At 40.7% G+C, this 288,358-nt stretch overlaps 2 protein-coding genes and 1 long non-coding RNA gene across 4 annotated transcripts; 2 read left to right on the top strand and 1 right to left on the bottom strand.

The window, feature by feature from the left end:
* Positions 1 to 66,760: 66,760 nt before the first annotated feature.
* On the bottom strand, positions 66,761 to 162,445 carry ALDH1A2 (aldehyde dehydrogenase 1 family member A2). 2 transcript variants are annotated; one of them, XM_004274672.3, is made up of 13 exons: positions 162,314 to 162,445; positions 126,447 to 126,551; positions 126,124 to 126,264; positions 123,135 to 123,264; positions 108,229 to 108,290; positions 106,101 to 106,229; positions 105,861 to 105,974; positions 80,426 to 80,528; positions 78,586 to 78,770; positions 76,470 to 76,634; positions 75,629 to 75,786; positions 75,242 to 75,316; positions 66,761 to 68,651 (listed from the first exon to the last, which is right to left on the bottom strand). In XM_004274672.3, exons 1-13 carry the CDS (start codon positions 162,428 to 162,430, stop codon positions 68,579 to 68,581), a joined length of 1,557 nt encoding a protein of 518 aa, XP_004274720.1. In that variant the 5' UTR covers positions 162,431 to 162,445; the 3' UTR covers positions 66,761 to 68,578. The 2 variants fall into 2 exon arrangements, with proteins under 2 accessions (XP_004274720.1, XP_049561953.1); XM_049705996.1 differs by lacking the exon at positions 162,314 to 162,445 and adding an exon at positions 128,847 to 128,975.
* A 12,326-nt stretch (positions 162,446 to 174,771) lies between these two features.
* Positions 174,772 to 198,379, top strand: LOC125963523 (uncharacterized). The gene is made up of 3 exons (XR_007475572.1): positions 174,772 to 174,807; positions 183,654 to 183,745; positions 197,659 to 198,379. It is a non-coding gene; the product is annotated as an uncharacterized LOC125963523 (long non-coding RNA).
* Positions 198,380 to 252,517: 54,138 nt separating this feature from the next.
* AQP9 (aquaporin 9) lies at positions 252,518 to 287,908 on the top strand. Its single transcript, XM_004274674.3, has 6 exons — positions 252,518 to 252,968; positions 272,689 to 272,815; positions 278,118 to 278,255; positions 279,648 to 279,766; positions 281,770 to 281,987; positions 286,920 to 287,908. The coding sequence occupies exons 1-6, from the start codon at positions 252,858 to 252,860 to the stop codon at positions 287,092 to 287,094; spliced, it is 888 nt and encodes a 295-aa protein (XP_004274722.1). The 5' UTR covers positions 252,518 to 252,857; the 3' UTR covers positions 287,095 to 287,908.
* The last annotated feature ends 450 nt before the right edge of the window (positions 287,909 to 288,358 follow it).

The following is a 288,358-nucleotide window of genomic DNA, read 5'->3' as shown; positions in this document are numbered from 1 at the left end:
AATATTCTGTTGGTTCTAACTTCATTGTTTTAAAATAACTTTCTAATTAAAGAAATTAATGTTCATTATAGAATAGTTGGAAATATAAAGGCATAAGGACAAAAAATTAGCCATAATCTTATAACTCAGTAAGAACCTCAGTGTTAAAATTTTGGTATTTTTCCTTCTTGTTTTTTTTCCCCCAAGCATGTACGTATGTATGTATGTATGTATGTATATATATAAAACACTCATCTTATACATGTCATATATATTACATATGTAATGAGTGATATATACAATACACACATATATAATTTTCATTATACACATATTATTTTACACATTAGAGCTCACAGTATCTACACAATTCTGGCTTTTTTCACCTGATATTATAGTGTACGTATTTTCCTACATCACTAAATTCTTCAAATATGCAATCCCTATTGGTTATATAATATTCCACTGAATGGAAGATCTGTATTTTATTTTTTTAACATCTTTATTAGAGTATAATTGCTTTACAATGGTGTGTTAGTTTCTGCTTTATAACAAAGTGAATCAGTTATACATATACATATGTCCCCATATCTCTTCCCTCTTGCAAGATCTGTATTTTATTTAACCAAATTCTTAGTTCCTTCTGTTGGACACCCGTGCCTCTCTGTGTTCAGAAAGGAATTGTTGCCTCTCTGTGTTCAGAAAGGAATTGTTGCAGATTTGTGTTATTTGCCTCAAACACAATTTCAGGCTTTACCCAACGCCTGCCCAAACGCCTTCCTTCACAGAAGCTTGCGATTGAGGTGTGATGCTAGAGAAGCAACCCTCCAGCCTGGCGCTTTGGGGCTGTGGCTCCAGCTCCCTGCTTAGAGCTCCGAGGCCCCACCTGCTGGGGGAGGGAGGAGTCTTGCACTTGGGTTGAATGAATTCACGTTTTTCAGGGCAATACAGCAGCTGGGAGAAGGTAGAGACCTCAGGAAAGAGAATGTCCACGGAAATGGGGAGGAAGGTGAATGGCAGAGAGAGCAGAGGAAATGCTCTGCACCGGCAACGTCCCGTCAGGACTCTCAGTTTTCACCTCCAGTTTTCCCAGAGCATCCCTGCCTACTTTCTGCTCCTCAGCACTTCCTTGGGTATGGCTGGCGCTGGGCCATCCACATGAAAAAGCACAATAAAAACAAAATCTTCAGCAGATGCGGCAGCCCAAAGAGGATCTTATATTCAAGACCACAGACTGTAGCTCCAACTCAGCAGATGCAGTAGCGAGGTGCACAGATGTGGAGAGAGACCATAGCCCAACTCGTAAAAAACACTGTAGAAATCATCTGTTTCAGATGGACTTTCTGGGCTCTCACAGGATGTGACAGGCCAGCCCAGAATGCAGCTGTGGGGCTTTCTTTAGGATAAGGATGGTCAGCGCTATGTGATAGAGGAGCTGAGATGTTTGGTTTATTTTTTAAAACTCTACCTATTTCTGGCACTAATACAACTTATTAATATTTCTAGTCTTTTTTTATGTTCTATCTTTCTGGGAAATAAATCCCCTTGGAACCTAATGTGCCCCAATTTTGGCATAAATCAGAAAAAAGAAACTGTTAGATTTTGCTGACAGTCTTTCTTAGTGGAGTGGGCAGAATGTTAGCCTGAGGGTGAAGAAATCACTTCCAGCCTTGAGTCTGTCACACATTAGATGTGTGATTTTGAACAAATTATGTATGTGATTTTAAATAAATGATTTAACCCTTCTGGATCTCAGTTTCCTCAAATCTAACATGAAAGAATTGTATTATTGATGGTTTGCTAAATTTTTGACAATGGTGAACCCTTTGTTCAAAGGAAATCTTACATGGAAAGACCCAAGGCTGATATTTAAAATACTTACCAACCAGCAGTGTGTGGACTCCTCCATTGAGAACACATACCAACCACAGCCCTGTAGTGGAGAACTGAGAGGCCCCTGCCTTGCCTGACATTAACCCTTTAGTTCTGTGATTATAGGGGTGGATCTCAGGGAACAGGGCACATGGATCAGGCAGCAGGATGCACTCAGGGATCGCAGGACACCAACTGTTTACCAACAGTTATGTTCATAGCCCTATTAGTCACAATAGCCAAAACTGGAAACAAACCAAGTACCCATCAAATGCTGAATGGATAAAGAAAATCTGGTGTATTTATATGATGGAATCTTATGTGGCCATATAAGGGAATGAAGTAGTGATAAATGCTATGGCATGATGAACCTTGAAAACATTATGGTAAATAAAAGAAGCCAGACATAAAAGGCCAGATATTGTATGATTCCATTTATATGAAATGTCTAGAACAGGAAAATCCATAGAGACAGAAAGTAAATTAATGGTTGCCAGGGGCTAGGTGGGTGGAAGAGAATGGGGGATAATTCTTAACGTCATGGGATTTCTTTCTGGGATGATGAAAACATTCTGAAATTAGATAGTGTTGATGGTGGCACAACTCTGTAAATAACCACTGAATCATACACTTTAAAAAAAGGTGAATATTATGGTATGTAAATTACAGCTCAATAAAACTTATTTTAAAAGGTATTATGAAAAGCTGTGTGCTCATATATTTTAAAATTTACTAAAATATGTAGGTACCCAAGAAAACACAAAATGCCAATATCAGCACAAGAAAAAGAATAGGAAATTTGAGTTGACTAGTAATCAGAGAGATTAAAACAGGAGTTAATTATCTCTTCTTCCCCAGAAATCCAGGCCAAGATGGTTCTACAGGTAAGTTCTATCAAACTCTTAAGAAACAGTTAATTCTAATCTTAAATAGATTATACCAGAAAACAAAAACAGAGAAAAATCTGTCCCACTAATTTTATGAGATCAGTATTGATTACTAAACCAGATAAAAATAATAGAAGAGAAGGAAATTATAGGCTCATTTCACTTCTGAAAATTAATGTGAAAATCAAAACAAAATTTTAGCTTACCAAATCAGATACTGAATTATAAAAAAATTCATCATGATTAAGTAGTTCATCCAAAACCTGTGAGGATGGTTTAACATCAGAAATTTTATGAATGTAATTTTCCTTGTTAATAGAATAAGCAACAATAAGCAATAAGTTAATGATATCTCAAGCTACCAGAAAACTCATTGATCTATTTATGATTTTTTAAAAACTTGCTTAGAACCTAGAGTAGAGAGAGAGCTGCCTTAATTTAATAAAGGTGATATACAAAACTTTACAGCACGTGTTATACTTAATGGACAAATTTGAGATGCTTTTCCCAGTTATGGGGGCAGGGGAGAGGGGTTGTCTCTGAAGAACCCCCAAAGTTGTCCCCACAGGAACCACTGAGACTAGAGAGCCCTACTTCTAGGTCCCCCCAGTGTCAGACAAGTAAGAACTTTCCTGTCACTTTTTTCCACTCTTTCCCACACTTTGATCCTAGAGGGGTCAGAAACCCTGATTAACAAGGCTGAGGAGGCAGGATCACAGCTCAGGAACTCAAGCTCAGCACGTTGGACCAATTCAGCAGCCGCGGCTCCAGGCCCAAGCTGTGAATGTGCAGAAGCCAAAACTGTGGATGAAGTGTAAAGTTTTCACCGGATTAAAAATATGAATTATTGAGCTGAGACTGCTTTTCTTTTTTTTTTTTTTTTTTTTTGCGGTACACGGGCCTCTCATTGTTGTGGCCTTTCCCGTTGTGGAGCACAGGCTCCGGACGCGCAGGCTCAGCGGCCATGGCTCACGGGCCCAGCCGCTCCGCGGCATGTGGGATCTTCCCGGACCGGGGCACGAACGCGTGTCCCCTGCATCAGCAGGCGGACTCTCAACCACTGCGCCACCAGGGAAGCCCCTGAGACTGCTTTTATTACCTGAGAGGGACCACAAAACTCAAGAGACTTGTCCTAGATTTGATCCAGGAGTAGAGAAGGACTAGTCCCAGAGAATACACTTAAAGAAGTAAAGGGAACCAAAAATAAAGATGCTTTATGATTACATACATTACATACATACATCACCCCCATGCCATGATTATTGGAGGTAATCATTAGATTATTTGTCACCATATTCCTGGGAGGTAGATGTTGTTGTGAGAATAATATTAAACCCACAGAGGGTGAAACCCTAGCTTGTAGAAGTTAAAGGATTTGTACAAATTCACAGAGCAGACAAGTGTCAGAGCTGCAGATTAGGTCTTGGATTTCTGACTCAACAGCCTTACTTGTGAACAGGACATTTAAAACTCCAGACTTGAAGTAGCATCAAATTTCTCCCGCTCCATATCAGGATCTGCTCCATATAGAACTGTCTTTGTAAAATACCTCCTGGTGGACCTCTATTGAATCTCTATTTAAATGACCCCAAGCAAAACATTCCTATCCCACTTTGCATCCTTTCCCCCACCATTCTGTGCCTTCTGTGGCACCAAAAGGAGGGCAGTGTCCTCCCCTCTCAGCCTTCTGCTCTGGCTTGGCCCTGCATCCGAAGACACTCAGCTTCTTATCTGGGGATCCATCAGCCCTGTGCAGACCCAGTGTAAAAGTGCCCTAAACTCCAGGGGATACAAAGCTCTTTTCCAAGGATCACACTGAAGCCCTCTCTCAGCAGGCAGATGCAAAGGAGCGAGACCCCTCCCTCCATTCCAACTCCTACTACAAGATGGCAACAGCTGTAAGAGATTAGATCCCCTTACAAGTCCATGCTCCATCCCTATTCCTGCAACTTGTTTATTATACTCTTCTTATTTTGATCTTGTATCTGGTCAACTTGCTGAATTATCTTATTAGCGCTAGTAGCTTTATTCTCCTCTTGATTATATTAGTTTCCCCAGGAATTTCATATTATCTGCAAATAATGATACTGTTATCTCTTCACTTTCAATCCTCTTACTTTTTTTGTTATTTGTTCATTTCTTACACATTGACCAGGTTCTCCAATATTGTGTAAACCATCAACATTCTTGACAGGTTTCCAACCTTAAAGGAACATCCTCCATGCAGCCTTTCTGTACCCAGGGCCCCCTTCACAGACTGTACATGACCTCTGCAGTCACACAGGGCCCCAGGCTTGGTTTAATGCTTTGCTGTCACCATCTTGAAATCATGAAAATTTTTTAACAAGGGGGTCCACATTTTCATGTTGCATTGGGCACTGCAAATTACCTAGCTGGTCCTGGTGATGGTTATGTAACAAACTCTACAACAGTAAAGAGTCTGCAAAGTACAATTTCTCTTCATGGGTATTGTCTTATCTGGCTAGAAAAGTGTCCTATTGTTGGCATGCCTGAGCTATATTTTCATTCTTGCTAGGTGGAGCTCTGTATAAATAAGTTGTTTTGTCTTCAAAAAAAAAAAAAGTCAGCTTAAGTAAGTTTTAAGTGACTTTGTGGCCGAGCCTAAAACAGAGTAGGGCCATGAGAAATCAGTTGTTCTTCTTATGTCAGAAATCAAGTCATTCCAATTTGGATTATCAGAAGAGGACAACCGAGATGGTGAACATGGAAATCATTACAAGAAACTATTGGTCAGATTCCCTTCTAGAGCCTGAAGACCTCGCTGACATTCACTAAGGGATTAATCATTTTTCCTTTCTCTGGGAAGCAGATGGGCCTAACCCATCCTTAGGGCCATCACACTGGGCTCTGTGTGCCTTTTCCTGTGCCATGTTCATAATATTCCTGTGAAAACTACTCCTGGTGCAGGAATTATGCTCACTTCAGTGAAAGAATGTGGAGAGGCACCAGCCCCTAATTCAATGAGGTATGACAATGTGAGCCCCACAGAAAGGATTGAAAGGGGTCAGAATTACCCCTCTCACTCCCGCCCATAAACTGGTTCCCAGGCCCAGCCTTGGAGCTTGGCTGTAGGTCCTGGACCAGCCCCTCTGGGTCCTGACTTTGTTTTAAGGAGCTGAGACAGCTGGGGGGTTCATGTGTCCTTGGTTGATCAAAGTATTCTCACCTTTGGTGGAGGGCTGGAAGCTGGAGCACTGTCTCCAGTAAGAAATGAGGGAAAATAAAAATCAAACAAAAAACTCTGACCCACCTATAAGATCAATTTAAGGTCTCACCCAAAGAGGGTAGTTATTTCTACATCTGGCAGGTTCTAGAATACAAACGCTGTCCCATTGAGGGGGACTGAGGAAGGGGATATGCTTGTCCAGAAACAAATACTCAGGGGGACATGAAGTTACGAGGGGACTACACAAATCTGTGACCTGCCGAGGGCAGAACCAGGCTAAAGGGGTGCAGTGGTAGCGAGTCGGCTTCAGCTCAATATAGGAAACAACTTTCTACCTGGAGCCTGCCTTAAGCCCAGCTACTCACATAGTACAGCAAAGGAGTTGGAGGCCTTAACATTTTTAAAAATTGAAATATAACAAATATTCAGAAAAGTGCACACGTAAGTGAACAGCTCTTTGCAATTTTACATTCTCCCCACACCTATGTAATTAGCACTGAGATCACTACCAGTTGCCAGCAAGCCCTTTCAGTCAATACTCTCTTCCCAGGGTCGCCAGTATCCCAACTTCTAACAGCATCTACAGGTTTTACCTGTTTTGGACTTTATATAATTGGACTGAGAAATCTGGATGCTTTTTTGTGCCTGGCTTCTTTGGCCCATTACTGCGTTTGTGAGATTCAGCCATATTGTTGCTGGTGGTTGCAGGTGATTTATCCTTAGTATGTGAATCTAGAATTATTTATATGACAAGTCTTCTTGTTTAATGGGCATCTGGGTAGTTTCCAATTTGGGACTATTGCTAAAGAATGCTGCTCTGAATATTTTGGTATGTGTCTTTTGGTGAGCATATACATACTTACTCCTCTTTGGCAGGAGTGGACTTGCTGGGTTGTAGGGTATGTGTTTTAGTCGATACTATCAACAGATGCCAAAGTGTCCGTACCAATCTAAACTCCCACCAGAAGTGTAGGAGAATTTCAAGGTTCTGTCACCCCTGAAATGCTTCTCCCATCTGTCCCATCATAGACGTCTGAAATGTTGCCAGTAGAGGTGTATCCCTAGCAGGGAGAGCCCATGCTCTTCTTACAAGTCACTTATACTGAGTCTCTCACTCAGGAAACTGAGAGATTTTAAGAAGAGTCAAGATCAATGCAGGAAAACATTGTGCACTTAACGGCAGAAAGGAGACTAGGGACAGCAGAAAGATCCATGAGTCTGCCTCCTGTCCCTGCACCTCTGCTGTGGCCCTGAGGTGTCTTTCTGGCCATCAGGTCTATGCCTGGTCTCAGCAGTCATCCTGTGAAAACCACACATTTGACATTTGTCCCAAAGGTTTTGCTCCATCACTGAGCAGAGGCCTAGTCTCCCTCGTTCCCTGGGGAGGAAGAGAGAGCAGCGTTGGTGTCCCCATGCCCCCAGAAGCAGTAGAGTCACCAATCTGTGCAGCCCCTCAGTTCCCTCTGCTTCCCTGACCTGGTCCACAGCCCCATAGCCTGTGCTCCCTTCCCCAACCCCCAAACTGGCCTCCTTCTCTACTTTTCTCCAAAACAGGAATTATTTTGCACGTTTTCTTCCCAAGTCCAAAAATAGGAAAGAGAAGGGGAACAGCTAATCTGGTCCAGCTGCTGATTTTGTTACTTAAAGATTTTTTTTTTTTTTTTTACAGTAATTCTCTCTCTGGTTTTCCCTCACATCTGCACACCCTTCTCCACCCTCCCACCCCCCCATATACAGCCTTTACAAAACCACCCTCCCTAGAGTCCAGGGAATGTTTCTTCCTCAGCTGCCTGTAACTGGTATCCACCTAACTGAGGGGGCTCCTCCTTAGTAGTGCCAAGTGCCCCATGCTGGGGTTTCCACTTCTCGCCTTGTGCACATTCTGATTGAATCACTGCTGCCATCTGTGAGTTACAGCACATCTCACCCCAGGTTGCATCCTAGCCTTCTGGCATCACATTCTTGCTTTCTGAGAAGTCTGGAGGGTAAGCAGATGTGACAAGAACCCCCAAATATACAGCCAAAGTGAGCAGGCAAGCTGTGAAGTAACTCACATTGCTTTGTGAATTACCATATGCTAAACTAAATTCATGCATTCACTCATTTATCCCACCCGCAATTCCTGGGTACCTAACTTAGGGCAACCTTGGTGTGAGATGCTGGGGTGGATGCAGACATGTACCTGCCACATGACTCGCACCGAGGAAGTTTATGCAGGAGGCTGGTAATAAGGGCATTTTAGGACTTAACACACAATGGGACTCTCTGAAAGTGAAAAGCACTTGGGGCACTGGCTTTGATCAAAGTGATTTCAGCGAGATCACCATGGGACTGGAGGCACTCACTCCCCCAGAATTCCCAGGGACCCCTTTTCCAGTGTAGTTCCCTACCTGCAGCCAAATTTGTAAACAGAAAGGATCGGAGGTTTCTGGTCCTAGCAGTGCCTCCCCCAGCTTCTGCAGCAGCCAGCGCAGCCTCACTTTCCATCCCTCCGCTCCTGCTTCCCTCCATGGCAGAGGTAGAGGTGGGGCCACCCCCCACGTTACAGTCTCCAATCTCTGCTCCTTAAGGGATTCCACTGCTAGATTTGTGGCATCTCAAGTCAAATACAGAAATTTGGAGGAGGCTGTATATAGAATCTTTGTCCTCAGATCTTCCAGGGGTCTACAATTTAAAATGCCATGTTTTGTCTAAGAATGTGGATCTTTTTCATGCAATTTTTGAAATTTCTTTTAGGAAGCAGTTATAAAGTCATGCTTGGCTAAGTAGTCCTGAGAAGGAATCATCCTATCCAGATCCAGGTTAGATTTCCCTGGAAAGCCTGTGGAGAGGGATTTTCTTTAAGAAAACAGAGGCAGATTATCTTATTTTTGGCTGAAGAGAATCTAGTGACAGAATTTTTCACATTCTTATTATAGAGACACCCTATGCAGCTTTCTGTTTTCCCCCCGAGTTTCTGCTCCAGGACTGGGAGGAGAAAGGAACTCAGAAAAGGAAATTGCATCTACAGGGAATTACTACGGCAACAAGTATTGGAAGAGGGTAGGTAGTATATGCCTTATTTATCTGTGTATCTTCAACCATCACACCATCAGCACTCAGTTTAATGTTTGTCTGATGAATTCATGAATGGATGAGTGAATAAATGAAAATAGATTATTGTGCTTGGAATAAGAGAAGCAACAAGAAGCATAAATCCCTAAAAAAGTCTATTTTGATGACATCCCCAAAGCAAATGGGGGACAGAAGTGTGTGCCGTAATTCCTTGGGTAGGTCACTGACCTGAGTGTCTCCACATCTGTACAAACTGGTGAGGCTGGCTGGGGCGGAGGCACGTTGGTGCTAGCATGTGGCTCTGGCCTCTTTGTAGCATACACAGCTGGTGATTCTGAGCTTTTATAGGGGAAACCTGTTTTCTTTACCTGCCCAGCATCCATTCCCCCTTCTATTGCTAGGAGCTCATCAATTTTTCTTTGATGGATTCACCTGTCATTCACTCGCAATCCATATGGTTCAGGTGAGACTTACCACACCTCCCATATCCAGTGATGGCCACATGACTTAGATATGTCCAACTGAAGTCACAATGATTGATTTAGAGATGCAAACGTGACCCAGTTGGGCTCAATAAGGGTTAGTTCTAGTACTTTTGCTGGAACTATAGGAGGCATGGCTGTTACCCTGTTGCCATTGCTAGGTTGGGAGAGTGTCAGCCTGATGCTGCTGCTGACCAGATTTGCCACTAAGTGGGAAGAGCCTGACATGAGCTAATAAATTTTCTTTCTGTATTAAGTAGGATTAGGTCGATAGTCTGTCTCTTGCACTGAAAGAGCCATGACTCGGACTTTCTTTCTGTGCTCTGAGGCCTTGAAACCACCCATGGGGTCTTCCGGCCCTTGGTCAGGCATTTTGCCCACTCTCTGCTGTCTATTTTGGCTGATGAGGAGGTACCTGGTTCACAAGTTCGGGTTAGAACATTTTCAGCAAGGCTGCCGCCTTGTGTTTGGGCTTCCTGAAAGATCTCAGCTGAGCCTTTCTTTGTGCTCAGCACACTGTCCTTCCGGACAGTGCATCAGCATTCTGAGAATGCAGCCCACTTTCCCTGGCGGGGTTGAGTTACCAGGTTGGCCTCAGCTGCTCCAGGAGTCAGCGGCTGGACTGCATTGTCATGGGGACCCTTGAGATGGTACCTTCATGCCTGGGTACCTGGCCTGGACCAACACTGTTCAAAGTGTCTGTCCACAAACTATTGGTTACTTGTCCACGATGAGGTAAGAAGCTTGCATTACAATACTTGTCAATGCATTGTTTACTCCATAAAGAAATTCTTGCTACAAAAAATTTTAATAATATAATTGTTTCACATGACTGTACAAGCTCCTTGAGGGCCAGTAATGAAACAGTTCATGAACTGACAGTGGTCTGCAGTGTTGAGTAACACTGGCCTAAACAACCCTCAGTTGCCACAGTCATACAGGACGGTTGGTCTCAAATGCAGTTAAATTCCTAGGTATGATCCCCTTTGACAGGGGAGCCTTGCCATCTTCTGAGAATGATGGATCTACTGGAGTGGTTCTCAGTCTTGGTTGTACATTGGAATCACCTGGGAAACTTGCAAAAGGCGGATTTCACCCCCAGGCACTTTGATTTGATTGGGCAGGGGAGTGGCCTCGGGCATTTGGGAGTTTCGAAGTTCTCCCAGTGATTCTAACGTGCAGCCAAGGTTGAGGACCACAGCTCTAGCTCTAGATTAGTGGTTGCTCAACGTTAATGTGTGTAAGAATCATTTAAAGAGCTTGTGTGAAATGTACTGCTGAGCACCAGTGCCAAAGATTGATTCAGTAGGATCTTGGAAATCGCTTTTTTAAAACAAGTAGCCCAAGAAATTTTGATATAGAGGGACTATAACACTTTGAAGAGCACTGCTTTAGATGATTTTCTGGATAGGTTAGATCCAGGTAGGCTGGAATATGCAAAGATTTGAAGAGAATTTCAGTGGTTGAAATGTTGAAGGCATACCAGGTAAATCTGTTTCCTTTCCTTTCAGAGGATCTCAACTATGTGGAAATGTCACAGCAAAGATGTGGGGAATGAGTAATTAATAGTGTCCAGTGAAATCCAGGAATCAGTGGATAACCTTAATTGTCTTGCAATTTGTCAATGTAATATTATGAATACTCTGCCCGATTTCATGTGGATGTCTCTGCCTCTGAGCTCTCAAACCATCTTTCTCTGCTTTAGCCTAAAAGGAAATGCCGTAACTATAGGTCCAAGACAGCCTAGGCCAGGCTTAGAAGCGGCCAGGTCCAATCACAATGGCACCATGATGGAGTAGGCATTCCCAATTAGACTTTGTACATAAGCAGAGCTATTTTACTAGTTAAATGACATTATAAGGACAAGAGGTGGAAGACATCTTTGATCAGGATGCGGTTGTATATCCCTGCAAAGGTTCCCATCTTGAGCCAGGCTTTGTTCAGTTGGTCTAAGAGGTTGAAAGTCAGAGAGAGAGAAAATCAATCTCAGTGGTGAACACACTGAGGTCAAGATTGTCTTCAAAGACGAAGCACCCACATTCTTTCTATTGATGGAGAGCACCTGGGTCCTAGTAATTCACCTCCTTGGGTTAGTACCTATGTGGTTGTGGGTGGCTGCAAATTCAGGCCCAGAATGAGGATACTGTTCATGTTTAGAGGGACATGGGCCCTGGGGACCAGTCCTGTAAACATTAGCCCACTCCTCTAAAACACCTGAAGTCTGAATACTTGTTCAGGATTCTCAGAAAAGGGAGACTTGTGAACATTAACAAAAGGTCTTTTCAGCGATTTCTGAAATGATTTTCTTAAATGATCTTGAGGTCCTAAGTCAACTAAAACTTAGTTGAGTTAAATTCAATATATAATTTCTTTCTATGGGAAGCTCTTCTTCCTCCTGAAAGCTGGCTATGTATAATTTGGAAGTTCTAATGATTCTGATATCCCATGGATATGTTCTGATTACCCAGGACAAACCCACTTAACTTCTATTGTCCTTGTATAATTATTAAAGGTGTTCTCTTTCTATCAAAAGGGTCCCCAGTTGGGTGACAAATTATATGGTGATTTTTTTTAATTAGTAAATCAATGAATGTAAGTTTTGTCTTTTTTTTTTTTTTAAAGTTTGTAATCACTGAAGTGAGGAATCCATGTTAAGAAATGGAAGTGGGAGAGATATTTGTTTAAAAATAACTATTACAACATTTGAAAAGTTTTCTAAGATGAATTCAGCAGGAATCCAACAATAATTTTAAAAGTCTCTCAGGAAGCTAAGACTTTTTGATGGAAACTATTGACTTTTCTCTGCCTCAATGCCCTTTCACTTGCGGAATCCACACTTGCTCAGGGCCATCAGATAAAATTGTAACTGGATTTTCTTTTTAAAAAAAAAAAAACCAGAGTTGTTTTTGAATCTTACAATGAGCATCCACTACGCTAGCTAAGACAAAAGAGAAGAGACTCAAATCCCTTGTTCCAGGGAGGATCCTCAGGAAATGAGGAGATATAAACAAAATGTTCTGCCATGAAACTACTGTCCCTCGAGCAGTGCCTGATCCAAATAAAATTAAATAAGTAAATAAATAAATAATGTATGTCTTCAGCATTAAGTGGATCAACCAGCAGAGTTGCCAGTGCCCGCCACCCAGCCTCATCTCTCTAGCTCATCGGTGGGCTCAGTTTCCAGCTCATTTCCAGGTCAACCACATCCAACATAGGGAATGATGACTGTGTTGGCAATCTTCCATATCAGTGGTGCTTTAAAATTCTCTCCTCTGGTGCTCTAGGTGCCACTGAGAGGTGAGGAAATGTGGCTGGTCCATCACATCATTATCATCTTCATCATGAATATAGCTTCCACTTATTTGAGTGTCCACCATATGACTAGTACTGTTTCAAACACTCTATGGGAAGGAACTTTTTACAACCTTATGAGGAGATACTATTGTAATCTCCATGTGGCAGATAAAGAAACTGAGGCAGATAGGTTAAGTGCCTTGCCCAAGTTTACACAAGTAGCAAGATGTAGAGCCAGGATTCAAAATGAGGAAATTTGATTCCAGAGCCTGTGTTCCTACCCCCACAGAATTTCTCCTTCTCTTTCTCTACTCCCACTCTAATATGAATGACAATCTGGATGGCAAATAGCTACTTCTCCTGACACGTTTCCCTCTCTGGCTACTTCTCTCCTTCCCTTTACAGCAAAATTCCTCAGATTTCTCAAACTATATGACTGTAGTTGCTATCTCTGATTTCTCTCCTGCCATTCCTTCTTGAATTCCCTCCAATCAGGCACTCACCCCACCACTCCACTAAAATTGTTCCATTAAAGTAAACAATGATCTCTATGTTGATTGATCCAATGGGAATTCTCGGTTTTCATCTTCCTTGATGAGTCAGTAGCGAACAAGTTGTTTACTCCCAGCTCCCAAAACCTCTCTTCATCAGCTGCCAGGGCACCACATTTCCTTACCTCACTGGCCTTTCCTCTTCAGTCTCTAATGCTAGCACCTCCTGATCTCCCTGACATCCCAATATTGGTGTGTCTCTGGGCTCAGTTCCTGGAATTCCTCTCCTGTCTATCTACACTCTTCTTGATGATCTCATTCAATTTTACATGTTTCAATATCTATACTACAGCATTTATATCCCCAACGTATTTTTTTTCTCCGTTGAACTCAAGGCTCTACTATTAACTATATAATCCAAACTTCATATGACTGAAAGTGAGCTCCTGTATGAAGCTCAACAAAAACCCCAATGAAACTTATTTCACCTGCTGCCTTCTCCATCTCACTCATCACCACATCCACTGCCTACCCCCTCATCCAAACCCTCACCATCTCCTGGCTGTATTATTGTAATCGCTTATTAATTAGTCTCATACCCTTTTCAATCTGTTCTCAACATAGCAACCAGAAAGATCCCGTTTAAATGTGAGTCAGATACTCTTCTGCTCAAAATAATGCAAGTCTCTCATTGCACAGAATGTGGCAGATTATATTCTCCAAAGAGAATTTATTCTGCAATTGTATTTCCTATCTCACATGCTCTTCTTATAATATGACTTTAGAGAAATGGGATTTGTTTTCTCTCCCGTGAATCTGGACAGGCTTATGACTATGGCAAAAGCGATAAAAGTAACTTTCAAGGCCAGATGAGCCTTTGAGTCTTCCCAGATTCAAAAGTGTGATAAACAGTGTGGAAACATCACAGAACACAGACAAGCCATCCTCACTATGTCCTGTCCAAATTCCTAACCCACACATGCATCATAAAATGACTATTTTATGATACTAAGTTTTCGGGTGGCTTGTTACACAGCAAAGATAACTAGAACATTGGGTAAAACCAAAGTTCTTGTAATAGCTACAAGGTCTCCCATGATCCGGCTTTGTTATGGCTCTGACCTCATCTCCTACACCCTTCCACTTCCACTCCAGGCATCCTGGCCTGCTTGCTATTTTTTATTACACCAAGCAGGTCCCTGCATCAGAGCCTTTATATTTGTTATTCTTACCGCCTAGAGGTTTCTGCCCCTCCCCCCTGTTATCTTCAGATTTAATCTCTCATCTCCTTCAAGTTTCCTTTTCAGTCTTCCCTGGTGTGACACCCAGGCTCCAGGATGGTGCCAGTGATGGCTGCCTCCTTGCATCATGCTGTGGCTAGTCCCCTCCCGCAATGAATAAGACTGGGTCATGTAACCACTAGGTTACGGCAGAAATGACAGAATGTGGCTTCCAAGGCTAGGTTACAAAACACACTGTGGCTTACATCTTGCGCTCCTGGGTCACTCACTCTGAGGCAAGCCAGTTGCCCCACTGAGAGGAGACACAAGCAGTTCTATGGAGAGGCCCACATGGTAAGGAACTGAGGTCTCTTGCCAAAGCCAGCAAATAACTGACCCTCCTGCCAATAGCCATGACTGTCAGATATCTTGGAAGTGGATTCTTCAGTCCATTCAAGCCTTCAGATGAGTGCATCACAGCTAACATCTTGACTGCAACCTCATTAAAGATTCCAACCCAGAACCTCCCAGCTAAGCTGCTAGTGAATTCATGACTCACAAAAACGGTGAAATAACAAATGTTTGTTGTTTTAAGCCATTAAATTCTGGGATAAATTGTTACTCAGAAAAAGATAACTAAAACAGCTCTGGCTACCCTATTCAACAATATAACCTCTCTCTTCCCAATGTTCTCTATCCCCCTTACCTGCTGTATTTTCTCCACTGTACTTATTACCATCTAATAAACCACATATTTTACTTATCTTAATTACTGACTCCCCTCCTACCCCTCACTATAATGTTAAGCTCTAAGAGGATAGACATTTTTGCCTGTTTTATTCATTGCAAATCTCCAGTACCAGGCATATAGCCAGAACTCAATAAATATGTGTGAAAAGGATAAATCTCACATGCCACTCTGTGATCAATTAGTTATGGCTACCTGAAGCACTGTGTTAATAAAAGGATTGTCTCAACTTAGTAGGAAGAAGGCTGCAATCAATTAGTGATGACTACTGTGGGTGTGAATAGTAGTAGTAGCATCATGTTTGCAATGTATTTGCCTTCCCTGCTCTATCCCTGCATTTTTTTTTTCAGGCACAATTCACACCCAGTTAGCCTGTACCAATGATAACAAAGTTTATGTTTTGTCAAGGGCTTCAGATAAAGAAAATTGCTCTACAATTTAACATTCATAACATTAGGGAAAATATTTCTCTCCTAAGTCTCAATACAAATGCCAATATTCAGTTTGCCTGCTGGATCCTGATTATTTTCTGGGGAGGCAAAGAATAACCTGTTACCATTATCTTTGAACAAACTCTACATAAAACATAGAATATAAACATTAAGAAATGAAAACTATATGATCTACTGTGGGGGAATTTTAAACTTGAAAACTGTCCAACAATGGAATTCAGAGTTTATGTAGGAGTTTGAGAGTAATTTTCAAAATGGGTAAAATATTCATGCAGCGCATGAGAATACCACCAGCTCTGTTATGAATTGGAGGACAGAATGCAACCCTCATGAAAACCAAATCTGCAACATTGCTCATGCACCTAGTGATCCTCTTTTAAAACATTACTCTCCTTTATTCATTCAAAAATATTTTCCAACCTCTTACTGTGTTCTTGATATTGCTTTAGGTAAAGAGAATTTAACAGACAGAGTCTCTGCCTCAAACACTTTACTTTCTCTTCCTCAAGTAGCATAATTTTCTGGCTGGCTCTGCTCACCCCAGTTAGACAGTCAGAACTCAACTGTCCAAGAGATTTCTATGTTTAGCATCAGTTCTTTGTTCCTTATCACATGGGATGCAAGACATTAGTGTAAGAGGACCCATGAAGTTTTTACTCAGCCTGTCCATTTTTAATTAGTTGTCCTCAGATACAGAACGTTTTTTCTTTCATGAAACAAGAGGCAGAATTTGAGTTCCATCTTCTAAGTCCAAGTATCACTTTCACAGGATTCTGGGTATTTTAAAGGTAATGACTGTCCAGGTTCCTCCTGGGGAGACTAGAGAAGTCTGGTGTGGGAAAGGTACCCAGAAGCATAGTGGGCACTAGGTCTGGGCAAGACCCATCAGTTGGACTGAACCTTGTAAGAATCACAGGCATGTGAAGGAGGTCTGGGTAGGGGTGTCGGTAATGCAATGGGTTCAGTTTTCAATTTATTTGCTGTAAGATAACTTTGTAAAATCCAAGATTACAGGCCTGTTAGGTAGTGAGAAATATGGCCAATCAATCAGTCATTCAGCAGTCCATCATTGTATTGGTGACAATTGACGTGCCCGGACTACAGAACAAGATAAAGGGGGCTGAGGATGGAGTTCTAGGGCACATCAACATTTCACATACATGATCTCATTTGACCCTCACCATAACCACTGTGGTAGATAGAATGGAGATTTTTTTAATCTTATTTTATAGATGATAAGAAGCTCTGAGAGATCGGGTTTTGCTCAAGATTTCATGGAGCAAAGTCAAGAATAGGCCTTGTGGGGCACCTTCTGCAACACCACTACTCTGTGGCATGGCCTTCCAGAGAGAAATAATGTATTAATATTAATCAAATTCTGTTGTTTCTGCATTTTTGATGATCACTCCGGCCATTCCGTCCTTATATATGGGAAAGGAAGAAAGGTTGCAACAATTGGATTTCCTTTATATGCTGCAGATGGAACATAGGACTAGAGTCTAAGCATCTTAGATGACTCCCATCACCCTGCCTGCGGCTGATTGCCTTCCATCTCCAAACACATCTCTTTTTTTCCCCACTAAAATCTGAGCCAAAGAAATGTTCTGAAACTCTGATAATTTTTATATTTTTTGTAACACAGTAGTTTAGACAAAGATGAACAGATTTAAGCAAAACAAGCTAAAAGTAATTTCTTCTTTGCAAATGTCAAGCTTCACCTTTGTGTGCCTTGAAATTCTTTGGCAACACACTTAATTCTGGGGAATCTGAGTTTATTAGAGGAAAGTTAGGAGGAAGCAGGCCACCTACCCTCCTCCCAGCCTAGTGTTAGATTTAGCCATGAGTGTGCCTGCACTGACACAGTGATGGTTTGAATCTCTCCCTTGTCTACCTGGAGGGAGGAGTAGGGTGTTTGCTTGGCTCTGTTTTAGAGCAACAACCAAGCAGTGGAGAAGCAGATCTTGAGTTACAGTGCTTTTTGAGAAGAATAGTATGAGCTTATCCCATCCTCCCAACATCTGCTAATAAATCTCCAGGAACATCAAGGGAACAAGATTAGCCTTGGAATGTCCAGTGGGCTGGGTTTTCTTGACCAAGCATTACCCATGGGAGTGTGACTTTAAAAGAAATGTACCTCATGAGCAGAGTAATAAGAACTGCCCCTACCATTATATCAAGTAATTTATCTGGGTACCCTGCTCGGAATGTTACTACACTATCTCACTTAACATTTGCATTATACTAGTAGGAGGTATCATTTCCTCCATTTTACAGATGAAAAAACTGAGTCTCAGAGATATCGTATAACTTGCTAAGGATCACAAAGCCAGTAGGAGGTGGGGGAACGAGTGTCTGACTCCAACATCCAAAGTATGACACCTCCTCCACCCAGGCAGGGACTTTGTCCCTAGGCCCGCAGCCCTTCGGTAGGGAGTTTATTTCAAATCTACCTGGCTGCTTTCTGGGTCACCCTTCCCTCCTGGATGGGACTTACACAGCCCCTGATCACATGGCGGTGCAGTGAGGTTGGAGGGCTAGAAAATATGGAGGCAGGCTTGCCAGATTCAGCTAATAAAAATACAAGACACTCAATTAGGTTTGAATTTCAGGTAAGCAACAAATAATTTCTTTGTGTAAGTATGTCTCAAATATTGCATGGGACATACTTATACTAAAATTCTTGTGCGATTCATTTGAAATTCAAGTTTAACTGGGTGTTCTCTATTGTGTCTGGAAGCGCCAGATGGGAGGGGGCCATTCCAGCCTTCAACCAGCACAGTGATGGGCTCTGCTCTCCTTCCCAGGTTGGTTCTTCAGGCAAACTTCCCTTTCCCAAACTTCCCAAATCTCCAGAGACTCAGCCCGCTTTCCTCTCTTTTAACTGGTGCCCCTGCCCAATCCCAAAGGAAAAGTTACCTAGAGTCCTCATGGTTCCCAGCTTCCTTTTGCTGGTCCTCAAAATAAACATGCATGGGGCTTCCCTGGTGGCGCAGTGCTTGAGAGTCCACCTGCCGATGCAGGGGACACGGGTTCGTGCCCCAGTCCGGGAAGATCCCACATGCCGCAGAGCGGCTGGGCCCGTGAGCCATGGCCGCTGAGCCTGCGCGTCCGGAGCCTGTGCTCCGCAACAGGAGAGGCCACAACAGTGAGAGGCCCGCGTACCGCAAAAAAAAATAAACATGCATGCTCTCGCCTTTCTTTTTATGGGAGTTTCATCTAATCACTACAAGAACATGGAGAGCGGTGGTAACAGGAGTAATAAGCATGGAGAAATCGCAAAGCTCCCCAAATGATTACAAAGATCTCTTGGTGTTTATTCCCTCCTTTCTTGGCAGCAACCCTCACCAACTCCACCCTTCTTTCTAACCTGGTTCTAGAAGTCACCTCAGAGTGGTGCAGGAAGTCCCTCAGCCCCACAGCCTCCAGGCTGTGTCCTTTCATTTGAAGCATGAGGCTCATTCATCAATCATCTGCCTCCTCTACTGCTTAACCTAAAAAGTGCCCAATTGTTCCTTTGTCCCACATCACTGCATTGAATGACACTGTAGCCAGAGGACAGAGGCACCTATTGCACTGACTTGCCTTCATGCCTGAGCATCAGCTGTCTCAGGAAACAAACTTCTTTCTCTCTCTACCTTGCTGAGTCCTTCTCTTTAAATCCGGGGCAACTGCAAATATCTTCTGCCTTTAAACCCCTCATTCTCTATGCACCATCACATGAGCCTGAGACTCCCCGCACAGCCAGTATTACAACTGTTCCACTTCTGTTGATTTCTACTGCTCAGGCTCCTCACATTGCTGCCCAGCTGTCATCTCCGGGCAGCCCACTGGCTGATTCTGGACCACAGATTTGGGGGTGAGGTGTCGGGGGAAGATTGTACAATGTATTAAAAAATTAGCTGACGTTAAGTTTTTCTCATTCTCATGCTTCGGGTTTCTCTTTAAAAATCAAAAGACCCAGTGCCACCAGGCTCTCATTCCTGCACATTCCATGGTGCCTGCACAGCCTAGTTCCCCACCTCCCTCTTCTAGTTTCCTGCCAGGGCCCTGTCAGGATTGACAGCCCGTCCCGCAGCGGAGAATTACAGGCCTTCCTACACGAAAGGCAGACTATGAATGGACTCCTGTTAAACATATTATATAAGAGGCTGAGAACCAGGCAGATTATAGTATTTTTTTAAATGAGTAGTTAAAACAGTTCTACAGGAAGTAATTTATTTTTGCTTATGACTGTATATGCTAATTTGAGGAATATTGAAATATATGCATATGGTTATGTTGATGGTTCTTACAGGTTTAGAATTGATTTAATTTAGTACTATAAACTATATAGACATTGTAAAATTGTCTCATTAAATTTAAAGGAAAAGTTTATTGTTAAATAACTGTAAATCTGCGCATTGAATTTACCTCAAAGTACTTTTAATGTGGTTGCAAATGGACCTACAGTCTACAGAATGCTACAGAATCCAGTGTCTCTTCACTTTTGCCAATATATGAGTAACAGGCAAAAAACATGGACAAACGAACAGAATGTGGAACTTTATTCTCGGTCTGCTAAGACTCAGAAGAAAGGAACACGTTTACTAGCATCTAGATTAAAACACCACAAGTAAAGCTGATACTGGATCTCTTCAATACTCCCAGAAGCAGAAAAACATCTTGTGCTGACTTTTTTTTTTTTTTTTTTTGCGGTACGCGGGCCTCTCACTGTTGTGGCCTCTTCCGTTGCGGAGCTCAGGCTATGGACACGCAGGCTCAGCGGCCATGGCTCACGGGCCCAGCCGCTCCGCGGCACGCAGGACCCTCCCGGACCGGGGCACGAACCCGTGTTCCCTGCATCTGCAGGAGGACTCTCAACCACTGCGCCACCAGGGAAGCCCCCCCTTGTACGGACTTTTGAGAAAAGTATTGCTTGTCCTCAGACTTCAGGAGCTGAATCAAAATCTGATACTGTTGATCATTTTACCTAAAAAGTTATCCTATTGAATAATTTAAGAAATAAATTTTCTTTCACACATTTGACAACCACTTTGGGAAATAAGGCTCCCTAATATATTTATCACAGAAATATACGCAAAATATTAACATGTCCGTCAAGCAATTATTACATTCATCACATTATAAAGTACAACTTAATGCAGAAAAATTTTTCTTTCTTATTTTTGTCAGAAAAATCAGAGAATTTTCCCCACTTAACCAAATTTGGCCCACATAATTAGAAGGAAATCACAGAACTATGTAGTCACAGATTTAAAAATTTCAAGGTACCTTGGTGCCATGGTGGATGCATTTTAATCTTTTTACATCATCAGAGTTAATTGGAGGAAATGCAGAACAATACTGGCTCACAGAGAGGGAGCTGGAAGCGGGTTGCACCTGGGCAGAACATATGTCTAAATTTTGTCTGAATTTTGCACATGAAGAAACTGAGACCGAAGAGGGGAAATGATCAGGACAGTCTCATGGCTGGTGAGTAGAAGAGTGAGCAGGAGCCTGGGGCAAGGTCTCCTGGTTTAGTATTATTTCCAGCATTGCCTCCTTAGAAAGTGCATGATGACAGTGAGAGTCCTCTATACAAGAAGTCAGGAGGGTGTACTGTACACTTTAAAAGATTTTCATTAAAATGATGAAATACACTATGTTTTTACTTAAAGAAAGAAAAATATGTCCATATATATGACTAGAAGAATATATACCCTGATGCTAACTGTGGTCAATATTAACACTAGAATATAAGCTCCACCAGAGCAGAGAGTTTTGTCTTTTTCCTCACTGCTGTCTCCATGGCACCCACAACAATTTGGGGCATAGTAGATGTTTGACAACTATGGTGGCCATCTCTGCTGGTTAGCCTAGGACAGCCCCATTTATGCCTACTGTCTTGGGGGCTGAGTTTTTAGTGCTCCTTTCCAAAATGTCACCCTAAATATTACTAAATATATAAACATATGTTAGAATAAGTAATTTATGAAGAATGGGATTATGGATTTGTTTTCATTTTCTTCTTTCGGTTTATCTGTATTTTCTAAATTTTGTATAGTGAACATGTATATTTGTGTAATAGGAAAAAAATACTTCTTTAAATTAAAAAAAAACTTGGCTCCATCACATCAGCTGCACTTGTTCAAATATTCAATTATATGAATCATTTCATTTCCTGATAATAGTGTGAATACTGTAATAAGCCTCCAGAACAGAATAAAAACACACACATATGATTTACATATACAATGTTAAAATACTCTGGAACACTAGAGCAAAACTGAAAACTACAATTTTTTAAAATTCAGATCACAGCAGAGTATGGTTTTCAAATTAAGCCATTTCTATTTTAAATATTTGGGAACTGGGCCTCTGTAACTGATAAGAGGTTCTTTAAATGTGTTAATTTGTTTAGGTTCTGAAAAATAATTTTTTGTTAATTTTTCTCCAGGGGTGTTTTGTCTCTATACTGTATTAAAAATGCCCACTCATCTCCATTTGTATGAAAATGTGGGCATTTACAGGGTTAGCCAAAAGGTTCCTTTGGTTTTTAAGCGAAAATAAAAGACACGTTTTTCATTTTTACCAAGAACTTTATTGAACCGTGTATTCACCATTTTGTTCCACTACCTTCTGTCATTTTTCAGGCAACTTCATAATTCCATCTTCCCAACACTTTTTGTCTCTTTGAGCAAAGAACTGTTCCAGGTGCCTTTTACAGTCTTCCAGGGAATTGAAATTTTTTCCATTAATAGAATTTTGTAAGGACTGAAATAAGTGGAAATCCGAAGGTGCAATGTCTGGTGAATACGGCGGATGAATGAGAACTTCCCAGCCAAGCTGTAACAGCTTTCGCCTGGTCATCAAAGAAACATGCGGTCTTGTGTTATCCTGATGGAAGATTATGCATTTTCTGTTGAATAATTCCGGATGCTCTTCATCGAGTGCTGCTTTAAGTTGGTCTAATTGGGAACAGTACTTGTTGGAATTAATCGTTTGGTTTTCCGGAAGGAGCTCATAATAGAAGACTCCCTTCCAGTCCCACCATATACACAACATCACCTTTTCTTTGGATGAAGACCGGCCTATGGTGTGGTGGGTGGTGGTGGTTCATTTCGCTTGCCCCACGGTCTCTTCCATTTCACATTATTGTACAGTATCTGCTTTTCATTGCCCATCACAATTTGTTTTAAAAATGGAACGTTTTTGTTACGTTTCAGTAGAGAATCGCATGTGGAAATACAGTCAAGAAGGTTTTTTTTGCTTAATTTATGTGGAACCCAAACATCAAAGCGATTCACATAACCAAGCTGGTGCAAATGATTTTCAATGCTTGATTTGTGTATTTTGAGTATGTTGGCTACCTCCAGCGTGGTATAACCTTGATTGTTCTCAATTAATGTCTCAATTTGATCGCTATCAACTTCAACTGATCTACCCAACTGTGGAGCATCGTCCAGCAAGAAATCTCCAGCACGAAATTTCGCACACCACTTTTAACACGTTCAGTCAGTCACAGCACCTTCTCCATATGCTGCACAAATCTCTTTTTCTGCGTTTCAACCTTTCTTGAAATAATAAAGTATAATATGTGGAAAATGCTGCTTTTTTTCTTCCATCTTCAATATTAAAATGGCTACACAAAAATTCACCAATTTTGGTACATTTTTTAAAAATGCACAGCTGATATGACAGCTGTCACAATACAATCTAACAAAATTGTTTCAAATGAAGTTAAAGACAACTAAACACTATCAGAACCATCTTATGGAAAAAAGCAAACAAACCCAATATAAAAATGTACTGAATGGTTTTAAGAAAACTATGTTAACTCTCTCTTATTCTATTCAACTGAGAAAATAAATATTTTTTTAAACAATAAAATTCATTGCAGAAATACACTTTAAAATTTGGGTGGGGAATAGGAGAGAAAAAAGGGATGGTGAATGCTGAAGAAAATAAAAGAGGAAAAGAAGAGCCCACCCCACCCCTTTCAAACAGAGAAACTAAATGTAATGGGAGAGTGGGAGCTGCAGGTCTTCCCATAGCAAGAAAGAAACCTCTGAGCACTGATGCCCACAGCACTCCTTCCTTCCTGACACTCCCACCTCCTGGCTTCCAGGGTACTGTATTCTTTGACTCTCCAACTCTTCACACTCGGCTTCTGTCCATTTCAGCAACCCTGGGGCTCAGTCCTTAGTACTCTGCTGTGGTTCCCTTCAAAGGCTCCTCCCTCACCGTGATGTTGGCCTCCCACTATATCAAGAAATTTCCATCTCATCCAGCAACACCCTAAGAGTGCCACATGTTCAGTGGCTTTCAGATTCCTTTCCTTGAGACACTCTGCCATCCCTGAAATATTAACAAACAAGCACCTACTATGTGCAAATCACCGTGGGAATGCATTTTAATTTTTTTACATCATCAGACTTAATTGGAAGAAATGCAGAACAATATTGGCTCACAGAGAGGGAGCTGGAAGTGGATCCCACCTGGGCAGAGCATATGTGCATGGGACCCATTTACTGCTTTCATCACTTGCCTTTGTGGACGGAGCCACATCTGGATCCCATTACAATTATGAAAGGTGCAGGCTTCATGCTTGCTCTAAAGCCCGGCTCTGATTTCACAACCAGCTTGGAGAAGCAGGAGGCAAGTAAATACTTCCTGTTCCATTTGTAATCAACATGCACTTGACATCAATAAACTAGAATAATTACATTATCATTATCATTACCATCATTATTATTGGACACAATTGAGGAGATATTAATAGAGGTTTCTGCAGGATCCCTTTGGGATAGATGGGACTAACATTGGAATAGAGAGTGAAGGGGGTGCCATTTGTCTCTTTCCTTAGCCAAAGAGATGAGACAATTCTTTAAATGCTCTCAAAAGACATGAAGATTTGACCAATAGTAATCGATTGCTTTCATTGTTTCTTCCATACAAAATGACAAGATCCCTAGCCCTTGAACATTTTCTGAAACCCTAGAACATTAGAGGAGGAGGGGTCTTTAAAGATAGGCAAGTCTAGGGCTTCCCTGGTGGCGCAGTGGTTGAGAGTCCGCCTGCCGATGCGGGGGACACGGGTTCGTGCCCCGGTCCGGGAAGATCCCACATGCCGCGGAGCGGCTGGGCCTGTGAGCCATGGCTGCTGAGCCTGCGTGTCCGGAGCCTGTGCTCCGCAACAGGAGAGGCCACAACAGTGAGAGGCCCGTGTACTAAAAAAAAAAAAAAAAAAAAAAAAAAGATAGGCAAGTCTAGCCTTTCTCTCTCTTCCTCTCTTTAATTCATCTTATATTTGCTATCAAGGAAATGGAGGCTAACAAACTTGTCAGCACATTAGTTTGTGGAACTCAAACTGGAACCCTAGCCCTGGCCTATTTCCTTGAGAAGGAGAGTTTAACCAGGGCACCTACGCTCTCAAAGTGCAATTTCCTAACCAGGAATTAGACTTTCCAATGGCTCAAGATTCTTCACTTTGGCCCTTAGGCCTTCTATAGTCCATTATCTAATGTAATATAAATATTTGGAAAATAGCTACTTGGCCTCTCCCCTGAAGACAAAATTGGAAGGAGTGAACTTTACAGCAGATTAGTTCTGCTGTAAACCCTCTGGGTGGTGTGGGTTGTTAGACATTGGCAAGCATTGTGGAGAGATTTTTTTTCCTTTTAAAAAATCTCTATATTGGAGATTTATATATAGTTTATTCTTTTTAGTGGGTGGTTTCCTTATCAACAGATGAAGTCCAAGGGAGTAAGGATGGTGGTGGAGAGAGACAAGCAGATTATTTTGTGTTCTCCATTATTTTGTATATCACACCTATGTTCCTGCTGTGTTTCTGGAATTATTCATTTGAACAGTGAGTAAGTCACCTAGGCAATGAAACTATCGGGTGCATTCTCACAAATATGCATGTGTGTGTGTGTACACACACACACGCACACTACCTCCTTTATCTGCATCTTCATTACGTTTTACTCTATCACCAAAAATGTGCAAAGAGAAAAAAAACCACTCAGGATCTGTACACTCATAGCAGTCTCAGTGCATGGGTGGGAACCACTGGATGGGATCATCCCTGAATGTATCCCTAGCCCTTGGAGTCTCTGATTAATAAATACTGTTGACCCTGAAATTATTTTAATTATGATTTAAAAAACAAAATATAATTAATAAATAGGTATTTACCCACAGGTACCTCCTAAGTCACTGCAGCATTTTAAAAGAAATAAATCATGGGACATATCTTCACAGCAATCACCAATCATGTCAAAGGGACCCTTTTTAAAGGCGGCTTTTCTGTTCAGAAAAAGGGACAAAGGAGCCAGTGTAGAGTGGCTGTTCCAGAGAACTGGCTGGGCCAATGCAGAGAGGTGTCCTCCTCCAAATTTGGCTCTGGCTCATTCCCTTCAATTTGCTCACCTTTCTTGTATGAAATGACCTAATATTCCTCAACATCTTGATGATTTATTGTAAATAAGGGTTATTTATACGAAATCTTCCTGGAGGAATGGCAGGATTATGTAATGGCTTCCCAAGAGGCCCAGCTGAGCATTGCAACGCCCCTTCCTCCAATTCAGGGCAGAAACAAGAAAATAAAACCTCATTTAACTGTTTATTCAACCAAAACAAACCTAACTCCAGGGCTTGCCAAGATTTACAGTGCCAGAGGCAAGGGGGCGAAAAACCAGAAAGGGAAAGGAGGAAAGAGATTCATAAAATGTGGGCAAGCCGGGGAAGAAAACAGCTCACGCGGCATGAGCTTCCTGCCCCCTCAGACCCTGTTTATGAAATCTGAGCTGCTGCACCCCTGGCACATGGAGCCAGAATACAGAACGGATGGAAAATGAGAAAACTTCAAGCCATTTCCTGACTTCTCCAGTGTGTTCTCACCTTTTACCAGTTGGGCCCCAGACGGGACAGGTGCGAACAACGTTTCCCTCACACTGTGTCCCCGTTCCCCAGTCCCTGTTCCTGGGAGTTCAGAGGGGCTGCATGCTGGAAGGGACCTCTAAAGGTCATCCAGTTAATCCTGCTGCCTTCAGACAACACTGCCTCACCATTAAAGACTGCATACTTTGTTTTGAAATATTCCGCAATCTCTGTTGGTCGTCTGTTTCAAGGTTGAACCATTCTATTTCCAAAATGTTTTCTACTTAGAAGTAAGAGAGAAGGGAGAGCTTTATGAAGAACAAACCCTGACTTATATCCTTCCTTCATGCTCTTCTGCCTATTCTCTTTTGCCCTATGTGACAGAAAGGGCAAGTACATTACTTTTATTGCACTGAGACTGGGGGATTAACATGGTTGGTCTGTATCACTGAACCTCTCTGGTTAGAACTCACAGATCACTGATGACTTAGCCCAAGTTCTCTTTACTTCATTACATCCACTGACCTCTAGGAACTTCTTCGGAGAGAGTAAGAGTCTCTGTTTAGCTGAGAAGAGAGACTTGCTGAGAGAGAGCAGAGCTTCAAGAACACCACTCCCTTCTCTGGAGCTTTATACCTGGAGGGGTGAACTTCAGGAGAAGAGCAAGAGAAGGACAACTGGCTGCTTTCCAGAAGGTGGTGGCTTCCTGGAACTCAGTCTAGAATTGTGAAGAAAAGAGGTGTTTGTCACTTGTGGAGGGAAACATTTTGTCACCTTGAAGGACTTGTTCCCAGAGCTCTTTTCTTAGAGTCATTATTCCAATTCTTAGTGGTGTAATTAAAAAGAACCTTAGCACGGCCATCCAGGAGAGAGGTTAGGAGCATGGATACTGAGGCCAGGTTCATGGATTTGAAATGTTTCTGCACCTACCAGCCATGTGAACTTGGGCAAGCTATTCAACCTCTCTATGCTTCAGAGTAAGATGAGAATAATAATAGTGCCTTCCACATAGAGTTGTTGGGGGGATTAAGTTAATTAATACGTGTGAAGCCCTTAGATCAGTGCCTAGTACAAAGTAAATGATTTATTTCATGGATGAAGAAGCTGAATACCAGGTCTTTAAATGACTTCTTGAGGTCCCACTATTTTGGACCAGCATGATTGAAACCACAAACCAGGTCATGTGGTTCTCAGAACAATTCTCTTTCTACCTCATCAAGGTATTGAAAAGCGGATGGAAGGTTAAACTGCAGAAACAGTGAGTGTAGGGAACAAGTTCCAAAATATTAGTTGTGAAGGGATGCAAATTCCCGCTGTGGTGAAAAGATGTCCAAGAACCAAGAGAGGCTCTTTATTTAATTTTAAGATAGAAGATACCTGTCTGTGTTGATGGGGTAAGAAGGTGGTGACAGTGAAGAGGGTGAGGTTGAATAAATAGGAGGAAATTTTAAAAAGAGGAAATAATAAAGCAAGAACCTGGAGAAGATAGGAGGATGTGTGGTACACAACTCAAGTGGAGAAATTAACCTTGAATGTCAGAAGAACACTGCCTCCTCTGAGACAGAGGGAAAGAGGTGAAGGTGGTGGTGGATGCAGAGAGATCCTAGGTGGAAGTACAGACAGACTACCTGACAGCAGGGGTCAAAGTCACCTGCTGAGCGAGAGGGACAGGGCTTAGTATGAAGTTTGAGGAAGGCAGTAGGAATTTTTAGTGGCCACTGTGGGAGTGGGAAAGAGCATTACTAGGGGATGAGAAGTTTTGCAGAGCAGAGGGGAAGGCAATAAATGAGAAGTGACTTCCAGCCAAGGCCATGGGACTTTTTTTCTAGCATCTCTCAGAAGCTCAGGTTCAGGAACGGGAATCCAGGCCGACTGGGAAAACCCAGAGTTGGAGGTTTGCAGGAAGCTGTGTAGAAGGATGAGGTACAGAAGTTGAAGTTGCTGGTAATAAGGATCTTGACTGAGGGGAGAAAGAAATAGAGCCAGGAAGAGACCGAATGATGGGGAGAAATGCAGAAAATCAGGAAGCCAGGTGCCAAGAACAAGTTGAAGAGTTGAAGGCCTGGAAGTGAGGATGCTGGGGTCAGACACTGAGACACAGGTTCGAGACTTTAGAGGTGGAGCAGTTCTAGGAGATGACCAAGTCTTCAGGATGGCCTTAGAAGTGGCTAGCTAGAGAGGAGCATAGTATGAGACCAAAGAATCACAGCCTATTCTTTGGGTAGGGAAACTGGGGCCCCTGCTCAGATCCCCACTTGGTGGTGGTGGAACACATGATGTCCTGACCCTTTATTCGTCTTTTCTGACCATAATTAAAACTCAAAATTTCTATCATGAATGTTACCCTGAAGGTCCTATGAAATAAGCTGACAGTTAACACAGCCACTGCAAGTACTATATTCCTGGATTAGCTCTGCCTGGGGCATTGACCCAGGCCCCATCCAGCCATACTAGATAGAGCATTTTCCATCCAACTCCATTTTCTGACAGAAGCACTGACAAAGTTTCTTTGCCTTGCCAAACTTTAATCAGGCTCCTGAACCTTCTCCCAGGTCCATCTGTGCACTTTCTTGTAAAATCCAGTAAGAACTGTGGTAAGTCAATAACCAGAACTGCTCACACTCTACATCTGATCAGGTTCCATATCCTCCACCCTCCCCCAAGTGTCTGACCGCCCTGGCCGGTCTTCAGCAAGAATCCTGTTAGGTCAGTTTAGTAAGAATCCCCCTTACCCCTGATATTTCCTCTTAGTAATTTTCCATCCAGAGACTCCCACCCTGTTCCTTGGCTATAAATTCCCACTTGCCTATGCAATATTCAGAATTGAGGCCAGTTCTAGTCTGAGGTCACTCATACCCTATTGCAATAGTCCTGAATAAAATCTGTTTTTACCACTTTAATTACTGTCAAGCTCTGGTTTTTCTTTGACAGCACTAAGCGATTTTGAGGAATCTTCTCGATGTCAATCTTGAAAGCTTAGATATGTGAATTAAACAGTCTTAGCATCTCCTAATGTCTATTACCTATAAATTAATGTCAAATTTCTGGAACCCAATTATGTTTTCGGCATGTACCACATCCTGGGATAGTGTGTCACATAAATTTATCATCCATTCATAAAGTAATAGTTGCTTACTTGCCCTGAATTTGTCCTTCTCAAGCATCAAAAGATAAAGTGTGTGGATTCTCCTACTTTATGATTCTAGAGACTGTTTTTCCCCAGCCTTCACCCTTTGTAGGACTGAGTTCTAATCTATTTGTCTGTTCATATCCAGTCCCACTCCCTTCATCATATGTCCTTCTCTGAGAGTCTTATTTGTCAGGATAGTGATGACTATTTGATTAGCTTTACAGCTTTCAAAGCACTGTCTCATAACTCATCTTATTTGAGCCCCACTGTTATCCTAAGAGTAAGGAAGAACATCCTTCCCATCACAAAGATCAGAGAGGGGTTGACTTGCCCAAGGACACACTTGACTTATGACTCCATATTCTGGGCTTTTTCCATACCAGAAGCACTAAGGAGCATGACTTTTCAGGTTCTAGGTTCAAATCTTCACCTGTCACTTTCTATGAACTTGGACAAATTATGTAATTTCTACAAGTCTGAATATCTTCATAATTAAAACCAGGATAGATGTCCTTATCCTGAAAGGCTGTTAAGTGGAATAAATGAGATAATATCTATGAGTGCTCAGTCTATCATAACCACAATTCCAAATCTTTTATGTTGTTCTTGAGAATAAAATTCCTGGTCCTTTTCCTGAATCATAACAGAGACCTTGACATTTATAATTTATAATTAGAGTTTGGAAAATTCTTCTGTTATTGCACTACTTAATACTTTGCTGAACTTAAGTTGGTGTTTGCTCACATGTCATTGAAACAGCCCCACAACAGCAGAATATACATTCTTTCTAAGTGCACGTGGAACATTTACCAAGATAGACTATATTCTGGGCCATGAATCAAGTTTCACTACATTTTAAAGGATTAAAGTCATACAAAGTTTATCCACCGACCACAATGAAATTAATGAGAAATAGCAAATAGATATTTGGAAAATCCCCAAGTATTTAGAAGCTAAATAACAAACTTCTGAATAATACATAGGTCCACAGATCAAAGAAGAAATTAAAAGAGAAATTGGAAAGCATTTTGAACCAAATAACAATGAAAGTATAACATATCAAACTTCATGGGATATAGCTCAATCAATGCTTACAGGACAATTTGTATGCTAATATTATAAGCTGAATGCATATACTATTAGAAAATACGATCTCAAACAAATGATCTAAACTATTAAGAAGCTAAAAGAGGAAACAAATAATAATAAAGAGCAGAAATCAATTAAATAGAAAAGAGAAAAAACATAGAGAAAAATCAATAAAACAAAAACTGGTTCCTTAAGAAGATCAATGAAATTAATAAACATTTACCCAGATTGAAAATTTAAAAATTATAACACAATATAAGGAATGAAGAAATTAAGAATAATAGGAATGAAGGAGGCCTCATCACTACAGGTATAAAAGACATTAAAAGGATAAGAAGATAAACTGAACAAACTCACACCAATATACTTGACAACTCTGATGAAATGGACAAATTCCTTGAAGAACACAAACAACTAAAGTTCACTCAAGAAGTACAGAACTTGAAAATCCCTATACATATGTTAGACAGAATCTGAAGTTATAAACTTTTCCATCACAGAAACAAACAAATATGTCAAGTCTCAAATGGATTTATTGCTGAATTCTACTAAATATTTAAGGATGAAATAATACAAATTCTATATATGTTTTTCAAGAAAATTGAAGAGGAGGGAATATTTTCCAATTTAATCTATTAGACCAGCATTCTTCTGATGTGAAAACTAGATAAAGACATTATAAAATTATAGACTAAACTCATAAACACAGACGTAAAACCCTTAACAAAACTTTAACAGATCAAATCCAAGAAAAAAAAGATAATGTATCATGAAAAAAATGAGGTTTATTCCAAAAATGCAAGATAGGTCTAAAATTCAAAAATCAATGTAATTAACTATATTAACAGAGTAAAAAAGAAAAATGATATGATCATCTCAAAAGATGAAAAAAAGACAAAATAAAATATCCATTTATGATTAAAAAAAAAAAACTACCAGGAAACTAGGAATAGAAGGTAACTTCTTTCACCTGATGAAGGCCATCTATGGAAAAACTGACAGCTAACATCTTAATGGTAAAAAATGCTTTCCCCCTAAGATTAGGAACAAGGCACATATATCTGCTTCTAATACCTCATTCAAATTGTCCTGGAGATGTAATAAGGCAAGGAAATAAATGAAAGGCATCAGATATAAAGCTGTCTTTAAGATGACATAATCATTTATTTAGAAAATGCTAAGAAAATTTTAAAAGCCAGAAGAGCTAATAAATGAGTTTTACAATAGTATAAAAAACATGAAATATTTAGGTATAAATCTTTCAAAATATGTGTAAAAGTCTGTATTACAAACATGCAAAAAAAGCTATAAAACATACCAAAAAAAAAGAACTACAAAGTACTGATGAAAGAAATCAAAGAAGATCTAAATAAATGGAGAGATGGAAATACCATGTTCATGGATTAGATGTTAATTCACTACAGAGAAATCTATAGGTTCAATACAATTCTACTCAAAATCTATCTCAATAAAAAAACTTTTGTGAAAATCTAGTTCACAAAAAAAGTTCATTAAAAATTTTTATGGAAAGTCTAAGGTACAATTTCTAAAAAGAAGAACAAAGTTGGATATTCACACTACCTGATTTCAAGACTTTCCATAAAGATACAATAATCCATATAGTATGATACTGATGCAAGAATAGACATAGACCAATGGAACAGAATAGAGAAACCATAAATAGACCCACACATTACAGCAATTGATTTTTGTCAAAAGTGCAAAGGCGGGACTTCCCTAGTGATGCAGTGGTTAAGAATCTGCCTGCCAGTGCAGGGGACACAGGTTTGATCCCTGGTCTGGGAAGATCCCACATGCCGTGGAACAACTGAGCCCGTGAGCCACAACTACTGAGACTGTACTCTAGAGCCCATGAGCCACAACTATGGAGCCTATGAGCCACAACTACTGAAGCCTGTGCACCTAGAGCCCGTGCTCTGCAACAAGAGAAGCCACCACAATGAGAAGCCCACGCACTGCAACGAAGAGGAGCCCCCACTCACCACAACTAGAGAAAGCCCACGCGCAACAACGAAGACCCAAAGCAGCCAAAAATAAATAAATAAATGTCTTTAAAAAAAAGGTGCAAAGGCAATTTAATGTTTTCAACAAAGGCAATTTCATGAAAAAATAAGGCAATTGAATGTTTTCAACAAATAGTACTGGACCAAAAAGATAGCCACATGGAAAAAAACTAAGCTAAAAACTCATACCTTTTAAAAGATAAAAAAATTAACTCAAAATTGATAAGACATAAATGTAACACTTAAAACTATAAAACTTTTAGAAGAAAATCTTTCCTAACTTTAATTTCCTCAAAACATAAGCAATAGCACGATTTACCTAAGAAAAAAACTGATACATTGAAAGACAGTGTCAGGAGAATGAAAATACAAGTCATGAATTGGGAGAAAATATTTGCAAATTGCATATCTGATAAAGCACTTGAATCCACATATATAAAGAACTCTTAAAAGTTAGTAAGAAAAGAAACAAAATAAAGGTTTAATCAGACACTTCACTAACAAAGAAATACAGGTGACAATAAGCACATTAAAAAAGATGCTCAGGCTTCCCTGGTGGCGCAGTGGTTGAGAGTCCGCCTGCTGATGCAGGGGACATGGGTTCGTGCCCGGGTCTGGGAGGATCCCACATGCCGCGGAGCGGCTGGGCCCGTGAGCCATGGCCGCTGAGCCTGCGCATCCGGAGCCTGTGCTCCGCAACAGGAGAGGCCACAACAGTGAGACGCCCACGTACCGCAAAAAAAAAAAAAAAGATGCTCAACATCATAAATCACTTTGGAAAATATTAATTAAAACAACAATGTGATACAATTACTCACATGTTAAGAAGACAAACAACAAAAAACCCCTTAAGTACCAAGCCTGAAATTCTCATACATTTCTCATAGGAATGCAAAATGGTATTGCCACTTTGAAAAACAGTTCAGCTATTTCTTTTAATGTTAAACATACACTTATGTTACCTAGTAATCTGGGTATTTAAATATCCTAGATATTTACCCAAGTGAAGTGATAGCTAATGTTCATACAATAACCTGTACACAAATATTTACAGCCACTGTATATATAATTGGCAAAAACTGGAACCAAATGTCCTTCAACTGGTGAATGGGTAAACAAACTGTGGTACACCCATACATAGGAACACTACTCAGCAATAAAAAGGAATAAGCTACTAATGCACACAAACATGGATCTCAGATGCATCAAGCTTAGCCAGACTCAAATGCTACATATTGTATTATTCCATTTATAAGGCATTCTTACAAAGGCAAACTATAAGGACAGGGAACAGACCAGTGGTTGCCAGGAATTGGAGTGGGAGATGTTGACTACAACAGGAAATGGAGGGTTTTGTGGGGACTGGTTGATGGAACTGTTCTATATTTAAATTGTGGTGGTAGTTATCCAACTGTATTTACTTATCAAAACTTATAGAACTGTATACCAAAGAGAGTTAACTTATTATATGTGTATGTATATTATACCTTATTTTTAAAATAAAAAGAAAAAACCAATAAGATTCAGAGGTCAAGCTGACCAAGATCCATAATTAGTGAGTGGTGAAATTGGGATCTGAATCCAGTTCTGACTCCAAAGCTTGTGTTCATATCAACCATGGCAGAGACAGTGGCAGTCACGTACCCGATTTCTCAATCTTTCTTCTGTAATGATAGCTAAGGAGACTATGTGTATTCCACATGATCCACCACAAAACAATGGAACTTCCATGACTATCTGAAATATAAACTTTTGCATGTTAACCCATAGATGGTGGGGCTGTTTGTTACTACAGCATAAAGTATCCTGTTCTAACTGATACAACCACTATGTTACACTCCCCAGTAGCTTTCTTTTGTAAGACCTGAGGGTCTGTGTAAGAATGTTAGGTTATAACCCTGGAACAACAGAGAGGAGAAAGTTGTTGAGGGTCTTGAATCCAAAATGTAGAAGTATAGACTCTATTGAGTAGGTGACTGGGTCTCCCACATAGCTGACATCCTGGATTCAGTCTTAAAGAACTATGAAAGAGCAGTGGCCTGGCTGCAGAGCTCTGCTGACTCTGTGACTTGCACCTCTATGGCTCTGCCCAGGAGCCATTTTCCTGGGTATTAAAAAGCTATGGCTCTCACTGGCAATCTCTCCAAAGGCTGAACCCCTTGGGCACCAAGAGCATCCAGAGCCTTCCTGTTTGGGATCTAGTGCCCTGGCTGGCTCCTGCACTTACAGGCAATGTTTTCCTGTTCACGTTGCAATGTTCTGTGGAAAATGTGAAGCAGAAATTGTTGTGATAAGCCCGGAGCTGAGGGGCCTCTGGGGAGCAGCCCTAGTGAGCTGGGTCACCTCATTTTGTGAGGGCCAGCCCTGGGGGAGGCTCCACAGACTTAATTAAAGCCAGCAGGAGCCTGTTTGAAGCAAGAAGAGCAAAAGAGTGAGGGCAGCAAAGAGCAAGCTAAGCCAAACCCACCTCGTCCTGCTAGAAACCAACCTGGGAGCCCCATAGGCTGGAGCCCAGGTTAATACCAAGGCACAGGATGTGTGACGGGCAGCACAAGGAGTGTTGTGAGCACCAGGGGGCAGGAGAGAGGGCTGGAGCAGGAAGGCAAGGTGGCTGACCTGAGGAGGCTGGGGGAAGATCACAGCTCTTTTTATAGAAACTGGTTCCCAGGGCTGAGCTGCTGGTGATCACCAGAGTAACCAGCTGGGGTATGGGGGTCGGAGGACACAGGAATCCCAAACAAAAGTGCTCATCAAAGTTTCAGGGAAATATTTTAAAGCCAGATCCTGCTGCCATACCTTCTTCTGGAAGGTGTGCTCACCTGCCCCAGCCCAGAGAAACCTCTTCCTCCTATGGAGGGTCTCCTTTTCTGCTGTTTATGGACCCCTGCGTGAATAAGTGTGGGCAGCAGGGGCTCCGGCTTCTATCCCTGTGTATCCCTAACCATAGCTGCTCTGGCCCCATCTACAGACCTGGCAGGGGCTGCCTCTGGCTTCCAGGGCTACCAGACCCATACCATGCTTTGGGCTGGAGAGAAATGGACTTCTTTTTTCCTTCTACAGCCATGTGGGCTCTGGGAATGCTTTTGAGAGGACTTGACTTCTAGACCAGATAATAAAGAGTGGACAACAAGCCTGAATATGAATTTGTACATTTACATAGCACTTTAGAGTTTGCAAAGCCCTTTCACATATCTTGTCTCATTTTCCCCCTGATTAATTGTGAGATCCTTAGAGCAGGAATTCTTATTCCCATGTTACAGATGAGGGAATAGAGACCCAGGAAAAATTAAATAACTCACCAGTCAGAGGGACAGACTCAAGAGCCTTTCCTATGGCTTAAACCAGGAAAGTTTTGGGGGTTTTTTTCTGTCATATATGAGACATTGGTAAAAGATTTCTCTTGCTAAAAAAAAAATAAAATAAATAGCTATAAAAATTTGAAGATCAATACTCTGTTTTTTCCAATGAGGAAACAGAGACCCAAAGAGGTATAATGATTTTCCCAAGTACATGCTAAGTAAGGGTCCAAGGTGAGGCCAGAACCCATTTCTCCTGCTTCCAGGTCAGTTCCCTTTTTTTTTTTAAACCCATATTATGGTTCCCTTTTTTTTTTTAAAACCATATTATGGTTCTGGGCCAGAATTATGCAGTGTGTCTTTACTCTCTCCTAAAGTTTTCTTGCCAGGGTCCAGACAGACTATCAGAATTAAGGGCAGAAAGGAGCCTTAGTCCCTATCTGAGGAAAGGGGTGTTACACTTCACCAACGAGGACACCAAGGCCAGGCAGAGGTGACTTTTCCCACATCATACAGTAAGTTAGAGGCAGAAACGGGACGAACCCAGAGCCCCTGGGTCTCCAGGACCATGTTCTTCCACTATCTCCCCAGGTTGCCCTGACTTCCTACCTCAAGAAATTCCTGACTCTTTCCTCACTGATATCCAATTACCTCCTAGCTTCTCAGAACCAGGTGAGGGCTCTTTCCAACCCGCTCCACTCTTGATAGCAGTGATTTTCCCTCTCCATCCCTGCCCTAGCACTGGGTGCAAGATAACGTATTTAAGGCCATCTGTGACCAAGAGGGAAAGAGTCATAACCTACTGCAGAGTAGAAATGGTGGAGGTGAAGGAGGGACGTGTCCTTCTGTCCAGTTCCCTAATTCTGTAAAACTTTTCATGCCTTCTCCCTTGACAGCCCTTAATGTCACCATACTGCTGGCACAGGACTTCAAAGCAGCCTCCATGGGGGAGCTTCAGATCACCATTAAGGGAGAGTGGTGGTGGGTTCATACTCTCCTCCTGCCTTAGACACATCTGACTCCCATCTCCAGCCCACCCTGTCTCTGAGGTGCTCATGCAGCTTTGCATTCCCAACACATACACACAGCACCAGGAACAATGCCACACCAGCTATTTGTTTAATATTTATTATATATTACTCTAATATGTTATTGTATTTATTAATACATTATATTTATTGATACATTTGTTATATTTATATTATAGAATATTTATGTATTATAAATATATATTTATTAATACAGTATTATGTGAATCAATATTATATATAATACATAATGTATAGTAATATATATAATATACTGTCATATTATATGTTATATATAATACATGGTATTAACATATATAATATATAACATAAAATGTTATTTACTGCTAATTGATTCATTAATAATTAATACATCCCTGTATACTCATGCAGGACTAAACCCTAAGGGAGACAGAGAAGGATCCTGAGCAATATATTTCATTAGTTACAAGAGTGAGAACTAAATCCCAAACGTAGTTCCCCAGATGCTTTTCATATACCTTTGCATTACCTTTAAAGACTCCTTAGGACCCCCGTTCTCATTCGTTTCCATCTCCTGAACTCCTAGTTTTCTAAGACTGAATTGTACTAGCTTCACTGATGCTTCTGACATGCTCTAAAATTACTAAATGGTTATCAACAGGATGCTGTGTTCTGGCCAAACCAAACAGATGCCTGTTTGCTGGTCTGGGGTTAGCTGGAAACATGCAATCTTTGAGTCCTGCAAGATTCTAGATTTGGAAAATGCCCACAAGTGTCTGAGGGTGGGGAGGATGGATCCGTGGTGGTTTCTGCCCCTCGTGTCACCCCTTTCACGCGACTCAGTTTACTCATCTGCAACAGGATTGAGAGAGGCTGCTGGAGCAATTATCCCTCACAATGGGGCTGTGAGAAACAATTAAAGAAACATTGCCATGTGTCTGAATGAACAAATTCATATGAAAAACCACTTGAATGGGTCCCTGGGGAACAACAAACAGATTTTACAAGTTCACAGTTACTTAGCTAAGATCAGGTGATGATATTTTATTTGAGAAAAAAGAAAACCTTATGTGCTAGCAGAGATGCCCATGCTTGGGCTGAGTGAGGGCCATCTGGGAGGAGGGAAGGGGGTTGCCTGGTTCGGGGGCCTGGGAGGAATATTCACCGTTTCCGGTCACATGCTAGTGGAGTCTTCCCCATCGCTTGGGTGCTGCCATCCACCTGCCTGGATGCCTGGCTTTCCCTGACATCCCCTTCCATGGCAGGCTTTCAGCTTTATGTCTTCTTCCTGGGTTTTCATTTTCTCAGCTTTTGTCTTGTTTTAGAAAATAATCAGATGAAAATGCCCCCCAAAAGCTCAATATTTAGCTGAGACGTATGGTAGGAACTGGTTAAAAGCATCTGTCTTCTTTACCTCCCATTTTCCATATTCTTCAGGAATAAGAGGGTCACATATCCTATTTGGCAAATCTATTTTTTATTTCTTCTCTTTTTTTCATGTTTATGTATTTTTTTTCTCTTTCTTTTCCTTCCTTTGCCTCTTTTCTTCTCTCTCTCCCTTTTTTTTTTTTTAAAAAATGAGTTCCAGGATTCTTAGTTCACCATGTAGCTGTAGATGTCTGTGAGGTGGCATGAGTGGCTTTATCAGGCCCAGCAGTTCAGAGGGAAATACTCATGATGCTTTGTCTCAAAACTCACACAGACTGCTCTGCTCTAGAACTGAAATATCATACCTTTATGCCTTTGGGAAACCTAAGGGGCCTTCTGGGCCCCAGTTCCCACACGGAGTAACAGCAGCTATGAGTCTGGGAGGATGGAGAGAAGCAAATCTACTCCCACAGCCTCACCCATACTGCGGTCCAGCTCCTCCTCCTTTGAGGTTGTTCAGTCCCAAGGGAAATTAGCTGAGGGTAGAAGACCCAAGGCAGGGCTGGCTATACAGTTACCACTGTATTTTTCTGGCTCATCACACAATTTCTCTGGGTCTTGCTTTATTTATAAATAAACAGGAGAGGCTTGTACTAAATCAGTGGATTTCAAAATTTTACCTCTTTTCTTTTTCTCAAAATCTTGCATAGGACCTCATTATAGGAAACAGGTAAAAGTGGGGCTACCCTGATTGAACGTGGATGGGAGGGCTTGGGCACTGAATTCAGGGTCCAGGCTGGGGGCCAGCGGAGGAGATGCCCACTGTGGATCCTTCCAGTCCCAGTACTTGATGATACTTGGGCCATTGCCCCTGACTCCAACTGATGATGCAGGAGAGAAGTAAGGAACCATAGTATCACCTTCTCTCCCTGGTGTCCCAGCATCCCTGCCTGCCTTCCCTAGTCCACAATGACTGGGTGAAAACAGGATCCTTTGGTTGTGGCCTGACATTAGGGAAAAATGTCCAGGCCCCTCCCCACCCCCTCTCCCACCCCCCCACGGCCCACTGCTGCCTTCTTCCTCAGCCTCCCAGTTGCCGAGGCCCTGGCAGATGTGAAAGCTGACCTGGGACCTGGGACAAGGCCTTGGGGGGGGGAGCTGGTGACTTCACAGAGGAGGAGATCAAAGGAGGCTGAGCTCATCTGACCCAGGCCGCAGAGTCAGGGCCAGGGATAGCTGTGAGAACAGAGGGAGGACACGGGAGCCCTCCAGGCAGGCAGGAAGGAGGCTCCTGATACTTCTCCGACGTCCAGGTGGTACCTGCTTTCCCTCACAGCCATTTCTTTTTTTTTAACTTTTTATTTTGTATTGGAGATATGTATGGCTGAATTGCTTTGCTGTGCACCTGAAACTGTCACAACATTGTTAATTGGCTATGCCCTCATGGCCATTTTGTGGCAGACAGTTGGAGAGTGTGTGTCGGGGGGCGGGGGTGGTCAGGAGAATTTCTGGTTGTTTTGTTCCTTTTAACTAATTCCTCATCCTTTACTTCTCTCCCACCTCTTCAGATTTTATAGGAATTTTTGGCTATTCAACACACCCTCTTTCCTGTCAGACGATATTTCATTTCTCACATTCCACCCCGGGGCCTAGGTTAGCACAGCCCGGCTGCCCCAGTTAACCTAGGTGAGATATTAAACCCCACCCACCCCGGGAGTCACCCATCATCATCCCTGAGCCGCGGGTCCGCTCTGTAGTGAAAGGGAGGTGATAACAGTTCTCATGGTATTTTCAATTAAAAATTCCTGAAATGTTTCCAACATCAGCCAGCCAGAAAGGAGGGTGATAGAGAACAAATGGTGACAAGGAGAGAAAGAGAGAGAAGGAGAATGAGGGGGCAGAGGGTGGGGGAGGGGAACAAATATGTGAGGGGCCGGGAGTCAGCAAGGGAGCCAAGGAGGACTAGACCAGAAAAACGGAGGCAGGAAAGAAGACGAAGGGCCCAGATCAAGCTGCCAAAGTAGAACGGGAGGCCTAAGAAAGAAGCAGAACCTGCATGTGGAAAAACTGAAACCACCAAAAGATAAAGTGCTTTGGCTACAAGTCCAGAAACTGCAACCACGGTAGCTGGCACTTTGTTGGCATTCGTTAGCCAAGTTTTATGTAATGTTCTTCCTTTGTTATTATTTTTTTACCATGTCCTATATTATGTTAACCAGGGGCCCCATCCCAAAAATGTGCCTGAGGCCACAGGAAAGGGAGCTACAGAGATCTAAACCTTTTCGGGAACAAGGACCCAAGGACATCCCCAAGTCTTTGGTTGTCTTTTGAGAAGTTACAGAGAACTCAGCCCTGCCTGACATCCAAGGCAGGTACTTGGCAAACTCATGTCGTTGAAACCGATGTGGTCCCCCATCCTGTTGGGGAGGGAGAGCCACAGACAAAGATAAATATGAGAGAGATGGGGAAAGGCCGTCATGTAACATTTCCAAACACACCACTTCAGAGAGTGTGCGGAGGAGGAAATGAGAACCGGTCATCTCAAAAGCAAAAAAGCAAAGTAAAAGCCCCACAGGCACCCAATCCACACAATCCTCCTATGCAGAGGGGAGTCACTAGATCTACGGGAACCGCCAACCCCAGGAATGCTCGAGAATCCTCTTGAGGAAACAGCCTCACTGTGGTTTTCTGAAGAGTGTGAATCCCCCTCCAGTGTCCCCCAGTCCAGGCAACGGTGCCACCCACAATCCAGTTGGCGCATATCAGAAACCCTGTCCCAGTCTACCTGGACTCCTCCCCCTCCCCCTCCATTATTATCCATCCCCACATCCTCGAAATTGTAAACATGGCTCAGGCCACCATCCCATCTCACCTGGGGTAGCTTCCCAATGGCCTCCCTGCAGCTGTGCTTGCTCCCTCTAATCCACTGTCCACCCTGTAGCCGGATGATCTAAAAAAAATGCTACTCTCATGGTAGCTTGCTTATAGCTTCTCACTGCCCTCGAATCAAGTCCAAGAGATTGAGCCCGGGCTACAACATCTGCTGGGATTGGTCTCTGCTATCTCTCTAGCTCCATGCTACAACTCTCCCCCTCTCCACTGCTGGACCCCCTGGCCTTCTTCCAGTCCTGTGAATGCACAAATTTCTTTTCTGTCACATGGCTTTAGCATCTGTAATCTGTATGTCAGGGTCTCTTCTTTCTGTGGTACAGGCATTATCCCTTAGAACCTGCTGAGGGAAGGGAAATATCAACAGAAGGGGGCCATATAGTCTCCCTGGCTTCCAGGGTCCTCTGCTGGTCTGTACTCTCTGCCCCTTTAGTAATTGCAGGATGTAACACAAAGTCCTTGGAAAACCCCAAGTAGCTCCCCCGTCTCCTTACCTCCAACACCACCATGTCTGTTCCCACTGACAGACTACATAGTAACTCCAAATTAGTCATTAGTAGTTGTTTTCCTGAAGGTTTAAAAGAGCATCCCTAAATGTACCCAGTGGAAGAACAGGGAGTTCTCACTTAGGCTAACTTGTCCCTTGGGCTGAAGTGAGGGTGTAAAGCCTCACATTAGTCTTTGAATAGACAATGGCCCTATTTCTCCACCCTTGCTATGCAACTTTGTACCCACTTTTGAGCTCCTCTCTGAACTATCCAAATCCAAAGCTGTTGTGGACTGAGTATCTGTGGCTCCCCAAAATTCATATGTTGAAGCCCTAACCTCCTATGGGGATAGTATTAGGAGGTGGGGGTCTTTGGGAGGTAATTAGATATAGATGAGGTCATGAGGGTAGGGTCCCCATAATGGGATTAGTGCCCTTAAAAGAAGAGGAAAAGACACCAGAACTTCTTTTCCATGTGCACACACACCAAGAAAAGGCCATATGAAGACACAGTGAGAGGGTGGCTGTCTGTAACCCAGGAAGGGGGCCCTCACCTGACACTGAATCTGCCAGGCCCTTGATCTTGGACTTCTAGCCTCCAGAACTGTGAGAGATAAATACCTGTTGTGTAAGCCAGTCTATGGTATTTTGTTACAGCAGCCTGAGCTGACTAAGACATTCCTCAGAACACTTACCCCTCTCAAGGGGAAACCACTGTGCCTCTGGCTCAGGCGTTGGGAGATGCTAATGGGCCATTCCTCCTCCCAGGCTTCTCCTTGCCTGGAGAGGCAGAGTCCCAGTGATTGCTTCATCTGCACTTTGGTCTTTCTCCCCAGGGGATGCCCATCACTGGTTTCTTCCTGAATCACCTACAAGCATATGCCACTATGGAAACCAATTTTTTTCTGAGAATGACAGTCTAGTCTATGAAGAAAACCTAACTCTGACCTTGTGAAATAACACTTGCCTTTTTATGCCATATGTGTATTTGTCTCCTTTCTGAACTATGTTCATTACAAAAAGCCCCTCACCTCAACCTTCACCCCCACATTATCTGAGACTGCATTTCAGGATGGAGGGCACTATCTCCACACAACTTCTCCCTGGAAAATGAGGGACGGTCCATTTCAGTTCCTCTCCACAGGCATGCTTTTCCTTCAGACTGCAATGTTCCTTCCTCCCCAGTTCCATTATCTAAATGGCTTCTGATTGTCTTTCACTTCTCAGCTCAAAGTTCCTCAGGGAGTTCGCTCGCTCGCTCGTTCATTCATTTGTTCATTCATTCATTCATTCCTTACTTCCTAGCTCTGTACCAGGCCCTGGACCAGATGTTGGAGATACAAAGATGAGCCAAGACAAGCATGTCCCTTATGGAGCTCATAGTTTTGTGGGAGCAGACAATCAAGTTTGAAGGCATAGAGTGCCACTGTGATAAGCTCCAGGAATGCATCACTGGACAAATTGGACCCATTTAGAGAGGGCAACAAGGGAGATGTATGAGCATTCCAAGCAGGGGAACAACCCATGGAAAGGTCGTTCATCAGGAGGGAGCAAAGCACGTATTAGGGATTGAAAGAGGGCTGGGGTGGCTGAGGCAGAGAGTGTAGGCTTTTAGTACAAGTTTGGGGAGAGGGAAAAGGACAGAATATCAGGACTTTGTAGGATATGCTCTGGAGTTTGTCTTGACTCTTAAGAGCAAAGAGACATTGAGATTTTCAGTGTTGGGAAGGGGGTGGCGGTGTGGAAGTGTAGATGAATAGAGGTGAGGGTAAGGGTGGCATGATCAGGTTTTCCTTTCAGAAGACCACCGTGGCTGCATTGTGTAGAATGGACTGCAGGGGCCCCGGGGTTGGGGGTAGACCCGGTACTACAGTGGTAAAGGGGTACTACAGTGGTAAAGGCAAGAGACAACAGTGCTAGTGGAGACAATGGCAGTGAAGATGGAGAGGGGTGCAAAATTCTGGAAGATACTTAGGAGCACAATCCAGGGGCTATGGTGTGGGATTGGTAATCGGGAGTGAGAGGGTATGAGGATGAGTCCTTGGTTACTGGCTTTCACACAGGCGTTGGGGGTGGGAGTTCTGTGTTCCCAGATGGATAGGACTAAAATAAGACCTGGTTTGGGAGGGCAGATCATGAGTTCTATTATGCCCTCCCTGTACAAACCCACCCAGCGCTCAGCAGTGTTGTCATTAATCACCATCTGGGTAGTTATGTGTTTACTGTATGAATTTTCTGGACAATTATTCATTCCACGAGGGTGGGACTAGAGTTGGTCTCATTCACCAGGAAATCCACAGGGCCTGACTTGCTGGCATTCAGCAAATGTTTGTTGAATAGATTAGTGACCATCTGCCTCGGTCCGTGTGCCATTTGAAACATTCGCCATTTCTGTAGCCTCCATGTATCCCAAACTGAATTTGTAACTAACCTTGCATGTTGGGAGTTGAAAAGCGCTGGGCTTGGAATCAAAAGATCTGGGTTGAAAACCTACTAGTTATGCGCTATGTTAGCCAAAGGTCTACAGATGAGTCAGAAATATTCAGAAATATGTTCCCTCTTGGGTAGAGCAACCTGGAAGCCAGGCCAGTCAGAATATAAACACAGCAAACTGAGAAGTGGTGATTATCATTCTGAAGGTGCTAGCTTTAATATACCTGTAACAGCTTATTTTACTTTATCATTTCACTTCATTTCATTTTTATTATTTTTAAATGGTGGGGTCCTAGAGGGGCCTCAGAGTAGATCCAGGGTCTCCAAGAAGGGACTGAGTTTCCCCCCAACAGTGGGGCTTCCCCAAAAGGAATTTCTCTAGGAGACATTTCTCTAAAAGACATTTGCCTTCCATCATTCTTTCCTTGGGAAGAAGTCAGAGGTCAGAGGGGTTAGGGTGTGAGCTCTGAGTCACGTGGGGGAAGGTGGGAGCCCAGCCTCAGGAGTCCTGGTTCCAGACCCAACCTGCCATGTGGTGGTGGAGAAGCTAGCCCCACCCCAGCCAGAGCCTGAGTTTCTGCATGTAGAGAATGAAGGCCTTGTACTAATTTAATGCTGATTCCCAGGGTGGCACTAGGTTTTGGGGGTGCTGCTGTAGAGGCAGGAGAGGTGATAGCTTACAAGGCTAAAATCAAGGAGGTCAGAGTTGGTGGGATGAGGCTGCTGACCTGATACCAGGAGGCACAAGTTTAAATCTCCAGCCACCTGGGGTCATTCTGTCGGCTCATCAATAAGGCATCCCTGAACCCCAACCTAAAGTGGGCCCCTCCATTATTTCCTATCATAGTGCCCTAATTTTGAAATAAACTATACAAATTGCACAACTTTAAACTAAATATTTGTGTGATTATGTTTCAAATGTGTCTCTGCCACCAGGCTATAAGTTCTATTAAATGACCATTCTGTATGAACAGAACTTAGCACACTGCCTGCCAGGCACAGAGTAAATGGAGATCTGTTGAATGAATGGATGGATGGATGGTTGAATAGATGAATGAATGAATGAATGGATGAATGGATGGATGGATGGATGGATGGATGGATGGATGGATGGATGGATGGAGGAGTGTGTGAGTGAGCGAATATGGAAACAGCAGTTCCCATGCTTCAACATTCCCTGTTGTACTGGGACTTCTGTCTTCTATTTTTGATAAGTTCACTCCTTCTTCCCCAATGACTGCTCCCATCCCCCACCCTAGCAGAGTGCACGCCACTTTCCTTGGTCCCAGGAGAAGACCCAGATCTCTTCAGCTCACATGCCAGGCTCAGCAGTGGGACTCTTTTTACTACTTCTGTGCCTGCTGTCCTGGTAGTCTTTGCTTCTGTGATTAGAAGGGTTAGAAATTAGTCCAGTTCTGAAGATTACTTCACGGGGACTAACTGCCATCCAATTTCTGGTTTGCCAAGAGTTTGCCAATATCTCCAAGATGACTGTGGTCCTGACAATGACAGTAGCTCCATCATTATGTCCTTATTACTTGTCAGGCTGCGCTGAGCACTTCCACATCATCATTCATTCTCCCAGCCATCCTGTGACATAGATGCTATTCTTGCCTCCACTTCCCAGATGAGGGCACTGAGGCACAGAGGGGGCCTGTCCATAGTCATGCAAGTAGCAATGGGCTGAGATGAATTTGGATTCAGGCAGTCTGAGTAGAGAGACCATGCCTGTAGCCATACGATAATTTCCTCTTGTCCTAAAAGTGTGTTCCTTTCCGTTGAGTTCCGGCTCCAGCTGTGAGATTTCCATTCTAGGGTTCATATTGGGTCTCCAAGTAATGCCCAACTGCAAAGCGGGTGGGTGTGGAGAGGGCTGCTGTGTCCTGGGGAGAGGAAATATTTTGATTTTTGAGTGTCAATGGTGCATACAAGTTCTGCAGATTGTCCTCCTGGGGCTGCAGGCTGTGCTTTCAGGAAATGCTCAAGTATCCACTCTGGATGTGATCAGCCCAGGGAGGAGGGGCAGGTGCCCAACCTCTGAATGTCAAGTGTGGGCCCAGGACAGTGGTGATTCTCACACCTTGGCTTCCCAATAGAAGGATGCTGAAGCTCTGCTGCATCTCTTTCTCATTGCATTTATTTCAATTTTAAACAATAAGGATTTAAAAAATCAAATTTAGGAATTAAATCCAAAAGTGTGCCAAACAACAGACTATAACACACGGAGGACTGATGAGTATTTCATAAAGCACCATTTTAAAGTAACAGAAACGCTCCCAAATTAGTGCTTTTAACCCTTTTTTTTTAATTGCTTGGATTAAAATCAACTCTTAAACAAGCCTGGAACCAATATGCTGTTGTTTCTTCTGTTTGTATCAATCTTACAGCTGTTGCCTTGCTAGGATTAATTTGTCTCCGAGGGGTTTCAACACTATCCTCCCTAGTGTATTTTCAGAGCCCATAATGTCATGTAATCGGGACCATGTTATTTTTGTCTGAATCTCTGGGAGTGATGTAAGAGGAAAAAGGAAACCAGCTAACTCCCAACCATTTGACCAAAGGTTAAATTAGTCTTGGCCTTTCCCCAGCTGGACAGAATGCTGCTCAGTCAAACATTTATTCCACCCAGCAGAATGGAAGTCCTCTTCCTTTCTTCTTGAATTATTTTCCTTACAATATCCTTCCCCATCACGTCCCCAAGTAATATGCCAATACTCGTGTCCCCTTCCTGGGCCCCCACCATCTTTACGTTGTTCATTATGGATCACTGGTACAGAGTAGAAGTGTGTAGAAAAAGTCATACGAGATGAACAAAGATCCTGATGTGGGAACTGGAGGTATGTTTTTCTTAAGAAAGATTTCAAGCTGCTAAGTGGCTGCAAGGAGAACACACTGCTTGGCTCCTTGGTCTTGTCACCAATGCAGAGGCACAGTGTTGCCAGCATCTCTGGAACACCCTGATGGCTCTGATTGCAGCTTCTTCTGAAGCCAAGCAGGACAAGCCAAAAACCCCACATGAGCCAGCAGATGGTCCTCTTATGAGACCCATAGACATGTTGACTTTCACTCCATCAAACTTATACTTCCTGTAAGTACAGGAAGCTCTCTCAGAGCCTGAGAGCAGGTCTTGAAAAACTAACATCTCTCCATTGGCACTATCTGTTTTGTATTTGAAGAAACTTCAGGGCATGAGTTGTGGCTATTGAATGATGTAACAGGCCCAGTGAAATAGTCATGTTTCCTTTAGGTGTTTTTCTTTTGTCAGCAAGCCGATTTATCCAGTGGTAAACCAGTGTCTTCTGAAAAAAATGTCCCCCCTCCCAGGAGTGGGGGACACTTTGGTAGAGGAGAATGATCTGGGACTTCGGAGCTAGAAGAGCTGGAAAAGCAACAGCTGACATTCATTGAGACTTCACCAGGTCTGTGCCAAGCACTTTACGTGCATGATTTCCTTTGGCCTATGCAGTGATCCCAGGAGGCAGGTACTTTTGTTGTCCCCATTTTCCAAGAAGGAAATTGAGATTTTTAGAGTTTGGGTAACAGGCCTAACATCACAGAGGCAGGACGTAAGAGCTCAGTCTGGGGGTGTCAGGACAGGTTTCCCAGGCTGCTCCCTATTGCTTCCCTGGGAGTGAGCTGTGGATGCGGCCTCAGCGTCTTCCTCCCTGAAATGGGAACAGTAAGACTTGTCTTTCCTACAGAGAGGGTGGTTATAAGACTCGAAGGAGGTACAGATGTGAAAAAAAATGTGGGCCTGTGAAACAATATGCAAATGTTTGTCATTTTATGGTGAAGTGAGGAGCACCAGGGACCCGCTGCCTCATGAGCCTCTGTTTGTAGCCTGAGCTCTTGTAATTTGTAGGATAGTTTGTGGGGATGGGGGTCTATGTGGACGGTAGTGGTGATATTTCAATTCTTAACGGATGAAGTGTAAAATCAAGTAGAAGCAAGAAAACAGGAAAGGGATCTAAGACAACAAGGGCAACTCAGTGTTGTGGAAAGAAGAGAGAAGACAAGATGTTGCAGTGTCAACCCTCAGGTCAGTTACTTTCCCTCTTGCCTCCTAGCCTGCAGTCCTCACTCAATCAAATTCTGTCAGATGCATCCCCCAAAGAGCTCTCACATCTCACTCCCATCGCCACTCACCTTGTCATAGCCTCTACCTGTTCTCTATGCCTCTAGTCTCATCCCTTTCCTCCACCCTGCCATCAGAAACCTTACCCTTCAACGGCTACACAGTTCTTTGAAGAATTGTGTCTAAATTCCGAGCATGAGTTACTGCCCTTTAGGACCCAGACACTGCTAGGACCTGCAGCCTCAGCCACATCTCACAGCCCTATATTCCAGCCACATGGAAGCACTGACCATTGCCCATGCCTGACATTTCCTCTCTCAACCTTTGGGAGGTGGAAAAGATGTGCTTCCCTTCCTTACCTAGAGAACTCCTATGCGAGGTCCAATTCATGAATTGTCCTCCTGTATATTCTGATTGGACTGTACTTGAATTATCCAACAGTACTGTAATAATTTAATACCTGTCATTCTCACTGAGGATTTCTTAGCTGTGGGAACTGTGTGTTAATCTCTAGAACTATAATCCCCAGTATTGGTGTCTGGCACATAGAAGGCACTTGAGAGAGGTTGTCTGAAAGGATGAATGAGCCTCTAAATTTGGAATTGGGCTTGAACGCAAGATGGGTCTTCCTCTTCTCTTTGTTCAGTTCACTGTCTGCGTTCTACAAATTTTCATGAGTTTTTCAACAACTGTAGAGACTGTATTCAGATCTTATGATGTGATATGGCTACTTCTGATTATTCCTGAGTTGGGGGAGTGGGTGGTAGGTAAATTATCTTAAAGCAAGTAAGCCAAAAAGAAAGCTTTTTTTTTTAATTGGAAGAAGAAAAGATTTTGGTTCAGCACAACGTTTGAACAAAATCTCTGCCAGCCAATTAATCCAGGAAAATGAACTCCCCACAACTCCCTTATCTGCTCTTCTCAGTGGTTTAACAGAAACAACTAGAATGTCACTGACGCCACCATGTTATCCAAAGGAGCAAGATTCAGAGCTGTTCTTCCCATCAAAAGGAAACTATATAAATTCTGCAAGCTGAGGCATGTTTCTGTTATTTTTTCATGAAAACCTATTCCAATTCAGTGGGTTAACCACAGCTGTTTTGGAGATACACTGTATTTAGGTGTATAGTCTCAAAGCCAAAATGTCAGAGACATTTTAATTAGTTGACTAAATATTAATTCATATATATATATTCTGTTCTGAATTTTCCCCATCAACCAGCATATATAATAACCTAAAAACAAATATAGATTTAACTTTTAATTTTTGCTAATCTGATTACAAATGAGAAATCCTGTGTGGCTAAAAGCAACAGCAACAACTTCAGCTAAATTAAAATGAATAATGTCCACTGAAAGCCTCTCTTTAGAAATATTTCTTGGGCTTAGCCAGAGTTCTAGATGAAACCAACTTATTTTCTAGGAAGTTGCTATACTGGGAACAGTAATCTGGTTCAGTGGTTCACAAGTACTAACCCAAGGATTAGTGTAAGGCAGGTGGCACATGGAGCTTGAAAGGAGATTTTCAAAAGTGTTATTTCCAGATCCCCCTAGATATTGGGTTGGCCAAAAAGTTTGTTTGGGTTTTTCCATAAGATGCTTGGAAAAACCCAAACGAACTTTTTGGTCAACCCAATAGATACTGATTTGGTGTGTCTGAGTTTCGGGGAGCCTGGAAACCTGTACTTTTGCAAAGCCCCAACTAATTTTGATGCGAAGTTGGGTTTGAGGTCCACTCCCATCCCATCCTTCACCTTGTATGGGTGTAATTTAAGATAGCATCTTGGTACTTCTTTAAGTGGCATCTCTGTCAGGACCTAAAATATGTGGCAGTGCCCTGCATGCTGGTGTTCTACAGCGAGAGCCACAGGCTAAATGAAAATGTGTTTGCCACTCAGAGAGCCAAATTTTGGTATTCTTGGGCAGTCAACAGCCTCTTCATATGTAAGTGATTTGTCACAGATTATTCTGGAGAAATTCTATTACGTAAGAGAAGTGAAATGGCCTAAGAAAAGCCACTCTTCAGCAGCCTCTGCTCTCACGAATTCTGAAGTTTTTCTCAGACCAGGGTGGGAAAGACCAAGTCTTTCAAGATAGACTGTCCTCTTCATCTGGTACGGATCTGGCCCATGCATCTAAATGCAAGGGCCTTTCCCCCCAGGTCAGCAGAAATCAGATACCTCAGCCTGTTCTCCCAGCTGTATATCAGAGGCCTGACTGAGGGATAAATGTTCTGGGAAAGCTCTTCAAGGATGAATGGGGATGTAGCTACCTTAGGACACCCAGTAATGGCTGGACTCTTTTATTTTGAAAGCTGGGTCAAGCAGAAACAGTGAGTTATTGGAAGATGGCTCATGTCCAAGGCAGCAGGTGCCCACTGGACATCAAATTGTTTCTTTCAATACAAACCATTAAGCACTCTACACTTCCTTATTTGTCATTAGATATGTATAATAGATTTTAAAGAATATATTTTTTAAATTATTTATTTATTTATTTTTGGCCACACCACGCAGCTTGCGGGATCTTAGCTCCCCGACCAGGGATCAAACCCATGCCCCCTGCACTGGAAGTGTGGAGTCTTAACTACTGGACTGTGAGGGAGGTCCCTAAAGAATATTTTAATATTTAAATTATCTTGCTCACAAACATGGGAAAAAGAATTTTAAAAAATCACTCCAGCTGATTGTACTATTCCTATCTAGGCAAAGAAAATAATTTAAGTTTGGAGAAGTAGCTGAATCCTCGTTTTTCTTTGTTATAAGTTGGAATGAATAGATATAGATTTGTATTTCTTAGTTTGCTTTTCCTTATTTCCTTGATTTCTTGTTATAAAAGGAATTTCCCCAAAGGGAAGACAATTAACTAGGCAACAGCAGACAAAACTGCTGCTATTGAGAGAGAGAATTTTAAGTTAAGTAGCATGAATCCAAGTGTTCAGGAGATTGGCACTAGTAGCAGAGATCATTTCAAAACCTCAACACATTTTACATATTTCACCCTAAACCCAGATACTTATTATCTCTAGAATTGTGTAGAGATGAATCCTAGAAACACTGGTTCTTCAAGGTGAAATGAACATAGTGAGGCCCTTATCCAGTCCTGTCTTTACAGATGAGGCACCAAAGCCCAGATCAACTGTGTCATCTCAGGCCATAGAGATGTCAGTGGCCATGCTGACTCTGAAATCTGGGATTGTGATAAACACCCAGGCCACAGCCCTTCCTTTTCCAACCTTGAACGATTAACCCTGGGACGAGGGATTAAGACCCTTGACCAAAGGAAACAATTGTGTGGCTAGTATGTGTTTCCTTAATGCTGACAACTGACTCTGTCATTACACAGTCCTGTTTTCAGGATCTCCAGTTCCTCCCCAATCTCAAAAAATCAGCAATGTTAAAAGAAGCCCTTTCCCTGTACTATGTTCAAGGCCCTGTACTATGTTCAAGTGTCTGAATAACCAGCACATGTTCCATCTTTCTCTTTGGTAGATGTCAAGAACAGTGTCTATGAGGATTCATTCCCTCCATCTAGTCACCACCTTGTGCTCGACTTTTCCTTCAGATCAGACCAGTTCCTCTGCAGCAGAGAACAGCTCATGGTCCTACTGCTTCCCTCTGAGGAGACCCCAGTGGACTGCTGCACAGAGGGGCTGCAACAAAGTGTATGTAGGCAAAGTCTCTCATTTCTTCCTTCCTCCCTCCCTCCCTTCTTTCTTTTTCCCTCTTTCTTTCATGTAATTCACCCCAGTCCCAGATATTTGAAACCTAGGGTGCACTGAATGAGTCTCACACCACATGTTAGTAGCTGGAGGTTTCCCTCACATTCTTCTTCACTTCACCCCATATCGCGTACATTGGTAGTACAGTCTACCTACCGCCAACAGCAGACCTTGCCATGTGAGTTTCTTTTCAGTTTCAGTAACTTTCAGTGATAATTTGGAAAGCATTCTACTAACAGTGCATTTCCTATTTCTTTAAGGAATTGAGATTTGTAAGCATAACTTTCCCTCAAAGCTATTGGTACTATATCCTTTCCTTTCCCTTCTTAGCAATTTATTTGCCATGGCTGCTCTGATGGACAGACATTATCTTGGTATTATAGGGTCTAAGCCTCAACAACAATGTGTAGGTTCTTCACCAACCCCAAAGAGAATTCACTTTATGAACAAGCTTTTAAAATATTAATTCTTGCTGGTGGCACTCACTGGTCATTATTACAAATCTGTCCGAGTTATTTCTTAGGGTGGAGATTTAAAAAAATCTCTTGGCATACAGAGGGACATTCACTGACATCCCCTGGCTTCATCAACAAGCACTGAAGTTAGAGGAGAGATGCTGGAAGTAAATCCTATGCATTGAGGAGTGTGCTCAACAACTGCTATAGACACTCAGACACTGGAAAAGGAAGATATGCCACTAACAATCTCCTGAATGCATGTAAAATATGGTAGGTCCGTACTAGAAAAACAAAAATTCTCAGATGCTATTGTGAGAACCCCATCACCCAGAGTGGTCCAGGGGGCAGTGGGAGCCTGATAGATGGCTAGGCTGAAGAGCCCACGCTCCATCCATCACCTTCAAAGCAGCAGCCTGGGTGGGAGTGCTTACCAGGGTGGGCTCCGCTGGGCAAACAAGTGTCCCATTTGCATTTCTTTGTTGCACTGTTTGCATTTTGCACTTCACCACTTGTCAGTACCCAAAGGTAGAAGTTCATTAAAATATCCTCCTCCCTCAGGAGATAGGGTTTCCCTTTTCCCATAGGAAAAGACTTCAGGGAAGTCCAAGGTGGTCCTTTTTCTTCAAGACAAAGGAACCTGGTGCTCAGAAGCTTCTCCTTTGGTTTCCGAGCCCCTTCCTCTTCTCATTTATATCTAAATTTCACGTCTCCTTGGACATATCTACCCCACTCTAATAAGCCTCCTTAGATTAACTTTGTGGGTTAGAGAGAGTTAAGCATTTGACTCTATTCACATAAACTTTTGTATGGACAGTGGGCCTGACCAGATGGAGTGGGATCAACCAACATTTCTCTGCAGATACACACCCTGCGTTTGAGAGCTGAGCATCGTTGTTCCCAGAGGCATCTTCTGGAGGCGCTGAGCACTGACTCCCACAGAGAGGAGTATTTTTCTTAATATCTCTGTCATCTCCAGCTACTTCTGGACCTATTGACAGTTGGCACCCTGTGAAGGGGCGCCCCCTCACATGGTTCACAGCATGTTTGGATGAGTTTTTGAAACTTTTCTTTAAAGGTTACTTGGCTCTATTTATCTACTTACGCTTATTTGCCACCCAAAACTAAGATAAAAGTGAAACAGCTGGAAATTATGATCACTGTTTCATAATGATATTTCTGACCTTTAATGAATCTTGGATTAAAATATTTCTTCGTAGGAAAGGTAACTACTTTTTCTTAAAAAGATACCAGTATGCAAATTCTGCCCATAAGGCAACATGTTTGAAAATGGCTCTGTTAGAGACTATCTACACAAATATATGTTCTCATAGAGGATGTTTTAACATGTTTCTATCCCACCTCTGTAAAAACAACAAAAACTGTATTTCAAACCTTTTTCATTGCCTGGTTTTTAAAACTTAATTTTAAAGTTGCCATTTAATTTAGTAGAAAGTTAAATCCTCTCTAAAACTCTTGGGCAAACTACTTAAACTCTCTGAGTCTCAGTTTCCCCCTCTGTAATTTGGGGATAATAATGCTACTTGCCTCCCTGAGTCTTAGGGACCAAATCAGATAATATGTGAAAGTGCTTTGGAATACAAATATTCATTGTTAGTGATTTCCTTGGAGCACTGATTGGGAACAAGAGAACCATCATAACCAGGATGTGTTTTGTCTTTGCCCTCAAGCAAAATATTCATGCCATGAGTTAGCCTTTTACTGGGGCTGCACTTTTCCTAAGGAAGTCTGGCGAGATGTGTGTAAAGAAAAAGACATTAACTTTTTACAGGCACAGAAATGAAGCTGATTCTGAGTGCTTTTATGCCTTGGAGAATTTAACTTTGTATTATTAGAGCACTAAGCCTTGGAACCAGAATCTGAACCAGGAGCGTAACTGAATCTCTCTGGTCTTAGTTTCCTTATCTGTAGAATGGCATCAGGCTAAATGTGGGCCTTCCCATCTCCCATATGGAATGATTTTTGCTGACCCATTGTAGGAAGGAAGGTAATGACAGTAAAAGCTACATTACTGAGCCCCTTCTACATGCCAGCCACTAAGTTGTTCACATGTATTGTTTCATCTATCTGCACAACAACTGCCCTTGGCAAGTACTACTACTACGCTTATATCAAGAATGAGGAAACTAAGGCAGGAGAAGTTAGATGACTTGGCTAAGCTCAGACAGAGTAAGTGGTGGAGCCAAGGTATGCACAAGACAGTCTAAGTTCAGAGCTGGAAATGTTAAACCATACACCATGTTGAGATAAATTCTTTCATACATATATATATATATATAAACTAATCTACAAACACATTCTTATAAGAAATTGAAACTTTCCTGATAGAGCTAAAGTGCCCTTTGACAACTCTCCCCTACCAACCGACGGCAGGCCTCTCCCTTGAGGTAGCCACTGATAAACATTTGGTGTGAATCTTTTTCAGTCTTTTTCTAGACATTTACAAAAATACAAGTGCACTATGGACATATATAGTATGTTTGTGTGTGTGTTTCAACCTACATGGTATCATGCTTTATGTATTATTCTGCAAGAAGCTTTCTTCACTTAACATTATATTTAAAAACACATTGTTTTCCCTCTTCCCAGCATGTGCAAAGGAGTCAGTAAGTGTAATTTATTTCATGGTAGAGCTACATAAAGTATACTTAACCAATACTGATGGCATCTCACTGTGAATCTGCACTGCTGGGATTACTAGTAAGAATGAGGATCTTTTCATATGATAACTGAACAGGACTTTATGTTTATTCTTCTATTATTTTTCTCTTGAAGAATATATTTTTCTTCAATAGTTTTCTATTGGCTTTTCTTTTTCTTATTGATTTCTAGGAGCTCTTTATATATTCTAAATACTGATAATTTGTCTGTTACATATATTGCAAATATTTTCTCCTAGTTTGTTGGGTACATGCTTTAAATCCTCATAGCACTGCAAACTATATATTACTCTCTCTTCAGTTTTACAGGAAAGGAACATGAGATGCAGAGGATAAGCATCTTGCCTCAAGTCATACACAGACAACAGAGTCAGAATTTGAAGCCTACCCGTCTTATTCCAGACTCAGTCTTACTATCACTCTTGACTTGTCTATTCTAACAGTTCCACTTGGCCAAATGCAAGGATTCTTATAACAGACAATGAATATAAACTCTTTAATTCAACTAGTAAGTTCTCATCCATTTTCCATTAATGTCATGTGGTGTGACAATATGCAAGCAGGTCCAAGAAGTATAAATCAAACCACAAGCCTCTTAAGGCCGGAGCCAAATCTTGCTCACGGTGCTACACCAGAGCCCACTGCAGTGCCTGGTATGTGGACGTGCTGGGAATCCATGAGGTGAAAGTTTCTATCTCTAGCAGGCAGAGTTTTACTTGCCTGGTGTTGCCACCCATGGAAGGATTTGTGTTCTTCGGTGTCCATGGGGATGTCTTTCCACCAATGCATCCCTATCCTGAAGCCTGGGTTAAGAGCTGTGTGACTAGATCTTGCCCTGTAGTGGGTTCCCTCTTCCTGACCATTCACTGCTCCTCCTGGATTCCAGCAGAGCAGCTTTCAGTCCACTTGCCAGCCTGGTACACTAGACCAGGGGCTAAAGATCACAGAGCAAAGGAGAAGTGGACCTTGAAATTGCATTTATCTTCAAGAGCCCCTCTTCCAGAATGTGCCCCATCCACCTCCTGCAAGGTCCATTTAGAATTTCAGAGAAGAGTGTGCAGTCATCCCTTCCATTTGTTGCCTTCAGTTCTTGGTCGCTTTCCCCTCCCTTTCTGAATCAGTCTTCAAGGCTCTGCCAGCACCTCACTGTTCTGCTTATGTACACTTAGAATCTATCCCTGTTTGGCAGACAGATATTTTCCCCTTGAGGTTGACTCCATGTACTTTGGGTTTTCTTTTGTGGCTTATATCCGCACTTTCTTTTCCCCTAGAAGTTACTGTCCCAGAGTCAGTATGAGGTTAAGTAAGATTCTGGGCTTTGGATATGCCTCTGAATCTCCTAGCTATGGGCCACTGGGCAAGTAAAAAATGCCTGCTATGTAATAGGCTACATGGTAAATCATAACGTTCTCACTCTCTGATCCCTACCCAGTAGTCATCCTTCTAAAATACTTTTGGAAGCAGGGAGGTATTAAAAAAACTAAAATGTCACCTTCTGCATATAACGTCCCCCCAAACTCACCCTAGCTCCTGCTCAAATCAGAGTTTACCACTTTCTTCCGCTGCCTTCCCATTGCAAATTTTCTTCTTCCTAGTACAGCACTTATGATATTACAGTGATTTATTTATTTCTCTGTCTCGCACATTAGACTGTGAGCTCCAGATGACCAACACTTCTCACTGGCTAGGTATTCCCAGCACCTAGTATACGCCTGAAACCGAGCACAGGGCAATCATCCTGCTGAAAGCATAAATAAATGACAGAAAGAAAGGGGAAGTCAAGGGAAGTGGGGATGGGTTCTGGGTGGGTGGCGGCGGGGAGTAAGTGTCAGCGAGCAGAGTGGGAACAATAACAAATGCGTGAGCTGGGGTTGGAGGAGGAGATGAGTGGGGGGGATGTGGTGATGGAGATGTGTGGCTGGGCAGAGGCTGGGGGTTAGGGTCCCATCACTTCTGATACTCCACCCCAATGCCTGGAACTCTAGTTCATATACTGCTGCTCCTGAGTTCCTCTCAAATCTCACTGCCATCAACGAAACGGGACTCACGTACCTCCCTCTCAGGGCAGTGGTGAGACTGAAGTGGAACAACGCAATGTGAAGAAACTGCGCAGAGGAGAGGCGCCAGCACGTGCAGAGGAGGAAGCTGGCTCCAAGGGTGTGGCGTCAGTACACAGCCAGGACCAGAACCCAGGTGCCTGGACTGTTAGTCAGAGGTCCCTCCCACTGCAGAGGGCTGCCCCCATGGGAGCTCTAGAGTGAGGAACGTTGGATTTTAAGTAATGCGAAGGAATTCTTCGTATGCTCACTCACAAAGCCCATACTCATGGCCAGCTCCAAGGCGAGCCAATTGGATGCTGAGAAACAGGAAACAACCAAGCTATGAAGTAAACTGATCCAAGTGTTGAAAAGATAATTTGTCCAAAAACAGACCCCTCGTGAAGCTTCACTGTGTTATTTATTAGCTAAGGGCAGGAGTATGTGGAAATGGAGGGTTGCTGGGACCACTGCTAGAAGAACCTTAAGGCCATTACTAACTCAAATATCAGGAACGAAGGCTCTTTACTCTCCAGGATTTCCATCTCCTTTTCTGGGAAGATTTTTCAGACATGAAATCAGTCAACTTTGGGAAAAAATTTCTGCATTTAAGTTCTTGATGTCACCAAAGACAGGGAAGGGAGGAGGGAAGAGAGGAGGGAAGGAGGCAGTGCCCCTGGTGGAGCTCTTATCTTCCCAGGGGCCTGGGGAGATGCATTTTTTTCACCTTGCGAGGCTCCCTTCTGAGGCAGCACCTGGGGGTCCCAGTCATTCATCCAGCAATTCAGAAGCCCAGCCAGGTGTCTAGCTCTGAGCGCAGGAGACCCTTCCTGGCAAGGTTCCATGCTAGGGGCAAAGTCAGCTCTCCCAGCTTCAGGAGTGGAGAGAGAATCTGGGGCTGGACACACCATAGCCCATCAGTCCCATACAGCAGTGGCCTTCAGCAAGGCAATGACAACAGCAAGCATAGGCCTTAAGACACGCCAAGCACAGATTCAAGGGCACCATACATCAGCGCTTCTGTCAGTTCCCAAACACTCCACGAGGATGACGTTTTAATGTCTGTGAGCTTTAGTGCCCCCATCTACAGTAGGGAAGCTCTAGAGGAGACACCCCAAATACCTATAATCAAGCCAGCTGTACCACAATCACTTGGGCTACATGTTAAAAGCACTGATGACATCTTTGGAAAGATACCAAGAAACTGATATCAGGTCTACTTCTGGAAAGAGGGATGGGGATGAGAGCAGGGCATTGGAAGGAAGCTTTCCAGTATACAAATACTTTTTTTTTTTTTTGTCTTTTGAGTTTTGAATGTACCGCATGTAATTATTCAAAAATAATTAAAATAACTCACATTTAAAATAAGATGAACCACAAATATAGATTTCCAGGTCCTACCTGAGTCCAGAAGAAATGGGGCAGTGTTTTTAACCAATTCTCCAAAATGCCTCTGATGCCAGATTCAAGGACTCCTATCCTCGAGGATGACACTTCCCTCCTGACGAAGGACCCTGTTTTACAGATAAAACTGAGTTCTGAGAAGGTTAAGGATGAGGCCAAGTCACACTGTTGCTTAGAAACAGAACAGTAAGTAAAATCTAGGTTTCCAGTGCCCAGATCTTCAAACACGCTATCCCTTAACCCTCAATCCCACTAGGGCCCCCAGCATCTTCTCCTCTCAATTCTACTTTTCTACACAAGAAAGACTTTTCTTGTCTCAGATCCCTTGCCCTTCAAACCCTTCCTTCAAGCTAATCTGGTAAACTGAGTGATGATGTGTTTAGTGGGTAATAATGGGCAAATGCGCTCTATTAAAAGACACTCATGAACCCTTCTGGAAACATTTGCAATCAATGACTGCGTTTCACTTCTGTAAAGTAATATGGGGGATTCAGTATAACAATTTTTCTAAAATTCTATCCCAGGAGGCAGGGGAGAAAAAGCAACAGACTTAAGTTCCAAGACCTGGGTTGAAAGGTTTACCGTGTGGAAGTCATCTCTCTTTTTGGCTCATTTTCTACATCTGTAAAATGAGGGCAGTAGACTGAATAATTCAAAGGTCCCCTTTAATGCTTAAAATTCTATTATATAATCCCTGCCTAAATCTGTCTTTTCTGTTTAAATCTATATTTTCAACCATAGGCACTAGAAGATATAATTGTCCTTTTGGAAAAGAGTTCTCAGTAACTAAATACTTTGTAGCTCTGAGCACGAGTAGCATGGTTTTAGCCATTTCAGGATTAGGTGGGTGGCAAAGGGGACCATTCAGTGCAAATTCAGTCTTGATCACGAGAAAGAGGAATAGCTTGGGATTCGCTAAAAGAAACTGAAACCAAACAAAAGTTAAACATGGAAAATAGCCTATTAGAATAGGAGAAGACCCAGCACGGGAAGCTGCAGGACAGCATGGACACGCCTGATCTCTAGTGATTTCTGCTCCTGCTGAGGGAAGAAAGCCAGGTATACGTCTGAGAAAGAATGCTCAAGAAGAGATGCTCTATTTTTCATTCCCTTAGGTCCGCCTGTACCAGCTGGGATAAGGAGCCTTGATCTAAGGCTTCTCTCCTGCTAAAATGCAAGTGTCCTGAGAGCCAATACTCTAAGTCTTATCAGCCATATAATCACCCCAAGTGCGTATGAATTTATCAAGTCTTTTTATGAGTAGGGCTTTTAAAATTGTGGTAAAATATACATAACATAAAATGTACCATTTTAACCATTTTGAAGTGTATAGTTTAGTGGCAATAAATACATTCATCATTGTGCAATCAATACCACCATCCATCTCCAGAACTTTTTCATCCTTTCCAGCTGAAACTCTGAACCCATTAAATAATAACTCCACATCTCCTCCTCCCCCACTGCCAGCAACTGCTATTCTACTTTCCATCTCTATGGATTTGACTATTCTGGTACCTCGTATACGTGGAATCACGCAATCTTTGTCCTTTTGTGACTGGCTGATTTCACTTAGTACAATGTCTTTAAGGTTCATCCATATTGTAACATGTCAGAATGTCCTTCCTTTTTAAAGGCTGAATAATATTCCATTGTATGTATGTAGCACATTTTGTTTACCCATTCAAGGACACTTGGACTGCTTCTGTCTTTACTGTAAATAACACTACTGTGAACGTGGGTATCCAAATATCTGTTTGAGTCCCTGTTACGACCAGGTTTTGGCGGAGTGGGAGAACCAACTCCCTACTTCAGGGTTTCTCATAGCCTTCCCATGGCACAGGTCCCCCACCCTCATTGCTTTAGGTCTGTTCACACCCTGGCATCTATCACAGCAGATGGAGCCCCACACACCAGTGAGCCCTCGCTAGTTGGCAGCTGTGTCCAACACCCCCCGGCTCTCCTTCCTAACCAGGAAGGGCCTGGAACAGCACAACTTGGTGGCTCTGTGGAACGTTTTCCTCACAAGCGTGGACCTTCCTGCCTCTTCAGCTGAGGACACGGATTCGTGACTCAAACTCACGTATAAGAATATCTTCCGAAGTCTTAATGACCTTCAAAATAGGAAAAAAATTAATTGAAGGGTATGGGAACCTCTCTCCTAGAGTAGGACTTTAAAGGTTACCAAAACATTTCTGAACAATGTGTTGAATAGACAAGACTAAAACTGTGGTTGAGTTTCCTGAAAAGAATTCCTGACAAGCTTATTTATTACAAAGCCCTTGATGTCTCTGAGCGCTAAGTGGAAAAAAAAAAAAAAAAGACAAGTGTTTCCAATATGGATGTGGCTTTGTGCATTAATTTATTTGTTATCTTTGAGAAGGAAAAGAAAAAAAAAGCCAAATCAGAATCCTGGGTCATCATGCCCCAAGCCCAGCCCTTGGGATTGAGTTTCCAGGGTGGTTTTATTTTCCCTAGGTTCTTTAAGGTTATTGATTCTTCTTGTGGGTAAGCCTTGTAACCAGTTTGTAAGAATAACAGTTTCTTGTGGGAATGAAACAGACAAACAGGCAGCAGAAGAATGTGTTCTGGGCATTTTTCAGGTTTGCTCTCCGTGGCCCTTTAGGCTTAGCTGATTTGATCTAGGTCCCTGCTTGGGACAGGGTTCCTGTTTCCAACATCTGGGCCTGAGCTCCTCTGAAAGGGCCAAGAACTTGCAGAGAGTCATACTTTGTAGCTTCAGGGAAGAGATCTTTCAGATTGTCACTCTTCCATAGGGGTTACCATCCCCTTCCTGAGAATCACTGCTGGGCTTCAATTTATATATTCAAACCAGACAAGTGATTCCCCTCCCAGGCAAAAAAGCCACCATGTTCCTTGAATTAGAGAGCAATGACAACAACAATAATAATTTAATAATATTCTATTATTTTGTTACTATATATAATAAAATAATAACATCAATACAGCTGACATTTATTCAGCACAAGGTGGTAAAACCCTCTTCTAGGTTAACACTGGCCTCTCTCAACCCTGTGCCTCTTCTTGCTACCTGTGCTTTTAAACAAACGGGAGCCATGATATCCTCTGTGTTAAGAAATCCTTAGATCTCGGTGACTCAGCAAAACTGACTGGGCACCGATGTGATTTTAAGTGGTGATTATCCTTCCAGCCTCCCAGCATTCACCAAGATTCCTAGTTCCAATCCCACCATCTAACACAGGTGTCCTCCTGCCTGGCTTCTGCACAAGAACCCAAAGCCCCAATGTGCTAGACCAAGGCCAAGGGAAAGTGAGATTTACACCTTCTTTGGGACTATAGCGCTAGTGAAAACTTACATATTTATTCATTTTTAATAGTTGCTAATTTTTTTTTTTTTTTTTTTTGCGCTCTTACAATGGGAACTATTCAGCACTTTACATGTAACTTTCTTTCTTTTTTTGCGGTACGCGGGCCTCTCACTGCTGTGGCCTCTCCCGTTGCGGAGCACAGGCTGCGGACGCGCAGGCTCAGCGGCCATGGCTCACGGGCCCAGCCGCTCCGCGGCATGTGGGATCTTCCCAGACCGGGGCACGAACCCGTGTCCCCTGCCTCGGCAGGCGGACTCTCAACCACTGCGCCACCAGGGAAGCCCCTACATGTACTTTCTTCTTCCACTCTTACAACAACTGTGTGAGGTAGATAATTTTATCACCCCATTTTCCATGTTAGGAAACTGAGGGTTGGGATGGCTAACTGATTTTCCAAGGGCACACAGCTGGTGAGCCGTGGAACACTTTAGGATTCTGCTCCTTTGGGCATTGGAGAAACTCTTCATGTTACCAACAGGCTTCCCTTTCCGGAATTACTGTGTGAGATCTGAATTTAAAGACTAACACGAGGGCTTCCCTGGTGGCGCAGTGGTTGAGAGTCGGCCTGCCGATGCAGGGGACACGGGTTCGTGCCCCGGTCCGACATGCCGCGGAGCGGCTGGGCCCGTGAGCCATGGCCGCTGAGCCTGAGTGTCCGGACCGTGTGCTCTGCAACGGGAGAGATCACAACAGTGAGGGGCCCGCGTACCGCAAAAAAAAAAAAAAAAAAGACTGAAGAGCAGGACAAAAGACAGAGGAGGGACTTGTCACCGGCAAAGCCCATTAACCATTCCCAGGAAATAAAAATAGAGTTTGGGTAATAAAATAAAGCCTAACCTTTTTTCTTTTTCTTGGTGTTTAGTCTGGTTGCTCTTGCTTAGACGGGGCCGCGTGCAGAGGCCTCTCACCCGGCCCTTCACACCAGCGCTCCTGGTGCAAAACGGCGGCGCCCAGCACCTCAGCTCAGGGTCGTGAGCTGAAGCGCGACGCGCAACACTGCAATTCAAGATGGCGGCGGCCGCGGCGGCGGCGGCGGTGGGGGCGGGCTGTGCGTAGAGACGCTGCCCCAGGTGCTGAGATCTGGAGCCCTGAACTGCGCCTGCGCCTGCGCCTGCGCCCCACCCCACCCTAGAACCCCACCCCCTCCCAGCTGATAGGATCCCTGTAAAGCAGCCCCAGCCCGCCCATGGCGTGTCGGGGGAGCGCTTGGACTCTAGAGTCGGAGCCCGCACCTTTCCCTTCTCTGATCAAAGAACAGAGTTCCCTTTGCTTCTAAACCGAACTCAGTCTCATTCTGTTGGTTCAGACAACACGGGGCAAGAAGATCCTTGTTGGGGACTGACTTGGGAGGGTCGGTAACAAAACCATGTAGTAAACGAAATTAGTCAACTCGAGCCGGCTTGGCAAATAACATATATTTCGTTTCACGAGAAGGAGGACAGGGACCTGCTCTTGAGAAACAAACCAAAAAAGCAGGGCTAAAAGACCTTGAAACCATTCAGAGGCGTTCTTGCTCCAGCAGTAATGGCGCCTGGGCCATGCTGGTTTCAAGTTCCTCCTTGCTACATAAATGGCCAAAGGAAACATTATCCAAGAGTTCCACATCAAAGGCTAAATGGCAGGCTGATTTTCCCTTTAATCTGTCCAATAACCAAATGAGGATTAGCCAATGTACATGTTTAGGAAGAGGACTTCATGCCTTTCCAGAGTGGACTTCCCTGCATTCTCATTCCCAGCTGGTCCCCACTGAGGAGCGGTTGTTGTGTAAAACATTCACGGTGGCACAGACAGTCGGGCCAGAGCTTGGAGGTCTTGTAATCACGCTATAGAATGTCGGAACAATGTACTGAATATACACAACCAAAACCTGGGGAACAGTTGGAGCCGCATTCACCGCCTTACTCCCAGCTGGCTTGAGGAGTTCAGATGAGGTCCACCTTTGGGAAAGGAGGCCTCCTGGAAACCACAGGAAACCCATCCTAAAGAGTCAGGTTCTACATGATGGCCTCAACACTGGATGAGAAATGATGGATTCTAATGTCCTATGGACTGAGCAGCAAAGCAACAGAGTCATTTTGTTTGCACTTTTTGTAGTTGTTTAGAGTTGAATGTGTGCAGCATGACGTCTCAGACCAACAGAAGAGATACCTCATCCATGATGTTGTTTAATCCTCACACAACGTTGTGAGGTAGGCAGGGCAGGAATGATCATCTGGATCCTACAGAGGAGGAAGTGGAGGCCCATGAAAGTCAAGTGACTTACGCAAAGACACACACTTGCAAATGGCCAATAAGGGACTTCAGGTGAGGACTTCTGATCACTTCCCTGACCCTCTGATGCTTTTCACTCTGCGATGTTGCTAATCGGCTGTTTCTGTGTGCAAAGTTGTCACTCTGGATTACCAAGAGGACCTGGAAAAGGTTCTACATTATCCTTCCATAAATTGAATGTATGTGCCTGGCAAGGAGTAACAGCGAGATAGCAAAGCAAACTACCAACTCTTGGCTCTGAGTTGCCATATGAGACCATGAGCTTCACGAGGGCAGTAGCCATGCCTGGCCCGCTCTGTATCCCAGCACCTGTGTCAGCATCTGGCATAGTAAACATTTGTGGAGGTAGGGAAGGGGAGAGTACAGGAGGGAGGAAGGGAGGTTAATTTCTTAGGATCACTGGCCTGCGGTGTTGGCTCTTCTCTCACTAGATTATCAGATTCCCCTAAGACGACTGATGATAGGACTTTGTAGAATGTGTATTTTCTGGTCTCATTTTGGCTGCATTCGTTTCTCACCGTGGTTTTGTTTTTTCCTTTACTCTTGCTTTTTAATTCATGTGATTTTGTTGTTTTCATTTTTTCTGTTATACTTTAAGCATTGTTGTTGCTGACTAAATATTTCTGGGATATTAGTCAACCAAAAAAAAAAAACCAACAACAAAAAAAACCCCTAGAAAAGTGAATAAATAGCTATATAAACACATGTAAGTAACAATGGGCATTTCTGTTCTATTTGTGCCCCTCCCCCTGCCAAGAATGCAGCCCATGTGACATTAACAAATTCTGTGGGGAGATTTTTTTTCCCAGCAGTCTTGCTATCCCTCCTCTTCATACCTTTCCAAATTCTACTCACTCTTTAACATCTACTACACGGACAGTTTCCTCCTCCCTGACCTCAGCTAGCTAAATACAGCTCTAGTTTCTTCTAACTGAATGTAGCATGTGCTACTTGTGAGCTCTGAGGAGCTCTGAGGCTGGCAGCAGCATGGGGCAGGGCAGTGCCATGGAACTCTCTGGCCGACCCCCATCTGACCAAGTTACGGCACGTGGTACCTGCTCTTGCTGGTCCATCCCCTATCACAAAAGCATGCCTTGGCCTCCCTCACCTCTGTGCCTCTGCAGGTTACTCCTTTGAGCAGGATTGCCTTCTTCTTGCTCCCTTGCCTACTGCAATTACATTCCTTCCTCAAGCCTTGTTCAAAACCCACCTCTTCCATTCACTTGTCTCTGACTGTCCTCTTTTCTTGGGTGCCTTCCTGTTTTAACGACACACTCCAGTAGAGTCCCTGTTCCTTTCTGTTCTTTACTCCCTACATTGCAATATTTTTGTCTTTTATTATCTAAAATGTCATTTAAAAGAACGACACTGTCAATATGAATGCACTGAGGGTGTTTCGGAGGAAAAGGTACAATGAAGATCTCAGGGGTTAACAAAAAGACTGTAATTATGTAGGGCTGATGACAAATCACCAGTTGGTGTCTCCATGTTGGTTTCATTAATGACACCTCTCTTCATTAATGCCCTCTCTCTTCATTTTCCTTTATGTCAGCATCATAAATGGATGAGGTCTGAGGGACTTTATGCTCTGAAGAACTATCAAATTATGCCTTACGTTATTCCGGATTCCTGCTATCTATAACATCTACTTGGCACCTAACAAAGGACTTTTACATGATTACTCTGTGTCCATCTTGTTCTCATTTTCTCTCCGATGCCCGAAATATTGAACACGAGGTAAATTCGCAGAAAGCCTACAGCCTACGTTTCAGAGTTCACCCCATGCCCCAGGGACGGCATTCTCCGACGCCCAGTTTGTTCCTCTGAGGAACAAGATACCAGCAGTCAGAGCAAGGAATCCCAGTCCAGAGCAACATGTCTCTCCCTGGGTCTCACTTCCTTTGTGTCTAAGTCATCAGTTTTTGTTTTTGCTTCGCTTGACCAGGACTTGGGTGGGGAAGCACGGTTGGAAGGAGGGGATGTGCAGGTCTAAAGGGTGGAAACCGCTCTCCAAAAGCACAACCCTGAGAACACACAGAAAGCAAACAAGCTCTGGCTGGTCCTATAGTCACCATTTACAGCTTCCTTTCTACAGCTGCAAAAATATTACATCAGGTTGTCAGTTTTTGACTTTGTTCCACTTCGGTAAATAAAAATAAAGCTACCGATAGATGCCATTAGCGAATGTGCGGTCTCATCACGTGGTCCATGTTTGTGAGAACAGGCCTGAAGACTCCTCTACATGTTAGCTTTCACAGAGGCTCCTTTGGATGAAAATTGTCATTTCATATGTTTCATACATGGTTATACTTGTTTGCCACACAGAACTGTATGTATGCCTGGATTTTAAACAGTGTCAGAAATAAGGGTCTTGTTTACCTTATGGCAAGAATACCCTCCAAATTCTGCTCAGTATCCAGAGGCAGCAACATACCTGAAAAGCCCAGCGGCTGAGAGAAGGACCTAGATGGACTCGGTGTGACACAAAGACACTGATAAACACAGCCAAATGATCCCGAGGAGTACACAATATAAATGCTTTATTGCTAGCACAGAGGTTTCTTTTTTAAGTAAATTAAACGAAATAAATCTTCATTTTCACATTCTATATTGCAGTTCAAAGGTAACTAGCTGGTTAATGGATATGTTCACTGGGACACAGGCTATAGGAGGAGAGCATGACATTCACACGAAAGAACTCAGAAATGTGGCATCTCTCAAGGCATCTGGCCACTGTCCTTTGTCAATAACAGCAAGGAGAGGTTTCTTTAAAACATCATGAATAGTCAAGGGTTATAAATAGAAAACCGGTATGGTTAGAAAGCAGAAAACCGTTAAATACAGAAGGCTATATATGTGTTGCCCATATTTCATATATTCTAGGTTATGTTTGGTACTTTTAAATAAATGATCTTCATCTAGGTTAGAGAACGAATTGGATTTGGCAGCTGGAAAGAGGGAAAAAGGAAAGGAAGCTGACACTGCCCATGTCAGAGATGGAGCCTTCAGTGGAAAGCAGAAGAGGAACGTGTGGCTGGAGGAAAGGGAGCCAGCCTGCTTCATGCTTCCCCCTTGGGAGGCCAAGAGCAAGAGTGGTGTGTGGACGAGCCACGGGCGTGACAAGTGGAGATCTGGTGCAGCGTGGCAGTCGTGGCACACCGGAACTCTACAAATGGAGAAGGAAACCTCTGAGCCTGGCCAGATTTTCCAAGGTTACTGCCAGTTGACCTAGGGCATGGGAAGCTGAAGTCACACCCACAGCACTGGGACTGGGAGGTGGCGTGCACCAGGGACAGGGACGGGGTGGGGGTGGGAGGCGGAAGAAGCTATAGATTCCAACTGCAGAGATAATCCATTTAGTATGAATTGTCAGCAGTATTGGAAATGGAATTATTTCTACAAGGCACCCAGCATTACCTTTTTCCAAATTCTCAAGCCTGCTCAGATCAGTTTTTGGTTGATTTTAAAGACGAGCTTTGGAAAAGATCAATCCATGAAAAACAACCCACCCCCTGACTTATTCCAGAATACTCAAGAAGGAATTAAATGCACAGATGCGCGCGCGAACGCGCGCACACACACACCCCCCTCTCTCTTACCCCCTCAAACCATGCAGTGATGAGCTCCGAGGCTGTGAACTACACATGATGATCGCTGGAGCTCCATCTCCTGATCTTTCACTCCTGTTATATGTGGATGTAAGAAAGCCAGACTGGGTCAGGAATATCCCAAGTTCTTTCTCCTTAGGACATCTGCAGTGTACCAGCTCCTGGCATTTTCAGTCTGGTCTGGCTCTAACTAAAACCATTTCATGTTTTGCTTTGAAGAAATGGATGACATGAAACGGTAATTTGGCTGCAAAACCTTGGAAAATTGTTCCCGGCCCAAACATCTGCCCCAGATGAGCTCAGCTGAGATCTCCTTGGAGGAGCGGGAGGGGTGCGTGAGCAGGGAGAGCCTGGAAGGGGGACATGAAGACAATGGAAAGGCTACCTTTGCTCACAAGCGAAGTCCTTTGTGACAGAAGGCATCAAATAATACAGCTCCCTCACCCCAGAAAGAAATACTGGGTATGCCCCACAGCTACTCCTCGTGCCTTTGTCCCACGTTCCCCAATGTTTGGTACTGTTAAGGTGATCCCTCACAGGGTGCCAAGAAACCACGCCCAACTGGTTTGCTTTCTTTACGCAGCGAATGGCCTGGCCTACCTGCTGTCATTTAAATCTTAAGTAAGGACTGGGTATCAAGTTTGGGTTCCTGAGAGCTGGGCCCCTCAGGGAAAGCAGAGGGGGAGAGTCGTGCAGGCTGGCCTTCACCTTCCTTCTTGGCCGTCTTAAGAGTTCTTCTGGGGGATCTTTACTGTCACGGTCTTAACTTCGGAGTACTCGCGCAAACCAAATTCTCCCCTGAAAAACAGAAACGGGCTGTATCAGGTACCAGAGGCCCAGGCAGCTCAGCATGGGCTTTCCTCTTCACAAACCCTGTTCCAACCACTGGACGCCCAGGATGTGCCTGTGCTCTAATGGCTCTCCTCGAGATCCAGTCCACTTTACCTGAAAGAAAACCACGAGGGTCCTCTCGGCTTGATGTTCTACATTCCTTCTCACTGGTCCTTCGGTTTAATAAGCGGCAACAATACCCAAAGGCCCACCACAGAAGAGTACAGATCACACGCAATGCCTTAAAGACAGAACCCTGAACAAATACCGTCTGCGGCCTCCACAGAGTCAGGGGAAAGAGGAAATCAAAACCACGGACGGGAAAGGAATTGGGAAGTGTGAGTCAGCTGTCTCCCGAGACTTGCCCTCGGCCACTTCCCCTCCTGGCTCATGGCACCCTCTGGGGCCTTGATCAGGGATTTCTGTCATCAGGCAAATGAACGTTTATTGCACTGTTACTATGCGGCAGCACCGTGCTGGGCCGGGTGCAGGAGAAACCAGATAATCGGCCCCGGCCTCTGAAGGGCCTGTAGGTGGCCGGGCCTGAGAGGGGGGAGGGGGAGCCAGGTCACCTGCCTCGGCGGCCCCAGGAGAAACAGCCCCTCCGACCACTGCCTGAAGGGCGCTGGCACGTGGAAAAGCCTCACTGCTACGGTGCTCCTTTCCTTCACTTCTCTTCTCTCGTTCCTTCTTATTCCTACCTCTCTTTAATTGTCTTTCTTTCTTTTCTCGATTTCACTGTCACATCAAGCATGTTCTCTTAATTATTTTCTGCAAAAATACTTGACATTTTCTTCTTCTTTTCTTTTCAAAGTCACTCCTCTGTGAAGCTTCTCCTCAAGTTCTCAGCAGAAGGAGTGCCCCTCCTGCTCTGTGTTCAGAGCACCTTGTACCCACCTCTACCACAGCCCTGTAATACCAGGAGGGAGGGCGGGGGTGCTCTGTCTCGCCCACCGATCTGCATCTTCCTGATCTTGCTTTCTGTCCTCCTCCAAACCTAGCGTGCGGCCCACAGCATCAGGCTGAAAGAAAGCACTTGATAACTGTGGGAGCAAGGAAGAGGGGGCAGGCTTCTTCCTACCCCCTCTTCCCCAGTTCTACCCTGCTGACTGACCATCTCTGCCAGAAAAAAACATGAAAGAACGCTTAGAGATATATTTGAATAAGAAAGGATTAAGACAGGCCGTTTTTAAAAACAGTCTTATATAAAAGGTATAAAGTTACTGCAACTGGGCTTTACAGCGAAGACCCGCTGTAAAGGATTCATTCTGCTTCCCTGGCCCGACACAGAGCTGCCCTTGCTGTGCCAGCAGCTCCTCTGAGCACCAGGGCACCTGAGTGGTCACGCCCCCCTCCTCCCCCACAGCCCCCAGAACATCAGCGACTCAGGCATGCTGCTCTCTCGTCTGCACTGGCCGTTCTGCTTGCAGGAATGGGAAGAATAAGCTTGGGATTGCCCCACTCAGTATGTGGCTCTCTCACCGGCTCTGTCCAGGCTGTCTCTTTATTACCAGCTCAGCTCTGGCTCTCGCTGGCCTTTCTCCTGCCCTTGGGCAACTGTGCATGTGTCTCTTCATCATGGACATCATCTGCCTCCTGTCTGAAGTGTGGCTACTCCCTTCTTGTTCCCTCGCTTGTGCACACACGTGGGGCAGACCCTGAACCACTTTCCTCACACTCAGATCTCTAACTAGGTTGTGAGAGATGTAAGAAAGTCTACAGAGCTAGAAACCTTGCTTTCGAGTGTGACTGCCGGATCCCAAATCTCTGGGTGCTCAAAGCAATGGAAAATTCTGCTGGACTGGAGGTGCTCCTCTCTCGGGTCCCAGGCGGCCATCTGCTGCATGGCTGGCACACAGCCTGCTCCGAGATGTTGGAGTGGACTCACATCTGCCATGAAAGGAAAGACTGCCCATGGGCCCAGGCCTCAAGGAAAGCCAATGAGAAGTCTCAGGGCAGCGCGTGGAGCAGAACACTGAGGGTGGGGGTCGGCAGACAGGAGTGCCAACTCAGCTCTGCATTAAACTGGCTGTATGACTCCAGCTGACTCTCTCCCTCCTCTTGGCACCCGGTCGTCTCTCTGACATCAGTTCCTGAACCTTATTATACACATATCACCCATGAAGCTTGCTTAAACTGTAGGTTCCTGACCATCTCCCACCAAAGATTCTGTTCCAGTAGGTCTAGGGAGGAGCCCAAGAGACCATGAGATGGGTGGCTACTGGACCCACTCTTTGAGCAACACTGCTGTAAGGTCTCTGAATCCAATCCCTAACATGTGGATTCTTCAGCTATTTCGCCATCTCATTCTAGGGTCTTTCTCTCAAATCTACTAAAATTTTTCTCAATCCAGTTAAATTCTGTGGCACATAGTTCCATAGTTAAGGAAGAAGTCCACTACTGCACAAAAGGCAGACGTATTGTTATTGACATGCCCCAATCTCTTTGTATAGTCACCTTTCCAGTGGGGCCATGTGTCAGGGCACAGCACATTTAGAAGCCTGTATTCCTGCTTCTTGGCCAGACTAGGTTATATTCCCAAAGATGAACCAAACTCGGCATACGTAACGGTAAGGTAAGACGTTAGATCTGGGTGTCTCTCAGCCAGCCATTTTACGAAGTCACTCAGACTCATGCATAAAACAAATAGGGATTTCTGCTTAGGGTGTATATTTCCCTGCCCTTTTCTTTGACTTACAGCAGCATTTCTCAGAGCAGCATCCCCAGACCACCTGCACGAGAATCATTCCAGAAGCTTGTTAAAAATCTAGGTCCTGGGCCCTAGCCCAGATCTACTAAATCAGAATCTCTGAGAGTGGATCGCCAGATAGGCAGGGTTAGAAAGCCCCTCTCCCAGCCTACAGGTGACTTTCTGTGCATACGCAATGCTGTGCACACACACACTGACTCAGAGCATCCGAACAACACTTCTCGTCTTCAAAGCGTGTGTCCTTAGTTTTTAAAATGCTGAGGTTCACAGCGTTCTTTCCATCCCCTAGGTTTGTGATACATATTTTATAGCTTGGACTCTATGACCCCTTGTCTCAGGAGAGCTTAAATGAGACGGAAAAGGATGGGAAGGCTGAAATAGATGGAATTAGCTGGACAAGCAGAACGGAGAGAAACTCAGCCCAAGTCTCTGACCCTGGGAATTAGAGGCCAGCCCATCAGATAACCTGTAGAGGGCAGCCCTCTCCACAGCTCTCTGTGGGGTAGCACTCAGGGGCTCCAACAGCCTTCCTTGGAGCTCATTTCCAGAAAATGCTACTTCCCTTCTCTGTTCCTCTTAGAGGTGGGCAAGGAGATGTCAGGGACCAAAGCTGCATGGAGCCTGCAGGCCGTGAGATAAACAATTCTGTCCAAGTGGAAGGCTAAGCAGAGTTTCCAGGACTGTATTAAATGAGAAGAAGAGTGGGGAACCAGGACAGGGCAGGTTCTTTTATCTGAAGCATTTCCTACCACTCCAGGTCATTTAAGGAAGAGAAAACATGTTTTGGGGGCAAACAGGAACAAAGACTCATATAATTTAGATAAGATGAAGTGAGTCTCATCAAAGAGCACTGCTTCCTAATTATTTTTTAACTGCACTGGGAAGGCCAAATCACTACTGTGCCCATGAGACGAGTCGAGAAAGGCCACTGTTCCGTGTGGTTCTGACACAGCCAAACTGTCTCTTGGACCTTCTTTCTAGGCGAGGGCGATGTTTCTGACAGGAAGAGACTGCGCCTGAACAATGTCCCAAGCCCGAATCCTGGTAGGAGGCTTGCCTGTGATGAGAGTCCAGGGCTAGCCTGAGATGAGAAACCATCAACCAGCAATTAGTTATTTCAAGTGTATTTTATGCCCATGATGCACCCTGCATCTGTAACAGTCAATGTGAGCAGCATTCCCAGAGCCGGCGATGGCCCCAACATTTCAGAGGCTGGGAGAGCACAAACACAGGGGCAGGAAATGAAAGAAGTTGAATGCATCTTCAAAAGTGGAAGCAGAAAGTTAAGGCCATGTGCAAGTTAAGAAGAGATACTTAGAGTACATGAAGACTTTATAAAAGCTGAAGGAATACTAATAACTTAGCAAATAGGATCCAGACTGGGTATGGGTTCTGGCTATAAAGCAAGTGGGAGGCACTGAAGGCCAGAAGCAAAGGTTCAAGCAAGAGCAGTTTCTCCCTTTCTTAATACATTTATTAAGAAAAAGAAGGACTGCCTACGTAACAGTCATCTACTTGATCAATAATGATGATGGTAGCTCACATTTTCTGAAGGTTTGCCAGATACCTTGCTGGATGTTTGGCATACATGATTCTAACATTTAATCCTAACAGCAACTCTGTAGGGTAAGTACTATCTATAATTATTCCCATTTTATAGATGAGGAAACCGAGGCTCGGTGAGATTAAATAGTTTGTCCAAGGCTGCACAGGTATTAAGCAGTAGAGCCAGGGTACATATCTGTGCAGTGTGATTCCAGAAACTCTGCTCTTAGCCTCAAAGCTATATCTACTTCATGGTTTAATGGCTCGGGACTAGAGATTACCAGCTACAGTATCTGAAGATGTAAATCCCCTGTGCTAGTCATGGGTTCACTGCACTTCCCCCCAAATACCATACTTATTTCTCCCACAATGCCTCTGCTAACTCTTCCCCCACTGCTATCCTGTTTTGCCCACCAACCATGAAAAACTATTCCTCTCTCCTCATCTACTCAAATGTTCCTCTCCTTTAAAGGCCAATTCAAATCCCTATAAAAGATCACATCTAATGGTTTCCTGGACTTCTCCAGCTCACAACGATCTCTATCACCCCTGCATTCCTCTACCACTCCACAGGCTTTTCTGGAATTCTTTTGATTCTTTCAATGTTGTATATTTCATTTATCCAACAAAATTTCAAGTAATTTAATGAGCTGCACCTTCCCCTACAGACCAAGCATCATGCTTTGCACAAAGTATGTATGTGCTCAATACTTTTTAGCAGATTGATTGCGAACTAAACATTTGTTCAAGAAAGTATGCATTCAGTAATGCCCGAGGGAACAGGCATGGAAGATGTTTCCTCTTATGAGTCACAGGATTTAGAAAACATGGATCTAGCTCCTTTCGAAATGAGGGAAAATGAAAGTTTTTTGGGACGAGGGGAGATGTCAGCTCAGGAAGACCCTAGCTACCATTCATTCTCCGAAAGCAATTCTAAAAATCCATTCGTATGTGAAGTTGCAAATGCAATCACTCTAGTTTTCCTCTGCCACAGTCCCATTTTTCAGGTCCTCAGCATCACAAGAGGGCAGCCCAGCTCTGATTCTGACCCGGAAGACTCCTTATACCTGGTTCCCATGCTTCCTTGGCCAGACATCACAGAAACTAAGCCACTAAAATTTAGGTTCAAAGCTCAGATCTGCCACTTACTGGCCGTGAGACTTGGGCAAGCTACTTAACCACTCCAACCCTTAGTTCCTCATCTGAACCATCCATAAGATAAAGATAAATGTATCTATCCCATAGAATCACTGTGAAAAGCAAATGAGACAATGTTAGGTAAGAAGGCAGAATAAAGCCATATGCAGAGCAGGCATTTAATTAATACCTATTATTGCAAAATCCTTGTAATGGGTCATCTTCCTGTGATCTCTGCCAAAACATCCTCTATACACCAAGAATGCTGGCCATAAGAACATTGGTATCCCCTCAGCTCCCACAGTATGCCCTTTAAAAACCCTTTGAGATTGGGTTTAAAGCAACCTCTCCACTTGTATCTTCAGCAAGACTCCTCCATGCATCCTGTGCCCTAGGCTCTGCAGCCCCAGACTCAAAGATCCTATAGGCACTGAGCAGGTGACAGTGAGTGAATTGGGTATGTGTAAAACTAACACAGCCAATATTCAGTTCCCAGAAGCAGGCATGATGGGGAATAGGGAAAACTGCAGAGCTCACAGCTGCAGCAGTTTTGCTTTGGGGAATGAAAATAAGCAAGAAATCTAGATTTTTATGGAAAGTCTCCTCATTTTGAATGTCAGGTAAAGGTTTTTAAATGTTATAAGGAAAAAAAAAAACCAAAACATTTCTCTAAGCCAGATTTGTCCCTGGGTGGGCAGTTGGTGACGTCTGTTTTAAACATGCCAAACTCTGTTTTGTGTCTGGACTATTCTGTAGTTGCTATGCCTTCATGCCTTTGTTCTTGCTATTCCCTCTACCTGGAATGCCTGCTCCTAAGAAACTGAAATGTTATTTCCTCTGTGAAGTCTTCTGTGACCTCATCAGGCAAAATTGATTGATTTTTCCTCTGTACTTAACAAGATATTTGACATACTTGCATAATAGCACCTATTACATGGAATTATTGGTACATGAATTTTTCTCCATTCCCACTTAAGGTAAGGGTATTATTGTGTTTTATTCATCTTTGTAATGTGTGCTTTGCTTATACATTTATGTTTTCAACCAAGTGTTTGTTTAGTGAATGGATGAGAGTAAGAGAATTCACTGATGCTGTTGAGTGCCCCTCTATGCTGCTATTCGCAACCCTGTTTCTCTTCAGGCACCAGCAACTTTGGACACTTACATTTCTCTCCCATTTCCAGACATCTTGAATCCCCCAAAGGGACTCTGGGCATTTAAGGCATTGTAACAATTGATCCTGAAAGAAGAAAACATGGTACTGTTAGTGTGTATTCTGCTTACACAGAAACAATAGCACTGGCATGATATTTCTTTTATAAGTTCTATTTTTTAATTCCTTTTTCCCCACATGAAAATTTTATAATTTAAGATTTACTTTGACTTCCTGATCTAGCCAATAGGAAGTATCCCTTCTCAGGGTGAAGTCTTCGGTCTCCCCCATCCTTCCAGAGCATATGCTTTTATTTCACGCAGGCTCTGGAGAATTACAAGCCCCCTCCCACCCTCACGGAATGTGTTATGGCCAGAACGAGACTGACTCTGGTCTTACCAAACAGTCCCAGCTTGCATTGCAGAAGACACCGTGAGGGCCTTGTTGATGTCATTAGTAAAGACAGCTGCTACAAGTCCAAAGTCTGAGTTATTGGCTCTTTCAATAACTTCATCCATAGTCTTAAACCTCAAAATTTCCTGAACGGGGCCAAAGATCTGCAATAAAATAGGTTGACCCAACATGGTTGCTTCGCCATCCTTTCACCTGTTTTCTATGTTTCAAGGCAAGTTTATTCTGCCTTCATCATTTAAATGATGTTTAAGTTTAGCAAAACATAACTGTAAAAATATCCCAAACTTTCCCAGAATAAGATTACGTAAGTCTACCCTTAGAGTTTAACTCCTCTGCTCCCCCACCCTGCCTGGCAGCACTTGATTCCACAGTGTGTTCTAAAGCTGTGTTCTCCATGATCCCCCAGGCACTGCTCCAGAACTGAGAACTACCGCTCTGGAGAGGTGGCTGATCTGCAACTGGTCCTCTCCTGCAGAAGCGCGAGGATGCTTGGGTGCTTTCTATTTCCTGATTAACAGCCTAATGACCCATATTTGGGGGAACTGAACTGTTGGCAATGTATCACTGAGACCAGTGATTGGCTTTTATGATGGTTCTGTTGGCTAATAACAATTGAGATCATAAAGCACATCACCTGGCCTCCGTCTAGCTTGCTTGCCTCTTTGTCTAACTTCTTTCTTGAAACTGGGGATTTTCATAGCCATGTTTATTGCTATTGTACAATGTATATAAAATACAAAGAACTAAACCTCTAATATTGTCTACTAGAAATGTCCTGGAAACCATCCCAAGGAAGATGTGGCTGCTGTTAGAATCTATGTGATACCTCCTCCTTGGCGATCCGCATGTCGTCAGTGACGTTGGAAAACACCGTGGGCTCGATGAAAAACCCCTTTCGGCCCAGCCCTTTGCCTCCACACTCCAGCTTGGCGCCTTCGGCCACACCACTCTGGATGAGTTCCAGGATCCTGTTGTACTGTTTCTTATCAATCTACAGAAGAAAGTGCCTGATGACTCCAAGTAAAATCTTCTATGAAAATGGAAATAAGCATGTGCTCAAGAATCTCTCTCATTTGTGATTTTTGGCCAAAGCTTCATTATACCTAGTCAAATCATATGGAACTGCTGTTAATTAACCATTTTTGACCTGTGAAAAAGGGTAATTTTGTATGGTTCAACCTAATACATCAAGAATTCCAGTGAATGCACTGCTCTGATGATACTGACAAGTCATAAGTACCAGTTCAAGAGTTAAGCAATATTTCTAAATGATGGAGATACTGGCTAATTGATTATTCACTGTTTACATAAGTAAAAATTAACCTTATAGACAAATGAGTATCGGGGTATATTTTTATGGAACTACTGTTATACCATCAGAGGAAAGGATTAAGTTTAAAGAGTGAGAGCTAGCGTCCTAGTCCATAAAATAAGGTCATTCTCGCCCCCCGCAAGCCCCCAAGTTATAGACTTATCACTCAATTATTATGGTAAATAAAAAAGAAACCTACATTCACCTGAGTTTGAATTGCTGTTACAACTTCAATCTTCTCTCAAATGGTCCCAAAACTAAGGAGATACTGCTTCTTATCAGGAAAACCCATGCTCTAGTGATCCAGATGAGATCTGGTCTACATATTCCTTTAAAAATTCTCAGTTCAAAACCAGAGTTCTAACTGGAAATATACCTTGATGACCATGGAGAACCTGCAGAGCTCAAGAGTGCAGCCAGCAGGGACCTTGGTGGCCCTCCTCATCCACCACAGTGCATGAAGCATTCAGAGTAAGAGAGAACCATATGGCAGAAGAGAGAGCAGACAGCTCTCCATCCCCTACACAATTACAAACTGCACGTTGTCATCCCAGAGTAGGTCAGGTTGGTGGAGAGAATCCTTGGCAGCTGGTAAAAGTATAAATGGGTTTCTGGGAATGAGAGATACCTGCCCTCCTTGACTGTGGCACCTGTGGGGATGTCTTGACTCCAGCAGTTAAAGGACTGGGACTGGGTTCTAGTCAAGATCCATCTTGCCATGCCTGGGTCCTTTTTTGGAGCTGAGAGACTCCAACCTACCCCCAAAGTTCAAGATATCCTTAAGGCAATCCTAATCTCTTGGTTTTTCAAGGATAAAATTTAGAAACAGAAAGAGAAGCACAAGACATAAGCAAGCAATGCCTCACTGGCTACATTTCCAGCCATGAAGACAGATGAGGAAGAAGAGTAAGGAGTCAGCAGAAGGAGGAAGATGATGCTTTGTCGGGTTCCACCAGAGTGTCTGGGTTCTCTGTTCATAAGAGATTAAGTAAAGAAAGGGCATGTCCAGGACATGGAAGCAACCTAAGTGTCCATCGACAGATGAATGGATAAAGAAGATGTGACACATACATGCAATGGAATATTACTCAGACATAAAAAGAAACGAAATTGAGTTATTTGTAGTGAGGTGGATGGACCTAGAGTCCACCATACAGAGTGAAGTAAGTCAGAAAGAGAAAAACAAATACCGTATGCTAACACATATATATGGAATCTAAAAAAAAAAAAAAAAAAAGGTTCTGAAGAACCTAGGGGCAGGACAGGAATAAAGTCGCAGACGTAGAGAATGGACTTGAGGACACGGGGAGGGGGAAGGGTAAGCTGTGACGAAGTGAGAGAGTGGCATGGACATATATACACTACCAAATGTAAAATAGATAGCTAGTGGGAAGCAGCCGCATAGCACAGGGAGATCAGCTCGGTGCTTTGTGACCACCTAGAGGGGTGGGATAGGGAAGGTGGGAGGGAGGGAGACACAAGAGGGAGGAGATATGGGGATATATGTATATGTATAGCCGATTCACTTTGTTATACAGCAGAAACTAACACACCACTGTAAAGCAATGATACTCCAAAAAAGATGTTTAAAAAAAAAAAAAAAGAACGGGCATGTCTGTGATTTCTCTACCTGGGGTCCCTGCTCGGTGGTGGGGTCAAAGGGGCTGCCCACTATGCGCCTCTTAGCCCGCTCCACGCTTCTTCTCACAAACTCTTCATAGATGGACTCCTCCACAAAGATGCGAGATCCTGCAGTGCAGCACTGGCCTTGGTTGAAGAACACACCCTGGTGAGCCTGCTCCACGGCATAGTCCACTACAAGAGGAAACAGCCATGCTCTCAACACTGCTTTGCCTGTGGAGGGGCCTAAGGGACCGACCCTCTTCCCTCCCCAAAGCCCCAGGTGTAATGTCATGCTCACCACAGAGCAGAACTGTGAGCAGCCCAGTGAAAAGCACTGGATTGAGAACACAACTTGGTTCTAGTTCTAACCAGACCCTGACGTTATTGGCTGTGTTAACTTGGACGTCTTCACTTCTTGGAAAACCTTTCTTCTGTAAAAAGAGGGATTAGACCGCGTTATCTATAACAGGAGTCTCAAACCCCAATAACCAAAGGGGCTGTGTAGATAATAGTAAAGCAATGTGACAGAGACTCAGAAGGAAAGTACTACCTTTGGCTGTTGCTATGCATAAACATAGCCCAGGGTTGCCAGATTTCCAGTTTTAAGAAAAAACGGAAACCAATATTTTGTGTAATACTTAGAAGTAAACATAGCCATACCTTGCATTTGGCCTATAGACTGCCAATTTGCAATCCCTAATCTATAGGACCTTGCAGCTATACTCTTAATTAGTATTTTGGCAAATTAAACTGTGACAGCAATGATCGTCTTTGAAGACGCTCAATTTCCTCTATATTTACATGGAATTGTATAGTAGCATATGGTAACTCGTTTTCATCTCGTGTGAAAATAAGAGATACTAAATAATACTCAATATAGTATTAATAAATCTGGTGTCTGCTAGTTGCTAAATGACTCACTGACTGAATGAATCAATGTACTGTCGGTGCAGTGCCTACACCTTAATAGGAATTTAGGTACAGAATTCTGATCCTCTTGACAACTAGTATACAGCTGAAGCTGAACTTGCAAATTCCAAGCTGGGGCTGAAATTCAGGCAATGTGCTTTCTGTTCTCTGATCTCTCTAGTAGTGAAATTGAGGAAGCAGTGCTGCCTGGCAGGATGTGAAGAAGAAAAAGGATGACTGAAAGAGGTTTTGTAATTTCATTCCCTGGCAAGTTTTTCCAAACATGAGGAGCACACCCGTGCAGAGTGGACTAGAGAGCGTCCTGCCTGGAGACATGGGGTTTCTAGGTTATAGCTCTAGGCCTCTGTAGAGTCCTACTGCCAAGGTGTAATCACCTCCAATTTAGGTCTATTCATACACAACTGACCATAGTGTGTTGTCATCCTGACTAAAAGCCATGGGGGCAACAGAAAGGCGTGGGGATGGCTAAACAGAGAAGGGGGTGTGGGTTTGGGACAACGTTGGTAGAGCTAGTGAACTAAAAATTTTTAATGATCTACAAAGCCACCAGGCATACATGAGACGTTTCAGGTTTCTCGAATCTAGGCAGAAGTTACATTTCCAGTGTTCAGAGGCTTAGACCACTGCTCTTTCCACTATACAATACCAACCAGGCCTTCACCTCTTCTACCCTATTTTACAACAACACAGAGTCAAAATGGCTTATTATGTCTAGAAAACAAACTCTGATTGTCAACTGATAAGTGGTCTTTACCAATATCATTTTGTCCTTAAAAGGAAGGGTCTAGATTTTTCTCCTTGAATGCCACTTAGCTTCAAAGACCTTTTTCTTAGTGTCCTATTGAAAGTGGAGATAATAAAAGTGAGCACCGCAGGCCAGTATGCCAGGGCATGTAAGAGATCTGTGGTTGACTTACAATCAGCATCTGCAAAAATAATATTGGGACTTTTCCCTCCAAGTTCCAGAGTGACTCGTTTCAAATTACTTCTTCCAGCTGCTTCTTGGATAAGCTTTCCAACCTGAAAGAAGGGAAATGGAGAAAGGTTTTGCGCACCTTGCAGTTGAGACCGTCAGTGGCCAGAGCCAGCTGTGGGCAACAGTGGGACACAGCAGTAATGGATCCTGCAGGGCAAAGCACCCACCGGATACACAGGAACGAATCTGTGGTCAACTCGCGTGGACAAGAAATAAGTCAGTTGGGATGCAGGTTAATGTCTGTTCTGAAGTGAGCTGGAAGACTGCTTTAGTATCATGATGGAAGGAGCAAGGAAAAGGGCGTTAAACCTGGAATCTTAATCACTGAAAGATTTCTCTGAAAGACAACTAGCAAGCAAAATGTAACTAGAGATTTTCCATCACTGCATTGTGGCTTTTAGCTTTGGACTCTGGCCTCCAGAAAAAAGCCAACTGGCTCCACTTGAAAGACATGATGAGCGTAAAACAAACTCTTTAAGTGCCTCCAAAAATGCCAGGTATGACTTTAATCACATGGTCCAAATATATATATTGATGTGATACCTTTGCTTCTGCCTAGGGCTATAGTAAAAGGATTCCAGAAAGCTGAGGATCTGTCTTTATTTGTGCAGTGCCTATTTATCTAGAATCCAAGCAAACAGAGGCTGAGTTTGAAGAAAGCATTTCCCACTGTGTAGACTCACAATGCTAATAAAATTGAAAGCGTCAAGATGGAAACACGGATGCAGCGCCTAGAGCCCCCTTTCAAGGAAGAACGCACTGCCTCAGTGACAAGGAATGCTGTCAGCTCCTTCAGTCACCTCAGCTGAAAAGAGCTTCCTTGCCCAAGGGGACGCCCTCCTTCAGGTGTCCCACATCCACCGCCGGATGGTGGCGGTGGTACCACCAGGCAGCTCTGAGAGACCACGTCTGCTCCACCACAGCCAGGTGCTTGGCTGAGGCCATCAGGCCTGCACTGCAGCTCAACTTCCCGTCGTGTCAACTGCCCTTTGGCTGGGACCCCTAATAAATAACCTGCATGGCAAACTCCATCTCAGAAACCCCTTCCAGGGCACCTGGCCTGCGACAGGGTGCTGCCCTATTGGAGGGCAGAGGTCACTCTACGGAAAGTGCTGGGCCACCCTATAGCTCTTATAGGCAGTTTGCCCTTGTTGAGATGAAGACTGCTACTTATGCCTGGAATCCTACTGAAAATAAAGTATTTTAAAAAGCTGGGGAAGAAAAATGCTAAATATATGCTGGACCCCTCTGGTCCCTGCCTGCGATCCTCAGGAAGGACGGGTAACTCCTCAAGCAGTGTAGTAGAGCAGTGGTTAAGAGAAAAGGCTCTGGAGCCTGGGTGTTTTTGTTTTTTTTTATTGATTATATCACTTAACGACTGTTTGACCTTGGGAAATTTTTTATCTTCTCTGAGCCTCCGTCCCCTCCTCTGTAAATAGAGCTAGAAACAGTATCCACCTCAGAACTTAGGTGTCCTGAGGATGAAGTGATTTAGGGTCGACGGCCCTCAGAACCCAGACTGGCACGCAGTAAGCACCTGCACCAGTTAGCCGCGCGAAGGTATGAGAGGCCAGGGCCCCTTCTTCCACGCTGGGCGCAGAGAAATGGAGGTGGCTGTAGGGGGCAGAACCTTCCAAAGCAGGTCTCCTCCCAGGGCCCCTCCACTCTCTGCGCGTGTCAATTACCTCAGGAAAACCCCGAGGAAGCCCTCTGACTTGCCACCAGTCTCCAGTATTGCTCACTAGCTGGGCTAAATGCTTTACATGTTTTTATTGTTACTCTACCTCGTGCCAAAACATTTTTAGAAAATATACTCTTGTTCTGAGGAAATCTAACTTTGGTGAAAAAGTAGTGATGTCTCTGAAAGAGGTAAAATTAGAGTCTCTTAGATGCAGAACACTGTTACTCATCAAAGGTTTAAGAAACACCAACATCTGGCCCTAAGGATTAATGGGCAGACGTCAGCCCACAGCCAGACGGCCCTTCCCCACCGGGCCGGCTTGTCTCTCTTCGACCTCAAGGTAAACCCCCTAGGAAGATGGGCTAATAAAGGCCCCGTTCTCAGGCAAACATGCTCTCCTGCAAGAGGAAAGTATGGATACACAAAGGAAACGAGAACCTGGCCCTCCATCCTGGCAAGAGAACAGCAGTCAGGTAAGATTAGGACTGAAGCCTGAGACCCTAGCAGAGGGGAACCCACACGAGGGCAGCAGGGCAGTAGCACCATTGGGCGTCCCTGAGGAGGCTGTCGCCTGCAGCTGCCTGTTCTGAGCAATTCTACTGTGCTTGTCTCTCTCTGCCCTGAGGAATCCATATCAACTGAAGGGGACTCATTTCAAAGTCCAGGAAGATAAAGAGACAAGTGCTTTCTCAAAGAAGATAATCACTGGACGTCATGAACATTATTATTAATTATATTTAAAAAACTAGCATTTATTGAGTTGGTTTATATCAGACATTTACATGTATTCATGCATTTAAGCCTCTCAAAAACCCTACGAAGTAGGTATTATCTCATTTTAGAGAATATTAAACTCAGGTTAGAAGTCAATGGACATTACCAGGTTACCTGGCAGTTACACGCAGAGTCTGCTGGACTCTGTGCAGGTTGACTCCAGGGCCCAAGTGTGAATCACTTCCTCTCCTTCCCGTAACCTCCTCCCAGCACTCTGCCTTCCCTTCTATATTTACTGAGCACCTAATGCATGCCACATACCACCAAAACCTTATCCCTGAAACTCCAAATTAATTTAAAAGTGAGGAGGAATATCACTTTTTATAGACACAAATAATGATCACAGTTCATCAGTTACAAAAGGTATATTCTGCCTTCAGACTGACATTTGAAAAACAAACAAAAGCAAGGAGAAATCACGGATTTTACACATAGGAAGATGCTGAATAAACGTGTGGAGTTGGTAAAGAGAGTGCTGACTCACTAGCATTACATTTCTGTTAGCTCTGCTCCCTGACATTCATCAAAGTGCTCTATGGGTTGATATTTGTTGCATTGGGAATGTTGTCCAACGATTAGTATTTTCATGGCTACAGTAACTATACAAAAATCTTGCTCAGTCTATGGTCATCAGAGAAGAATACCTAAAGAATAATTTTTCCTGCATGAATGCTTTGCCATTTTTTCCTTAGAAACCAAATTTGTGCTAAACACCGAAAGGCAAATCTCAGATGAATAATGATTTTCCTTTTCATCTTTGGAAGAAGGTCAAGTTGCAGCCCAACCTCAAGAAAGAACTGGATGTGTTACGCTACAGGAGAACCACTTCCATCTGCAGTGGCCTCAGGACAGGATACTCTGAAAAACCCCAGTTGTTCACCAATCCCCTTCATTCCACACTTATTCCTGGTTCTCCTACTATGTGCCAAGTGCAATGCTAGGCACAGTTCCTCATCCACAAGGAGCTCACAGCTAAGAGGATTCCCATGTAAACCTAACAGGTGTTCAATAAGTACAGAAAAATCTGGGCCTGATTTAATATTAGATCTGAACAGTGAAATTATGGTTGTGCAGCATTTTGTTATAACCCAGAGTCAGGCTCCTCTGGGCCTCACCCACAGAAGTGGGCTAGGTGTAAAAATCTTCATTAATTATGTGATTGGGCATCATCATCTGCCTTCCCATAATACTCTCAGTTTGCAGGTCAGACTCTCTTTGGAGAACATATTACTACTCATGAATTCTCCCTGCGCGTGGAACGAGGTTAAGTGACCCTGAAGGGAGGCACTCCTCACTGTTATTACCATAAGGGGGAAAGAGACAATAGGAAGAATAGATGCAACTCCAAAGCAGGGAATTCTTAACAGGAAAGAGTAATGTTTAAAAATAAAGAGCTCATGTGAGAGCCAACTCTTACAAAATATGATAGGTCCTGTGCAAACCAACCTAAAATATTACTTGTACAAATCCCATGCAAAGGCTTCCAAAGTTAAAATCTATGGGGTAGGAAAGTCCAGGAAAGAATGAAGTACAGACATCGAAGAAAGGCCTGGGATTAAGTGACCCATCTTAGATAGAAAAGTAGTAAGTTCCGCGGGGATATGTATGTGCTACGCCAGTCATATTTATACACGACTACAAGGTGGGAGCATGAGGTGAGATAAATGAGGCTGCCAGGATGCACAGGTCTTCTGAGTGGTTCAAGTCAACAGGGGTGGACTTCGTAACACCAAGCCCTATTCTGATAAATAGGCAACCTGTGAGATAAAACAGAGAAATACACAGTTTGAGAAATTAAATCTTGTATGTGAACACAGATTAAATAGAATAAAGCACAGAGAACAAATTTTGACCAAGTTCATCATTATCTTTTTTTTCAAATCAGAAAAGATTTCACAATATACTCTTATTATATACATCCTGTCCTATCTCTGACAACCTAGCTAATTATAATCATAACCAGGTTTATGGATGACAGGAGTGAGAAGACCTAGTTACTATAGGTTCTGGCTTGGCCTCTAACTAACCTTTGATTTGGGGAAGCCACTTCACCTCCTTGGGCCTCAGTTTCTCCAACTGATGAACGAAGACACAAACCAAGCAGTTACGCTGGCCCTTAGTACCCCAGTTAGTTGGAAGAGTTAAAAAAAGACTCAGGGCCCCTGCTCATTCTGAGAGTCTGTCCAGAAGAATCCAATTCTTCTGGATTCTTCTTGTCTTACTAAGCAGACCTCGCTTTTCATAGAGGCACCACAGCTGCACTGAATGGTAGATAAACCTGATCTTTTTCGGTTTCCCACAAAGAGCTCATTATGAAAGAGTAAGTGATAATGTTCCTATCATGGGGTGTCTTAACTTGGCACTCCCTGCAGAGTCTCTCAGCTGTATCTGTGTACCTCAAACAGGCAAGGGCGAGGAACCAGGGGCTCGCCCACACATAATGGAACTGGGCTAATTCTCAGCAGGAATGTTGGCACAAATCAACTCTGACTCCCATCCTCATTCTGAATAGTCTTCACGATTGATATCAGGAGTATCCCTGGAAGAGCCACAATGTACCAGAATCATGCTCACAGCAATGCAGCAGGGTAGGAAATGCAATTTGGAGCTTTGCATGGAAAATAATTTGTTATACAGGACAAAAAAGACCATGGAAGGCTTTCCGTGCCCTCTTTATTCAAGGCTGTTGCTCCCTGAACAGAGTTTCTAAAGTCTGGTAAAATTTTTCTTTTTATTCATTAGTTAATTACCCATATTTCTAGGATGGGCTTCTTCTCAGAGATATTTCTTTTTCTTGATCAGTTAAGTATACATATTGGGGTGGATTCCTTCTCAGAGATATGCCACCTTTTTTAAAAGATGGAAAACTCTCTAGTAGAGATCTCAGTAAACAGGTTGAAGATGAATGCTTTTTCCAATATATTTTCCTTTCTTAAACACCAAACAGATTGACTCTGTGCTTCTTTCCTCCTCTCCTTTCTTGATTTTCATTGTGCTACTGGTTCTATGATAGAAATAGAAATGCCCAAAATATGTATAATTGGACATTTCTTGTCTTTCTGAAATATCCAGAAATAACAGACCAAATCAGTCTTCGCAGATCTGCACCAGAAAGTCACAGGACCAAGGCATCTAAGCAGTTCCTTTAGTTTAAGGGATAATAGCAATTTCAAAACTTTGTGAAATTCAGATTGTGAAAAACAATGCAGCCTCTGACTATGCTTCCAGCCCCTCTCCTCCACCACCATCCTCACCACCACACACTCATCACTACAGCACATGAAACCACTTGCCCTTCCTGGAATATGACCATGTCTCTGTAGTAGCTGTTTCCTCTGCCTGAAATGTCTTTCCTCTCCTTGCTTACTCATTTTTCAGCCCTACCTTTGCCACTTCCTCTGAGAAGCTAGCTTTCTAGATCCACCCTGGCTATAGGGTTTGGTTTTCCCACTTTTCTGATCCCACATAACTCTCATACTGCTCTTGCTTAATAGCTGTCTTCCCTACCAGACTGACCGTCAGCAGAGGGACTCCTGTGCACGCACATGCACGCGCACACACACACACAGATTGTCAGCAACATTTGATGAGCCAATGGGCCAGAACAGGACAGCTGCTCTTGAAGTCTCTGGAAATCAGAGACTATGAAGTCTTCAAGGAAACAGAGGTGAGCGATTAGAACACGGAATGCCTATGTCCAAGGCTTTTGCCTTGACACCACTGGCAGAATGATTTTGAGCTTTCCTCTTCTTACTTATCTTTGGCTGAAATTTCCACATCTTTAATGAAGGGGATGGCTTCATGGTTCTGACATGACTGCATGTTGGAGCTCCCGGAGCACTTAAAATCGTTTTCTTTGTCTGGGCTCTGCCCCCAGAGATTCTGATCATCTTCGTCTGCAGTGGAGCCCGTGGGCATGGGTAGTTTAATGTGCTGCTAGGGTTAAGAACCATGGAATTAAAGAATCCTTAAGGGCGTTTCTCTCATACTGTCTCTAACCTTTCATTGTTGGTTCTGTTTTCCAATTGTCGAACATTATCATTTATTGAGCACCTATTTTGTGCTGCTTGTTCTCACAAACATTATTTAATCCTCATGGTGATCCTGTGAGGTAAGAATTATTACCCCATTTTAGAGTTGAAAAAAAGCATGACTCAGGTCAAGAAATGACTTGCTGACAGGCACCCACTGAGTGGCAGAGCCAGGACTGCTTCTCTTCTCCAGATGTTCTCCTGGGGTTATATACCCTCTGCTAATGAGCAGAATTCTGATGGCTAAACACACCATCCACAGCTAACACATATTCCAGAGCGACTGCCCTGTACCCTTAGCCCTCCTTCTGATACATAAGACTCTCCCTTTTAATCTCAAATAAATTTAAAAAATCAAGATTTTGATTTTGGGGGAGGGGCTCTGCTTTGATGGGAAGAAGCCTGGAATCCTCAAGTCAAAGGTACTACACGTCCCACTAACCAGGTGGACTAAACGGATGGGCTTCTTAGGATCGGTTCATTCTCAGCCTGAGCTCTGAGGAGATAAATCTACTGCAGAATGAATCAAAGAATCTCAGCTAGCAGGCAAAGACTACAGCATACTGTTTCCTATTCTTCAGCACTCAAGGTTTTATTTAAGTATTAAACAAGAAAAGGAAGAAAGCACATAATTTAAAACCTGTACATCCAAAGGTTTTGACACAACAAACTGGTATTTTTCATTCAAATGCTGGATAGTTTACTAATGGACTCATACAACCTTAGAAAGAGGCTTATAAGTTGTTTTAAAAAAAATAACAAAAAAACTCTAGCAGGCCACTTCTCCCCACCTACAAAGAGGGGTGAGGCTACCCAGAGGGAAGAGCTGACCTGATTCATTACTCAAGCAGCAGAGAGGGTGTCTGTATCATGTAAGATGACATTCATCTCACTTAGGAAATGAAAGGAGAACCCTGGCTGCGTAAATTAGAATCAGTGATAATACAGCTGTTAGCTACAAACATTTGTTTGGCACAGATCAATCCGGACACTCCTGTAGTTTGCTTTGATGGTCCCTCTACTATCTTGTTGACTAATGATGAAATCATGGTTTGTTAATTTAACTGAATAAAGAAAACATCATACCAAGCAAAATGCAAACTGTTTTCCTGTACTTTATTGAGGTTGTTTATTTACTCTGTGCTTATAAGAGCCCTTTTATATTCACTTATCAAATATTTACATTCATTGCTTATGTATTTAGCTGCATAAGGAGAAATTAATCCTATCTTTGAGTAACTTTGTTTTCTTTTTAAAGGCCTTTTGCTAAAGTAAAATGGAAAGCAGCCACCTCAAATAAGCTTCTTGTTGCTGACTGTTCCAGACATTTTGTGATGTATAAACAGGTCCCCTCTACTAGGATAATCATTACTGGAGCCACATTCAAATCCATATTTAAGTGGCATGTACCCTCTGGAAGAACCTATACGGTTTCCCAAGTAACCTACAAAATTAAGAGAGGGTAGATAAATAAAGAAGTAAAAAACTACAAGCTGTAAAGGGGTTTGGTGATTACATGATCATTAGATTTGCCTGTGAAAGTTCTCCACCTGCCACCATTAATATAATTATAAGGTGGCTTTTGTAGTCTAGTCAAATACTTCTCCCTCTGGTCCTCTGTTATCTGTCAATGATATCATCCTAGAGAAGAAACTTGGAGATACTCAAGATGCCACAGGATTTGTTTCCCTCCTAGTGAATGTAAACCCCTCTAGAGAGAGAAATATCAATAGACTCCACCAGAAAACTTTAGGTGAAACTTGCTCTATGCACACTGCTATAAACTATCTCACTGTGTGAATGTTCCTAACAGCAAAATACTTCATGGGGCCACCTTCCGTCTTATTCTCTTTCCCCAACTCTCCCTTCTCTCTCAGCTCCCCCATTGGATATCTGCATTGTTGAAGATAACATATTTAGTTGTTAATATTCTTCCTGTGAAGATAAAGAATTTCCTGTGTTATATAAAGCAACAGTGAGATAGCACTATACCCCTATTAGAATGGCTAAAATTATAAAGACTGACCATACCAAATGCTGCTGAGGATGTGAAGGAGCTAGAAGTCTAATACATTGCTGGTAAGATGATACACCCACCTTGGAAAACAATTTAGTAGTTTCTGAACCTAATAAGATCCAGCCATTCCACTGCTAGGCATTTACCCAAGAGAAAAAAAGAATCAATCAATCTATCTAACTATCCACCTACATGCGCACGCACACGCGCGCGTGCGCGCGCGTACACACACACACACACACACACACACACACACACGACTGGCACATAAAATGTTCACAGGAGCTTTTATGTATAGTAGTTCCAAACTGGAAACAACCTAAATGTCCATCAACAGGCAGATGAACAAATTGTGATGTATCCATAAAATCGAACACTACTCAGCAATAAAGAGGAATTAATTTTTGATATATATGCAAAAATGTGCATGGATCTGAAAATAATTGTGCTGAGTAAAAACAGTCAGACAAGACAGTACATACTGTATGTTTCTATTTACATAAAATTCTAGAAAATGCAAATGACCTACAGTGGCATAAAGCAGATCAGTGCCTGGGAATGGGAATGGGGGGAGGAGCAGAGCGAAAGACGCAAGCGAGATTACAAAGGTGCAGTAGGAAACGTTTGAGGCTGATGGATGTATGTACTATGTGAACTGTGGTGATGGTTTCACAGGTGGATACATATGTCAAAACTTACCAAACTGTACACTTTATGTGAAATTTATTGTATATCAATTATACCTCAAGATATATTAAGCAATAAAAATGTTACTTTATTAGAGTAATTATGCCACACTTCTTTTTGTTGACCTTTGTGAATTATTGGTGGGGAAATGATATTGAATCCACATGACTATTTAAAATATGATTTAATGGTTTTAATTAAAGTTAAATGCATTAGAATAGGTTAATTAAATTTTAAAATAATTAAAGCCTGAAAGGGAAAGAGAACAAGTGAAGAGGAAAAAAAACTAAACTTAAGGGAAAGCAAAAGGTGGTAAAAACAAAGAACAGATTAGAAGCCAATAAAAGAAATTATTGGAAGTAAAAGGGTGGTAAAATTTGAGATCATCAATCTAAATAAGAATAAAGCATCATACTCATTATAGAAATTGACCAGTTCTCAGTTATCTGCACAGATAGAACAAAATCGTTGAGCTAAGATCTCATTGGGTAGACAAGGGAAGGGTGGCCATTTTTGTCAGAAGAAATGACATGTGCAAAGTCACAGAACTGTGGGGACTTCCCTGGCATTGCAGTGGTTAAGAATCCACCTGCCAATGCAGGGGACACGGGTTCAATCCCTGGTCCGGGAAGATCCCACATGCCACGGAGCAACTCAGCCCGTGAGCCACACTACTGAGCCTGTGCTCTAGAGCCCTCAAGCCACAACTACTGAGCCCGTGTGCTGCAACTACTGAAGCTCACGTGCCCTAGGGCCCACGTGCCGCATCTACTGAGCCCACGTGCCGCAACTACTGAAGCCCATGCGTCTAGAGCCCATGCTCCGCAACGAGAGGCCACCACAATGAGAAGCCCATGCACCGCAAGGAAGAGTAGCCCCACTCACCACAACCAGAGAAAGCCCATGCACAACAATGAAGACCCAATGCAGCCAAAAAAAAAAAAAATTAAAAATCAGTTTATTCAAGCAAGCACCCAGGCAATCTTCCAAAAAAGTGAAATAGAAAAGCAAAACAAAACAAAAATAAACATTTATTAGAAGACAAAAGTATTTGTAAAATATTTATAAAAGTCATAAAACAAAAGGAAAGTAAAATTTCTAGAGGAAAGCAGGAATTAGTTTTCGACAGACATATCCTTTGCAAATAGATTCAACTAGAATCAATCAGAGATTCAACTAATATTCACTGAATTCTTACAATGTGACAGCAATAGGACTGGAACTTTCAAATACACTATCTCCATTAATCCACAAGTAAACATGTAAGCAGTTCTTCATAACCCCTCTTAACAGATGAAGAAATGAGAGATCAGAAAGACTAAATAATATGCCAAAGAGAGCTGGGATCTGATCCAAGCTTGGTTGAACCCAGCCCCCTTCTATATTACACCACATTTTCCCAAGACTACATTGTTATACAAATCTCATTTAACAATAAATAGAAAACAGTAACAGCTACTATTTATTGACACTTTGCTAAGGGCCAGGCCCTGTGCTGAATACTTTAGATACACTAGCTTACTTCCTCCTCACACTCGATGAGTCAGGTACAGTCATCCCTTATCTACAGACGGAATCTGAGGGTGGGAAAGATTACATATTAACATGTACTGTGAACAAATGCACACTACCACGAGAGAGGTTTAAATTATGTCTAGTTTTCTCATCTAGATCTGATATTTAATCTTGATTGCTTTTAGTATGATTTGAAGACTATGCTTGGCATTTCTTACTGAAAAAATACCTTCCTCTAGCTTTTTTAGAGGTAGTGTGATGCAGCATTCTTTCAAGCTTTCATTTTAGCAGAGCCATGAGGAGTACTTTATTTTTCTTTAAGAGACTCTAAATAAAGGATTGAAAGAAATAAACTCAAGGTGAACTACATTAAAGCTCTAAACTCCCTAATATAAAATTCTGTGAGGAGGTCTTTGTTGATCATGAGATGGATCAGACTGATTGTTAACCCTTCGGCTCAGTTATTACCTTTGCTTATCATAAACCACTGGAGAGTTTTGTAGATGGAAATTAACTTGGCCTGAATGTAGGTGAGAGTAATATAATCTGAGCATTAGAAAGATGATTTACGGAAAATGGGTATACGGGAAAACCTAATATTTTTCCTAGCTTTTGCACACTTGTGTGTCCCTTAAATATAAAAATACTTCCACCAGAACACTGGAATTATGTGTTTAGCAGTCACTGACTGAACATCTGGTGTCCAGCACTAGATCACTCTACCAAGTGTTCGGGGCACGAGGAAATCAGACACCCACTAACTCCTCAACAAGTCCCATCTGTTGTGATATAGATTCATAGGGCTATTTTTTCCCCCATCTCTATTAGGCTTTTCACTTTAGAAGAGATTTTAAGGATATACTGAATTAGTATAAAATCTACAGCTCTGGAGTTAAAATGCCTGTTAAAAGCAGAGCTGACTAAAATGCAAAAAACAAAAACTGCATTTGCTATTGAGGCAACAGTGAAACCTAACATCCCATTTTACATTCCAGCAAAATATGTATCAAGCCTTTTGAAAGTGCTGGACTCTCAGGCATGGGAAATGATTCTGAGAATTGAAAGATACCAGTGTTTGATGATTCTTCGCCAATATCAAGCAATACATTACTCACAAGGGTCCCCACAGCTGGGGTTCCTTTCCCACAAGTCCTTTTCGTACTTTGGCTCCCATACCATACCACCATAATTTCATTTTCTCCAAAGAGAAAAGGAAGATAGACCTATATTTTCCACAGTTGTGAGTATTAACAACTGTGGAATTAAGATGTAGAATTATCTTTTTCTTAAATGGTGTTACCTTTGAATGAAATAGCTTTTCGTTTGAATTTAAGCATCTTGAATAAATTATATTTCTCCTTAATGCACAGATATAGATACATTTGAAAACCATGTTGAGCAAAAGAATTTTAGTTCTAGCCTTGGTCTTAGAAGGCATCTTCAATAAGGAAGTATTAAGAGAAATGGTGCAGAATTATTCTTCTCTTTCTCCATGCTCCCATACACACCACACTATACTAGTTACATATTCGCAGACTATCACTGGGTTAGACTGAATTGCACAATTTCTCTAAGGTCTAACATTGTAGCTGATATTTAGTAAGTGCTCAATAAATATTTGCGGAGTGGACAAGACAGCTTAGGTTTAAAATTTTAAGTTCTATGCCAGAGATCATCCATTGGAAGCCCTATAATGTATCGAATAAGATTTCAAGAGGCTAAAGATGCGATTTTAAAGTAAATTTTAGAAAAAAGGAAAAAAAGTTGAGCTAGCATAGTGTCTATGACCTTTCAGAATTACATACGTTTGACCATGCTTTGAACAGAATATGTTCCACTGATATTATCCTTCCTAAGTGTCCCCTTTGATATGTCATTCCTGATTTTAATGGCTCCCTCCTTCTCTGGTACCGAGTACAGCCCCTTAGCAGCATAGCACTGTCATTTGAAGTATAAGCACTGGGTATGATTCTCAGACCCACAACTTACTAGCACGTGACTACGGGCAGGTAATTTAACCTCTCCTAGCCACACTTGCTCAACTGTGTATCTCCTAGAGCTACTGTAAAGATGTAGTGAGATGATATATGCAAAGCACTTAGCAGGTACCTGGCATACAGTAAGTGCTCAATCGATGTTGGCTATTAATATCCACAATTTTAAGCCTTATATTCTTCTTTAAAAACATCCATTTTTAACAGCTTTATTGAGATATAATTCATATACCATAAAATCTACCTTTTGAACTTTAAAATTCAATTTTAGTATATTCAGACAATTGTGCAATCATCTCAATGATTACTAGTATCTAATTCCAGAACATTTCATATCTATTAGTAGTCATTCCCCATTCTCCCCTTTTTCCTGCCCCTGGAAACTACTAATCTACTTTCTGTCTATAGATCTGCCTATCCTTGAGACTTCATAGAAATAGGATCGCACGACATGTGGCCTTTTGTGACTGGCTTCTTTCATTCAGCATGTTTTTAAGGTTCACCCATGTCGGCCTCTATTGGTACTTCCTTCTTTTCTGTGACTGAATAATATTCCACTGTATGGATATGGATACACCCACATTTTGCTTATCAACTCATCATTTGATGGCTATCTTGATTGTTTCCACTTTTTGGGAATTAGGAATATTATTTCTGTATGTTTCTGTGTGGTGTTTGATTTTGTCAAATGCTTTTTTCCATGTCTATGGAGATGATGGTGTGGTTTTGTCCTTTATTCTATCCATATGGAATATTACATTGACTGATTTTTTGGGTATTAAACTAACCTTCCATTCCTGGGATAAATCCCACTTGGTCATGGTATATAATCCTTTAAGTTGCTGATTTCTGTTTGCTAGTATTTTGTTGAGGATTCTTGCACCTATATTCATAAAGGATACTGGTGTATAGTTTCCATGGGATGTCTTTGTCTGAAAGGTCTTCTACTATCTGGCCTCAATTTTTAAACTGAGAATTATTTTCAATGGCTTGATTTGCAGAATATTACTTTCTAGTTCATCTGCCTCCCAACCTTTCTCTCCAACCCTTTCCCTATCCCTATTTTACTCCACTAAGACTTTCTGTACACTCCAGCCTCTAATTGTTGACTAATTCTACTTCTTCTCCATTCACTCTACTTACCCATATCTTACAAAACCTGTATCAAATCCCTCTTTCTCTTGAAGCCTTGACAGATCATCCAACTCACAGAGCTCTCTCATTTTTTAGAATGCTAATGACATATTACAAACTAACATTTGCTTGTTGCTTACAACTTATAAAACTCATTGTGCATTTAATTCTCACAACCCTGAGAAATGTGTGCTTACTATTAAGCAAATTTTGTACAGAATTAAGTGGTCCATAATTATATAGCTACAAAGTAAAAAACATTAAACCCTAAGCTATTAGTGACATTTTGAAGAAAGTGTTCCACTGATATATCACCCTCTAGCTCTGAGATTAAGCTTTTATTTCTCAAATTCAGTCTTTCCTCCTTCGTGTACCTAACAAATACTTATAATTCATGCTGACTACACATCAGATGCTACAAGGGGTAGTGAGAAGAATGACTAAAGGATAGACTCCAAAGAGAATGCAAACCACCACCACCCCAAAATCGGTATGTTTGACCAGAAACTGTAATCTTCAAATTAATGCTAAAAAATCACCACTAAACTGATAAGCAAATTATCTCACCCCAAAAGATTAGAAATTAGTGTTTTATAGGCAAATCTTGCATAGAAATGTTATCATTTGTATAATAAATAAAATTAAAATATTTTTTTAAAAGATTAGAAATTAGTCATTTATGGGATTAAAATACTTTAAAAATATTCTACACTGAAGAAACCAATGACTTTTAAATCCAAACATCGTTAGGGTTGTATTCTTAAGACTTTAGTTGTATCAACAGAAGTATATAAATTTGTAACCTCATTGAGTATAATATATTCAATTTGAGACAATGATAAACTATGAGAATCGGTGACCTACCTGACACCTACCTAACCAAAGGCAATTTAGAATATCAATGGTGATTATAGGAAACTTTTGAAATCCTCAAACTTACACAGCTCTAAAATTTCCCAAACTGAATGGAACACCTATTTCAATTGGTAATTTGATGCTTCCAAACATTAACAGAGCTTACTTTCAGGAGACCCAAAGAGCTGTGGGAAATAGAAACTCCACTCTTAAAGGGCACACACAACACATGTTCTGAGACCAAAGGCAGCAGCAGTAATTTGAAAGGAGCCTGGGTCATACCCACCTGCTGATCTTAGAGAGCCTACCAGAGAGGAAGGGGGCAACTGGGGCTCACGCTGGGGACACCAACGCTGGCAACAACCATTTTGGGGAGCTCATTCTACCACGAGGGCACTGCTATTGGCAACTGCCATTTTGGAATTCACCCTCTAGCTTATTAGCACCAAGACCTGGCCCTGCCCACCAACCAGTAACCACCAGTCCTGGGACACCCCAGTCCTAGCACACAGTGGTGCAGGGACACAGTCCCACCTACTAGCAGGGCTGTTGCCATAGGACACCCTGAGCCCCAAGATGCCCTGGAACTGGCCCCAGCCACCAGAGGGCCCAGGGCCCTGCGATACCCACCAGTGGGCCAGCACTAGCCCCAGGCCCCCAGGACCTTGCAGCCAGCTGTCGGGACTGGCCCAATCCATCAGTGGGCTGGCACTAGCCCCAGGACCCAGCCTCATGCACCAGTGGGTGGGTACCAGCTCTGGGATCCCTTGGGCCCAGCCACACCCAGCACTGGTCAAGACCCAGACCACTCACCAGCAGGCTGACACTAGCTCCGAGACTCCTGCCCCTGCAACCTGCCACCCCCTCCCCTGGGACCCAGCTCTGCCCACCAGTGGCCCAGCACTAGCCCCAGAACCTCTGAAGCTCTGCAGCAAGGTGCCCTGTGACCCAGTCCTGCCCACCAATGGGCCAGCACCAGGACCACAAATCCCAGGCCCTGCGTAGCCAGTTATGCCAGGACCTCACCCTGCCCACCAGCAGCCAGCAGCCTCCACATTAGGCAGAGCCTATCAACCAACCAGGCCAGGGGGCAGCCATGCCTACAAGTAGGCTAGCAGTAGTCAGCTCGCCACAACAGAAGGGCCCACAAAACCCACACAGAGGGCCCCCTAGGGCAGGTAGCTCTGCTGAACAAAGGGGAATGTGCTGCTGGGTCCCATAGGATGTCTCCTACATAAGGCCACTTTGCCAAGATCAGGAAACATAACCAACATACCAAATACATAGAAATAAAAATAGAAAATTAGGCAAAATGAGGTGACAAAGGAATATGTTCCAAATGAAAGAACAAGATAAAACACCAGAAGAACTAAGTGAACTGGAGGTAAGCAATCTACCCAATAAAGAGTTCAAGGTAATAATCATAAAGATGCTCAAAGAACTTAGAAGAAGAATAGATGAACACAATGAGAATTTTGACAAAGAGTTAGAAAATATAAAGAAGAACCAAACAGAGCTGAAGAATACAATAACTGAAATAAAAAATACACTGGAAGGCATCAACAGTAGATTGTATGATACAGAGGAACAGATCAGTGAACTAGAAGACAGAGGAGGGGATATCACCCAAGCAAAAAAAGAAAAAAGACTTTTTAAAAATAAGGACAGTTTAAGAGCCCTCTGGGACAACATCAAATGTGCCGGTGGTCCCAGAAAAATAAAGAGAGAAAGGGGCAGAGAACATATTTGAAGACATAATAGCTGAAAACTCCCCTAACCTGGGAAAGGAAGCACAGAGAGTCCCATACAGGGTTAATGCAAAGAGGAACATACCAAGGCACATTGTAATTAAAATGACAAAAATTGAAGATAAAGAGAGAATATTAAAAACAGCAAAGGAAAAACAACTAGTTATATACAAGGGAATTCCCGTAAGGCTATGAGCTGACTTTTCAGCACAAACTCTGCAGGCCAGAAGGGAGTGGCATGATATGTTTAAAATGATGAAAGGAAAAAAACAAGAATACCCAGCAAGACTATCATTCATAGTTGAAGGGGAGATCAAGAGTCTTACCGACAAGTAAAAGCTAAAAGTGTTCAGTGGCACAAAACAGGCTTTATAAGAAATGTTAAAGGGACTTCTCTAAGCAGAAAAGGCCACAATTGGAAATATGAAAAGTATGAGAGGGAAAAACCTCATTGGTAAAGGCAAATATATGATAAAGAGAGCAGATCAACCACTTATAAAGCTAGTAGGAAAATTAAAAGACAAAAGTAGTAAAATCATCTATATCCACAATAAGTAGTTAAGGGATACACAAAACAAAACTTATCAACCTGGTTTCTCTGATTCATCTCTGCTAGTTCATATGCTTGCTGGTGAAGGCTAGGCCCAGCATTGGAATGAAAGCTGCTAATTGGGAAAATCCTGAAAGGTCTCTAGAATTAAAGCTAGAGACCAGCCCGCTAAGTTATGTGATCAGGCTCAGGCAACTGCTAGACAACTTCATCAAGCAATTCCTAGGACTTTTCCAAAGCCTGTTGACTGGGACAAAATTCAAGCTTGCACGCAAATCTGATGAATCTGTTCATGACTATTATAATTAACTCCAGATTGTTAAGGAAAATTCTGGTCTTCCTTCAAATGTTGATCCCACCTGGGGAGCCTCTAATTTTATGTTTATCAATAGGCTGAACCGGGACCTTTCCCTTCTGGTAAAAAGGACCAGGATGGAATGGGAAACTATGTCCACTTCAGATTTAGGTAATCTGGTAAACCAGCTCTCTCGCACTCCAGAGCAGTCACCTAAAAGGAAGACCAACAAAATTCTTAATCTTCAACTCCAGCAAATGAAGGTCCCTAAATGAAACCAAAACGCTCCTAAGTTTCTGCTATCTTTGCAAAACAGCCGGGACACTGGAAAAGAGATTGTTATAAATTCGAGCACTTCCGGCACCTTGAGGCCTCTAACCAGTTTTTCCATTGCTCTCCCAGTCCTCAAGGAAGTGGCTCTGAGGAACTACAGGGGATCTTCCCAATGCTCCCTCTTAACCACCTTAGGGAAATGTTTCTCCAGATTGGGGCTGAATCTCCTCCAGTCCTAACTGACACCAAAGCCAACACACCCGGTGCTCAACTCTGCTACTATAAAGCAGCCCCTGCCTTGGAGTACTGAACAGTTCAAATATCAGGGATCTCTACTGAACCACAAGAGGTTCCTGTCTTTGAACCTATACCCTTTTGTTTAGACCCTTTGAGAAATACATACTCTTTTCTCCTTAGTTCCTCCACCCCTATCCATTTTTAGCTAAGACTTCTTAGGGAAGTATCATGCCAGAATTTCTTTCTCCCAAAACAGGAGAAAAATTCATTACTGCCACTGCCCGTTTGGTGAAAGCCACCAAGAAAACTATTATGGGATCCCCTTTAACCATTTTTGTACCTCATGCAGTAAAAGCTCACCTGAATTCTCATCATATTCAACAATTCTCAGTCAGCTGCCTCACCTCCTCTGAAGTCTTTTTGTTAACTGCTCCTCACATCACTCTTTTACAGAGTGACGGTAACCCTGCTACTCTTCTCCCCTCTGTCACTGATGAAGTCCCTCATGACTGCTTAACGCTGATAGATCACCTCGCGACTCCTTGAGATGATCTGCAGGAAAATGCTTTGGGTAACACTGATTTCTCATGGTTCACTGATGGTTTCTATTTAAAAAGTGACAATGACAAATATTGTGCTGGACATGCTATTACAACTCCTTTTAATGTTGTTGAAGCAGCATCTTTACTTATGGCTACTTTGGCGTAACAGGCTGAATTATGTGCTCTTACACAGGCTTGTACTTCAGCCAAGGACAAAAGTGCCACTGATAGTAGATGTGCTTTCAGAGTAGCTCATACTTTTGGAATGTTGTGGAAGCAGTATGGCTTCCTTACTTGTAGTGGAAATAAAATTTAAAATGGCCCTTATATTCAGGAATTGCTAGATGCAATACTTTCATCTGCTGCTTTAGCTATTATTAAGATTCTAAAGTTGACTTTCTGGAAGCTAAAAGAAATCACCTTGTTGACATTTCCACAAGGAATGCTGTCCTTAAAGGAACCAACAACAGCCAAACCTCTGGCATGGTCCAAAGAGATATTTCCCCAAATTATAACTTAGAAAAACTGGTTAGAGAAGCCGAACACAATTGGCCTCAGAGAAGGAAAAACAAGACTGGAAGTTCAACAATTCTTGGTTTGACAAAAAGAGAAAGCTCTGGTTTGGACCAAATAACAACTCAGTCCTAGCAGTGATTCTAGAATTCCCAATCCTAACCACTGTACATACATGAAACCATTGGTCTACTGACATAATGATAGCATTCATGAATCAATATTGGTGAAGAAACATTAAGAAGGCTGCAAGAAGTTCCTACCTCACTTATCCCACGCGTCTGAAATATAACCCAGAGAAGCCTGTTTGCACTGCTCCCGGACATTTCAAACTGCCTAATAACCATTTGAGGTCCGGAAAAAGCATTTCATACAACTTCCTCTGTTTCATGAATATAAATATGTTTTAGTCCTGGTCTGTCTGTTTTCACACTGGGCTGAAGGCATCTCTTGCAGACAGGCTACTGCCTCTTCTGTGGCTGAAGTCCCTTTGAAAAAGATTATCCCTACCTGGGTAACTCCTCTTGAACTTCATAGTGATCAAGGAACTCATCTTACTAGTCAGTACTTTGACAACTGTGCACTGTTTGGCCAGTTTTACAACGCTTTCACCATGTGTACCACTGTTAACCCTCTAGTTTAGTCAAATGCACTAATGATATTATTAAGACTCAAGCGGCAAATTTGTAGAGTCCCTAAAAACACCTTGGCCAAAAGCATTGCCATAGGTCCTTCTAAATCTTAGGTCCATCCCTTTTGGAACTCATAAACTCTCATACTTTGAAACAGTCATAGAATACCCAATGAACTTGGCTCCTGCCCCTTTTGACTCACTGATAAGAGAGATACTGCAATATTGCAAAGGCCTAATTGCTTCTCTTAAAAATAACCATGTTTTGTTAGAGCAATCTTTTTTACAGTGTGCTCTTGGGAGACAAAGACGTTCAGCATCACACCTTACACCCTGGAGATTTTATCTAATTGGAAAAGACCTCCAGAAAGACTTTCTCCAACCTTGCTGGAAAGATCCCCTATCTGGTAGTGCTAACCAACCCCTGTGCCACTGAACTCCAGGAAATAGACTTTTGGATTCACGTGATACACTAAAAGAAAGCACCAAACCCTGACTGGACCTGCACATCATCTGGGGTCCTGAAAGTAAAAATTTTCTAGAATTGAAGCAGACAACACCTGATGAGATAGCTTTCTCAAGATAATCTGGACCAGTCCTGTTGGAAGCTTGCCTGCCAGACCTTTAATGATGACATAACACTTCAGAAGATCTCCTATGTCTACGATCTTGATAACACATGGATTTTACACAAAAAGTGCCTGAGAGTTCTCCCTCCTATCCCTCCTTGTTACTAGAATGCGACCTCAATAGGTTTTCAATCTGTGTACTTTCCCTCTGACATGGGAAACTACACCCAAGGTCCTTCCGGGCATTGAGAGACAAAAAGCTGCTGAAACCAGAAAACTGGACTCTTGATCAGCAATGCTTTCAGAGAAAGCTCTTGATCAAAAGGGGGAAGTGTAAAAATTAATAAACAGAAACCTCAATTAAGATAGAGTTGGGAGACCAGAAAGGGGAGCTCTAACACCTATGACAAGAGTAGAGCCTAACAGGAAAAAGAAAGACTTCCTCTTCTTGCCTGGCAAGAGCTCATCCAATTAGAGGAGACTGTCACAACCTCAGCCAATGAAAAGCCACTATACTTCAAACTGTCAATTTCTCCAATGGACTCTGTTTACTGTAGCCCTCGAATTTCCCTTTCCCTTCTTTAAGAGTCCTCTCCTTGCTGTGGAAGGACTTGCATGTGGTTTGCCATGGTTGCAGACCCCAAGCTGCAATTCTTTACTGATTCTGAATAAACCCATTTTGGCTGTAGGAATAACTGGCAGTCTATTTGTCAAAAACTGTCACTGGACTTGCCCTCTCATGGTAAACTAGAAAGGTACAAGAAATTGCTTTCTTTAAATGAGATATCAGGCAGTATGGGACTGTGATTCTAGAGATAAAAGAAACAAACAAGGGAAGACCTTTCTGCCAAAAGACTTTCTAGATTGCAGCATGGGATGGGGAGACCAAAGTAGAACACGGTGGTCTCACTGAATTGATGAAATAGATCAGAGTTTAGAGAGAATAAGGTGGTTAAAATGTGAGGGGCTTAGTACCAGAGGGAGACAGTGCAGTCAAGAAACCTTATGGGGGTCCCACCAAGTCTTTGGCTGAAGGCTAAACTGGGTATACATATGGTGAAACTCCACAAGACTGGATAAAGAACAAAGACCAGGTAATTTGTATGCTGAATAATCCCCAGAGCTCATATAGAGTTGGGAACATTTGAGTTCTGACTAGCCAGAGTGGAAAGACCTAGCTGAACACTGAGAACATTCAGCAGAAACTCCAGAAGGATCCCAACTTAGTAATCTTAATAAAGTTTAGTATCTTAGTAAAAGATAAGCTAGTACTTAACAAAGCTTAAAATTAAGTGTCAGAAGGGTCAAGCTGTACTGCAAGCGACTTAACCACTTTACAGAAGAAAGTCCAGCACTCTTTAAAGAAAGAAAACAAAATCCACATGTTCAATAAGGTAATGGTCACAATGTTCAGCATTCTTTCAAAAATTAACAGACATGAAAAAAGCATATATATTTGAAAAATAACTGCCAAAGTTTTCCAAATTTGATGAAAATATAAACTCATAGATCCAAGAATTTCCAATGAACCTCAAATGGGAAGAAAAACAAAGAAAACTACACAGAAGCACATCATAATCAAATTGTTGAAAATCAGTAAAAAGAAAACATTTTTAAAGCCCCCAGAGAAAAAAAGTTATATACAGTAAAACAAAGATAAGAATGACTGCTAACTTCTTATCAGAAACAGAGCAAGTCATAAAAAAACAGAATGACATCTTTCAAGTGTTGAAAGTAAAATAAAATAAAATAAAAACTGTTGAATCAGAATTTTATATTCAGGAAAAAGTCATAAAAAATGAAAACAAAATAAAGACATTTTCAGACAAACAGAAGCTGAGAGAATTTTTCACTAACGGACCGGCACTATAAGAAATGCTAAAGAAGATCTTTATATAGAAGGAAAATGATATCAGAAAGAAACATGGACCAAAAAACCCCCCCCCAAAAAAAAAAAAAAGAAGAGGGTCAGAAAAGGCAAGTATGTGAGTAAATGTAAAATAATTTTGTTTTCTCATTTAAAAAATTTTTTGAAAAGATAGTTGAATTTTTAAAACAAAAAGTGTAGCAATGTACTATGGGCTATATAACATACATCAGTAGTGAATTATAGAACAACAGTAGCATGAAGGATGGAATGAGAAATATAAGAATTCTGTTGTACTGTTATTACATTATATATGAAGTAACATAATACTTTTAAATAATAGACTGTGATTAAGATGCATGTTGTAATTACTAAAGCAAGCACTTTAAAAAGAGGCTTAGCTGGGGCACCCCTGGTGGCTCAGTGGTTGGGAATCCGTCTGCCAATGCAGGGGACACAGGTTCGAGCCCTGGTCCGGGGAGATCCCACATGCCGCAAAGCAACTAAGCCTGTGAGCCACAACTACTGAGCCTGCACTCTAGAGCCCACAAGCCACAACTACTGAGCCTATGCACCACAACTACTGAGCCTGTGCTCTGGAGCCCGTGAGCCACAACTACTGAGCCCGCATGCCACAACTACTGAGGCCCACACACCTAGAGCCCGTGCTCCACAACAAGAGAAGCTACTGCAATGAGAAGCCTGCGCACTGCAGCAAAGAGTGGCACCTGCTCACCGCAACTAGAGAAAAGCCTGCACACAGCAGCAAAGACACAACACAGCCAAAAATAAAACTAAATAAAATAAATAAATTTATATAAAAAAGAGGCTTAGCTAATAATCCAAAATAAAAGATAAAATGGAGTACTAAATTCATCCAAAATAAGGCAGAAAAAGAGGAGAAAAAGAACAAAAAGCAAATGGGACAAGTAGAAAAAAAAATCAAAATGGAGATTCAAACCCAATCATATCAAAAATTCGTTAAATACTGAACAAAAACCCCCTCACCAAAAAAAAAAAAAATCAGGCACAGGAGAGTACATACTGTATCAGTCCATTTATGTGAACTAATAGAATAAGAAAAATTAATAAAAAGGGTCAGTGGTTGCCTGGGGCCAAAGGTATGACAAATCTTTTTAGGGTATGGAAATATTCTATATCTTAATTTAAGTGATGGTTACATGACTGTGTACCTTTGGTATATAAATGGATGCATTTTACTGTGTGTAAATTATACTTCAATAAAGTCTTTTTAAAAGTTTAAAAAACTTTTTAAATGGCAAAACAGAGATTTAAACCCAGGCAACTTGGCAACAAGCACTTATGTTCTTATTGATTCACTATGTCACTTCTTGTCTGGCCTGAAAGATTAAGTCATCATTTCAATATAACTTTCCAATACATGGTACTGTGACTTAAAAAAAAAAAGTGCTCAGTTTTTAAACTGAAATATCCTTGGAACAAAAAGTTAAATCCCCAGAAATTAATTTATCAAGAAAAGCCTAACACGTAAATGATGATATCAGTGATGAACATTATAGGACAAATAAATGAAGAGATTTATATTATGTTCCTAGATGAGAAGTCAATCTTCTAGAGAGAGCACTTATCCCTCAATTTAATATAGACAGGTAATATGACACCAATCAAAATTCCAATGAGAGTTTTGTACAGGAAGGTAAGATACTTGGAAAACTAATTTGATATTTTATCTGAAAGAATGGGAAAGAATAGCCAAAAAGTTCTGAAAAATCAAATAAGAGGGCATCTTGCCTACCATATTACAACACATCTTTTAAAACCTAATAATTAAAGCAACCTGGTACTAGTGAAAATACTGAGGACTGATGTTACAGAGAGGGCAACATAGGTTGTTCCAGACTTTGCTTCCCTTCACGAGAAGCACAACTAACAACCATTAAAAAAAACAAGACATCACTGAGAGAATCCTAGAACACAAGGTTAAGCCTGAAGCACTCCCCTGCACCATAGAGACCCAGACAGACTCCATTAGGAGGGTTATGAAAAGCGGCCTACACTGTGACCGCATTGCCCCTCCCCCAGGCCATTGCAGCACCATGTGAAGAGATCTCTCTGGACCCTCTGGTTCCTCCAGTGGGAAAAGAGAAGCCAGAATTGTGAGTTAATTTGTGGGAGCCACTACTCTGATCTCGTACCACAGGGATCGCAGGGGACTCTGCGGCGCTCAAGCACTGGGAACGTGACTGTGACAGTGAAGCGGGTAGGGGCTTGCAGCACACAGATCTTGGCAGGCTGAATTCCTACCTGCGGTGACCAAGCAGTAATCCCAACCAGTGGCTTTGCTCATCTGCAGAACCAAACTGGGGGCACACTCTGATCAGGGAACACAGAGGGTGGCAGCTCTGCCTGATTCAGCTACTCAAATAAGGACTTTTGCTAGCCCTAGAGCCCAGTTTGCCCTGCCCGGACAAGGAGCTGAATCACGGCACCACCCACTGTAGAGTGTCTTCCGGCCCCATGTGACCAGAAGGGCTGATAACTCGTGAAAGCTGTGTGGCTCGGTAGTGCTTGAGCCAAGAGGCAGGCAAGCAGAGCTGACTGCCCCCAGAGCAAAGCCAGCACAGGACATGAAGTGCTGGCCTGTAGCCTTGTTCATCTTATACATTACCTATGGCTACTTCGTGCTCCAGGGTCAGAGTTAAATAGTTGCAGCAGAGACCATACTGCCGGCAAAGTCTACAATATTTGCCATCTGGCCTTTTACAGAAAAAGTTTGCTGACCTCTACTCTATACCACCCCTTATGGCTCATGGCCATAGTAAGCTGCAAACTGCATCTACAGGATTTGGTGATATAATAAGACCAGAGATTAATTTAGATCTCCAGTTCTTTATATTTTTTTTAAGATTTTTTTGATGTGGACCATTTTTAAAGTCTTTATTGAAATTGTTACAATTCTGCTTCTATTTTATGTCCGCGAGGCATGTGGGATCTCAGCTCCCCAACCAGGGATCAAACCCGCACCCCCCTGCATTGGAAAGGTGAAGTCTTAACCACTGGACCGCCAGGGAAGTCCCTAGATCTCCAGTTCTTATCTTATGATCTTGATTTAAGAAAGTGTTCAGAATCCCAGCTTCTGGGACACTTTTGTGGGACAGTTTGTTAGTTTGTTTTTGCCTCTGATATGTGTTCCTTTTATTTCAAAATATAATAGGGTTTTGTTTGTTTTTCTGGGACTGGTCTCAGTCCCACACATGGCATACCAAAAAACCTCAGAGATCTGTGGCATCAAATAGTCAATGTACACCTTTACTTTGACATTCATCAGTCTTCTAGCTATGATACCAATGTTGCTCCTTGAGACCTTGGGCATTCACTGCTCTTTAGGTGTTCAGCCTATGGGTGACATTTTCAATTTTCTCTTAAACCCTCTACTCATTTGCAGAACTGTTCTTCAAGCTATGGTTTCTCAGGCACCTACCTCAGTAGACCCTGTGAACGCAATCTTGTCTATGCCAACGTGAGAAGCTATTGCTGCCCCGGCCGTTGGCCCATATCCTGGCAAAATATTGATGACTCCCGGTGGAAAGCCAGCCTAACAAAACAGAATTGGAGGAAACGTGGCTTGTGAAAGCTGATGAAGCACGTTAACTCGGATATGCTCCAGTAGGCCCCAACTGTAAGGAGAGTGGGAGCCGCTCCTGAAGTCAGTTTCTCTTACCTCCTTGATGAGGGCTCCCATGTAGAGCGCGCTGAGTGGTGTTTGTTCTGCTGGTTTAATAACTACTGTATTGCCACAGCACAGAGCTGGAGCAATTTTCCAGGCAAACATCAGCAGGGGGAAGTTCCACTGAAAGGCAAAAACTCCAGGTTGATAGATGCACAATATTCCTCCATTACTTTGTTTTCAAGCGGTGACTTCTCAGATGTCTCAGACTAGTCCTCAACATAAATCTTGTCCCACCAGAGTATAGATGTTTGGATTTTTTAATTACTTCATTAAGAACAGACTAGGATTAACCGTGAAAATCTCTCCTGTTCTCTCTGGTCAGCAAATTACTATTTCCAGCTACCCACAAAAAGAAATCGCATGGTAAAAAGGGAGTCTTTGTTTTTTCTTTGTTTTGTTTTGGTTTTTCATTGGTGTTACTTTATATGTTTTTAAAATTAGCCTTTGGTTCCAGTAAGTTCTTGTGTATGAAAACTTTTTCTTGCATTTGTGATTTTTACACCAGGATTTCAGGCTGGTATGAAAGCTCTTCAGTGTGAAAGAACTAGAAGTCAGTGTACATTTCCAGGCAGCACCTTTTTCTTTACCTACATGTATTGTCACAAAACAAATGATTACAAAAAATAAAGTGCATCTACTGATGAGTATGCAAAAGTTTTAGTTTGTCTCTTTGACACTGCAAAAAAAAGCTAATGGAGACTAAAAAATATATGTGAGTATCTGAGTCTGCAGCCTAAAATGGTTTAAACTGATTTTAAAAGGATATTAAGCTTGTATTGTTATAAGTGCAGGCATGAGCCTCAGTACTATCAGGTGTCGTTGATAATTTCATTAAGAAAGAAAACAAAAATCCTGGTCCCCTGGCTTCAGCCCCTGACCACAATGTGTTTCTGCCTGAAGCATCTCAGCTGCCATCCTTGAAAGATTCTCACTGGCCCTGGCAAGCTTGCAAAAATATACAAGTGTCTTGCCTTCACCAAACACCCAATTTCTTTTCCCCTTAGTTGTTTATAAACTTGGGAGTACACAGTGATGTTTTAATTCCATCTACAGTATATAAATCTTGGAGTGCAGTAATTGAGCCGAGCTGGCTGACAAGCGGCTCTTGTCCTGTCAGTGAAAGCTGCAGCTCCAAGAGTCTGGGGAAGGGCAGGAAAAGCAGGTTTGAGTTCCTGCAATTAAGGTGACAGACCTCAACCCTGCTCTGAGCTGAGTAGGATTTCCCTGGGTGGTTTAGGAGCAGAAGAAGTTAAACCAAATCTCTCATCTTCCCTTTTCATTCTCTAATAAATCTCACAGTAACCTAGAGCTTATGGACCACTAAAATAATATATTAATACTTCTCAAAAATCTTTGGTTTCCAAAGCCAAAGATTATCTTGAATTGTTCTCCTATATTGTGGGAAGAGAAAACTTCTTGTCTATACTGTAAGAATTTAAATTGAGCCTTCCCTGAAACCCTTGCCAGAACGATTAGCTAGAATCTTCTGTTGGCAGATTCGATGATGTTTTGTATAGTGCCAAGGCTGTGTATGAGACAGAGAGAAAAAAAAATGTTTAATGTTCCAATCCAAACACTAAGCACTACATATATTTCCCTGTACAAGATACACAACAGCCCGGCATGGTTTCAATTATGACTGTGACGTTAATTGTACTGCTGTGTCTTCTGTAGAGTCTTCTATCTAGATTCTTATGAAAAGAAACAGTGGGAAAGAATGGGATTAAAAGATCATATAAAACAATATGCCTGGAAAAATGGTGAGTCACAGTTCTAAAAAATAAACAAGCAAATATAACAAAGTATTAATTTTCCATAAGCAGAATGGACATCCATAACCAAGGGCAGGTTATTAATACACTAGACTTTGCTTTGCTTATTTTAATCATGAGAATTCCATGACTTGAGAACTCAACTCCTGGTAACAAAGCTGAAACCCTATTAACCTGTTCAAATAAGCATTTGCAGGGAGGCTGTTAAAGATATGTCAACAACATGAACTCAGTTTTTTTTTCCCCCAGTAATGGAAAACACACATTGCTGAGGTCCATGTTTTATGTATCTTTAAGAGAACTGGTTCAAATGAAAATAAATACGAGGCGTGAGGAGATACACTCACTGGGATGATCTGTCCACACACTCCAACAGGTTCGTGTCTTGTAAAGGTAAAATAGTCTCCATCTGAAAGAAACGAGCACCGTCACTACCACAGAGTTCAGACTAGAAGAAAAACTGCAGAGGGAGAACTTGGGTGGCAGCAAAAAGCAGAAATAAAGTTGAGAAAACTTTTTTTTCCATGGTTCCTACTCAACTGTGTATGAAAGCTGGTAGAAGAGCTGTCACTTGGCAAAGGGTTTCTCCAGATATGGTCCCCAGACACCCAAACAGAGTACTGGTAAGAGGCCCTCAAAGGCAAAATAAAAGACAAGTTTATGACACTAGATGCAGTCCTGGGGGTGAAGGGTGGGGCAGGGACGGGGGCAGGCGGGCCAGGGAACTGGAAAATATTAAATATTATATTAAATATTAAAATGATATTTATATATAGAACAGTTGAGTTAAAAACTGAGGTACCTCAAAATTTTAAATAGTTTTCTGAAAGTACTAAAAAAAAGAAACTAAGTAAAATGCTATTGGATAAATTTAAAATGCTAGGTAACTGGAAAAGGTGAGGTGTAAAAGTAGGATCTATTTCATAACTCAATCCTGGTGTCCAAATGCACTTCCAGGCACTGGGGGAACCCAGGCACGTCTAGGTCTATTTCAAGAAGGCAAAAGTTCACTTCAAAGAAGATTACATCAATAACCCAAAGCCTCCACCCTCAAACCAGCCATGGAAATGAGGACAATTTAATAACCTTGTTTTCCCTATAGGAGCAATGGGAAATTGGAATAAATACCCAGGAAATCCAAACCAAATTCTTCTTTAGGAAAATACCATTATGTTTATCTGAATTATTTTAAGTGACTAATTGAGCCACTTAAACAAGCCAAAGAATGGCTTGTTTTTCTTAGCGTAAAGCTTTTCATTTCTGATATTGGGTCTTTGTTTTTCCCTCAGTTGCCAACCCTTTTGGCTGCTTCACTGATACTTGTTTTCTCTCTCAAAAGCCATTCACTAGGGAAAGTGAAGACCCTCAGTTAATACTCAGGAAGAGCATTACTATTAGGGATGGGAATGAAAGTGGGGACAGGAGGAGATGCTAATTCTTCCTAGAATTAACAGCTATCTGTTGCTGGTACATCTTTTCAAAGAACTTTTTCTTCCCACATACATTAGCATCTTTTTATCCCCTCTCTTTTTTAAAAAAAAAAATACAAATGGGGTCATATTATTCACAGTCTTCTATACTTGGGTTTTTCCCAGTATAAATATAAATCTAACACATTTTTTAAGCTGCTGAATGTTATTCCACTGGCTCAATAAATAATGGTACCACTGTAAACTGTCCTGAAGGACGACAGAGGTTGCTTTCAGTTCAAGCTATTATAAATAATGCTGTAACACTATCATTTTATATCTCTCTGTGTATCTGTGAAATTTCATGGTCAGAGTGTACATGCATTTCACATTTTGATCAATACTGCCAAATCACTCTTCAGAAAAATTACACAATTCGTAATTCCAAAACAACATTTTTTTTCCCTACCCTTTAACACTGGGGTTTTTCAAACATTTTAATTTTGGTCAACCTGATAGGTAAGAAAATGACAACCTGTTTTGATGATATATGGATTGAATATTTTTTCATGTTTAATGGTCATTTAAAATTTTTTCTTCAGGTTTATATCCTTTCTCATTTTTCTACTAGGTTATTCTTTTTTAATCATTTACAGAACTCTGTGTATATTAAGAAAATTAGGCCTTTGTCATGTGTATATGCGAAGTCTTACCCTAGTCTGCTACTTGTCTCCTAATTTTGTTTCATGTATATTACTTTAAATGGAAGAATTTAGGAAGTAGGTAAGCTCAGCAACTGTAGGAAGGAAATTATTTTAGAATGTATCTCCACTACAACAAAAAAAATAGCCAAAATGTGGAAACTGTCCACAGGATGACAATAAGAAGTCTGACTAATATTTTAAAAATCAAGTTTAACTATCTCAGCTTTGTATGCAGACAATTCAAGAACTTTCATAGATATCTTTGTTTACAATAGTGCAAGTTACCACCCTTCTTCAATTTATAAATCTCTGAAAAAGTTTTTTCCTATTAATACGTTTTAATGTTTCACATTTTCTCCCCAGAAGATATAAATGCAATATTAGGCTCCTCTTCCTGGGAAGGTTTTTCACGGGGAGCAAAAACACTGATCAACAGGCTAGAGAGTTTCATTTGCAAGGAAATCCTTCTCAAGTAAACTCCGTAATCTGGCTAAGGTGATGGATTCGGGTATTAATCAAAGACCATAGAAAGAGAGTGTAATGTCAAGATGGAGTACAAATGACCTGAGAAAAAAATGGGAATATGAACTGAAGAACCACACAGGTGTTTATTTTAGCAGCACTAGAATGGTTCAGAGAGAATTCACAGGGCACTTGCACAAGCACAGCATTGTAATTCATGAAGCGTTTCCCCCCTCTACATTCTAAATGCTGAAGAATTCAGTTGTATTACTTTTATAATTTTGAAAGTTACTGAAGGAAAAATATAGGAAAATCTTAAAAAGCTGACCTCATAAGGAATTGAACTCGACTCCATAATTGATCCCAAGAGAAACTTGAGTTATGGGGAATGAAAACTTTCTTGGATAAACTGTTCACAGATTTGACAATGGCTGGCACAGTGAACGAAATCGAAGAATCTTCTATCTAAGTTCCTCTAAGTAGTAGATAAATAAAGGGTATTTTGGTGCTTGAGCTCTTCCCAAAACACCGCTGAGTGAAAGAGATAAAGATAGGTCCCAGACCTTGTACTCAGTCCGTATTCTCATCTGGTTAGTGGAAGAGGATTCTGAACACCCCTAGTCTGAACAGGGTGCCCAGAACACATGAGAACTATACCTCCTACGTGCACCCTTGGCCAGGGCTGGAGGCACCTCAGAAGTCCCACACAGCTACTATGACCCTGCTCTGGATCTCACCAAGCTTCTAGGCTAAGGTTACCCAAAGGCCAATCACTCAAGAGCCACCTTCTTAATTTTTGCCATGTTCAAGTATCACTTACCCTATTACTTATAATTTCTTAAATTAACTCGTCTTTTAAAAGCTATTTGTTAGCCTCACCTTAGGGAAAATCTATGAAATAACAGATTTCATGAGCTAGCAATATTTTCTTCTAATATTCTTCAAACCTAATCATTAAAATAAAACATGCTTACTGCATTACTGTAAAGAATCATCTTTAATTTTTATTTTTTATTGAAGTATAGTTGATTTATGTTTCAGGTACACAGCAAAGTGATTCAGTTATAAATATATATATATTCTTTTTGAGATTCTTTCCCATTATAGGTTATTACAAGATATTGAATATAGTTCCCTGTGCTATACAGTAGATCCTTGTTGTTTGTCTATTTTATATATAGTAGTCTGTATCTGTTAATCCCAAATTCCAAATTTATCCCTCCCCCACCTTTCCCCTTTGGTATGTCTGTGAGTCTACTTCTGTTTTGTAAATAAGTTCATTTGTATCATTTTTTTAAGATTCTACATATAAGTGATATCATATGATATTTGCCTTTCTCTGTCTGATTTACTTCACTTAGTATGATAATCTCTAGGCCCATCCACATTGGTGCAAATGGCATTCTTTCTTTCTTTATATGGCTGAGTAATATTCCATTGTGTATATACACACACACGTGTGTATGTGTGTGTGTGTGTGTGTGTGTGTGTGTGTGTGTGTATATATATATATATATCACATCTTCTTTATCCATTCATCTGTCGATGGACATTTAGATTGCTTCCATGTCTTGGCTATTGTGAATAGTGCCGCTATGAACACTGGGTGCATGATTCTTTCTGAGTTAGGAGAGTTTCCTCCGGACCTATGCCCAGGAGTAGGATTGCTGGATCATATGATAGCTCTATTTTTAGTTTTTTGAGGAACCACCATACTGTTCTCCATAGTGGCTGCACCAATTTACATTCCCATCAACAGTGTAGGAGGATTCCCTTTTCTCCACACCCTCTCCAGCATTTATTGTTTGTAGACTTTTTGATGATGGCCATTCTGACCGGGGTGAGGTGATACCTCATTGTGGTTCCGATTTGCATTTCTATAGAATCATCTTGCAGGCTACTGGTGCCACATGTTATGCCATATTGTGCTTCTCGAATTTAAATGTGTACACAAAGCACCTAGAGTTCTTGTTAAAATGCAGATTATGAATCTGTAAATCTAGGGTGGGACCTAAGAGTTGGCATTTCTATAAGCTCCCAGATTATGCCAATGCTTCTGATCCACAGACCACGCTCCAAGTAGTGAGGTTCAGAGGAACCAAGCAGGTAAAGGGTAGTCCATGTGTATTGTCATGACCTACAGCTGCTGACTTCATTTCTATTTACTTTTTGCCTCTCTGATAACTAATTTGCGTGAAAGGAGTTTGAAGTGTAGGAGAATCTAAACAATGTTTTTAACACTTTTAAAATAGGAAGATAAGAACAAAACATATATACTTCTACAGAACCTTACAAAATATTTTTACATTCTTGCCTCATTTCATGGTCAAAACAACACTATGGAAAACTAGGGCAAGTACTATTATTAGAAATTTACAATTAGAGAAAATATGGCACAGAGAGGTTAAGTCTAAAGTGATATCACTGGTTAAGTTGTGGCTCCTGCACTTGAATCTGCATCATCAGACTTCAAATTCACTTCCCTTAGAAACATATTAAAGGCTCTTTTGTGAAAAAGATATTGGATTTAGGTGGCTATCACAAACCATAGAATCAGAGTGTAACGTCAAGGAGTGCAAATGGGGGGAAAAAGACAACCCTCTTACGAAGGCTGAAGATGATTCTTTGAGGATGTGGTGTGTGGACAGAGAACTCACATAGACTCTTGTATCTAAAGTTATAAAGGGAACGCTACAGAGCAACAGCCCTCTCCTCAGGTGGGGGAGCCGAAGGCTGAGCACCTCTCTGCATCTGGGGTGAGTCGACTCCAAGAGGGTGTGGAGTGTTACTTCTCCCTCTCTTCTACACCTAAGATGATGTATAATGAGTACTGCTCTCTGCCTAGAAGAAAAATTGCAGCCCATTTTTTCCCATCTTTTACATTAATAACGCTCTCTAAATATGGCAAGATGATTAAAAAGATTGTTCCTTTCATTTCTCTACCTTTGTGCTATAAATCAGCCTGACATAGAAAAAATCTCCATCCAAACTCTGATACTCCATTTGAGGTTATGATGATCTTAGGTCTTCTTACGAAATATGAGGCATTACACAGAGAGTTCAGACTCAGCAAGAAAGGACTGCATGTGATGAAAATACTAAATAAATGTTCTGAATATCACATTCTGAGACAACAAGTTAGCATATATAACTATGGTAGAGAAAACTAAAGAAGTGATGACACACCAAAACAGAGATACTAATTCACGTTTAGAACTTTTTATCTCTCAGCCTCTTTTCCATTCCACTCAAGTAAAATATACTGTTCTTAAAAGGAGTTTATTTTAAGACACACCCAGAGACAACTTCTTTTATGTGTTTTCATACCTGAATGTTATACCCTTTATGAAGAATATAAAAATCTTATAATTAAAAACTCTATTTTACCATGAATTTGGTTGAACTATGGATCAAATTTTACTGAGTATGTATAGATTGAGCCATTTCTAGAATTAAACTAAGAAGAGTCTTTGTCTCTAGAGATGAGTAATAGAAAAACCTCTTCCACATTTGTGAATGTCGAGGCACTAGTCTATGTTCTTTGATGGGGGCTCATTAAATTACACAAGCAATATAGCAATTACTTAGTTATTTAGAACAACTTAAATATTTGGATTATTCCTTCAGGGTAAACATGACTTCTTAAAGCAGATTTTATAGTTGTTTGAAAAAAAAATTTGACAGAATTATTATTCTCATAAGAATATCTGGCATTGACATAATCTACATATAAATAGACAGAGTATGATAAGGTAATACCTACGGTCAATGAAATCAGAAGAATCTGAAATGTGCCAGAAATTGAGAAGAAATTTATCAAATATGGACCCCAAGAAATGGCTCCCAGGAATGCATGGATTCTTCAATATACGCAAATCAATCAATGTGATACACCATATTAACAAATTGAAGGATACCATATGATCATCTCAATAGATGCAGAAAAAGCTTTCAACAAAACTCAACACCCATTCATGATAAAAGCCCTCCAGAAAGTAGGCATAGAGGGAACTTACCTCAACATAGTAACAGCCATATATGACAAACCCACAGCTAGCATCAGTCGCAGTGGTGAAACACTGAAACCATTTCCACTAAGATCAGGAACAAGACAAGGTTGCCCACTCTCACCACTCTTATTCAACATAGTTTTGCAAGTTTTAGCCACAGCAATCAGAGAAGAAAAGGAAATAAAAGGCATCCAAATCGGAAAAGAAGAAGTAAAGCTGTCACTGTTTGCGGATGACATGATACTACTATACATAGAGAATCCTAAAGATGCTACCAGAAAACTACTAGAGCTAATCAATGAATTGGGTAAAGTAGCAGGATACAAAATTAATGCACAGAAATCTCTTGCATTCCTATACACAATGTTACTGTGCATTCCGGCTAGGCCAAGGAAAGGGGGTGGTTGTACTGAGGAAAAAAATTAAAGACAGGGACTTTTTTTTTTTCTATTTTAAAAAGTTTTCCCTTTTTGGAGCTATTTACTTAGTCCTCTTCCCATTTTACTTCCTCATATCATTTACTCAGCAATGCAGAAGTATTTTCATAGAACTGATGAAATTTTGCCAAAGTTCTCATCAAAGTTTAGGGTTCACTTACACTGAATTGCCATTTCATTTCTGATGCAAGCTCTCAGGACTTTGTTTGGGCCATCTAAATGTGAAATCTTTCATTTTTTAAATGAATGGCTCCAAGATAAAGGTAAACATTAACTGTTAAATGCTATCAAATAGTTCTTCCATTAAGGATAATGTATTATGATCTATATAGTAAAACTCTGGCCAGCTAAAGTGAACACACTTAGGGCCATTTGTGGGCCTAATGATGGAAAATCTGAAAGAGAAATTAAGGAAACACTCCTATTTACCATTGCAACAAAAAGAATAAAATACCTAGGAATAAACCTACCTAAGGAGACAAAAGACCTGTATGCAGAAAACTATAAGACACTGATGAAGGAAATTAAAAGATGATACAAACAGATGGAGAGATACACCATGTTCTTGGATTGGAAGAATCAACATTGTGAAAATGACTATACTACCCAAAGCAATCTACAGATTCAATGCAATCCCTGTCAAACTACCAATGGCATTTTTCACAGAACTAGAACTAAAAATTTCACAATTTGTATGGAAACACAAAAGATCCCGAATAGCCAAAGCAATCTTGAGAAAGAAAAACGGAGTTGGAGGAATCAGGCTCCCAGACTTCAGACTATACTACAAAACTACAGTAATCAAGACAGTATGGTACTGGCACAAAAAAAGAAATCTAGATCAATCGAACAGGATAGAAAGTGCAGAGATAAGTCCACGTACTTATAGTCACCTTATCTTTGATTAAGGAGGCAATAATATACAATGGAGAAAAGACAGCCTTTTCAATAAGTGGTGCTGGGAAAACTGGACAGCTACATGTAAAAGAATGAAGTTAGAACAGTTCCTAACACCATACACAAAAATAAACTCAAAATGGATTAAAGATCTAAATGTAAGGCCAGACACTATAAAACTCTTAGAGGAAAACATAGGCAGAACACTCTATGACATCAATCAGCAAGATCCTTTTTGACCGACCTCCTACAGAAATGGAAATAAAAACAAAAATAAACAAATGGGACCTAATGAAACTTAAAAGCTTTTGCACAGGAAAAGCATTGTAATTCATAATCAAGACGAAAAGACAGGCCTCAGAATGGCAGAAAATATTTGAAAATGAAGCAACTGACAAAGGATTAACCTCCAAAATACACAAGTGGCTCATGCTGCTCAGTATCAAAAAACAAACAACCCAATCCAAAAATGGGCGAAAGACCTAAACAGACATTTCTCCAAAGAAGATATACAGATTGCCAACAAACACATGAAAGGATGCTCAACATCACTAATCATTAGAGAAACGCAAATCAAAACTACAATGAGGTATCACTTCACACCGGTCAGAATGGCCATCATCAAAAAGTCTACACAAAACAAACAAACAAAAAAAACCAAAAAAAACCCCATAAAAAACCAATAGGGGCTTCCCTGATGGCACGGTGGTTGAGAGTCCGCCTGCAGATGCAGGGGACACGGGTTCATGCCCCCGTCCGGGAGGATCCCACGTGCTGTGGAGCGGCTGGGCCTGTGAGCCATGGCCGCTGAGCCTGCGTGTCCGGAGCCTGTGCTCCACAACAGGAGAGGCCACAACAGTGAGAGGCCCACATACCACAAAAAACAAACAAAGTCTACAAACAATAAATGCTGGAGAAGGTGTGGAGAAAAGGGAACACTCTTGCACTGTTGGTGGGAATGTAAATTGATACAGTCACTATGGAGAACAGTATGGAGGTTCCTTAAAAAAACTAAAAATAGAACTACCATATGACCCAGCCATCCCACTACTGGGCATATACCCTGAGAAAATCATAATTCAAAAAGAGTCATATACCACAATGTTCATTGCAGCTCTATTTACAATAGCCAGGACATGGAAGCAACCTAAGTGTCCATCGACAGATGAATGGATAAAGAAGATGTGGCACATATATACAATGGAATATTACTCAGCTATAAAAAGAAACGAAATTGAGTTATTTGTAGTGAGGTGGATGGATAGAGTCTGTCATACAGAGTGAAGTAACCGTATGCTGACACATATATATGGAATCTAAAAAAAAAAAATGGTTCTGAAGAACCTGGGGGCAGGACAGGAATAAAGACGCAGATGTAGAGAATGGACTTGAGGACACAGGGAGGGGAAAAAGTAAGCTGGGACGAAGTGAGGGTGTGGCATGGACATATATACACTACCAAACGTAAAATAGATAGCTAGTGGGAAGCACCCACATGGCACAGGGAGATCAGCCCGGTGCTTTGTGTCCACCTAGGGGGGTGGATAGGGAGTGTAGGAGGGAGACGCAAGAGGGAGGGGACATGGGGATATATGTATATGTACAGCTGATTCACTTTGTTATACAGCAGAAACTAACACACTATTGTAAAGCAATTATACTCCAATAAAGATGTTAAAAAAAAACCAAAGAAATGGCTCCCAACTACAATATGAAGAGTATTTCAAGAATTGCTACAAATCTTGTATATCGGGTAACACTAAAAATGAGTTTACTTAACAGCATCAAAATCTGTTACAGAATTCAATGAACGGATGGCCATCTTCTAATCTCTAATTTGTATACAGAATTACCTTTCAAGGAGCTAGCAACCCTTTTGGTGACCCCAGTATTAAACAATTAGACCAACTACATTGAACTAGTTCATTTTGTCCTCTAGCAGATTCCTATGTATTCTGAGACTGAACAGACCTCACTGAACATTTTACAGCTATAAGGATAAACTCTATAAATGCTTATACAGACACTGGAGATGACATTAGCATACAGTGGTGCTAACACTATTTCTCCCAAGAGGCTGCTGGTAGCATCTCAGAAGTTAAACTACATGCTCCTGAGTCAGTTATGAAGATATCTTAGCTCTACTACTACTCCATTACATCATCTTGGAAAGTTACTTTACTTCTCCGGACCTCAGTTTCTCTGTCTGAAAAATGAGGAGACTGGCCTTAGTGATCCCTGAGTTCTTCTTCAGCCTTAACCTCTCAAAGAGGTTACATGTGAAGCACACTTTGCGATCTCCTGTCACCACCAATTCAGGTAACTAGCTACCCTGGGTTCTTAGGTGGGCCCAGCAAATAGCTCCTCATTCTCATTCTGAGTGAACAGTAAGATCTCATCATATGGGTTATCTGCTGACAACGCTAAATTAGATCGAGCTGTTAAAGGCAAAACCTTAGGATATGAATCAATTTCCGCATATTTTTAGCCTATTTAGTTCAACAGGTAAAACTGAAAGGAGGTGAAGTAGATAAATAATTACAAATGGCCTGAGTAGCTTTTTAAACTTTTCTATATGCTAATGTATCATAAGGTCATTTTTATGTCAGAATTCAGCTTAAAGCTGGACCACATTTTCTCTGCTTACGTATCACAAAATAAATAAAATCAATACTGTTAAAGAGAAAAATCTAAGTAATGTAAATCAATTATCCTCTATTTTTCCTTCAGTGAACTAAAAACAATCTTTGTTCCTTCCCCCATCACAAGGAGTTTGTGGCCATGAGAGGTTAAAAATAATCAAAATGGGGATAAAACTACTTCCCCTGGAGGGCTTCTATGAGATTAGAGATATTGTAATGGGCACAAAGAAGGTGTACAATAAATCATCATAATAATTATTTATCATCATAATTAGCAGATGTTATTACAGAAGGGTCAAAGCACAGGATTTATGGTCAGAAAGAATGGCTCCATCGAGTACCATGGCAGGAAATAATAGACAATGTTGTAAAGGGAAGAACGTCAAGACCCTTGTGAATCAAACTAATACTGCATGATTCTGTGATAACATCCAACTGTGGGCCTTGAGGGGGATGTGACAGAAAGGGATGGGAGGATCTTTCAATTCAGAGGGAGAAACAGCTGTCCAGTGGATGGCTCAAAAGTGGTCAGGCCATAACCCTTTTCTCCTCCTCCCAAATATTCTAGAGGGAGGCTACCCTTCAGGGGGAGGGGAAAAAGTACATACTTGCTCTCTCCAACTGATTATCCATTATGTAATCAAAATCTCTTTCTCAAACACAATTCTGATCAATGCATTCATTTACTTAAAATAATTCGGTGACTCACCATTACTGTGGAATAAAACTTGCAGCACGGTTTCCCCAGGCCCAGAGCCCCTCTGTCTTGTAAATCTGGCTATACTTTCAGATCCACTAGCACACTGTACTCTCCTCTCTCCATACGTCGCACAGGTTATTATCACTGCTGGTGATGGCCCTATCTCCATCTTCACTTACCTGCCCTTGTACAGGCATCACCTTGTACATCCCACTTCCTTCTCCAGGTAGCCTTAATACTAGGTGAGATGCCTTTTCTATGGAGTACCATTGTACTTTGTACTTCCATATGTGAATAAGCCACTCTGTATTGCACTTGGCTGTCTACCTGTTTGTTTTCTTTACTATACTATGGACATCTTACTTGTTCACCTTTGCAACTCCACTGCTTAACACAGGTGCTCAAAAAAAAAAATCTGCTGAATGAATGAATGTATGAAGGAATGAGGGGATGCCTGAGAGACCGAGGTTGAAGCCTGGTAGAGCAGGTGAAGGAAGAGCTCTTCCCATTACAAGGCAGAATGCTCAGGCTTCCTAAATGGGAAGGGGTCCAAGAGACAATAGGATAATTCTTCCCACTCTTTCTGGTTCTTATCCTTTAGTGTCAGGGATACTAAGCTGGATGAACTATGGAGTACGATTCAATGTAACAAAGCAGCCTTATATTAAAAAAAACCTTTCAGGTTTATTTTTATGGGTGACCAGGCAGAACTGTGCTTTCCGTCCTTGTATTTCTCCTAGGAGCAATGGTTCAGTATTTACTAACCCAGTGTCCACACCAACTTTATAGAACATAACTACCATGAATAATGAGAAGCAACTGGATGTTAATCTAAAAATCGGAAGAGGGTGACTGGCCTCTTCCTTTTCCCGCCCTGCTGTACAGGTCTCCACAAGAGGGTCTACAATGGCTTAGGCAGAAAGAGACTTGGGTTTAAATCTCAGGCCTGCCACTTACTCACATGTGACCTTGTTCAAGACACTAAACCCTCGCCGTCTCATTTTCTCACCTGCAAAATGGGTACAATACCTTTTAAAATCTGACCCGTTTCACAGGATCATACACAGAATCACATAGATCCTGTATGTGAAGGAAACTTTTACATGCTCAAGTGCTCTGCAGACATAAAGTACATTATCCCTTTATATTATAATTTCAAACAAAATTAGGGTGTTTCACAGGGAAATGTATGTAACACAATAAAGACCTCATGGTTAAAGGCTAACGGCTTTCCTATATTCCAGATTTCATTGAAAAAAGCCAAGAACATAGAGACAAAAATCAAGCTGATGTTAAATTATAAAGTTACAAATGACAAATAAAGCACAAATGGATTGATTGAACAAATTTGAGGATAAGTAAGTAAATAATAATGACGCTCCCTGTCCCTGATCCTCCACTATCACCCCTCTGGCTTAGCCAACTAGATTCCCTAAGCACTGAACTAGCCAAAGGGGTTGTGAGATGAATTCTCAGGAGCCTACAGGCATGTCCAAATGTATCTGAAACTGGAACAGGAGGGAAAGCGGCCAAGTTCACGTTTGCTGTCATCCTTCCTTTCAACTGCTTGAGACACCAGACCCTCAGCTTTCTAGGAGCTCTGCTTAATGACCTGAATCCCTGGAGAGTCCCTCATCCTGGTATCCCTCTAAACGCACTTTAGGAAAAACTGGGGAAACAAAAATTACTTGCCATTTAAGGGAATTCCTCACTTTTTTTCCTTCACAGGATGGACACCAGTTTATGAGTAAAGGTGGGAGAGACTACTGTGAAAGACTTTTCTAAGCCCTGTATTTCTAACTCAGAATCCCCAAAGAGCATCAGATGAAAACAGTGAGACTTATAGACCAACCACCTCTGCCAGATAAAGTTACAGCGAAGTATCAAACATTATCAGGAACTCCAATAAATCTTTACCTAATCAATCAAGGTCTTCTCTCCTAAGGAGGCAAAAGAAAACCAAGATACCGTTAGGTGAAATACCAGGTCAAATGTGTACAGCCTTCTGTTTCGCCTTATTTCTAAGATATCTCTAAATCATTTGAAAAGATGTTTAAATACCTGAAACATATTTGTTGTCTTAGTGAAATGGCAGGTGGGGTGGGGTGCAAAACAACCAGGGCCTTTGATCCTGATAATTTCCTTTCTGCACTGAAACAGAAGAGGTCAACCTGAAAAGGCTGGCGCATGTCCTGCTCTTGACAACGGTTTTCGTTCCCAGGCCCTCCCACAGGTATGCTTATGCCAGGCAATGACTCTGCCTCACTTAGGCCATTCCTCATTCCTACAAATGAGGCCAGAGAACAGTGGTCTGCAATATCCCAGAGGCAGGAGTGAAGTAAGATTCTGACGTTCCTTAAGAACAGTCTTCTCCATCCTTCTGAGTCTGCTGAACGTGGGAAACTTCTGGACGGCAGGGAAGAGTCCCTATAGCCAGAAACACATTTTCTAAAGACTAACATTCCACGTGTCACCATCATTCACGGAGGTAATTTTAAAATAGTCCTTTGAAGCCTCATCTCTGTCCCTTCTCCCGTCTCACTGTGACTTCTTCTCTTCTTGCTAAATGAGGCATCGCAATGGCCACATGGTTGGTGCTGGTCTCTGTATTGTCTCCTCACTACGCAAGGCAGAGAACCCGGCAGCACAGGCATCACCTGGCAGCTTGTTAGGAATACAGAATCTCAGGCCCTGTCCTAGACCTGCACTTGAAGAAGATTCCAGGTGACACATATGCACATTCAAGTTTGAGAAGCACTGCTCTAAGCCAGCTACAGTATCAGCCAATCATCCCCTTGTCTGGTAAACCAATCCTCCTGAGCCTAGGAAGGCCCGAACTGGGCACTCCAGAGTCCCCAGCGTCACTTTCCACTCTTCCTAGTGTGTACATGGAAAGCAGGCTGTTTTCTAGAGAACACGGGTAGAGTACCTGGCACATGACTCAGCAGCATCCAGAAGCCACTCAAAGACATGTATTTTCTTTCTTTATATGTATTCACCACTGCCAATATCATCCTATCTCTTCCAGTTGGTCCCTTTCCTGTCATGATATCTCTTCTACCCAGTATCTAAAATGGATCTTCTAGTGAAGCGATTCACCAGGCTCTAATGTCAAAGTTTCAGCTCTACAATTGATTTGCTGGGTGAATCAGGAAAACTCACCTTTCTAGGCCTCAGTTTTCTCCTCTGTCAATGAAGATGTTAATAATAACAGTGCCTTCCCCTTGGGGCTGCTGTGAAAGCATTTCATTTGATCTTAGCTACAGCTCGTATTCATGCTCAGACCGAGACCTTTCCCCCAATGTAGTTTGGATACTTTCCCTCTCCTTTAAAGGGCTACAGCACTGACAGGCCAAGCCACACGACTTAGCACCTAACTGTAACTCTCCTGTAGAGATCTTTGTTTTGTGTTACTGGTTTTGTCTCCAAACCTGGATCTTAAAACAAAGTGTCAGGATGGTGGTTGTTTTTACAGGTTGTGAAAGTAACTTACAGGAAATACAGAAAATATAGAAAAATATGAAAAAGAAATAATAAATAATCCATAATCTCACCACTAGGAAAAAACAACTGTTAACATTTTAGAGGATTTCCTTCCAAACAAGATCTTAGTTTCAGGAGAGCAAGGGCCAAGTCTTAATCTTCTCAGAACCCTCCCTGGCTTCCCCACACCTAGCGCCTCTCCACACCCCCAGCACCTAACCTACCACAGTGCTAAGCACTTTGCAGCTGAAAAACACAGGCCTGTTCCTTAGCTGAGAGACTACTGATGTGGCTTGCCCCCACACCTGTGTGTGGACTGTCTGCATACTGAAATAAGGACATTGTCAGAATTAGTGACATAATCTGTTTAGTTCTTTGTTCGGTTCAAGCTGCTGTAAAAGTGTGCTCAGATCTGTACTCCATGTGACTGCTGTTTGTGTTTGGTGGTGAAAGTGTGTTTCTGGTGAAGCCTCATGTTTCCCTTTTCAACATACTCAGATCACACATACCTACAGGAATGGTCATCCCGTGAATTTTATCAGCCCAGCCTGCGTAATACCGAAGGGTTTTGATGACTCCTTGCAAATCGACGTAAAAAGCTTGCATGAACGGTTTGCCACCATTTAGGGATTCCATGGTCTGTAGGAAAAGAAATGGAGAGAACTTTCCAATGATACACTAAGTAACTTCTACAGCAGAAGAAAACAGGAATAGAGAGAATACAAATGAATCTGAACAATGATGCATACCTGGTCAACTCTGATTTCCCAAATGAAAAGATTTTTAGTACCATCTGTTTAGTTTAGTTTCCAGTAAAAACCACAATGAACTTATATGTGTGTGTTCTTGTGCCTGTGTGTTTCCAGTAACTACTATCCCAATATATAAACACAACTGGTGATAAAGAAGTGTTCTGCTTGTCAAACCAGCTTCTGTTGTATTAATGATCAGAGCTGCGTGGGGATTTTTCGGAGTCTACACCAGTATTCTGAATCCAAAATGAGGGGCAGGGACATGGGCTTTTATGCAGTTGATGAGACTATAAAACATTCTCCACACTGCCAAGACCCCTGCTGAGAAATGGAATAGCCACGGTGTACAGCAAGTTTATTTATTACCACCAAGTAAACAAGATCTCCTCTAGGGAAGCTCATACTATAACAACTTGAGGGCTGTTTTTTCATAAATATTTATGTTAATAACCATTATCTATTAAGAGAGAAGTATCTGGTCCATTTAATAAAAATAGAGTTAGAGTTATTAAGCAGTTTTAGATGATAAATGTTATTATTTTAATGACACATTCCTAAATAGGGTAAGTCTGTAACATAAAGAATTACAAATGAACACAATAAAATGAGAAGAGTATTTCGACCTGAGAAATAGTAAAGGTGTTACATATTTAACAAATAAAATAAAAAAAACATGTTTGTAATCTCATGTCCTTCTCTTCAAGGACATTTTACAACACATACTGGTACGAAAATTATTTGAGTGCTGACAAAACTAAAATTGAAATATTTTCCATTCAATGACATGAAAATATTATTTACAGTGCAATTTTTCCACTTACCATGTGTATAAGATGGAAATCATTTTAAAATATCATTGACCTATTCAGTGTATATTGGCTCACCTTTATTAAAGGAAATCAAGTTATTTCCCAGTTCTTGTATATGTCTGTGAGATGAGCATTACATTCTCCACACAGCAGGCAGAGAGCCAAGGTCCTGACAGCATAGACTGAAGTAGAGTCAATAACCAGAATTGGGCCACCTAAATGGTCCATCCCTATGAGCTGTTGACACCAGCTAAACTTACCTGAGAGTTGCCAGCCCTAAGTTTATTTTCAATTGTGTTTACCTGGGTGCAGTATTAACTTCAGTATTCTGGTCAGGAGCTCCCCCTATATTCGAGAGGCTACCTCTTAACAAAAGTCACTCCCCTCATGGCTTGGGAGTGTTTAAAAGTAGAAATCACATTTAAGTGTGATGGGAAAAAGGACTTGACCACAGTGAGACATATGTCAGAAACAGGATGGCATATGAATTTTATGACATGAAAATATAACAGCAGAAATTAACTATATCATCATCTAGTAAGTACTGCTAATCTAATGTTATAAATATTGTATGGATTTAACTCAATTAAACAGATACTTACAGACCACCAATGTGCCCCCATTCACCGTTTATGTGTCACAAACTATGATAGGATTACAAAAAATGGAGTAAAATATAATTTTCACTCTCAAAGAAATCATAATCCAGCAAAGAGGCAGCATATAGACCAGCATTCCCCCAAGGTACTCCAAAGAATTCTGTTTTGTACGATATTGACCGGTTAGCCAGAAAAATAGTGTTGAGGCTCCGACAGGTTTGAGAAACACTGAGTAGGGCTTGTCAGAATCTTTAATATGCTAAGTGTCTTATGAATTTCCATGGAACACCTTTTCCCAATATATATAAACACCTCATTGGAAACAGTATGCCTTGAAGTACCAAACTAGAAAATATTTTTATAGATAAATAAATGTTATATATAGCAAGAGTTCTAAACCATCTCCATAAAGGATTCATTTTTGTTTCCACACTATGAACAGACGCACGAAAGGGATGGTAGGAGGGAGAGTCATGGTAGAAACGACACCGAGGAAGAGTACTAATGCTTCCCTCTCCCAAAGCGAACCCAATAGTGATCTGATTTCCCAAGCAGAGGGTAGAATATAGTATTCATGGCTTTAATGCCCTGACTCAACGAGGATGCCCTAAATATTAAATGATCAACTATGGGTCATGCAGGTGGAGATCCCTGCAAGACAGGTATACTGCATAGGCATTCCTAAATGGTTCCAATTTCCAAAAAAGTTGGTATTCTCTAAGAAACTGACTTTTATTTTTAAAATAGCAACAACAATAACAACAATAAACCACTAGGAGAGGGGACATTCCTTACGTGAGAAAATGATTGTTTTAGTGAAAGAAAGTTGCTGTCTCCTTCTGTCTCTCCTATTAGTTCTAAAAGAACAAAGGGAGCAGAAGGATATGAGAGGTCCATATCATGCTCTCTGCTTCTGAAGGATTCTCTTTAGCCAAGAGGAGCTAACTCTGGAGAGGTAAAACTCTTTTGACTGCCAACAGTAATTTGGTATTGGTTTCCTGCAAGGAGCATGGCGACTCTCCTGTTGCTTGACTGTTTTTGTTCTTTTTGTTGAGGGTGGGAGGAAGGGGGACGAGGAAAGCAGGAAGGTCCTTACCAGTCATGGGAAGCTATGGTTTTGTTCTTCAAAATTCAATAAGAAGAGACACTCAGCTGGCCCTCCACTTCCCCATCTGATCCCAAAAGCCAAACCTCTCCCATTTTTCATGTGTATTACGTACTCCTTAGCTTGTTCCCCAGGTCTGCTTCACATCATACTTTCAGAAAGACTGAGGAATCTAAATTTCAATGGAATGGTAAATTTGGGGTAAAGACGTGATGCTTTCTTAGGTCACTTACTGCAAGGACTGCCCTGTCTCGTTCCACCAAGTCTGCAAGCTTATCCAACAGACGTCCTCTTTCTGAAGCATCCATCCTTCTCCACACTGAGCCAAGAGAGAAAGCCAGGCGGGCTGCCTGCACTGCTTTGTCTATATCTGCCTGTTAGAGAGGAAGAGGCACAAGTGAAGAGAGGGATCGCTACAAATAAAGGAAGAACCATCTGCTTTCACAAAAAAGGTGATGAATGAACGTCAGTGGTGATGTCTGGAGAGCATAAGTTTATTGCTTTGTTGTCTGAAGGTAGTTATTTCATACGAAATTTTTTTCTAAGACAAACATACCTTGTCTGCTTCTTGAACTTCACACACCTGTTCTCCTGTGGCTGGATTATAGACAGGGAACACTCTCCCACTCTCCGAGTTCTGCCACTCGTTGTTAATAAAAATCTAAGGGAGTAGACAACAGAATGGGATCCATGAGACAGGTGACAGGAAGTCAGTCAATGGTGCCGTATTATATGGAAGTACCATAGTAGTAATACTGGCTCTGTATGCTTGCTGCTATATAATTAAAGTATAGAATTTGAAGTGTTACAAGAAACCCTAGACCATTATGCAGTCCAGCCTCACCCCCAATTCAGAAATTTCCTTTGTGATATTTTTAACTCAACATCAGCCAAAGATTAAATATAATTCTTACCTTTAGTGAACCTGTCAACTACTCAGAGAGTCAAACAAGGAAGGAAGGATAGACCGTCTCACATACCTACAAACCACACACTGAGATTGAGAAAGTATTTATTATAATCCAAGCTCTGGCCAATATCCCAAAAGGGTAGATCGTGGATCAAACTGACAGTCATCTGGCCTTAGCTACTAGTTTCTCTGTCAGAGAAATAAGTGACTTCACAGGGAAATCTGAAGGGTGCTGGAATAAGCATTTGCCTAATTTATAGTCAGATCCTGAACTGAGCAATGACTCTGACCAAAGCAACTGGTGAGTTAAACAACTTACATGTGTAAATCCAAGTTACATTTCTTTCCTTTTGCTGGGTAGGCTATGTGGCTCAGCGAAGGGAAAAGGCCTATAACTTTCAAATGGGTCTCTCTAGGATTTCTTAAGAGCCTTGGTTTCTTTATATAGAAAATAAAGATTATATTAAAATGGCAAAGAAATGGTTTAAGAAATTATTCAAGTCAATTTCTCAGAAGATTTGTAAGATATGCATTAACAAAGGAGGGAAAATATAGGCAAAAACATTAAAAAATTTTTATTGATATTAAGAGAGAAATCCAAACTAATATTTTTGGACTATGAAAGCCCAAAGAATACACAAAGATATTTTACTCTATAAAATTTATGGGGCTTCCCTGGTGGCGCAGTGGTTGAGAGTCCGCCTGCCAATGCAGGGGACACGGGTTTATGCCCCGGTCCGGGAAGATCCCACATGCTGCGGAGCAGCTGGGCCCGGGAGCCATGGCCGCTGAGCCTGCGCGTCCAGAGCCTGTGCTCCGCAACAGGAGAAGCCACAACAGTGAGAGGCCCGCGTACTGCAAAAAAAAAATAATAATAATAAAATAAAAAAATTATGGCACAACAGTGAAAATTTCTGAACCTATGAACCATTCAGTAGTCAGTCAGTTTAGAACAAACACAATGATAAACTGATTTGCTACTGCCTGGCATTTTAATAATCACAGACGAGGCTGAGTGTAGATCTACAACTTTAAAAGTTAAGTTCTAGATGATGCCAAAGCTTTGCTTATTCCTTGATTTGATAAAACAATGAGTCTGTGTTGAAGGAGTCTTCTTTTCCTGAAGGCTTTTTAAGATAAAGGCGGGGGGGGGGAAGACCTTAAACCTGTAAAAGCACTTAATACAAATGTATTGAGCACAAACACAGTGATCTTGTAATTGAGTAACAATTTTTTAAAGTTTTTACTATGAATGTCTAAACATGCTTAACATACTGTATTCATTTGTATAATGTATTCAATAAATGCATAGATATTTCTAGACACAGGAAAGGCAAAGATGATTAAGAGTTCCAGCCTTCCAGGGTCAACAGTCTCTAGTAGTTCATTAAATACTCACAACAACCCTAATGGCAGGATTTTATCATCTCAACTGAAGATGAAAAAATTGAGAGGTTAAAAGTCCGAAGAAGCAGGTTCTCATCGTGGCTCTGATTCAAAGTCTGCTGCTCTTTCCACTACACCGTGGCTTCCAGGACTGCTCAGCCCAAAGAAACACAACTAGTTATGTCCAAGCCTAAATTAGATCTATAGTTCTTGGACTCCTGATCTAGTTCTCTTTTCACTCCAGTTAACAAATTTCCTATCATTTCACAGCTCATCAAATCTGCACACTCCTTTGAAATACAATATGATCTCAAAGGTAGCAAAAGAAAAAAATTAAGAGGTTAGTTTCATTAAAGATTCACTTCTAGAGATTATCAGGTTTAAAGGAGAGTGGGTCTTGCCAATATTCCTTATTCCTTTTATTCACTATTTGACTGAAACTTCTTAACCCTTGGAACATCATCAGATCCAATTATAGTTTTAAGCTTCTTTGTTGAACAGTTCTAAATGTATGTAAGGATTGATATTTCATGACTTTTATTGTTTCTTAGAGGTCTTCCAAAGATCAAAGAGAAAAATTACTTATTTTTTAATAGAATAAAATTCATTCTCTTACTGTTATCATTTAAGTACACTGATCATTTTATCAATCTAAAATACCTTATGGGATCTTAGTGAGCTTTTCCTGTGTCTTGAAACATATTGCTAATTTCATCATTCTCGGAATTATTTCATCACTCATCAATTATTTCCAACTATGCTTAAAAAAACCCTAAAATAATAAGGAAACAAAAACATTATGGAACTGTCCAGAAATGAATAAATAAACACATCCCCACTATTTCATCATCCTTTGGTTTTATTATTGTACTATCCAAAGTAATGCATTATGTCTCAAAAGGGTATAAATAAAGAAGTGTGGAGACACCATCTTTGTCATATTCTTTTTACCTTTCACTGAACACAGTTAAGAATTCAGAATTTTTCATTTCTGTCCATAATGAGAAAGAGAAGAAAACTAATAGAAAAAGACATTTCATAACCGTTAGATGAGTCAGAAGCTGAAGGCAAAGAGACAGAAACACTAGAGAATGCTGATGAGGGTGAAATTGACTGTATAAGCAAAATCTTGGACTATGAGTCTTTAGGATAAATAAATGCATTTTCTCCAAATTAATAATCAGAGAGCAAACAAGATACTTATCAACACAAAAAGGAAATATGACAGTCTAACCCAACTAGTCATTAATAGGAAGGACTTAATAATTTAAAACCATCCTGTTTTGATAAGAGAACATGTAAGAATTCTTTTATCTTTCATGATATTTGTGGGTAAAAATTTACTTGATGTGATTCAAAAATGGACAAATGCTGAAGGTAGGTGTATACACCAAGGTGACTGGAGTACAGATATTATGTAGAAATAAAAAAGTTCATTGGATTGATCAATCTAATTTACATTTATAAAACTAAAAATGAAAATGCTTTTGTAATTATGGAACAAAAATGGCCATGCTCTCTTCTACAAAATTATGAGCCTTCAAACTTTTCAACAGTATTACATTATGATAATGCAAATGCAAGAAGAACCAGAAGTAACAGTAAGATATAACCTATAAGAGATGTGTTTAAAATCTGCAATCAGTATTTATGGCATAAATGTTTCCAGTTTCAAACATGATGGCTGATGAGTAGTTAGTTGTATTCAAAGGCCATTGCTCACTTCATGTACATATACCTCCAATACCAGGAAAATATGGAAGAAAAATTGGTTTTGTTATGTTTAAATTCTTGTTCTGTTGTTTTCACTGTCTCTTTACTTTCACTTTTCTAAATTTTTCATAAAATAACTTAATTTTAAAACTTTATAGCCTCCATTGGACCCAGATGGTAAATGTGATGACTATTTTTCCTGGTATGCCAAACATTGAAATATTTGATAGTTTTACTATACTATTATTTCTTATAGACCTAGCCTTATGACACTTAAAAAACAAAGGAAAGCAAATTCCTCCAAAATACTTGAAGGTTTTCATCTTCTCTGAGCAATTTCAAAAGTTTTGAATGCTGTCTAAAGTGTTCTTCTCTGACCAGGGCTCCTTAAAAAACAATATATCTCAGGGCTCCAGAGGGAAAGGACAAGATGATCCTGGAATACTATGGTGCCAGAAATCAAGTACATGCTCAGAAACTGATGGGGACATATCAAAAGGACATAGGAGCCAACATGAAGGGGCTCCCAATGGCCAATACTGGGACAATTTAAGCAACAAAACAAATAGTGATAGTAATGGATTATTACCCAAAGAATAAAAAAGGCATCCAAGAGTCCAAAATGATATAAATTTTTTATGAATAAATAAATGGGGGATAAGGAAAAGCTGTTCTTAACAGTAGAATTCAAACTAATAGCTGTCAAAGAATGATGGAATTAGATTACCACCAATGTGTCAAACCCCACAATTGTAATTGCTTCAGGCAAATATCATCAATGGATGGTAAAATTAGTGGGTAAAAGTATAATGAAAAATTGGATGTTTTTGTAGTCTCAAAGTATCTCCCCTCAAGATGCTTATTAATGACAAAGTAGAAAATAGTAACTTACCATTGGAGAAACTTGGCAGGCAGCACCTTAATCAAGTGATCAAAGTTAACATCACCAGTAATGGGAGAAATTGATCTTTCTTAACATTTCATCTGCTTGTCCTACTGATAATTAGAAAGCTGTGTTGAAATCTCCCACTTTGGTGGTAGATTTGTCAATAGATCCCTTAGCTCTATCATTTTTATACTTATAAATTTTAGGTTATTTTATTAGTGAATTTAAGTGGAACTATTAAGATTCTCTGATAAAACAAAACCATTTATCAATATGAAGTGACCCTCTTTATTACTAATGAAGCTTTGTGTCTTAAAGACTATTTTGTTTAATATTAGTAAAGCCACGTAAGCTTTTCTTTAGTATTTTCCTGATAGATCTTTTCCCATCATATTACTCTCTCTCAATTACATCTTTATTATTCTCATGTGTCCCTTTAAATGATGTATGGCTATGTTTTATTTTATTCAATATGAAAATCTCTGTCTTTTAACTGGCAAGTTTAATACATTTGTATTTATTGTGATCATATTTTGTGTTAAATAATGTACCGTGTGATATTTGGACTTAATGCTTTTTATTTGTCTTGCTTTACTTTACTTCCTGTCTTCTCCCATCTTGCCTCTTTTTTCAACTTGATTAATGTTTGTTGTTTGTTTTATAATTTCCCTCTTTTATTGGTTTGGAAATTGTACATGATCTTTCATGTACATGAACACGTACATCTTTCAAGAACATGAACATCTTTCATGTTCTTTCACTGATTATCCATGATATTTTATCATGCATATCTAAGAAAATTAAGTATAAAGTTAATATATATCTTAACATTCCTCCCAAACAATTACAAGGGCCTTAGAACACAAAATCTAATCACTCTTCTCCAGGGGCATGTTATAAAATTATTATTTTATACAGAGAAGGATTTCTTATATTTAATAAGATTTAAAAATTTTTATCCTCATGATTTCTTAGAGTTTCATTTAGTAAATATTTGTTGGGGGTAAAGTCTCAATTCTGAACATATATTTATTGCACCCTCATACTCAAAAGATACTCCCAGAAGGTTACTCAATTCTAGGAAGACAATCATTTTCTCACAATACTTATTATTGTGATATAATAAGTATTATTATAATAAGTATATTATTCCAATATTTTCTATCTTGCAATGGTGTTTACAAGAAATCTCTGCTGTAAGTCTCTGGTTATCATTTCTTTGTTGATGATTTGCCTCTTCTGTCTGGTTGCTTTTCAGATCTTGTCTTTGTCTCAGTATTTTAAGATTCATCACAATATGTCTATGTATCAATTTCTTTTTTATTTTCTTCTTTTTTTTTTTTTTTTTTGCGGTCTCAAATAAAATTCCCTTTTTTCTTCTTCTTTTTTTTTTTTGCGTCTTTTTTATTTTGATAGTTAAGCATCGTGCTTGCAGCATCTGAGTTTTTGTCTCTTATAATTTCTGGATATTCTTAATCACTATCATCATTTCCTTGAATATCACTCTTTCTATTCTCTGCTCTGGAACTCCAAGTGTTATACCTTTTTAGTCCATCCTCAATGTCTTTAACCATTCATATTTTCCATCTCTTTTTAAAAATATTTTCTGTAAACATAGCTTTGCTGTGTTTGTAAATGTGTGAAAAAATACTCTTCTAAACAATTCAAACTATACAGGAAAGCAAAGAGAAGGTAAAAAATCACCTCAAATTTCATCATCCAGAAATAACTAAAGTTCACATATTCATGACCATCCTTCTAGACGTGTCTTTAGGCAGATATACACACACACACACTTTTATGAAACAAGATCAATTGTACATGAGCTTTAGAATTTGCTTTTTTAAAAGTTAACAATATGCTATAGACGTTTTTAATGGTTTCTTTGGACTCCAATGCATATTTCTGTGTGTATGTATATAGGTGCGTGTGTGCACGCATGCATGTGTGTGCATGGGTGTAGCTTAATGTATTCAATCAGCCCTCTACTGAAAGACATTTAAGTTGTTTCTGTTCTCCTTTTTCCTCTGTGCGGCAGTTGAATAATTTATTCAGATCTATCATTCAGCTCTCTTTACTAGGGTCTAATCTGCTAATTTCAATGTTTATATTTTTATTTCTAAAAGTTCTGCTTTGTTCTTTTTCAAATCTGCGTGGTCTTTTTGTTTTTGTATTAAAACTTAATACTTTAATTTTTAAAACAGTTTTAGGTTTACAGAAAACTGAGCAGACAGTACAGAGAGGTTCCATATACCCGCTATTCCCCTCCTCAGTTTCTTCTGTTTTTAATATCTTGCTTTAGTGTTGTACATTTGTTACAACTGATGGACCAGTATTGATAAAGTCCATAGATTATATCAGGCTTCACTCTTTGTGTTATACAGTTCTATGGGTTTTGAAAAATGCATAATGTCATGTATCCACCATCACTTAGCACAGAATAGTTTCTTCACTGCCCTAAATAGCCTGTGCTCCACCAATTTATCCCTCCCTGTTCCCCCTAAACTCCTGACAAACACTGATCTTTTTACTGTCTCCTTCATTTTGCCTTTTCCAGAACATCATATAGCTAGAATCATATAGGAGGTAGCCTTTTCAGACTGGTTTCTTTCACTTAGCAATTTGCATTAAGGATGCAATGCATAAAAAATATTGCATCCTTCATGTTTTTTCACAGCTTACTAGCTCATTATTTCTTAATGCTGAATAATATTCCATTTATGGATGTGCCACAGTCTGTTTATCCATTCACTTTTTAAAGGACATCTTGGTTGCTTCCAGTTTGGAGGAATTAAGAATAAATTTGCTATTAACAGCCATATGCAGGTTTTTGTGTGAACATAAATTATCAACCCATTTGGGTAAATGCCTAGGAGAGTGCTGGATCACATAGCAAGACTATTCTTAGCTTTGTTAGAAAGTGCCAAACTGTCTTCCAAAGTGACTGTACCATTTTGCATTCCTACCAGCAATGAATGAGAGCTCTTGTTGCTTCACATCCTTGTCAGCATTTGGTGTTGTCAGGTTTGTTTTGTTTCGCTGTGTTTGGATCTTAGCCATTTTAATAGATGTTCAATGGCACCTCATTTTAGTTTGAAATTCCCCAATGACATATGGTGTTAAGAATTTTTTCATATGCTTATTTGCTGTCTGTGTATCTTCCTGGGTGAGGAATCTTAGATCTTTTGCCCATTATTTAATTGAGTTGTTTTCTTAGTGCTGAATTTTAGAGTTCTTGATGTAATTCGGACACAAGTCCTTCATCTAACATGTGATTTGCAAATAGTTTCTGTCAGCTTGTGGCTTGTCTTTTCTCTTTTGCAGTACGTTTTGCAGATCAGTTTTTCATTTTAAGGAAGTCCAACATATCATTTTTTCCTTCCATGGATCATGCTTTTAGTGTTGTATCTAAAAACTCATTGCCAAACCCAAGGTCATCTATATTTTCTCCTATACTATCTTCTAAGATTTTTATAGTTTCGCATTTTACATTAGGTCTGTGATCCATTTTGAGCTAATTTTTGTGAAAGGTGCAAGGTCAGTGTCTCGATTCATTTTTGCATGTGGATGTCTAGTTCTAGCACCATGTCAAAAAGACTATCCTTTCTCAATTACTGCCTTTACTCCTTTGTTAAAGATCATTGACTATATTTGTGTGGATTTACTTCTGGGCTCTCTATTCTATTCCATTGACCTATTTGTCTGTTCTTTTACCACTAGTACATTGTCTTGATTACTGTAGCTTCACAGTAAGTCTTGAAGTTGGGTACTGTCGATTCTACAACTTTTTTCTTCTCCTTCAATATTATTGGCTCTTCTGCCTTTCCATATAAACCTTAGAATCTGTTTATTGATATCTACAAAATAACTTATCAGGATTGTGATTGGGATTGCATTTAATCTACAGATCAAGTTGGAAAGAACTGACATCTTGACAATACTGAGTTGTCCTATCCATGGGATATCTCCCCATTTATCTAGATTTCCTTTAATTAATTCCATCAGAGTTCTACATTTTTCCTCATAAAGATCTTGTACATATTTTGTTAGGTTTGTACCTAAGTATTTCTCGTTTTTGTGGCAATACAAATGGCATTGTTTTTCTTATTTCAAATTCCAAGTATTCATTGTTGGTGTATAGGAAAGTAAATGACTTTTGTATATTAACTTTGTGTCATGCAACCTTATTATAATCACTTATTAATTCCAGAGGCTATTTTTGTTTTTCTGGGTTTTTTTTTTTTTTGGTCAATTCTAGGGATTTTCTACATAGAAACCATATCATAAGCAAAGACAGTTTTATTTCTTCCTTCCCAATCTGTATACCTTTTATTTCTTTTTCTTATCTTAACTGTATTAGCTAGGGCTTCCAGTACAATGTTGAATAGGAACTCAACATTGAAGAGAGAATATTTTGCCTTGTTCCCAGTCATAGAGGGAAAGCATCTAGCTCCTCACCATTAAGTATGATATTAGCTATAGGTTTCATATAGATGTTCTTCATCAAGTTAAGGAGTTCCCTTCTATTCCTGGTTTACTGAGAGTTTTTAACATGAATGGTTGTTGGATTTTGTCAAATGCTATTTTTGTATGTATAGATATTACCACATGATTTTTCTTCATTAGCCTGTTGATGTGACAGATTACAGTAATTGATTTTTGACTACTGAACCAGTCTTGTACACATGGAATGAATTCCAGTTGGCTGTGGTATATAATACTTTTTAAACATTGTTAGATTTTATTTGCTAATATTTTTGAGGATTTTGTATTTATGTTAACGAGAGACATCAGTTTGTTGCTTTCCTTTCCTGTAATGTCTTTCTGGTTTTAGTATTAGAGTAATGCCGGCCTTATAAAATGAATTAGGAAGTGTTCCTTCTGCTTCTATTTTCTGGAAGAGATTATAGGGATTGGTATGCTTGGTAGAAGTCACCACTGAAACCATGTGGACTGATGGATGTTTAATGGGGGATGATTCAATTTCTTAAACAGGTGTAGGTCTATCCGGGCTTAGCCAGTATGAGTCTCCATCCTCAGCTCTCACCATCAACTATTCCTTCCTTTTGTGTCTCTTAGGTCAACTTCAGGAGAACGGCAGTTGATTGGGTTCCAGTACATCTTTTCAAGCCAGTCTTCAGATGTAAATTAAATGACTGCCCTTGGGTCCAAACACCTGGAACCAGGAAGCAGAAACTCATGCAGTACGGTTTGAGGCCATTTAAACTCTAAGTCCTGGGTCAGGATAACTTACAATCAAAAGAACCATGGAGGGGCAGGCAAGAAGTGATGACTATTTCAGGACTGGGTGCCAATTTGGTAGATGTTGGGATTTTAAATATATATTGGTAATGTCTCTGGTTTTGGTGTCAGGGTAATGCTGGTCTCAAAGAATAAGCTGGGAAGTATTCTCTCCTCTTTAATTTTCTGGAAGAGTTTATGTAGTAGTGGCATTATTTTTTCCTTAAACATTTGGTAGAATTCACCAGCAAAGGCATCTGGGCCTGGAGTTTTCTTTGTGAGAAAGTTTTTTAGCAACAAACTCTATTTCTTTAATAAATACGGAGCTATTCAAATTATCTATTTCTTCTTGTGTGAGTTTTAGTAGAATGTCTTTTTAAAAATTTGCCCATTAGTTATCAAATTTGTGAGCATGGAGTTGCTCATAATATTCCTGTTATCCTTTTAACGTCCATGATGACTTCTCTCTCATTTCTGATATTAGTAATTTGTGTCTTCTCTCTTTTTCTCTTTATTAGCCAGGCTAGATGTTTATCAATTTTATTGATCTTTTCAAAGAACCAGCCTATGGTTTCATTTATTTTCTCTATTGTTTTCCTGTTTTCAATTTCACTGATTCCTGGTATAATTTATTATTATTTTTCTTCTGCTTGACTTAGGTTTATATTGCTCTTCTTTTTCTCATTTGTTAAGGTAGAAGCTTAGAATATTTATTTTCTAATATATGTACTCAGTGCTATAACTTCCCCTCTAAATACTTCTTTCATTGCATCTCACCAATTTTGATAAGTTGTATTTTCATTTACTTCAAAATATTTTTAATTTATCTTGAGACTTATTCCTTGATCCATGTGTTATTTAGAAATGTGTTGTTTAATCTCCAAATATTTTGGGATTTTTCCAGGTTATCTTTCTGTTATTAATTTATGGCTTAATTTCACTGTAATCTGAGAGTATATTTTTTATATGATTTCTATGCTTTCAATTTTGCCAAAGTGTGCTTTATGGCCCAGAATGTGATCTAACTTGGTTGAAGGCTTCATTTGAACTTGAGAAGAATGTGTATTCTGCTGTTGCTGGATGGAGGTTTAGTTTACTATTCCTAGAACTTGTATTGGCATTTTGCTTCTAGAGAAAACTCAGCCTTTGCATTTTCCTTCAGCCCCTTGATTTGTTTTCAGATCATTGTTCTTTTAAGTAAGCAATACATTAAAAATAATATATGCAAGGATAGCTGCTCCCACTATTTCTATTTAATATTGTAATAATATTTGATGTTATGAGGCCAAAAGATTGAAAATAAAATAAGTTTTTATTTTCAGACGACATGATTGTGTAGAAATTCCTAAGAAATCTACCAGAAAAGTACTAGAAGTATAATTTAGCAAAGTCCCAGGATACAAGATCAATATACTATCAACAAATCATTGGAAACTGAAATTCAAGTACATGCATTCACTCACACACGTTAATTCATACAAGAGCTAGTTGCATTGAGATTGAAGGATCCTTTAGAGTATGATAGTTTAATGCCCAAGGTGGAAATCCTGGGCAGCAACTATTAATCTTTTAAATGATGTAAATTAAAAAATAATAATCTAAAGAAGAGTCTAAAAAAGAGTTAATGGCTCTAAGTTGCAATGCAACCACTTCATAAAATTGAGGGAGCTGCTAAACCCTATCAATCCTCCTCTGTGAAGCAGGTTTGATAGAACAAAAACAGCCTGAGTTCAAATTAAGTGGGAAAGGAATAGCTGAGCAGAAATTTGATTTCACAGAAAACAACTGCAAAATGTTCATTAAAGGCCTATTCTAAACAGGGAGCTGTTTATAGGTACCACTGAAAATCTACAGAAGATGTGTACTCTGCTGTCCTTGAGCTTATAATCATGCTTCAAAGACAAGATTACTTTCAGGAAAGTTAAATAATGTTAAGACACTCTATGATTTAGTGCCAAGATGAATGGTAGAGATAAGCACTGCAGGAGTTTGCTTCAGAGAAGGGAGATATTGGTGTGGGCTGACATGTTAGAAGAACACTTCAGGGAAACAAGAAATAATGAGGGAGTATGACCTGGGGTAGGGAACGGATAAGGTAGAAGAAAGAAACTCTATCCCTAATAAAATTATTCAGCTGGCCTCATCAGTCCCTCCTCCTTGACTTCAGCTCCTCTCAAAGATTATCTGATACCCGGGTTGAAGATGTGTGACAGAGAAGGAAGAAATACAAGTGTAGCTTCTCTCCTTCCCACCTAAAGTCCCCGGACGCTACAAGTAGCTCCAGTGGCTGAGGACCCCAGCACGCTCAGTACTGGCCTCTACCACAGCACTGTCTTCAGAGTGAGCAGGGTACCTTCAGGCAAGCAGGGCCAAAAAAGCCACGAAAACTCACAGTCAGAGTAAATAGGTCAGAAAAACATAAACCTAGTCAAACAGAGTCATATAAAGAAGGAAGACACAAGAAAAGAGAGAAGAATTTTTAAAATATAAACTAATCACATTTAATAGCAGCAATTAAAGGCGTGAAAAATACTGTAGAGGAGATGAGGAGACTTTTAAAAGATAAGGAAATGAATATTGAAAAATAGTGTTAGAAAACATATTTATTTTTAAAAATACAGTTCTGTTTGAATAGAAGAGACTAAGAAAAATAAGCCTTATTGATTTCATACTGAGAAACAATGAACTGAGAAGGGAACCAAGGATGAAAGGAGGTGGGGATGGAGGAAAAGGGAGAGGGTACGACAGGGAAAATAGACAGAGGTAGAGCTCACCTGTCATGAAAGTTCAGGTATTCAATATTTTGAACTATTCAGTGCTGAATGACTAGCTTTCTTTTCTTTTTGCACCATGAAAATACTGTTAGAAAAAGCATTTAAGGCAAGACCAGCTAGAAAACATGCATAGTCTGTGTCATAAGATCAATTTCATAGCCATATACTTGCATCATCAGAATCCTACTATTTGCAGACATATACCGTGCTCGTGGTTCTGGTCAATTTCTGCATTTCGCTAGTATCCCACGCAATGGAAAAGGAATTATACTGTAGGGGAAGTGTGGTATTCCTTGGGTAGCATAATCCAGATATTCATAAGTATGCGTACTTGGGCCAAAAGGTTCTCAGAAGCCACTCAAAGAAACGCAGAAATAAAGACAAGGAGTCCCTGGCGATCAGTAGGGACTTTTTTGTTTTAAAAAGTCGATTCTAAACACAGCTGAACTCATGAGGATATGTCTCTTAAAATATGGGTTTCCATGGTCTCTTCCTATTGAACACCCTCCCTTCCCTTCTTCCCTTCTTTTCTTATCTCCTTCAACAATGTTTATTGAGTGCCTACTCCCTTCTAGGCACTGTGCTCACTAACATCTCCTTAGATTTCTATACTTTCTTTCTTTTCCAGGCTGAGCAAATTATGTCTTTCAGGCTAAATATATCTGTCTGTCTCCAGTATATGATCTCAAGAGTACGAGAGGGCTAAAGGGGTTCCTGTGCCAGTCATCCCAAAAGACGAAGGCCAATGCTTCCATGTACAGCACCAAAACACACCCAAATAATTTGTTTAGGAGAAAATAAATGACTCACATTACTGATTTGCTTGTAGAAAACAGACCTGGCTAAAATAAACTCAATTGTGTATAGCCAGGGTACCTACCTACTCTACTGTCCCATGATTCCCGTATCTGGGAATGCTTTTCACATCTGTTCTAGGAAAAATAGTAAGGCAACAGTCAACTGGTCTGAGCAGCCTTATCAGAGCCACAGTGGATTACAGCATTTGTTACTCTGTTACATGTTGAAGCAACACGGCGTTAAAGCCAAGTACACACCAATGTCAGTTGTGACATATTCTCAAATTGGAAGAAACTTTGCTTGCCATCAGTGATATGGCAGAAGGCAACGGGAATTGCTACTGGTAATGGTTAATGTTCATTTCTTCCTGTTCCACTTTCTATAAACAAGGTAATGCCTATACAAGCTCATTACTGTAAACTGAGCACATTTAAATTGGCAGTAAAACCAGAGTATTTACTCTAGTGCACATATAAAGTGCCTCATCCAATGTTTTGGAAATGTTTCAAGTTTTGAAACCAAGCAGCTGGCAGCTTTACAAGCCAAACCTTACACTTAAATCACTCACTCTGGAAAGTTTTTTGGTGTCCCGTGTCAGGTAGTACCATTCAGCAGACATTCATTCCCCACCCCTTGGATTCTTTTGCAATAAATTTGCATTCATGGGGCTCTTATAACTGTTCCAGCACCACAGACTCCAATGGCTGTTGATTAAATGTATATATCCTGTGCGTTTAATCTGACTTTCATTATGGTCACTTCATAAAAATGCCACAGACTGGACAAGCGATGACACATAGCAAGAACCTGGAATCCCTGCAAAGCCTCAGATTAGGTTTTTTTCTCCTCCTTTATTAATAGTGACCATTTTGTGGCCTAGCTCTAAATCAGCAAAAGTATTTGACAGCAAATGTTCCTATCTATGGATTATATATAACCCGTCCTAAACACTAGATGAAAAAGGGATAACCCCAGGAAAGGAAGGGCTGGCTTCCATGTAAATCATGTTACAAATTGGACAACACCCAGAGAGTTCATTGTTCAGCCTCAATTGTGAAGGCCATTCCCATTTACTATTCCCCTAGAATCGATGTTAATTAAGGCAGACTGAGACCATAAATCAGCCTGGGAGTTTACAATGTAATACAGCATTAAACATATATATTTAAATTAAAAGTAACTGATTAACCACAGAGTTTTTCCAGAATTGGCCGAGGCCATTTCCTTATATGAAGACATGTCACCTTTCACTTTTGTGAAAAGGGGAAATGAAGGAAATATTATCTTCTAAAAAGGTGAATTAAGGCTAGTAAATGACTCATGACACTAGTTACTGGGAGGAAGGGAGGAGCTGAAAAGAGAGGGAAAAGAAGAAAAAGGACAGTCCTGTGTGAAAGGGAGTGTCTTTGTCCTGTCTCCCGTAAAGTTATTAATTTTTCTGTTATTCACAATCACTATATGGTAGGCACTATGCAAGGCACTAGGGATACAGAAATAAATAGGGTCAGCCCCTGCCCTTGAACTAAGTGTTCAGCACTGTAGTGGGGAAAGACCAACATAGGAACAGCTCCAATGGTATGATGGGGTAACAACATTCAAAAGTACTATTGAATACCTACTATGAATATGCTTTAAGGATAATAGATTTTAAATTCTAATTTTATCAAACACTAGACAAGTAATTTGTGTGCCTCGGAGAAATCCAACCAAAGAACCACACCTGCCTGATAGAAGCCAAGAGAATATCCTTCTGAGGAGAGGACTTGGGGTTCATCAAAGAAAGCACCAGATCTCTGAACCCACAGATGAAAAAACAGAATTGTTTGATAAGTAAGTCCTTCTCCAAGAGCTGTGCTAACAGAGCACACCTACACAGGCCCAACTATACCATGAAGACCAAATTCGTTTTAACCCCAAGTATATGGATAATACACATTCAAAAAATAATTCTGATTATTAACATTATTAGGTACCCACCATTTACTGAGCATTTTCACTATTTCACTTAATCTATATAACAAATCTGTGATGCAGGTATTTTCCTTCCAGATGAGTAAACTAAGATGTATGTTACAAGTCCAAATTTACACTGCAAATAACTTACAGAGCAAAAGTTTGAGCCTAGGTCTCCCAAAGTTAAGTATAGAGCTTTTCCATTCCTCTTAACATTACTGGTTTCCCCCCCTCTTCTCTGCTGAACTATAACAGTAAGTTAAAGATCTGTGTTCAGTTAGGCCAAAGGCAGTAGAAAGAACATAATTAGGAAATTTACTGTAAAATCAGAATTGAAAACCAAATGGATCAAGAGAATAATGATGAAAGTTAACATGTGAGTGCTTACTATGTTCCAGGCACTGTTCCAGACACTTTACATGTATTAACTCGTTTAATCCTCAAAATTACCACATGAGGTAGGCACTGTCATCATTTCCACGTCACAGGCGAGGAAGTGGAAGCTCAGCTATGTAAAGGAACTGGAGCATGGCAGTGGTCCTTCTTTGACCACTACCAATTATGTAGTTTGGCCATTTTATAGTTCATTATTTAGGCTGATTATGCCTGGGGGTTTATTTATAAGAGGATACCACTTTAACAGTTCTATTTTCTTCCACAGCGAAAGGAGGAGGAGGAGGTGAAGTGCTTGTGTTCCGGTCTTGGTTTCACACTAAATGTTCGGCAAGTCTCCCACCGTCCCTCTTTCATCTATAACAATACCAGACTTGGCAGCTGAAGACAGGCTCATCGATGGCACCTGTGATACAAATCTTCCTTCCAGTCCCCTGACAGACATTGATAATTGATCATGACACTTTCCAGTTAAACGCTTGAATACTTCTCAACATGGCACATTAGAAAGCTACTACCAATTGAATGGAAGATGGCATCTCTAAGGACTTCCTAGTTCTAATACTCTGCCTGTTTGAGGTACTGGGTATAGAACACATGTGACCACCAGTGGGCGCTCAATAAGAGAGTTTATCAGAGGTTCTGTGACACTGTAGATTTGTTTTGTTCCTTTTCTAAGTGCAGGTTGATGTTTCATAACTACTTGAATCATATATCTCCATGCCCATAGCCTACTCCATCCTCCAGGTTCAAAAGTTACTGCCTCCTTTTCCAATTATGTCTTATACTTGAACATGCAACTAATGTGCTAGAAATATACCATTTGAAAAAAGTGAAATTTAGGTGGAAAAAAGTCCTAGAACAAACATGTTTAAACTTATGCAAAGTGATCACCAAGAACAACTGGAAACAGCTCACCTCCCCCCAAATTGGTTTTAGTTTCTTATTCTGAAACTATGCAGGATGCCAAGCTCATATTTTAACAGCTAAGCCTTATTAAAGTACTATTTTTAAATGCACTAATGAATGAATAACTTTTTTCTTGGTCTAAATATAGTAAAGGCTGCTTTAATCAACAAGAGCTAGATTCAAAGAGCTGGAAAGGGCTTTAGATACAATCTATGCAGAAGGAAAGTGTTATATAAATAAACTTGTCAAAAGAAGTCCAATGACTTGCCCATGGTCATACAGCCCATTAGTGGCTGAATAGGGACTGGAACCCAATATCCTGATTCCCATCCCAGGGATTTTTCTAAATTTAAATTTTGTTGATGTTTCTTTAGAAAGAAGATTTGATGGTCGACCAGGAAATATGAGCACCTCTTTCACAATGTCTCTTTAAAATTATTCAGCACAAGGAATTCTGTTTGAGTCCTTTTTTCCTTCAGCACAATCAACACGGGTGACAGCAAAATACTTTTTCATTTTCTTTCTAGAAGGCAAAATGTGTTATGGAAACAGTAGTGATTTACATTCCTAGTGGATTCCACTCAGAGGTGAGGTCCTGGGACATTTTCTGCATTCTCCTCACATGCAGAAGCAAGAACTTCTGCCAGAGGACAGCAGCCACAATATTGTGATCCTCAGAGAGAAAATTATTTTCCTAGGCTTATGAAAGAAAAGTTTTGTGCTCTTACAACCACAGGGCTATATTTGAGGGTCCAGGAAGGGGACTTCAAAACCAATCCCTATCCTAACGACCTTCCACAGAAGGGTTGGTTTTGGATGCGCAGAAGAAAAAGGGAATGGCCAACCTTGCCTGATTTAGGAGCTGGTTACAAATTCACTGCATCAAAGTGCTTCCTTTTTCATATGTTCCTTTCTCTGAAGAATCTAGTTACCAAAACAGGCATCAAATGCCAGTCTTTATGAAACGATCACAGCTACCTGGCTCTCAGTTACCTCACCCAGCTAAGGGAATTAAAAATAAAATTCATAATGGCAGTTAATTCGGGACATGCCACACAGGCATTTGGAAAAAATCTGTAAGTACAATTTCCTTCTGTAATTACTTCATAGCATCCTAGAATTCTGAGAACCTGGTCAGGAAATGTCATCTATTTCCCCATCTCACAAATTTTATTCCCTTCCTGGTGGAATGCTTTTAAGAACTCTAAGAAGGACAATACTCCACATGCCTTCTGCCAAACAGAAGTGTCCCTTCCCGAACCTGAAAGGAACAGACATCTCATAGCATCCAAGAGAGGTGGCCTGAAGTATGAATGAAATATATGGTTGTGTCCCTGGCTTTAAACAGTAAAGATGATAAAGGCAGGCTTTTTGAAAGCCAATTCAAGATGACTAGGTTGGTTTATTCAATGTTTTTCAAAACATACGACCAGGATAACAAAGTAACATGCAAGTCTGTTCTCCCCAAGACAACTAGAGAGACTGAAGTTGCTTAATTATTCAACAGTCATGGTAGGATGTCATGAGGGTCATGTCTATGTATGTAAAACGAAGTAGGAAATTCATTGAGCACTGAGGTGATTAATCTTGCATGTACTTCTTTATCTTCCTTATAGAACAAACTAGAATGGAAGTACTAGAGTTGAATCTCCATTTAAAATCAGTCTTCCTTTTACCACTTGTGTAAATCCTGAGCCATCTAAAATAGACTTTGAAACTCTTTGAGCTTTGTTTCCTTTTCTATAAAAGCAGAAATAAGGCCTGTTCCTTGCGGGGCTATTGTACAATTAGGTGAGATAAAATGTGAATGTGCGTAAGCCTTAGTTGGCTCAAACGGAAGTTTCTGCCTTTTCTAAGTTCCTTGAAGAAAGGTCTCCCGGCATCATTTGGATTCCCCCCACATTCTAACACAGCACTTAACATGCAGACAGTTTTCAAAAGATTTAATAAATCATGTTACTGGGGAAAGAAGCGAAGGTGGGATAAGGAATTCAGACTGGCTGTCAACAGGAATTTGATTCTTCTAAAAATTGCTTTAATTTGTTTTATAAATCTCAGCAGTTACTTGGATAAAGATTCAAAACAGTGAAGCTTAGCCATGCAAGCCAAGCCACATCATTTGGCCACTTCTGCAGCAGGAAAACAGTCAAGGACAAATCAGGCTCACCACACTTCCAGCCCACAGCAAAGTGGCTGTGACAATACAGAGAGGCTGCCATGAATTTTCTAATTGGAGAATCTAAACCCCTGAGGAGTTCTCAAAGCAGCAGGCATTAATAGGAGTTAGGTGTAAATAACTTCCTATCATCAATGAATCTTTGACATAAAGCTGCCATGTTTTATTTCAGTAATAAAATGTTTTGTTTTTTTAATAGTAAATGCTTCAAATGATTTGTATTAAATCCTGCAGTAGATTATGCCTTGGAGAGTTGAATTTTACTCGGCTTGCCGCTAAACTGCTTTTGGTTCATCAAAGGAGAGTACCAGACAGCAAATCAATAACCAGACTGATCTATTTATAGGAAAAAGTTCAATTACTTTTAATTAAGAAAGGAAAGAAGTAGTTTGAGGACTTGTCATACGTTAGTTATATCCTTTTACATGACTGTTCCATTGTTTCTGCTGATGTACTTTAAAGAGATTTACAGACAACAAAGTACAGACAGCACTATCATCTACCTATATAAAATTAAATTTCTACTGTTATAAAAAATTATATTGATGATCACCTCAGTATGCTACCTTGCAAAGCTGGTAGCCTTTAAATATTATAATCAAAGGCAATAAAGGTATTTTTAACTTTAATGAACAAAAATCCCCACCTTATTTTACTTCTAATTAAGAGGCCACCTATATAAAATAAAACAAAGAAGCAAATGTCCAGATCACTTATGGGTGAGAGGAGAAGCTTCCTATTGAAATATCTAAGGTAGTGAGAGCAACAGTGGTTCTGTTGCCTTCCATTCTTCGCTTTGCTTCACGCCAAAACATCTGGCTAAAAAGTGAAAAAACACCCAAATGGCATTGTATAGGAAAACACCTAGATGATTGATTGCATTTTTCGCTTTAAAGTCAATGTTTTGATATTATCGAGACGTGGCCTTTGTTCAATAGGTGTAATTGTTTCCTGGCAAAAAGCATGGTTTTACAAAGCCTGCTTTGACAAGGACTAGTTTATCAATCTTAATTTTAATCAATTAACAGTTTTAAATAATAGACTCAATATTGTATGCCTTGAATCCCACTCATCCTGAGTCTTAGGCTGAAAGGCAGGAGAAAGGAAAAGGCTTCAACAGAAAAGACTGCAAACTAGACTTTGAAAGTATGTAAATAGCACAAAGTCAAAGAAATGAGAAACTAGAGGCAACATTTTAAAATAGCTTTAAAATATTAATCTAAATTGATTGTGCCAGAGTATTTTAAAATAAATGCTGTATGTCCAACATATTACACTAACATGCCATGATTACACAAATTGTGTTAACGCTGTAAACAGAAATAAGTTAGGATATTAGCAGTTAGGTAGCCAAGATCCACCCAGCTTCTCACATATCCATCTAACCTCAAGGTCTGTTTCTGAAAGTGAAAGGACACTGATGAGAGTACAGAGACAAAAGATCATTAGTCACGTCCCCCAGAGGACAGTTCAGTTTGGCCAGACTTCAGGGGACGAGGCTCCATCCAAATGAACTAGGAGGCAACGTATGGGGGGTAGGGGGCTGCCTTCTTTCCCAGAATGAAGCAGCTAGGATTACTGAGAATAAAGGGCTCTGGGGGTAATTCCAAGAACCTGTGACACAGATTAGAGCAGACCTAGTGATTCAGGATCCCAAGGGTTATGGCAGGTATCTCTACCACAGACCTAAACTGTGTGACTTTCCCAGCCTCAGTCATATCACCAGGTTTGACTAGCACCTATGGTGAATATCATGGAGGTCTTTTTGGTCTTCTTAGGTGTCCTAAGATCAAATTCTGCCTCCCCATTGCTCTCAAACTATTTCTTTACGGATCAAATTTCTACATGTATAAAGATTACTAAATGGTGTGACTTAGGTGTGTCATTTAATCTTTCTGTGGCTCAATTTTCTCAACTCTAAAATAAGAAAATCACCTCATCCAGTGGTTGTAAGGATTAAAGTATTGGATTACTGAAAAGTCTGGTATAGTGTGCACTCAAACTCTTAATTGATTCTGATTCTGAATGTAAACCATCAATTCAAGGCAATTTATTAGTGCTCTTAAAAAGCTAGACACTCCTTGTTCTGTGTTTATTTGTTCCATTTATTCTTCTCTCTATTGCCAGTAAGACCCCTTTGCTAAACCACGAGAGACACATAGGGCAAAAGGATGGGAGAAGAAGGTAAAGATGGTGAAGGTCATCCCACACTCTGACTAAGTCTCTCAGAATTTCTGATTGTGACCCTTGCCTGATTCGGCCATGAAGACAGACTAATGCGGGTCGGTTCAAACACACTACTGTAGCCTGGCCCTGAGAGGGTCTGAGCAGTGGTGTAGGAAATACGCTTGGAGAAGAAGGAACTTCAGGAAGGACTTTAAGGCCCTCCCGTCAGTCTTGAGAAAGCAGAATGTGACTTGATTTCTTTTGGACTTCTGCTTGGAAACAAATGTTCCTTTGCCTATCTTTCCCAGGTTTAATTAGTCTTCTTGCTCAGAATTCAGCCTGTTCATTTGCAAATGGAAGACATCAGAAAGGCTAGTGAGTGTGGGTGTGGGCGTTGGTGGTGGGGAGGAGACTGAAGTGTTTATTTTCAAAGCCACAGGGGTCCCCATTTGAAAAAGCACCCAGCTTATCTCAATGTTTTTGTTTGTACGATTTTGAATTAAAAGGTTGGGGCAATTCATTTAGGAGATTAAGCTGTCTTACAATGGGCCTAGTTGCCCTATTTATTTACTAGTACTGATAGGGTTAAAAAAAAAAATCTTTCTATGACATGCCTTTTCATTATTCAAGTGCAATAATTTTAAAGGATTCCTTTGGTCTTTGATTTTATTGCCAATTAATTTTCCATTAAAATGATGTTTATTTGCTGGTCACAGATAAAAATCACAAACCATGTGTGTAACAGTTTAGGGTTGCCAGTTTTAGCAAGTAAGAATACAGGATGCCCAGTTAAATATGAATTTCAGAAAAACAGCTAATTAAATTTCAGAATAAGTATGTCCTAAATCACTGGCAACTCATGGGGCATACTTATATTTAAAAAGTAGTCATTATTTACCTAAAATTCAAGTTTAACCAGGCACCCTATATTTTACCTGGCAACGCTACCAGGTTTTTGTGGATGTTGTACACACTCCAAGGATGCCAAGGCTGAAAACTGGGAGAAAGTCCATGTTATTACTATATTTAAACTTGCTTCCTGCAGATTTGAAGTACTTCATCAGTCAGAATAATAATTCCCAGTTAATAAACAGATATACTGACACCTCAGGAAATCAAGTGAATTTTGACTACTGGATGAGACCCAGTTCTAACTACCGAAGCCCATTCCATTTATAGTAATTTTTTTCATTAAGAAAAAGTAAAACACAAAAGGGACAACTGGTATCTTCAGTTGAATTAGAAGTTAATGTCATGAACTACTACATTTAAAGGCCAATATCATCTTTCATTGATGTTACAAAGCAAATATCCTGTGCAAAGAGGGGCTGAAACACCCCAGTGCATATCCTAAGGTTGAAGAGGCCTTTGAACCAATAAATGAGTGATTTCTCCACAGGAGACTAAACATTTCCTTGTGACAGTAAACAAACAACAAGCTGAATTTTATGTTGCACAACTATTTTCATGTATCTGTTGATATAAATAGTTAAAAGAACAGGGGGATTATTGAATTTTTTCTATCAATTAAAATTAAAATTTTTGTCCTTGACTTAAATGTTAGCAAATACTTTCAAACATAATTATACCTATTTTGTACTTAAATAATTAAATCCTTCCTCTTTGCTCTTGGCCATTACAAATATACAGAAAGGTCTACGTGATACCTTCCTTACCCCAGGAATTGGATTGTAATATTCGTAGTCATTCATTCCTAAAGCCTTGAGTTAATAAAATGTGATGAACTAATGAGCCTAATTAAGCATAGCTTATAGAGTCAATTTCATTACCTTAAAGTCACATCTAATATTTAGGAAGAAAGTGGTTTTTTGTAGACCTCAAATCACCTTAACTTTTCTTTTCCTTTCTTTCTTTCTTTTTTTTCTTTTGTTTTTTAATAGTTACCTTCCCAAAAAAGGGAAAAAAAGGAGACATCAAATGAAAAGCTCAAATTAACCTTCAAATATTTGGTTAAGAAATCCTTTTTTGCTATTTACATAAACCATAAGAAAATATCTTGCTAGGACGTGATTTTGAAGTAAACCTCATGTTGGGGGTAAGGCTTGCTAAGAAATGCCACTGAAAGCTGCCACTTGACCCGGAATTCCTCTACAAGAAAAACTAGCCATAACTACATGTGAGACTTATAAGAGAAACTGCCGGAATGTCAACTTCATTTGCAGCAGCCCCATATGGCCTGATCACTCTCCTTGGCATGATAAATCACTGGCAGAATCCTTACCTTCCTACGTTTGATCTCTGCTCAGCAAGATGTGGTTTTGATGTGAAGAACTCCAGATCTCTTGGGTCAGAGACAAATAGCAGTGGCACTGACCTGCAAAGTGCTAAGTCTCTATTAGACTCAAGTGAAAAGCCGTAGCTTCTGACAAGTTCCCTCTCCACAGAGTTTACCCGACCCACCGTGGTTTTCATGAGCTTAGGTTGACAAAGAAGCTGCCAAAATGGTTTGGAGGAAAAGTGCCAACAAGCCTTTTCTTTCTACCACTATCACCAAGTATTAAAATCAGTGTTCCCTAAGACTTAAAGGAGGAATTCTCTTGGGAGTCACTGCTCTAATTTCTAGTACTCTAAGTGTTCAGTGAACACAAAAATTTTTATTTCCAGTGGGTCTTTATGACACTGCTAATCACTCATTTACATAAGGAGAATCATTAACAGAGATTTCTGTGGACTACTTTTTGGTAATTGTAAGGACATCCTTGGGAAAATATTTTTAAAAAACACTGTTCTGAGTGAAAATTTGGGGTCCCAGAAAGACTGTAACTAGATATACAAACAAGTTTGGTATTGTCCTTCTGATCTCATGATCCCAGGTCGGGACCCAGGAAATTAAAGAGTTCTGCTGAGTCAGGGTGGGATAAAGAAATCTTACAACTCTTCTAATCCAGTCATTTTTATAAGTACTAGGTGGGTTAGTAAATAAGCAACTCGTTCTGTCCTATCACTTTATAAGTAATAAAAGTGACGTCTAAGGAATTTAAGTAAGTTACCCAATATCACAAAGCATTTTCATATCCTGAGAGCCTAGCGTACGAGGAAGTACTAAATAAGCAATCGAGTAATTTGTTCATTCATTAATTCAGTGACTATTTATCGTGTGCCCACATGTACAAGGAACTGCTAAATGAGCATACATCCCTGGCAGAGCTGGGACCAGAACACAGGTCTTCTAATGCACAGTCCACTGCCTTGCTCACTACTCTACAATGTACCCTGAGGGCTTCCATTTCAAAGGAAGGGGTAAGTGGGAGTGGAGGAAGGGAGTTCTCCTTGAGAGAGACAGAGAATATGCATGCGCTTTCTTTAAAGAGAGAAAGCTATTTATTTCAAAACACTTTACCCTGGAATTCACTTTCTAGTCCCAGCATTCTGTCTATTAGTAACTCTGCAAATGGATCAGACAATATTATTTTCTAGTATTCATCCATTTACTCATTTATCCAAACACAAAAATGTGCGGACCACACTTTGTGCCAAAGGTGCGAAGATACCAGCTTTCATGAAAATTTGAATCCAGGAAGATAAGTAGCCCAGGCATTAAGCAATAATTGAATCCCTTGATGTGACATTATCAAAACACACAAGTTATTTAGCAGTAATAATAAAGACCTTAGATAAACCTAAAAAAACACATTTGAAAGATTTCTCACAAGACAGTTGGTTTGTTCAGAAGTCATTTGTGACTATAAAAATAACAGCAGAATCACTCCAAAAATTGTAAGACAAAAAATAATGTGAAATTTTAGTTGGCTGTAATGATAAGGAGTTCTGAGAAAGCAAAAAGTGTGCTATCATGTTAACAGCTGCATTATTTCAATAGCCGTCCCACTACACCCTCACAATTAAAGACACTCATAAATAAGCCCTTCATTAGCTCTCTATAGAACTAAGTCACTGACTTTGCCAGCGTTCATAAAAGCAGAATGTTTGGTTTCTGTTTTAGCTAAATGTAGTTTACGTACTCATATTTATACATACGTGACTATACTTAATGTTGAGCAATCATCTCTCTCCTTAATTTGGATCATCAGGAGTTCCAAAAATCACTCTGAAAAAAACTTCTTTTCTTTCTTTCTTCTCTCTTTCTCTGTTGGAATTCCTGGTAATGATACCAGAATGTGGGCAAACCTCATTAGTCTCCCTGCTGTTTACAAGACAGGATTTATGCTCAATGTGCTGAACACAATGACACACATCACTAAATGGCTACAACTACCACCCAGGCTTTAATCTGAGAAATTTTTCACTCGGTACAAATACCTATCAGCATGGAGAAACATGGAAGAGCAATTACAGCCAACACATGTAGTCTTTTAAGAGTACCCAATAAATACCCATTTGTGAAGGTTAATTTAATGCAACCTAGGCTGTTATCTGCAATAGTATATGTCACCAATTCAATCCATTAAGTAATTACTAAATTCTCAAGAGGGCTCACAGAAGTCAAATGTGGTTATTCCAGGTTCATTGCTTCTGGTCTCCCTAGGGACCATTCGGGCCAACAGCTGGAAGAGCTGACTACAAAGGTTCCCAGGCACAGCTAACCATTTTATGAAAACAGGTAAATGAGTCTAACCAAGGAATGAGGGTCATCAAGGGCCTGTCTGAGAGAAATACTTAGGGAAGGAGAAGAGAAGCACAAGTGCGTAAAAAGTTGAAAGGAGATGGGAAAGGTGAGAAGAAGGGATGTTTGACTGGGAAGTAGAGGAGAAAGAGCAATGTGTTCTCTCTAAAAGTGAAGACAGAAATCTGGAGATTATAAAATCTGGCTTAAAGGCAATAACCTGACAGTAGTTGCTTTAGACAGGATTTTTGAGCCATTTACAATGAAACATTAATTGTGCATCCCAATCACCACCACGCTCTGTCACTTTAACTCTGTTAAAGTTTGGTTATTGCATGAACTCCTGCGGACCACTGTTTCTCTATTCTGCATCCCCGCTGAGGTTACATGTAATAGATGGATCTAACAGTAGTTAAGCCTTAGTGAGAAACGGTTGCTCATAAAGGCAAGATAGAACATATCCACCCAACTCTTTCTGGCAAGTGCCTCTCCCACACAATTTATAGTCAAATAACACAAAATGATGGCCTATGGGGAGAGAGGAAGATTTGAAAGACTATGAAATATATTCGCTTTCAACAGTCTCATTAATCCTCACTCCCAAGTGAATCTGAATAACCATACCAAAGAAAAGCACTTTTTGACTGAAAAAACAAACAAGCAGGCCATGTGTGACTACCCAACCAGTGAGAATCCAAAAATACAGTTCTTTCCCATAGCCTAAAGAATCACACCTACCCAGGTGATTCATACCTAAAGTGTTGATTATATCAACTTTTTTTTTTTTGTTTGAACACACACTCTCATCTTTATGTCAGGCTGAAATTGTTGCTAATGATAGCTACAATTCCAACTGGACTTAAGGTTGGGATTTGTAGTCAGAGAACTGGGTTTGGGATTATCCTGCAAAACATTTAGCAGAGCTTTAGGCTAATAATCCAAAATGTTTTGTCTTTGTTGTGGTTTTTGTGCTTGTTCTTATTGTTATGAGGAGAGAAGGAAAAGGATTATTTGAGTCTTGGAATTGTCACCTATAGCTACTGATCCTGGAAAAATTAATTAACTTTAATATGCTTGATTGTATCACTTATAAAATGGGGATATTAATATAATATTCACATAATAGGACTGCCACAATTATTAAAAGCAATCATATGTGAAAAGTACTTTGGAAACCATAGCATTAATAATGAAAGGATAATATATTAATTAATAAAGTATTAATAAAAAGATAATTCATTGCTATTAGTAGCTATTAATGATAAAATATAACAAGTATTCATTCAACAAATATGCCCTAAGCATTTACACTGTAAGACACTGAACTAGATGCTTCCAAAATACCAACATGGATGAAAGTTTATAATCTAGTACAGTTTAGGAGTAGAAGATTACGCAGAAAAATATAATACAAGGCAAAAATTGCACATTTTAGTAGTAGTGCAAACAAGTAACAAGGGCTTTCAGAGAATATGTTCATCTGTTAGGTATTACATAAGTAACATCCACAGAAGGGCTAGATTCAGTTTTAAGGTTGGAGAATTTCATTCTTTGGTAGGTTCTTTAGAATTAGAGGCACACATGCACATATCAAATAACTTACGAAATCCAAATACGAAGGTGAATGTATAACACCAGCTTTGAGTTTAAAACACAATAAGTTCAAATATTAACAAAAAACAAAGCAATGCTATTTTCAAGCCTGGTGCTAAGGAATAATTTAAATTCTCTAAACTAACAGGATGAAGTATAGTACTGAATTAGTTAGCCAAGATATAAATGGTACCATTTATATTAAAAGGTTTAGCATGCGAGACAATAACATATATCATTGCTAACACATATATATGGAATCTAAGAAAAAAAAAAGGTCATGAAGAACTTAGGGGTAAGACAGGAATAGAGACACAGACCTACTAGAGCATGGACTTGAGGATATGGGGAGGGGGAAGGGTAAGCTGTGACAAAGTGAGAGAGAGGCATGGACATATATACACTACCAAATGTAAGGTAGATTGCTAGTGGGAAGCAGCCACATAGCACAGGGAGATCAGCTCGGTGGTTTGTGACCACCTGGAGGGGTGGGATAGGGAGGGTGGGAGGGAGGGAGACGCAAGAGGGAAGAGATATGGAAACATATGTATAACTGATTCACTTTGTTATAAAGCAGAAACTAACACACTATTGTAAAGCAATTATACTCCAATAAAGATGTTAAAAAAGAAACACATAGAAACTCGAAAAAAAACAAAAACAAAAAACTGAGTAATATAGCATATTTAGTATTGTTTTAAAAGAGTGTTTTATTTCTGGAATAATAATATTGATAGTTGCACTAGTAGTAATAATAATAACTTATTGAGGCATTACCGTCTGGTACTTTTCTAAGTGCTTTCCATGTATTAAATCATTTAATCTTCACAACACCTTCCTTATCTCAGAGATAGTAAAAGCGAGGCACACTTTTGCTCGCCCACGGTTACACAGTTAGGCAAGTGACAGAGTCAATGTTGAAGCCCAGGCTGCCTGGCTGCTGGACTCATTATTTTGCCAGGAAATATGTGATTATTAAGTACCAATTGTTTAAATGGTTGTTTTATTTATTAATGGGATCCAGCAGAATAACCTCCATGGACAATATAAGAAAGCATGAATTAATTCAATAAATATTTACTAAGTAAAAATAAATAAATAACATATATCATTTATGAATGCATATACATGTATGAATACGTACACCAATGGGAAAGATAAATGCCAAATACCTCTGAGAAAGGAAGGAGAGGAGAGAGGGGAACGGGAGAAGTTCATAGGGGAAGTGACAGTGTATTTCTTTAAAAAGATTAGAAGCAAATAGGGCAAACAGTTAAGAACAAACAAATCTGGGTATATGTATGCATGCTTGTTATATTGTCTATACTCTGCTGTATGATTGAAATATTTGATTTCGTCTCAAGTATGTCTTACAATACAATGTGCTGTTGCTGTGCTGAGGCTGAAACATCTCTTTACCTTCTGAATCATCATGGTGCTTTAAGTGCATTCATGTCAAGAATTTAGCATCTTCTATCATGTACCATAGTTATCTGTGCGTATGTTCTCATCCCACACCCAAATAGGAATCCTCTCCAGCCTCTTCGGGACAGGGTACACATCTATGTATCTTTTTGTGCCAGACAGTGATTAACAATGCTTTGTACACAAGAGGCTCTAATAAACATCAGATGAAGAAACAAGCAAATAAATTCAGGGGAGCAAAAGGGTAGCACTGACTGAAGTTAAAGATAAAAATAACCCTGAGATAATACAATTAGATAACCTTCCCTGTGAAAATCAAGTTATATTGGTATGCTGGTTATCAGACTCTAAAATATAGATAAGGCAGAATTCACTGGTTTCATGTTCAACCAATCAGTCTCATACTATTTCCTAATTTCCTCCCAAAAAGGATTCAGTGAGAGAGTCCAATTTTCACACCTGGGGAAATAAGACTTTAAGTTATCCTCTGCAGATCTGTAGAGACATTTCATCATTTTGTCTTCCCAGGGAAGGTCTTCTTATTTCCCCTCTTCCTTCACCCTACACCCTCCATCATTACACACACCTCAATCCATATATTTGGTGTGTGTCAATGGTGGGGGTTGGAGGAGGAGGGAAATAGGTGATTTCTGCCTGTTAGTGGGTTTACTAAATTCACACTACTTTGGTAGATCCACTTACCTGGAGGTAGGCTCCATCCTTACTGAGGGAAGAACCATACATCTTATACCATTTTCTGACTCAGCTTAATCTCTTAGAAATCCCTAGAAATGACCCAGGGCAAAATATCCTAAGAGTCATTGGACTTGAAATCCGAAGACAGGCTAGACAAATTAAAATTATGTATAAGAAAATATATGAAAATATAATCTTTAATTATTTTGAATTTTCCCCCTATAATCAATATTGGAAAGTGTTTTGGTACCCATGATATCCTAAATTCTGTCTAAATAAGGTGTTTCCAGTTTCAACTGGACAATAGGTTTTATCTTTCCAGAGATCTAGGGATAAAGAAACTGCTACTTTGGCTCTCCAAAGGTCAGATTGTGGTAAGGAAAGGAAATAGAGCAGGTATCTACTTCTGGAGGTAACAGAGCTGAACTGCAGTAAAAGGAAAGATTCCTTCTATAATAAAAATTAGAATGTTCACTCACAGACATTCTAATTTTTAACCACATTCTACAAAAGTCAATAAACCCCCATGTTTAGCCCCAGGGAAGTTTTGTTGAGAGCCCCGAAAAAGTCTAGATGGTGAAAGCACTCAATTATTATTCCAACTGGAATTTTCAAAGGCTGGAAGTGTTTTCAAATCATGTGACAAAACAGAGACTTACTGTAAATAAACTCATTAAGATTTTGAAGGGAAACAACTTACACATAACTCCATCATCTTACAAGTAGACAGACTAGCAATAGAGAAATGCCAGAGATAAGAAATTCCCAATTTGGGTTATCTCATATATCTGAAAGGTAAAATGGAATAAAGCTCAAAGACATGTCTGAAAAGGCAATTAAAAATTAACCAAGGTGACACTATGGCAATCATTTCTCTGCAATGGTTTGGGGTTTGAGGGGAAATGACTGGCTTTGAAATTACCTGTCACAGCAAACAAAGAAATTAAAGAAACGCTAGGAGAACTTTCAAAATAGTCACTACGTGCGTGCTTTTCCTTTTTGGAGGGTGAAGTGCCCCCAGATTGGGCACTGAAAGACTCTTCAATTTTCAATTTCATAAACTAAGATACCTTCCCATTTCCAAAAGGTATCTTCTGAAAATGTCCTCCTGTGCTGCCACACTTCCCAGGTTTTTGCACCAATGACTTGGCAAGACCTTTCTTCAGACTACTTAAGACATCAGAAATGACTCTTTGCCATCTGCCATTCAGGCCCAGCCAATTGGGTATACTGAGGCATATGGATGCGCAATTTTGGCACAAGTGTCAGACATCTAATTTGATTATTAAAATACTGGCTGGGAAATTGTTTTAGTAACTTTTTAGTAAAGAGAAGTCCTTGGTAGGGAAACCTCCAAGGGATCCCATTTGATGAAAATCCAGTGTAAACATATAAGGATCCCACAGCTACCCAGAATATTAAACTCTTATACTTAATTAAAATTGTAAACAATGGCCTGTTTCAGAAAACTTTATTGGTCATACATTTCTGATCTTTCTTAAAATGGGCATCCATTAATTTGAAACAACAAATGTATTCATCACTTTCTAAAAATGAAATGGATCTAGCCCTTAGCTGATTATCATTATATGCCACTTACTTTCACACACCTGCTCGCCTAGTCCTGACAATAACCATCATGTAAGGTAGGTACTACTATTACCTTTAATTTTGACAGATGTAGAAACTGATACTCAGTGAAGAAACTCCCTGAGAAGAGACACTGTCCATACCTTACTTACTATTGCATCTCCAGAATCTGGCACCATACCTGGCATTGTGTGGTGAATAAATGTTATCTGCGCACACAGCTAATAAGTACAAATCTGACCAAGATTTGAACAAAGGCCTATTTTTATTCAGAGCCTTTCTTTTTTCTAAGTAAGTCAAGGGCTTATAAACTTTTTCTGAAATGTGGGTCATACAGTCCTGTTGTAACTACCTGACTCTGCCACTGTAGTAACAGCTACAGACAATATGTAAGTGAATTGGTGTGGCTGTGTTACAATAAAGCTTTATCTACAAAATCAAAGAGACAGTCTGTAGTTTGCCGACCCCTACAAGCTGTCACTAAGATAACTAAAAAGATAAAAATAGACATTAGTATTTGCATTTTATTATCCAACTGAGAAAGACTTGAGACAGAACTATGTTGATATTTGAGATGTTTTTGTTTTGGTCATGGTTTGATCATCACGCTAATCATCGTCTAATGCAACAGAGAACTTGTGCATGCCTGGCTTCTCTTAAGCCAGGCTGCAAGGAAATCAGACCTCACAGAACACGTACCTCAGAGAATCTTCTACCCTTACATAGAGAAACTATAATTCCTCATTTTATAGAAATAAAGGACAAAAGCACCTCAGCAAATGATGATTCCATATGATTCCTGCCTGTATAGTAGAAGGCATCAGGCAGGACCCCCGAAAAGTTATCTAATTCAAATCCTACAATGAAGTTGTTTAGCTTTCCTGGGTTAAATGGAGATGATACAAACATCAAAAAGCTGTCCAATTATGAAAAAGTATAGTTTTGAAAACCTGAGGTCCCCATTAAACGTGAAATTTGATTAACAACTAATGATCAAGCAGACAATCTTGTTTAGAGCTTTGGAAGTAACCAAACCTGTACCATCTTTTAAGAAATAATCCCTGGTATAGGCAAGAATCTTGCCTCAGACCTATAAACCCCTCCCCCCAACTAACTCATAGAAATAGCAAATATAGTAATTTAAAGCCAGGGAATCAGAAGTCACAAAACATAGCTCCTTCTTAAAAGAAGCAGACCAGTTCATATTCTCTCCATGTTTGCAACAGAAACAATATACAAAAATAAAGATTTAAAACTCTTTCTCTCTCAAAAAAAAGTATGTGACTGTTAGGAAAAGCAAAGTGTATGGTGAGGAAAGCTCTTATCAATTTTTTATAAGTCAAGGCCAAGGTCTTCCTTATCAATTATTCCTACTTCTTCCTACTCTGTCTCCTTCAAAAGGTTTTGCAAGGATCAAATAAGATACATATGAAAGTGCTAGGTAAGCCATTAAGTCCCATACACAATGTAAGTGGCATTATAAGTATTATCATTATTGTTATTATTACATTGATCAACTGAATTACTGCCATACTGGTAACCAAATTTTGGCATTCCATCTTTCTAAAAAGACCTTAAGCTCCTAAGAGGCCCATGCTTCCTCAGCCCAACCAGCTTAACGAAAAGCGCTATTGCTAGGAAGATGCCACTTAAAAATCCTTCGAACTGAACTGAAATTGATCCCAGAAAACAGTAGGTGTTCAATAAAAGGTTGTTAAATGAATAAAAGAATAAATAGTAGTTACCCAATGCACATTAGCTCTAATTTTCAGTTAATTGCCTTTTATTTTTTTCTCTTCTAGTTTAGTGGGTCAGCTCTCCATAACCCCCTTCTTCCCTATGTCTTAGCTCCTCACAGTATCAAATGCTAGAGGAAAACAAAACCCTTTATGTTAGTGTTAGTTATGGGCATAAACTAACAGAGATCAACAGAGTGATCAACAGAGAGACAGCACAATGCATGTGTGTATAGTGGGTGGGGGGAGGAGGGACTAGTAGAGTCAGAAAAGATGATAGAGACAATAGAGAAGGTAGGGGTGGGATAAAGTCGGTAAGTTTTCAAAGATCTTCTGGGAATCTGGAAGAGATCTCCCCTGTAGTTAGGGGCAGTCAGCAAAGAGCAAGCCTTGATTTTATAATATGTGTACTCCTATAATATATTCAGATATACAAAAATTTAAAAACCAGACTGATAAAATAGGAACAACTCAGAAAATCTTTAATTCATAAAAGCACAGCTAAAAACAATAACACTCCTATGCTAGCTGTTAAGCAGTCTCCTTAGGATACAAAGAGGAGAGTGCACATTCTCCCGGCCCCAAAGTGGTCCCCTCGCTACTTGATGTTGGTGGAGTTATCAGTCTTTCTTGACTGAGGCAGTCTGCAGTTTTTTGTTTTGTTTTGTTTAAACATATTACTTAAAAAAAGAATCACTTTTAAAACTTGGGGTCTAGCTTGCGGTATTAGGAAAATAAAAATAGATATATTCCAAAAAATGATATTGCTATTGATGATCAGTTCTAAATGGGTGTTGGAACTTCAGAGAGGAAGGCTTATTTGAAAAACTAAATGTAATTGCCCGAGAGTCAATACAAAACCACGAGTTCAGCCCTTTCAGCGTTCTTTGGGATTGAACTTTAATTTTGGAGCATTTCCATGGACGGACAATAGCAGTAACTTTTATTTCTTATGATCTCCCCTATTCCCCTTTTATAAAAAATGTAAAATACTTTTAGAAGAAGAAAGAAAATGGTGAAAAAATACAGAAAAATACAACATCACAAGTGCAAAGTTTTCTGAATGCATGCTACTTGAAATACTCAAAGTATCACCACTTACATAAAAGTAGTGACTTTATACTGGTCCTCAAGTCATATTTTAAAGTCCTGTCATTATATATCCTTCACTAAAGAGTTTTTATTTAACAAGACAAAAATTATTAAGGATCCATCTATATTTGTCTTGTACCATCTTCTGACACAAATACTGTATTTCTTTCCTACATGTTATTCAACAATCACGCTAGCATAATAATGTTTTAGCTATTACCCTTTTTAAAATTCCTAATGAATGTGGTATCACTGCTCTAAAGGACTGTGCACTGTATCTTCTTCATTCTTCTGCTTAAACTCACTAATACAATTTCATGATCATAAGTGAATTTTTTTAAACTCTCCATTAATCTTACTTTCCTTTTAAGTAAAAAAAAATCATTACCCATTACCCTCAGCTACCAAAAGAGCAGCTTCTGCTCTTCATGTTAAAGATGCTGCTTGCCCATGCCGCTTGTCTCAGAAAATTCAGAAGTCTCACTAAAGAGCTGAGGAAGAAAGCTGCTGGGAATGTTCGCAGATACCTGATTTTACAAGGTTTTGTGAAAAGAGCTTGCCTTTAGATTAGTAATACTCAGTGTTTATGAGGGTTGTTTGCCAAGCCTAAAATAAGGTGCCTCCTCCCCACAAATTAAAGAATCAAGTTACAATCCATTATTTCATTTTTGATTGTTTTTCTTTGTAATAAGTGGGAAAGTGGATACTGGATAAAAGTCTCCCCTGAGCTAAAAGACTCCACATTAAAGGCTTCAATTAGCTATAAATCAGTTGTCTTTCCTACTGGGGGAGAACAAGAGAAAAAAAGAGAGCGAGGGTTGTCAGAGTAAAAGAGAACTGGAAGAGTTTCAAAATTAAATTCCTAGATACCTAAAACTCCTTTCAGGGGCTGTGAGGAAAATCCAATCCAAAGTAAGACTAAAATCAAACCCTCCCAAATCTGAAGTCCTCTCTCCAGCATAGCTCTTGCCTCCTAAGACCTTTAAAGAGAGCCTGAAGAGGTTAGGGACCCTCATAAAACAAAACTCTTTTGCTGCATGCTTTCCCTGCTTGTTCCTAAACCCGGAGAATTGCCACACATTGGCACCATTGTTATGCAAACAATACCTAAATGGTTGTAACCATTAACGACCTCTCCTTAAAATGGCTTTCAAGAATTTGTCACACCATCTAAAAAGCTAACAGGTACATTAAATCCATCTAAGTTGGCATTCAAAACACAAGTCACCCTGATTTTTATCCTAAAACTTAGCAGGTAAAATTTCAATATTCTGATGGATTTTTTATAAATTTCACTTTCAACCCTTAATCCAAAACCAAACTATTTACTTCTGGACAAAATTTAGTTTATCTCGTAATAAGCATGATGGAAAACAACTTTAACCGTGTGTGTGCAGTATGTGTTTAAGTTGATTGGGCAATGTCTGTAGTAGAAATCAACTAAAAGGAATAGAAAATCAAACAGAACAACTGTAAAAGGAACTCCAAGAAACATTATTTTAAATCGCATCTATTTCTCTCTCTCTCCCACCCCAATGCCATAACATAACCGCACCCCCCCACCGTGTGTGTAATCAATGCATTTTTTTCCATGTCGAATTTGTGGGAAGTAAATTCTATTTACATTAAGGTAGCGAACTCATTTCCTTTTTATGTTGTGGTGCAACAAAAAATTCCTGCTTGGTCAACCCGAGATGTCAGAGTTCATTATAAAAAGTAATTTTTTTTTTTTCAGTTCAAAAGCGAACCCGTTAATTTGCACGAATTTAAAGACTTCTCAAGTTTTCCAGGAAAACTGCCACTGCCTACAGAATTCGAAGGAAATGCTGACATCGGATCTACTGTACTCAGCAGCCAGGTTTCCATGAAATCTGCAAACGCGGCCAGAGTGCTGCGTGCCGGACGATCCTACGCGAAAGCCACTCGCGGCGCACCGTGCGGACTGCCGAGGAACCGAGCGCGGCCAGCAGCCCTGCGGCCCCTGAAGGTGGACGGCCAAGAAGAGACGGCCAGGCTGCGTAGCCGACCTGGCGGGGAACCCTTCTTACCCCTTTGAGGAGTGGAAGCGGTGCCGACGCCTTCCCCGCAGCAGTCGGGACGCTGAGAATCCGACCAGAAGGCAGCAGCAAATGCGGTTTGGGAAGGAGCCGTTGACGGCGACCCTCAGCGCCGCGCGGCAGGCTGGGGCGAGTCCCCGACGCGTCCCAAGATCCCAGCAGGACTTCAGAAGCCCCAACGCCGAGGATAGGGTGTTGTCCCTCTGCTGCGCGGGGACGACACACTGGCCCGGGAGACCCGGGCCCCAGACCCCGTCACGCCACCCTCTCCCCCTAACAGACCATGGAGAGGAAGGAAGGTTCTAGAAAGTCTCCGTGGACAGCAGGCCCGCTCGGCGCCTTACCTTGGTGTACTTGATCTCGAGGTTGGGCGTGGGCGACGGCAGGAGGTGCAGGGACGCCATGAGGGCGGCGGGGTCGGCCTTCACCTCGCCGGGCATCTCGATCTTACTGGAAGTCATGAAGGCGGGCCGAGGTCTCGCTCGCCCGCGGCGTGGTTTGTGCGGGATGTGCGCTCGGTCCGCGAGCCAGGGGCGCGCTCGCCTGTATATAGGCAGGTGTCAAGCTGGGGCTCTTCTTATTGGACGTGAGGGCCGAGGCGCGGGGGGCTGGTCCATCCTACCTAGGACGCCCCGGCTCAGCCCCGATTTACATAAAGCCCGCCGCCGGAGCAGCGCGGCTCGGACGCTTGGGGCCCACGGTCAAGTGCGCCTGCCGTACCCCTGGCCCCCCTGGCCGCAGGGACCGGCCCACATCCACGCGGCCGCCGCAGTCCTCGACGGCGGGAGCTCAAACCTGCGCCGCGGCCGCGCGGGTCTCAGCTGGGTGGACTGGCCTCGCTCCGGCCGGGGCAGTGTCAGCGGAAAGCACACCTTGGTGGATATGGGGCGCGGGTCCCGGAAGCAGAGCGGGGTCTGGCGGGGGACCCGAGCGGCCCGGTGCGGACACGGCCCCGAGAGCGGGTCGCGGTGTCGGCGGGAGAAGCCTGGGGCGCTGAGGGGGCCCGGCAGAGGATGGGGCGAGCGACGCTGCAGCGGACGCGGAGATCCCCTACCGCCCGGCGCCCGCGGAAGCCCGTCTCCCCTTCTCTCCCGGGGACCCGCGGGACACCCTCTGCTCTCCTTCCCCGGGCATGTGCGCCCGGCCCTCCGCAACGACCCCAGTCCCCGCGCACACGCACTTCCCGAAACGCGGGCTGAAGCGCGCAGTGGCCACAGGGTAGGGTACGAGTAGTGATGGGCGCGAGTCTCTCGCCCCACACTCAGTATCCCCGCGAGCCTGTCGACGCCGCGCGGCCCTCGCCAGGACTCTCCCGCCCAGCTGCTGCCCTCTGCTGGCCGGGACCACCCCGGGCGGTTTGGGCTGCGCTGGGAGGATGGAGCCTTGGTCCTGGTACGCTCTGGGGAATTGCAAGTTGCACTGACCCCTCTGGTCTTTCTCGCATCCCTCTTTCCAGCCCGTACTCTCCTCGCCCCCAAACACATAAGGATACACCAGTTTTGCTTTTCTGTTGTTCTTCACGCTAACAGCTATCATCCCGCCAGACACTGGGCTTCCCACTTAATTGCCCCTTTGGGGTTGAGCTCCCATACCTATACCCCTCCTAATTTAAGCGTTTCTGTAGCTCTAACAGGTCTTCTAGTTTGTGGGACGCTAGAGGTCAGTATGTAGGTCTACGTCAAGAACACAGACACCCCATGTCAGAATGGGCTTTGGGCTCCATGCGCTAATCTGGGGTCCAGATAAAAAGACCTTGATAGGTCGCTTCCCTTCCTAACTCTCAATGTAAGCCTGGCGGAGGCCTACTGATTCTTTGGATGTTAAGTGTCAGCCAGAAAAGATCCTGCCTTAGATACTTTCAGTAACTAAAACTGCCCTATGCTCATTGCTTCGATACTAAACAACAGTAGAAATAGACCTAAATATTTCATTTTAGTATTAAGTCTAAAGAAATAACTTCCAGCCTCTCAGAACCCAGAGTATCTACACAAGGTTACCAGAGTGAATTGGGTTTTTGTTTTGTTTTGTTTTGGTTTTTCTTGAGAAACTAGGAACCTTAGCTTAGGCAGTTACAAGATTTCAATTCACAGGGGATCTCTATGGCCAAAAAGTATGACTTAATATGTTCATGAAATAGATGAAAACCTTATAGGGTTAGAGATACAACTGAGAGATAAAAAGTAAGGTTAGGTGAGGAGAGGGAGAAGTCTATAGCAAGGGAAATCAGTGATGCTTGTGGAACAATTCTACAAACATGCTTGCACCTTCCAATGCAAGGCAAGGTGCTAGAGACTTGTTCACAAACAAGATGGACAGCCCTGGACATTAGTGAGCTTAAGCCCTTCCCCATGGAGAGGGAGATCACTGACTATGAGAGGCTGTGGGGAAAAGTTACAAAAGATCATCAACAACATGATCTGGGTGCCCCATCAAGGAAGAGGCCAGCTCTCTGGGGACGCTGATCTTTGAGCTAGGCCTTAAAAGGTCAGGCTTCAACAAGGGAGAGAAGGACAGTATAGGAAGAAGAGTCCACAAAAGCAAAGGTGCAGAGATGTGAGAATGCTTTTTACAGGATATCAGTGGTGCTGGGGGAGCAGCAGATGAGGCTGGCAAGGCAGATGACTCAAGGTTGTAAGGGCCTTTATTCTTGAGGCACTGAGAGGGACAAGTCATCAAAAGATTCTGAGGAAGAGAAAAGGGAAACTGATAAACTGATAAATGAATATTGTCAAGAAAGACTATCACAGGGACTTCCCTGGTGGCGCAGTGGTTAAGAATCCGCCTGCCAATGCAGGGGACATGAGTTCGAGCCCTGGTCTGGGAAGATCCCACATGGCACAGAGCAACTAAGCTTGTGTAGCACAACTACTGAGCCTGTGTGCCACAACTACTGAAGCCCGCACGCCTAGAGCCCTTGCTCCACAGCAAGAGAAGCCACCGCAATGAGAAGGCCACGCACTGCAGCAAAGAGTAACCCCCATTCACCACAACTAGAGAAAGCCTGTGCACAGCAACGAAGACCCAACGCAGTCATAAATAAATAAATTTATAGAATAAAGTTTAAAAAAAACTAAAAAAAAAAAAGAAAGACTATCACAAACCAGAAACCATTGATTTATATTCTCCACAAAGTATATGACAGGGTGTGTTCACCCTTGACCTAACTCTGGTGTGCTAACTCCAGTTCCATCACCATGGCTGGAAGGAATAGGATGATAGAATTATTAGCGTTTTTTACACAGTGAGGAAGAATAATAAGAGATTCCCTTCTTGTTCAGGCAAGAAAGTGAGGATCTCTTGGCTTCTTCTCCTAAACATATCCAAAACATTTCTTCTCCTAAACATTTCCATTTCCGCTGACTACTTCAACCGTAAATGAATGTAACTTTCCTAAGCTCTCTGATTGACGGACATTTTCTCTTCCTGATCTTAAGTTTTGTTTCACTTTTCCCCATCTTTTACTATAAGCTTTTCTGTTCATAGATTTCTAAGATTTTTTTTCTTTGCATGATCATTCTCTTTTCCCCCTATCTTCAGCTCATGATTGTGGCCATTTTTTTGTCCAAACTCTAATTCAAGATGCAGGACAAGATTTAGCAGAAAAGAATAGTGAATTATAACTACTTCAGTCTTCTTGGTTTCTATTAGTAGAATTTATTCTGCTGTTACTTTCAAAGCTGCCTTAAAATCTCTTCTCACATTCTTCTTTCCTTTTCTCTCTCTTTTATCATCTTGTTCTGTTGTCCTCTCATTTCCTCCATAGATTTCAACAATGGTTGAAGTAGCAGTCTTTATCTTCAGGTTTCTAACATTTTGAATTTCAGTCTTTTCCGTAATTTGGCTAAGAAACGTATTTTTTGCCCACCCTTATAATGTTTCCTTCTCCCACCCTCCCCCACTTGTAATTATCTATTTTTTAGGATACATTTGTTTAAAAGCCCCTGCACAAGGGAACATAAGCTACAGCACGCTCTATTTATTTCCTTGTGAAAACATTTTATTAGGCCTGGTGGAGCCAATATCTTGGGGTTGTAGGGAGAAAAATAAATTCTTGCTTCATATTTCCTCACCTAAATAGTAGAATTGCAAAGTTGTAATTTTCAGGCATCAGCTTTATGTGATGAACCTTGACTTTAGGTATGAAACCATAGCAATTTAGGCTTCTCTTCAGATTACAGTTAAAGGGGAAAAGTATTTGTTTAACTGAGGAACGTGTTTTAGAAGTCAATGAGGGAAACTAAGAGGAGCACAAAGACTCCTTCCAACGAAGGAACACTTTTGGTTTTGACAATAACTGGATGTCCAGCTTGAACTTCAATCTTTCGTGTTTAGGGGCTATTTCAGCCTCAGGTGGCCCTGCTTAATTGCCATCCTGTTCCCATCACTAACCATGATGACAGCCTACCTTTTCTAACAGATACACTTGCATTTTAATTTATCTGCAAAAATAAATCACACATTATAGCATTGCCTTCTTCTGAGTTAATTGAACCAGTTCCTTAAATGTCTCTAAGTCTAATGATTTGAAAGAGGCATGGTGTTTGACATATTTTAAAAATTAGGGCCCTTGGGTTGTATGCAGAATGATCTCAGTGCTTATTTCAGATATAAGTGTTTCCTAACGATCTCATTCATCTCAAATGGGATACGCCTGGCTACTTTATTTGAAATGTTTCCTGAAAACTCTAACAGGAAAGCTTAATGTAAGGTATATTTATAGAGAAATGGTATTTAATATATTAACAAAAGCTTATAAGAGCTTTACATATTTTTATCCAGAAATGCTTAACGAAGTATTTTCGACCCATTATGAAAACTTCTATAAAATAAATTCACTTATATTTTTAATTTAATGTGAATGTTAACTTTTTATTGGGATCTAAATGCTCACTTAATTATTCTTTTCCTTCCAATATCTAGAAGAAAAGAGGCTGAGATTGTGGCATTTATTAACCATAAAAATTCTCTACATATTAAGTACCCATGCCCAATGTGGCCTCTGGTCACTATATTCTATGAAAAAGAGTATTTATGGTTGCAGGGAGTAGATTCCTAATTGGTCATGACTCCAAAAATCATGTTTTGTTACAAAACACAATTCTTTCCTTTTAAAATATATCCTCCATCTTTTCAGAGCCTCAGGAGACTATTTTATTTTATTTTATTTATTTATTTTTTTTTTAATTTTTTTTTTTAGGAGACTATTTTAAAAGTGGAAACTAGATTCCTCTTTGTTGTAAAGCCCAGTTCCACCTCATATATGTTTTAGAGGCTTAATTTTGGGTGCAGAGATGAGCTCAGTACATTATCAATAATCACGCTTAACAGGCGTAGGGAGAAATTAAAATCCCAGCTCTGCAGCCTTTTCTTATGAGCCTGAGGAAAAAGGCATTAGCTCCCTCTGCAGTTGATGGTATGTATGTGCAAGTGAATATTGTCATTTAAAAAGCAACAGCTTGGATTCAATGTACATGTCTAATACTGATAAATCTTTGTTAGATGTTACAGTTTTAGTCTGAATTACTTTAGAGGAAAAAAAACCCCTCAAGATCCAGACAAATTTTACACTGCAGTTAGTTTAGGAGAGGGACTTTCATTAAAAGACTTTGTGATTTTTAAGAAAAGATAGGGTTCATTAGCCAAATTTACCATAAAAGGTGCAGTATTTAGAACCCTACAGTCCCGTTCACATTATAGTTAAGAGAAGGTAATATCACAGAGCAAGTCACATGGGTGTGTCTCAGATTGGAAACAACTATTTTTATCATCATGAGTGAGGAAGAGTTACTAATAGGCAAGCCCCAGAATTTATTTTTTTCCTCACCCAGATAAGTGGTTGGCATGTAACTAAGTTTGCTCTTCTGTTTTTCTTTTGTGTTCCTTAGTTTGCATTTTTCTTTTTACTTTAAAAATTCTTCAAGTCTACACATAACTAATTCTTAACCATTACTACTACTCACTTTAAGACTCTCCCGTTCTAAAATATAAACTTCTTCCCCAACTCTTTCTGCCCTTACACAGTCATTTACACAGAGGGTCTTTGGGCATAAGTAATCCTCATATGACCTTTGGTGATATTTGGGGCAGGGATCCATGTTCAGGTTCATTAGAAAACGAGCCTAAATGAACAGTCATTGTTCTCCTTTACTTGCTGGAATGAGCCATTGAAAAGATAATGAGGAACACTTTAGATGTCTTGACAATAGAGGGGGAATGCCAGCATCTTTCTTCTCAACCCCACAGTTCAATCTGTGAAAGGCACAGGGCAAGAATGGGAGGCATTCAGAGCTAGGATATAGACATCCAATTTGGACATGGAGCCCCAGACTACAAAGGAAGGGTCTCTTGCTTCAGATATACATACTCCCCCTTTCAGAGCATCTGTGACTCCTTGACTACATTGCTAAACCAGGACTTATTTTCTCCCCCTATCAATCAAATAGCTTCAATTGAACAAATATTCATTGATGATACATTATGAGCCAAGCACTGACATAGAGTCTGTGAAGAACAGCAAAGAAGTGTGTGGAATGACAGTAACTGCATATGTGAAATAATTCAAGGGCCATATGAGACAGGAAAGAAGTGAGAATATGCAGTGCAGAATGAGAATGAAAGAAAGTGATATCAGAAAGGAGACAACCTATTACAAATAATTTTGTTGGGGCTTTCCATAGGCCTAATACTCTTCCAGGTGCTATGAGGGACATAAGACACAAGTGATAAAGGTAACATTTTCCAAAACATGGCCCAACAAAGAACTCCTTTGACATTTTTTAGTGTGAAGATAACTAATGTTATCCAGTAAGTAACTACTTGTAGAACTGGAACTCCCAAAAGCAAATACCTGGATTGCCTCCCACTTCCCAAATCCTAGTTATATGTTCTCAAGTAAGAGACTGGCACAGGCCTAGCCAGAAGAGAAAACACACTAGGGACTAAGGGCAGTTTATTTTTTTCCCCACTTAAGAACAAAAGAGAGCATTAAGTTTGACACTATTAATGCTTACATACCTGCCATCGACCTGCCACTTTACTCCTGCTATTACATTCATGGAATAGTCCAATGGTTTTCAGCCCAGTTTCCAATTATAATAATTTAGGGAGCTTTTAAAAATACGAATGCCCGGTCCAATCTCCAGAGATTTCAATTAGTCTGAGGTGGGGCCCAAGGCATTGATATCTTTAACAAAGCTTTCTGGTGTCTATAAGACACAGCCCAGCTAGAGAACCACTGGTTAACCCACAGAATGTTAACTCTGTGGGGTTACTTGAGTCCACTCTGCAGCCCCTGGATTGGAAAAGTGGACTCCATGCTTCTCACTTTGTAGTGCTCTTTGATTTGCTATTTTTAATTTACTATTTGAAAAACACATCAAGCCTCAAATGGATTGACCTTTCTGCTAATGTAATTCACCTAAATTAACAGAGGCAATTAACTAATTTATATTGGAACTGTGCACTTTCCAGTTCACATTTATCAACCCTTAAATGCTTGATCTGGTATTGCAGTTTAAATTTTTTATTACTACCCTTTAAATCTGAAGAAATGTCTTACATCTAATTAGCCAAACTTACATATTCAATTAATAGATTCATTACAGGCTAATGAATATGGAGGCAGCACCAGGGTAACATCTGCTTGCCAGTTGAAAAGATGCAAACTTTTCTACTACGAAAAAAGAAAAGTGTCTGTTATATAACTAAAACAGCTTGAGCTTTCAGTTTTAACATTTCTGCCTACTATAATGCTCTTAAGGAGTTTTATGGGCCTGCTAACCTACCAAAAGCAATATGCTGTCCAGAGATAGCTGCCTTTCCAGAGAAATATGGAAATCAGAATTGCAAAAGAAATACATATCCAAATATACGTTTCAATATGAAAATTACATGTCTAGATTGTAATCTCAAATTATTGTTTTTCTAACCTGTGTTTTTCATTAAAAATGCCTAAGATAATGAACTCAATGAGAAAATTAATATTGCAAATTAAACAAAACCTTTAATTTACTATATAATATACTTTAGGATCATCCCAAATTCATGTGATTTTATATATTTAAAGATATGGCCAGACATTATTTTGGGAACTAGATGTTCCAATAGTCAGTTATATTTGTTGTTGTAATTGTTGCTTTTGATATGGACCTTTTTTTTTGTCTTTATTGAATTTGTTATGATATTGCTTCTTTTTTTTTTTTTTTTTTTTTATGTTTTGGTTTTTTGGCTGCAAGGCATGTGGGATCTTAGCTCCCTGACCAGGGATTGAACTCACATCCCCCGCATTGGAAGGCGAAGTCTTAACCACTGGACCGCCAGGGAAGTCCCTGTCAGTTATATTTGGATTCTAGATAATTCAGAAATCTAAAATGAATTTCCACAATATTTCCAGTTATTAAAATTCGGTTTTTACTTCTCTGGCTATGCAGGAATAGGTATTTTTAGTAATTTTAAAAAAAAACGTGAGTTTCAGGAAAGGTGGGTGAGAGCTAGAATTCACTTGAATTAGAGGTGGCAAGAATGTGAGGAAAATAATCAGAAATCACTTCTAAAGCATGTGATATCTTCCATGTCAAAGCAAGAATTAAACAAGTGACTTTGGACCTATGTCTGCAGGTAAGAGTATTTCAAGACATGTGTGTGCTACTCTACTGCAGCCTTAAAAGTCTTTTTTTTTTTCCTTCCATTTTACTCCTTATATTCAAGCTGACACTTGGACTATTAAAAGACCATATTTCTTACTTTCAATTATACAAATGCAAAGTCCCGATATCCCTGTTAGAGTATCAAGTGCACACTAATCAAATATTCTAAAAATGAGCCACTGCAATATTCGCATGTCTAATATTGATGGCCTTTTATGTACCTAGCACTGGCAAGACTCCCTGGGAGTATGAAAAAGAAAACTATAAGGTCACACCTCAAGAAATTCACAACTTGATCCTTGTAAGGAAAATCTTCAAAACTGACAACAAATGTACTTAGGTCCACAAGATTTAATGTGTTGCAAGGGCAGTTAACACTTTTCAGTATCTGAAAAACAGTGCCAATGTGAGTAACTCTTCCCTACACTATTCTCAGTGATGTAAGGAGCACAAAAAAAGACAGAAGGGGGAAAAAGTTCACCTCATGTGCTCAGCGGGACTGAGAGGAGACCATATAAGCAATATCTGAGTAAGAGGAATGTCTTCCCTGGTACTCATGCTGTAGAGGGGCCGCAGTTACAAATACACAAAAAACAAATTCAGTAAAGAATACACGAGCAGCTCTGTCATTCAGGATCTGACTCTCAGTGTTCATAAACCTAAATACCCACAATCACAACTAACACCATTCAGGTCCCGAGGAAATGCTCTTCCTCATCTCTTACAAAAGACAGCATTCGCATGCTGGAAGATTAGTGTGTTAAGTGGCTGTCATCATTAGAGTGCAGGCAGATTTGATCAGTGCAACACAGAGATGAGAGGAAAGACAAATGAATTCACTTACCAGATCCTTTCTCTCAGAGAGCATGAACGCAGTAGATTCTTTGAAAGTGGAAGTATTGTTTCCCAAGAGTGCCAAGTGTCCGTTTTCTTGCTTCTCTTTATGTTCCAATTGTTGGTTTTTAAGGTTGTCACAAATGAACATGGTAGGTATTCTTAACAGTTCTATGAACTGAGGAATATTTTGCAACGTTAAATAATTTATAATACTCTAAAATTTGTATAATATGTAGGTCTAGACATAACATGCATTAAGTATGATAGTGCTGCTTTAACTTGGCAACTAGACGGACATTATACTCTAGAATTTCTAATAGTTTTATTTCTATAAAAATATTTTATGAGATATAATTATATATTTTAAAACAATAATTTTACTCTTTGATACTCATTAATTTTAATTTCTATTTTGCCTTTTAATTTTAATTAAAAATTTTAAGTATTTTAGAAAAAATAACTTTTTTGAAAATATAAGAAATACTTTAATGTTTCTATTTTCATTTAATTAACATTTTTGATGAAATATATTCAAATGTGTAGACTTCAAATTCTTTTTTAAAAGAAACTTTTAAATTATTTCTGTCAACATCACCAAATTACGTGAAAATCTTGGTTATAACAATATAGTGATTTTGATGAAATAAAGGCAAAAGGTGCATTTTTGTGGAATAAATATATAATTATGAGTCATGTATGTCTTTATTGTATTACTTACCCAAACACTGCTGGCACATCAACAGAACACTAAGACATACCCAATAATAATGAAATTCAGCAGTCTTGATATTTTGCTGACTTTCAGTCAAATAAAAAGTGTAACTTTACATATTTAAACAATTTTGCCATCATGAAGGTCTATTGGTTAAAGCAGAAGAGAACCTTATATTTAAGGATTTATAAGTCTAGTTAAAAATTGTAAAATATTTAAATGTACAGTGGTTGGGTCTTCATTTCTCTTCTTTATATGGACCCCACAAATGTTAGGGGTGGGTCCAGATACAGGGAGCTGCCTTTCTCTATGGGCTTATGAGATCACTGTTTCTTTCTGTTCTGATTCTATGGGACTTTGCAGAGACACTTGGTTGGTTTGCACTGCTCTCTTATTGTTCATTGTGCTATGATAATCCTCCTGCATATTTTTAAAGTTTTCTCTGAAAAAGGCATGTAAATTATTTCCAGAAACACTGTTTTAATTTGAACTCAATACATTAATTGGCTGTTCATTGTAAAGTGGTTTTCATGTACTGTTAACAGGTTGAGTCGAGGTTGTTAGAGTTTTCTCTATACTGTAATAATTTTCTGTTTGGTTACCTTATTTCAATATGGAAAAGGCACTGGATCCGGATTCAGGAAACCCAAATTCTAGTCCTGATTATTCCCTTACTCACTGTGTTGAGCCACTGAAATGTCCCCTACTTCCTCCAATAGAAAATGTCCATGCTAATGTGACTGTATCCTCATGAGTGCCAAACTTCGAATTAGGAGATCTGCATTGTTATTTTTTTAACTACAAAAGGAAAACAATTCCAATTTTTAATCTATGTTACAAAGCTATTCTCACAACTGTGGAATAAAGAACTAGGGCACGGTTGAGCTAAACAAGTTGTGGTTTCAGTAAAATGTGGTCATTACATCTTCATAATCCAACAAAAAACAAGCATAGAACTCCTAGGAACTGAGGACTATAAAAGTACATAAACCAGTGTCTCACAACAAGGAGCTCTGTGTTCAGGCCAGCAGGGAGCATAGTTGAGGCATTATGCTCTAACAGGTGTACAGAGCTATAGAGATCAGAAGAGAGAGTGGTTATATCTCCATGGGAATCAGAAGGATGGCATTTGAGCTGTACCTAGACTAGCATGGTGGCAGGAAGAATGAAGTAAATCGTGGAAAAGAAAAGTCTAACATGCCTGTAAAGGAAGGCTTAGGACATAGCCTAGATGATAAGCTAAGAAACTGATTTAGTAGAATGGGGAGCTAGAATAAACCAGCTTTCTATCTCGCCTTTTTACTGTGGGATATTATACGGGTTAGGTGGTAGCAAGCCCTAGAGAAACGTGATGCAAGTTATTGCTATTCAACATTGTAAATAGCCAGGAAAAAGGAGAGAAAGGTCCAAAAGGTCTACGCATGAATCAAAGGATTCCCAGGAATGGGAGAAATTCCTAGGGCCATTGCAGGAGGAAACAAGATGATGAAAAAGAAAGAGTGGTGAGATGCCTGAAGTTGCTACTAAAAAAAAGGTAAGCTCTCACTCTCACTCCACTGGCTACAATACCTTACAAGGCACAGACTGGTCTCTGTGTTAATCCTTTCTTCACCAAGTTCTATATCTTCTATCTCACTATCATTCCCCTGTCCTGCCCCTTCTCTCCACCTCTAGTGCTGCTGCTTTGGTCCCAGTCCTCCCCATCTCTTGAATAGCATATGTAGCTGTGCATGGTAACAAAGAATTTCAGTTAAAATTAAGTGATACCAGATGAGTTCCTGTGGTATAAGGGAAGCAGAATTGCTCCAAGCCACTAATTGGAAAAGAGGATTTCTGGACTATTGTAATGCTTTTGTCCTTACTGCTTCTCCTTTTGTAACACCCTTTACATTACATAGAGTGGCCTTTCCACATCTTAAGTCTGATCATGGTACTCTTCTCATAGTGACTTCCCAATGCCTACAGGATGAAGCCCAAACTCCTTGATCAGAGCTGTGACTTTGGAGGGTTAATCGTATAACCATGTGTTACAGAAGAGATAATTTAGATGAAGACCATTTATTGAAGCCCAACAAGGGAATTGGCGGTCATCTAGTCTAGGCTTTTCTAAACTCTTCTCATCAGTTGTAAATATAAGAGATTCCTAGTTTCCTCCCAGGCTTGCTGGACTGTCTCCCAAGGAAGGGTCCAGAGTCTGTGTGATTAAAAACTTGGGCTTCCCCAGAGCATTATCGTGTTCAGGTGGTTTGGGGGCCTGATGAAGAAACTTAAGTCCAAAGAGACACATTGGTTGCAGAAGCCCAGAAAATGAGGGCCAGGACCAAAATGGAGGGACCAGAAAGGAAGGTAGCTGTGAATGGGACTGCAGACCTCATGGCAATCTCATGCTAGAGTCAGATATTAAGGGCCACCTGGGGGCTCCTGGGGGTAAGTGATCATGCAGGGAGGGCCTCCCCCCCACCCTCATCAGCCCTGTGGGCACAACAGCAGGGCTGGAGGGGGCAGTGGAAGGGCGAGAGAGGGTGAAAAGTCCTGGGCTATGTTCCTGCTGAGGAACCAGGCAGAACATGGAGTACTTTTGCCCCAGGCTTCTAGTCCTCCAGAAACAGCTGAAGAAGAGCAAGATTTGCTTGACGGCAAAATTGTGAGTGAAGCAGAATTTGCTGTGGTGTTCACGGCCTTTCTTTTCTGCTTTCTTGCCCTCCTTGTTGGTGTCCTCACTCCTTCATCCTGCCAGTGTGTTCTTGTTCTAAACTCTTTCTTCCCTAGATGCATAGAAATGGCTTTGTTGTCTTCATTCACACTTTGACTGAGACAGTGTTTTGCCTTGAACAGCATTCTCTACTTTCTACTCAGCTTTCTCTCTCCCCCTCCTCTCTCTTCCTCCCTCTCTCTCTCTCTCTCTCTCTCTCTCTCTCTCGTTCATAAATGTAAAGCTTAAAAAAGTAAACTATTTCATCACTAGGCAACTTTTAACAACAACTTTGTGACTTTTTCTCTTATAAGCCCCTAAATCTTTCTCTTCCCCCAAACACTCCTTTGGGGTTTCCCAAATCTGTGTCTTCCCAATTGGAATTCTTAAGATCCCATGAATAAACTCTTTTGTTATTGAAAAAAAAAAAAGTAAACTATTTCAGGCAATAGTAGAAATGGAAAAAAATATTTGCAATAGAAGTTCAAGGGAGCCACCTTGCCCTTGAAATGGCAATTTTCTAAAGTTTGCCTTAAAGTTTTGTTCTGCCATTCAAGTCACATTTAATGAGCGAGGACCTTGTGTTAAGCACCGTGTTAAATATCTGGCATTCAGGAGAGAACAAGGGAAATGTGAAAAAAAAAAAGAACAAAAGGAAAAGAACAAGTCTTGGTCCTTTTCTCTGAGCTGCTCATAGTCTGTTGAGGATAAAAATTCAACCAGATAATACTGTAAGACAGAGAGGTACATACCATATATAGAAGCCTAGGGAAGAGAATAGTTAACCTTCTTTGGGTGGAACAAGAAGGCTTTACAGGGATACAGCTTGAACTTGGACTTGAATCATGAGAAGGTTTTCACTAGGGAGTTAACAGGGAGAAGGAAGGACATTCCAAGCATAAGGAGTACCATATACAAGGGTTCAGAGGCATGGAAAAGTTTGTCATCGTCAAAGAAAAAAACTAAACAAAATAGATCAGTATGGAAAGTGTAGGGTGAGTGGCAAGGAGTAGAGGGAAATGAGGCTGGAAAGGTAAGCTGGAGACGAAGGGTCAGGTTAAGCCATATGGCAGATTGTATTTTTCAAAGGTGACCTCACAATTATATATCCCATTCCACAGGATCTTGCTTTCCTCCATCTGGAAGCAGGGTCTCTGTTCCCTCTCTGTGAACCTGGGCTGCCTCTATAACCTCCTGACCAATAGGACATGGCAGGAGTGATGCTGCATGACTCCCAAGGCTGGGTCATAAAAGACAATATGGCTTCTGTCCAGTGTGCTTCTTCTCCCTCCTCCTCCCCTTCTCCTCCTGCCTCTCTCCCTCTCTCCCTCTCTCTCTGGACCCTTGTCTTTAGAAGTCAGCATGTTGTGAGGAAGGCCAGGTCAAAAGGAGAGGCGTGGTGTAGATGTTCTGGCTCCTGGCCCCAGCATCAGCCATCAGACGTGGGATGAACAGGACTTCAGGTGATTTTAGCCAGTGAGTCTCTTTGCAGGGCCCTGGATACTGCAGAACAGACCACTCTTGCTATATTCTGCCTGAATTTATACCCACAGTAACCATGAGAGACAATTAGTGATTATTGTTGTTTTAAGCCACTAGGTTTGGGGGTAATTTTTTATGCGGCAGTAGATAACGGATACAGTCATGCCAAGGAATTGCATTCTATCTTAAAAACACCAGGGAATAAGAAAACCATAATTCAAAAAGAGTCATGTACCAAAATGTTCATTGCAGCTCTATTTACAATAGCCAGGACATGGAAGCAACCTAAGTGTCCATCAACGGATGGATGAAGAGGATGTGGCACATATATGCAATGGAATGTTGCTCAGCCATGGACAGAGGCAACGTTGAGTTGTTTGTGGTGAGGTGGATGGACCTAGAGTCTGTCGTGCAGAGTGAGGTGGGTCAGAGAGGGAAAGACAGGTACCATATGCTGGCACGTGTGTGTGGAATCTAAAAAGCGATGGTCGTGAAGAGCCTAGGGGCAGGAAGGGAGTGGGGACGCAGACCTACTAGGGAATGGACTTAGGGATGCAGGGAGGGGGAGGGGTGGGCTGGGATGGAGTTGGGGAGTGGCATGGATGTGTGCACACTACCAAACGTGGGGTGGATAGCTGGTGGGAGGCAGCCGCGTGGCACGGGGAGATTGGCTCGGTATTTTGTGACCCCCTGGGGGGGTGGGATGGTGGGGAGACGCAGGAGGGAGGAGATGTGGGGATGTGTGTATATGTATAGCTGATTCACTTTGTTGTGGAGCGGGGGCCAACATGCCATTGTGAGGCAGTTATACTCCAGTGAAGATGTTTAAAAAAAACAAAAAAAAACACCACCAGGGAACCAGTGAAGGTATTTCATCAGGGAAGTGGCAAAAGAATTTCGAATTAGAAAGATAGCCCTGCTGTCAATATGGAAATAGGACGGTGGGGGAAGAGTGGCTTAGAGGCTGGGAAAACAAGGCTATGCCAGTTGTCCAGGCCAGTGGGAACCATAGGGCAGGAGAGTATCTGTGATTTCTTAGGAAAACTCTGAGTTTGGTTTATGAACTCTTTTACTTTTATGTACCCAAAAGGTGAGAGCCAGTAAGAACAGCAAAATTCTTGAGCTGATTCTTTCCCATCCTCCCTTACCACAACCTTTTCCTCTGCTCCCTTATCTCCAGGCCCTGGACTTTTAGAGTCAGTTTTCATGGTGCCCTCATCCTTCCCTATTGATGGACATAGGCTAACAGTACACTCCTAGCTGGAGTCTTCTCCTTGCCTTCTCTCCAGGTATGAAGGTCATGGTGCCAGTCTCATAACCTAGAGTTTCTTTTGCCTCTAGCTCATCAGTATTTAGGGTCTTACAGGGGGTGTGGGAAGAGATGTTTGAGGAAAAGATGATCTCAACTGTTGGGGAGGTAGATCCTGGCCTTTTTAACATAGGTAAGTGAAATAATCATGAGATTTATATGACTTATACTATTTCATACTATTTTGCCACCAAAGATGATTGTAAATACTGAAGGAGTAACAACATGTTTATTAATACAGATGGTTTGATTGTATAGTGTTAAATGCATAATATCATTCACCACTTAGAGCAAGACTCACTAACTGTTACCCACTGTCTAGCATATATAGTAGAATGTAAAAGTCTAAGAGATATTTAGGAAAGCAATGTAAGCTAAAAATAATGTGAATTAAAATTCTTCCTTCACTTCATCTCTGCTTCATTCTTCCTACTAAATATTAGGCTCACCTCTAGATCTATCTAGGAGGAGTTGGCAATAATATCTTACATGTACTGTCATGGATTTTTATTCACCTTGGTAAGATTTTTGACTCAGCTTTTTCAGAATTACTTTATTGAGCAATTTGTTTCTATCAGGATCTTTTATATTCATTGTCTTACTCAATCCTCACATAAATCCACAAAGTAGTATTTTACCTCTATTTTAGTTAGGAAAACTTTTCTGATTTGACATGTTGAAGGTTAAATAGCTCACAGTGATAAAGTGGGACCTTGAAGCTAGGTATTCTGATGCTCAAATTCAGAATTCTTTTCACTGTGGGCCAGAAAGTATGGAGGACTCAGGCAGTACAGTTACAGTACAGTTACAGTACAGTTACAACAGCAGTAACTGAAGGCAAACTGCATTTGTTGGTTATAGCCATATAACTTTTTTTTATCCACACAGTGACAAACTGACAGATGATACTCACAAGGGTGGGTGGATGCTCCAATCTTAACTGCTAAGCCTTTTCATATGTAGAAGTTTTCACTAGCCTTGTATGAACATCTTCCCTAGCATCTCCATCATTCTCTATCACATTGTCAGAATCTGGCAGGCAGTCATGGTGCTTAAAAATCTCAGATTCTGGAGCAAGCTATTTGGATTCAGATCCTAAATCGGCCTCTTGTGAGTTCTGTGATCCTGATCAATTATTCTTCCTCCCTGGGCCTTAGTTCCTTCACCTTTGAAATACAGATAATAACAGTGTCTATCTTGTGAGTTTGTTGTTAAGATTAAATGAGTTAATATAGACAAAGTACTTAAAACATTACCTGAAACATGCTAAATGCTATGTAAGCATTAGCCATTATTTTTATCACTATCGTTATTATTATTACCACAATTCCAGGAACCTAAAGGCAATCGATAAATAATTATGAAATCAGTATGGCAGTTTAACAATACACATTTATGTGTATATGTATGTGGGGATGTGTGTATAGCTGCTTTTTTCCCCTAATTTTCCAACCAAGATTTAAGGGTTCCCATTGTCTGGTACTTGTAAAATCCCTTTCTCTCTTTGATCATAATGATAACTTATCAAAATAAGTGCTGTCTTGTATTAGTTTGCTAGAGCTGCCATAGCAAAATATCACAGACTGAGGAGCTTACACACAGAAATTTACTTTTCTCACACGTTTGGATGCTAGAAGTTCAAGATCAAGGTGTCAGTTTTAACTTAATAACCTCATTTAAAGGCCTTATCTCCAAATATTGGCTACATTCTGAGGGAGGTGGGTTAGGTTTAAAACTTTAATATGTGGGGGACACAATTCAGCCCTTAATGTGATTATTTAGATTATATTTACATGTCTACTGGGTAGGAGCTGTGGTCCCCCCACTAGAGTTATGTAAATCCCAACAATTTCCAAGGATATTGTCCCAGGTAATAGGAGACATATATAGACATGTGGTTTAAATATGGTAGCTTATAAAATCCTCTTGGGCTTTCAGTTGGATTGCCGAGTTCTAAACGAAAATACATGAGACGAAAGCCACCTCTGAGAGCCCCATGTGCAACCAGTCATCAACCTGCCAGGGGCTGCTGTGCATATTTGCAACACAGAACCCTGTGGGACCCAGAAAGTGGATCTGCTGAAAAATGCTAATGTTGATCAGAACATTTTCTGTGGGTTAACTTCAAAAGTTTTTGATAAACTTGAAAATAAAGTTAAAACTTAAAAATAGCTATACTTGGCCTTTTCCAGGAAGTCAATAGAGGACCTGAACAGAAAGAAAAGGGAGGAGATTGGCCAGCAGGATGGCAGAGTAGAAGGATGTGAACTCACTCCTTCCTTCTTACAAAAACACTAAAATCATAACTAATTGCTGAACAACCATCGACCAAAAAAAAATGCTGGAAGTTACCAAAAAGATACCCTACACCCAAAGACAAAGAAGAAGCCACAACAAGATGGTAGGAGGGGCACAACTGTGATAAAATCAAATCCCATACACACCAGGTGGGCAACCCACAAAATGGAAAATATTTATACCACATTAGTTTTCCCACAGTAGTGAAAGTCCTGAGGCCCACATCAGGCTTCCCAGCCTTGGGGTCTGGCAACAGGAGGAGGAGCCCCCAGGGAATATGGCTGTAAAGGCCAGTGGAGTTTGATCACAGGAATTCCACAGGACTAGGGGAAACAGAAACTCCACCTTGGAGGGCGCACACAAGGTCCCATTCACACTAGGCCCTAGGGAAGAAAGCAATGACCTCATAAGAGACTGGGCCAGATCTACCTGTTAGTACTGGAGGGTCTCCTGTGTAGGTGGGGCATGGCTGTGGCTCACTGCAGGGACAAAGACACTGGTAGTAGCAGTTCTGGTGAATACTCGGTAGTGTGAGCTCTCCCAGAGGTTGCCATTCCCCGCACCCCCCCCAAGACCTAACCCCACCCAACAGCCTGTAGGCTTCAGTGCTGGGACGCCTCAAGCCAAACAAACAATAGGGCAAGAACACAGCTCCACCCATCAGCAGACAGGCTACTTAAAGTCTTCCTGAGCATGGCCCTGCCCACCAGAGGGACAAGACCCACTCCACCCACCACTGGGCAGGAACTCTCCCACCAGGAAGCCTGCACAAGCCTCTGAGACAGACTCATCCACCAGAGAGCAGAGAGCAGAAGCTAGAAGAACTACAATACTGCAGCCTGCAGAACAGAAACCACAATCATAGAAATTTAGACAAAATGAGATGGCAGAGGAATATATCCCAGATGAAGGAACAAGATAAAATCCCAGAAGAACAACTAAGTGAAGTGGAGATAGGCAATCTACCAGAAAAAGAATTCATAGTAACGACAGTGAAGATGATCTAAGATCTCGGAAAAAGAATGGAGACACAGATCAAGAAGATGCAAGAAATGTTTAACAAAGACCTGGAAGAACTAAAGAACAAACAAACAGAGATGAACAATAAAACAACTGAAATGAAAAAATACACTAGAAGGAATCAATAGAAGAGTAACTGAGGCAGAAGAATGGATAAGTGAGCTGGAAGACAAAATGGTGGAAATCACTGCCATGGAACAGAATAAAGAAAAAAGAACAAATAGAAATGAAGACAGTCTAAGAGACCTCTAGGACAACATTAAATGCACCAACATTCACATTATAGGGGTCCCAGAAGAAGAAGAGAGAGAAAAGACCTGAGAAAATATTTGAAGAGATAATGGCTGAAAACTTCCCTAACATGGGAAAGGAAAGAGTCACCCTAGTCCAGGAAGCACAGAGAGTTCCAGATATAATAAAGCCAAGGAGGAACATGCCAAGACATATAGTAATCAAACTGACAAAAATTAAAGACAAAGAAAAAATATTAAAAGCAACAAGGAAAAAGCAAAAAATAATATACAAGGGAATTCTCATAAGGTTATCAGCTGATTTCTCAGAAGAAACTCTATAGGCCAGAAGGTAGTGGCATGATATATTTAAAGTGATGAAAGGGAAGAACCTACAGTGAAGAATACTCTACCCAGCAAGGCTCTCATTCAGATTCAACAGCAAAATCAAAAGCTTTACAGACAAAAATAAGCTAAGGAAATTTAGCACCACCAGACCAGCTTTGCACCAAATGTTAAAGGAACTTCTCTAAGCAGAAAAGAAAAGGCCACTACTAGAAACAAGGAAATTATGAACGGAAAAGCTCACAGGTAAAGGCAAACATAAAGTAAAGGTAGAAAATCATCTGCACACAAATATGATACCAAAACGAGCAACTGTGAGAAGAGGAGAGCACAAATGGAGGATACTGTAAATGCATTTGAAATTAAGACACCAGCAACTTAAAACAAACTTGTGTATATATAGACTGCTACATCAAAACCTCATGGTAACTGCAAACCTAAAATCTACAGTAAATACACACACACACAAAAAGAAAAAGGAATCCAAACACAACACTAAAGTTAGTCATCAAATCACAAGAGAAGAGAACAAAAGAGGAAGGGAAGAAAAAAGACCTACAAAAACAAATCCAAAACAATTAAGAAAGTGGCAATAGGAACATACATATTGATAATTACCTTAAATGTAAATGGATTAAATGCTCCAGCCAAAAGACATAGATTGGGTGAATGGATACAAAAGCAAGACCCATATGTATGCTGTCTACAAGAGAGTCACTTCAGATCTAGGGACACATACAGACTGAAAATGAGGGAATGGAAAAAGGTACTCCATGCAAATGGAAATCAAAAGAAAGCTGGAGTAGCAATACTTATATCAAGTAAAATAGAATTTGAAATAAAAACTGTTACAAGAGACAAAGAAGGACACTACATAATGATCAAGGAAAGAAGATATAATAACTAAATTTATACGCACCCAAACTAGGAGCACCTCAATATATAAGGCAAATACTAACAGTCATAAAAGGAGAAATAGACAGTAACACAATAATATTGGGGTCTTTTACACCCCACTTTCATCAATGGAAAGATCGTCCAGATGGAAGATCAATAAGGAAACACAGGCTTTAAATGACAGATTAGACCAGATAGACTTAATTGATATTTATACAGCATTCCATCCAAAAGCAGCAGAATATAAATTCTTCTCAAGTGCACAAGGAACATTCTCCAGGATTGATCACAAGCTGGGCCACAAAGCTAGCCTCAGTAAATTTTTAAAAACTGAAATCATATCAAGCATCTTTTCTGACCACAGTGCTATGAGATTAGAAATCAACTACAAGAAAAAAACTGTAAAAAATGCAAACACATGGAGGCTAAACAATATGATACTAAGCAACCAATGGATCACTGAAGAAATCAAAGAGGAAATCAAAAAATACGTAGGGACAAATGAAAATGAAAGCACAACAATCCAAAACCTATGGGATGCAGCAAAAGCAGTTCTAAGAGGGACGTTTATAGTGATACAAGCTTACCTCAGGAAACAAGGAAAATCTCAAACAACCTAACCTTACACCTAAAGCAACTACAGAAAGAAGAACAAACAAAGCCCAAAGTTAGTAGAAGGAAAGAACATAAAGATCAGAGCAGAAATAAGTGAAATAGAAAACAAAGAAAACAGTAGAAAAGATCAATGAAACTAAAAGCTGGTTCTTTGAAAGGATAAACAAAATTGATAAACCTTTAGCCAGAACTCATCAAGAAAAAAAGGGCGAGTTTTCCACTAGGAAGCCCCCACACTTGCAGGGATGGGGGTAGATTTGGAGGCTCAGAGGAGAGCGCAGCAACAGGTGTGCGTACAGCAAAGCAGAGAGTCCTGCACAGAGGGTCGGTGCTGACTGGCACTTCCCAGCCTGAGACACTTGTCTGCTCGCCCGCCAGGGCAGGTGGGGGTTGGGTGCTGAGGCTTGGGCTTTGGAGGTCAGACCCCAGGGAGAGGACTGGGTTTGGCTGCTTGAAGACAGCCTGAGGGGGATAGTGTGTCACAGCTGAGGGAGTCCAGGAAGAAGCCTGGGCTCACCAGAGAGACAAGGGACCATTGTTGGGGGGTGCACAAGGAGAGGGGCGGGCCCACTATAAGAGCTTCTTTCTCCGTGTGTTCACAGGCAACCAGGCACTGCTTACATGAGATCCAGAGGCGGGCGCAGACCACTACCACTGCCGCCACTACCACCAAGGGTCCTGTGAACAAGTGCAGGTAACTGCCCACACATTCCTGGGAGTCTGCGCAGCCCGCCACTGCCAAGGGTCCCGCGATCTGGGCCCAACTACCCCGGGAGATTGCATGGCGCACCTCAGGCTGTTGCAACTTCCTGCTGAGCTCTGCCACCTCAGGCACTCCCTGCACATCACATTTGTGGCTGCCACATCCATCCCTCTCCCCGGCCTGAGAGAGCAAGTGAACCCTAATCAGTCACTGCTTTTGCCCCCTCTCTCCTGGGTGGGGAACAGATGCCTGAGGGTGGCCCACATGCAGAGGTGGGGTCAAAACCAAAGCTGAGCCCCAGGGGCGCTGTGACAAAAGAAGAGGAATGGAAATCTCTCTGTGCAGCTGCAGGAGCAGAGGATTAACTCCTGGCAGTTGGCTTGGTAAACCCTGCATCTGTGGAGTATCTGAATAGTCAATGAGTGTTCCCACAATTGAGGCTGGTCTAGCCTTAACAACTGTAGACACTGGGGGAAAGTACATGAGGGAACTTGGGCCAGGTCAGAGTCTGAGCTGGCCCCACAGTGCCAACATCAAGTTCAGAGACCTACCTAGAGGTATTGGAGGACTTCCTGGGGAGGCAGGGATTGGCTGTGGCTCATTGTGGGGGCAAGGACACTGACACCTGAGGCCCCAGGAAAATATTATTATTACTATAATTTTTTTGTTTCATTTTGTTCCATTGTTGTTCTTTTTAAATTAGTCTTTTGTTATTTTTATTTGTTTTTTATGCTTTTATTTTATTTTATTTTTTTGCGGTATGCGGGCCTCTCGCTGTTGTGGCCTCTCCCGTTGAGGAGCACAGGCTCTGGACATGCAGGCTCAGCGGCCATGGCCCACGGGCCCAGCCGCTCCGCGGCATGTGGGATCTTCCCAGATCGGGGCACGAACCCGTGTCCCCTGCATCGGCAGGCGGACTCTCAACCACTGCGCCACCAGGGAAGCCCTATGCTTTTATTTTTAATATATTTTTTATTTTATTCTTTTTCTATTTTTACTTTACTGTTTTGTGATATTGTGTTTTTTCCTTATTTTTGTTTTTTCTTTTGTTTTGCTTTGTTTTTATCGCTTTTTAAACTAAATTTTCTATTTTTACATTACTTTTTTGCTGTTTCATGTTTTTTCCTTTTTTCTTCTTTCTTTTGTTTTGTTTTTATCTTTTTTTGTATCACTTTTGTGTGTGTGTTTTATCCTTTCTTTGCCTTTTTTTGTAGTTTGCTTTCTGCTTTTGATTTGTTTTTTGTTTTTGTTAGTTTAGTTTTTATTGTTTGTTCTGTTTTTGGATTCATTTATTTGTTCGGTTGCTCTCTTCTCTTTTGTTTTCTCTCTTTGTGTGTGTGTGTGTGTGTGTGTGTGTGTGTTTCTTTGTGGGTTTTTCTCTGTTTGATTTTGCTGTTACCATTTGTCTTGGGAGTTTTGTTTGTCTGTTTTCCTTTTTTAAAAAAATTCCATGCCATGCAGCTTGCGGGGTCTTGGTTCTCTAACCAGGGGTCAGGCCTGAGCCTCTGAGGTGGGAGAGCAAAGTCCAGGATGCTGGACCAGCAGAGAACTCCTGGCCCCAGGGAATATTAATCAGCAAGAGCTCTCCCAGAGGTCTCCGTCTCAACACAAAGACCCAGTTCCACCCAACAGCCAGCAAGCTCCAGTGCTGGACACCTCATGCCAAACAACTAGCAAGAGTAACCCAGCCCCACCCACTAGCAGACAAGCTGCCTAAAGTCATACTAAGCTCACAGACATCCCAAAACACACCAACTGATGTGGGCCGGCCCATCAGAAGAACAAGATCCAGCTCTATCCACCAGAATGCAGGCACTAGTCCCCCCCATCAGGAAGGTTACACAGCCATTGGACCAACCTGACCCATTGGGGGCAGACACCAGAAGCAAGAGGAACTATGACATGGCAGCCTGCAGAAAGGAGACCCCAAATACAGTAAGTTAAACAAAATGAGAAGACAGAGAACTATGTTACAGATGAAGGAGCAAGGTAAAAGCCCACAAGACCAAATAAATGAAGAGGAAATAGGCAATCTACCTGAAAAAGAATTCAGAGTAATAATAATAAAGATGATCCAAAATATTGGAAATAGAATGGAGACTATACAAGAAACATTTAACAAGGACCTAGAAGAACTAAAGAACAAACAAACAATGATGAACAACACAATAACTGAAATTAAAAATATACTAGAAGAAATCAATAGCAGAATAACTGAGGCAGAAAAACGGATAATTGAACTGGAAGACAGAACAGTGGAAATAACTGCCATGGAGCAGAATAAAGAAAAAAGAATGAAAAGAATTGAGCACAGTCTCAGAGACCTCTGGGACAACATCAAATGCACCAACATTCGAATTATAGGGGTCTCAGAAGAAGAGAAAGGCAAAGAGTCTGAGAAATATTTGAAGAGATTATAGTCAAAAACTTCCCTAAAATGGAAAAGGAAATAGTCAATCAAGTCCAGGAAGCACAGAGACTCCCGTACCGGAAAAACCCAAGTAGAAACACACAGAGACACAAATTAATCACACTAACTAAAATTAAATACAAAGAAAAAATATTAAAAGCAGCAAGAGAAAAGTAACAAATAACATACAAGGGAATCCCCATAAGGTTATCACTTGATTTTTCAACAGAAACTCTGCAAGCCAGAAGGGAGTGGCAAGATACATTTAAAATGATGGAAGGGAAAAACCTACAACCAAGATTACTCTACCCAGCAAGGATCTCATTCAGATTCGATAGCAAAATCAAAAGCTTTACAGACAAGCAAATGCTAACAGAATTCAGCACCCCCAAACCAGCTTTATGACAAATGCTAAAGGAACTTCTCTAGGCAGGAAACACAAGAGAAGGAAAAGACCTACAATAACAAACCCAAAACAATTAAGGAAATGGTAATATGGATTAAATGCTCCAAACAAAAGATACAAGCTGGCAGAATGGATACAAAAACAAAACCTGTATATATGCTGTCTACAAGAGACCCACTTCAGACCTAGGGACACATACAGACTGAAAGTGAGGGGATGGAAAAAGATATTCCATGAAAAAGGAAATCAAAAGAAAGCTGGAGTAGCAATACTCATATCAGATAAAATAGACTTTAAAATAAAGACTGTTACAAGAGACAAGGAAGGACACTACATAATGATCAAAGGATCAATCCAGGAAGAAGATATAACAATTGTAAATATTCATGAACCCAGCACAGGAGTACCTCAATACATAAAGCAAATGCTAACAGCTATAAAGGAGGAAATCGACAGTAACACTATACTAGTGGGGGACTTTAACACTCCACTTAAACCAATGGACAGATCTTCCAGACAGAAAATTAATAAGGAAACACAAGCCTTAAATGACACATTAGACCAGATAGACTTAATTGGTATTTATAGGACATTCCACCCTAAAGCAGCAGAATACACTTGCTTCTCAAGTGCATACGGAACATTCTCCAGGATAGATCACACCTTGGGTCACAAATCAAGCCTCAATAAATTCAAGAAAATTGAAATCATATCAAGCAACTCTTCTGACACTATGAAATTAGGAATCAATTACAGCAAAAAAAAAAAAACATAAAAAACACAAACACACGGAGGCTAAACAATACGCTACTAAGTAGCCCAGAGAAATCAAAGAGGAAATAAAAATAAATAAATAGAAACAGGGCTTCCCTGGTGGCGCAGTGGTTGAGAGTCTGCCTGCCGATGCAGGGGATGCGGGTTTGTGCCCCAGTCCGGGAGGATCCCACATGCTGCGAAGCAGCTGGGCCTGTGAGCCGTGGCCACTGGGCCTGTGTGTACAGAGTCTGTGCTCTGCAGTGGGAGAGGCCACAGCAGTGAGAGGCCCACGTACCGCAAAAAAAACCCAAATAAACCAAAAACAAAAAACCCATAGAAACAAATGACAATGAAAACAGGACGACCCAAAATCTATGGGATGCAGCAAAAGCAGTTCTAAAAGGGAAGTTTATAGCAATACAATCCTACCTCAAGAACAATCCCCAATAAACAATCTAACCTTACACCTAAAGGAGCTAGAGAAAGAAGAAGAACAACAACAAAAAAAACCTAAAGTTAACAGAAGGAAAGAAATCATAAAGATTAGGACAGAAGTAAATGAAATAGAAACAAAGAAAACAATAGCAAAGATCAATAAAACTAAAAGCTGGTTCTTCAAGAAGATTAAACAAAATTGATAAACCTTTAGCCTGACTCATCAAGAAAAAGAGGGAGAGGGCTCAAATCAATAAAATTACAAATGATAAAGGAGAAGTTACAATGGACACCACAGAAATACAAGAGATCATAAGAGACTACTACAAGCAGCTATATGCCAATAAAATAGACAACGTGGAAGAAATGGACAAATTCTTGGAAAGGTACAACTTTCCAAGACTGATCCAGGAAGTATTAGACAATATAAACAGATCAGTCACAAGTAATAAAGTTGAAACTGTAATTAAAAATCTTCCAACAAACAAAAGTGCAAGATCAGAAGGCGTCAGAGGTGAATTCTATCAAACATTTAGAGAAGAGTTAACACCTATCCTTCTGAAACTATTCTAAAAGTGCAGAGGAAGGCACACTCCCAAACACATTCTATGAGGCCACCATCACCCTGATACCAAAACCGGACAAGGATACCACACACAAAAAGAATTACAGGCCAATATAGTGATATGAACTATAGATGCAAAAATCCTCAACAAAACACTAGCAAACTGAATCCAACAACACATTAAAAAGATCATACACCACGATCAAGTGGGATTTATCCTGGGAATGCAAGGATTCTTCAATATACGCAAATCAATCAATGTGATACACCATATTAACAAGCTGAAGAATATAAACTATATGATCATCTCAATAGACGCAGAACACACTTTTGACAAAATTCAACATCCATTTATGATAAAAATTATCATAAGTGGGCACAGAGTGAACCTACCTCAAAATAATAAAGGCCATATATGACAGACCTACAGCAGACATCATTCTCAATGGTGAAAAACTGAAAGTATTTCCTCTAAGATCAGGAACAAGACAAGGATGCCCATTCTCACCACTATTATTCAACATAGTTTTGGAAGTCCTAGCTACAGCAGTCAGAAAAGAAAAAGAACTAAAAGGAATACAAATTGGAAAAGAAGAAGTAAAACTGTCACAGTCTGCAGATGACATGACACTCTACATAGAGAATCCTAAAGATGCCACCAGAAAACTACTAGAGCTAATCAATGAATCTGGTAAATTTGCAGGATACAAAATTAATGCACCAAAATCTCTTGCATTCCTATACACTAATAACGAAAGATCAGAAAGAGAAATTAAGGAAACAATCCCATTCACCATTGCAACAAAAAGAATAAAATACCTCGGAATAAACCTATCTAAGGAGTTAAAAGACCTATACTCAGAAAAGTACAAGACACTGATGAAAGAAATCAAAGATGCCACAAACAGATGGAGAGACATACCACGTTCTTGGATTGGAAGAATCAATACTATGAAAATGACTATACTGCCCAAAGCAATCTACAGATTCAATGCAATCCCTATCAAATTACCATTGACATTTTTCACAGAACTAGAGCAAAAAATCTTAAAATTTGTATGGAAACACAAAAGACCCCGAATAGTCAAAGCAATCTTGAGAAAGAAAAATGGAGCTGGATGAATCAGGCTCCCTGACTTCAGACTATACTACAAAGCTACCATAATTAAGATAATATGGTACTGGCAGAAAAACAAATAGAGATCAATGTTAAAGGATAGAAAGTCCAGAGATAAACCCATGTACCTATGGTCACCTAATCTATGACAAAGGAGACAAAAATATACAATGGAGAAAAGACAGTCTCTTCAATAAATGGTGCTGGGAAAACTAGACAGCTACATGTAAAAGAAATTAGAAATGAAATTAGAACACTCCCTAACACCATGCACAAAAATAAACTCAAAATGGATTAAAGACCTGAATGTAAGGCCAGACACTATAAAACTCTTAGAGGAAAACGTAGGCAGAACACTTTTTGACATAAATTGCAGCAAGATCTTTTGTGACCCACCTCCTAGCCCAATGGAAATAAAAACAAAAATAAACAAATGAGACCTAATTAAACTCAAAAGCTTTTGCACAGCAAAGGAAACAATAAAGAAAACAAAAAGACAACCTACAGAATGGGAGAAAATATTTTCAAATGATGCAATCAACAAGGGATTAGTCTCCAAAATTTACAAAGAGCTCATGTGGCTCAGTATCAAAAAATAAACAATGCAATAAAAAAAATGGGCAGAAGACCTAAATAGGCATTTCTCCAAAGAAGACATAATGGATGTCCAAGACGCACATGAAAAGCTGCTCAACATCACTAATTATTAGAGAAATGCAAATCAAAACTACAATGAAGTATCACCTAACACCAGTCAGAATGGCCATCATCAAAAATCTACAAATAATAAATGCTGGAGAGAGTGTGGAGAAAAGGGAACCCTTTTGCACGGTTGGTGGGAATGTAAATTGATACAGCCACTATGGAAAACAGTACGGACGTTCCTTAAAAAACTGGAAATAGAACTACCATATGACCCAAAAATCCCACTACTGGGCATATACCCAGAGAAAAATCATAATTCAAAAAAAACACAGGCACCCTAATGTTCATAGCTTCACTATTTACAATAGCCAGGACATGGAAGCAACCTAAATGTCTGTCAGCAGAGGAATGGATAAAGAAGATGTGCTACATATATACACTAGAATATTACTCAGCCATAAAGGGGAATGAAATTGGGTCATTTGTAGAGACATGGATGGACCTAGAGAGTGTCATACGGACTGAAATAAGTCAGAAAGAGGAAAGGAAATATCTTACAATAATGCATATATGTGGAAACTAGAAAAATGGTATAGATGATCTTATTTGCAAAGCAGAAATAGACACAGACGTAGAGAACAAATGTATGGATACCAAGGGGAAAGGGGTGGGGTGGGAGGAATTGGGAGATGGGGATTGACACATATACATTATTGATACTACGTATAAAATACACAACTGATGGGAACATACTGTATAGCACAGGGAACTCTACCTAATGCACTGTGGTAACCTAAATGGGAGGGAAGTCCAAAAGGGAGGGGATATCTGTATGTGCATGGCTGATTCACTTTGTTGTGCAGTGGAGACTAACACAACATTGTAAAGCAACCATACTCCAATAAAAGTTAATTAAAAGAAAAAAAAGAAAAACCAACAAAAACCGAATGAACTTTTTGGCCAACCCAATGTATATATCATGTTGAATTACAAAAGTCTGAGGTTCAGAACATATTTTTCCTAGAACTTCTTTTTTTTGCACAAATCCCAAAATATGGTCAATTTCCACAACATGGTTTCCAGGCCCAAACCTGATTTTTTTTTTTTTTTTTTTTGGTAGAAAGCAGCAAATGAAGGAAAAATAGGAAATGGAAACACAGATGGTCCAGTCAGGTAGCCATTTCTCCTTCTCAGCCACACCTGGTGATTCACTTCTCCTTCTCCTAAGGACCAGGGCAGTATTGAGTGGATGTCTGTACCTTTCCTTTCCCCTGATAATCCTTCTTCTTCACCCCCACTCCTCAGGCTTTTGTTTAAACCTCCTCCTCCAACAAATCTGTAATGACTGTGACTTGTCAGTGTTATATTCTCCCACAATCTTAATTACAACCGTGGGAAGATGTTTTTCCCTTTTTGTTTAAAAGAATTTTGGCATCACTGAGCAGGCAAACTATATATTTGAGATAGAAAGACTTTTAGATACCCCTGAAATCCTATAATAAGGACCTGCCTACTCACAAGATGGGCTTTTCAGTCACCATCAGAAAGGAGCGGTCAGACATAGGAGAAAACATTATCTATGAAAGCCAAGCATAAGTAAATGAGTCTGTGAAAAGTGCTTGAGCTTTGGTGAGACAATTTATCTGAATTTCTAAAAAGACTAGAATCCCCATTATTACGGTGGCATAAGGTGGGGGAAATGTTCCATTACAGTGAAAAATATGCTCTAAAATACTGAGAAAAAAAATTCTGTCTTAAGCAGAACTGAACTGGTGATTAAGCATGATGCTTAAAAAAAATTATCCAAAATTATCTTTTTAAAAATAAGAAGGAAATTTTTTCATAAGAAAAATGTGCTCCTATTACACAAAGTGTTTTAAATTTTTTTAAAAGCAAAATCTTTTCATATGCCTGATGATTTTATTTTGATTGCTTTCTATTTACTTATTTTTAAAGATGCCTATATTGGTCCAAACAATTAAGATGAGATATGTTGGGCAGAGATTGGTATAGGATCTCCAAGCAAATGTTCAAGGCCCAGATAAAGGAAGAATAAAGAATTTTAAATGTTCATAGTTTCTATTTATTACTCTAAATATACAGCAGCCTGGGGAAGAGAGGAAGAGACCCGGTGCCTGATGCACTGCAGAAGAAAGCTTTGCTAGGGCAGCCAGGAGTTAACCAGGCCAGGGCCTCTGTTTGGAGGGTAAGTTAAGAAAAAGTGCTGACACCTACCCCTCCCAATGTCTCCTTGTAGCAGGAGGTAGACTATCTTATGTTTCTCAAGCTGATCCCTAATATACCCTTCACCTACAGCTCTTGCTGCTGAATAAGTATTTTATGGATTTCCATCAAAGTGCCCTTTTTAGTCTAGTAATTTATCCTTCTGAGAAACTTAGAAGTTCCCTGCACCTTTAAGATTGAGTGGAATTGTCACAAAAACAGGCATGAAGCAATGAGAAACAATGAAAAGTGAGTTCCCACAATAATTTTCATTTCTTCTCTTCCTGTTAACTCCTCAAATTTACTTACAAACATCATTCATTCATTCATTCACTCATTCATTTATTCATTCAACATTTATAGGCCTAAGAGCCTGGCTTTATGCTGGGCAAAAGTAATATGAAGATAAGAAAAATGAACTCCTGGTAAGATGCTGATTGGATCATCAATGGGATATAAACATTAAAAAATAAATCTGATTCAGCACTAGAAACTTGTAAAGGGTGATGTTCAGATATTAGTTATTGTAGAAGAATTTCTCCTGATCATAGTTCATATAGTACTGGATTAAAGCAGGGGCCAAACTCTGACTTTCCTCATAAAACAGCAGTGAACTCTCTGGTCATTCAAAGGTTTGACAGTCTAAAATTGGTCAAAAGAGTTGTAATCGCTTGGTGAGGACAGTTCTACTCTAGCTCAGAGAAGCGGAGTCCCCATGAAATGTCTACATTGACAGCAGTGGCAGCAGCAAGGAGACAGGTCTTTTATATTCAGTATAAAGCAGAAGCTAATAAAATTAGGTTCTTGATTAGTAGTTGAACAATTTTTTGTGTGTTGCTAATTAAATGCTTTGTATTTGCTTCTTCTAATCAGAAAACTGGTTTCATTTGCTTTTTACTTATTAGTGGTCCACAGTTAATAAATCAGTAGATTCCATTTAAAAAAAATCTCGATGTGATATGTATATACAATGGCATATTACTCAGCCATCAAAAAGAATGAAATAATGCCATTTGCAGCAACATGGATGGACCCAGATATTATCATACTAAGTAAGTCAGAAAGAGAAAGACAAATACCATATGATATCACTTATATGTGGAATCTAAAATATGATACAAATCAACATATCTACAGAACAAAAACAGACTCACAGATATAGAGTTGTTCTTGCCAAAGGGGGAGGGGGACAGGGGAGGGAAGGATTGGGAGTTTGGGATTAGCAGAAGCAAACTAGTATATATAGGATGGATAAACAACAAGGTCCTACTGTATAGCACAGGGGACTATATTCAATATCCTATGACAAACCATAATGGAAAAAGAATATGAAAAGGAATATATATATATATATATGTATAACTGAGTCACTTTGCTGTATAGAAGAAATTAACACAACATTGTAAATCAACAATACTTCAATAAAATGTTTAAAAATTTAAATTTAAAAATTAAAATATTTTGAAAAACTCCTAAAGCAATCAGAAGTCTTATCTAGGTGCTGGGCAAAATGGATCAAAGCCTAAGTAAATCATGCTAATATTTACTATCCAAGTAGCATTACAAAATACAAGGTTCAAAATTAAACAGAGGGGCAAAAGGACAATTTATGCATTTACCTGTCCAGTTGAATATTTTTTCCATAGAGAAACAACTAGTGGAACCAAAAGTAGTATCTTGTTGCTATTAAAGTCACCCTGTCTAATACAAAACTTACTTCAAAACTTTGTATCTGTGAACCTGGGTAAAGAATAAAATTATTAGGTATTTTTAAAAGTGAAAAGTTTAGCCCTGGTCTAATTTGACACACTTAACAGCAATTACATGTGAGCCCAGTTAATAAGAATGGATTATTTAATGAAAACAGTAAACAGTTAATGCTTACGATGTGCCAGGCATTATGCTAAGCACTTTACTTAATCATCACAACATCCCTCTGAGGTAGATACCATAATTACCTCCATTTTACAGACAAAGAAACTGAGGCATAGCAAGTATAAATTATTTGCCCGAAGTCATGCATTTGCTAAGTGGTGAAGATGGGATTTGAACTCACAAGATCAATCTCTAGAATCTGATCTCTTAACCATTTCACTTTGATAGCTAGGAAGAATACCTTATTTCAGAAACAACTACCACTATCACAGCATCTCAGCATAGCAAGGTAAGTTTGGGGATCTGCTGGTCCTGAATTCAAGCCAATTACCAGTAGTGTGTCTTTGGGCAAGTTACATACTCTCTAAGCCTTGGCTCTTATGAAGATCCAGTGACAACATATGTAAGGCAGTTAGCACTTGGTAAGTAATCAACAGATGTCTGCTATTAGAAGCATTAGCTATTAGCGTGACAACTGCAAGGGCCTCAAGTTTATTGTTTAAGCAGTTCATTTCACAAATCTGGGAACCAAAGCTCAAAGAAATGAAAGCTATTCTTAGGGCCTCATAGCTTGTTAGACTTCTCATCTCTTCATTCATGCAGGCATTCTTACACTTACTCATTGAAATGAACACGTTAAACATTTATTTTTTAACAATTTACAAAAACCCACACAGATACAGAACACAAAACCACACAAAGTGCAGAACACTTCTTAAACCATTACCCAGATCAAGATAGAGAACCTTTGTAGCTACCCTAGAAGCCCCTCCAGGTGCCCATCCTGATGACAACCTGTCCCTCTCTGTGTCTTGACTTTTACAAGTAATCTCTTCCTTGTGTTTGCTTTTGATTTTGTGACTTGAGTGTGTGTTCCTAGATAGTACCATGTAATCTTGCTCATTTTTAAAATTTGATATGTACTTTAGGTCTCTTTTAATCTACAAATTCTCCCTTAATGCCTTTCTTTTCCTTATAATTTATCTTTTAAAGAACCTGGGTCATTCAACCTGCAGTTTCGCAAAATCTGGGTATTGCTAACCTCATCCTCACAGTGCAGTTCAGTTTGTTTCTGTCCTCTGTGTTTTCTGCAAATTGCTGGATCCAGAAACTGGACCAGATCCAAGTTGAATCTCTTTGGCAAAGTTACATGTGACATTGTGTTCTTTCATTAAGAGGCACATAATGTCTAGTTTTTACTCTTTCTTTTTTTTTTCATGTTAGCAGCCATTGTTCCTCTATGCCTAGATCCATTAATTCACTGGGGGTTGCAGAGTGGTGATAGTCTAATTCTATCACTTTATTTTCATGTATTAACTGGATTAAACTTATAGGGAGACACTCACCTCATATATTATCTACCCTGTGGTGTAGTTCATATTGGTGAGAAGGATAAATTCTTGAATTTTTTTTCTTTTATTTAACCAGGTTTAAAGGTAATGAACAAATTCGGAAGATGGTAAATTAGTTTTTTTAAAGTTGTTTTGCATTCATGGATTTAAACATATTTGATAGAGTTCAATCCATTACAATTCTTATCTTCGCTGAGGCTCAACTTTTCCAATCTTTGCTGATGGGAACCTTTTCAAGTTTATGCCTAAGTCCTTCTGATAAATTCTAGAACTCTTTGATAGCATCCTTGCTATCTGGTGTGTCAAGATGTTCTATGCTTCTCTGGTACAGTTCCTGTTCCAGATCTGGAATCAGCCACTTCTCCAAGAAGTGGTTATTATTTCTAGGCCTTTTCAGTGAGTAGAGAGTATACATATATATACACATGCACATACACACATTCATACTGGTGTTTCCAATTCAGATTCAAGACTACAGAATTTTTACTTAACCCCTTTCTATTTAATCTGTATCCCCTTTCTTTCACACTGAGAATTTTGGTTTTCAAGGACACAGGCGATGATAGAATTAAAGTTACAATATCCTATAACCACTCATTTACTTTATCCTGATTTACAACTCTATAGTCTGATACTACCACTACTAATTATGATTACTGAAAATAGTTACCAAAGGAATGGTGGGCATATGCTATCACCATTCTTTCCCCATGTTTATGGTTATATATATATATATGTCGTACACTGAAATATATATCTGTTATATACCATCATCTCTTCCTCTTAATCTTAGTTCTATAAGAACTATATATTTAATGCTTACCACCAGTCCTTATGCTGATGTCTCCATAATTACTCTGGTTGTCTGAAGTTTGTTCTTGAGTACATTCCTTAAGAAGGGCTCATGGGAACAATATTTCCTGAGTTCTTGCATATTATCATGTGTTCTTTATATTTTAAGGTGAGTTTTAATAAGGATATAAAATCCTTGGTTCATATTTGTTTTCCTTCAGTATCTTAAATGTTACTCCATTTCTTCCTGGCATTAAGCATCATTGTTGCAAAAGTCTGTGATAATTGCATTTTATTTCCCTTATAAGTAACATGCAATTTTTTAATTGAAGGATAGCTGATCTACAATATTATATAAGTTACAGGTATACAATATAGTGATTCACAATTTTAAAGGTTATATGCCATTTATAGTTATTATAAAATATTGGCTATATTCCCTCTGTTGTACAATATACCCTTGTAGCTTATTTTACACATAATAGTTTGTACCTTTTAATCCACTACCCCTGTGTTGCCCCTTCCCCTTTCCCTCTCTCCACTGGAATAACATACAATTTTTTTTTTACATCTTTATTGGAGTATAACTGCTTTACAATGGTGTGTTAGTTTCTGCTTTATAACAAAGTGAATCAGTTATACATATACATATGTTCCCATATCTCTTCCCTCTTGCGTCTCCCTCCCTCCCACGCTCCCTATCCCACCCCTCTAGGTGGTCACAAAGCACCGAGCGTTGAACATTTTGGTACATGACTCTTTTTGAATTATGGTTTTCTCAGGGTATATGCCCAGTAGTGGGATTGCTGGGTCATATGGTAGTTCTATTTGTAGTTTTTTAAGGAACCTCCATACTGTTCTCCACAGTGGCTGTACCAATTCACATTCCCACCAGCAGTGCAAGAGTGTTCCCTTTTCTACACACCCTCTCCAGCATTTATTGTTTCTAGATTTTTTGATGATGGCCATTCTGACTGGTGAGAGATGATATCTCATTGTAGTTTTGACTTGCATTTCTCTAATGATTAATGATGTTGACCATTCTTCCATGTGTTTGTTGGCAATCTGTATATCTTCTTTGGAGAAATGTGTATTTAGGTCTTCTGCCCATTTTTGGACTGGGTTGTTTGTTTTTTTGTTATTGAGCTGCATGAGCTGCTTGTAAATTTTGGAGATTAATCCTTTGTCAGTTGTTTCATTTGCAAATATTTTCTCCCATTCTGAGGGTTGTCTTTTGGTCTTGTTTATGGTTTCCTTTGCTGTGCAAAAGCTTTGAAGTTTCATTAGGTCCCATTTGTTTATTTTTGCTTTTACTTCCATTTCTCTAGGAGGTGGGTCAAAAAGGACCTTGCGGGGCTTCCCTGGTGGTGCAGTGGTTAAGAATCCGCCTGCCAATGCAGGGGACACAGGTTCGAGCCCTGACCGGGATGATCCCACATGCCACGGAGCAACTAAGTCCGTGAGCCACAACTACTGAGCCTGTGTGCCACAACTACTGAAGCCCTTGTGCCTAGATCCCGTTCTCCACAACAAGGGAAGCCACCACATTGAGAAGCCCGCACACCGCAACTAAGAGTAGCCCGCCCTCTCTGCAACTAGAGAAAGCCCACGCGCAGCAACGAAGACCCAACACAGCCAAAAACAAATAAATAAAATAAATTTATTTTTTAAAAAAAGGATCTTGCTGTGATTTAAGTCATAGAGTGTTCTGCCTATATTTTCCTCTAAGAGTTTGATAGTGTCTGGCCTTACATTTAGGTCTTTAATCCATTTTGAGCTTATTTTTGTGTATGGTGTTAGGGAGTGTTCTAATCTCATACTTTTACATGTACTTGCCCAGTTTTCCCAGCACCACTTACTGAAGAGGCTGTCCATTCTCCACTGTACATTCCTGCCTCATTTTTGAAAGATAAGGTGACCATATGTGCATGGGTTTATCTCTGGACTTCCTATCCTGTTCCATTGATCTATATTTCTGTTTTTGTGCCAGTACCATACTGTCTTGATTACTGTAGCTTTGTAGTATAGTCTGAAGTCAGGGAGCCTGATTCCTCCAGTTCCATTTTTCATTCTCAAGATTGCTTTGGCTATTCAGGGTCTTTTGAGTTTCCATACAAATTGTGAAATTTTTAGTTCTAGTTCTGTGAAAAATGTCAGTGGTAGTTTGATAGGGATTGCATTGAATCTGTAGATTGCTTTGGGTAGTAGAGTCATTTTCACAATGTTGATTCTTCCAATCCAAGAACATGGTATATCTCTCCATCTATTTGTATCATCTTTAATTTCTTTCAACAGTGTCTAATAATTTTCTGCATACAGGTCTTTTGTCTCTTTAGGTAGGTTTATTCCTAGATATTTTATTCTTTTTGTTGCAATGGTAAATGGGAGTGTTTTCTTGATTTCACTTTCAGATTTTTCACCATTAGTGTACAGGAATGCCAGAGATTTCTGTGCATTAATTTTGTATCCTGCTACTTTACGGAATTCATTGATTAGCTCTAGTAGTTTTCTGGTAGCATCTTTAGGATTCTCTATGTATAGTATCATGTCATCCGCAAACAGTGACAGCTTTACTTCTTCTTTTCCGATTTGGATTCCTTGTATTTCTTTTTCTTCTTTGATTACTGTGGCTAAAACTTCCAGATGTATGCTGAATAACAGTGGTGAGAGTGAGCAACCTTGTCTTGTTCCTGATCTTAGCGGAAATGCTTTCAGTTTTTCACCATTGAGGACGATGTTGGCTGTGGGTTTGTCTTATATGGCCTTTATCATGTGGAGGAAAGTTCCCTCTATTCCTACTTTCTGGAGGGTTTTTATCATAAATAGGTGTTGAATTTTGTCAAAAGCTTTCTCTGCATCTATTGAGATGACCATATGGTTTTTCTCCTTCAGTTTGTTAATATGGTGTATCACAATGATTGATTTGCATATATTGAAGAATCCTTGCAATCCTGGGATAAACCCCACTTGATCATGGTGTATGATCCTTTTAATGTGCTGTTGGATTCTCTTTGCTAGTATTTTGTTGAGGATGTTTGCATCTATGTTCATTAGTGATATTGGCCTGTAGTTTTCTTTCTTTGTGACATCCTTGTCTGGTTTTGGTATCAGGGTGATGGTGGCCTCCTAGAATGAGTTTGGGAGTGTTCCCCCCTCTGCTATATTTTGGAAGGGTTTGAGAAGGATAGGTGTTAGCTCTTCTCTAAATGTTTGAAAGAATTCGCCTGTGAAGCCATCTGGTCCTGGGCTTTTGTTTGTTGGAAGATTTTTAATCACAGTTTCAATTTCAGTGCTTGTGACTGGTCTGTTCATATTTTCTATTTCTTCCTGATTCAGTCTTGGAAGGTTGTGCATTTCTAAGAATTTGTCCATTTCTTCCAGGTTGTCCATGTTATTGGCATAGAGTTGCTTGTAGTAATCTCTCATGATCTTTTGTATTTCTGCAGTGTCATTTGTTACTTCTCCTTTTTCATTTCTAATTCTATTGATTTGAGTCTTCTCCCTTTTTTTCTTGATGAGTGTGGCTAACAGCTTATAAATTTTGTTTATCTTCTCAGAGAACCAGCTTTTAGTTTTATTGATCTTTGCTATCGTTTCCTTCATTTCTTTTTCATTTATTTCTGATCCAATCTTTATGATTTCTTTCCTTCTGCTAACTTTGGGGGTTTTTTTGTTCTTCTTTCTCTAATTGCTTTAGGTGTAAGGTTAGGTTGTTTATTCGAGATGTTTCCTGTTTCTTAAGGTAGGATTGTATTGCAATAAACTTCACTCTTAGAACTGCTTTTGCTGCATCCCATAGGTTTTGGGTCGTCGTGTCTCCATTGTCATTTGTTTCCAGATATTTTTTGATTTCCTCTTTGATTTCTTCAGTGATCACTTCATTATTAAGTAGTGTATTGTTTAGCCTCCATGTGTTTGTATTTTTTACAGATCTTTTCCTGTAAGTGAAAAGGAAAGGCACCAATTGGAAAGGCACAGGCACCGATCCTCTGTGCAGGAATCTCTCCGCTTTGCCCTCCGCACCCCTGTTGGCGTGTTCTCCTACGGCTCCGAAGCTTCCCCCCTCCGCCACCCACAGTCTCCGCCCGCAAAGGAGCTTCCTAGCGTGTGGAAACGTTTCCTCCTTCACAGCTCCCTCCCACTGGTGCAGGTCCCATCCCTATTCTTTTGTCTCTGCTTTTTCTTTTGCCCTACCCAGGTACGTGGGGGGTTTCTTGCCTTTTGGGATGTCTGAGGTCTTCTGCCAGCATTCAGTATGTGTTCTATAGGAGTTGTTCCACATGTAGATGTATTTCTGATGTATCTGTGGGGAGGGAGGTGATCTCCACGTCTTACTCTTCTGCCATCTTCCCCCTCTCCTAACATACAATTTTTAAAAACTTTTTTTGGGAAACAGTATTAGACTTGCAGAAAAGTTACAAGAGTAGTACAGAGAGTTCCCGTATACACTTCACTCACCTTTCTCTGATGCTAACATCTTACAAACCACAGTATTACTATAGAAACTAGGAAATTGACACTAGTGCAATATTATTAACCAGTAATACAGACCTCATTCAAATTCTGCTAGCTTCCTCTCTAATGCCTTTTTCTGGTCCAAGATCCAGTTCATGACCCCACATTGCATTTAGTTGTCTTCTCCTTTGTCTCCTCTTTCACTCATTCACATTTTTCATGACCTTGACACTTTTGAAGAGATAGGTATTTTGTATTTTCCCTCAATTTGGGTTAGCCTGATGTTCTTTCAGCTTAAACTAAGGTTATGCATTTTTGGTAAGAATATCAGAGAAGTGATGTTGTGTCCTTCTTAGTGCATCATATCAGGGAATATGTGCTGTTGATATGTCTTATTACTGGTTATGTTAACTTTGATCACTTGATTCAAAGTAGATTTCTCCACTGCAGAGCTACTGTCTTCTCCTTTGTAATAAACAGGCATCTCTTTTTCTTATAGTAATTTTGTGTAAAATTTGACCTTGATAGTTTTCTGTTACTAATTCTCATATGAGAATGCAGTTTTCCAATTTTGTTTTCCTGAATTTTTAGAAGGAAGCTTGATTCAGATGTTCAAGTAGCTCTTCAAACTCCACAGAGCTCCCTCTTCTGTTGTTTTCAGTTGGTGTTAAAAGATAAGGAGATTTGCTTTCTGAAATACTGACTCAGTTCCCCTCCCCCATTTTTAGCTGTACCTTCTCTTCCCTTCATCTCCATTTTGATTTCACTCCTGGGAGTCTGACCTTGAACAGAAACGGAGCTCTGGTGGGTCGGTTTGGAGAGTTTATGAGGGGCTACACTCCTCTAGTCCCTTTGGGCTGGACCACTCCCCCCCTTGCACTCACTTGCTATTAGAGATAGCCAGAGCTCTCCTAGTGTTAGCAGCTGTTTTCACATTGCCCACCCCTCCCCCTGCCCCATGCTTTCCAGTGATTGAATACTTATTGGCTGTTTCAGGGTTTTCCTGTTCTCAGATCTGTTAGACATCTTCTTGCTTCTTTCTGCTACTCCCTTTGCAGAAGCCTAAAAAACTCAGGTTTTACAGCTGTCAGTGGTTTGTTCTCAGCTGTTTGTATTTTGGAAGTCATGGTGGGACTGTGTCACTTACTTCTGTCATAACCGTTGATCATGGATTTTTGGTTTTGCTATCTAGTCACTCTGTTTTTATAGGGTGAATTGGGGAGATAAAAGCTATGCTGCCAGAGCTACTTTAAATGTGCTAGATTTTGTGCCAGGGTCCCAAGAGAGGGGTGGGAATCGAGAGGAGTAAGTTGCAGCTTCTACTATCAAAGAGCTCACAGTTCAAAGAAGTAGACAAAGGAGCCAACACAACCAGTATGTGTGGTGCTGATGGCTCTGTGCACACGTATCGTGTGCAAGAAGAATCACCTAGCTTTGTGGAGTAGTGGGAAGTAGATCAAGGACAATCTTCGGAAGAGGTAACATTAGAACTGAGCTTGGAAGGACAAATGGAAGTTAACTAGGATGATGGAGTCAGAGAAGCTGTTCTACATCAAGGAAATTATACATGCAATTGTGTGGAAGCTGGAGATGATATAGTATAGTTGGGTATCACATGTTAAATTACAGATGTGTAGAAATAGAGAGCATGGTTCTCAGGGGAAATAATGAAATCTGAGCCTAGAACAGTAAATGGGGCCAGTTTATGAAGGCTGAGGTTGTAAGCTGTGGGAGAGGATTAAGCTGTAATTGTCTCATAGCATGCCCAGCTCTGCCTTTTTGCTCAGAGAAATCACTCCAACTCTGATCCCCACCCCTGACTCCTACCCACCACTTCCAGGTCTAAATAAATAAGCCCCTGTGGTCCCTCTTAGTCATGGGCTATCAAACTAGTTTATGGGTTCATTTTTCAGATTTTGCCCTGACTTCTGCACACCCTCTGACCCCAGCCTTTTTATGATCACTGCTTCCATTTGGGACAACTCTGCTCACTTCCCACTGTCCCATCCCTGCTCATCAGCCCTGACTCTAGGACAACTTCCCACCTGGCCAGTGGAATCATTACAGCTCTTACTAATTTATTCCTTTGTTCATATATTAAACTTGTTAAGCACTTAAAATGTGCCCAAAAGATGAATAAGAAATTCTGTTAGTTTGAAATCCTCTCCTAACATAGATGCTGAGATAAGGATTAGGGTGCAGCTGGTTAATTAGGGGGGTGATCCCAGGAAGTTAAAGGGGATGAATGGGGAAAGCATGACAGGGAAGGGATAAAAGCCAGTAAAGTGTGCATTAATGAGTGAGTCATAACTCTGGACAATTGAGGCCCAATCCTTCTGGGGATTCTCTTTGGAACCCTGTAGAACATGTGTCAGAATTGTTCTATCAAGGGCCACAAAGCTTGGTCATTCATCCACAGATTTCTGTCCCTCATTGGTTGAAGTTTGCCCCAGAAGCATTACATCTTTGGCACTTCTGAGCTGCTTTGCAGCCATGCAGAGCAAATGGCATAGAAGAAAGCTCTCAGGTAGCAAAGTAGATCGACGTAACATGTGAGCTAAGAAGGTAACAGTATGTACAAGAGCTGTCAGCTGCAGCTGCAGGGGAGCTCAAAGTCAGCAAAGGGGACATGTGGCAAGGCATTAACATCATCTGCTGTGCAGTCCTGGCTTTCAAGAGGGTTTCTTTGCATAGGAAGAGATATAGGCATGTGAACAAACTGTACGTGCCAGCGTTATGGGTGCTATGGCACAAACATACACAGGGTATATGTGAGAAGACATATACCGGAGGAAGTGATACATTCCACCTGGAAAGGGCTGGAAAAGTCACCCAGAGATTCCATTCCTACCTACTTGGCCTGATCCCTCAACTGAGACACAGCCTGATTCAACCAGTGGAAGGCTGGCAATAGGAGAATTATATGACCCAGTCTGCATTTTCGGAAGCCACTCTTGCAGCAATGTGGAGGATGGGCTGGAGCAGAATAAGACAAGAGGAAAAGCAGGATCCATTAGAAAACTCTTGGGTAACCCAGACAAGAAAGTATGACAGCCTGGATTAAATCTGTGTCAGTGGGGCTGGAGAGAAGAGAACAAATTCTAGAAGAATAAAAGAGAGAGGATTCAGTGAATATGATGATGGATTACAACTAGGATTTTCAGGAGAGAGAGAGTTGAAGGATGTTTCTGGATGAAGTGACTGGGTAGATGGTAATACCATTCATAGACATAGGGACACAGGAGGAAGAAAAGACTTTACAGCGAAGAGACTGAACTCAGTATGGGGCATGGAGAGTTTCACACACTCTTGGGGCATGCAAGTACGGATGTGACCAAAGGATGACAAAAACAAATTAAACAAGGGGGGGGAGATTCAAGATGGTGGAAGAGTAAGATGTGGAGATCACCTTTCTCCCCACAAATACATCAGAAATACATCTACATGTGGAACAACCCCTACAGAACACCTACTGAACGCTGGCAGAAGACCTCAGACATCCCAAAAGGCAAGAAACTCCCCACATACCTGGGTAGGGCAAAAGAAAAACAGAGACAAAAGAATAGGGACAGGACCTGCACCAGTAGGAGGGAGCTGTGAAGAAGGAAAGGTTTCCATACACTAGGAAGCCCCTTCTTGGGCAGAGATTGCGGGTGGCGGAAGGGGGAAGCTTCAGAGCCACAGAGGAGAGCACAGCAACAGGGGTGCGGAAGGCAAAGCAGAGAGATTCCCGCACAGAGGATCGGTGCCGACCAGCCCGAGAGGCTTGTCTGCTCACCCGCTGGGGCGGGCGGGGCTGGGAGCTGAGGCTCCAGCTTCGGAGGAGGTCAGATCCCAGGGAGAGTACTAGGGTTGGCTGCGTGAACACAGCCTGAAGGGGGCTAGTGGGTCAGAGCTAGCTGGGAGTGTGCCTGGGAAAAGGTCTGGACCTGACTAAGAGGCAAGAGACCATTGTTTTGTGGTATGCGAGGAGAGGGGATTAAGAGCGCCGCCTAAACAAGCTCCAGAGATGGGCACAAGCCGCGGCTATCAGCGTGGACCCCAGAGATAGGCATGAATCACTAAGGCAGCTGCTGCAGCCAGCAAGAAGCCTGTGTGGAAGCACCGGTCACTCTCCACACCTCCCCTCCCGAGAGCCTGTGCAACTCGCCACTGCCAGGGTCCCGTGATCCAAGGATAAACTCGCCAAGAGAACACACAGTGCCACAGCCTGTTGCAACATCACGCAGGCTTCTGCTGCCGCAGACTCACCCCACTATCGGTACCCCTCCCTCCCCCCGGCCAGAGTGAGCCAGAGCCCCCAAATCAGCTGCTCCTTTAACCCCGTCCTGTCCGAGCGGGAACAGAGATGCCCTCAGGTGACCCTCATGCAGAGGCGGGGCCAAATCCAAAGCTGAACCCCAGGAGCTGTGCGAACAAAGAAGAGAAAGGGAAATCTCTCCCAGCAGCCTCAGGAGCAGCGGATTAAATCTCCACAATCAACTTGATGTACCCTGCACCTGTGGAATACTTGAAGAGGCAACGAATCGTCCTAAATTGAGGTGGTGGATTTTGGGAGCAATGACATATATATATTTTTTCCCCTCTTTCACTTTTGTGAGTGTGTATGTGTCTGCTTCTGTGTGCGATTTCATCCGTATAGGTTTGCTTTTACCATTTGTCCTAAGGTTCTGTCTGTCCGTTTTTTGTTTTAGTATAGTTTTTAGCACTTGTTATCACTGGTGGATTTGATTTTTTGGTTTGGTTGCTCTATTCTTTCTTTTTCTATTCCTTAAAATTTTTTTTTATTTTTAATAATTAATTTTTATTTTAACAACTTTATTTTATTTTTCTCTTTCTTTCTTTCTTTTTTTCTCCTTTTTATTCTGAGCTGTGTGGATGACAGGGTCTTAGTACTCTGGCCGGACATCAGGGCTGTGCCTCTGAGGTGGCAAAGCCTAGTTCAGGATATTGGTCCACTAGAGACGTCCCAGCTCCATGTAATATCAAACGGCAAAAATCTCCCAGAGATCTCCATCTCAACGCCAAGACCCAGCTCCACTCAACAACCAGCAAGCTACAGTGCTGAACACCTTACGCCAAACAACAAGCAAGAGAGGAACACAACCCCACCCATTAGCAGACAGGCTGCCTAAATTCACAGTAAGGTCACAGACACCCCAAAACATACCACCAGACGCAGACCTGCCCACCAGAAAGACAAGATCCAGCCTCATCCACCAGAACACAGGCACCAGTCCCCTCCACCAGAAAGTCTACACAACCCACTGAACCACCCTTAGCCACTGGGGGCAGACAAAAACAAACAACAGGAACTATGAACATGCAGCCTGCAAAAAGGAGACGCCAAACACAGTAAGTTAAGCAAAAGGAGAACACAGAGAAACACACAGCAGATGAAGAATCAAGGTAAAAACCCATGAGACCAAAAAATGAGGAGGAAATAGGCAGTCTACCTGAAGAAGAATTCAGAAAAATGATAGTAAAGATGATTCAAAATCATGGAAATAGAAAGGAGAAAATACAAGAAATGTTTAAAAAGGACCTAGAAGAACTAAAGAGCAAACAAACAATGATGAAAATCATAATAAAGAAAATTAAAAATTCTCTAGAAGGAATCAATAGCAGAATAACTGAGGCAGAAGAACGGATAAGTGACCTGGAAGATAAAATAGTGGAAATAACTATCGCAGAGCAGAATAAAGAAAAAAGAATGAAAAGAATTGAGGACAGTCTCAGAGACCTCTGGGACAACATTAAATGCACCAACATTAGAATTATAGGAAGAAGAGAAAAACGGACTGAGAAAAAATTTGAGGACATTATACTTGAAAATTTCCCTAATATGGTAAAGGAAATAGTTAAACAACTTCAGGAAGCACAGAGAGTCTCATACAGGACAAATCCAAGGAGAAACACGCCAAGACACATATTAATCAAACTATCAAAAATTAAATACAAAGAAAAAATATTAAAAGCAGCAAGGGAAAAACAACAAATAACATACAAGGGAATCCCCATAAGGTTAACAGCTGATCATTCAGCAGAAACTCTGCAAGACTGAAAGGAGTGGCAGGACATATTTAAAGTGATGAAAGCGAAAAACCTCCAACCAAGATTATTCTACCCAGCAAGGATCTCATTCAGATTCGATGGAGAAATCAAAACCTTTACAGACAAGCAAAAGCTAAGAGAATTCAGCACCACCAAACCAGCTTTACAACAAATGCTAAAGGAACTTCTCTAGGCAGGAAACACAAGAGAAGGAAAAGACGTACAATAACTAACCCAAAACAAATAAGAAAATGGTAACAGGAACATACATATCGATAATTACCTTAAATGTAAATGGATTAAGTGCTCCAACCAAAAGACACAGACTGGCTGAATGGATACAAAAACAAGACCTGTATATATGCTGTCTACAAGAGACCCACTTAAGATCTAGGTTCACATACAGAGTGAAAGTGAGGGAATGGAAAAAGATACTCCATGCAAATGCAAATCAAAAAAAAGCTGGAGTAGCAACTCTCATATCAGACAAAACAGATGTTAAAACAAAGACTATTACAGGAGACAAAGAAGGACACTTCATAATGATCAAGGGATCAATCCAAGAAGAAGATACAACAATTGTAAATATCTATGCATCCAACATAGGAGCACCTCAATACATAAGGCAAATACTAACAGCCATAAAAGGGGGAATGAACAGTAACACAATCATAGTAGGGGAAGTTAACATCCCACTTTCACCAATGGACAGATCATACAAACTGAAAATAAATAACACAAGCTTTAAATGATACATTAAACAAGAAGGACTTCATTGATATTTATAGGCCATTCCATCCAAAAAAAAAAAAACAGATTACACTTCTAAAGTGCTTATGGAACATTCTCCAGGATAGATCGTATCTTGGGTAACAAATCAAGCCTTGGTAAATTTAAGAAAATTGAAATCATATCAAGTATCTTTTCTGACCACAAGGCTATGAAACTAGATATCAATAACAGGAAAAAATCTGTAAAAAATACAAACAAATGGAGGGTAAACAATACACTACTAAATAACCAAGAGATCACGAAAGAAATCAAAGAGGAAATCAAAAAATACCTAGAAACAAATGACAATGAAAACACGATGAACTAAAACGTATGGGATGCAGCAAAAGCAGTTCTAAGAGGAAAGTTTATAGTAAAAGAATCCTACCTCAAGAAACAAGAAACATCTCAAGTAAACAACCTAACCTTACACCTAAAGCATTCAGAGAAAGGAGACCAAAAAAATGCCAAAGATAGCAGAAGGAGAGAAATCATAAAGAACAGATCAGAAATAAATGAAAAAGAAAAGAAGGAAAAAATAGCAAAGATCAATAAAACAAAAAGCTGGTTCTTTGAGAAGATAAACAAAATTGATAAACCAGACACATCAAGAAAAAAAGGGAAAGCCAGACACATCAAGAAAAAAAGGGAGAAGACTCAAATCAATAGAATTAGAAATGAAAAAGGAGATGTAAAAAATGACACTGGAGAAATACAAAGGATCATGAGAGATTACTATAAGCAACTATATGCCAATAACATGGACAACCTGGAAGAAATGGACAAATTCTTAGGAAAGCACAACCTTCTGAGACTGAAACAGGAAGAAATAGAAAATATAAACAGACCAATCACAAGCACTAAAATTGAGACTGTGGTTAAAAATCTTCCAACAAACAAAAGCCCAGGACCAGATGGCTTCACAGGTGAATTCTATCAAACATTTAGAGAATAGCTAACACCTATCCTTCTCAAACTCTTCCAAAATACAGCAGAGTGAGGAACACTCCCAAACTCATTCTAGGAGGCCACCATAACTCTGATACCAAAACCAGACAAAGATACAACAAAGAGAGAATACTACAGGTCAATATCACTTTTGAACACAGATGCAAAACTACTCCACAAAATACTGACAAACAGAATCCAACGGCATATCAAAAGGATCATACACCATGATCAAATGGGGTTTATCCCAGGAATGCAAGGATTCTTAAATATACACAAATCAATCAACGTGATACACCATATTAACAAACTGAAGGAGAAAAACCGTATGATCATCTCATCTATTGATCACAGAAAAAGCATTCAACACAATTCAACACCCATTTATGCTAAAAACCCTCCAGAAAGTAGGCAAAGAAGGAACTTATCTCAACATAATAAAGGCCATATATGACAAACCCACAGCCAACATCGTCCTCAATGGTGAAAAACTGAAAACATTTCCACTAAGATCAGGAACAAGACAAGGTTACCCACTCTCACCACTATTATTCAACATTCTTTCAGAAGTTTTAGCCACAGCATTCAGAGAAGGAAAAGAAATAAAAGGAATACAAATTGGAAGAGAAGTAAAGCTATCACTGTTTGCAGATGACATGATACTATACTTAGAGAATCCTAAAGATGCTACCAGAAAACTACTAGAGCTAAACAATGAATTTGGTAAAGTAGCAGGATACAAAATTAATGCACAGAAATCTCTTGCATTCGTATACACTAATGATGAAAAACCTGAAAGTGAAATTAAGGAAACACTCCCATTGACCACTGCAACAAAAAGAATAAAATACCTAGGAATAAACCACCTAAGGAGAGAAAAGACCTGTATGCAGAAAACTATAAGACACTGATGAAAGAAAGATGATACAAACAGATGGAGAGAAATACCACGTTCTTGGATTGGAAAAATCAACACTGTGAAAATGACTCCACTACCCAAAGCAATCTACCGATTCAATGCAATCCCTATCAAACTACCACTGGCATTTTTCACATAACTAGAATAAAATATTTCACAATCCGTAGGGAAACACAAAAGACCCCAATAGCCAAATCAATCTTGAGACAGTATACCAGAAACGGAGAAATCAGGCTCCCTGACTTCAGACTATACTACAAAGCTACAGTAGTCAAGACAGTATGGTACTGGCACACAAAAAGAAATATAGATCAATGGAACCAGATAGAAAGCCCAAAGAAAGATAAACCCACACACTTATGGTCACCTTATCTTTGATAAAGGGGCAATAATACAACAATGGAGAAAAGACAGCCTCTTCAATGAATGGTGCTGGGAAAACTGGACAGCTACATGTAAAAGAATGAAATTAGAAGACTCCCTAACAACATACACAAAAATAAACTCAAAATGGATTAGAGACCTAAATGTAAGACTGGACAGTATAAAACTCTTAGTGGAAAACATAGGCAGAACACTCTATGACGTAAATCAGCAAGATCCTTTTTGACCCACCTCCTAGAGAAAGTGAAAGAATAACAAAAATAAGCAAATGGGACCTAATGAAACCTAAAAGCTTTTGCACAGCAAAGGAAACCATAAACAAGACCAAAAGACAACCCTCAGAATGGGAGAAAATATTTGCAAATGAAGCAACTTACAAAGGATTAACCTCCTAAATTTACAAGCAGGTCATGCAGCTCAATATAAAAAAGAAACAAAACCCAGTCCAAAAATGGGCAGAAGATCTAAATAGATATTTCTCCAAAGAAGATATGCAGGTTGCCAACAAACACAGGAACGAATGCTCACCATCATTAATCATTCGAGAAATGCAAATCAAAATTACAATGAGATATCATCTCACACCCGTCAGAACGGCCATCATCAAAACATCTACAAACAATAAATGCTGGAGAAGGTGTGGAGAAAAGGGAACCCTCTTGCACTGTTGGTGGGAATGGAAATTGATACAGCCACCTTGGAGAAAAGTATGGAGGTTCCTTAAAAACCTAAAAATAGCACTGCCATATGACTCAGCAATGTCACTACTGGGCATATACCCTGAGAAAACCATAATTCAAACAGTCATTTACCACAATGTTCACTGCAGCTATATTTACACTAGCCAGAACATGGAAGAAACCTATGTGTCCATTGACAGATGAATGGATAAAGATGATGTGGCACATTTATACAATGGAATATTATTCAGCCATAAAAAGAAACGAATTTGAGTTATTTGTAGTGAGGTGGATGGACCTAGAATCTGTTATACAGAGTGAAGTAAGTCAGAAGGAGAAAAACAAATACCATATGCTAACATATATATATGGAATCTAAAAAAAAAAAAAAAAAGATCATGAAGAATCTAGGGGCAGGACAGGAATAAAGACACAGACCTACTAGAGAATCTTGAAGACACAGGGTGGGGGAAGGGTAAGCTGTGACAAAGTGAGAGAGTGGAATAGACATATATACACTACCAAATGTAAAACCGATAGCTATTGGGAAGCAGCCGCATAGCACAGAGAGAACAACTTGGTGCTTTGTAACCATCTAGAGGGGTGGGATAGGGAGGGTGGCAGGGAGGGAGACTCAAGAGGGAAGAGATATGGGGATATATGTATATGTATAGCTGATTCACTTTGTTATAAAGCAGAAACTAACACACCACTGTAAAGCAATTATTCTCCAATAAAGATGTTAAACAAAACAAAACAAAAGAAAAACAAGAGGAGATTGGTTCAAGATGGCCAAGTAGAAGGATGTGTGCTCACTCCCTCTTGCAAGAGCACTGAAATCACAACTAACTGCTGAATGATCAACAGGATGACACTGGAACTCACCAAAAAAGATACCCCACATCCAAAGACGAAGGAGAAGCCACAATGAGACAGTATGAGGGGTGCAATCACAATAAAATCAAATCTCATAACCACTGGGTGTGTGACTCACAAACAGGAGAACAGTTGTACCACAGAAGTCCACCCACTGGAGTGAAGGTTCTGAGCCCCACATCAGGCTTACCAACCTGGGGATCCCGCAACAGGAGGAGGAATTACCAGAGAATCAGACGTTGAAGGCTAGCAGGATTTAACTGCAGGACTTCAACAGGATGGGGGGGAAACAGAGACTCCAGTCTTGGAGGGCACACACAAGGTAGTGTGAACATCAGGACCCGGGGGAAGAAGCAGTGACCCCATAGGAGACTGGACCAGACTTACCTGCTAGTGTTGGAGGGTCTCCTGCAGAGGCGGGGGTGGCTGTGGCTCACCACAGGGACAAGAACACTGGGAGCAGAAGTTCTGGGAAGTACTCCTTGGCTTGAGCCTTCCTGAAATCCACCATTAGCCCCACCAAAGAGCCTGTAGGCTCCAGTGCTGTGTTGTCTCAGGCCAAACGAACAACAGGGAGGGAACCCAGGCCCACCCATCAGCAGACAAGCGGATTAAAGTTTTACTGAGCTCTGCCCACCAGAGCAACACCCAGCTCTACCCAACACCAGTCCCTCCCATCAGGAAGCTTGCACAAGCCTCCTAGATAGCCTCATCCAACAGAAAGCAGACAGCAGAAGCCAGAAGAACTACAATCCTGTGGAATGAAAACCACATTCACAGAAAGATAAGACAAAATGAAAAGGCAGAGGACTATCTACCAGATGCAAAAACAAGATAAAACCCCAGAAAAACAACTAAATAAAGTGGAGCTAGGCAACCTTCCAGAAAAAGAATTCAGAATAATGATAGTGAAGATGATCCAGGACCTTGGAAAAAGAGTGGAGGCAAAGATCAAGAAGATGCAAGATATGTTTAACAAAGACCTAGAAGAATTAAAGAACAAACAAACAGAGATGAACAATACAATAACTGAAATGAAAAACACACTAGACGGAATAAATAGCAGAATAACTGAGACAGAAGAACAGAGAAGTGACCCGGAAGACAGAATGGTGAAAATCACTGCTGTGGAAAAGAATAAAGAAAAAAGAATTAAAAGTAATGAAGACAGCCTTAGAGACCTCTGAGAGGTCTCTAAATATTAAATGCACCAACATTCGCATTATATGGGTCCCAGAGGAGAAGAGAGAGAGAAAGGACCCGAGAAAATATTTGAAGAGATCATTTTCGAAAACTCCCCTTACATGGGAAAGGAAATAGCCACGCAAGAGCAGGAAGCACAGAGAGTCCCAGGCAGGATAAACCCAAGGAAAAACACACTGAGACACATAGTAATCAAACTGACAAAAATTAAAGACAAAGAAAATTATTAAAAGCAGCAAGGAAAAAACGACAAATGACATACAATGGAACTCCCATAAGGTTAACAACTGATTTCTCAGCAGAAACTCTACGAGCCAGAAAGGAGTAGCATGATACATTTAAAGTGATGAAAGGGAAGAACCTACAACCAAGATTGCTCTACCCGGCAAGGATCTCATTCAGATTCAACAGAGAAATCAAAAGCTTTACAGACAAAGGCTAAGAGAATTCAGCACCACAAAACCAGCTCTACAACAAATGCTAAAGGAACTTCTCTAAGTGGGAAACAGAAGAGAAGAAAAGGACCTACAAAAACAAATGCAAAACAATTAAGAAACTGGTAATAGGAACATACATACGGATAATTACCCTAAATGTGAACGGATTAAATTCTCCAACCACAAGACACAGGCTCACTGAATGGATACACAAACAAGACCCAACTATAAGCTGTGTACAAGAGACCCATTTCAGACCTAGGGACACATACAAACTGAAAGTGAGGGGATGGAAAAAGATATTCCATGCAAATGGAAATCAAAAGAAAGCTGGAGTAGCAATACTAATATCAGATAAAATAGACTTTAAAATAAAGACCTTTACAAGAGACAAGGGAGGACACTACATAATGATCAAGGGATCAAACCAAGAAGATATAATAATTGTAAATATATATGCACCCCACATAGGAGCACCTCAATACATAAGGCAAATGCTAATAGCTATAAAAGGGGAAATTGACAGTAACACAATAATAGTGGGGGAGTTTAACACCTCACTTACACCAATGGACAGATCATCCAGACAGAAAATTAATAAGGAACAGAAGCTTTAAATGACACAATATACCAGATAGATTTAACTGATATTTATAGGGTATTCCATCCAAAAACAGCAGATTACACTTTCTTCTCAATTGCAACTGAATATTCTCCAGGATAGTTCACATATTGGGTCACAAATCAAGCCTTGGTAAATTCAACAAAATTGAAACCATATCAAGCATCTTTTCCGACCACAACACTATGAGATTAGAAATAAATTACAGGGAAAAAAACGTAAAAAACACAAACATATGGAGGCTAAACAATACATTACTAAATAACCAAGAGATCACTGAAGAAATCAAAAAGGAAATCAAAAAAATACCTAGAGACAAATGACAATGAAAACAAGACGATCCAAAACCTATGGGATGCAGCAAAAGTAGTTCTAAGAGGTAAGTTTATAGCCATACAATCCTACCTCAAGAAACAAGAAAAATCTCAAATAAACAATCTAACCTTACACCTAAAGGAACTAGAGAAGGAAGAACAAATAAAACCCAAGGTTAGTAGAAGGAAAGAAATCATAAAGATCAGAGCAGAAATAAATGAAATAGAAACAAAGAAAACAGTAACAAAGATCAATAAAACTAAAAAGTTCTTCTTTGAGAAGATAAACAAAATTGATAAACATATAGCCAGACTCATCATGAAAAAGAGGGAGAGGACTCAAATCAATAAAATTAGAAATGAAAGAGGAGAAGTTACAACAGACACCACAGAAACACAAAGCATCATAAGAGACTACTACAAGAAACTCTATGCCAATAAAATGGACAACCTGGAAGAAATGGACAAATTCTTAGAAATGTAAAACCTTCCAAGACTGAACCAGGAAGAAGTAGAAAATATGAACAAACCAGTCACAAGTAATGAAATTGAAACTGTGATTAAAAATCTCCCAACAAACAAAAGTCCAGTACCAGATGGCTTCACAGGTGAATTCTATCAAACATTTAGAGAAGTGCTAACACCCATCCTTCTCAAACTCTTCCAAAAAATTGCAGAGGAAGGAACAGTCCCAAACTCATGCTATGAGGCCACCATCACCCTGATACCAAAACCAGACAGAGACACTGAAAAAAAAAGAAAATTACACACCAATATCACTGATGAATATAGATGCAAAAATCCTCAACAAAACACTACCAAACAGAATCCAACAACACATTAAAAGAATCATACACCATGACATGATCAAGTGGTATTTACCCCAGGGGTGCAAGGATTCTTCAATATATGCAAATCAATCAATGTGATACACCGTATTAAGAAATGGAAGAATAAAAACCATATGATCATCACAATAGATGCAGAAAAAGCTTTTGAGAAAATTCAACACCCATTTATGATAAAAACTCTCCAAAAAGTGGGCATAGTGGAAATTTACCTCAACATAATAAAGGCCATATATGACAAACCCACAGCAAACATCATTCTCAATGGTGAAAAACTGAAAGCATTTCCTCTAAGGTCAGGAACAAGACAAGGATGTCCACTCTGGCCACTAATATTCAGCACAATTTTGGAAGTAAGTCCTAACCACAGCAATCAGAGAAGAAAAAGAAATAAAAGGAATACAAATTGGAAAAGAAGTAATACTGTCACTGTTTTCAGATGATATGATACTATACATAGAGAATCCTAAAGATGCCACCAGAAAACTACTAGATCTAATCAATGAATTTGGTAAAGTTGCAGGATACAAAATTAATGCACAGAAATCTCTTACATTCCTATACACTAACAACAAAAATCAGAAAGAGAAATTAAGGAAACAATCCCATACACCATTGCAACAAAAGATTAAAATTCCTAGGAACAAACCTATTTAAGGAGGTAAAAGGCCTGTACTCAGAAAACTACAAGACATGGATGAAAGAAATCAAAGATGACACAAAGAGATGGAGAGATATACCACATTCTTCGATTGGAAGAATCAATATTGTGAAAATGAATATACAACGAGAAGCAATCTACAGATTCAATGCAATCCCTATCAAATTACCAATGACATCTTTTGGAGAACTAGAACAAAAAAATCTTAAAATTTGTACGGAGACACAAAAGACTCTGAATAGCCAAAGCAACAATGAGGGAAAATAACAGAGCTGGAAGAATCAGACTCCCTGGCTTCAGACTATACTACAAAGATACAATAATCAAGACAATATGGTACTGGCACAAAAACAGAAATATAGGTCAATGGAACAGGACAGAAAGTCCAGAGATAAAGCCATGCACTTATGGTCAACTAATTTATGACAAAGGAGGCAAGGATATACAATGGAGAAAAGATAGTCTCTTCAATAAATGGTGCTGGAAAAACTGGACAGCTACATGTAAAAGAATGAAATTAGAACACTCCCTAACACCATACACAAAAATAAACTCAAAATGGATTAAAGACCTAACTGTAAGACCAGACACTGTAGAACTCTTAGAGGAAAACATAGGAAAAACACTTTTTGACATAAATTACATCAAGATCTTTCTTGACCCACCTCCTAGCATAATGGAAATAAAAACAAAAATAAACAAATGGAACCTAATGAAACTTAAAAGCTTTTGCACAGCAAAGGAAACTATAAACAAGACGAAAAGACAACCCTCAGAATGGGAGAAAATATTTGCAAAAAACTCAATGGACAAAGTATTAATCTCCAAAATATATAAATAGCTTATGCAGCTCAATATTAAAAAAGAAACAACCCAATCAAAAAATGGGCAGAAGACCTAAATAGACATTTCTCCAAAGAAGACATACTGATGGCCAAGAGGCACATGAAAAGCTGCTCAACATCACTAATTATTAGAGAAATGCAAATCACAACTCAATGAGGTATCACGTCACACTGTTTAGAATGGGCATCATCAGAAAATCTACAAACAGTAAATGCTGGAGAGGGTGTGAAGAGAAGGGAACCCTCTTGCACTGTTGGTGGGACTGTAAACTGATACAGCCACTATGGAGAACAGTATGGAGGTTCCTTAAAAAACTACAAATAGAATTATCATATGACCCCACAATCCCACTCCTGGGCATATACCCATAAAAAACCATAATTCAAAAAGACACATGCACCCCAATGTTCATTGCAGCACTATTTACAATAGCCAGGTCATGGAAGCAACCAAACGCCCACCGACAGATGAATGGATAAAGAAGATGTGGTACATGTATACAATGGAATATTACTCAGCCATAAAAAGGAACGAAGTTGGGTCATTTGTAGAGACGTGGATGGATCTAGAGACTGCCATACAGAGTGAAGTAAATCAGAAAGAGGAAAACAAATATCGTATATCAATGCATATATGTGGAATCTAGAAAAATGGTACAGGACTTCCCCGGTGGCGCAGTAGTTAAGAATCCACCTGCCAATGCACGGGACAGGGGTTCGAGCCCTGGTCCAGGAAGATCCCACATGCCACAGAGCAACTAAGCCCGTGCTCCACAACCACTGAACCTGCTCTCTAGAGCCCTTGTGCCACAACTACTGAAGCCTGCATGCCACAACTACTGAAGCCGGTGCACCTAGAGCCTGTGCTCCACAACAAGAGAAGCCATTGTAATGAGAAGCCCATGCACCACATCAAAGAATAGCCCCCATTAGCCACAACTAGAGAAAGCCCATGCACAGCCATGAAGACCCAACACAGCCAAAAATAAATAAATAAATAGAAAAATGGTATAGATGAACTGGTTTGCAAGGCAGAACTAGAGGCACAGATGTAGAGAACAAACGTATGGACACCGAGGGGGGAAGGTGGCGGGGATGGTGGTAGTGGTGTGATGAACTGGGAGATTGGGATTGACATGTATACACTAATATGTATAAAATAGATAACTAATAAGAACCTGCTGTATAAAAAATAAATAAATAAAGTAAAATTAAAAAGTGAAGCGAGGGCTTCCCTGGTGGTGCAGTGGTTGAGAGTCCGCCTGCTGATGCAGGGGACATGGGTTCATGCCCCGGTCTGGGAAGATCCCACATGCCGCGGAGCGGCTGGGCCCGTGAGCCATGCCTGCTGAGCCTGCGCGTCCGGAGCCTGTCCTCCGCAACCGGAGAGGCCACAATAGTGAGAGGCCCGCGTACCACAAAAAAAAAAAAAAAAAAAAAAAAAAGTGAAGCGAATGCTTCCCAACATTCCCCAGTAGATATTTGCTCATTATTATATGTTGTCCAGGACTAGATCACATGTCCATGTTTAAAACAATCACTGGCAAGAGAAATTGTGTCTGACGATTGGCTTACACCAGTCAAGATTTATCCTTGAGTCACATGGGAGAGGAATCACCTCTGGAGTGGAATAGGGGCCCTGCTATGATAAAGAAAAGGAAAGGGAGATGGCTGTTGTGTTAGCAAACCAATGTTGGCTACATATGGTTTAGAATATGTGATTACGTATACATGTGTTTTCTTTTTTGAACATCATTTAAGGATCCTGTTTATAGTCCAGACCCCATCTCAACCATTTGGAATGTAACTTAGCAGAAATAACCACACCCAACACCTATAGGAACTTTGAGTAAAAAAACTTCTTAGTTAAAGAAGGAAGGAAAGAAGGAAGCAAGAAAGAAAGGGGCCTTCTGAGTTCAACTCACTTGACATGAGGGGACTATAAAGTTTTTAGTACTGTCACTTTACATTTCAGTCTGACAATGGGCATTCCCCAAGTACCTCTGCCAGCAGTTTCCAGACACAGAGAGGAAAGCCTATGAAATCATTATTTCTTCATGTTTTCTAACTATAAAAGTAATTTTATATAATAAACATTTTAAATATTGACCACACTTAAAAAAACAAAGCAAGATGACAGTGGAAGACAGTGTGGCCCAAGAATTTGGAGCTCAAAGGAATAAGGTAGCGGAAATAGTGAGGACTCAGGAAAGCTGGTCTTTTCCCCTTGTCTCAGAGATGTAGGCAGGAGAGGGGATGTAGAATAATAAGCCTTTGGAAATAGAGTCAAAAAGGCAACTGGGTTCTTAGAGGAAAGACAATTTGCAGTTAGAGCCAAGAGAAGTAGCAAATGGAGAAGGTGGGAGTGGAGGAGTCCTACTGTCAATCAGGGGCTTTGCCCAGAGTTCTAAAGAGAATTTTATAAGAAGTTGTCCAGGAGCTTTGGCTAAGCCCATGCCACCAGTGGATGGGAAGAGGAAAAGACAGACTGTGATATTTCCAACTCACTATAGATAAACAACACATTCCATTTGTACTATAGGTAAAATAATCCCCCTCTTTAAGCTTCTCTATTTAAAAAAAATTTTATTTTATTTATTTATTTTTGGCTGCATTGGGTCTTCGTGGCTGTGCATGGGCTTTCTCTAGTTGTGGCAAGTGGGGGGCTACTCTTTGTTGTGGTGCGCGGGCTTCGCATTGCAGTGGCTTCTCTTGTTGCAGGGCACGGGCTCTAGACACGCAGGCTTCAGTAGTTGTGGCACACGGGCTTAGTTGCTCCACAGCCTGTGGGATCTTCCTGGACCAGGGCTTGAACCCATGTCCCCTGCATTGGCAGGCGGATTCTTAAACCACTGCACCACCAGGGAAGCCCCTAAGCTTTTCTAAATTGTGCCTTTTCTCCATCCCTGATAGGGGAAAATCTGAAAAATACCTCTTAGACTTTTAAATGCCAGAGGCTGAAATAAAGATAGTTTCTTTTAATTGAATACTTTTTAAAATTCTTGTCCATGAAACTTTATTTTCTTTGTGCAAGTCACTTGATGATAATATTTCAGAATAGCTAATGTTGGATGGTAGAGAAAGGACCAAAATGAAAGACACAGTGTATCTGTGGAGTATAGGGTTGTTTTCTGGGAAAAGATGGAAGAGAGAAAAGGAACTATTCATTCATAAGCTCCTCTAGGCATTTTGAGGAATGTGAAAGAAACTTTTGTTCTTAGAATATTTACTCATCCTCAGCCAGAGGATAAGTCAAAGTAAAACACGAGTACAGTATTGGTCAACAATGAGTCCAAGGCTTCATAAAGGAAAACATCATGAATGATAAATGACATGGAAGAAAGTCTTTCATAAAAAAGGGAGGAAATTACAATGGTGGAGAGGAGTGAGTCAGGAGGTTATTCTTGGCAGTGAACAGTGTGAACAGGGTGGAGCTGGGAATAATAATGCTTTCTCAGGGGAATGACTTAGAGTGTCCCAGCTGGGGAACATTGGGAATGAGATTAGAGAGATGAATTGGGGCCTGCTGGCTAATGGCCTTGAATGCTGGATTCAGAGTGTACATTGATCTATAGGTAAGAGGAAGTAATTACAAACTTATACAGGAGATAGCAAGTGAGAGTGATGTTTGAGAAATAATTGTCTAGGTTGCTAAAGAAGCCAGTGAAGACAGTATATTTGGGGTATTAACTCCATGGTAGGTTGAATAACGGTACCCTAAAGATGTCCATATTCTAATGCCTGGAACCTGTGAATGTTACCTTATATGGCAAAAGGGACTTTTCAAATGTGATTAAATTAAGAACCTTGAGAGGGGGAGAGTACCCTGGATTACCAGAATGGGCCCAATGTAATTACCAGAGTCCTTATAAGAGGGAGGCAGAAGATCAGAGTGAATAGTAGGAGATATGACAACAGAGGCAAGAGGTTGGAGTGATGCAGGGAAGGGACCACAAACTACAGAATACAGGTGGCCCCTAGAAACTAAAAAAGGCAAGGACATAGAAGCCTCCAGAAGAAATGCAGCCCCGGCAACACTTCGATTTCAGAAGTCTGACTTCCAGACTTTTAAGAGAATAAATTTGTGTTGCTGTAAGCCACTAAATTTTTGGTAATTTGTTTCAATGGTAATTGGAAATCGATACAACTCTCTTGAGAGATTGATGAAAACTTATTTTACATAGAAAAATGCATGTATGAATACCAGCACACCAGTATTTCAAAAAATAATTTCAGGCGTTCTACAGACCCATTAAAGCTCATCTATGGACCTTCCAGGGGGTGCTTGTTTCCCAGGTTAAAAACTCTGGGGTTCACAGATTATTTTAGTAATTCATATACATAATAAAAAGGTTTAGGGCTGTCAGTGAGATAGGAAAAGATAAGGCAAATGTAAGAGATAACTATGGTAGAAGGCTAAATATGTAGTATAAGTTCAGAGACACATCGAAGGTGACTCCAAGATTACAAACCTGGGAGACCTAGAGGATAAAGGTATGTTAACAAGAAATGGAGAAGGTGGAAAGACAAGAACGTTTGCCTGGAAAAGATGGGGGTAAAGAGCCTGCCCTGTGGGGCCAGAATCAAAGTTCCCAGTTCACCTCAGGACTTTGGATCTCCAAGGGTAGCACTTGTGGGTTTTGTGCTGAAAACCCAGAAGCCAGACGCCGAAGCCAGGCTTGAGCAAGCATCCAAGGACAGAGTCTTTGGGGACTGATTCCCCAAAGGAATTGAAGGGAGCCGGAGAAGGGACATGGAAGCCATAGAGTGGGTATGAGGATGGTATCCTTGACCTGTAGCCACCAAGTCCTCTAATCAATATGATGGATTGACTCCAACCCTGGGGTCTAGCCCAGGATCAATCCTGTCCCTAAAAGGAGGGGCATTTAGGAATTCTAGGTCAAGAATTTATTAACTCTAAGATTAGTAAATTGGTCTTCAGTCAGAGGGTATTCAGACATAAAGGTTCAGTTAATTGGTTCCTGTTAGGAATAAGGAATCCTGAATTGGCACCAAAATAAAAACAACAATAGCAACAATAGCAACAATTGCAGCAAAACAAATAAACAAAATGCAGGACAGCTGTGCCAAAACGTACAATCAGGGCTGTCCCAAGAAATTCCAGGCATCTGGCTTGAACTGATTATGGACAATAGGTCCATGTCCTTATTTTGGGAGTCTATAAGAAGGTGCCCCTAGAATATGCAGACAACTTAAAGACAACTCTGAATTTTATGGGGGAGACTGTAGAGCATTATGGAGAAGGAGAAAAGCCTGGGTTCTAGAACTGGGAAGACCTCGGTTCAAGTAAGAGCTCCTCCAGTTGCCGTCCATTCCAGACAACGTGCTAAAACCAGGAAGCCCAGTTTCCTCATCTTTAGAACTGCAAAGACAATACCTTCCTTTATAAGGGTGTTGCCAATGTTACATGTGGTAATATTCATAAAGCTATTCACATGGTGCCTGACACATTAAAAAGTGCTAAATAAGTGGTGGCTGTTTTCACTGTGATGAGGCAGATGTTAAGTTGTGTATGCTGGAGATGGTAAGCAAGTATGAATATGTTATCTAATCTAATCTGATCCTCTACTGCATCACATCAAGAGGGTGTTACTCTGAAACTATAGCCCACTCAGCTGCACTGTGAAACATCTGAGGTCATTGTGCTCTCATAAGGGAAAGGGGCTACTTGGAATCCAGAAAAAGTACAGACCAAGAGCAGTAACAGTATTTTGTGCTTACTATGTGCCATATGGATTGTTATATAATACATTTACACCTCAGAACCTCTGAGATATGAACTCTTATAATCCCCTTTCTATAAAAGAGGAAACTGAGGTGCAAAGCAGTTAATAACTTGCCAAAGGCACCACAGCTATTAAGTGGTGAAGAAAAAATAGAAACCAAAGCTCTGACTCTGGGGCCTGTGAGTTCAACCCCACACTGAGCTCTCTCTCAAAAGAAGAAATGGTCTCCAGGATTGCTGATGGAGTCATGACCGATGGACACAATGGTCTCATTCCTTCCATGGACAGATTTCTGTAGTAGAAATAGGTACATCATCAATCAGGTTACTTTCTGAATCCCCTCCAGGACAAAGTGATGGGGATGGGGATGCTAGGCTTTTGGATGGAGAAAGATCCTGGTTGCTGGGCTAGACGTGGGAGTGGGCAGCGACAGTGCCAAGAGTTATCTGAAGGACAGAAGCAAGCAGTGAAAGTCAGGTTGAGGTTCAGGGACCATCTAAGGAAACATCAATCCCAAAGCAGAGGGAATGAAAGGTGAAAACTGAAAAGGCTGATGAAAAGGGAATACGAAAAGGAGCCAAGAAGATGAGGATCAGAAGGGTCTGCAGCCTAGAGAGAGAATCCCTGAGTGTGGAATGAGAAGCAAATCCTTTCTGAAGGGCAACAGCCTGTGGGTGGAAGGAGCAGTTGTTGAGGCAGCCAATTCCCTCTGCTCTGATCCATGTTTTCCAAGCTTTCAAGAGCAATCTGGCTTCTGCGAAGACTATTACTAAAAGGCGTGTGTTGATCAGCCAAAAGGAGTAACATGGTTGTTTTTCACATTGTAAATTAATAAACAGACATCCCATTCATTAGTCAGCCTCTAGTGAATTTGGTGACTTGAGTCAGTCCTCCAGGGCTTAGTCATACTTGAGTGACACTATGAAATTAAGTTTTAGATCTGTGAAGCTGAAGACAACATCCTGGGTCTCAGTTCATTCCATTGAAGGACAATCTCCTTTCATAAGAGTTAATCAGCCTCTCTCTTTGACATCCTTTTTTTTTTTTTTTTGCGGTACGCAGCCCTCTCACTGTTGTGGCCTCTCCTGTTGCGGAGCACAGGCTCCGGACACGCCGGCTCAGTGGCCATGGCTCACGGGCCCAGCCGCTCCGCGGTATGTGGGATCTTCCCAGACCGGGACACGAACCCGCGTCCCCTGCATCGGCAGGCGGACTCTCAACCACTGTGCCACCAGGGAAGCCCTGACATCCTTTTAAGGGCAAAAAGTTCTGGGAATTCCATGGATTAAGAGTTTACTCAGTTCAACCATTTATACATTTACAAAATTTACTATCTATGTGGTTTCTTAATTGGATTGAGATCAGCTTGAAGGCCCAGGCTCTTTTTCATTCATCTTCATGTACCCAGGACCTAGCACAGTCCCAAGCACTTATATATTCAAAAAATGTTTGTTGAACTGAATTGCATCAATGTGGATAAGAACAATATACCATACTATAGACAATACAAACAACATGCCCAACATGTTTTCAGACAGTATATTAAGCTGCTTTCAAATATCACTTTGCCTCTCTCCATGTACCAAATACAATATTTTAATGTTCATTTGATAAATATAACTGACTGCCATTTTCAAATTGACTGTAATGTTCTCCTTCATATCCTTTAGTAGCATACCAAGTTTCATCAGTGAAACCCTTTGATATCACAGAAACAGCAAAAACAGAAGTGACCTTCCTTCATTTAGTCAACATACTTCCCCTTAAATCTTCCTGAGCAAATATTTGGGTAAACAGATGTTCTTTATCTTTGTACCCAGAAGATCAATGAACTCACATCATAGAGGACATGACAGTCATGGAATCAAAGATTTCCCTGGGCAAGCACACATTAGCTACAACTACATTCAATTCAGATCAAATGAAGTTGACTTTAAATTTTTTCTCTACTGCTTATGGTGATCATGAATTGATTGGTTACTTTTTATCAATTCAACCATTAAAGCACCTCAGCTAGGTGGAGGTTTGATCAATTATTCAGAGATTAATCTGCAAAAGGTCCATATGAATAGCCACTATTGTAGTCTCCAAATTCTTTGTATTAAATCAGATGTTTAGAGGTGTTTTGAGAGCACACTTCCATTGAGAAATATGGCATTTCAAAACACACTGTTAACTCACCACCAATAACAAATGTTTTGCTGCCAGTGGTATATTCTGCAGGGAATTCCTAGATAATGGTCTACTTGAAACTATATGGTTTTCTTTTAAAATTTCTGGAGGTCACTTAATATATTTTTCACCAGCTAACAAATTAAATTTGCAAACATTGTAATAATAATAATTTAAAAAAAAGCAACCTTGGTGGATTTGGGAAATGAAGGAAACTTACATTGCATGTGTGCCTCAGTTTCTCATGGGAGTCTCCTAGAAGTATATGGAGAGGTCCAGGATGTTCTTTAGGTTAGGATGCCATGTCTTATCTAAGGACAAGGTAAAGTTCACCCTTTACTTTGCCCTTTACTGAGAAATGGATCAGTAACCATTGCTGATTCTTCCCATTGCGCTACAACAAGTACAAAATTAGGAGAAGAGGGCTACCTTGGAAAGAACTTTAAAAACAGATTTTTGTGCCCTCTGTGCTTAATGGAGCACTTAGAATTGTAATTCGTGGAGTAACTTCTGGAAGGAAAGCCTTCTGATCTAGCACTTTCATAGAGATGACTGACAATATAACCAACCAAAAGAGCAATAGTTACTTGCTAGAATAAGAAGGAATTCCCAGACTCTCAGGACTGTATGGAGAGCAGGCTGGGCTACTATACAGAACCAGTAGGCATCTGGGGAGCTCCACTGGCAGAGCTCAAAAAGCAGGCAATGGACCCCTAACCTAATTGCTGAGAGATATGGGGGGAACTTCAATGCCTTTCTCAAGATATTGTGTCCAGCATCTTCCTGGTGGGGGGAATGCATGAACTTCCAGGGCAATGGGCTTCCTTGTGGAACTTGTGATCCCTCACCCTGATCCCAAGACTGATGAATTATTTAGGCTCCTGAAATACTAAAGTTACAGTTGTAATACTAGCTGCCCTACACAGAGATGTTGTTGCTAATGTACTATCTACAGGGCACATGCTTTTGTTTTTTTGCAGTTCTGGAGATAGATTTGCACAAGATAACCCCTGGCCTGAGTGATCAGCTGTGTGTAATTTGGAGATGCACATGACTGGGGCTGTGGAGTCGTCCAGGTCAAATGACACTGGCAGGACCAATCCCTTGGCCTCAGCCTCACTCACAGAGAATTGCAATTCTACCAAAGGAATCTTTTCCCAATTATAGTGTATTCACTCTATGAAATAGCATACTCATAAAGAAATTGGGAAAGGTTGAATAAAAATCTACTGTAAGCCAAAATCTCCTTTCACTTTATGACAAAATGGGATTTCTCCACTCTCTCTGAGCAATTGTAGAAGGTGAACTGGAACCAGAGTCCACAGGTTCAGATTTGAATCCTCACCCTCCCACTAACTGCATGGTTTTGGACAGCTCGCTACTTTGTTTTGGGCTTCAGTTTTCTCAACTGTAAAGGGAGGGTTCTCCTCACTCCCTACATCAACATATATTTGTATTCAAAGATTATGTGCCATGGACATACCACATCCTGGGTGTCACAGTCAACATAGTTTCTAATCCTCGAAACATTCACAGTATAGTACAAGAGACAGAGAAATGACAAAAAACTGCAATTTATATCTACCCCTTTTACTTTACATGATTGTTTTGAGATATGAAAAAATAATTTATGCAAAAGCTCGATAAACTGTGAAAAGCTGTTAAAAAAAAGAACATTCTGCCTATATTGGAATCTCCATAAATACGTATAAAGTTGTACTTCTATGATGATAATTTTACTGTGACATGATTTGTGTGTTTGATAAAGACAGAGTTATAGGTTTTCTTTTTCTTTTTAAACATCTTTATTCGAGTATAGTTGTTTTACAATGGTGTGTTAGTTCACAAAGTGAATCAGCTATACATATATCTCCATATCCCCTCCCTCTTGCGTCTCCCCCCACCCTCCCCTATCCCACCCCTCTAGGTGGTCACAAAGCACGCAGCTGATCTCCCTGTGCTATGCGGCTGCTTCCCACTAGCTATCTATTTTACATTTGGTAGTGTATATATGTCCATGCCACTCTCTCACTTTGCCCCAGCTTACCCTTCCCCTCCCCGTGTCCTCAAGTCCATTCTCTATGTCTGTGTCTTTATTCCTGTCCTGCCCCTAGGTTCTTCAGAACCATTTATTTATTTATTTATTTTTAAGTTCCACATATATGTGTTAGCATATGGCATTTGTTTTTCTCTTTCTGACATACATGATTCTGTATGACAGACTCTAGGTCCATCCACCTCACTACAAATAACTCAATTTCACTTCTTTTTATGGCTGAGTTATATTCCATTGTATATATGTGCCACATCTTCTTTATCCATTCATCTGTCAATGGACACTTAGGTTGCCTCCATGTCCTGGCTATTGTAAATAGAGCTGCAATGAACATTGTGGTACATGACTCTTTTTGAATTAAGGTTTTCTCTGGGTATATGCCCAGTAGTGGAGTTGCTGGGTCGTATAGTAGTTCTATTTTTAGATTTTTTTTTCTATTTTTAGATTTTTAAGGAACTTCCATACTGTTCTCCATAGTGGCTGTATTAATTTACATTCCCACCAACAGTGCAAGACAGTTCCCTTTTCTCCACACCCTACCCAGCATTTATTGTTTGTAGACTTTTTGATGATGACCAATCTGACCAGTGTGAGGTGAAACCTCATTGTAGTTTTGATTTGCGTTTCTCTAATGATTAGTGATGTTGAGCATCCTTTCATGTGTTTGTTGGCAATCTTCTTTGGAGAAATGTCGATTTAGGTCCTCTGCTCATTTTTGGATTACTTGGTTGTTTTCTGGATGTTGAGCTGCATGAGCTGCTTGTATATTTTGGAGATTAATCATTTGTCAGTTGCTTCATTTGCAAATATTTTCTCCCATTCTGAGGGTTGAGTTTTCATCTTGTTTATAGTTTCCTTTGCTGTGCAAAAGCTTTTAAGTTTCATTGGGTACCATACGTTTATTTTTATTTCCCTTTCTCTAGGAGGTGGGTCAAAAAGGATCTTGCTGTGATTTATGTCATAGAGTTTTCTGCCTATGTTTTCCTCTAAGAGTTTGATAGTGTCTGGCCTTACATTTAGGTCTTTAATCCATTTTGAGTATATTTTTGTGTATGGTGTTAGGGAGTGTTCTAATTTCATACTTTTACATGTACCTGTCCAGTTTTCCCAGCACCATTTATTGAAGAAGCTGCCTTTTCTCCACTGTATATTCTTGCCTCCTTAATCAAAAATAAGATGACGATATGTGTGTGGGTTTACATCTGGGCTTTCTATTCTGTTCCATTGATCTATATTTCTGTTTTTGTGCCAGTACCATACTGTCTTGATTGTTGTAGCTTTATATAATAGTCTGAAGTCACGGAGCCTGATTCCTCCAGCTCCATTTTTCTTTCTCAAGATTGCTTTGGGTATTTGGGGTCTTTTGTGTTTCCATACAAATTCGGAAATTTTTTGCTCTAGTTCTGTGAAAAATGCCATTGGTAGTTTGATGGGGATTGCATTCAATGTGTAGATTGCTTTGGGTAGAAGAGTCATTTTCACAATGTTGATTCTTCCAATCCAAGAACCTGGTATATCTCTCCATCTGTTTGTATCATCTTTAATTTCTTTCATCAGTGGCTTATAGTTTTCTGCACCCAGGTCTTTTGTCGCCTTAGGTAGGTTTATTCCTAGGTATTTTACTCTTTGTTGCAATGGTAAACGGGAGTGTTTCCTTAACTCTTTCTGATCTTTCGTTGTTAGTGTATAGGAATGCAAGAGATTTCTGTGCATTAATTTTGTATCCTGCTACTTTACCAAATTCATTGATTTGATCTAGTTGTTTTCTGGTAGCATCTTTAGGATTCTCTATGTATAGTACCATGTCACCTGCAAACAGTGACAGCTTTACTTCTTCTTTTCCAAATTGGATTCCTTTTATTTCTTTTTCTTCTCTGACTGCTGTGGCTAATATTTCCAAAACTATGTTGAATAATAGTGGTGAGAGTGGACAACCTTGTCTTGTTCCTGTTCTTAGAGGAAATGGTTTCAGTTTTTCATCACTGAGAATGATGTTGGCTGTGGGTTTGTCATATACGGCCTTTATTATGTTGAGGTAAGTTCCCTCTATGCCTACTTTCTGGAGGGCTTTTTTCATAAATGGATGTTGAATTTTCTCAAAAGCTTTTTCTGCATCTATTGAGATAATCACATGGTTTTTCTCCTTCAATTTGTTAATATGGTGTATCACATTGATTGATTTGCGTATATTGAAGAATCTTTGCATTCCTGGGATAAACCCCACTTGATCATGGTGTATGATCCTTTTAACGTGCTGTTGGATTCTGTTTACTAGTATTTTGTTGAGGAGTTTTGCATCTATGTTCATCAGTGACATTGGCCTGTAGTTTTCTTTCTTTGTGACGATTTTGTCTTGTTTTGGTATCAGGGTGATGGTGGCCTCATAGAATGAGTTTGGGGGTGTTCCTCCCTCTGCTATATTTTTGAAGAGTTTGAGAAGGAAAGGTGTTAACTCTTCTCTAAATGTTTCATAGAATTCACCTGTGAAGCCATCTGGTCCTGGGCTTTTGTTTGTTGGAAGATTTTTAATCACAGTCTCAATTTCAGTGCTTGTGATTGGTCTGTTTATATTTTCTACTTCTTCCTGGTTCAGTATCAGAAGGTTGTGCTTTTCTAAGAATTTGTGCACTTCTTCCAGGTTGTCCATTTTTTTGGCATAGAATTGCTTGTAGTAGTCTCTTAGAATGCTTTGTATTTCTGCAGTGTCTGTTGTAACTTCTCCTTTTTCATTTCTAATTCTATTGATTTGAGTCTTCTCCCTTTTTTTCTTGATGAGTCTGGCAAATGGTTTATCAATTTAACTTCTCAAAGAACCAGCTTTTAGTTTTATTGATCTTTGCTATTGTTTCCTTCATTTCTTTTTCATTTATTTCTGATCTGATCTTTATGATTTCTTTCCTTCTGCAAACTTTGGAGGTTTTTTGTTCTTTTTTCTCTAATTGCTTTAGGTGTAAGGTTAGGTTGTTTACTTGAGATGTTTCTTGTTTCTTGAGATAGGACTGTATTGCTATAAACTTCCCTCTTAGAACTGCTTTTGCTGCATCCCATAGGTTTTGGGTCATCATGTTTTCATTGTCATTTGTTTCTAAGTATTTCTTGATTTCCTCTTTGATTTCTTCAGTGAACACTTGGTTATTTAGTTGTGTATTGTTTAGCCTCCATGTATTTGTATTATTTACAGATTTATTTCCTGTAATTGATATCTAGTCTCATAGCATTGTGGTCGGAAAAGATACTTCATATGATTTCAATTTTCTTAAATTTACCAAGGCTTGATTTGTGACCCAAGACATGATCTATCCTGGAGAATCTTCCATGAGCACTTGAGAAGAAAGTATATTCTGTTGTTTTTGGATGGACTGTCCTAAAAGTATCAATTAAATCCATCTTGTTTAATGTATCATTTAAAGCTTGTGTTATTTATTTTCATTTCGGATGATCTGTCCATTGGTGAAAGTGGGGTGTTAAAGTCCCCTACTATGATTGTGTTACTGTTGATTTCCCCTTTTATGGTTATTATTTGCCTTATGTATTGAGGTGCTCCTATTTTGGGTGCATAAATATTTACAATTGTTATATCTTCTTCTTAGATGGACCCCTTGATCATCATGTAGTATCCTTCTTTGTCTCTTGTAACAGTCTTTATTTTAAAGTCTGTTTTGTTAATATGAGTATTGCTACTCCAGCTTTCTTTTGATTTCCATTTGCATGGACTATCTTTTTCTATTCCCTCACTTTCAGCCTGTATGTGTCCCTAGGTCTGAAGTGGGTCTCTTGTAGACAGCATATAGATGGGTCTTGTTTTTGTATCCATTCAGCCAGTCTATGTCTTTTGGTGGGAACATTTAATCCATTTACATTTAAGGTAATTATCGATATGTATGTTCCTATTACCATTTTCTTAATTGTTTGGGGTTTGTTATTGTAGGTCTTTTCCTTCTCTTGTGCTTCCTGCCTAGAGAAGTTCCTTTAGCATTTGTTGTAAAGCTGGTTTAGTGGTGCTGAATCACCTTAGCTTTTGCTTGTCTGTAATGCAAAATTTCTCCATCGAATCTGAATGAGATGCTTGCTGGGTAATCTTGGTTGGAGGTTTTTCCCTTTCATCACTTTAAATATGTCCTGCCACTCCCTTCTGGCTTGCAGAGTTTCTGCTGAAAGATCAGCTGTGAACTTTATGGGGATTCCCTTGTATGTTATTTGTTGTTTTTCCCTTGCTGCTTTTAATATTTTTTCTTTGTATTTAATTTTTGATTGTTTGATTAATATGTGTCTTGGCGTGTTTCTCCTTGGATTTATCCTGTATGGGACTCTCTGTGCTTCCTGGACTTGATTAACTATTTCCTTTCCCATATTAGGGAAGTTTTCAACTATAATGTCTTCAAATATTTTCTCAGTCCCTTTCTTTTTCTCTTCTTCTTCTGCGACCCCTATAATTCGAATGTTCGTGCATTTAATTGTTGTCCCAGAGGTCCCTGAGACTGTCCTCAATTCTTTTCATTCTTTTTTCTTTATTCTGCTCTGTGATAGTTATTTCCACTATTTATCTTCCACGTCACTTATCCGTTCTTCTGCCTCAGTTAATCTGCTATTGATTCCTTTTAGAGAATTTTTTTTTTTTTTTTTTTTTTTTGCGTTATGTGGGCCTCTCACTGTTGTGGCCTCTCCCATTGCAGAGCACAGGCTCCAGACATGCAGGCTCAGCGGCCATGGCTGACGGGCCCAGCTGCTCCTCGGCATGTGGGATCCTCCTGGACCGGGGAATTAACAAATGAAACAAATTAGATGCAGAAAGCAAACCCCAACTCTACAGTTGCTCCCAAAGTCCACCGCCTCAATTTTGGGATGATTTGTCGTCTATTCACATATTCCGGAGATGCAGGGTACATCAAGTTGATTGTGGGGATTTAATCTGCTGCCTCTGAGGCTGCTGGGAGAAATTTCCCTTTCTCTTCTTTGTTCACACAGCTCCTGGGTTTCAGCTTTGGATTTGGCCCCGCCTCTGCATATAGGTCACCTGAGGGCATCTGTTCCTGCTCAGACAGCACGGGGTTAAAGTAGCAGGTGACTGGGGGCTCTGGCTCACTCAGGCTGGGGAAAGGGATGGGTATGGAATGCGGGGTGAGCCTGTGGCTGCAGAGGCCAGTGAGACATTGCAACAGCATTAGGTGCACCATGTTCTCCCGGAGAAGTTGTCCCTGCATCACGGGACCCTGGCAGTGGTGGGCTGCACGGGCTCCTGGGTGGGGAGGTGTGGACAGTGACCTGTGCTTGCACACAGGCTTCTTGCTGGCTGCAGCAGCAGCCTTAGCGTTTCAAGCCCATCTCTGGGGTCCGCGCTCATAGCCACAGCTCGCACTCGTCTCTGTAGCTCATTTAGGCGGTGCTCTGCATCCCCTCTCCTCGCACACACTGAAACAATGGTCTCTTGCCTCTTTGGCAGGTCCAGAGTTTTTTCTGGACTCCCTCCCGGCTAGCTGTGGTGAGCTAGCCCCCTTCAGGCTGTGTTCATGCAGCCAACCCCAGTCCTCTCCCTGGGATCCAACCAAAGCTCGAGCCTCACCTCCCAGCCCCCACCCGCCCCGGCGGGTGAGCAGAAAAGCCTCGGGCTGGTGAGTGCTGGTCGGCACGGATCCCCTGTGCGGGAATCTCTCTGATTTGCCTTCTGCACCACTGTTGCTGTGCTCTCCTCTGTGGCTCTGAAGCTTCCCCCACCCCCAGCGGCCAACCCCCCATCTCTGCCAGTGAAGGGCCTTCCTAGTGTGTGGAAACTTTTCCTCCTTCACAGCTCCCTCCCCTAGGTGCAAGTCTCATCCGTATTCTCTTGTTTCTGTTTTTTCTTCTTTCTTTTGCCCTACCCAGGTGGGTTAGGGAGGGAGTTTCTTGCCTTTTGGGAAGTCTGAGGTCTTCTGCCAGCATTCAGTAGGTGTTCTGTAGGAGTTGTTCCATAGTTGTTCCACATTTCTGATGTAGTTGTGGGGAGAAAGGTGATCTCCACGTCTTACTCCTCTGCCATCTTGAAGGTCTCTGCGAAAGCTTCTTTATTTATGACAAATGTTTACTATGCTAAGCCCTTTAGGCCATACCAAGAAATATAAAGCATAATTCTTATTTTTGAAGAGTTTGTCATCTATTTGGGGATAAAAAAAACATGTGTACATACATACACACACAGACAAGAAGACGTAAGAAGCTGTATATAATTAAGGGATAAGTAATTCATGCCATGAATGGGATAGGCATTTGACTGTGAGAGATTTCACTGTTCAGTGGAACTGAGAGGAAAGGGTTCATAAATGAGTTAGCAAGTAGTCATGGCCTTAGGGAGATAAGATGAGTAGGGTTTGAATGGGAAGAGAGGCAGAGGAAGGGCATTTGAGGTGAATGGATAGAGCACAAGGAAGAACCTGTGGGCAGAAATGAGCAAGGCACTTTGTGGGACCCTTATGGGCCCTTCCAGAAGAAATGGAGTGTTTAATTTGGGGGAATTTTTTTTTTTTTTTTTTTTTTTTTTTTGCGGTACGCGGGCCTCTCACTGTTGTGGCCTCTCCCCTTGTGGAGCACAGGCTCCGGACGCGCAGGCTCAGCGGCCATGGCTCACAGGCCCAGCTGCTCTGCGGCACGTGGGATCCTCCCAGACCAGGGCACAAACCCGTGTCCCCTGCATCGGCAGGCGGACTCTCAACCACTACGCCACCAGGGAAGCCCCATTGGGGGAATATTGACATACATATTTGGGCAGGTCTGGAGGAGCCAGATTTGTGAAAGACCTTGAATATCTGTCTAGGGAGTTTGGACTTCACTCTTTAAAGAATGGGGAATCACTGAGCTATAGGAAAGGGAAAATTGTAACTAAATCATGTTTTTAAAAGATTTCTCCTGGAGTTCCCTGATGGCCTAGTGCTTAGGATTCAGTGCTGTCACTGCTGTGGCCTGGGTTCAATCTCTGGTGGAGAAACTGAGATGCTGAAAGCCATGCAGTGCAGCCAAAAAAAAAAAAAAAGACTTCTCTCTCAAAGACATACAGGGTGAATCAGTGAGCAGAGGAAGCAGAGAGCTCATTTCTTCTGTTATTTTTTCAATGTTTTACTTTTCTCTTTATAAATAAAACAAATGCAAGGTATAAAAATTCATGATACAATGAACACCTCTGAGCCCATCTCCCAGCTTATGATGATCAATAGGACTATTACTTTACTGTCCCCGCCTGGTCCCTCAAATCCCCTTTCTTCTCCGCCTCTCCTGAGACATAACCCCTGATAATCCTGAGTTTTATTTTTAGCATCATTTTGCATTTCTTCATAGACTTTGTTCCTAAAAATCGTTGGACAATTTTCTATGTTTTTTCCTTAATGTAAAAAGAGCTGTTCTTTATGAATTCTTCTGCAACATGCTTTTTTTGGGTCAACATTCTATTTCTGAGATTCACTTATGTTGTTTTTTGTAACTGTAATTCATTAATTTCAACTGCTTTATGGTATCCCATTATAAAAATTTACTCAGTTTATTTATCTATTTAACTATTGTTTAGCATCTGGTTGTTTCTAATTATTTTACTATTAGAAATAGTGCTGCTAGGAACCATCTGGTACATTTCTCTAGGTACATTTATGCAATCATTTTCCCAGGGTGTATTTCTTGGTGTGGAATTGCTGGGTCATTGGGTACCCACACCTTCAAATTTATTAGATAATGCCAAACTAGGTGTTGTCTCATAATGTTTTGTATCAATTTATACTGCTACCAGCAATGTACTGGTGTTGCAGTGGATCTAAACCCTGGCTTACCGTGGATACTATAGCACTTTTTGTTTTTGCCAATCTGATTGGCATGAATTGTTATTGGGGTTTTAATTTGCATTTGTTCAGTTACTAGCACAGGGGAGCATATTTGAGGTCCATAGGGCAGGCAGTCAGAAAGGGAAGATGCATGAAAAGTGAGGGAGAACAAGAACAAGCCGGAAACTACCAGCACAATCAGGAGTCCACAAGGACAGACTGACAACTGCTGAAAACTCTTAGCCCTTACTGTCCCTGACCATGGTGGTTTGGATGTCCCACAGAAGCTGAGACACTTCATCGTGGAATCACACACACATACACACATCCCTAGTGCAGGAATCAGAGAAGCTGAAGGAGGAGCCAGGGGAGGTGAAGTGGGTGCAATCTGGCTGCTGCCTCCCACACACAAGGTGAACCAGCAGACAAGCAGCAACACATGTGAGCTACAAAATGCCTACCCTTTTAATTCTGTCCTCTACAACTTGTGTGAGAATCTCTCTGGTGGCTCCACCCCAACCAGAAATATACAGAAAAGGGAATTTGGGGAGATGCATTGAGCCCAGCCAAGCTGACACAGTGCAAAGCCACCCAACAAACAACAAAGCATAATATAGACATATATTAAGTAAAACCTTCCAATAACACAGGAATTTAAAACGATTATCATGGCGGAAGACTTGAACATAGCTTCCTCAGGATTTGATAGGTTAAGTGTGGCAGACAGAATTCTTAGTTGGTCCCCAAGTTTCCCACCACAGGTATATACACTCTCTATAGTCCACTCTCCTTTAGCATGGGCCAGGCTTGAATACAATGGGATATCACTCCTATGATTGTGTTATGTTAATGGCTGAAGGGATTTTGCAACTATAATTTATATCCCTAATCAGTTGACTTTGAGTTAAACAAAAGGGAGGTTATCCTGGGTGAGCTAGATCTAATTAGAGGAACCCTTAAAATGGACAGGGCTGTTCCCAAACTAAGAAATTTGGAAGTCAGAGAGGGCTTATGGAGGGGGTTATATGGCAAGGACCTGAAAGCAACCCTAGGGTCTGAAAGCAGCTCCCAACCAACAACCAGCAACACAATGGAAACATTCTTTCTACCAAAAGGAAAAGAATTCTACCAAAAACCTGAGGTACTTAGAATGGCTTTCTCTAGTCGAGCCTCCAGGTAAGGACACTGGCTGATGGCTGGCCAACAGCTTGATTTTAGCCTTGTGAGGTTTGAGCAGAGGAACCGTCAATGCCATCTTGGCCCATAGAATCTGTAAGATAATAAATTTGTGTTGTATTAAGATGCTAGGTTTGTGGTAATTTGTTATGCAATAATAGAAAACTAATATAATAAGTATAATAAAGTAACAAATTTAAATAAGCATTCATCTTGATTATATAAATATATAACTTTGTGCAATGCAAAGATATTCTTCAAAAGCTTGCAGACTGTTAAAAACTTTGATTGTATATTAGGCCACAAAGACATTTACAATATATCCCACAAATTTGAAATCTTAGCACACATTCTCTGAATATTCTACAATAAAGTTAGATACTACTAATAAAACTTCCTTGGATACTATATTAAAAAATCACACTGACAAATAACTATTTGGTCTAAGGGAAATCAAACAGAAATGACAGATTTTTCTAAGAATTAACAACAATTAAACACAATATACCAAAATATATTTATACAACCAAAGCAGTTCTCAGAGGAAAACTCAAAACCTGAATTACTTCTACAAGGAAGAATATAAATTAAAATCAGTAAACTTAAAGAAATAAATAAGAACAATGAAAGAAATTAAACTAAATCAGGGGAAATATATTAGGGGAAATATATTAAGAAAAATAAGAAACTACTTGATTTTAAATAAAACAAAACTAACTGACAAAAATCAAGGCATCGTTCTTCAAAAATAACTATGAAAACAGACACACCTCTAGCAACTGAGACCAAGGAAAAAAGAGAGGAAAATATAAGTAAATAATTTTTGAAATGAAAACGGATGCTTTGAAATTGTATGTTACATCAGTATTACTAATTTTAAAAATCTACATCAAATAAAAGAACTTCTAGAAAAGCATAACTGATCAAAAATCACTTAAGACATGTAAGCAACAATAACTATAGTAGATATTAAAACTTTCTCCAAGATCTGCTAACCAAAGAGGAGGTTGGCTCATATCTGTATATAAATAGAACACATTATTTTTAAGGAACAGATCATTCTTGGGTTATTTAAATTGTTCCATAAGCTAGAGAAATATGGAAATCTTTCCAGTTCTTTTGTTCACGTATAGTATTAGTTTGATATCAAAGTCTGACAAATAAAACACAAATCACCTACTTATAATTTCCAAGCCAAAAAGAAATCAAAAACTAAATACTGGAAAATTAAATCTAGCAGTATATGAATATGTGTATCATTACTAAATAGGGGTCCTTTCAGGAATACAAGGCTAGCTCAACAGTAGAACATTTAAAATATAGTATAATTAAGTAATAACATAACAAGAAACAAAAGAATTTTTTGAAATGCAATATCCTCATTAAATATTCAAAAGACAGTTGATAAAATCCAAACTCATTCTTGTTTTTAAAATCACATTGCTTAAATTTTTTTTTTAAAGTCTTATCATGAGAAACAGGAAACATGAAACTTAATGAATGGCCCACTAAAGACACTGTCAGTAAATTAAGGAACAATACAAGGATGCCTGTTTTTATTATTATGATTCAGTATTCCTGTAATGATTTCTGCCCATATAATAAGAGAAGAAAAAGAAATAAATATAAGGATTAAAAAGAAAAAAAAGAGAGTAAATGATGATTATTTATAGTTCATATTCTATTCTATCTTAAAAATTTAAGATACCAAACAAGTTAGGGCTCTTCAACATTGAAATTAACAGAAATCCTGTTCAAACTGGTTTTGAAAATATTAAACATTATTGGTTTACATAACTGAAAGCCCAGAAATGGCATGGGCCTCAGGGTTGATTGATCCAGTAATTCAGTGATATCATCAAGGACTCAGCTGCATTCTGCCTTCATGTCCTGGTCCCTGTGTCAGCTTAATTGAAAGGCTAGTTTCCCTTAAAGTTATAGGATGGGTGTCTACAGTAGTTGGGGCTATAAGCTTCCTTGTTCATGTCCAGGGGATAACAGAGAATTGGGTTCTTACAGCTTTCAGAGAGTTGAGGAATTCCTTTTTAAAGCCTCAGAAAGTTTCTTGTCAAATTTCGTTGGCCCAAATTAAACCACATTGTTATTTCTGAACCAGGCATTGTTTCAAGGGTGGAAAAATGGTTCTCATAGGTTAGACTAATCTGTTTTTACCCTTAAACCTTAAACCTGTATTTACCCTTACTCAGTGTTCCACCCAAAGCCTATAGTTGCCTAGAAAAAAAGGTGGATATCCAAATAAAAATCTGGTCCTATTAGAAAGGGGGCTTAAGAGATTCCAAGCAGACAACTAATGCTGTCCACTACAATGTCAACTAGAAACCTATTTAAAACTATAAGAAAGTTCATTAGAATGGGCAGATAAAAGATATACATGCAGAAATTTGCTTATAATTAATGGTCAGTCAGAAAACAGAATTAAAACAGGGATCTCATCCTAACTCCAAAAATAAAAACAACTAAATATCAAATGCCTAGAAATAAATTTAAGAATTTGCAAGACCCAGTGGAGAAAACAATGTAACCTTACTTGAGAACATAAAAAAAGGCTTGAATAAATGGAGAGATGAGAATTATATTTTTGAAGGGAAAATTCAATATTATAAGTTTATCCATAAAGTTAATGCTTTTTCATTAATTAGAGTTGGGAGGATATGAAAGTTTAAAAATGATTTTAAAGTTCACCTACATAATAAATATTTGAAAACAGCAATTAGGAGGGTCCTACACTACCAAAAACACATCAAAAAGTATAGCAAGACAAGAGTAATTAAAATTACAGAGGAGGAGCTTCAAGATGGCGGAAGAGTAAGATACAGAGATCACCTTCCTCTCCACAAATACATCAGAAATACATCTACATGTGGAACAGCTCCTACAGAACACCTACTGAACACTGGCAGAAGACCTCAGACCTCCCAAAAGGCAAGAAACCCCCCACGTACCTGGGTAGGGCAAAAGAAAAAAGAAAAAACAGAGACAAAAGAATAGGGATGGAACCTGCACCAGTGGGAGGGAGCTGTGAAGGAGGAAAGGTTTCCACACACGAGGAAGCCCCTTCGTGGGCAGAGACTGTGGGTGGCAGAGAGGGGGAAGCTTCGGAGCCACGTAGGAGAGCACAGCAACCAGGGTGCGGAGGGCAAAGTGGAGAGACTCCCGCACAGAGGATCAGTGCCGACCAGCACTCAACAGCCCAAGGGGCTTCTCTGCTCACCCGCCAGGGTGGGCGGGTGGGGGCTGGGAGCTGAGGCTCGGGCTTTGGTCAGATCCCAGGGAGAGGACTGGCGGCGTGAACACAGCCTGAAGGGGCTAGTGCACCACAGCCAGCCAGAAGGGAGTCCGGGAAAAAGTCTGGAGCTGCTGAAGAGGCAAGAGACTTTTCCTTGCCTCTTTGTTTCCTGGTGTGAGAGGAGAGATTAATAGCACTGCTTAAAGGAGCTCCAGAGATGGGCGTGAGACGTGGCTATCAGTGCAGACCGCAGAGACGGGCGTGGGATGCTAAGGCTGCTGCTGCAGCTGCCAAGAAGCCTGTGTGCAAGCACAGGTCACTCTCCACACCTCCCCTCCCGGAAGCCTGTGCAGCCCACCACTGCCAGGGTCCCATGATCCAGAGACAACTTCCCGGGAGAACGCACGGCGCGCCTCAGGCTGTTGCATGTCATGCTGGCCTCTGCCGCCGCAGGCTCGCCCCACACTCCATACCCTCCCTGCCCCTGGTCTGAATGAGCCAGAGCCCCTGAATCAGCTGCTCCTTCCACCCCGTCCTGTCTGAGCAAAGAAGAGACGCCCTCAGGTGACCTACAGGCAGAGGCGCAGCAACAAATCCAATGCGGAACCCCAGGAGCTCTGTGAACAAAGAAGAGAAAGGGAAATTTCTCCCAGCAGCCTCAGGAGCAGTGGATTAAATCTCCACAATCAACTTGATGTACCCTGCATCTGTGGAATACCTGAATAGACAACGAATCATCCCAAATTGAGGCAGTGCACTTTGGGAGCAAAGATACATATATTTTTTTTTTTCCCTTTTTCTCTTTGTGTGAGTGTGTACGTGTATACTTCTGTGTGTGATTTTGTATAGCTTTGTTTTTACCATTTGTCCTAGAGTTCTGTTTGTGTTTTTTTTTCTTAACTTAAAAATTTTTTTCTTAATAATCAGTTTTTATTTTAATAACTTTATTTTATTATATCTTTTCTTTCTTCCTCCCACCCTCCTTCCCTCCCTCCCTCTCCCTCCCTCCCTCTCTCTCTCTCTCTCCTCCTCCCTCCCTCCCTCCCTCTCTCTTTCTTTCTTTCTTTTCTCCCTTTTATTCTGAGCCATGTGGATGAAAGGCGCTTGGTGCTCCAGCCAGGCGTCAGGGCTGTGTCTCTGAGGTGGCAAAGCCAAATTCAGGACACTGGTCCACAAGAGACCTCCCAGCTCCATGTAATATCAAATGGCGAAAATCTCCCCAGAGATCTCCATCTCAACACCAAGACCCAGCTTCACTCAATGACCAGCAAGCTGGACACCCTATGCCAAACAACAAGCAAGACAGGAACACAAGGCCATCGATTAGCAGAGAGGCTGCCTAAAATCATAATAAGGCCACAGACACCGCAAAACACACCACCAGACATGGACTTGCCCACCAGAAAGATAAGATCCAGCCTCATCCACCAGAACACAGGCACTAGTTCCCTCCATCAGGAAGCCTACACAACCCACTGAACCAACCTTAGCCACTGGGGACAGACACCAAAAACAACGGGAACTACAAACCTGCAGCCTGTGAAAAGGAGACCCCAAACACAGTAAGATAAGCAAAATGAGAAGACAGAAAAAACAAAGCAGATGAAGGAGCAAGGCAAACCCAACCAGACCTAACAAATGAAGAGGAAATAGGCAGTCTACCTGAAGAAGAATTCAGAATAATGATAGTAAAGATGATCCAAAATCTTGGAAATAAAATAGAGAAAATGCAAGAAATGTTTAACAAGGACCTAGAAGAATGAAAGATGAAACAAACAACGATGAACAACACAATAAATGAAATTAAAAATACTCTAGATGGGATCAATAGCAGAATAACTGAGGCAGAAGAACGGATAAGTGACCTGGAAGATAAAATAGTGGAAATAACTACCGCAGAGCAGAATAAAGAAAAAAGAGTGAAAAGAATAGAGGACAGTCTCCGAGACCTCTGGGACAACATTAAATGCACCAACATTCGAATTGTAGGGGTGTCAGAAGAAGAAGAGAAAAAGAAAGGGTCTGAGAAAATATTTGAAGAGATTATAGTTGAAAACTTCCCTAACATGGGAAAGGAAATAGTCAAGTCCAGGAAGCGCAGCAAGCCCCAAACAGGATAAATCCAAGGAGAAACACATCAAGACATATATTAATCAAACTATCAAAAATTAAATACAAAGAAAAAATATTAAAAGCATCAAGGGAAAAACAACAAATAACATACAAGGGAATCCCCATAAGGTTAACAGCTGATCTTTCAGCAGAAACTCTGCAAGCCAGAAGGGACTGGCAGGACATATTTAAAGTGATGAAGGAGAAAAACCTACAACCAAGATTACTCTATCCAGCAAGGATCTCATTCAGATTTGATAGAGAAATTAAAACCTTTACAGACAAGCAAAAGCTAAGAGAATTCAGCACTACCAAACCAGCTTTACAACAAATGCTAAAGGAACTTCTCTAGGCAGGAAACACAAGAGAAGGAAGAAACCTACAATAACAAACCCCAAACAATTAAGAACATGGTAATAGGAACATACGTATCAATAACTACCTTAAATGTAAATGGATTAAATGCTCCAACCAAAAGACATAGACTGGCTGAATGGATACAAAAACAAGACCCGTATATATGCTGTCTACAAGAGACCCACTTCAGACGTAGGGACACATACAGACTGAAAATGAGGGGATGGAAAAAGATATTCCATGCAAATGGAAATCAAAAGAGAGCTGGAGCAGCAATTCTCATATCAGACAAAATAGACTTTAAAATAAAGATTATTACAAGAGACAAAGAAGGACACTACATAATGATCAAGGGATCGATCAAGAAGAAGATATAACAATTGTAAATATTTATGCACCCAAAATAGAAGCACCTCAATACATAAGGCAAATACTAACAGCCATAAAAGGGGAAATCGACAGTAACACATTCATAGTAGGGGACTTTAACACCCCACTTTCACCAATGGGCAGATCATCCAAAGTGAAAATAAATAAGAAAACACAAGCTTTAAATGATACATTAAACAAGATGGACTTAATTGATATTTATAGGACATTCCATCCAAAAACAATGAAATACACATTCCTCTCAAGTGCTCATGGAACATTCTCCAGAAGAGATTATACACTGCGCCACAAATCAAGCCTTGGTAAATTTAAGAAAACTGAAATCGTACCAAGTATCTTTTCTGACCACAACGCTATGAGACTAGCTATCAATTACAGGAAAAAATCCGTAAAAAATACAAACACATGGAGGTTAAACAATACACTACTTAATAACCAAGAGATCACTGAAGAAATCAAAGAGGAAATCAAAAAATACCCAGAAACAAATGACAATGAAAACACAATGACCCAAAACCTATGGGATGCAGCAAAAGCAGTTCTAAGAGGGAAGTTTATAGCAATACAATCCTACCTTAAGAAACAACAAACATCTCAAAAACACAACCTAACCTTACACCTAAAGAAATTAGAGAAAGAAGAACAAAAAAGCCCCAGTTAGCAGAAGGAAAGAAATCATAAAGATCAGATCAGAAATAATGAAAACAAAATGAAGGAAATGATAGCAAAGATCAATAAAACTAAAAGCTGGTTCTTTGAGAAGATAAACAAAATTGATAAACCATTAGCCAGACTCATCAAGAATAAAAGGGAGAAGACTCAAATCAATAGAATTAGAATTGAAAAAGGAGAAGTAACAATTGACACTGCAGAAATACAAAGGATCATGAGAGATTACTACAAGCAACTCTATGCCAATAAAAGGGACAACCTGGATAAATGGACAAATTCTTACAAATGCACAACCTTCCAAGACTGAAGCAGGAAGAAATAGAAAATATGAACAGACCAATCACAAGCACTGAAATTGAAATTGTGATTAAATATCTGCCAACAAACAAAAGCCCAGGACCAGATGGCTTCACAGGCAAATTCTATCAAACATTTAGAGAACAGCGAACACCTATCCTTCTCAAACTCTTCCAAAATACAGCAGAGGGAGAAACACTCCCAAACTCATTCTACGAGGCCACCATCACCCTGATACCAAAACCAGATAAAGATGTCACAAAGAAAGAAAACTAAAGGCCAATATCACTGATGAACACAGATGCAAAAATCCTCAACAAAATACTAGCAAACAGAATCCAACAGCACATTAAAAGGATCATACACCATGATCAAGTGGGGTTTATCCCAGGAATGCAAGGATTCTTCAATATATGCAAATCAATCAATGTGATACACCATATTAACAAATTGAAGGAGAAAAACCATATGATCATCTCAATAGATGCAGAGAAAGCTTTCGACAAAATTCAACACAATTTATGATAAAAACCCTCCAGAAAGTAGGAATAGAGGGAACTTAACATAATAAAGGCCATATATGACAAACCCACAGCCAACATCATCCTCAATGGTGAAAAACTGAAACCATTTCCACTAAGATCAGGAACAAGACAAGACTGCCCACTCTCACCACTATTAGTCAACATACTTCTGGAATTTTTAGCCACAGCATTCAAAGAAGTAAAACAAATAAAAGGAATCCAAATCAGAAAAGAAGAAGTAAAGCTGTCACTGTTTGCAGATGACATGATACTATACATAGAGAATCCTAAAGATGCTACCAGAAAACTACTAGAGCTAATCAATGAATTCCGTGAAGTAGCAGGATACAAAATTAATGCACATAAATCTCTAGCATTCCTATACACTAATGATGAAAAATCTGAAAGTGAAATTAAGAAAACACTCCCATTTACCATTTCAACAATAAGAATAAGATATATAGAAATAAACCTACCGAAGGAAAAGAAGAAATAAAACTGTCACTGTTTGCAGATGATATGATACTATACAGAGAGAATGCTAAAAATACCACCAGAAAACTACTAGAGTTAATCAATGAATTTGGTAAAGTTGTAGGATAAAAAATTAATGCAAAGAAACCTCTTGCAGTCCTATACACTAATGATGAAAAATCTGAAAGAGAAATTATGGAAACACTCCCATTTACCACTGCAACAAAAAGAATTAAATACCTACAAATAAACCTACCTAGGAAGAGAAAAGACCTGTATGCAGAAAATTATAAGACACTGATGAAAGAAATTAAAGATGATACAAATAGATGGAGAGATATACCATGTTCTTGGATTGGAAGAATCAACATTGTGAAAATGACTATACTACCCAAAGCAATCTACAGATTCAATGCAATCCCTATCAAACTACCACTGGCATTTTTCACAGAACTAGAACTAAAAATTTCACAATTTGTACGGAAACACAAAAGACTCCGAATAGCCAAAGCAATCTTGAGAAAGAAAAACAGAGCTGGAGGAATCAGGCTCCCTGACTTCAGACTATACTACAAAGCTACAGTAATCAAGACAATATGGTACTGGTACAAAAACAGAAATATAGATCAGTGGAACAGGACTGAAAACCCAGAGATAAACCCACGCACATATGGTCACCTTATCTTTCATAAAGGAGTCAGGAATATACAGTGGGGAAAAGACAGCCTCTTCAATAAGTGGTGCTGGGAAAACTGGACAGGTACATGTAAAAGTATGAAATTAGAACACTCCCTAACACCATACACAAAAATAAACTCAAAATGGGTTAAAGACCTACATGTAAGTCCAGACACTATAAAACTCTTAAAGGAAAATATAGGCAGAACACTCTGACTTAAATCACAGCAAGATCCTTTTTGACCCACGTCCTAGAGAAATGGAAATAAAAGCAAAAATAAACAAATGGGACCTAATGAAACTTAAAAGCTTTTGCACAGCAAAGGAAACCATAAACAAGATGAAAAGACAACCCTCAGAATGGGAGAAAATATTTGCAAATGAAGCAACTGACAAAGTATTAATCTCCAAAATTTACAAGCAGCTCATGCAGTTCAACATCAAAAAACACAACCCAATCCAATAATGGGCAGAAGACCTAAATAGACATTTCTCCAAAGAAGATATACAGATTGCCAACAAACACATGAAAGAATGCTCAACATCATTAATCATTAGGGAAATACCAATCAAAAGTACAATGAGATATCTCGCACCAGTCAGAATGGCCATCATCAAAAAATCTAGAAACAATAAATGCTGGAGAGGGTGTGTAGAAAAGGGAACACTCTTGCACTGCTGGTGGGAATGTGAATTGGTACAGCCACTATGGAGAACAGTATAGAGGTTCCTTAAAAAACTAAAAGTAGAACTACCATACGACCCAGCAATCCCACTAATGGGCATATACCCTGAGAAAACCATAATTTAAAAAGAGTCATGTACCAAAACGTTCATTGCAGCTCTATTTACAATAGCCAGGACATGGAAGCAACCTAAGTGTCCATCAACAGATGAATGGATAAAGAAGATGTGGCACATATATACAATGGAATATTACTCAGCCATAAAAAGAAAGGAAATTGAGTTATTTGTAGTGAGGTGGATGGACCTAGAGTCTGTCATACAGAGTGAAGTAAGTCAGAAAGAAAAAGACAAATACTGTATGCTAACACATATATATGGAATTTAAGAAAAAAAAATGTCATGAAGAACGTAGGGGTAAGGCAGGAATAAAGACGCAGACCTCCTAGAGAACAGACTTGAGGTTATGGGGAGGGGGAAGGGTGAGCTGTGACAGGGCGAGAGAGAGTCATGGACATATACACACTAACAAACGTAGTAAGGTAGATAGCTAGTGGGAAGCAGCCGCATGGCACAGGGATATTGGCTCGGTGCTTTGTGACAGCCTGGAGGGGTGGGACAGGGAGGGTGGGAGGGAGGGAGACGCAAGAGGGAAGACATATGGGAACATATGTTTATGTACGACTGATTCACTTTGTTATAAAGCAGAAACTAACACACCATTGTAAAGCAATTATACCCCAATAAAGATGTTAAAAAAAAAAAAGAAAAAAAAAGAAAAAATAAAAAGAGTCATGTACCAAAACGTTCATTGCAGCTCTATTTACAGTAGCCAGGACATGGAAGCAACCTAAGTGTCCATCAACAGATGAATGGATAAAGAAGATGTGGCACATATATACAATGGAATATTACTCAGCCATAAAAAGAAAGGAAATTGAGTTATTTGTAGTGAGGTGGATGGATCTAGAGTCTGTCATACAGAGTGAAGTAAGTTAGAAAGAGAAAAACAAATACTGTATACTAACACATATATATGGAATATAAAAGAAAGGAAAGAAAAAAAAGGTCATGAAGATCCTAGGGGCAAGATGGGAATAAAGACACAGACCTACTAGAGAATGGACTTGAGGATATGGGGAGGGGGAAGGGTAAGCTGTGACAAAGCGAGAGAGTGGCATGGACATATATACACTACCACACATAAAACAGATAGCTAGTGGGAAGCAGCCACAAAGCACAGGGAAATCAGCTCGGTGCTTTGTGACCACCTAGAGGGGTGGGATAGGGAGAGTGGGAAGAAGGGAGACACAAGAGAAAGAGATATGGGAACATACGTATATGTATAACTGATTCACTTTGTTATAAAGCAGAAACTAACACACCATTGTAAAGCAATTATACTCCAATAAAGATGTTAAAAAAAATTACAATTCTACTTTCAGGAATTCTTTTATATAGCATAGATGGAATTTCAAACCAAACAGTGTTGCAAAACTTGTCAAAATATTTTGGAAATATATTAGAATTCTACCTTATATTGTACATCATAATATATTCTAAAAAAATTAAAAACTTAAGTGTGAAATGTAAAATCATGAAAATACTGGAATAAAACATAAGACAAAGTTTAATATTTTTGTAATTTGGAGATAGAGTAGGCCTTTTTAGCATAAATACCAAATTTGGTAACCATACAGAAAAATATTTATAGACTTAAGTACACAAATTTTATAAACTTCTCTATGGCATGCACACATCATCATTATAAATTAAAGATAAAAGATTAAGTGGAAAATGATTTGCCACATATAACAGATAAAAGATTTATATTCTTATAAAGAGTGACAAAAATTAATAAGTAAATGAAATGGATGAAAAAGGGGTAGAAGACATCAATTTAAAATGTATAAAAGAATAAACACACATAAATTTAAAACATATAAAAGAATGAACACAAACAGCTAACACATGAAAGATGCCCAACCTCCCTGTTAACCAAAGAAATGCCTACTAAAACAATGTAATTTTTTAACTGCTATAGTCGGAAAAGAATTAGAAAGAATTTACATTAACCAATATTAAAGAGAATGGGAGAAATAGGTACTTCCCCCCCGCCCCCCCCGGCTGCACCACATGGCATGCAGAATCGGATCGAACCTGTGCCCCCTGCGGTGGAAGCCAAGAGTCTTAACCACTGGGCCGCCAGGGAAGTCCCGGAGAAATAGGTACTTTTAAAACCCAGAATATATGCATATTCTTTGACCAGTAATTCAACTTCTAGGTCATTGTGCTAAGAGATAAGATAGATAATTATATACACAAGATGTTCATTTAATGGGGGCAAAATAGCAGCAACCAATTGTCTATTGAAAGGAAGTTGTTTAAATTATGGTGCATTTGTACAACTGAATATTACAGTCATTAAAAAGATGAGTCATACATTGGCATAGAAAGAAGACAGAAATTCTGAAGAGAAAACACATTAATCTAGTATGTATAATATAATCCCACTTTTAGAAAAAAATATTTATATAGATCTACTGAAAAAAATTCTGGAGGGATATATTTCAATCTGTTAACAGTGGTTATCTATGAGGGCTGGGATTATGACAGATTTTTGTTTTAATTTAAATACTTTTGATTTTTTTTCAGTTTAGTATGATTTTTTGCTCAAGGTAAAGTGGTTATTTTTTACCCCAACTAGAAAAGAAAAAAAGCAGATGAGACATGGAATAGTTGCTATGAATTGAATGTTCGTGTCCTCATACACGAGGCCCTAATTTCCAAATGCGGTGGTGTTTGGAATGGGGGGACTTTGGGGGAAACTGGTTTTGAATGAAGTTATGGAGGTAGAGTTTCCATGGTGGGACTGGTACTCTTAAAAGAGGATAAAAAGACTAGAACTCTCAGCCATGTGAGGATGCAACAAGAAGGTGGCTGTCTATACCCAGGAAAGGAGCTCTCACCCTCTCCCAACCTTACTGGTATCCTACTCAGACTTTCAGCCTCCAGAACTGTGAGAAATAAAAGCTTGTTGCTTCAGCCACCCAGTTTACGGGTCTTGATATAGCAGCCCAAATTGACTAAGACTGTGGAATTTGAGGTGCAATTCTGAAGGAACGTTTTTCAGGATAGTCAAGGCTTAAGCTTGTTTTTAGGCCCCAGGAAAGAAACCAATGGGGGAAAGAGATTGAGAGAGTGAGGAGAATGTTAGTCAGCCAAGATCTGAGGGGCTGGGACAGTACACCAGCATCAGGGCTAACTTTAGAAAGAAAGAAGGGAAAGGACAATATAAATAAAATTAGGGCAACTTTTTGAGGAGAAGAGGTACAAAAGTATTATAGCTAATGAACCCATTTGTTTTCCCAGTGGATTGGGAGAAAAGGTCATCAGCTGAGTAGGAGGACCGGGACAGGGAACTGGAGGGGCATGGAAGAGGTGTATTACTGCTGCAGAGAATGAAATAGTGCATGGTATCTGGAGTATCAGGTATATGTGTGAGATTCCTGAGCTCCATCCCGGATTCCTGAGCTCCACCCTCTGAAGTTGGGTGTCCGAATGCACCCTGAAGTCTGGAACCTTTGAAATAAAAGGTTAACTAAGGATATGGGACCACTGCTGATGCTAGATCGCAACTATCTCTAGGGTCAATCGACACGTCTATATAATTTTTCCAGCATTATTCACAGTGTGGGAAGAGAGCATTTGAGAAAAATCGATCACTGGATTTCCTCAGAGTTGGGCTTTGGCAATGTGGGTGTAGAAGAAAGTCAAGGGGTCAATGGAACCAGAGACGCTGGTAAGTGCATCATTAACCCGGGTGACAGTGAGGTAAGGGCTGGGTGGAGAGGGAGGAGTTGAGAAACTGTAATCTATGAAGAGGATGTAAAGCAGATTTGTGAAAGAGAATGGGTGAAAGGCGGGAACTGGAAGTTTTAGTCAGTGGGATGTGTCTTGGTATGAAAGATTTTGAGAGACGAGATGGTGACACAGTTCCAACAGTGGCCATGAAAGGGGCTTCTGAACTAGAGTGGGGATAAATTTGGCCAAAGTAGAAGAGGTTGGGGAGTAAAGGTCAGAGTGTGAGATGATTATCCTTACGAACAACAGATTTGTTGAATCCCATGATGGAGGCAAAGATGGTTTCTCTTCTCAAGGCAAAAGCAGAGAAGAGAATGTCAGGGTCACGGAGGGACAGAGTCAGGGAGCAATAAAAGAGCTGGGTACAATATTGTAAATCAACTATACTCCAATAAAAATTTTAAAAAATAAAAGATGAGGAAACTGAGGCAACAAATAAATAAAAGAGCTGGATAGGCTAGCTCCATAGATTCAGCATGGCACTGTGTCTAGGTAAGCACAATTTTAGGACTGTTGGTGGCAGGATGAGTCAATATGTTGGCAGCACGGTAACCTCTAGGATATCCATGCAGTGATAGCTGGACTTCTGGTTCAGTACTTTGCACATGCTTCTATTTTACCATATGATGTGTTCATTTGGAGGTACTTGTCATGTAGACTATATAACTCCTTATAAGTAGAGATTTGTATTCCTTATTTTTGAATCCCTACTGCTTAATGCTGTGCCTGACATATGATAAATAATGAAAGGTTCTTCTGAATGAATGAAAGAAACTAAGCAGCCCCATATTTCTAACAGGAACTTTGGCATGAGGGTGCTTTGCAAAGGGGGGTGTGAGTGAGTTAGGTCTGATGATGAATTCATGGTGATGTAGGTAAAAAGTGTAACTGTCCTCTGAAGGTAGACTGAAAGAAATGATAAATATTTCATCTCCTCCACTTAAGCCTGAAATGTTCAGTACCACAAGCTTAACCTGTGCTTTCTTCAAACTCTCCCCTCAGGTAACCTTATCTTTTTTAAAAATTTAATTTAATTTTAGGTAACCTCATCTTTATTCATGGCTTCAGTTATCACCTCGATGAGCACAAGAACCTTCCCTCTGAATACAGACCTATATCATTTCCAACTTGACATCTTCTCTCAGAAGCACCAGAGAGCCCCTGAGGTCTCAGCCTGCACAAGCAGAATTCATGACCTTCCCTTGCAGTCCTGGTCCTCTTCCAGCATTTCCTCTCTGGAGGCTTAGCACCTCCTTCCCCAACAAGCCAGGAATACAGCCATCAAACTTGAGTTTCTTTTCCTCATCCTTCATATCCAATCCATCAAGTCCTTCCAATTTAAGATATAAAGAATTCTCGAGTCCTTCCATTTCTCTCCATTGTGAAAGCCACCACCTAGTCCTGGAATTCTGGAATATCCCCCAATGTCTACATATGCCCACCTTAGGCCCCCACCAATCCCCTCTCCACCTCACAGCTAGGATGAGGGTTCTACTCACTCCCTACCTCAACATATGTTTATTCAAACATTATGTGTCATGGAAATGAGTTTTAAAACTCAAATCTGATTGTGTCCTGCTCCTGCTTAAACCACTTCAGTGACTTATTATTGCTCTTACCCTTAACTTGATTTACAAGGGTCACTATGGTCTGATCCCTGCCCACGGCTCCAGGTTCATTCCGCACTGTGCTCCTTTGCTCCCTCTCTTTCATTCTTGGATACACATCATACTGTTCCCACCCCCAGCCCACAAGACATTCCCCACTACACTTGTTTCTGATCTCAGCTCAGACATGATGTCCTTGGAAAAGCTATCAGAGATCTCTGGCAAGATGAAATCCCCCTCTTACATCTGCTTACAGAAATATGTCCTCTATCTTCAGAGCATACATTTCTGTTGTAATTTCATATTTCTGTGTTTATGATTAGTTCACTCACGTCTCTCTCCCTCATGAGACTCTAAGCTCTATAAGGGGCAAGAACCCCATGTGCTTTTGTTAAGTACAGTGTTTGGCACATAATGAGTATGCCATAAATATTTGTTAGGTGAGGGAATGGAGAGACCACAGAACACCCTTGTGTGGTATTAGTTGTAATCACAATGAAGTCCTGTCTCTCTGGTCCATCCACTGGGACCTGGGAATAGCATGGTCATAAATAACTCTTGGAGTATAATTGCTTTACAATGGTGTGTTAGTTTCTGCTTTATAACAAAGTGACTCAGCTATATGCATACATATATCCCCCTCCCTCTTATGTCTCCCTCCCACCCTCCCTATCCCACCCCTCTAGGTGGTCACAAAGCACCAAGCTGATCTCCCTATGCTATGCAGCTGCTTCCCACTAGCTATCTATTTTACATTTGGTAGTGCATATCTGTCAATGCTATTCTCTCACCTCGTCCCAGCTTCCCCTTCCCCTTCCCTGTGTCCTCAAGTCGATTCCTCTACATCTGCATCTTTATTCCTGTCCTGCCCCTAGGTTCTTCAGAACAATTTTTTTTTTTAGATTCCATATATATGTGTTAGCATACGGTATTTGTTTTTCTCTTTCTGACTTACTTCACTCTGTATGACAGATTCTAGGTCCATCCACCTCACTACAAATAACTCAATTTTGTTTCTTTTTATGGCTGAGTAATATTCCATTGTATATATGTGCCACACCTTCTTTACCCGTTCATCTGTTGATGGACACTTAGGCTGCTTCCATGTCCTGGCTATTGTAAATAGAGCTGCAATGAACATTTTGGTACATGACTCTTTTTGAATTATGGTTTTCTCAGGGTATATGCCCAGTAGTGGGATGGTATCCATAAGTTAACCAGCAGTTACAGTCAAAATGCTCATTCCTGTTTTGGCTCTGCAATGGCATGCCCTCAGGCAAGTTAGAACCTCTTTAGGCCTTAACACTTGATTTCACCTACAGACTAGGTATGTCTTCTGTCCTTGAAATCTCTATAGCTGTTTTTACCAGGCCCCTCTTCCAGCCTGCCTCCTCAACTGGGGATGACTGTGGGCCTCCTGCAAAGATAGGGGAGGGTCTGAAAAAGAGCAGGCTTTTCTGTGGGAGGACGGGGAGGAAGCACACAGCAAGGGTACTAATTCCATGGGACTGCCTTGGTATTCAGAAACAACTGCTGGATTCTACTTCCTCTCACAAACTAGTTTTGAAAAACAAGGCTTGAATACTTGACATGATGAGAAGCTAGTCCTGAACACAGTTTGTTGCCTGTAAGGATGTTAATTCATCAAACTTAAAAGATATAATCTAGGGGCCTTGTTTAGGCATGTTTACTCCCTTTCTTGTTTAATTGGGGTGACATATACTCAGATTGATCTCCTTCTGGCTTAGTGATCTCCAAGCAGTATAGACTTTCAAGCTACTATTGTTTATTTGTATGTATTTTGTCTAAATATTTCATGGAAAATGAAGGAGAGTAACTTGGTTTTCAAACTAGAATGCTTCTTAAGAAGTTGGCTTCTCCATCTTTCTGATTCTCGATCCCAAGCTATCCTCAGTAGATGAACCCCAGCTACAGTAACAGAGGAGTAGATCCCATCCTGTCCTACAGACTTGCCATGTGAGACTTGGAATGGTCTCTCTGTACGTTAATTTCTCCATCTCTAGAACGAATGCAGTGGTTCTTAACACCCTCAGGGAGGTGTAATTAAATCACTGAAATGTTACTGGAAGAAAAAAGAGTGATTAATCTTGTTGAACAACACATCTTATTTTTCTTCTTGTTCTCCAATTTGCATAAAAGCTCCTTCAGAAAAGAATGTTTACATTAGATGTGTACATACCTGATCTGACAATTCCAAACTACACCTCAACCAACCAATTCTGAATAGGAAAAAAACATCAGAAGCTTGCAATTGTGCAACATGTAAATCTCTCCTGGACTGGAGCCCATTACTGTGGTTTGGCAGCGCAACCAAAATATATCTTTTCTCATCTCTTGAAAAAAAACCCAACAGAGAAAAAAAAATACCTTGAAAATAAAGGTAATGATTAATCCATCAGGTACAAAAAAGACTGTTTTCAGGATTTCAGGTTCTAATACGCCATTTCAAATAAACAGCAGCAAACAGGGAATGACAATTTCACCAGAAGAGGATTAAGCCACAGGCTCTAATTGGGACTGGATTTGTACAGCCATATTATCTAATCAGGCATCTCCAGGAATCTGTGAGCAGTTGTTAAAACTTCCATGTGCCAGTGAAATAGGGACCAGAAGAAGCAGGTATTGGTGAAAAGAGTGGTCCTTGTAGAGGCCCCAAGATGCAGCCTGAGATGGAACAAAAGAAAAAAAGCTTGAAGCAGAGACTGGTCTTGAAGAGCAGCTTAGCTAAAGAAATGCTCTCCGAGTTCTTGGGCACATTTATAATGATTGTGAGTATTCTCTGATTTGTTATAAAAAAATAACAAAAAGTTATTTTTGTCCATAAACTTCGTACATTAAAAGTTCTTTGGTAATGTACAGCATGGTGACTACAGTTAATAATACCATATTACATATATGAAAATTGCTAAGAGAGTGTATCTTAAAAGTTCTCATCACAAGATAAAAAAATGTGTAACTGGGCTTCCCTGGTGGCGCAGTTGTTGAGGGTCCGCCTGCTGATGCAGGGGACACAGGTTCGTGCCCCAGTCTGGGAAGATCCCACATGCCGCGGAGCAGCTGGGCCCGTTAGCCATGGCCGCTGAGCCTGCGCGTCCGGAGCCTGTGCTCCGCAACGGGAGAGGCCACAACAGTGAGAGGTCCGCGTACTGCAAAAAAAAAAAAAAAAAAGTGTAACTATGTGTGGTGATAGATGTTAACTAGACTTATTGTGGTGCTCATTTCATTATATAAACAAATATTGAATTAGTATGTCGTACACCTGAAACTAATAAATTGTTATATGCTAATTATACCTAATTTTTTTAAAAGTTCTTTGCATTGGGTAAATACATAATACTTTAGGACACTAAGCCAACACTGAGAAACAAATGTGAATTCAAAAAATGGAACTAGTGTAAAATAAGAGAGAGCAATACGTTTTCTGGTCTCTGAAAACCTCTTTGTACCTGATTTGTTCAAGTATTTTCAAGGTGTTATGGACAATTTCCTACATTCCCTCTTGACCATCCTCACCTCTCATCTATGGTGACTTGTTAGGCAGGGGTAGTGTGGGGGAGAAGGGCATTGGAAGGAACAGAGAGAGAAAATAAAAGTCCAAGATTCTTCTGATTCTCGTCACTCTTTACTGGAAAATTGCCCTCAGGGAGACAGAAACCCTGAGTCATGTTACTTGATAATTTGGTCCCAAAGGGGAGAGTGGTTACTGCCCCGGGCCTAACTTCATCCTCAAGGTGATTTGTGGTATAGAGAAGTGAGGCAAATTCAGTTACAATTCTAAGTGCTCTGCAAATAATACAGAAGAGGAAGTAAACTAAACATCTATGTATTTTGTAACCAAAAAAGTTAAAACCCTCTTTATTTCTTAACAAGAACCTATTTCATGATCCCATCCTGTCTGAGTTAAGTAAAGGAAAGTGGCTTTTAGCCATTCACTATTCTACTCATGCAAATAGTATTGTGTCTTCCCCTACTATTCAAGGTGGGAGCTAAAGAAATAATATCTTAATACTGTATGCTGAAAAGTTAAACTTTGTATCGTCTGGCTAAAGCCAATAATTTCCTGAAAGGTTTGATTTCTATTTATACTGTTCTAAAACAAACCCTGATGAAATCTTTCATGGTGAGTATAATCTTCAATTTTGTTGAGGCTTGTGGGGATGTGTAAACAAGAAACTCCTGCAAAAACACAATTTTTAATATACATGTAAATTAAAAATTTAATTTTTAATAAATCTACATGGTTTTTCTCAAAGGTTATTCAAAGTAATTGTTTCTGCTTTATTAGAAAATGTGCATTTTGCCTGACTTTCTCTAGTAAAAAGCTTTGCACGTTGATAAGGCATGGAGCAAAAGGAGCACTGAAAAGATGACAGAGTATATGCAGGACTCACTGGTCTTTCATATGTAAAATTAGTTTTCCCCCAGACACTGGGAGTCTGATGCCATTTGCCTCCCTCTTCTCGAAAACTGCTCTTAAGGGAAGCATCTCAAGCTCACTCACACTGTGGTATAAATGACTAATAAGGGCTACTCGTAGCACTAAGGAAAGAGCAGGTCCATGAAAAATTCTCTGTATACTACAACTAAAAACAACAATAATTAAGTCATAAGCTAAAAAACTAGCTCTAATTTGGCCTTTTAGACATTTGTATAGGTAAGCCTTTATGCCTTTGCTAGTGCCAGGGAAATATTTGTTTGATATATTTTTAGCTACTTTATGGTTATTATCACTATTGTGAATAGTACCTTTTAAAAATTATATTTTCTAATTGGTTATTACTAGGGTTTAAGAACAATATTGATTTTTGTATATTGATTTTATATTCAGCAAACTTGGTAATTCTCTTATTAATTCAAATAAGTTTATAGATTATCTTGGCTATTCTGTATAGATCAAGGCCATCAAATTTGAGTGCTACTAGCCATATGTGGCTACTTAAAATTAATCTTAAATAAAATTAAAAATTTAGTTCCTCAGTCTTCCTAGTTCCACTTCACGTGCTCAAGAGCCATATATGACTACTGACTACCATATTGGACGACACAGATGTAGAACTTTTCTCTCACTGAAAAATGCATTATTGGACTGTGCTGACACAGATAATACTTTTTTCTGAGAATATGAGAGTTTTTATTTTCTTTCTTTTTAGTCCTTAAATTGTTAATTTGTTCTTACTATCTTATTATAGTGGTTAAAACCTCTTGTTCAATGTTATTAGAAGCTATAATTGCAGCATTCTTGTTCTATTCCCAACTTTCAAAAATCTGCTTCTGGTATTTTACCATGAAATGTGATAGTTTCTGTAAGTTTTTAGTAGACATATTTTTTTAACAGAGAATGATACTCCCAATTTATTTATTTATTTATGGCTGTGTTGGGTCTTCGTTTCTGTACGAGGGCTTTCTCTACTTGTGGCAAGTGGGGGCCACTCTTCACCGCGGTGCGCGGGCCTCTCACTATCGCAGCCTCTCTTGTTGCGGAGCACAGGCTCCAGACGCTCAGGCTCAGTAATTGTGGTTCACAGGTCCAGTTGCTAGGCAGCTTGTGGGATCTTCCCGGACCAGGGCTCGAACCTGTGTCCCCTGCATTGGCAGGCAGATTCTCAACCACTGTGCCACCAGGGAAGCCCTGGTAGACATTCTTGATTTGAGAAAGGAAACTCCTGTCTGTTCCTCATTTACTAAAACTCTCATTAGGAAAGACTGTTGAATTTTTAAAAAATAACCTTTCTATATCTATTAAAATAAGCACAAGGGCTTCTTATCTGTTGATAAAGAAAATTACATTGATAAATATCTTTGGGTTAAATCATCATTACATTCCTGAGATTAATTCCCACCTACTCATGCAGCATTCAGTTTGCAATGTCTTATTAAGGATCTGAACTATAATTTCATTTATTATGTTGCCCTTGTCTAGTTTTATTACCAAAGTTATATTAGCTTCATGAAATGTTTTGGAATTTTTCCCTCTTTTTATGTGTTCTGGAACATTTTGTATAAAATGAGGATTATGTTTCTTAAAGATTACTTAGCATGTGAACTGAAGAAGGGAGAAGGAGAGAGAAAAAGAGAGAGAGATGTGTGAGAGAACGTTTCTCTAAAGCTATGTCTCATTTAGATTTTCTATTCTTAATTCCATTTTGGCAATTTATTTTTTTCCTAGGGAACTGTACACTTCATTTCTGTTTTCAAATGTAGTTTTTCAAAATTGTTAATACTTTCAAAATTAACATAGTGAAAGCAGTAATTTTGAGATGATTTTTCATAGTATTTGCTTACAGCTTTTAAAAATCTCTTCTGTACCTGTGGTGATGCCCTTTAATTTTTAATGTGGTTTCTTTGTTTTCCACTTAGTAGTTTCTGCTTTGACCTTTCTTATATTCTCCTGTTGAGTTGATCAGATTTGTTTCTCCCTTTTCTCCTCTGCTTACACTTTCTATTCTGTAAGTACTTATCCTTACATTTAAAAATGTTATTATTGCATTCACAAACTTTAAAGTGAATTAGTATCTCTTTGCTTCTGAACAACACAAAAACTTTTTAAAAGCCTCATTGTAATCAACCACTCCATCTTATGCCATTGTTATCTAATATTCTATTCTCATTATTCTTAATATTAGTGTTTTTAAGAGTGAATACTTATTTAAATTTACTATCATTTACCTGCTAATCATTACTGCATCCATTCATTACTTTCTTTCAGGTGCAATTTTCTTTGTGCAATAAAATAAACTTTCTTAAGGAAATTTTTCAGGAAGGGTGTGTTACGGATAAACTTTCTCAGTCTTTGTTTGCCTATGTCTTTATTTCATTCTCAAGGTTCAGTGATAAATTAGTTGATAAACTTTAGGTTGATGATTGGTTTTGTTTATCATTTTGCAGGTGTCATCCCAATGTCTTTATTATTGCTATTGACAAGTCTGTTACTGGTCTAATTTTTGTCCTTAATAACCTGCATTTCTCTGCCTACTATTACAAGTTTCTTCTTTTTCCTGAAACTTCACTATAATATGACTAGGAATGAATCTTTGTAGTGCTCAGGATTCACTGTTCATCTTCAATGTAAAGATTTGCAATTTTCACCAATTCTAGAAAATTCTCAGCTTATCACCTTTCCTCTCCTCCAGACTATTTTCTCCTTTTAGAATTCCTATTATATTTGTATATATGCTTGACCCTCTCACTTTTTCCTATATGTCTCTTAACCATTCTTTCATAAATCTATCTCAACCTCTCTATGATGAATTTTCTGTAGTGTTCTTAAATCTGTCTTCTGATTCACTAATTTCCTATTCAGTTATATCTAGTCTTCTGTTTAATACATTCATTAAGTCTTCAGTTTCATTAATATGTTTTCATTTCTAGAAGTTCTATTTGGTTCTTTTACTTAATTGCTTTTCTTTTCCCTCCTTACGTGTTTATTTTTAATCTGTTTAACTTACTAAAGCCTAACATATTTACAGTATTTTATGATATTTTATTTCCATCATCTCAAGTTTTGGAGTTGCTAATCATCTTGCTTATTTTATCCACTGTCTCATTCACAAAGGATCATTTCCTTTAGTGTTTTGTAAATTTGTATTGTAAGCTCTTCAGGAAGGTTTATTATTCAGTGTGGGAAATCTGTACGGCCTGAACCTGTGGAGTTGCTCTTCCAGAACAGGTTTGCATTTGCTTTTGCTAGGGTGTCCAGGTATATCACCAACCAGAAATGATTACTGTGAGGTGGAAAACTGACAAAAAAGAAGACTGATGAATGTGGGTGTGGTGGTGAAGAGCACTCACTCTAGAGAACAGCTCTCTGCTCCCTTTCTCCCACATGGGATGTGTGACCATGAGTGACTAGGAAACCCCATGCTTTCTCTAAATGAGGCTGATCCTCTTCAAGTCCTGAGACCCTGAGTCAGTATCAGCTGAAGAAGGATTTTCCTGCGGGCTTCCCCTTATCATCAGTGAACATGAAGGGCCAGACTAACTTGGGAAATTTCAGAGTTCCAAAGAACCTGGGGAGAAACGTCTGTTCTGAGTCACTGACCTAAGGGCTGCAGACTCATAAAGCCAAATTTGATTCTGCCAAACAAAACTGTGCTTGTGATCCCTGAGTTTTAATTTTGGCCCAGAAAACTTGCTATTTTCATTACTTTCAAAGGGGAAGTATTTTTGTTTTTTACTTTCCAGAAGTGGAGTTGCTTAATTTTTCTTTAATGACAAAGTTTTCTGCAACATGTTTTCATTACTTGACAAGAAAGGAGAACATGGGATGAGAGCAGAAGCTGGCTCCTCCTTACTCATCAGCCTTGTGATGTAGATATGGCATAAAGTGAGGCCTTTGAGGAAGGGAATTCTCACACAAGTGAGACAACCCATACAACATATCAAGATGCTGAAAGAGCCCAGCAGTGACTCCATGCATCTAGTGGGCACCTTATTTCACGTCTGAGGTAGGATTGCTACGTTCACTGACCCTGGAAAGCAAAGCAAATGCTTTAAAAGAAAATATGCCAGCAAAATATGCACCGCCCCCCCTCAGCCATCTTGATAGATTGGCTGATATGCTCTAAGGTACAGGTCTGGGATGGTCAGCGAAGACCAAAAAGGACCCAAGGGCTTAGTCCCTCTCGTCCTAGAATTGGCCCACATGGCTTAGACTCTGTGTAAAACTTTCTTAGCAGGACAACTCCCCTCAAAACCTATGCCTCGGGCTTCCCTGGTGGCACAGTGGTTGAGAGTCTGCCTGCCAATGCAGGGGACACGGGTTCGTGCCCCGGTCCGGGAAGATCCCACATGCCGCAGAGCGGCTGGGCCCGTGAGCCATGGCCGCTGAGCCTGCGCGTCCGGAGCCTGTGCTCCGCAACGGGAGAGGCCACACAGTGAGAGGCCCGCGTACCGAAAAAAACCAAAACAAAACAAAAACCTATGCCTCTATCAACAGGTAATTGGTTAAAGAACTTGGGGTGCATTGCTGCAATGGACTCTTATGCAGCCATTAAAGATAATGGGGTCAACCCTTAAATGCTAATATAGAAAGACTCGCTAAGCTTTTAAAGTGAAAAAGCAGGCAGAAAATGGTACGTATAAAAACTCCCATTTGTATAAACACACACACATATACACACATTTAACAGAATACACCAGAAAGTATTGATATTAGTCACCTACTGAGGATAAAATATGAAATCTGGGGTGGGAAGGACACAGATTCTTGTTTTTTTAATATTTACTTATTTATTTATTTTGGCTGTGCTGTGTCTTAGTTGCAGCACGTGGGATCTTTGTTGCAGCATGCAGGATCTTTAGTTGCGGCATGTGGGATTTTTAGTTGTGGCATGTGTACTCTTAGTTGCGGCATGCATGTGGGATCTAGTTCCCGGACCAGGGATCAAACCCAGGCACCCTGCATTGGGAGCATGGAGTCTTACCCACTAGACCACCAGGGAAGTCCCACGAATTCTTATATTTTATCATATACCCTTTGTAACTGAAAATTTTTTAATGTTCATGTATATTTTCTTCACCTCTCTGCTCCCACAAAAGAGCTCACTCAGCAGAATTTATCCCTTCCAAGTGATTTAGGGAGATGCTCAAACTGTGTTCTGAAGAACACTAGTTCTGTGAAATGCAAACAAGAACTACATGAAAGAAAATATGCCGTCCTTCCCAGATATGCTTTGGAAACACTGGGTTAAACCAAACTAAGTACTTTCTTTTCTTTTCTTTTTTTTTTTTTTTTTTTTTTTTTGCGGTACGCGGGCCTCTCACAGCTGTGGCCTCTCCCATTGCGGAGCACAGGCTCCGGACGTGCAGCCTCAGTGGCCATGGCTCATGGGCCCAGCCGCTCCGTGGCATGTGGGATCTTCCAAGACCGGGGCACGAACCCGTGTCCCCTGCATCGGCAGGCGGACTCTCAACCACTGCGCCACCAGGGAAGCCCTAAGTAGTTTTCTTAACTGTAGGAGTTATCAGAGCCTTTAATCTTCACTGTAAATTTCTAAGAGGGGACTAGAACATACAGTTGTCCCCAGAGTTACTTGACCACAAACCACTTTTTTTGAGGAGCACCTCACAGAACTGATAAACTGTGGAACACACTTTGGGAACTGCAAGCCCTGGAATGAACCTAAGAAACAAATCAGTGCCCAAAACTCCTCCATCTTCAGTGATCTTCCAGATTGAGGGTGACCTGAGGTATACTTGACTTTGTTGGGCCACTCTGAATAAAGAGAGAATTGTCCTCAGCAACCCCCCATCCACACCCAGCACACTCAGCCCCATGGTTATCCTGATATGAACATACACACCTTAATCAATAATTAGTTTCTTATTCTGGCCCTGGGATCGTGATCAAGCTCTTGTCCAAGCTAACATTATTTGGGATGAGCTGAGGGAGGAGTGAATGCCTGGTGTAGATCAGAAAAGGAGAGCACTATTCTTTTCAGCCTAGTGGAAATAGTGGAGTTTAGTCATCTCTCATTTCTGAGGTCTGTGTTGGTTCTTGGTACTCTTTTCTATTTGGAGACCTATAAAATTGGCCATTTGCCCATTCACCTGTTTCTCAAATCTCAGATTCCTCTCTTTTGATGAACCTGCCTTAATATCATCTCTTTTGAAGTACAGCTGGTTCTTGAGAGGTCACTGATCACATTCTGATATTATCTCAGGCTACATGCCACCCAATACTTTATTTTTAACTGGAATGTCCAGATTTCAGTCTTGGTTCTTTGTGACCTTTTTTGTTATGACTGAGAAAGTTTTATTTTCCAGTTGGAAAACTAACTGACTGGAAAGCCGTGCCTGAAGAGGCATTCTGTCCTAATAAACAAACCAAGCAGCCCCACCAAGGTAGCAGAAGTTGTCTCAGGAGAAACACAGGACTGGGAATCAGAGAACCTGGCTCCCGACTCAGATTCTGCCACTTATTAGCTATAGGATTTTTTGCTAAGTCATCCAGTCTTTCACTTTTTAAATAAGGATTAAGTGTTGGGAGGAATAACGGAAGTAACAGAAGTGAGCATGCTTGGCCCACAGTATACATGCTGTAAATGTTTGCTCATTCATCTACCCAGCGGCCAAAATTATGTGCAATCAAACCTGGGCTTTATCACATACTGCCTGTGTGTATGTGAGGAATTCTCTTGACCTCTTAACCTCCCTAAGCTTTGTTTCCTGATATGTAAAGTGGAGACAGTTAAGAGGACCTGACTCATAGGGTCTTTGTGAGGATTAATGGGCTAATGTATGCTATTATACTCAATAAGTAGTATTTGTTATTGTTGTTCTTGTTGTTACTACTATCATTACATGTTCCAATGGACACAGTTACATAAACTAAATAGGTATATACAGACAGACAGAGTAGGAGGTGGGACTTCTGGTAAAACATACCTACAGCACGGGCCGGAGGGACAAGGTTTGCAGAGACCAGTGTACTGACAGGTTGGGATTTGTTCTTCCTCTCCAATTACAAAAGACACAACGCTTACAGGGAGAGGAGAGCCTGTGGCAGGCCCCAAAATGACTTTCTTCTCAAGAATAGGACTGTGTTTTCGGTCTCCCTGTTACTACCTCCCTAGATAAAGCTTTGCCCATAGTTATTCCTTCACTTGAAGGTAGCCAACAATCCTTCCTCCAGGAAGTGGGAGGCTGTCCTGCGTCTCAGCCCAGGTAGGTTATCCCCATGGTATCTGTGGGGCCAGGAAGTCACTGGCCCCAAAATCTCAATGGGTTTCTCTTTCTAGGACTTAAGATGGTACTCAATAGCCCCAAAGCTTATTGAGACCAGTCAGGTAAGATATCTGAGTGACATGGGCATGGTGGAGTTAGGGAGGAAGTGGACAGTGTATGCCATGTCCTGGGGGGGCAGCTGCCACCCAGACCGTCTCCACTGTGGCTAAGTGGGAATGGGGTAAGGCTTTATCAGATATTCCAGTTTTTCAAGAATGGTCAGTAATCCAGAGTTCTATGTGTAATTTTTCTATTTTTTTAGCAAATTTATGGGGTTTTTTTGGCTATGTTGGGTCTTTGCTGCTGCGCGCAGGCTTTCTCTAGTTGTGGCAAGCACGGGCTACTCTTCGCTACAGTGCGCGGGCTTCTCATTGCAGCGGCTTCTCTTGTTGTGGAGCATGGGCTCTAGACGCACGGGCTTCAGTAGTTGTGACTCATGGTCTCTAGAGCACAGGCTCAGTAGTTGTGGCGCACGGGCTTAGCTGCTCCACGGCATGTGGGATATTCCCGGACTAGGGCTCGAACCTGTGTCTCCTGCATTGGCAGGCAGATTCTTAACCACTGCGCCACCAGGGAAGCACAATTTTTCTATTTTTAAATACTGGTAACAATTTCTAAAATTATAAAAAATCACCATGTGGGCCAAACAAAACACATCTTTGAGTCAATCCTCCTCATAGGCTGTCTTTAGCCATGGACCACCAGTTTGTGACTCTGCCCTGAAGGTGTCCTTAACCACATTCTACAAAGACAAAATATTCTCACCACAAAAGCGCAAATGGAGAGATTGTGAGGGCTACTGTCCAATATCGTCTGTTTACAGGGGCCCTGGCTATTAGAAATCTAAGTCCTACATGCAAGATTGTGGTCCTTTCCTTTTCCCATCCTACCCCCTGGTAAAACTGGTTGAGGCAATAGGGTGAAAACAGTTTTATTTCTGGCAATATCAGAAGATAAATCTTGATCTTATATTATCGTAGTCAAGTTCCTCATGAGGCCAATCTGTTATACACTCGTGATATATTAATACATCTTGGACTTAATAGTATTGTCAGGTGGCTCAATAATTTTGGGTATTAATCAAGTAATTCAAGAATTTGGGGAGACTTAAATGTCAAAATTTCCATCACCTAGTTAGTAAGGCTGAATTATGAAACCACATCCCCATGTACACTTTCCCTAGGCATAAATACTTAAACCATCCACGAATAACAGGATTATAACATAAAACGACAGGGAATCACTTCATACTGTTCTTGTGATTCTTACCAGTTCCCAGCTCCTACCTCTCCTACTGGTCTGTGAACTTTGGAGGCCCTGTGTCTGTTTTTTTGCATCCCTATGACACCAGGCACTGTGCATGGCACTTAGAATTTTTCATTGTACATGAACAGGGAGGAATGGATGAAGAAAAGTGAATGCCAATTCCCAGTGAGAGGTATTTGTAGATTTGGAGATCTTCATTTCCCATAATTTGATTTTTTGAAAGAGAGGCTTCTGAAGTACAAATCTGGACAAATGACTTATTTGGCTCAGGTACACTTGAGGGCTGTTTATGTAAGTGAAGGAACATGAACTTTGGACGGAAATGTTAATTTTAGGTTCAAAACGATCTTCTCACTAGCTATAGTCCTCAGGCAAATTACTTAATTTCTTTGACCTAAGTTTTCTTTAGATGAAAACAGCAGTTTTCCTCCCCCTTAGGCTATTATTGGGACTAAATGAGATTATTTATAACATATCTATATCTATATATATATATGTGGGTGGGTGGGTGGGTGTATACATATACACTCACCCACCTACACATAATACAACTCAGTTTATTTAAAATATAAATGTTGCCACAGATATGCCCTTTTAATGCTGACTTCTGTTTTATGAATATTTACATCATTTAATGACAAATTATCTACTGAAGAATACTTTTCATTCAAAATATATTCCTTACCTATTTCCAAGAAGACCTGCAGCAACATAAGGTAAATAGTCATACATGGTTCATGTCTTGGGTCACGCTGTTGCTGCCCACATGGCACACAGCAAACATGACCCAAACTGACATTACTGGATTAAAGGATACTGGCTTCCTAGATACATTTCTAAAAGAACAATAGTAAATAAACACTAGCCAGGTGTGCTTTGGAGATACTGGAGCAGTTTAGAATGGCCACCTGGGTTAGTTCTTTGGCTCTTTTTCAGTAAAATGTACTAACGGGGCACTTGGGGTGGAGAGGAAGAGGTGGAATTGGTTGACTTCTTGAGTCTTGGTGTTGTGAATAGGTTGAATGCTAAATAAGTGCCCTAAATTTTGGCCAGCTCCACAAGAAATCCACATGGCTCGTGGGTGTGGTTTGTAAGTGTAGAAAAGGCCCACCCCACCTTCTCTCAGCCCACTGACTCCCCGGAGTAGGCAGGTTTTGTCAGCATTAGGGGGAGGAGTGTGATTTCTGCTGATGACTACAAGATTGGGAGACACTATGAGGAAAGAAAACGAGCAAAAGAGAACAAGAGAGGAAAAGGTTTAACTCTGCCTTCAGGTCTAGTTTTCCCCGGTGAGCACTTGGTCATCTAGTGGAAGTTGTCTCTGCAAAGGGAGCTAGAAATCAAGCAAACAGAAATCTATAAAAAAAAGTTTTGCATAAACTAAAAAGTTGCACTTAATCACCAACATGTCTCTTTGATCTCTGAGAAAGGAAGGGAAATGGGGCTGAAAAGAATTTTTCTCTAGGTCATGGGAAGCTTTAGAGAAAAAGTACAAGTGTTGGGTACTTTTCTGAACTAGAGTGATCACATGTGTTGTCAGCAGAGAAGCCACTTGTCCTGGCACAAAGAGCAGGTTCTACAAGGAGGCTTCCAACTGAGCTTCAACCTCAGTCTTTTTTCCTCAGACTGTATCTGGTCTGCAGGGAGGCCTTTTATACTGGGTGGATGGTAACAGATGGTTGCTGCCTGGGCTCTCCAAGTCCTTCAACATTCCCAGACAGCCTTTACTCTCAGTACGCAGATAGGAAAAATGGTGCCCCATCTCACTTCCTGTCGAAAACCCAGTGTCCTCCCTGAAAACTTCCATGAATTCTTGGGGGCATTGGTTGGTTCTGATGACCTTTTGCTCTGTCCAATACATCATGGTTAGGAGCACAGTCCTCTGACTAAGACCTGGGATCAAATCCTGGTTCTGTCTCCTTTATTTTTACTATGTAACATTGGGAAAATTGCTTGGCCTTTCCCAGCCTCAATTTCCTCATCCATAAAATGCAGATAATAATACTTCCCCTTCAGGGTGATCATAAGTTAATGGGATAATGATGAAGTAATACAGGAAAAGCACTTAGCACGGAAGTTGGCACAAAGCACACACCAAATAGATGGTAGCTGGTATTTGTATTCCTTTACTCACATTACCTTAAACAGATGAGTAAAGATAGTTAACGTTTCATACAGCCTTTATTCCAAAGTCTATGACAACGATTCCCAAGGAGCTCCTTTCGACTTTAAAATTTTTTCAGGAGCTCTATAGGATAGAAACTGTTCTTTTAGTATCCATTAATTCTGAAAATACTGAAACAGAAAGGTAGATACAAGACATGTTAATTTTTTCCTTCTTTGGATAACGTTGATGTGCACAGGGAATCACAGACCTCTTGCGATAATTAGAAGGTTCCCAGGTGATCCCTGGCTCCAGGGTGCATGCATTTGCCAACATTTTGCTAAGTAATCCCTAACCTTCGCTAACTGCTTTTCTGAAAGGGCTCAGTTTTTACATACTCACTGAACAAATATTTTGAGTGCCTGTTTTGCACTCTGTTCTGTGCTCAGAACATCTTGGCTTTCACTTTAAAGGAGGTAGTATATGCAAAGGGGATTTGAGAAGGCTCAAATGAAATAACATCTGTGGACTCATTATCCTCTCTCCTCATTTCCAGCATTTCATTGTGTCCATTAATCAGCCTGTCATAGGGTTCATGGCTCAGTTGGGAACTTCCCAGCAGTCCCAAGTGGTGTGTCTTAGAAATTACACCGCCCACTTTTTACATCTTACCCTCAAATTAACTTCTTCTCTTGAAAAAGCATTTTACGCAGGATTTTTTCCTGCTTGTTTATAGATATTTTAATTTTTTTCATAAGTACTGTTTGAGCACAGAAAACAGAGAAGCATGAGTGCCCTGGTGAACATTACAGCCTTGGTGGGGTGCCACGAGGCAAGGTGAAATGAAATGACATTGTAAAGACATGGCACAATAAGCAGAAGAGAACTCTGAGGGCTCCAGTTGCCAGAGAAAGCCCCAGGGGAAAGGTAGCATTTTAGCTCAGGGTTAAGAATAGATCGGTTTTGATTGGGAAACATGCAGAAAAGATATTCTGCTGGAAGGTATAGCATGAGCAGGTGTGCAGAGGTGGAAATGAGTGTCATGAGCTCAAAGGACTCAAAGTGACTGGCTGATGCAGAGACTTATGCTGAAGAACCCTGGGCAGAAAGTAGCTGGGGATTGTGAGGCAAGGCCCTGAGTACCAGGTTAAGGGGCAATTCGGTATGCTGGCAATTCCTGAGCAACGGGGGTGGGAGAGTATGTATGTTGTGCTTCATCTGGCATGGTCACTGAGTGGGGAGACACTGGAAGTGGAGACCCTGGTCAGGGGCCACAGAAGACGACTCCGAAGATTTGGGAATGATTGACTATGGGTAGCCAAGAGAGAGAAGAGGAAGGAATACCAAAAGATTCCAGAATGTATGGCCTGGGTGACTGGGAATGACTGGGGGTACCTCACTCACCAATCAATCTTTTATAGGAGTTCTGCCTTTCAAATGTCTTTCTTCCTTTTCCACTGAAATTCTTTCTCCCACTCCTGCCATGCAAGGAACCTGATAACAACGGTATTTACCCCCTCCTCTTTTCTAGTGTTGCTTTACTACCAAAAGCACTAAAATCTTGCCATCTATGCAACAACCTATCTTTCAAGAGTAATCACAAATACGCAAAACACCTTGAAGTTCTCGTCAGTTTCTCACTTCCCCTCTCGCCCCAAAATTTTGATCTCATGTTTGGAATGAAATAGTAGCTATTTCTAATATCTGTCATAGATGTGTTTTCGCCCCATTTTTATTGCCAGGCAGTGCATTAGTGGTTAAGTTCATGAGTCCCTTTGTTTCAATTTATTCACCCTGAATTGGGGCTTTCCTTTTGAGTTTATACCAAAGGCAATAATATCCTGCATCTATTATTGTCCTTTGTTGTTTAAATAGTGCCTTCATTAAGGTTATCCCATTTGAACCTTCACTGAACAATCCTATGAAACAAGTCTGGCAGGTATTATTTTTTAAGAAATGAGCAAGCTTAGGCTGAGAAGTAACATGTTCATTTACACAGACACCAAGTGTCATAACTGGAAATAACATGTAGGATCTGGTTATTTAATTACGTCCAGTATACTAGATGCTGTTAAAAGGCAAATAAGTTGATTACACAATCGTAAGCATCTTACAAAATTGGGAAAACCAGGCATTAATATGTGAACAGTTGAATTACATCCTGTGGTTAAGTGCTCTGCTAGACAGCAATACAAGCAAGGAGCAGAAGGTACATGATTAATTACCATGTCATAATGTGATGCACAAATAAGGGAGGACTGCCTACAAAACAGAAGACATTTGCAAACGATATATCTGATAAGGGGTTAATATCCCAAATATGCAAAGAACTCATATAACTCAACATCAAAGAAACAAATGTGTATAGGACCTGAACAGACATTTTTTCAAAGAAGACATACAGATGGTCAGCAGGCACATGAAGAGATGCTCAACAACACTAATCATCAAAGAAATGCAAATCAAAACCACAATGAGCTGTCACCACACACCTGTTAGAATGGCTATCATCAAAAAGACAACAAATAACAAGTGTTGGCAGGGATGTGGAGAAAAGGGAACTTTCATGCACTGTTGGTGGGAATGTAAATTGGTGCAGCCACTATAGAAAACAGGATGGAGGTTTCCCCCCAAATTAAAAATAAAACTACCACATGATCCAGCAATTCCATTCCTGGGTATTTATCCGAAGAAATGAAACACTAATTTGAAAAGTTATATGTATCCCTATGTTCACTGCAGCATTATTTACAATAGCCAAGATATGGAAGCAACCTAAGAGTCCATCAATAGAGCAATGGATAAAGAAGATGTGGTACGTATATACAATGGAATACTACTCAACCATAAAAAAAATGAAATATTGCCATTTGTGACAATATGGATGGACCTCGAGGGTATTATGCTAGGTAAAATAAGTCAGAGAATCTAAAATCAAAATACATAAACAAATATAACAAATAGAAACAGACTCACAGATATAGAGAACAAACAGGTGGTTGCCAAATGGGAGGGCGGTGGAGGGATGAGTGAAATAGGTGAGGGAAATTAAGAGGTACAAACTTCCAGTTACAAAATGAGTCACAGGGATGAAAAGTACAGCATGGGGAACACAGTAATACTGTAATAAGTTTGTATGGTGACAGATGGTAACTAGACTTGTGGTGATCATTTTGTAATGTATGAAAATAGTGAATCGTGTTTTAGGTCAATCATACTTTAATAAATAAATAAATATTTTTAAAGTTACTGGGGAGAAATAAGCCAAAATGTTTATAATGTCTGTTCATAGGTAAAGGCATTGTGATTGGGTTTTTTCTTTATATTTTTATATATTCCTCATATTCTCTATAAGGAGCCTACACAGGATTTTTGGTCTTAAATAATAAACATTTCTAAAAGCTTAAAAAAAATAAGGGAGGATTGTGTCCATTCCTGGGCTCCGTGCTTAAAAGGGGTGCTAACAACCTAGAGCTTATCCAGGTGACACTCACTGGGAATCTGAGGAGCCCTAGGGATCAAAGGCGAAGGGACAAACATCCAGCAGAAAAGAACTCAGGGAGGACCTTTTGCTCCCTCTACTTAATGGAGTGCCTGGTGTATAAAACAGGCTTCTTCTCTGAGGTCCCAAGAGTAAGCCAGGAACTAATGAACAGAAGTTACGGGAAAAAAGGACTCCAACTTCATATAAGGAAGGACTCCCCAACCACTGGAACACCAAAAATATTTAGAACAAGCTACCTGATGTGGTAATGAGCTCCCTATTCCTAAAGGTAACCAACATGGGCCAAGTTAATGCCTATTAAAGATGTTGTAATTTGTGTGCTATTGAGTTCAGAACCAAAGCAGTGCTATGGCCGAGAGGTAGCATGATGCAGGGTTTAAGAACGCAGGCTCTGAAGGCTGTACAGTGCTCACCCTTGGAACTCAGCCAAGCCACACAGAGACCATTTGTAGATGTGTTGGCCAACCCACCAGCTGAGGCATCAGCTGACAGCTGACATCAACCACTAGACATGTGACTGTGTGAGCCTTCAGATAATTCCAGTCTTTCATGTTTTGAACCACCACATTTGATACCAAATGGAGCAGACGTAAGATGCTCTACCAAACCTTGCCCAAATGATAGATTCACAAGCAAAATAAATGTTACCATTTTAAACCACTAAGTTTGGGAGTAGTTAGTTTCGTAGCACTGAATAACCGGAACACAATGTTTATGTGATCTTCTGAATTGCCATTGATCTTCAAGGCCACCTACAGGTACTGAGTCAAGCAGAAGGAGATATTATTTGCAGAAAGGGGCTCAGGTGTCTTGGGCTAATGAGAGAAGAGAAGGCTTGATGAAACTACTGGGAGAATATGAATGAGAAATGAACGAAGACTTCTGGGGGCACAGTGAAGACTAGATCCATGGCTTTGTAATACCCTCCCTCCCCTACATGGTTTTGTGATTTTTTTTACCTACCTGGAGAAGGTAGGTGCTGGATCCTGACAAGAAGGTGGAAGAGACCTTGACGGTCTGTTGATGGCATGCATATGGATGGCGGACTTGGGAAACACAACACCCAAGGAAACAGAATAAAACAGGATAGACTAGCATATTGTTGCCTGTTGGCATGTAAAGGAATCTTAGAGATTGTTTTCTAGATAAGGAAATCTAGATCAGGCATCTGGAGAACAACTAAGTATTAACTGTTCAGTACAGACAGTACAAGTGAATTTCAGAGAAAAGAGGTTAGGTTTAGTGAGAAGAATATGAAAGGGTGATGGGTCCAAAAAAAGATTTCTAGATAGGGAGACCTGAAAAATTGAGACAGGTTGGCTCTTTCTGTGTCTAAGAAGGGGGAAAGTATGGCAGTTCTTAAAGGTTAGAGCACGGAATCATGCTGGAAATTCTATCAGTAACACCATAAACAACAGTTCTCTCATTTTTTTAAGGAAAAAAATTACAGTGGGCACAGAGAAGAAGGAAACCAGAGTGGATGACCAATTCCCTAGCAATCAGACCATGATAACATTAGAATATCCCAGATCTGCTTCCCTGGTGCTGTGAATGCAGCTGGGATGAAGCAGGCAAGGAAAGATACTAGCAGGCAATTACCTGTCTTCCTCATTGATTTTCGGGCTGTATGAATGTATTTAAAAATTAAGAAGCAGTGATGTCAAGTTGGGCTGAAATCCTCTGAGTAACAATTTCTGACTAGGGTAACTTACCTTGTTCATTTCTCCATCTGCTCCTTTCTTGCAGTGCACAGCATCAGTTATCCTCTCTAGAAAAGAACAAAAAAGCAATTTCAACATCTAGGGTAGAAGAGGAGAGTATTAATCACAATGAAGTTTGACAGGACAGAAGCCTCCCCAGGTCCACTCAGGCCATTTAAAGCTTTTACGCCCCCTGTAGACTATCACAAGTGCATGAACATCAGACCATAAAAGAGGGAAGAAGCTTATGTGGAAAGTAGTAATAGCTCAGGACTGGCCAGTGTCTGGATGTGTCTCTTCTTACCCCCGGTTGTCTAAATCAGGTCATCTCAGCTGTCAGGAGTGTTTTTCTCCTTTTTTCAGAAGATGCTACCAAAATGCCAGTTAGCTTGGAAGTTGTGCCAGGTGCATTTAATTGGCTATAAATTAAAAAGAAAGACACAGTGTGGTTTTTGGGTTTTTTTTACATCTTTATTAGAGTATAATTGCTTTACAATGGTGTGTTAGTTTCTGCTTTATAACAAAGTGAATCAGTTATACATATACATATGTTCCCATATCTCTTCCCTCTTGCGTCTCCCTCCCTCCCACCCTCCCTATCCCACCCCTCCAGGAGGTCACAAAGCACCGAGCTGATCTCCCTGTGCTATGCAGCTGCTTCCCACTAGCTATCTACCTTACGTTTAGTAGTGTATATATGTCCATGCCTCTCTCTCGCTTTGTCACAGCTTACCCTTCCCCCTCCCCATATCCTCAAGTCCATTCTCTAGTAGGTCTGTGTCTTTATTCCTGTCTTACCCCTAGGTTCTTCATGACATTTTTTTTCTTAAATTCCATATATATGTGTTAGCATACGGTATTCTGACAGTTATTATAACAGATAGGGATCCTAGAAAAAAATAATGTCAAGCCTAGGTGAAATTGGTAGGCTGTGAAACGAACCCAAGGAATTTTTTTCTTTTTGGAAAGGGAAAAGGGAACATGTTCCTGCTGCAACTTTATTTAGCTCTCAGTACAGGGTCTGGAGTCTGTGATTAACGTCAAAGACAGCCCTGTGCGTGTGATATGCAGCCCCTGTGCTCCCCTTGAGATGTCAAGTCCTACTTCTCCTTACTGTCTATCAGGTAGAGCTAAATCAACATATCTTAGAATCAGGGACTGGAGTGGATGTTAAAAGATCATCTAGGTAATTTCTCTGCCTTCAGGGAGGAGTAAACCAAAATCGTTCTATATGTATTAAATATCCATTGTTTGTAAATTGTATTTCTCTGAAGGACTCCACAAATGGGTCCCAAGGGAGCTATTTAGAATTAATTCATCACTATCAGGAAATGGCTTATGTGCAACTTCTCATATTTCAGGTTCAGACTTCCTTTCTCATTCTTTTGTGAAGGGACACAAGAGCTGGTTATTACCTTCCTGATAAGAAGTCTTCACATTCTTAATCTCTTGTTCCTTAAATACGTTTGTTTCTGAAACCTTTCTTCATATGCCCTTAAATAATATCCATTACTTGATGCTGAGCCCTCCCTCCAGTTGGTTGCTCTTCTTTAGTTATAAAACCCAAAACAGAACCTGTATTCTACAAAAAGTTGTGGCTACTTGACATCTAAGAGCAATGATCTAATGATCCTGCAGCCCAGAACTTATTCCTCCAGGACCACACTGGCTCTTTCAACCACAGAGTGACAAAGGCTGATGGTGATTCGTTGTCCTGTTGTTTTCCTACCAAACTTGTATGTGACTGTTTCATCTTTTCCAATAACCCTCCCTCACCAAATGTTCCTTTCTTCCCCCCTTACTTCTTCCTGCCCTTCCTTCCTTCCTTCTTTCCTTCCTTCCTTTTGAGGTATAATTGACATACACCATTATATTAGTTTCAGTTTTACAACATAATGATTTGATATTTATATATATTATGAAATGATTACCAAATCACTTGGTTTATAAATTCATACAACATTTTAACACTGTGCAGTCTTAACAAAACTCATCCATAAGCCAGATGCAGCCTTGGGACCATCATTTTGCTACCTGTGCACAGCTGGAAGATTATCATTTGATTTGCACGAGGCCTATGGCAGTCCAAGCCATGAGTGTGCTTGAAAAATGCTTCTTGTTACTCTGACTTTCCACTGTCTTTGACAGTGGCCATCTTCACTTACTTGTTGAGTTCCCTTTCATTCCAGGTCCTTGGATGTGGCTGTGTTGCCCAAGCTGTCCTCAGCCGAGGACGTCATGGAGGAATCATCACTATCAATATTGGACTTTCAATGGCAATAGTAATGGCCATTTATGTTGCTGGAGGTGTCTCTGGTAAGTAATAGAAATAATAATAATAACAGCTACTATCAACTCAACCATTCCAATGTACTAGTGCAGTTCTGGGTACTCTACAGACCTTAATTTTTTTAGATCTCAACAGTCCTGCAAGAATATGTATTTGATTCTATTTTTATAGATGACAAAATTTAAATGGACAGCAAATGCTAAGTGAGTGGCACAAAGGCAACACTTAGCAAAAGACAGAGATGAGGGTTGGAACTCAGAACTGACTGATTCCTAAATCTGGCTACGGAATAGTATTCTTCATCTATCAATAGAGTCTTTTACTAGCTCTTCCCCATGCTTGGAAACTACTTCCCAGATATGCTGTGAATAGCCCAGTGAATATCACTCCAACAGAGGCAATTCCCTGGACCTTTATCCACAGCAATCAGGGAGAGCCTAGGTCATTTGCAAAATAGCTAGTGTGTTCATGGAGCTGCAGGGCTAGTCAGAAGGTCTTGGTCCAATTCTGTTCTGAGTGGTAGGCTAATTAGAAGCCATTTTCAAGGTTCTGAGGAGCAAAATGAAATGATATTTAATACAGCCTGGGACCTTAGGAAGGAACTGTGGAAATGATCCACTTCCCAAAGGCTTGCAGAATCCTCAGCAGCCTTGTCTGGGGGCTCAGAGAACTAAGGCAAGACTGTTGGTGATAACGGAAGAAGGGACCCCCTGCATGCTGGGCACTGTACTGGGTGCTGTACATACTTTATCTCCTCTCACTTCTATAGCAGCACTCTGAGGCCGGTATTATTGTCCATTCTACAGAGAAAACTGGAGCTCCAAGGGATTGAGTAAATTGCCAGAAGTCCCACAGCTGGCAAAGAGACAGATCAAAGATTTGACCCAGGTCTATACGACAGCAAAGCACAGGTCCCCATTATTATACAACATTTCCAGCGGTCTACTATGGGAAGGACAGTACAGGCAGGGCCTATGGGCAGTACGGTCCAGATGGAGGATCCTGCAGTTGAGCTGGCTGGACTGGTGACAAGTGCTGCCACTGGAGCGCTAAAGAATGATTGCCCAGACCCCCACGGAGCATCCACGGGCTGGGCACTTAGAACAGTCATTTGCTAGCTGTCAGCCTTTCCATATCACCGGCCGACTCAGATCCTGGGGCAGACCAGGTTACAGATTCCCATACATGTGGTTTGTTTGGCCCGAGCAGTGTTTCTGTTCAAACTCTTGCTGAGCCTTTGCTGTGATCCCAGCACTGTACTACCTACCTAAGACACAAGAATAACCAGGGGAACACCATGAATGTGCCAAGGCTTAATTACAGTTGCAGGCCTTAATTACAGTTCCAGACACACAACACACTCCTGGCTTCAAATAAGCATGCAGGATGCTCCACTGCCTCCCCTCACGCTCCCAACTACATTCACACAGGTATTGTTTCCACAAACCATGCAATATAAATGTAGGCATGTTTTCAGCGATTTTTTTAAGGTGGAGATGTGGTTTTGCAGTATTTCACCTGCATAACACCCTGAATTAAACTTCATCAAATATTTACTTAGGATAAATTGGTCCCAGACCCTACCAATGTAGCTAACACCCTTTACCACCAGCACTGTCAATGTCTGTTTGCATCCACTGATATATTTGGAGTCACGATAGGAGGAGAAGGGACAGGGACCAGCAGGAAGGGGGAAGAGGGAGTAAAGGATGGTGTGGAGTCTTCCCATCCGGCCTTTAGACTGGGATTAAGCCCCTGTGCTCAGAGTAAGGGCCAGAACTGATGGGACTGTTTTCACTAGAGGCTGCTTCTGGGTGAGGCTTGGGAGCTGTCCACATTGTTTATGAGAGACTGTGAGATCTCAAAATGCAAGGAGAGCAGTTTCTGAGCCTGGCTGATATAAGGTAGCACTGAGTTGGAAAAGGAGCTTATCTCCCCATCTCTGTTTGAAAATGATATTCAAGCTCCCTGAGAACTGAGGGGGGAACATGCACAGACAACACACTGGCCCACTGATGACATCAGTGCAGACTCAGTATTGGCTTCAGCAGCCCAGGAACAGGAGAGGAAGACTACATAGGGGAGGTGACTTTCTCACAGTGGCTGCAGCTAACATGCTGGTTTGTGGGCATATGTGAGGCCCTCTTTGGGAATTCCAAAAATAACCAATGTATATTAGGCATAAACATAAATGGGATCCCACTTTGTGGTCCCGACTGGTAAGGTCAGCTGACATCTGGTTGTGGAACATAAAGCATTACTTTACTGCATGGCAGTTACCACACCCTGCTCCCTTGTGAACTTGCCAGTAGTCTGGCAATCCAATCTGGCCAATCAGAACTCATAATGCCCTAATTATGCACCATCCCCCACAAAGCGTTTACACTGCCAGCTTGTACCTAGACTATAGCGGTTATTTTTGATGTAGTTTTTTTATAAGCAATAAAAATTCACTGAAAAATCAAAATAGCTTTGCTTAATGACAAATAAAATGTTAAGATGATCTCTATCACAGAGTTGTCTGTGTGGTGGGCAGGAGACTCGTCTAGGACAGAACCTTGAAAGAGCTCACCTTGCTCATGTAAGCCTTTCATCTCAGGCCTCGGGGAATCCAGCTATCCCCCTGGGCTCTTCATGTGAATAATCTGATCATCACAACCACCTTGGCAGGGCCAAGATGTGAGTGTGGCCTTCTCTGACTCTTGCACTCATGTTCTTTCCACTACACTGCTCTGCTTTGTCCTTCGGGTAAGCCAAGTGATCACGCATCTCTGCAAGGAGAAACTCTCCTCGTTGCTTTGCAAAGCACCCTCCTGGGCACACCCTCTCTGACTCCCAAACAACTTTCCCTCTGTAGATCTTTGTAGTCTGAGCTATCTGAATAAAGACCTCTGACTATTTCTTCAACTTTCTTATCTTTTTTTTCTTCAATTTTTAAAATTGAAGTAGAGTTGATTTACAATGTTGTACCAGTCTCTGCTGCACAGCAAAGTGACTCAGTTATACACAAAGACATTCTTTTTTTATATTCTTTTCCATTATGGTTTATCTCAGGAGATTGGATATAGTTCCCCATGCTATACATTAGGACTTGCTGTTCATCCATTCTGAATGTAATAGTTGGCATCTACCAGCCCCAAACTCCCAGTCCATCCCTCTCCCTCCCCACTTCCCCCTTGGCAACCACCAGTCTGTTCTCTATGTCTATGAGTCTGTTTCTGCTTTGTAGATAGGTTCATTTGTGCCATATTTTAGATTCCACATACATCAACTTTCATATCTTGAAAACCTACTAAGTGCCTTGCAGCATGTCAAGGTCAAGGTGAACAATAGTTCCTGCCTCAGGGTGCTTTTGAGGGGCTAAAAGCATAAACCTACCTACAGCAAGTCTTATTTTGGAAGAGGAGCTTGCTAAACAGTAACTGTCCCATTGGTGGACTCATCTGAGGGGAGACATTTTTGATTGGAGGTGATTTCTTACATCCCCTTGTCCTTTCACAATGGGTTCCTCCAGGCTGGCTGGGTGGCGGCTACCCTCCAACCAGCTCTGGGAGAAGAGGAACAGGGCTGGCTCCAGGAACTTTCCACTGCCCTGGGTGCTCCCCTCTTCTAACCCCTGTTTCCAGCTTCCCTAGGAATCTGTACTCCTGCCAGTCTCCAAAAGTATGACTCTCTTAGATTTAAAAGTAAAACAAAACAGGTGATATGTGTGTAAGGCTTCAGGAAGTCACCTGTGCTTTGATATATTGGCATTTTCTTGTTCACATTAGCTCCAAAGTGGCAGAGGCAGGTGAAGAAAGGACCCTCACGGTGTAGTCAGCAGTCAGAAGCCCTCCCCACTGCAAGCCCACTTTGGCTTAAAGACTCAGGAAAAGCATAGCTTTCTTCACGGACTGGGGAGAGGAGGGAAGGCTTCCCAAAACAAGCTCACCAATAGGTTCTGTGGGGGGTCAAATGGCAAAGTGTCATCACCATCATCATCATCATCACTCCTTTGTTTACAACTATTTCCACAACCCAGAGGTCCACATTTCAGCGTGGTCACATTGACAGTTACTCTAATTCCCCCCCCACACTAAATGTCATTGGCACTCTTCATATGAGTGTCCTCCATCCCTAGGAATCAAGCCCATATGCTCAAAGATGATCTTTGAAAAATTTTTCCCTGCTTTCTAAGGCAGAGAAACCTTTATAAACTTGGTGAAGAAGGTCTAGAAAAGAACATAGGCCCAAGAGTTCAAATAAACCTGAATTTGAATCCTAGACCTACCACTTATTAGCCACGTGACCTTAAAATTTTACTTTACTTCTGTGCCTCAGTTTCCTCAGCAGTTAACTGGACTAGTACCCACCTCACCGGGTTCTTAGGAGGATCAAGTGCATGTAATACGCCTATGACAGCATCTGGCAAGTGTTCAATATGCATTGTTGTTACTGTTGTTACTAGCAAAGCCAGCTGGGGATATCAGTAACCTACCCCAGAGCAAGCCCCTCTACCTGACCTTGCAAGTGGGTTAGAATCAAAGAGGCTGATTTCTCTAGTCAGAGTTTAGGCTGGAGTGGAGGAGGAAGTGTTGCTCCATTTGTGTGTGTGAGATATACATCGTTTATGCAGAGAAACTACAGAAAATCCACTCAGACACTGTGACTACCTCAAAATAAACTGAGCCCCTTACCTCAGTGAGAGGCACAGCCCACAAAGGAAGGGCCATTTCCCCTTAAAGAGATATCTCTTTTCAGTCCTAAGATTGTTTCTATATCCTCTGGACATGGACTTAGAAATGACTGGATATAGATTTAAATCTTACAAGTATAAGTATACTGACTTACAAATATACTGAAGTTAACTGTTTATATCAATCTCTTTGGGGTTATTGCTTTATAGTTAGGCAAAACCCAGTAGATAGATGATATAGATAGATAGAGAGAGAGAGATGAGAGAGAGAGAGAGAGAGAGAGAGAGAGAGAGACAGAGAGAGAGAGAGAGAGAGACAGAGAGAAAATGAGCCACTTGAGTACAAGTTTCTTTATATATTTGACTTTCTTTTGAAAAAGCTAAACTTCCTAAACAGTGTCTAATGATGCCATGAGGATTATTAGTCCTCTCTTCCTCTCCACTCAAACACACACACACATATACACACAGACAGACACACAGACAGACAGACACAGACACACACAGACACACACACACCTCTGTCTCCTCACATAAAGTTCCTCACACCTAGAAGACTGAATTCTGCCTGCAGTCCCTAGATAAGGTTTCCTTCACAATAATTCTCCCTGGCCTGCCCTCTGACTTTCCTAATCACCTTATCTTCCTTGCAGGTGGCCACATCAACCCAGCTGTGACTTTTGCAATGTGTCTTTTTGGACGGACGAAGTGGTTCAAATTCCCCTTTTATGTGGGGGCCCAGCTCTTGGGAGCCTTTTTAGGGGCTGCAACCCTCTTTGGCATTTATTATGGTGAGTAGGACCCCTGAGTCCAGAGATTAGGGAGAACTGGCTATAAGTTGAAAGTCAGAATTACTTGGTAGGAAGAGGTGAGATGAGGTAAGAACAGAAAACGTTCTCCACTTGACACGCAGTTCTAAGAGTCCTAAGTTCTAAATAATGGGGCCAACATTATCATCAGGGCACGTTCAGGAAGCCTCTTAGTGAAAATGGTCACAACTTAAATGGAGGGCAGAACTTAAAGGAAGTATATCTTTAGACCCAACCAGCACTACACTGTGAACAATGCCAAAGTAAGCAATAGGCCACTGGCTTCTCCATGGCTTTCTCTGATTTGGCTGGGAAGGGAGCCGTTGACTTGTGGCAAGGAGAATGATGAGTAAGTACTTAAAGAAGGAATCTGGAACAAAGTCTTTGAAGGAAGAAGCATAGCAGAGAAATGGGCTGGGTGGGGAACCTCTTCTCCCTTCCATCCAGTAGCCAGGGCTTCCATTCTGCAACAGTCCTGGGGGAACCACAGTACTGACGATCAAAGACCCAGACTTTAGTTCCATGTGAACTATGTACGTAGCTGTGTGACTTCAGTTAGTCATCTGACCTTATTGGTCTCAGTTTCCTCCTCTGGAAAATAAAGGAATTGAACTAGTAGGTGACTTCTTAGGCCCTTCAAACTAAAAAATCTTGGGGTTCCATAAAATCAAGTGTTAAAGTGGTTCCTTCTCTCTAACCCAAGGTAAGTCTTAATACTTTATGACTCTCAAACTGAAGCCCTTAGGAACTAGAATTTATGAGCCAAGCCTGAGAGGTACATTGTGGAAAGGGACCTCTTCCCACAGAGTATCCTAAGAATTAGAGTATAAGAAGGCTAAACAATTACTCAAGACCAGACCAGAAACCTAGAGCACCAGCTGCTGTGGCCAGAGAGGCCTGGGGGTGGTGCTGGCTATGTCGGGGACTGCTGTGTTCCTTGTTCTAAGGGCATCTTCACTGTACCTTGATGCCCTCAAATTCTGGACTGCTATTAGGGGTTACTGAGAACCCTCTGGGAATCATGAGCTCTGCATAGAGCAAGTCCAAGCTTCACTTTCACTTTTAGTCAATCTTGAAAATTCCAAGAATTCCCCTCAAAGAAAAGTTCCCAAGACCCACTGGATAAGGATTTGGCTCAAACGTGGAGTGAACCATCAAGGGCAGCCGGGGCTTTCTCTCTCTGACCCGCTATCCTGGGAGTTCTCTGGGTATCTCTAAAGCTACCATACTGTGAAGTGAAAAGAGGCAAATGATATGGATCTTCCTAGCTGAACCTGAGGGTTCACCTGTACTTGTTCAGCACAAGACCTGGCATAGGCCTACGTCCCCCCCTGCCCAGAGGACACTAACATGCCAGAGCTCTGTCTTCCATAGATGCATTTCTGTCTTTTGCTGGTGGAAAACTGCTCGTCGTGGGAGAAAACGCAACAGCACACATTTTCGCAACATACCCAGCTCCGTATCTGTCTCTGGTGAATGCATTTGCAGACCAAGTAAGTGTACATTCAACAAAGACCTAACTTTCGTGAAAAGACATAATCTAATAAGGGGGATGCATAGGAACATTATAGGCCTATCAGAAAAGAAAGGCTACGTTTCCAAAGTCAGAGGTCCCTACGCATAACCCAAGCTTTGCTGACAAATTTCTGCCCTTGCCAAAGCTGATACCACTACGGGTTTCCTGCCTCCTCTTTAATACATACACTTCTTCCACATCAGTCAAGCTTCAGAGAAAAGTGCATGACTGGACATTTCAACCCCTGTAGGGGCAAATGCGGTTTGTTCCACCTAACTGTCTCTTTTGTGCACATGATCTAAACGTAGAGGCCTCAAGAAAAGACACTGTGATCTCAGTTCAAGGACTGTGAAGTGTAGTAGTTGAGCTTAGAGTATCCCAGGTCTTCTGTGTCTCCCCACGTGCACAGGTTTATCCAGACTCTCTAGGCAGCTAGAAGTGTCTCTGCCTTAATGACATTTAAACAAGCTGCATCCAAGCATCTGTCGTGTAGCCAGTAGCACAGCTATTCTGGTCTAAAATCACTTGTCTGGTTCTCATCCTGATTCTTCTGCTTATGAGCTGTGTGCCCTTGGGCAAGTTTCTTAACCTCCTTCTATCTACATTTCCTCATCTGTAAACTGTGAATAAATAGGATTTATCTCACCGATTGGTGTGAAGTTCTAATGAGAAAAAGCATACGAAGTACCTGGCACATAATAAGTGCCTGGTAAATAGAAGCTATGATTTAGCTGTTAAAGTAAAATAATAGTTTGGAAATTTTAGAAACTAGAGAGTCGGGAAAACACCCACTGTACCACACCACTTCAGAATACCTGCTCTCATTGTTTGTATAATCTCTTACAACTTGTTTTTATGTTGTTTTCAAGTATAAAATATAATGCACATATTTTTCTTAATATCATAAGCATTTAAAAATGTTACCAGACAGCTCTTATATTTGTTTTTTTTTTTTTTTTTTTTTTTGCGGTACGCGGGCCTCTCACTGTCGTGGCCTCTCCCGCTGCGGAGCACAGGCTCCGGACACACAGGCTCAGCGGCCATGGCTCACGGGCCCAGCCGCTCTGCGGCATGTGGGATCTTCCCGGACCGGGGCATGAACCCGTGTCCCCTGCATCGGCAGGCAGACTCTCAACCACTGCACCACCAGGGAAGCCCTTGTATTTGTTTTTGATGGCTGTATAATAGACTATAGAATGGGCACTTCATAATATAGTTAGTCCTTTCCCTATTGATGTGGACTCCAGTTTTTCCATACTATAAATGATGTTTAACTATTTATTTACATATTTGCTTTATGACGTTTCCATATTTTAGATTATTTCCATGATGTGGTTCTCAAAATATCCAACTGGGTCAAATTCAGTACATAATCTTACGGATTATTTTTAATGCATGTTGCTAAATTACTGATAAATTGCCTTTCAAAAGTGTAGTATGTGCTTAGTTTAATTAGGAAAGCCTGAGAGAAGTGGTATCAGTTCCCTAACACTTGGTATTGTTTGCACTTTTTTTCATTGTGAATCAGTTTTTCCCTCTTGTTTCTTAAATCTATTTTTCTTTTATGAATTTTCTTTTCATTTCCTTTGCCCATTCATCTATTGATGTCTCACATTGTTTTTCTCACCACTTTGAATGAGCCCCTTTGTTCATTTTTCCAGCCTGTAGCTTGCTCTCCATTTAGCTGGTGGTAGCTCAGCAGGATAGTGTAGTAAAGAAAAAAGTCTCTAGAGCTGAACTCTCTGGATCCACACCTGCCTGTCACTGACTGTGTCACCTTGGGCAGGTAACTAATCTGTAAAGGAGAATGATATCAGCACCCATGTCTAGGATTGCTGCGATAAGGGTCTGGCACAGAGTGCTCACCCAGCATATGTTACTTATTACTAGGTTTGTTTTTAATGAGAGTGGGTGAATTTTGAGGTGGGCAAGGGGGAAGAATATAAGCTAAATCCCTTGTATATTTTCTCCCTCCCCCAGGTAGTGGCCACCATGTTTCTCCTCATTGTCATCTTTGCCATTTTTGACTCAAGAAACTTGGGAGTCCCCAAAGGCCTACAGCCCATTGTCATTGGCTTCCTGATTGTTGTCATTTCTTCCTCTCTGGGAATGAACAGTGGCTGTGCCATGAACCCAGCTCGAGACCTGAGTCCCAGACTTTTCACTGCCTTGGCAGGTTGGGGGTTTGAGGTCTTCACGTAAGTAACAACGGTCAGGGAGGAGGGAGGAAGATTCACACTGTGCCTCAATGGGGAGGGCTGTGCTTTGACCTGGAGATCCAAGAGAGTGCAGATGGGAGGGTGAGGTTAAGTGCATCCTCATCATAAGTGTGGAACGTATCACTGGTGATTTATGATACGGGGTGTGTGTGTGTGTGTGTGTGTAGGAAAGAGAGAGAGAGAGAGAAGGGGGAGGGAGACAAAGAGATAGACACAGAGACATAATAAGAGACAGAGAGGGACAGAGAGACAGAGAAAGATAGAGAGGCTCTAGATAGATTCAAAGAGATAGGTTTGTCCTATATAATAATAATTTCTCAACTGGTATATGGCTTTATGTGACTATTTTGGATGTAGAACTTGTCTACGTACTCACTTTGTGACAAAGGGGTAGAATTTCTATCTTCTGATACTACTATAGGGCTCTTTCTAGGAGACCATGCTAGCTTTGCTTCATTCATTCATTCAACAGATCTACCTTAATCACCACCTATGCTGTGGTCACTGTGCTAGGCAAGGAAATTTCAAAATCAGATAAGACACTGGCCTTGAGCAATGTAACAAGTGCTCTGGTAACCCCTGAAACAAAGTGCTAAGGGAACACAGATGAGGGAGTGGCTACCTCTACCCGGGGAAGCTGGGGGAGGCACCACAGAAGAAGTGAGTGCTGAGCTTATTCTTTTTTTCTGGCCATGCCATGTGGCTTGCGGGGTCTTAGCTCCCCAATCAGAGATCGAACCCTTGCCCTCGGCAGTGAGAGCGCGGAGTCCTAATCACTGGTCCTTGAATTCTTGAAGCATAAGAAATTCCTAGCGGAACAGGCATCAAAGAGAGCCTGTGCACAGGAAGTGGCAAGACCCCGTGCCTTACACCTCAGAATGTGCTGATGAAACATGCCAACTGCTGGTACCAAGCTCCCAGGACAAACTTTGCCCGTTAATTCCTTCCCACCGTCCCCCGCTAAAGTCATGGTGGCCAGTCCCCAACCACTCATCACATCTCTCTCTGGGAAAGGCACCCACCTTTGTTCCCCAGGAAACAGGGCTCTAACATGGAGAAAGAGAAGCAGGGAAAACATGTGTGCGCAAATTTTAGTTTAATGTCTGCTGTGGGAACAAAACACTTGAGTGTCCCTAATGCTGACCTATATATAGCTGTACACAAGTGATGAATTTATTTAAGAGTTTGGGTTGCCTTAACCATCATGAAACACAAGCTACTGAAATCACTGACACCATTCTGATAACCACCACAGACAGCATTAGAGCTGCTGTAGCGTAAGCATCATGAGGACAGAGACCTTGACCATGTTTTCACTGCTGTGTCCGCTGTGACTAGGATGTGGTCTGGCACATAGAAAGCCTCAATAAAAGCTATTGAATAAAAGTATGGATAAATGCTATGTGACACACATGTCCTAGGAGATGAGGGATTAAAAAAAATCAAGAAACACTCCCAATCTTTAAGAAACGAACAATGCAGTGAATTTATAGAGCAGTGGTTCTCAGCCAGAGGTGATATTGCCCTCAGGGACATTTGGCAATGCCTGGAGACACTTTGGGTTGTCACAGCTGGGGAGGGTGGGAGCAGATGTTGTCACCAGCATCTAGTGGGTAGAGGCCAGTAGAGGGATACTACTAAGCATCTTACAGTATCCAGGACAGATTGCCACAACTAAGAATTAGTCAGCCAAATACGTTAAGAGTGCCACAGTTGAGGAGCTCTCTTCCAGAATGATCATACTAGAACGTGAAAAGGTTGAACAAAATGCCAACTAGGAAGATCATTTGTATTCTTCCCATGTACTGTCAAAAGCATACGTTAAAGATCTCCTTATTTCCAAAGCCCAGAATTGGCCCATGAGTTTCCTTTAATCCCAATTTCCTGAGGTTCACTCCAGGAGACCACTGCCCCTACCATCAAGACACCTCTGTGAGCTTCACACAGACCCCGAGAACAAAGGTGCCCCACAGTGATGTGACCTCTATTTGAGCCCTGCTTGGTGATTCACCCAAAGTTCTAAGAGTGATGGTGGTTCTAAAGAGGTAGAGATCTTGCCTCTTTTCTTTGCTTTGTTGAGTATATGGCAGGAGACCATGTCTGTGGGAGAATGCTGAAATCACCTAATGCCAAACTCTGAGCACCATGTCCCTTGTTAGAGTCAGGGTCTTTTCCCCTCATTCATGCATTCATTCATCCATGCAGCTACCTGATTTCTTATTCAAGGCCCTGTGCTAAAGATGCCCCTCACTGTTGTTGCCCTTCACTGCTTTATTTACATTCTATTTCAGAGTAGTGAGCATAGGCTCTTAACAGGTTGGAGCTGTCAAGTGCCATTAAAGAGATTTGACTAATTAACTCCAAGAGTTGAGAGAAGGTTTGTGGCTCCAAATTTGAGAATTATGGGGGTGGAAGTAGGGGCACTTTGTAGTATTTGGACATGCTTAAACAGCGGACAGAGAGGATATTTCAGGCAGAGAGGATTCTGTATCCCAAGGCAGAATGTTAAAATAACACATGATCTAGTTTAGTTGGAAGGGTGCATGAAGAAGCTTGGAAGGGCAATTGTTTCAGACCATTAGAGGACCTAGATTCCCAGAATGAGACTTTGGGGTTTTTGCTGCTCCCTCTTCTGTAGGTTATAGGAAGCAACAAAAGATTTAGGGCAGAAGTTTGACACGTTTAGAACTTCAATTTAGCAAAATTGATCTGACATTATTATATAGAACAGATTAAAGATGAGTAGAGGGGGCAGAAACCAGTTAGGAAATAGCTAGACTAACTGATAATCCTCAACCAAAAAGTTCCCAAGGAAACCACTGAGGGATAACAGGACTCCAAAGGGTCCCTAAAGTGCCCCATCCTTTCAGGGTTCTACATCCAAGCTAAGCATCTCAGGGGACTTTCTAGTTTGGATCCACACCCAAGGTCTCAGATAAAACCGAGACTGCCTTGGATCCTCACTTGCCCCTGTATGGCACGGAGTGAGGATGACAGCGGGAGTGGGGCTCCAGCAGGTCTGACAAGGGCAAGACAGACCCTGGCTGACTCTTGCTTTTCCCTTAAGTATTAGGATGTAAGCGAGTGGTCTTCACTAATTCACCTTAAAGTGTTGATAACTTAGTGGATGAAGGATCTCAGGGGTATTGTTAATTTTTAAAATAGTTTAACCAAAGGAATGAATCCCTCATGATGGTACCGTAAGCAATTAACACAGACATATTTCTGGCATCCCCCAAATCACAGTGTGCAAATAACCTTGTTTACCTGTGAGGCCAGGCAGGGAACCGTATCAGAGCTCCTCCATTTAAGCCTTGTGACCCTGGTGCAACACATCCAGCTCAAGAGGGTCCAGCCAGTGAAAGGAGGACATGTGTGCTGGCAGATATCTTGGACCCTAATCTGTTAAATGACAGTAAGAGATGTGCCACAAACCAGTGATGGAAGAAAGGAAGTGATGGACCAAATAAGGTGGCTTAAACTTGCTTCATGTGCTTACCTGAAGAGAAGGCTCCTAGTCCTTTAAAGCTCAGGTGCCTCTCATAGAAAATTCCACCTGGATTTGGAGGCATGGGAAAGGGCGCTGTGAGAACAGCTGAATGCAGTGACCTCATTCCAGTGCAGTAAGAGTGACATCTGCTGGCCACTGTGCTTAATGACGGTGCTCTTCCCCGGAGCCTGCGTTTATGCTCTAAGACTTATTATCTTATTGTGAGCCTGCATTGATGATCTAAGATTCAGGATCTAAGAGAGTGCTTGGATGATGCAGGTGGAAGGGACCACTGTTCAGATGGAAGAATGAAGCTCAGAGATGAGGAGACTTTGCCCAAAGACCATCTGGACCCTCCTGAGATTAGAACTAAATCTCATGAATTCTAGGACAGGCCCCCTGTTTTGTGCTTATTTCCTTTATTACCCTTTCTGATAAAAAACTGATACAAACAAAAGGTCCCATGGAAATATGTATAGTTGTTAGGCATAAAACTAAAAATAGCAGCCATGAATCCTTCCGCCACATAGAACACTGTGAAATTCCCATGCGTAGTTGTGTTCCTCTTGTTTCCTCTGCCTCCTCTGCATTACTCTGAATTTTTTGTTCATAATTATCCTGCTTTTAAAAAGTTTTATCTCAAACGTACATATCCTTAAACAACAAATTGTATAGTTTTACTTGCTTCTGACCACTCATGGTCCTTTCTACGGAATTATTTAAGTGGATTTTCTATCTCCAAAAGAGATGGTGACAATTCGCAAAGGCACCTGCTTTCTCTCAGAACTATACCTCCAATACAATGTGCTGACATTGAGGATTTCTGGAGGGGAGAGGGAAACAGGGCAGAAAGTCCTTATCAGAGAGTAAGTTTAAGTAAGCTGTGACCTCAAAGTATAAGTACTGAATTCAATTATACTTAGTAGGTAATTCATATCTCTACCTTTGATTTTTTTTAATTCACTTATTGGCAAATGTTTCCTGATTGTTTATTTTGTAAGTGCCCTCATATACCAGTCATGTCCAGGAATCTCTCCACATCTCCCAACCATTCGCAATCCCCAGGACTCATTATTTCAGGATGAGGGGAAGGTAACTCCCGAATAATCAACCTGAACTTTCCCTAAATGCCCTCAATTGTAGCCATGGGTTCGGGGACTATATTTTCCGAAAGGAAAATAAACGGGACATTTCTCTCACAAGTACTAATAGGACAATGGAATAGATCATCTGAAATCAGGTATACTGCAAAATCTAGGATGATGGTTGCCAAGCTACAGTGAGTGCCCTTATACTTAGCTCTTGCTGATTTAAAAGGGAGTCATGAGCATGAGAAATGACTAGCTGGTTAGTGAATAACTAGCAGTAATACCAGGAAGAAGGCCAAGTGGTGTATCACTAATTTCTTTGTTTGATTTCAGAGCTGGAAATAACTTCTGGTGGATTCCTGTAGTGGGCCCTTTTGTTGGTGCTATGGCTGGAGGCCTCATCTATGTTCTTGTCATTGAAATCCACCACCCGGATCCTAACCCGGACTGCGAGGAAGAACAGCCAGAGGACAAACCAGAGAAACATGAACTTAATGTGCTAATGTAACAGCATGCTCAGCTCCAGGTTTACAATTGGCTACCTACTGGGCTTTACACTTCACAAAGCACTTTCACACATATTATCTAATTTAATCCTTATAGTCACTGTCTGGGGTAAATATCATGCTGCTCATCTTTCAAATAAGAAAACAAAATCTCAGGGAAGTTGAGTTGCCTAAGGTCACATGGAAAGTTGAACATCACTGAATGCATCCTATACCTTTCAGAAGATTAGTAATTGGATGAAAACCTTGGCCAGCCCCTCCTGGCCGGCCAGAAGTGGGACTGGCAGCTGCCAGAACATGTACACCTTCTGGGCATCATTCTTTTGGATCCTAAGTTACGAAGACCGCCACTGTCTGGTTTTATTCCCACTGTTACTGAAGCACTAACAAAGGAAAGAGGTAGCCATTAGATCATACTTTTCATCTGCTGAAGAACATTATCAGAGGCCTCCCTTCCTAGGCCACGCTTAGTCTTGCTAAGTCTTGATCTTCCTTCCCTGCCAATTCTAACACTGTACATTCCAGGAATTTCCTCTTGGTCAGGCTCCTCCCTGTCACTTTGGTCAAAAAAGTCCGTGAGTTACAAGCACCAGAGAAACTGCTCTACATCAAGTGATGCACCTTCAGTCAAACTGTTATAAAGCTCAGAATTCCCAGTTATCCAGTTTCTCAACTGCTTTGTCATGATAACAAAACAAAAAGCACACGTGAACGTCTCCAGGGGCCTATAATAGACTGTAATAGATTGATATATGGATTTTTTTATTTCTCTGAAACTACTTGGCATTTCCTATTTGAAATAAATTTGGGGTGAGGTTTTATTTTGGAGTTTTAATAAGTATTAAGATTGCTAAGTACACTTAGTTCAGAGGTTGTCTGTCCTGTCTACAAATTGAGATCTCTGGGGAGCTTTTTAAAAAATGCTAATGCTCAGTTGGTCACTGGTAAACATCTCAGGTGATTCTAATGTGCAGCCAGTGTTGAGAACACTGACTTGGTTAAAGTACATGGGTATCCTTGAGAACCATGTCTAGTGGTGACCGGGTAATTCCTGGTAGGATTCTCAGTTTTGGGATCCTCAGGGATTAGAGAGCAGCAGGTCTCAGTAGGGGACAGTTTGCTCCTTCACAGGCCTACCTACTACCTCTGCAAGGGGACGTTTGGCTATGTCTGGGGACATTTTTGGTTGTCACAACTGGGGTAGGAGCATTTCTAGCACCTAGTGGGTAGAAGTCAGAGATGCTGCTAACCATCCTACCATGCACA

This window comes from Orcinus orca, chromosome 2 (assembly GCF_937001465.1).
Source record: "Orcinus orca chromosome 2, mOrcOrc1.1, whole genome shotgun sequence".
In the NCBI taxonomy this organism is placed as follows: domain Eukaryota; kingdom Metazoa; phylum Chordata; class Mammalia; order Artiodactyla; family Delphinidae; genus Orcinus; species Orcinus orca.
This window is presented reverse-complemented; position numbering and strand designations above follow the sequence as displayed.

Bases quoted from the DNA above. Each gene is read 5' to 3' on its own strand.
- ALDH1A2 (XM_004274672.3), bottom strand. From the start codon at position 162,430: ATGACTTCCAGTAAGATCGAGATGCCCGGCGAGGTGAAGGCCGACCCC. The intron at 123,265-126,123 runs GTAAGTGACCTA...CTTTTCCTACAG, and splicing joins GAGACAGGGCAGTCCTTGCA to ACCATGGAATCCCTAAATGG. The intron at 80,529-105,860 runs GTAGGTGCCTGA...CCCTTCTTTCAG, and splicing joins CGTTCACAGGGTCTACTGAG to GTTGGAAAGCTTATCCAAGA.
- AQP9 (XM_004274674.3), top strand. From the start codon at position 252,858: ATGCAGCCTGAGATGGAACAAAAGAAAAAAAGCTTGAAGCAGAGACTG. The intron at 279,767-281,769 runs GTAAGTGTACAT...TCCCTCCCCCAG, and splicing joins TGAATGCATTTGCAGACCAA to GTAGTGGCCACCATGTTTCT. The intron at 281,988-286,919 runs GTAAGTAACAAC...GTTTGATTTCAG, and splicing joins TGGGGGTTTGAGGTCTTCAC to AGCTGGAAATAACTTCTGGT.